Here is a 278,597-nt window from a genome sequence, read left to right as displayed (position 1 = left end):
CCGGGCCCTCAGCCCCCTCCCTGGACCCTTCCTTCGCCCGGTGCGCACCAAGCACCTCGGCCTTGCCCCGCCCGCCTACCTGCCAGGTCCAGTTCGTCAGAGTCGGAGTCACTCTCCTCGTCCTCCTCGACGACGGCGACCGCGCTGGACTCGTGCGCGTGAAAGGTGGTCGGGGTGGCGATGAGCGTGTCTGAATCCTGGGCGCGGGCCTCGCGCAGGCGTGTAAAGTACTCCACCGCGAAGTCGACGAGGTCGGGCGGCTGCTGCCGCAGCACCTCCACAGTGTAGCCCTGCAGCAGCTCCGTGAGCCCCGGCGGGATCTGGATGTGGCTCATGCTGGCGACGGCCGAGGGGACCGGCGGGTCGGGGCCGCCGGCGGCCGTAACCTGCGCACTCCCTCGCGCCGGCCTGTCACTCGGCGCCCGCGGTCTCCCGCGCGGCCCGCCTCGGCCTTCCTCGCGTCGCGCCTTGTTGCGGCCGGGTCTGCGTTTGTTGTGCGGGCCGCGCGACCCTTCCGCTACCAAGCCAGCCTGGCGCCGCCGCTGCTGTCACCCGGCCGCAGCCGCCGCCGCCGCCGCCGCCGCCGCCGCGGGGACCGACGGGCAGGCGAGCTGGACGGGCGCGGCAGGCGCCCGGGTTGTGACGCACGCGGCCGCGGGCGTGCGCGTCCCCGTCGAGAGCTGGCCCACAGTGCGCGTGCGCCGCGGAGCCGCCCGCTCTCGGAGCAGTCCATGGTCAAGGTGCGGGAGGCCCCGGGCAGGAGGAAAGAGGGGCCCAGCGGCGAGGCAGGCTGGTTAGTGCGTCTTGCCTGGTCACAAAGACCTTTCACTTAGGCTTTCAGAACATGCTGAGAGCCTCTCAGCTGAGCGCTAGGGACACTGACGGGACACAGGACCACCTCCCCTTGAGTCCTGCTCTAATGGACGACCAGAGGGTTCACTCTAAGGAACGACATTAATGCTGAACTGACTCGCCCAGACGAAGATCCGGAGGAAAGTCGTCTAATAACACAGTACTGCAAGAACAAAGACCTGGTCGAGTCGGTAGCACCTTGACTGACAGGTAGAACAGTGTGCAACGGAATACAAGGCCCTAGGGAGTCTAGTATGAGGTCATGAGATGTCAAAAGGGGAAGGCTTTGTAGGAAGTCAAAGTTTCCGTGAGATGGTCATTTGGAAGCCACAGGCAGAGCAGTAACCCTGAGAGAGAGAGCTCAGCCAAATGTGGGCAATGAGAAAAGGGAATACGGCCCGGAGCAGGACAGACCTTTGGTCTTGTTCCTCTTTCGGACACTTCCACCTGTTCTTCAGGTCTAGACTTCACCTCTTTCCTCCCCACTCACAAGCCTGTGCCGTGGGTCACATTATTTGATGAAGCCGAGCAGACGGCAGGCACTGTGGTCTTTTGCCTCCGGGAAGAGGGCAGAGGTGAATTGGAGAGGCCAGGCTATTACCCAACTTGCTTCCTGCTGTCACCAAAGTTAAATAGAACAAAAGAAGATAACCTTCCTGGGATATCCAGCCACAACCTCGGGGCTGCTAGAATAGAATAAAGTCCTCCTCTCCCTGCTAGAACCAGCCAGCAACTGATTAGCTGTGGTGTGGAAACCTGAAGGGTATTTGAGACGGTTAAGCAGCACCTGGTAATTACCCAGTATTAATTAAGATCTTCACTAGCTCCGCCCACACAGACTTGGCACAAACCCAAGACCTCAGTGCTGCTGTGAGCTGAGCTGCCTATACTGACAGCAGAGTGCCTCAATGAAGTACTACTCAGTGTAGGGCAGCCCAGGCCCTAGGCTAGGTAGACCTATGATTACAAACAGCTGTGCGTCCCTGACTATGGTCCTTAGCCCCACAGGGAAGTCTTGGATGTTAAATGGTGGCGACGCCAGTGTCCAATGTGTTGGCTGGGTGCTTACTGCATACTTGTGAAGAATGAATGAATGAATGAATGAATGAACGAGCAGAAACTGCTCTCCTGACTTCACAGTCTCATAATAGGTATCCAGTCCTTCAAAGCCATGCTTCTAACCACAGACATGAAGGTCTCATTAAAAACAGGCAGTCTGGGGCATTGGTGGTGCACGCCTTTAATCCCAACACTCAGGAGGCAGAGCCAGGCAGATCTCTGTGAGTTCGAGGCCAGCCTGGGCTACCAAATGAGTTCCAGGAAAGGCACAAAGCTAAACACAGAGAAACCCTGTCTTGAAAAACAAAAACCAAAAAAACAGGCAGTCTGGAGTCAGGCATGGTAGTAGGTAAATGCTTGTAATCCCAGCACTTGGGAGATGGGGGTAGCAAGATCAGAGGTCAGTGCCAGCCTCTGCTACATGGTGAGTTCAAGCTAGCCTGGGTTACATGAGACCATCTCAGAAAAAACAAAAACAAAAAAAACCAAACAAACAAAAGACCAGCCGTGGAGATAAGTCTTTTCTGCTCTTGGACAGACTGACCCTTACAATTTTTCCAAGATCAGACCTTGCCATTAATAGTCAGAACCCTGGGTGTGACTCCCACTGCACCATAGTACCTAGCAAACTGCCTTTCTTCAAGCCAGCCTTTTGGAAAGGTAAATTCACAACTCCAAGTCCTGGTTTTCTCACATGATCAGGTCTTACATGTTTTAAGTGGGGCATAGGCACATGAAGAGTTAGGACTCTGACCCCAATTACAAAAGAGAGGAGAGAAAGGCTGTTGACAGAGCTGGGTGTGACAGGGTCTCCTAGTGCACTGACACCCTATTGGCCTCTGGCCTTCCTGACTTGTTCACAGATGCAGCACTGCTCAAGCATGCACCAACAATCCAGCAAACAGCATCCAAAGGACACCCTAACCTGGTGCACTGGCACATAACCTGTGGTCCCCAGTACTCAGGAGAATGAGGCAGGAGAATCACTTCTGTGCACAGGAGTTTGAGGCCAGCCTAGGCAACACAGAGGGATCTTTATTTTTAAGAAAGGAAGGAAGGAAGGAAGGAAGGAAGGAAGGAAGGAAGGAAGGAAGGAAGGAAGAAGAAAGTGAGCAGGCTGGGACTGGAGAGATGGCTCAGTGGTTAAGAGTCCTTGTTGCTCTTGTACAGGATCTGGGTTGGGTTCCCAGTACCCACCTAGCGGCTCACAACTATTCATAACTCCAGTTCCAAGGGATCCAGAGGCCATAGACCTCTGCAGACACAGACGGTGCACATAATGCATAGAGGAAAAACACGTATACACATGAATCTAAAAACACTTGTTTTAAAGAGGGCCTAGGATGTACTTCAATGAGAGGTCTACTTAGAACCAGGCCCTGTGTTCAAAACCCAACAAAACCCTCCAAGGGCTGAAGTAAACAGAAGTTAGAAACCCTACAGCTGCTCCTCATCTGTCTCCAAATATCACACTCACAGTGAAGTTAGACACCTGACGTCCAACTTGACTCCCTCCCTCCCCACGTGGTCTCCCCCAAAGGGAGGGGTCTATCTCTTCCTTATCCTTTAACAGTAAGCACAGTAGCGAGGGCTGTCATGAATGCCCATTTAAGCTGACCAAAAGGCCTTGTAACAAAAGAGAACATCAAGGACCTGAGCCGTGCATCTTCAACCTTTGTCCTGAGTCCATCCTGCCTGCATCCAAGCCTGCCCAGCTACACCACTGACTGTTACCATGGCAACCAAACCTACTACAGCCAATACTGATGAACAGCTGCTAAGAGCAAATGATAATAGTGGGTGGAAAAAGCCTAGGAAGAGACCTTCAGAAGAGCAATTCAGTAGCTGGGGCCCTCTCATCCCATGCTATCTTCCTCATAACCCCTCAGGTAATGACCATCTTGCATAGACCATGCCACCAGGCACAGATACAGACATGAATACAATGAGGCTAATTCCCAGAGGTGTTTCCCATTGCCAAGGCAGAGTTTGCACAGGTGGAACACATGCTGTTTAGCCCAACAGCAGGGAGGGTTGGTGAAAGCAAACTTAGGCAGGGTACCAACTGCTGTTTCTAGTAAAATAGTGTGTTTCCCATACTCTTTTTTTTTTTTTTTTTTTTTTCCAAGACAGGGTTTCTCTGTGTAGCTCTGGAGCCTGTCCTGGATCTCACTCTGTAGACCAGGCTAACCTTGAACTCACAGAGATCTGTGTGCGCCACCACTGCCTGGCCAAAGACTATGTTTTGTTTTGTTTTTAAAGATTTATTTATTTATTATACATACATTCTGTCTGCATGTATTCTTGCAGGCCAGAAGAGGGCACCAGATTTCACATTACAGATGGTTGTGAGCCACCATATGGTTGCTGGCAATTGAACTCAGGACCTCTGGAAGCACAGTCAGTGCTCTTAACCACTGAGCCATCTCTCCAGCCTTCCCATACTCTTAATACTACTTAAAACCACCCCCCCCCCCCCCAAAGAGAGATAAGCTAATACTCTTTCAAGTCTTGCCCTTACTTTACTCATACCCTTTACCTACTAAGAGAACTCAGCCACAGTGGAAACACAACCCACTCATCTGACTAAGAGGCCATCCGATGACCTTAAACTCTTGATTCTCCTGCTTCCTCCACTGGAGAATTAGGGTTACAGGTGTGTCACCACGCGCAGTTTATTCAGTGTTGAGGATTGAACCAAGGGCCATGGGCATACCAGAGAACACCCAACTATCCCCAACTCAGCTTCTTTAAGTCCCTCAGTCCCTACCTGCTCACTGGAAGCTGCTGGTTTTCTGAGCACATCTGTATGGAATCCATTCCTCTCAGTTCTCTTGCTACCAACTTTGACTATTTTACCTTAGAAGCCTTCCTGAGCCTCTGACTAGCAGGAGATATAGGGGAACTTTTCTTTGCCCATACCCATCTGTCCTTGAGTCTACATAATGCTTACCCCAAGAGGCCACAGTCTTTGATCTAGTTCTGATCTATTTTAACAAACATCCACGCTCCAGGGAGCAGTTAATTCCTAGGCCACCTGTCTGTACCTGTGAGCCAACCCCTTCTTTGCTGGGACACTGTGTCCCAAGAAAGTGTCAGTGTCTGCAGTAGACCATTGGTCTGCTTTCAAGATACCTTAGGGCAAGGAAAAACACTGGGAACTACAATACATAAGCCTGAAGGATCAGGACCTTGCAGTACTTACCATCTCAGAGAAAACAGAAAAGGGAGCCCTCAGGGGAGCACAGGCCCTGGGGCCTTTTCAATGACTATCTGGACTCTACTTGATACTCTTGGCTTGACTCACAAGCCAGGTACTTGGGCCTTGACCCAGAAATACAGACAGGCCTCCTGCAGTCTGGGTCAAGTTAGCCCCAGGCCTTCTGATACCATCACAGAGTTTCTTCAGGCCACCTAGACACAGGGTCCCTACTCTGTTACCAACTTGCTAATGATCTTTGTAGATCACTTTATCCTGGATGGGCTTTCTACATCTGAAAGTGAATATTGGGTTCAATGAGGATAGAATTAGGCGGGGTGGTGGGAGGTATAGTTCACTGGCAGACATCACTAGCACTGCTTTTTTTTTTAAACAGGAAATTGAAGCTAGGGCCTCACATATCTCTTAAGCATACTGAGCTACATATAGTCCCAGACCTTTTATTGCTTTTATTTTGAGATAGTCTCATAAATGAAGTTGCCCAGGTTGGCCTTGAACTCACTTTGTATCACAAGCCTCCTGAATAGCTGAAATGATAGGCCCTGTACTACCTAAAATTGATATAAAAAAAAGAAAAAGAAAAGAAAAGAAGGGAGGAAAGGTAGAAATGAGAGAATATGAAAAAGACAAAAAGGTAGAGGAGAACTTTGTACAGTGGTCCGTGTTCTGTCATCCCAGCACTCGGGAAGCCAAAGCATGAGGATCACTCATCCAAGACGTGGCTGGGCTACATAGCAAGTTTAAGGCCAGACTAGGTTACATAATGGGATGAACTCAAAGAAAGAAACCAGTCAGTGTTTGGGGTGGATTGGGATATTACTCAAAAGGCCGTAGTAAACAAAATGCAGGGAGATGCATCCCTTGTATCAGAAATAATGCTAATGTGCTTCTTAACAGCCAATGCTGCAGCCACCTGCCCTGTCCCTCACCCTTAGCCTAGTTACAACATTTTTTAAATTTCTGACCCAGGCCACTATCCCTGATCAATCACTGTCTAGCTTCTACTTGACTGTGACAGAGAAATCACTGGGGAGGGCCCAATTCCCCACCCCTCCCCCACACTCCTGTCAAGAAGATATATAAAGACAGGTGGCATTTCAAAGTACATCATAAAAGCGAGCCCTGGCTGGGAGGTGTCACTTGCCATCTGCTAGGTCCCTTTCACAAACATGCCTCCAGGGGCTTCCCTGTTTGACTTCACATCCTATGAAAGTGCAAAGGGATAAAATCCCCATCATGAATATCAAGGAAGCAAAACACTCCATTTTCAAATGGTTAGTATCTCCAGAGCAAAATGATCCCACCCCATGAGAATGGCTGGCATTTTGGATGAAATGCAAATACTCCACGGGAGTCTCAGTCTAGGGATGAGGTTTCCCACAGGCTCATTTATGGGGAATACTAAGAAGTGCTCCTGGGTGACTTGAAGAAAAGCCTGCACCCATGTCCTGGCTGTCACTCTCCTTTTCCAAAGTGTCTCTCCTCTCTCAAATCTGTACTTAAAATCTAAAATCTGTACACTCTATCACTATAATAAGTTCACTGTAACTTTACTTCCTTTTGTTTTCGTTTGTTTTGAAACAGGGCTTGTCTGTGTTGCCCTGGCTGTCCTGGAACTCACTGTGTAGCCCAAGCTGGCCTTGAATTTATAGAGATTCACTGGTCTCTGTTTTCTGAGAGCTTGGATAAAGTTATCAGCCATCACAGCTTGGCTGATAACTTTGCTTAAAAAAGAAAAAACAAAACAACAACAACAAAAAATCAGGCCATCTCCTGGTCATGATATACTAAAGATCTTCCAGCAGAAGAGAGGTAGGTTTAAAATTGAATTAACCAGCCAAGTGGTGGTGGCACAGGTCTTTAATCCCAGCACTCAAAAAGCAGAGGCTAGCAGATCTCTGAGTTCAAGGCCAGCCTGGTCTATAGAGTGAGTTCCAAGACAGCCAGGACTTTTACAAAAAAATCCCTGTCTCAAAAGAGAAAAAAAAAATTGAATTAACCTTTTCAGGCAAAGTACCCCCAATTTTTTTCTTTTTTCTTTTTTGGTAACTAACTTATTTAGGACTGGAGAGAAATCTCAGCAAGTAATAGCACTTGCTGTACAAGCATGAGGATCTGGCTGGGCGTTGGTGGCACACACCTTTAATCCCAGTGGACAGAGGCAGGAGGATCTCTGTGAGTTCAAGGCCAACCTAGTCTATAGAGCTAGTTCCAGACATAGGGTTGTTACACAGAAAAACCGTGTCTTGAAAAACCAAAAAAAAACCAAGCATGAGGATCTGAATTCAGATGATCATGTATGTGTGTATGTGTAACCCTAGCCATGTGAGGAGGTGGAGAGAGGAAGATTGCTTGGGTTGGCCCTCAGCCTAGCCCCAGTTCAATAAAAGACTGTGTCAATGCAGAACACTCAGCTTCCTCCTTTGACCTCAGCAGCCTGCACCTGCACACCAATACTCTTGTGCATATACTACACACATAAAAATGCTCATTCATGCCGGGCAGTGGTGGCACACGCCTTAAATCCCAGCACTCTGGAGGCAGAGCCAGGCAGATAGGCCAGCTTGATCTACAGAGTGAGTTCCAGGAAAGGCGCAAAGCTGCACAGAAAAACTCTGTCTTGAAAAACCAAAAAAAAAAAAAAAAAAAAAAACAAAACAAAACAAAACAAAACAAAAACCAAAAACTCTTTCACACAAATGCATTTGTGAACACACACACACACACACACACACACACACACACACACACATACAAAATGTTATTTTTAGCCAGGTAAGAGATACATACCTATAATCCCAGAATTTAGGAAGACAGGAATTCAAGGTTATCCTCAGCTACATAATGAGTTTGATGCCAGCTTGGGCTACATGACAGACACCCTGTTTCAAAAAGAAAAATAAAAAACAGGCTGGGCAGTGGTGTTGCACACCTTTAATCCCAGAACTTGGGAGGTAGAGCCAGGCAGATCTCCGTTTGAGGCCAGCCTGGACTACAGAGTGAGTTCCAGGTCAGGCTCCAAAGCTGAGAAACCCTATCTCAGAAAAAAACAAAAACAAAACAAAACAAACAATAAACACTAAACAGGGGTGGGGGTGGGGCTGAAGAGATGTTTATTGGTTAAGTGCACTTGTGCTCTTCCAGAAGAACCTGAGTTTGATTCCCAGCACCCACATCAGACAGCTGTGACTCCAGCTCCAGGGAATCTGATGCCTCTGGCCTCCTCAAGCACCTGTACTCATGTTCACATACCCATACGCAAACACACACACATATATATACACATAATTAAAAATCTTTCAAAAAGATTTCTTTTAAAAAGTAAAAATTTTATTTTTGACTAAGGATATAGCAAAGTTGGTAAAGTGCCTGCCTAGAATGCACGAAGTCCAGGGTTCAGTCCCCAGCATCCCATAAACTGATTGTGGTGATACACAGTAATCTCAGTACCTGTGAGGGAAGGTAGAAAGATCAGAAGTTCAAGGTCATCCTCCTCAGCCACTCAGAGAATCCAAGGTCAGGCTGGAATACATAAGACCCTGTCTCAAACACGTTACCCTCTGAGCCATCTCACTGGCCCCCTTACTTGGCCACATTCAGAAATATTCTTCAAATACAGCTTCCTTCCTTGAACTCTCTAATGTCAGCTTCCTGCAAGGTTAGCTACACTCCTAACTCCCAGGTGAGGTGTGTCTGTCCCTCTCATGCTCAGAGTGATAGTCCTAAAACCAAATCCCAAGGATCTCTTGAGGGCTTAGACAAGGAAGGAAGTAGCAGTGGAACTAAGTGTTCTGGCCAGGCAGGACAGTGCCAGAAGAGCCAGGATCCCTTTAGCAAGCTCTCCCGTCCACTAAGACAAGAACCAAACAGCTTAGGGCTCCCTGTTCCAACTTGCTCTGGCTACATCAGACCACACAGGCACCCCAAATTCAAACTGCTTTTGAATCTTTTGAACAACTGACTTTCCATTTATAAACACGGAGAGCCATGTGGCTCAGGACAGAAAGGAAAGTGAACAAAAGGATGGATTACAAGCCAGGTTTCAGGGTGGCCTGCCTGCCAGACTGACCCAGACTGACACAACAATTACCAATGAGCCCCAGTTCTACCAATCCTCCCTGGGATATCAAGGGAGCCAGCGAAGTCGAGGCCAGCCCGGACTTCCTCCTTGCCTGCAAGGGCTCCACCCATGGCTCCCAGGAACAGACACTGGTTCCTGACAGCTGCCAGGGCACAGCCAACCCTGCCGAAGTGTCCCTGAATCACAACATAAAGTCTCACACGATACAAAAGTTAGGAACAATATTTATTGTTTCCTGTTAAAATTGGGTGCTCTCACAGAGAAAGAATGTGCGAAAGAGCCTCCTACATTACGGCTTTCACTCGCCCAGGAGGGTGGGCTGTCTTCACTGAGCAGGAGAGAAAATTCTCCACCTTCTCCTGGGCATTTAGACAATTCTTGTTTGTTTATTTATTTATTTATTTATTTGTTTGTTTGTTTGTTTGTTTTCTTGTGTAAAAATATCAAGCAATAGTTAACAGGTGATCTGTTCTTAGGTTTATCTACCTAGTCCATTTATTTGGTAGACAGATGTGGGCTTCACATCCACATTACATCCCTAAGTGCAGGCAAGGAGTAGATGGCACCATAGAAATCTGTTGGGCTTTCCTGGCTAGCAACTGAAGATCCCAGCTCCTGGTTTAGCTGGTTGAAAATAGGCAAGGGGCCTCCAGAGAGTCAGCCATCAACTCTTCAGCGAGGAGTATTTTGAGTGTAGTAGGGCCATCAGTCAACCAGTAGGTGGCAATTTGGCCAAAGGTAGTAAGTCCATAAACTATTTATTCCATCTCCAATTCTCTGGAAATATTCTAAATTCAAGTTTCAAAATGGCACACCAAGTTCTACAAGGTAGAGGATATCATTAAGGCAACAGTTTCAGCATCATAGCCATGTCCGGAGCTCTGATTCCACCATCTCCCTCCCTCACCCTTCAGGACTACCTAGTCCTGCCCACCGCTTCTCAGCAACAGTTGTCCAGCATCCAGAAGTCTTGAGCAGTCAGTCCTCAGCCTCAAAGGTTCGGGGCAATCCAATTAAGGAACTTCATGGAAATTTCAAAGCCAAGGAAACAGGCCTACAAAGAGGTTGGGTGGAAAAGGGAAAACAGCAAGAGAGAGTGATTCTTTGTAGATACCACCTCCAGCACCATATCAGAGCCCCTTCCCACCCATTCTAAGGGAGCAAATTAACCGAGTTTGGTAATGAACACCTGTCCACCCAATACTCAGAGGCTAAGTCAGGTTACAGTCCCTTCCTAAAATGGGCATGGCCGAGGCTGGGTGTGGTGACACACCCATACAATCCTAGCACTTTGACTGGGAGTTTGAAGGCAGCCTGGGCTACATATAGAGAATTTGTTTTTAAAAATATTGGGGGAATGGAGGAGAAGGATGGGGGGGAAAGAAGAGAGGAAAAAGAGAAAATACATTGTCTTGCGACCACCACTTCTGATAACCAGATCAAGAAATTCAAACCTCTGACTGGCAGCTACAGGAAAGCAAGGGGATGAGAAAGCTCTGGCGACTCCCAGAGCAAGCAAAAGCCAGTTCCTTGCACTGAGTCCAGAAGGAAAACTCATAACCCTTAGCAGATACTCACTGCATTGGCTGGGAAGGCTCGTATCATCACTGCATTGAATCCTTTGTACAAGGATGTTACTCCTTCATCCCGGATCAGCTCTCTCAGCACATCTCTGAAACCATTTGGATATTTTCCAGGAGGTGCTGTAGGGGAGAACCCAATTTTTAAGCTCCAGGAAGTTTTGTGACCTGACCACAGCAACCCACACAGGGACAGTCTAATAATTAAGTGTAGGGTGAGAGCTAGCACCAGGGCAAGGACGCCCTGTAGGCCATCTAGACGTAGTCCACAACTCAGCTGACACTGGGTGGGGCAAAGACACATGTCTGCATTACTGCTGCCAAGAGTTAAAAATTGAATTAAACAGCCTCGGGTCATGTTAGGGAGGGAGAATAGACACTTGTTTTGTGTTTAGACTGACGTGAAAGAAATCCTAGCGTTTCTAGAATATAAATGTGAGGGAGAAGGCTGGTCAGCTATTAAGATTCTGCCATGAAAGAGAGAGAATATGGCCTCAGTCTTAAGACCTGAGCACTCACCAGGTATGGTGGTACACCCCTGCTTACCTCCTAGCATTTGAGAGGTAGATACAGGAAGAGCAAGAATTCAAGATGAGCCTTGGTTATAGAGCAAGTTAGAGGCCAGCCTGGGCTACATGAGACCCACTGTCAAACAATAAAAACAAATCCCCTGCACCCCAGGGTAGTCAATGCCAGGGCCCACTCCATCCATAGCCACACCACTCACCAGTCTGGAATCGAGATTTGAGCACATCTGGGGGAATGGCCACAACCCAGTTGAAGATCCCCGCAAAGCCTCCAGCCACCAGGACCCGAGGCACACTGAGGTCACTGACACTGCAGAACACCACAGCCCCGGTCAGACACAATCTTGGCAGTGATGTTCAGACCAGTCCCTCCACCATACTCAGGGAAGAAGGCACTGAAAGGGCTTCAGCCTCGAGGAGGAGGTTCAAGGTCCATGACCTGGAAGCAGCCACTTTGTTGGAGGAGGTTCCGTGAATTATTTAAAATGCCCCTCCACTGAGGGAGGCACAGAGTAAAGGATGTTAGCTGCACCCCAGCAGCTACTAAAGGCAACTACATGGAGCTAAGAACAAGTATCTTGTCTGCTTCAGACCCACCTATGGGAGGAGACAACCTACCCAGAAGTGGGAAAATGGCTTCTACATTCTAATGTTCTTTTCACCTCTTTCCCTCTGGAGTGAAGAGATCTTTAAGCCATTCATATGTCATGAAATACATCCCACTGGCTGGAACATCTGTGAGTGGCAATAAAGAGGTGAATTAAAAAATCAATAAAATCTTGATTCATAAGAATTTTCCATCAATCCAAAAAAAAAAAAATCAATAAAATCTCTACAGATTGGCACTAGAGTATTCAGAGATTGCTGAGTTCTTTTTAAAAACAATAATTTTTTGTTTTTTTGTTTTTTAAAGACAAAGTTTCTCTGTGTACCCCTGGCTGTCCTAGAACTCAACTTGTAGACCAGGCTGGCCTCAGACTCCCAGAGATCCACCTGCCTCTGCTTCCCAAGTGCTGGGATTAAAGGTGTGAGCTACCATGGGCCAGCTAATTTTTTTTTTTTGAGGTTAAAATTAGATCATTTACCCTTTTCTCCCTCAACCCCCCCATGTACCACCCCATTGCTCTCTTTCAAACTCATGACCTCTTTTTCTTTGTATATATATTTATACTACATAAATATATACAAATATATTTATACTACATAAATATATATATTTATATTAAATATATACTATATATGTATATACACACATATATAGTATAAATGCATTATACAGACCAACCTTCTTGGTCTGTATATGTTACTGTATAATGTATAATGTATGCATATATCTTCAGGGATGACCAATTAGTGTGTTCTTCTCTGGGGAAGATCCTGAGAAGTTCTTCAGCAGCTACATCTTTTTGGTTTCTTTGTTTTGTTTTGAGACAAGAGTTTCTCTGTGTAGTCCTGGCTAGCCTGGAACTCTCTGTAGACCAGACTGTCCTTGAACTCAGCAATCTGCCTGCCACCCTCTCCCAAGTGCTGAGATTAATTTAAAGGTGTGCTTCACCACCGCCCAGCTCATCCTTTTTACTTTTAATTTTTTTAGCTTTATTTTTTTATTTTATGGGCTAGAGATATGGCTCAGCCATTAAAGGCTAGGCTCACAATCAAAAAGATTTTTTTTATTTTACTTTATGTGTATGAGAATTTTGTCTGCTTTTATGTCTGTGCACCATATGTGTGCAATGCCCAGAGAGGCCAGAAGAGGGCAACAGATCCTCTAGAACTGGAGTTACGGACAGTGGGTGCTGGAAATTGAACCTGAGTACTCTAGCAAAGTAGCCAGTGCTCTTAACCACTAAGCCATCTCTCCAGCCCCTACATCTTTTGTTTGTTTGTTTTTGTTTTTGTTTTTTTTTTGAAACAGGGTTTCTCTGTGTAACCTTGCCTGTCCTGGAACTCACTCTGTAGACCAGACCAGCCTGGAACTCAAGACATTCTCCTGCCTATCTCCCAGAGTGGTGGGATAAAAGGTGTGCTCCACCATGCCAGATACCCTGCAACTATCAGATGCTGCTGAGAGCCAAGCACTAGTGAGTGTAAACAAACATGATGTAAAGCCTCTTCTAAGTCCCTGTAGGTGGTCGTCACAATACACCAACTCCAAGCAGTTACAATTACAGCTTATTATCTGGCCTTCCTTCAAGCTGCCATCTCAGGGTAAGACTGTCTCTTCCTCAGGAACCCTGCCTGTCAAAACCAAGAGGAGGAGTGGGAGTGTAGCTCAGTGGTAAAGCACTGCCTAGCATGCACAAGCCCCAGCCAGATTCCCACTGTTCCTAAGTCTTTCTTCTTCCCCTTCTCATCCCTTCAGCCATGATTTCTAACCAGTAGCCACTGCCTTCCCATGTCATGACTCCACCCCTGAAGACATTCAGGAAGGATAAACCTCTCCATCCTTCTCTGTGTCCACACTGGGTGAGATTGCCCATAAGCAGGACACACACTACAGGTTTATAAGGGCATGTGTCAACACTGATCTATAGTCCAGGTAAGCTCCTCTCTGTGACAGACTCTCATCCCCTGACCTTCCCAGGTGACCTAGGTGCGATGCTTCAGAGTTTACCTCGCAGGAGGGTAAGCATAGTCCCTTTGTAGAAGCCACGGATCCCATACTCCTGATAGAGCTTCTTTGCACAGTCCAAGGTACCATTGTATTTGTTTTCCCCTGTAGAAACCTGAATCTGGGAGGGATGGAAGGTCATCAAGTCAAAACAGCAAATGACAGACCCAGCAGGTTTGGGGTTCCCTGGCCAGCCGCCTAGCTTAACCATTGAGCCTCAGGCTAGTGAGAGACCTTGTCTCAAAAGACAAGGTGGATAGGTGGAGCCTAAGAGACAACACCTGTAACTGAGGCCTGGCCTCCACACGCTCCTGTACACACATACCTGCTCATAAAAAGACAACAAATGCCAGCAAGATGCCAGGGGTGTTAGAACTCTCTGTCAAAGATTTATAAGGCAGTCATGATAAAAATCTTTGAATGAAAAAATTCTGAGTATGCTTGAAACATAAAAATAGCCACAGCAAAGAAATGCATAGTTTTAGCGGATAAATTAGAATATACAAAGAAGAAACAAACAAAATTTCAAAGTGAAAAACAAAACTGAAACAAAAGACTCGGTGGCTACCTCTCTCAACAGCCGCAAAGAAGAAAGGGGCACTATCTCAGAAAAGGAAAAGAAAATGGCCAGTGAACTGGATCAGTGGGTGAGGCACTGCTGTGCAGGCTTGTGACACACAGGAAGGAGAGCTGACCCACAAAGTTGTCTCTCACAGTCACATATGCACTGTGGCATATGCTCCCATCCCAATAACAGTAAAGTGACTTTTAAATGTTCTTTAAAAATAAGTGTGTTTTTTTAAACCAAGCATGATGGTGCATGCCTATAATCACAGTTGTGGAGAGGAAGGGACAGGAGGACCAGGAGTTCAAGGCTACTATTCTCTACATAGTAAACATGAGGCTAACTTGGGCTACATGAGACTCTGTTTCAAAAACAAACAAACAAAATTCAACAAAACCCAAAGCAAAACAAACATAACTAAAACAATATAGTAAGTGAATAAAATGTCACATGATGCATCCATCCAGACCTACCTACCCTTATCAACAGCACTTCAGAAATTGAAAGGTTGTTCTTGGGGGACTGAACCTTGGACTTTGCATATGCTAAGCAGATACTCTACCACTGAGCCATATCATCTCTCATCAGAGGCAGAAGGGAGGCTGCTCCTGCCCAAGATGCTGTATATCTCCATTTACTGCCCAAAAGTCCAGTAAATGCCATTCTATATTGTTTCTGTGGAGTTTATTATTATTATTATTATTATTATTATTATTATTATTATTATTATTATTATTTATTTTGAGATGGTTTCTATGTAGCCTTGGCTGTCCAGGAACTCTATGTAGACCAGGCTGGCCTTGAACTCACAGAGAACTGTCTGCCTCTTCTTCCCAGTGCTGGGATTAAAGCCGTGTGCCACCATGCCTGGCTGATCCTATAATTTTTTAATTTCAAGAACTTCTGAATTTCAGGACTCATGCTTGCAATCCCAGCACTCTGGAAGTATACAGGCAGTGTCATCTACTGTTCAAGGCCACCCTCAGGTATACAGCCAGTTTGAGGGCACCTGTGTTCTTTTGTTCAGGGTTACTATAAATAAAGATATCATACACATTTGCATACAAAGATTTAAGTGTTTATTTCTCTGAGCTCAATACCCAGGACTATACAGTTGCTGGGTTGTATAGTAGCTAAATCCACAGTTGTTGCTTGTTTGGATTTTTATTTTTGTTTTCATTTTGGTTTTTGGTACTTTGATACAGGGTATCCTTAGGTAGCCCAGGCTGGCCTATAACTCTCTCTATAGCCCAGGAAAACAATGAACTTGTAGCAAGCCTCCTGCTTCAGCTTCCTGAGTGCTGAGATTATAGTTCTGTGCCACAACACGTGAGCATATGCTCCTCCTGCCTCCTCCTCAGCATCACCTCCTGGACAGCACCCCAACAGCTGGTACCTACTTCTTGGTTCTTCCATGTTTCTGAAAGCTTTGTTTTGCCCAACTTGTCTAAAGATTTCACAGAGGGTTAAAGGACATAAACACAAATCCAGGCATAGCAGAACATGCCCAAGACCTCAACACTTGCCAAGGATAGGGAGACTGAGGCAGGAGAATCATGAGTTTGAGGCCGGCCTGTGCCACATAGCAAGACTGTGACTCAAAACAACAAACTCACAAAAATACTAACACACATGCAGAACCGCGTGCTGGCATCCTCCTCACAGACCACACCCTTACCTGCAGTAAGCATTTGATCCTTTCTCCAGGGGTCATGATTCCTGTGGTGAACACACCAGATAACATCCCTGCTGCAAACAGCTGCGGGTAGCTGCATTGAACAAAACCAGAAACAACCACTTGTGGTTATCCATCCAGGGCTGAGGTGATCCCAGCAGAGAGAACGGTTTTGTCAGGAAAAGCAAGAATGTGGGCTGGAGAGAAGCACGACCACAAGTAAGCCAGATTTTACACAAAGACAGTTTCCTGGTAAATTCTAACCTCAAATTTACCACAGCAAGGGGGCCTGATGTCAAGAATAGGAGGCCCTTGATGCCCACACATAATAGGCACACACTCGGAATCCCCTCCTCCCAGAGAAAAACTTTATAGTGAGACGCGTTTTCTACCATGAGCCTGCTATGCTCAGTAACTCTGGACTAGTTACCAGGTCTCTGCAAGCCTTGATTTCCTAGCTGTAAAATACTGAGTTGCTGTGGGGCAAGGAGAGTCTCTAACCTGAGATCTAAACCCCAGTGGACCCCAGTTCCCCTCCAATATCACATATCCTGGGCCACTACGGGCCTAGAACATGAAGCCAAGACTCAAGAAGAAAAGCTTCAAGGTCAAGGAGAATGGTTGTGGGCATCCTGCAGGCAAAGGAACAGCCAGGTGCTCTGTTTCAGTATTGTTGCTGTGATAAAATCCCCTGAGCAGAGCAACCAAAGGGAAGATGAGGTTTGTCTCACAATAGCCATGGTCACAACCCATCATTTGGGGCCGTAAGACAGGAAGTCAAGCAGCTAGTTATATCACATTTACGATCAAGAACAGAGGGGAACAAATACACTCATGCTGCCTGTTTTTAGCTTCTCTAGTCTTCTGTCCTATATAGTTCAGTGCCCCTGCTTAGAGAATGACGCCACTCCATGGGCTAAATCTTTCTACATCAATTAACAATAAGACATGCCCCCAAACCAACCAGATAAAGACGATTACTACAATGGGAATTCTCTTCACAGGTGACTCTAAGTTGCGGCAAAATGACATTTAAAACTAACCTTCAGCCATGCAGTGGTGGCACATGCCTTTAATCCCACTCAGGAGGCAGAGGCAGACAGAGCTCTGTGACTTCAAAGCCAGACTGATCTACAGAGTGAGTTCCAAGACAGCTAGGGCTACACAGCGAAACCCTGTCTCAAAAAAAAAAAAAAAAAAAAAAAACAACAACAACAAAAAACAGAAACAGAAACAAAAAACACCTCCCCTTCATACCAATCCAGTAATGAGGACTGTAATGTAAGTGTTGAGAAAAGCAAAGTCAATGAAGGTACCCAGGAATGACGGGTCCTCACTAACTCCTGCAGAATGAAGCAGCCTGAGTATGGAAGGAATGTGAAAGTCCTAGTGTCTATCACTAAAGCTGTTGGAGCCACCTCTAGCAGGCCTATCTTTCTAGGATTAGTAGCACCAGCATGTCCAGATAACGGGACACAAAGTCACATTCAGTACTTCAATAGAGTCCTGTTGTTCCCCCCCCCCCGCCCCTGCAATTTACCAAATGTTGCTGAAAATTTGGCCCTTACTGCCCATACTGTTCCTTGCACAGGCCCCATTAGTCCAAAGCTCTGACAACTGAGCCTTCAGGCCAGAACCACCCCAAAGGAGTCCAAGACAAGGGAGACAGATGCCAAGAGCAACAGAGGACATCTTGTCGTGGCCGCTTCCCTGTAGGAACAGCAACAGTTTTAACAACCCAGTTCTTCTATGCGCCCACAAAGGCTGACAAGTCTACTTCAGACACAGAAGCCAAGCACACAGGCGGACAGCTGAACAGTCAAGAGACTGCGTTTTGTTTCTTTTCATTTCAACAGAGGTCTTATACTGCCAGGCTGGCCCTGGACTCTTAACAGGGGCCACAGAGCCAACTTACAGGGCATTTGTTTTGTTTTTGAGACAGGATCTCATGTAGCCGAGACGGGCCTAGATCCCACTATGTAGGTGAGGATGACTTTGAGCTCCTGATCCTCTTTCCTCTACTTCCCAAGGATATACAGAAGTATAGGCATGTGCCACCATGCCTGGCACAAGGTATTTTTAAATGTGCTGGTGATGTGAAGTCTTCCAAAGTGGCTGCACCAGTTTGTATCAATGTACATATTTTTGGGGCTGGGTGGTGGAGACCTGTAGCCCTAGCTACTTGGGAAGCTGGAATAGGAAAATCTTCAGGTTCAAGGACTGCCTGAGTTACAGAATACATTGGAAGGCAGCCTAGGCAACCTGGTGAGAGACTGTCTCAAAACTAAAGAGTAAGCATAGACAAATGAAAGAGGGCTGGCCGGGCATGGGAGTGCACACCTTTAGCCCTAGCACCCCAAAGGCAGGGAATGATGGGTCACTATGAATCTGAGGCTATCCTGGTCTACATAATGAGTTCCAGGCCAGCCAAAGTTGCATATGGTGAGCCCCTGTCTCAAAAAAGTAAAATTAAGAGTTCGAAGCTAGCCTGGTCTACAGAGTGAGTTCCAGGGCAGCCAGGACTACAGAGAGAAACCCTGTCTTGAAAAACAAACAAACAAAAAAGCAAGTAAAATAAAATCAAAGGCTAGAAATGCAGCTCAGTGGTACAGTACCTGGCCGGCATGTGTCAAGTCAGTCAATCCTTCTTTTTAAGTGTAACCCTATCCAAAGAGCTGTAATCACTGTTTAATTGGAGACAGTTTTCCCCAGAAACAAACGCCTACTCTCTGCCTTGTAGGCCAGCCCAGGTGGCACAGAGACTTCTTACATAGATGCCTAGCTTCACAGTCCCAGGTTACACTGCTCTCCCCCAATTAGTTACATCTCAGTAACTAAATTGCTCTATAGCACCATCGACCTCTACTCTTCCCAAGGTGCCCAACCTTAGGGACTGTTCCCAAAATAGGGTCGTGTGTGCACACAGGACACCATGTGGACACTATGAACACCTGGCCTACTCTGCTACTCCCCACCCCCATCCCAGGATGCATCTATGAGTGCTGGGCTTCCATTTCAGCGCTCTGGTAAAACTCCTTCCCTGCTAAGTGCCTAGAGGGAGGTAAACGCTGCAAGCAGACTGAATGGTGGGATGGGGTCCCGAGTGTCTCATTCTGCTTCTAGAGGAAGGCTGTTCCTCTCACGCTGATGTTACTACATGGGAACCCAGCTCATAAGCACAGTACAGCTGTGAGCTGTCACATCACACAAAGGCGTTCAGAGATGCTGTGTATCCTGAGGACCTTGGTCTGCCAGCCATTTGTTGCTTTGTTGCTTCAAAACAAACCTCACACTGGGGCTCTTCCAGTCTCTACACCCTGACTCCAGGAACAGAACCTCACATTACAAACACCTTTATCTGCATCTTAGACCCTCACTCTGCTATAGGCTGAAGCAGTGACAGAAGACGGTCATGTGACACCCTGACCTCCCCCCTTGAGCTCCCAGATGCCAAGCCTTGCCAGCCTTGGTGGTTCTTGGGTTTCCTGCAGCCTTTTCAGGGGTTGTTTCCTGTCGGGCTCAAGACTGGGGACACCTTGTCAAATCAAGCGTTTCACTCACAAGTCTCCAGCATTCTGAGAATGCTTGGACATTAATTTTTTTAAATGTTGAGGTATAATTCTCACTCAAATTTTTTTTTTTTTTTTTGAGATAGGTTTTCTTTGTGTAATCCTGGTTGTCCTAAAACTCACTCCATAGACCAGGCTGGCCTTGAACTCACAGAGATCTGTCAGCCTCTGCCTCCTGAGTGATAGGATTAAGGGCATGTGCCACTACTGCCTGGCTCACTTGACACTTTATATCCAAACTGGCACTAAAATTTTACTAAAAGAACATAAAAGGGGCTGGAGAGATGGCTCAGTAGTTAAGAACACTGGCTGCTCTTCCAGAGGACCCAGGTTGGACTCCCAGTTCCCACAAGGTAGCTCACAACAGTCTGAAACATCAGTACCATGAGATCTGACACTTTCTTCTGGCCTTCTTGGGCACTGCACCCATGTGGCACACAGACATACTTGCAGGCAAAACACCCATCCACATAAAATAACAAAAAAATGTTTTTAATTACAGAATATGCAACAAGGACTGGGAATATACCTCAGCTGGGAGAATGTTTGCATGGACAAAGCCCTGGGCTCCATCCCAGGCACTGTATGAAACCAGGGGCGGCAGAGCACAACCGTACTCTGAGGACAACAGGTAGAGCATCAGAAGGCCAAGGTCATCCTGGCTACACTGGGGTACTTTTGAAAATTAATTTTATGTGCATGAATGCTTTGCCAGTCTAGAGTTACAAAAGTTGTGAGCCATCATGTGGGTCCTGGGAACCAAACCGAGGTATCTGCAAAAGCAACTAAGCCATCTCTCCAGCTCCTGGAACCTTCTCTTAAGCAGCTCATGGAAAGCAGGTCTACTTCTGTCCTTAATATGGCACAGGCACCACCACAGCACTTGACATGCAATTTCAGCATTCAGCTCCCCAACAGCAGTGTGCAGTGGGGGTTCACTATGGAAAAGAAATCAACGACAACCTGGCAAAGAGGCAGGGAAGGGCTCTTTCCTGCTTTTTCCCTTTCATTTCACAGAACAAAGGAAAGGCAGGTACTTCCTTCACTCAGAATGCCTACAAGTCAACCCTGGGACTCAGGGGACAACATAGTGGTAAAGACTTTCCCTCTGCATACACCACACCACCAAGAACAGCACTGAGTGCTGCCTGAGAGTACTTACCTAAGGATATCCTCTGGAGATTTCTGCTGTAGTTTCTTCCCCAAACCAAACCCAAAGAAGCACACAGCAAACATAGGGGTGACTCCAATCATGGGTGCAGCCATGCCTCGATAGAGTCCCGTGATGCCCTGCAAGGAATCACAGAAACAGGATCTGCTCTCAGATACTACCACTGTACTTCAGTCCTAGGAATCAAACCAATCACTTCTGCTGTACCCCAACTCTTTGCCACTTCCAAAACAGGAAAGTAAGTCACACAGCCTCTAACTCAAGACTTTCTTCTTCACCTTTTTCAAGCACAGAGAGATTTGCCTAGCTCCCCCTCCTTGAATCTTTGAATTTGTGTGTGTGTGTGTGTGTGTGTGTAGATATGCATGTTTAGGTGTACACGTGTGTGCCAGTGCACATGAGTGCATATGTAGGTCTGCTGTGGATGATTGGTAAATAAAACACTGCTGATTGGCCAGTAGTCAGGCAGGAATTATAGGCGGGACTAACAGAGAGGAGAACTGAGAGAACAGGAAGGCAGAAGGGGACACTGCCAGCCGCCGCCAGGACAAGGAAGATGTAAGGTACTGGTAAGCCATGAGCCATGTGGCAAAGTACAGATTAATAGAAATGGGCTGAATATAAGAGTAAGAGCTAGACAATGGTAGGCCTGAGCTAACGGCCAAGCAGTTTAAATAATAAAAGCGTCTGTGTGTTTATTTTATAAGTGGGCTGCAGGACTGACGGCTTGGCAGGGCTGGAGAGAAGTCTCCAGCTACACGGGTCAGAAGTCACCCTAGGTTTCAGTCCACAGGCATCATTCACTTTTTTTTTTTTAGAGACAGGGTCTCTCTAGGTAGTCCTGGCTGTCCTGGAGCTTGCTATATAACCCAGGCTGGCTTTGAACTCACAAAGAGAACTACCTGCCTCCTAAATCTCTGTAAAAATCCAAAAAAGATGTACCAGAGATGCAGTCTGAGTTTTAAGACCAGCCTGGGAAGTTTAGTGAAATCTTGTCTCAAGATTTTTTTTTTTTTTTTGAAACAGTGTCACACTGTGCCCCTATCTAGTCTGGAACTTCTTATGCAGACCAAGACAGCCTTGAATTCAAAGAGATTAGCTTCTACCTCCCATAATGCTGAAATTAAAAGTCCTGTATTACCACACCCAGACGATAAAAATTAGTTTTAATGGACTTGGGAGTGGAGTGGAGTAAGCTTGGAAAGATGGTTCATCAGTTAAGAGCCTTTTCTGACCTCTATGGGCACAAGGCAAACGTAATGCACAGACAGACATGCAGGCAAAACACACACTCACATAGAATAACACATCTTAAAGAAAAAGCGGATTGGGGATTTAGCTCAGTGGTAGAGTGTTTGCCTACCAAGCACAAGGCCCTGGGTTCGATCCTCAGCTCAAAAAAAAAAAAAAAAAAAAAGAAAGAAAGAAAGAAAGAAAAAGGTAAGTGTTGGGCATGGTGGCACATGCTTGTAATACCAGCACTCAGGAAACAGGCAAGAAGACTAAGAGTTTGAAGCCATCCTGGCTAAATAAGATTAAATCTCTCTCAAAAAGAAAAGAAAGAAGAAAGAAAGAAAACAACAACAACAAAAGAGGGGCTGGAGAGATGGCTCAGAGGTTAAGAACACTGGCTGCTCTTCCAGAGGTCCTGAGTTCAATTCCCAGCAACCACATGGTGGCTCACAACCATCTGTAATGAGATCTGGTGCCCTCTTCTGGTCTGCAGGCATACATGCAACAGAACACTGTATACATAAGAAATAAATAAATCTTTAAAAAGATGCATTAACATATAAAATACAACAGCAAATGCAGTATGTAGTTAGGTAGAAGCAGTGTAAACAACTGAAGGAGCCGAGAGTCCTTGCCGCTGGAGTAGACGGAAAGAACAAGGATCACTTGGCTACTCTGCCTTCCAGGGAAAAATTAAATGCTATATAACTTTAATAAAAAGAAAACAAATACTAAAACTAAGAGTGAAGATCGCCCCCGACAGGGCAGGCTGCACAGCAGGAAGGCAACCCAGACCCAAGCTGAAGACTGTCCTCAGTGCAGACCCTGCTGGAACCAAAGGGGCACACACCGATTAAGACTTCGCCTGATCCCACAAAAGCCTGGCACTGCTACAGGCTGCAGGGGCATGCACCAAGGGCAAAGGACAGCGGCAATAACAGGCCAGGACAGCGGTCTAGGAGGAAGGTGCAAGAGCAGCATGTGACAAAGTCCCGCCAAAGTCTCTCCTACAGCTCTGAGTTGGGATGAGAAGGATGCCCAGTTCCTCAGGGGCCACACAGGCCTCCTGACAACCACCTAGTCTCTCTTCCACTCCAATGGTCTGTCAGCCTCATGAAATACGACTCATGTCTGGCACCTCCAGAAGACAGGGCTACCTACATCTGGTACACTGAAAAACAAGGAGGTGTACAAATATGGACTAAAGAAACATACTAAACTCTGTAAAGAGTTAGGTCTTTACTGCGTTCTTTCTGGTTTCTGTTTTCTCAAGCTGAACTCCAACTCAATTCTGGCAATCCTCCTGTCTCAGCCTCCTGGGAAATCAGGACTATAAATACATGCTACTTAGGCTTGACTTAGGAGTTGGATTTACATAAGCCCCTCCCCTCACACCCAGGATACAGTTAAAAAAAAAAAAATTGTTGACCAAGAAACATGTACACTTGGCTCTCTTCCTTAAAGGCAGAGAGCTCTGGGCAGAACTGAAGTTTAGAGCCTCCACCCCAGTATCGATACATAAGAGGGCCCGAAAGAAACACGGGTCCAGCTTGGGTGCGAAAGCTGAGCTGCCCTTGCCTCAACACCTTCCTTCTACACTGAGTCCGGCAGGAATCCTGGACATGTCTACACCAAGGATGAGCCCATCCCTTCGCAGACCCCTTATACTTCTAGGTGATACCCACTCTTCAGTTTCTACGTGTTTAACGACGTCTACTAGGTAGATAATCATATGCAGGTTGTATTTCAGTGCAATTGTAATCTTAGCAGAGAGGGAGGTAAAGGGCTAATGGGAACTCAAATACAGCATGGGATGCAGCATGAAACACCATCTCAAAACATCAAAGATGAAGAAAGGGGACCTGAGAGGTGGTCCAGTGCTTTAGAGCATTCCTCTCACTGAGGAACTGGCTTGAACTCTTAGCACACACATGGTGGCTCACAACCATTCATAATTCCAGCTCCACAACATCCATTCCATTTTCTGAACTATATAGGCACCAGGCACATACATGGACTTCCATACCCATGAATAATATTTTTAAAATCACATTCTTTTGCCAGGCAGTGGTGGTGTATCCCTTTAATCCCAGCATTCAGGAGGCAGAGGCAGGTGGATTTCTGTGAGTTCGACAACCTAGTCTACAAAAGGAGTTCCAGGATAACCAGAGTTACACAGAAAAACCCTGTCTTGAAAAAACCAAAGGAAAAAAAATCACATTCTATTAAAAATGATATAATCAAATAACCCTATAACAACTAGATGTTCCTGTCTAGGAGTGTGGAGATTCTGCTGGCCTCTTTTTTTCTCTAGACCTCACACACTTCTTTTTTGATTTTTTTTGTTGTTGTTTTTCAGATATTTATTTTATGAGTGTTTTGTCTGAATATATGTATGTGCACATATGTGTCCCTGGTGCCCTCAGAGGTCAGAATAAGGTGTTGGGTCCGCTGGAACTGGAGTTATGAATGGTTGTGAGCCACTATAAGAGTGCTGAGTGCTGGGTGATGGTGGCGCACGCCTTTAATCCCAGCACTCGGGAGGCAGAGCCAGGCGGATCTCTGTGAGTTCGAGGCCAGCCTGGTCTACAGAGCGAGTTCCGGGGAAGGCGCAAAGCCACACAGAGAAACCCTGACTTGGAAAACCAAAAAAAAAAAAAGAGTGCTGGGTACCAACCCTGGATCCTCTGCAAGAACAATAAATGTCTCAATTGCTGAACTATTTCTCTAGTCCTGTATTTTTTTTTTTTTTTTTTTTGAGCTGAGGATCGAACCCAGGGCCTTGTGTTTGCTAGGCAAGCGCTCTACCACTGAGCTAGATTCCCAACCCCTGTATTGTTCTTTGATACAGGAGCTCTCCATGCAGCCTAAGCTAACCTTGCACTCAGATCTTTTTATCCCAGCTTTCCAAGTGTTGGGATTACAGCACAAGCCACCACATGGCAAGATGTAAATTTTTACCTTTTTTTTTTTTTTTTAAAGATTTATTTTTTTATTATGTATACAGAAGAGGGTGCCAGATCTCATTACAGATGGTTGTGAGCCACTATGTGGTTGCTGGGAATTGAACTCAGGACCTCTGGACCTCTGGAAGAGCAGCTGGTGCTCTTAACCTTTGAGCCATCTCTCCAGCCCTTTTTTTTGGTTTTTCAAGACAGGGTTTCTCTGTGTAGTTTTGGTGCCTGTCCTGGATCTCACTCTGTAGACCAGGCTGGCCTCAAACTCACAGAGATCTGCCTGGCTCAACCTCCCAAGTGCTGGGATTAAAGGTGTGCACCACTACTGCCCAGACAGAGCAAAGGATTTTATTGGCTTCATTCATCTGTATAAATGGTAGCTGGAATTATCAGGCTCCAGAGCAGATGAGGAGAATACAGCTGCAGAGCTATCACTGTGGCCAGCAGAATCACACAGCTGTTTTCTTCCCCTGGGAGTAGTGCCGACCCCTGAGTACAGTCCCCCAAGCAAGGGACACCCAGCACCCGAAGCACACCTCTCTCATAAGAGTCTTCCGGAAGCAGTCGAAGGTTCCAGAGTACATAGGTGCCTGTCCGGGCAAACTTGGTGGTTGTGTCTGCAGTCGGACCTGAAAACAGAAATTAAAATAATCACCTTCCAGAGTTACCAGCAATGATCCAACTTTCCTCCTTTTCTCTCCCTTCCTCCTCCTCCTCCTCTTCCTCCTTCTCCTCCTCCTCATTTACAGAGCTGAAGATGGAACCTAGAACCCTGTATAAAGCAACTTTCCCACTGAGCTACATCCTCAGCCCTTCAATTTCATTTAAGCAGGGAAATGTGGGCCTTTCTGGACATCTTCAGCATTTTCTTAATTTGATTCACTATTTCATCAGTACTCATTCTATTTATTTATCTTTGGCCTTGGAGACAGGGCTTCTCATTCCTTAAACACACACACACACACACACACACACACACACACACACACACACACATCACTTTGTGTATATGAGTGTTTTGTCTGACCACATTATACACACCACATGCATGCAGTGCCCATAGAGCCTGCCAGAACCTCAGGGACTGATTACAGTTGTGGAACGCCATGTGGATGCTGGGAATGGAAACGGCCCTATGCAGGGCAGCAAGTGCTCTTAAGAGGAGCCAGCTCTCCATCATCTCATTTTTTGCAAGTACTTTTAGATTTATTCTTTGACAGTTTCATGCACGTATAAAATGTATCTCATGCATATAATTCATCTCCCTCCTACTTCCTTCACACACACCCACAAGTTCATTATTTTTACTGTCAAATATTTCACTGGACACAAAATATATATATTCACTCATCAGCACCATGCTTGGTTTTATGTTGCACTGGGGACTGAACCCAGGGCTTCATGCATGCTAAGCAAACACTCTACCAGTGACTAGGCTACATCCCTGAACCACTAGGCATCTTCGTGACTATTTTATAAAAAGACAACACTGAGCCAAGCTGGGCCTGGGAGCACTTAAGAAGACAGGAGAAGCAGGAGTTTGCCATCTTTGGCTATATAATGAGTCCAAGGCCAGACTAAGCTACAAGAGAATCTATCTCAAAAAGAAACAGAACGAAGGCAGACCACCCACCCCAAGTGCTCCCCCAAACAAGACTCAAAAGACTGTGAGCATTAATGAGTCTTTAGTTAGGGCCTTAAGACTTAGGGTGAAGTTCTACACTATGATACAAACGGAATCAGCTAGAACTTCTTAGTCTTTTCCAGGATGATTTTTCCTCTTGTTCTCCAAATGCCTCTCAAGGCTGTCTTCACACCAACCTTTCCAAAACCTCATTCTCAACATGTTCTTCCTCCACTTCTGTATAAATCTTTCTTTTTGTTTGTTTGTTTTTTGTTTTTGTTTTTTGTTTTTTGAGACAGGGTTTCTGTGTAGCTTTGCGCCTTTTCCTGGAACTCACTCTGTAGCCCAGGCTGGCCTCGAACTCAGAGATCCGCCTGCCTCTGCCTCCCGAGTGCTGGGATTAAAGGCATGCACCACCACCGCCCAGCTATAAATCTTTATTGTTGCATGTGTTAGTTAGTACCTGACATGCCCGAGTAAGGAAGGCATTCACTGGGCAGCAGGAATGACATGCAAATTTGTGGGGTTTGTGGGACACAACAGTCATAATGTCTGGTGGTTATCACTGCTTTATATCCCAAGTTCCTTATGTTCACCTTCAGATTCTCCATAGTAGGCATAACCTTCCATGGTAAGCAGGGAAGAGCAGTGGGAAGAACTTCTGATGTAGAGCTGGGGATGTAGCTCAGTGATAGTGCATTTGTCTAGCATATGTAAGGTCCTTGGTTTTATCTTTAGCACCACCAAAGCAGGGGAGGAGAAAACACAACTTCATTGGCCAGGCAAGCATTCAGTCCCAGCACTTGGGAGGCAGAGGCAAGTAGATCTCTGAGTTCAAGACCAGCCTGGTCTACAGAGTGAGTTCTGCTCTGTAACTAGGACTACATAGAGAAACTCTGTCTTAAAAACAAACAAACAAACTTTTATTTGGGCTGGAGAAGTGATGAGATGGCTTAGTGGTTAAAAGCACATACTACTCTTGCAGTGGACCAGAGTTCAATTCCCAGCACCTATGCAAGGTGGCTACAACTAACTGTAACTGCAGCTCCAATGAAATCTGATACCTCAGGCCTCCATGGGAACCTGCACTCATGTGAACACAAACACAAGCACACACACTTAAAAAAATTATAAAATATTTTATTTAGGTGGTCTTTTTGTTTGTTTGTTTGTTTTGAGACACGGTTTCTCTGTGCAGCCCTGGCTATCCTAGAACTTACTCTGTAGACCAGGCTGGTCTTGAACTCAGAGATCTACCTGTCTCTGCCTCCCAAGTGCTGGTATTAAAGGCGTGAACCACCACCTCCTGTTTAATTTTTTTTAAATATAGGTTCTCACTACGTAGCCCAGACTTGCCTCAGTTTCATTATGTATTCCTGGGTAGTCCTGAACTCATGATGATGTTCTACACAGCCATGTTAACTGCTTGGATTATTAAGTGTTAACCAACATACCCAGTGCACACATTTTGATTGCTATCTTTTTGTGATTTTTCTTGTTTTGTAACAGAGTCCTAAGAAGCCCAGGCTAGCTCAAACTCAATATATAGCCAAAGACATGAACTTGCACTCTGAGCCCTCCCAGCACCAGTTCCCAAGCGCTGGGGTTATTTTTCATCTTTGTTTTGAAACCGGGTCTCACTATGTAACCCCAGCTCGCCTGAACTCACAATGTAGACCAGCATTTTTATTTTATTTACTTATTTTTCTGAGGTACAGTTTCATGTATCCCAAGCTGGGCTCAAATTCAATTTGCAGCAAAGGTGCCCTTGACCTTCTTAGCCCTCTGCCTCTACTCCCCAAGTGCCGGTATTAAGGGGCATCCTGCTTAGGCTTTACATGGTGCTGGGTATCAAAACTAAGGTGTTTTGGGTTTTTTTGGTTTTTGTTTTGTTTTGTTTTGTTTTGTTTTGTGTTTTGTTTTGTTTTGTTTTGTTTTGTTTTTGAGCTGAGGACCGAACCCAGGGCCTTGTGCTTGCTAGGCAAGTGCTCTACCACTGAGCTAAACCCCCAACCCCAAAACTAAGGTTTTAATGCATGCTAGGCAAGTATTCTCTCAACTGAGCTACACTGCTACCACGGTGATATTTTTTTAATGTCCTTCTATTTATCTCATCGTGACATCAGCCAACCCAACTAGTGAGGACCCAAAGGCCTCTTCGGCTGACACCACATCCTCACCCCATAACCCAGCTCACACTTGCCTTACTCCTGCCCCAAACTACATGTTGGAACTTAACCTCAAAATGCAGTAGGAACAGTGCTGGGAGGTGAGAGCCGCTGGATGTTGCTTGTTCTTAGTGGACTAACACCAACTGAAAAAAGGCCAGAGTTTGATCTCTTGCCTTTCACCATGGCATGACACAGCACAACAGCACTCCCAGCCTCCAGAACTGCAAGGAGTAAATCTCTGTCCTTTAGAAACCGCTAGCCTCCAGTGTTCCAAGACCTAAGACACCACCTTCCCCATGCCAGGTTACACAGCTCTTCCTAGCCTTCCAGTCAGAACGCAGCCAGCTTTTCTTTTCTTTTCTTTTTCTTTTTTTGTTTTGTTTGTTTTGTTTTGTTTGCTTTGTTTTTCTTTTGTTTTTGTTTTTTTGAGAAAAGTTTTCTCTATGTAACAGCCCTGGTTGTCCTCGCTCTGTAGATCGGGCTGGTTTCCTGGAACTCACAGAGATCTGCCTGCCTCTGATTCCTGAGTGCTGGGGTTAAAAGCTTGGGCTGCCACATCCAGCAAAAATCATCCAGTTTTTAAATACCTGCTCCAACCCTACCTTCCATAAAAATTTTCCAAGCCCCAGTTCTGAAGTGTGCCAATTCTCAGTTAACAGGACATGTAGGCTATGACTCAGTTACCTTGAACCTCTGAAAGATCCTTCAAGTACTTGGGAAGTAGAAGGAGGATAAGTTCAAGGTCATCTTAGGGTAAGTTCAAGGTCATCTTCTTCTACATAATGAGTCTGAGGCCAGCATAAAATACATGAGACCCTGCCTCAAAACCAAAACCAAATCACAAAAGCATCAGGGTTTAGTTGGTGACCACCTAGCTCTCTGAGGTCAAAAGGACAGCAGTCAGCAATCTGTGGTTTTGATTTACACTAAAAGGAAAGTCTTCTGGCATCTTCTGGTGTCAACATGCCAGTGAGCATTTTCAGTCATTTATAATTCAGTACAGAGGTCACTGGGCCCTTGCTGGGAGGAATGTCAAGAACAAGAGGATATGAGACAGGAACAACATTTACATAAGAAGACAATAAGGATATGAAACTTTTAAAAGTCTCAGGTGTGCAGACCAAGATTTCTGTCTCTGTAGAATAAGATTAGGAATAAAAGCCACACACACAGAGCTACTTGTGCGAACCACTTCCTTAGAAGCGCAACACAAGAACAGCCCCTGCTGCCTGCCAAGATCTGATTTCCAATTACAGAACAGTATAGAATCCCCCAGAATGAGCTCTGTCTTTGGTCAGCTTCAATCTTGAACAGAAGAAGCCATCAGATAGCCTGCTGCCCAAGCCTGCCAACAGGAAGAACCCTTAGATACTATTTTCTTTCTGAGGAAACTGATATCCTAAGAAGCCCCAACGTTGGCTACCACCCTCATGAGACCCATGTCTTCTCTGGGTCCCATGCCCCAGCAACACACATCCACACACACAAAAGACTCGTGTCTTCCCCCCACAGGCTCATCCTGGCTGTGACCTATGATTTTCCTTCAAGTCCATGTCCAGAAATGAAGAAAAAAGAAAAAAAAAACAAAAAACAAAAAACAATAATGAGGCTTTAGGAGCTAAGTCATAGGATATAGACTTTGGTCTCCAGCAAGACCTTGCTGAGTGCAGCAAGGGGAAGAATGGAGGGGCGAGGAGAGAAAGATGCAGGAATAAGCTCTGGTGGGTTTCCTCTGTGATCACGATTTCCTGGGCTGAAACTGGCTGGTCACTGGGTCCACCATTGCTCTCTATGGGGGTGACTATGACGCTTAACCTGCAGTGAGTGACTGGCTGAAAATGGCCAATTGCTTCTTCAGGCAAAGTAAACTGCACGAGAAAGCTACAGGCACACTGGCCTCACAGGACTGTGTCAAAGGACATCTTTGACACCTTTGTCCTTTTTTTTGGGGGGGGGGGAAGGCTGGGTTTACAGAGATCCTGTTTCAATCTTTATAACAAAATATTAGGATTAAATGGAAACAGGTTTAGAAACAGAGTAAGTTTTTCCTTTTCATCTCAAAATAGTGTAGGGTCAGAAAAGACCGTCAAGCGAAGACCTTGAAATAGCAGCTGTCTGGCTCTTGGGGCGCGAGGGACAGCCTCTGCCCACTCTTTAGAATGATTCTCGAGATTTTTTTTTTCTTTTTGAGGTGCTGGGGGTGTTGCATGCTGAGCCTTTTGCCCTACTAGGTAGACAGCGCTCTACTTACAAGCTACACACCAACCCTCCGTAAACTTCCCACGGAAGCAGCTAGCCCGCCCCACTCCTGCCCAGAGGCAGCATCTCACCGGGGACACTACTTTCCGCGTCGCCTCGGTCCTTGCCCCCATAAGCCCCCCAATCCAGACTCCGCGCACCTTGATCGTGTCCAGCGGGTGCCCCACAAACACCAGGCACATGCCGCCAAAGCCGCCGGCCAGGAGGTTCTTCAGCGGACTGATGGGCTTCGGCCCGTCTGCCATGGTCAGGCTTCTGTCGGTCTACCTGGCAGCTCCGGGCGGTCCAGGTCTTGCTCGGCTGCCCCAGCTACACTACAGGTTCCGCCGACCTTTCGCCTACATTAGGGAGGGCGGGGCCTCGGGCAGGTCGGAAGGAGGGTCCAGTTGGCCTCGCCTGGCTTCCGCCCGAAGTCTACTTCCGGCCGCAGCTCTTCTCTAGTGGGCGGGGCTTCCTTAATGCTGTATGGGAGGGGCTTGGGAGTGTCTGCCATGCACTTACTCATCCGGGAAACCTTCTTGGACTTTTTCCCCCTCTGTTCCTCTGTGGTCCAATGTATCTGTGCACTCCACAGTGGTCGCATACACCCTTTTATGTGCCAGCCAGCCACTCTCTTTAGGTGCTGAAGTACAGCACGCAGGTCCCTGTCCTTAAAAGTTTGATAAACCATGACAAAGGTAAGTGAAAAATGCGTAGTACATCTTATGGTAAAAATTTCTCTGTAGGAAAAGTAATCTTGGAAGAATTAAACTGTGGGAGACACATAATTTGTAATTCTGTTTAGTTAAACAACAGAAGATCTCTTTGGGAAAGTAAAGGATTAAGATCTGAGGTAAGGAAATGAGTCCCATCCGTAGATACTGGGTAAAGGGTGAAGGACATTTCTGGCAGAAGTAAAAGAAAATGCAGAAACTCTAAGATGGCCGTAACGAGAGAGAGAGAGAGAGAGAGAGAGAGAGAGAGAGAAGAAGAAGAAGGAGGAGGAGGAGGAGGAGGAGGAGGAGGAGGAGGAGAAGAAGAAGAAGAAGAAGAAGAAGAAGAAGGGAGACTTATCAGAAGCAACTGTGTGTAACTGTGAGGACATCAGTCTCTTCTATGAAGGTTTGGGCAGAGAATAGCAATCTGAGATGAAATTTTAAAACAAAATCCCTATTAACCACTGGTGAAAACAGCAAGGAGAAAACCAAGAGACTTGAGAATATTAAATGTCACAAATAGAGGTGATGGCTTGAACCCAGGCCTAGCAGAGACATGAATGAGTGGTCAGATTGTGAATGTGTCGAAAGGAAAACTCAAAGGACCAGTTAATGAATGGAAATGCCCTGTATAAGAGCTGGAGAGGCGGCTCAGCAGTTTGGAGAACCAGCTGCTCTGCCAGAGTACCCAGGTTCTGTCCCCAGAATCTTAGTGGCAGCTTACAACTGTCTAAAACTACAGTTCTCAGGCCCTTTCTTGGCCTCTGTGGCACCGGGCACATACATTCATGGAGGCAAAGACTCAAACCCATAATATAACAAATGAATAAATATATCTTTAAAAAAAAAAAACAGGTTTGTGGGAGAGGGTTAGGGGATGGTAACAATTTTTGGCCTTAGCAACTAGAGAGGAGGCATCATCTTCATTTGAGGTTGGGGAAGAGAGAGGTAAGATGTGGATTAGAAGATGGTAAAGGACATTTTAGACATAATTAGTTTGAGATGTCTATTAATAGATCTATCCCTTGATCCAGGATTCAGAAGAGAGGCTTGGGCTAGTGGCTAAATTTGGTATTAATCCGTGAAGTTAGATCACCAAGGGAGTGAAAACGATCGGAGATGGAGCCCTTTCCCTTCGAGGGTTTGGAGTCCAAATAGATGAGGAAGGACCTGGAAAACAAAGGAGTAACCAAGAAGTTAGGAGACCAAAGACTGCAATCACTACAAGAAGGACCTCAGATGGGGTCAATGGGAGAAATCCTGTGAGGTAGGGATGGGAAGTCCAGAACAGCACTAGCATAAGCAACTGATGAGGGCTAGCTGGTCCTAAAACCTGTGACAGAGTGGAGGGCAAGGAGGTTGGAGCAATGCACAAAAACCTCTTTTCTTTGAGGGTAATGAGGCACTTGGAAAGAATTTCCGACCTAACAGTGACACAATCAGATGGTTTTTTGGAAAATCTATCTTAATTGAATCAATTTGTGTGTGGAGAACTGGGGCTGCCGAACCAGCTGGGTAATTATAGCAGTATAGGTCAGTGGCAGTGAAGGCAGGGGTCACACGTGGACGAAAAAGAAGTAGGAGCCTGAGGCCATGGGGAAACAAATCTGCAGCAGCTTTTAGTTTCACTGTGCTTCGACGATGAGAACATCTGAGAACACGGCTGGTTGGTAACAACTATGCTCCTTGGAAACTAGGAAAAAGGTTAGAAATGGCAGTTATGAAGACTTCAGGATAAAGAATATATATATACATAAACTTCAGAAGACTGTCCATTGGGAAGAGTGACAGGATGGCTGTGTGCACCTCTAATTCTAGAACTCTGGAGGATGGATAGTCAAAAGCCAGAGTGGACAACACAGTGAGCCCCTGTCAAATGTAAGGTGGGGGAAGAAGGCTGGAGGTTTGGTCCAGTGGTCAAGAGAACTTGATGCACAACCATGAGGCCCTGCTTCCAGCAAGGACAGACCAGCTGGGCATGGTTGTGTGATCTCCTGTAACCCCAGTACTGTGTGAGCGGCAGAGACAAGAGGTCACTGGGGCTTGTTAGCTGCCAGCCCAGCCCAAAAACTCACATTCCAAGTTCAAGGAGAGACTCTGCTCGATAAAGGACACTGACACTTCTTCTGGTTTCTATACCTCCTATACACAGGCTCATGCAGCCCCCACCACCACACACACACACACACACACACACACACACACACACACACAGAGTCTCAAGTGAGCTTAAAAAAATGTTAGTCATGGTGGGGCATGTCTGTCTGCAATTCTAGCACAAGAGACATAAAAGGCAGAATGTAAGGCCATCCTAGCCTACATATATGTTCTTGTTTTTCAAACAAGTCTTTTTTTTTTTTAATTGAGCTGAGGACCGAACCCAGGTCTTGTACTTGCTAGGCAAGCGCTCTACCACTGAGCTAAATCCCCAACCCCCAAACAAGTCTTTTGATGTTAGCTTTGAAAGGCCTAGAACTGGCTACTTAGACCAGGCTGGACTTAAACTTGTGCTGATCCTTCTGCCTCTGCCTCCCAAGTGCTGGGATTACAAGTGTGTCCCACAATTCCCAGCAATGTATCTAGTGTTTGGAGACCAATCCAAGGTAAATGAGACCCTGTCTAAATAAGTAAATAATAAAGCTGTAGACTAAATTCTAAATAGTCTTATTAAATAAGAAACACAGAGCCAAATACAGAATTAAAAGCCCAAGAGATCAGAGCACTATCAAATAGCCTTTAGCTTGCCACTTGCTGCTGTCGCTTCCCTGAGAGACCTTCTTCCTGTGTGTCTGTCTTTTTATTGCCTTTCGGTTCTGCCTTCTTATTGGCTCTAAACCCAACCACATGATTTCCTCATCATGCCTGTCTATATAGACCTCCAGGTCTCTATGGTTGGTACTGGGATTAAAGGTCTGGGTCACCACAATTGGCTGTGTCCTTGATCACACAGAGACTCTGCCTACCATGTGGTCGGATTAAGGGCATGTGCAACCACCACCAGTCTTCTGCTAAATGGCTTGCTTTTAGCTCTGATTCCCAGGCAACTTTATTTATTAACATACAAATGAAATCATATTTCAGCACATAAAATATCTCTTTCTATTCTAAATAAAAAGAAAAAAGGAAAAAAGTTATAACTAATATAAGAAAAACTATATACAATAAGTACAATAACTATATACAATATATACAAGCAATTAATACCTAAACATGTCTAGTCCATTTGCATTTGACAAACTCAGAGAAAATAACCCATTATCTATCCTATTTTGGCAAGTCCAAAATATACCTGATTCACTTTCTATCCTAACTTATATTACTAACAGAGAACTATCTTATAATGTCTTTCAAATTTATACACTTACATCTCTTTAGTGAGGTTCTTTTCTGAAATTCTGTTTTTTAAAGATTTATTTATTTATTATGTATACAGAAGAGGGCGCCAGATCTCAATACAGATGGTTGTGAGCCACCATGTGGTTGCTGGGAATTGAACTCAGGACCTCTGGAAGAACAGTCAGTGCTCTTAACCTCTGAGCCATCTCTCCAGCCCCTTTTCCGAAATTCTTTTTTTTTTTTTTTTTTTTTTTGTATGTGGAACTGAGGATTGAACCCAGGGCCTTGCGCTTGCTAGGCAAGTGCTCTACCACTAAATCCCCAACCCCCTCTTTTCTGAAATGCTTAACAAGGAAAACTATAACTATAATTATATAATCTTCAACTCCCTCAGAGACCCAAGAAGGAAATAATATTACCTAATAAAACAGGAAGTGAAAACAAGCAACTTTCAAAAAAAATGTGAGTTGACAGAAACAGCTAGCCTGGACAGTCACCTGAGGTTTCTCTGCAACGTTGGGGCATCATCTTCCACCTATAGGCTTAGCGTATCTGACAGATTCATTTGGTGAGAGTAGTCCATGTACCAGAAACACCTGAATTCCAATTTTAAATTCAGAATTTTAAATTCTGGAAATTGTTGATGTTTTTGGAATTCAGCTGTCCATTTTTCTTGGCTTATGGGTGGCTTCATCTCAGGATCCCATTCTTTTCTGCTTGTGGATGGCTTCATCTCTTTTATTAAATGCCAGTCTACCATTGAGCGGTTAGGCTCTGTGAGCCTAGTGACTCTTTTCAAGAATAATTGTTTCAGCTGCTGTTCCACTGCACATCAGAAGCCATCAGTCCACTGCCTGTTTAGCTGCCTTTGAAGAAAGGGGCACTGTACCTACTCCAGATTACAAGGCCACTTCAGCAATGGTGCCATATTGTTCTGGCCCCAGAGGATGCCTGTTCTGAAGCCACAACCACACTTGTCTTGGCAAGAATCAGTAGTACTTTGTTTCGTGTCCTGTCTGTCCATTTTGTCCTGTTTGTCAGCAGTGGATTCAAGGACACTTTGTTGTCCAGTGGCTAACTTTTGCCACAATGAAAGTTAACTCCATATGCAGTTTCTTCATTGCCCATATCTTCTCTGAAGTAGATTGGTGCTGCCAGGAGCCAACATGTCTCATAGTCATAAAAAAAAAAGAAAAAAATTTCTAAGTTATTAAAACATTTTAAATTCCATATTCTGTAGATCTCTGAAGGGTTTGAAGATGACCTGTCTATCTAAAGTATATCTGCTTGATCTTGAAAACATACCTTATATGACTACCAGTTTGATTGTAATGTCTAACTACTAACTTTCATTTCTTTATATCCTAATAGTTGGTAATAATAACATTCCAGGATTAGCAAATTGCATTAAATTGTTAAATGAACTGTATAAGTACAATATCTTGAACAAAATTAGAAAAATACGTATAGCATTTTCTAACAATCTCAATCGCAATATATATAATTTGTGTACAATATACAAAGATTCAATCCAATGTAAATTTTTGTTTGTTTGGTTTTGGCTTTCCGAGACAGGGTTTATCTGTAGCTTTGGAGCCTGTCCTGGACTAGCTCTGTAGACCAGGCTGGCCTCGAACTCACAGAGATCCACCTGCCTCTGCCTTCTGAGTGCTGGGATTACAGGCATGCGCCACCACTGCCCAGCCAATGTAAAGTATTTAAAACTAGTAATTGTCTTTTAAAAGTAGATTCAATAATCTATCTTTTTATCTACATCATATCTATATCTTCTCTTTACTTTTCAGAGTAGATTCAATAATCTATCCTCTATGCTATCATTTATATGTATCTTTTTTTCAAACAAAAACCTTAAATCTAATCTCTTTTGCATAGCCTTGTAACCAACCCTCGCAAACCCAAAACCCATTAAAGAACCAAAAACTATCTGCCCCACACCACCTCTTTGGGAATGTGGGCATCCTGGTCTTAAAATTGCTTCCTGCTGGTTAGGGGCAAAGGCATCTTTATTTTACAAAGAAAAAATTTGGGTTAATTGTCAAATTCTAGGAAAGGTAGCTATATTATTTGTTGTCCAGTCTGTGTATGATGCCGAAGTTCAGGGTTTATCTCAAGTCCTTGTTCAAGTAGTCTGTGAAACTGGATCATCTCAGCTAGTCATCTCAAAATTACTTCGAGCAGTTTGTGGTCCAAAGCTGATCTGTAGATGATGTTTGTCAGCTTAGTGGTATTATTATTGTCCATGTGGAATTGTTGTTGTTATGGGGCCCCATCTTCTTCCTGGAGACTTCAGTTGATGTTAGGCCTGGCCATGATTTCCTGCAGAAAACTGATAGAGACTCGAACACAAAGATGTATATAGGCAGCTAATTGAAGCCCTTTTCTAGAATTAGTTAGTACTCTATATGACCATTATTATGTTAATGAAGTTCAATATATATATATATATATATATATATATAAATCTTGTAAATTTTTATATAAAATTCATACTTTAAGAAAAGTTTATAGAATCAGAACAGAATATCAAAGAATTGAGATTAGTAGCAATAGAATCGTCACTTAATTTTTTTGTTTTCTCCTGTCCCATGTCAGAAGATGGCTCTTTCTTCTGGCATGATACAGGGAGTTTGCATTTTACTTTTAACAACATGCTTGGTTTCAAAGAAGGAGAGAGCCATTCTCCAACTCAAAAGCCAGCTTTAATTTTTAATTGAACTGGGACTACAAGAAGACCATTTGTGTTAAATGTCTTTAGAGAAAAGCAGAAACAAACATTTAGGAAGACTTGTGAAATTTTATAGATGATATACCAGTAGGCCAATTTACTCTTTTTCTTGGGACATTTTTTGTCTAGATGATTTGTCCTTTTTCTTCAGATGTCTTATTTGTCCAGTGTTCTTCAAATTCCTTAGCCTTCATTCTCCTGAAAGAAAAAAAACAAAAACCTTTCTCCAAGACTAACTTTGGGGAGGTTCCCTTTTGGCAAGTTATATCTGATTAAATGAAAAGGCACATGTTAATGGTATAAGTCAGTTTAAATTGGACGGTCATGCTGGTTAATGAACTATCACCTCTTCTAATTAAGAGGTCTCTCTTGTTCAAATTGAAACTTTATCAGTATTGATGGTATCCACAACTTATCTTCTCCTGTAGAAACAAAAGCAGAACCTCATCCCCAATGTAACACATATCCTGGTTTCCATTCTGAGGTCAGCCCATCCTTAAAGTATATAGGCTGATTTAATTCTGTAGTTTTTCTCTATTAACCAATGTCTCTCTGCAGCTGTTGTTCCTTTCTCATTAGCATTGAGAAAATTCAAAGTTAATAGAGCATTATGCAGTCTATTTCTGGGGGGGTTGTTACCCTTTTCTGTTTATTTAGCATATACTTTAGAGTTCTGTTTGATCTTTCTCTAACTGCTTGGCCTGTGGAATTATGTAGTATGTCTGTAATATGATTTATATTGTAATAAGCAAAAACTGTTTCATTTTAACAGAGACATACGCTGGAGAATTGTCAGTTTTAATTTGTGCAGGTATACCCATGATGGCCATAACTTCTAGCAAATGAGGATTACAGAATCAGCTTTTTCAGAACTCAAAGCAGTTGCCCATTGAAATCCTGAATAAGTATCAGTGGTATGGTGTACATATTTAAATTTCCAAATTCTGCAAAATGAAACACATCCATCTGCCAAATTTCATTACTCTGAGTACCCTTTGGGTTACATCCTGCTGGTAATAGTCTCTGATTATAAAAGGAGTAAATAGGACATTTCCTTACAATTTCCTTGGCTTGTAGCCAGGTTATGGAAAAATCCTTTTTTAAACCTTTACTATTGACATGATTTTTTTATGAAATTCTGAGGCCTCCAGCACATTTACTATCAATAATTTATCAATCTCATCATTACCTTGTGCTAGAGGGCCTGGCAGACCAGAATGGGATCAAATGTGAGTTACATATAAAGGATGACTCCTTATCCTGATTGTATCTTGTAACTGAGTAAATAGTGAAGTTAATTCTGAAGCATCAGGGATAAATTCTGCAGTCTCAGTATGTAATACTCTTTCAGCATACTGAGAGTCAGTAACTATGTTGAGAGGTTCTGAAAAATCCATTAATACTAACAGCATAGCATACAATTCCAATTTTTGAACTGAATTATAAGGACTTTGAACCACTTTACTTAAATTTTCTGATTTGTAACCTGCCTTTCCTTGTTTGTTTACATCTGTATAAAAGGTACAAACTCCAGATATGGGTTTTTCCCATATAATTCTAGGCAAAATCCAATCATCTCCCTTTATAAAATCAATACTATTGCTTTTGGGATATTTGCAGTTAATTTCTCCCAAAAAATTACTGCAAGCTCTGTGCCAAGATTCACTTTCTATCCATAATTTTTCCAATGTCCTCCTTAGTTAAAGGTATGACAATTTCTGCTGGGTATATTCCTGCTAATTGATGAAGTCTCAATTTTCCTTTCAAAATCAAGACAGACATTTTTTCCACAAAAGTTTTTAATTTTTTTATTCAGTTTATTTGGTAAAAATATCCATTCCAATATAATATCTTCCCTCTGCGTTAATATTCCTGTAGGAGAATGCCTAGAGGGTAAAATAACTAAAAACGCAATCCAGCTTTGAATTGATATGATCCACGTGTCCTTCATGTACTTTTTTTTCTATCAAGGCCAATTCTTTCTCAGCTTCAGGAAATAATTCTCTTGGACTATTTAAGTCCTTGTCACCTTCTAAGGTTTTGAACAAATTACTCAGTTCATCATTTTTTACCCCAACAATAGTTTGTAGATGAAAAATGTCTCCAAATTATCTTTGAAAGTCATTAAGAGTCCGTAATCAAGCCGGGTGTTGGTGGTGGCGCACGCCTGTAATCCCAGCACTAGGGAGGCAGAGGCAGGTGGATCTCTGTGAGTTCGAGGCCAGCCTGGTCTACAGAGCTAGTTCAGGACAGCTCCCCCCCAAAAAAAGAGTCCATAATCAATCTCTCCTAATTTGCACCTTTTGGTATCTAACTTTTGTATCCATTTTATATCCTAAATAATAGAATCTCCTCTTTGTATCTTTTCAGGAGCAATTTGTAATCCCCAACAAGGCAAAATTTTCTTTACATCAAACATTCTTTCTAAAGTATGTGCATTTAAGTCAGCTAGTAAAATATCATCCATATAATGATAAATTATAGATTTAGGAAATTTTTTACATATCACTTCCAATGGCTATTGTACAAAATACTGGCACGGGGTTGGGCTATTCAACATTCCCTGTGGGAGGACCCTCCATTGCTATCTCTTTACTGGTTGAGAATTATTATAAGTAGGCACCATGAAGTCAAATCTTTCTCTGTCTTTTTCTTATAAGAGTATTGAAAAGAAATAGTCTTTTAAATCAATAACTATAAGAGGCCATCCTTTTAGGTAACAGAGTAGACAAAGGAATGCCAGATTTAGAGAGCCCATTGGCTGAATTACTTTGTTAATTGCTCTAAGGTCTGTTACCATTCTCCATTTACCAGATTTCTTTTTAATAACAAATACAGGAGGATTCCAAGGGCGGGTAGATTCTTCAATATGCTGAGCATTTAACTGCTCTTCTACCAGCTCTTCTAAAGCCTGGAGTTTCTCTGTTGTTAAAGGCCATTGATGAACCCATACAGGCTTGTCTGTTAACCATTGTAAAGGTAGAGCTGTTGGTGTCTTTGGAAGATAATCAGTTGTTATGCCCTGTTCCTGTACAATCTAGAAGGCTGGTGACCACTCATTAGAATAATACCTTCTGATATTTCTCTCAGAAACGTGTTAATTTATGATTTGTTTCTGAGGTTGGAGGGATGTTAATCTGAGTATTCCATTGTAACAGATCCCCATAAATTCATAGCTGTTAGCCACATATGGCTTTAATTTTCCTCTCTGTTATTCTGGACCTGTACATTTGAGCCATCTTGCACTCTGTTTCACTTGAATAATGCTCCGATCCCTAACAGCTGAACGTTTGCCTATTGAAGAAGCCAAGTTGGATGCCAAAATTCTGGTGCAATTATGGTCCAAGTCAGCACCTGTGTCTACTAAGCCAGATAACAAAGCATCATTTATTCTTATTGTTAATTTTGGTCTTTGTTCATTTATAGAAGTTTGCCAAAAATTTTGCTTTATGGTTTCTCCTGAATTTTCTATTCTCTCTGCCTCAGCTGTTCTATCACCTTGAGCAGCCTGGTTTATTCCGATAGGCATTTGGTTATTTAATTGCTCTGAGTAGGGGTTTCTTCTATGATGGCAGGAAAGGTCTGAACTGGATTTGCTGTGGGGGCCTGCCTGAGGCCCCTCTGGGAGTTTCCCAAGGACAGATGCAAAGGATTATCTTGTCTGTCCCTTGTTGATCTACATTCGTTGGTCCAGTGTCTTCCCTTACCACCCCTTCTGCATACTCCAGAAGGAAGGGGCATTCTGTTGCCATTGCTCCTTGAAGAAACATTGTTTCTAGGAATGCCCTGTTTACACTCCCTTTTCAAATGTCCTTGCTTTCCACATCCAAAACATCTGACATTCCTCAAACTTTTTGAAATTGCTTCTCCTATCCACATATCATCATGGCCATGAAACATTAACCGTGTCTCTGATCCAATCCTCCAAGGATGCAGATCTTGACTTTAATGGCCTGATTATTCTCTTGCATGCTGCATTTGTGTTCTCAAAAGCCAAAGATTCAATTATTATCTGGCTAGCTTCTGAATTCGGGACCATTCTATTTACTGCTGAAGACAGTCTTTGTAAGAAATCCATGAAGGATTCTTTTGGGCCCTGTATAACCTTTGTGAATGACTGTTTTCTTTCCTGCTTCCTCAATTCTGTTCCATGCATTCATGGCTGCCATTTGATACAGAATTGGGGTTTGGTTATCATGTAAACATTGTCTTTGTATTTCAGCGTATTGGCCTTCTCCAAGAAGCTGATCCTGGGAAATTTCCACACCTCTAGCCCTCCATTGACTTTCTATGGTTTTAGCCTCATCTTGGTACCACTGCGCCACTGGAGCTGTGCTCTGGGTTCAGGACAGTGGTTACCAATTTTTTCCAGTCTTGAGGAATAATCCTATTACAAGTTGACTATGAATTTAACATTTGCTTTACAAATGGAGAATGCTTCCTAAACAGTTCAAGCTATGCAATTGTCTCACTTATCCGGAGGACCTGATCCAGCTGGGGGCTCCACAGCCTTTGGTTCATAATTCATGTGCTTCCATTCATTTGGCTATTTGTCCCAGTGCTTTTCCAATCTTGGTCTAAACAATTCATACTCCTACAGTCCCTCCTCTTTCTCGACAATTGGACTCCTGGAGCTCCACCTGGAGCCAGGCCAAGGATCTCTGCATCCACTTCCATCAGTTATTGGATAAGAGTTCCAGCACGACCATTAGGATGTTTGGCCATCTGATCACCAGACTAGGGAGGCACCAAGGCAGTGGGACTCGGACCTGTCCTTAGTGCATGAGCTGGCTGTTTGGAACCTTGGGCTTACACAGGGACACTTTGCTCAGCCTGGAAGGAGGGGACTGGACCTGCCTGTACTGAATCCACCAGGTTTAAATGAATCCCCAGGGGAGTCTTGGCCCTGGAGGAGATGGGCATGGAGGGGAGGAGCTGGGGGGAAAGTGGAGGCAGGGGCGGGAGGGGGGAGGACAGGGGAATCCATGGCTGATGTGTAAAATTAAAACACAAATATAAAAAAAAAATGGAGAACGCATGCCATAAAATACTATTGCCTCCTTAAACTTTCTTAAATCTAACATTTCAAATGGAGTCCAATTAGTTTGTACATGTACTTGATCAGGTAGCTGCGGTACAGTTACTGGATAAATTAAGTTTGATTGTTTGAAAACAGGTTTTCTTTCTGTAACCTATAATCCAATCCTGAAATAATTTCACCCTTAAATTCTTCTTAGTCTGAATTTCTCTATAACTCATTTTAACAGGTTTTTCTAAATCTTTTTATCCTGGGACTTAAATTGACTATCTTTTTAAATTGTAAAATAAGGATAAGTAAACTAATAATATGCATAATTGTTGTTACATACATCCCATCAACATTAACCCTCTCATGTAATTGTTCCATTTTCACACTGCCTAATGTTTTACCAAACAAAGATCAATTTTTTTCTATTGTAAAGATATTACCCATTTTTTTAATGTGGAAAAAATTTTTCTCTTTTAAGTAGTTTCTCCAGGTCTCTATGCTTGTTATTGAGATTAAATGTTTGTGTCTCCAAGCTGGCTATGTCCTTGAACACACAGACTCTGCCTGCCGTGTGATTGGATTAAGGGAGTGTGCCACCTCCGCCAGACTTCTGTTAAATGGTTCACTTTTAGCTCTGATCCCCAGGCAACTTTTTATTAACATTCAAATAAAATCACATTTCAGCACAAATAAAATATCACCATATATGGGCTGGAGAGATGGCTTAGCAGTTAAGAACACCGACTGCTCTTCCAGAGGTCCTGAGTTCAATTCCCAGCAGCCACATGGTGGCTCACAACCATCTGTAATGAGATCTGGCGCCCTCTTCTGTAGACATAATAAATATAAATCTATTTATTTATTTATTTTTAGGGTTTTGTTTTTGTTTTGGTTTTGGTTTTTGGTTTTTTTTTTTTAGTATTTTTGAGACAGGGTTTCTCTCTGTAGCTTTGGAGCCTATCCTGGAACTGGCTTTGTAGACCAGGCTAGCCTTGAACTCACAGAGATCCACCTGCCTCTGCCTCCCGAGTACTGGGATTACAGGCATGCACCACCACCGCCCGGCATAAATATAAATCTTTTAAAAATATTTTTTTTTAATATCACCACATGAAGCAAAAAGAGGAGGAAGAAAGAAGAAAAGGGAGGATGTGCTAGCTAGACTTACATCAGTTTGACACAAAATATAATCATCTGCAAGGAGCGAGCCTCAGTTAAGGAAATGCCCAGGCGGTGGTGGCGCACGCCTGTAATCCCAGGACTCGGGAGGCAGAGGCAAGTGGATCTCTGTGAGTTTGAGGCCAGCCTGGGCTACAGAGTGAGTTCCGGGAAAGGCGCAAAGTTACAAAGAGAAACCCTGTCTGGAAAAAACAAACAAAAAATGCCTCCATGAGATCAGTTGTAAGCCAGTCTATAGAGCATTTTCTTAGTGATTGATGGGGGAAGGCACAGCACATCAGGGGTGAGGCCATTCCTAGGCTGGTGGTCTTGAACTCTATAAGAAAGCAGGCTGAGCAAGCCATGTGCAGCAAGCTAGTAACATCCCTCGAAGGCCTTTGCATCAGCTCCTGCCTCCAGGTTCCTGTGCTCTTTGAATTTCTGTCCTGACTTCATTCAATGATGGACTATGATATAGAAGTGTAGGTCAAATAAACCCTTTCCTCCCCTGCTTGTTGTTGATCATAATGTTTCATCACAGCAATATAAACCCTAGGACAGATGATAATTATTAAATATTAATACTATCATGAAGTAAATAGAGTGAGAAAGCATGGTACTTTTGAAGCCAAGGGCCCAAAGGCCAAATGGTGGGTGAAGGGAAGAAATTTAAAGTCTTGTTAGATGTAACTCTTAGTTATTGGTAACATCCAGAAACTCTACAGTGGTAGATTAAAAAACAAACAGCCAGGTTGGATGGACAGCTCAGCAATCAAGAGTATTAGCTGCTCTTCCAAAAGACCCAGATTTGATTCTGGTCCCAGCATCCACAAGTCAGCTCCCAGCCGTCTGTAACTCCAGTTCCAGTGGATCCAAAACCCTTCTGGCCTCCCTGGGCACCAAGCACACATTTGATGTACATACCTACATGCAGGGAAAACACCCTTATACGTGAGTGCTAGAGATCAGAATCAAACACGGGTCCTCTGTACAACCGAGCCATCTCTCTAGCTCCATACAAATGAAGTGAGTATTAAAAACAGCAAAGAACAGGCCAGGTGTGGTACTGCATATTTTCAATCCCAGCAATCAGGAGAACTAAGTTTGAGGCCAGCTGGTCTATATATCAAGTTCTAGGGCAGCTAGGACTACATAGAGAGAGCCTGTCTCAAATAAACACCTGAACATCCAGAGAGACAGGCATCCAGGTCAGTTGCTGTGTTGTTTGGAACAAGGAAACAAAGAAAGAGTTCAAGCAGGGTTCATTCATTTAGTTTTTAAATGGAGTGGAGGGGACTTTGTGCATATGAGTGCAGGTCCACCCTGATTGCCTGACTTGATGTCTTATGACGGTAACTTAGACAGAGGCCAAGACTTTGGCTACATCCAGTGTTGCTGAATCTCTTTCCACTCCTTCTAATCCTAGGCCAGCCACGTGTATCAGGAGGAGGCATCAGCTACTTCTGCAGATCATCTTTGAAACTGAGGTCTTCCAGCCGGGCATGGTGGTACATGCCTTTAATGCCAGCATTTGGGAGGCAGAAGCAGTCAGATCTCTGTGAGTTAGAGGCCAGCCTGGTCTACAGAGCTAGTTCCAGAACATCCAAGACAACACAAAAGAAATCTTGTCTCAAAAAACAAAACAAACAAAAAGTTTTATGGGAATGAGTGTTTTGTATGTATGTATGTATGTATGTATGTGCATCATATGTGTGCAGTGCCAGTAAGAGGGCATAAGACCCCTGGAAATGTGGGTGTTGGGAACCAAGCTCAGGTCTTCTACAAGAGCAGTAAATGCTTTTAAGTGCTGAGTCACTTCTCCTGACTCTAAATTTAGTGTGTGTGTGTGTGTGTGTGTGTGTGTGTGTGTAATGTGTATATACATATAGTTGGTTTTGAATCTTTAATGAGAAATATGTACACACACACACACCATGGAGTTAAAAAATCCCGTTGCTTGGTGCATCAGAGAGGAGATAAGGGTCACATGCTATACAACAAATATACATGGTCACAAAATGCCAAAGTGGTGGCTAGCAAGGTTATGTCTCAGTCTCCTTGTCACTCAGCACCATGTTGGGCATTCCAAAGCTGATGGGGAAAACATGAGTATTGGTGAAATTATTAAGGCCACTCCACGTAGTTAAAAGGGAGGTTTATTTTGTAGGGTAACTTACAAATGAAGGGATAGGTTGCAGGGTCTGGCAAAGGTATGGCGCAGTCCAGTGGTGTTCTCTGGAGAACTCTGCTCGGTCTACCTCCAGCGTCCAGGGTCCTGGAACCAAGAGAGGCCTCTCCTCTGGATCCTGGGTCTTCAGCTTCCTCCCTCAGCCCCGCCTTGTGGGCGTGACCATTACCGAAGCCTCAATGGGGGTTGGAACTTCCAGGCCAAGGCTGGGACAGCTACACATGACCAGATTCTGGGCACTGTAGGGTGCTCTACAGCACAACCACTTCAAGCAACATGGGTATATCTTCCTCAAAAATGTCTCATGCTCATAGCCCTCATTCAACCCTATGGGTACCTTGGCCAGGTCTAAGGTGTCGCCTACTGCCACCAAACTGGGTTGAACTTCACGATGTTGATTCAGACCCTGGTGGTCTGCAAGGACACCAAGAAGCCATATGTGTCTATGCTGTGGCACATGCAAGCCTGGAGATTGTACATGAGCATCCTTACATTGCCATACTGGGGCTTGAGCGTGACTCTAAATTTTTTAAAAATAATATGTGTGTGAGACTTTGTGAGTATATGTACACTATGTGTGTGCATGAGCCCATGGAGGACAGAGAAAGGTTGTTGTGAACCTCCATGTAGGTGTTGGGAACTGATCCCCTGTCTTCTGCAAGAGCAGAAGTGCTCTTAGTCATTATCAAGTGCATGCATGTGTCAGGTAGGTATTGGAATCCCAAGGACAACCATCCCACAGTCCCTGCAGGGAAAGGGGGCTCGAATTAGTCCCAAGACTCCAAACCAAAATCCAAGGTCTCATCAAGTCTCTCATATACAATGACACTTGATAGGTAAGCATCTTCATTCTGTAGATTGCCAGTGCAAGACATCTATAGAAAGGCTGTTACTCTCCCTTACTCACTGGAGTGGATCTGTGACCAGTAACTCAAAGTAATGGCTGAAACTCATTTGCAGAAAATATAATTTGGTTTCTTTTCTGGTATCATCACAAATTACATGGATATGTGTAGCCAGAAGTTTCTCTGGAATGAATCTTGCTTATAAAACAATCACCCAGTGGCTTAATATTAATTACAAACTGTACAGCCTATGGCTCAGGCTCATTATTAACTAGCTTTTACAATGTAACTCAACCCATTCCTACTACTCTGTTTTGCCATGTGGCTTCATGGCATTATCTGTTCTCTTACATCTTGCTTCTCCTGGTGGCAGTTCACAGCATCTGCCGTGACTCCACCCTTCTTAATCTCCATCTTTAGTTTGCATGTACCACCTAACCTTATTCTGCCTCATCATTGGCCAAATAGCTTTATTTATCAACCAATGAGATGTCAGTCCTTCAAATTTCCTGCTTCACTAAAAAGTCTGCCAGAGCCTCTAGGCCTGTAGGCTGAAGATGAATGCCCCAACATTGCAGAGGAACTTTGGGTGATTGTTCAGCCAGCCAACTGTCTCTGCCATTTCAGAAGTTGCTTACAAAGCACTTCCTGGTTACTTAGGTAATATTAAATCCTTCTGGGGTCTTTGATGAAGTTGAAGACTAGATAGATAGTTATAATTATAGTTTTCCTTAGTCATGATAAAAAATAAATTAGAGGCCGGTGGTGGTGGCCTTTAATCCCAGCACTCGGGAGGCAGAGGCAGGCAGATCTCTGTGAGTTCAAGGCCAGCCTGGTCTACAGATGGAGATCCAGGACAGGCACCAAACTACACAGAGAAACTCTGTCTCAAAAGAAAAAAAAAAAGATTAATTAGATATAAACTTTAGACTCAAAAGTAGGATAGACTATTTTCTAATTTTGTCAACTACAAATAGAATAGATATTATAACTGTAATTCTTGCTTGACAACTTTAGTTATATGTAATTTTACTATGTTGAAGTAAAAACCTTCTTTTTCCATTGAACAGAAAAGGGGGAAGTGCTGTGGGATGGTCTTTCTGTACACTGTGAAGATGTGTTGCCACTATTGGTAACAAAGAAGCTGTATTGGCCTATGGCTAGGCAGGGTAAGAGCCAGGTGGGAAATCCAAGAGAGGCACAGGGAGAAGAGGGCGGAGTCAGGGCAGATGCCAGCCTAACAACCAAGGAGCAACATGTCAAAAGACGGCCACATGGCTAAACATAGATTAATAGAAATGGGTTAATAAGATGTAAGAGCTAGCTTGTAAGAAGCCTGAGCCATAGACCAAACAGTTTATAATTTATATTAAGCTTCTGAGTGATTATTTTATAAGCGGCTGTGGGACCGCGGGCCAGAGAAACTCCCATCTACAGGAAGGTTTGTCAACTCAATTACCCAAGTACACTGGTTGTCCTAGTTTGCTTTCTCTTGTTGTGAGAAGGCTATGACAGCCAGGAGCTGGTGACACTTGCCTTTAATCCCAGAACCTAGGGGCAGAGGCAGGTGGTTCTCTCTGAGTTCAAGCCCAGCCTGGTCTACAGAGTACTGAGTTCCAGGACAGCCAAGGCTACGAACAGAGAAACCCAGTCTTGAAAAACCAAAAAAAAAAAAAAAAAAAAAAAAAGACCAACCAGCTTGGAGAGGAAAGGTTAAAGGTTTCTCTCCCTCCCAGTGCACAGTCCGTTATGAAAAGCAATTAGAGCAAGGACTGGAGGAAGGGACTGGAGTGTGTGGACTGCACGGTGACCACTGCTGCTGGACAAAGTTCCAACGTTTCAACATTGCAAACCACACTTCTCCAGCACCTTTTTACTTTCATTTTTAATGATTCTCAATATTAATTCCTTTCCCTTTGGGAACTCTTGTACAATGGGAGCCTCTCTAAACAAAATAATTATTTGAAAAAAAAAAATCCCAACCACTGTTTTACTAGGAATTCCGACATGCACTCTTAATTACACCAAGAACAGAAAAGTTAGAGATTTACTAGACACACCTGATCCCAAGGATGAAATGCCTACTACAATTCAAATTCAGAGCCTGAGGCCATTAAAGGCAAGAATTCAGTTATAAATACAGAGAAATCAGAATGGTACATTATAAAGGGAAAAGAGTAAGATGCCAGGACCTTCGTGTCTGGGAGCATTATGAGGGGAACAGGCCCACAGAGTAAGTCTAAGAAACTAGTATAGTGTCTGCTCCCCAGAAGTCCTTTTCCCAAGGTCAGGCATTTGGATAAGGGTCTTTATTCCCTTGGGAACTTGAGGAAGTCTCTGCTTGATAAAGCAGTCTTTCTTTTTACCTCTAGTTCTTGCTAGAACTTGTGGGCCTTCCATTAGCATGGCTGGTGCCTGTTGTCAAGGTTAAGGCTAGATCCTCAACCCTTGATCTCAGTCCACATCGAAGCTCACATTCCCCTTGTCTCCTGATAATCCTATGTGCAACTATACAGTATAAAAAGTGTAATCTTGGCAGGGCTGTGGGGGTGCATGCCTTTAATCCCAGCACTTGAGAGGCAGAGGCAGGTGAATCTCTTGTGAATTCGAGGCCAGCCTGGTCTACAGAGTGAGTTCCAGGACAGGCTCCAAAAGCTACACAGAGAAACCCTGTCTGGTGGGGGGGAGTGTAATTCTTTTCTCAATTAAAAGCTGCTGGCAGCCATCCCAATTCACTCTTACAGCCTGTCCTGCCTTGCTCCCCACCCCCCTCTACATATCCTCATTGGAACCTGAACCCCCCCTCCCACCCTGCCAAAGCAGGTAAGCAGGTCTCTGCCACTGAAGGAAGAAACTGAAGCAAGAGGGAGGAAGGACTATTGTTTACTAGCTTGATCCCTGTTGGGGAATATTATTTTCAAGTGTGTTACTTTTGTTTATGGTGCATTTGTTTAACTCTGTGATACTGTGCCTGTCTAAAACATCTGATGGTCTAATAAAGAACTGGAAGGCCAGGGGCTGGAGAGATAACTCAGAGGTTAAGAGCACCGACTGTTCTTCCAGAGGTCCTGAGTTCAATTCCCAGCACCCACATGGTGGCTCACAACCATCTGTAATGAGATCTGGCACCCTCTTCTGTGTACATAATAAATCTTTAAAAAAAAAAAAAAAAAGAACTGAATGGCCAATAGAGAGGCAGGGGAAAGGATAGGTGGGGTTGGCAGTCAGAGAGAATATATAGAAGGAGAAATCTGGGAGAAGAGGAAGGAAAGAGATGGAGGAATGAAAGGAAGTAGGAGCTGGAGAAGGAGGAGGACTCCAGGAGCCAGCCACCCAGCTACACAGCCAGCCACAGAGTAAGAGTGAGGTTTACAGAAGAAAGAGAACAGGAAAAGCTCAGAGGCAAAAAGTAGTCGAGATAATTTAAGAAAAGCTGGCTAGAAACTAAGCCAAGCTATGGCCAGGCATTCATAAGTAATAATAAGCCTCCATGTGTGAATTTATTTGGGAGCTGGGTGGCAGGACCCCCCAAAAATACCAAAGACCAACTAACAACAGATCCCCATGGATTCTCAGCCTGACTTTTTTTTTTTTTTTTTTTTTTTAATGTGCACTGGTATTTTGCCTGCCTGCATGTCTGTGTGAGGTTGTCAGATACCCTGGAACTGGAATTAGAGAACTGTGAGCCACCATGTGGGTGCTGGGAATTGAACTTAGGTCCTCTGGAAGAGCAGCCAGTGCTCCTAAACACTGAGCCATCTCTCCAGCCCCATCAGCCTACTTTCTTACATCACCAGGACCACCTACCAAGGGGTGGCACTGTCCACAGTTAGCTGGGCCCTCCTACATCAATCATTAATCAAGAAAATGCCCCACAGGCTTGTCTACAGGCCAAGCTGATGGAGACATTTTCTCAACTGAGGTTCTCCTCAGAGAGAAATCTACTTTGTAAAAGCAACTAGAACACTGGTTTACAACCTATTTTTTTTTTTTTTTTTAAAGATAATCTTTGATTATGTACTCGGGCTGTCTGCCTGGCCTGAAACTTTCTATGTAGACCAGGCTGGACTGGAACTTGCAGTGATTCCTCCCAGTCTTTGCCTCCTAAGTACTATTAATTCTCATTCCAAATTAGAGACTTTCAGCATTGATTACCCCTGATTCTGGTACCTGACCCAAATTTTTATATATTTTAAGTAGGACATAGGGTGTGCACACAAGTGAGTTAGTGAGTTTAAGGTCTACATAGGGTTTCAGGCTAGCCAGGGATATTTAGAGTAAAAGTATTGTTTGGCCTATTTATGTGTGTATGTGAGTCTGAAGAGGTCAGAAAAAGGCTTCAGATCCCTTGGAGCTGGAGTTGTGAGGCCATTGAGATGTGCATCACAGAGGAAATGAAACTCAGGTCCCCTGAAAGAACAGCAAGAGCTTTTAACGGCCAAGCCAACTTCCCAGTTCTATATAAGAGTCTATTATACACAGCTTTCTTTTCTGCCTCAGTCTCCTGAGTAATGTGACTTCAGGCATTCACCACTACACTCTGCAGTTGATATATTGTGCACCCCAATAAACTTATCTGGGGGTCAGAGAACAGAACAGCCACTATATTAAACATAGGTTTAGGCAGTGGGAGCACACACCTTTAATCCCAGCATTCAGGAGGCAGAGATCTATTCAGATCTCTGTGAGTTCAAAGCCACACTGGAAACAGCCAGGCATGGTGACACACGCCTTTAATCCCAGGAAGTGATGGCAGGAAGCAGAAAGGTATATAAGTCATGAGGACCAAGAACTAGAGCCTGGTTAAGCTTTTAGGCTTTTAGCAGCAGTTCAGCCTCAGCTTACAGTCTGAGGCAACAAAATCATCTGAGGAATTGGCTGGGTGAGGCTGGCTGTGGTTTGTTCTGCTTCTCTCATCTTTTAGTGTTCACCCCAACACCTGGCTCCGCGTTTGTTTTTATTAATAAGACCTTTTAAGATTTGTGCTGCAACACCCTAGTCAGATGAGTGTCTTGAATACCAGTACATACATTCGAGAAAAGATAGAAATAGGTTATCGACAGATTTGCACAGCCAAACATTTACTACTTAGCAACACTAGCTTCACTCTGTCATTAACATTGCGATGTACCTGCAGCTTGAGAGCGCCTTCCGCCTATCCACAACACTTGGTGACCAGTCCTAGAGTAGACTGGAGTCCTAAGGACAGTTGATGTTGTGGGCAGAAATTGTGCAGCAAAACATGTAAGATGTATGAATCGCTGGGTCTGGTAGTCTAGTAGCAACACAGACCGGCCATGGCTATGTAGTGAGTCGCTTTTAAAAACAAAACAATAAATATCAGTCATGCAAGGTGAATCTAAGTAGAAGCGGTTGGCTAGTAAGGTTGTGAGGCGGGAAGCCAAAGCCTGATGTCACAGGCCAGAACTTCCTCCAAACATAGGTAGAAATTCTGAGTATGGCTCGTCAAACCACAGTTGCCCGGAAACTATGGTCCTTTTACCTGCTCCATTATTGCCTGAATGTCTTCTCATGCTCTACAGGGAAGGGAGGGGACGGCCAGAAAAAAGATAGTTAAAAGTATTTCAGCTAAGGGTCTGAGAGATGGCTCAGTGGGTAAAATGAGCTTGCCGTCAAGCCTGACAAGTGTTCGATCCTCGGAACCCACATGTTGGAAGGAGAAAAAGAGACCCCCGAAAGTTGCCCTCTGACCTCTGCACGCGAGCTGTGGCACACACAAAATAAATGTAAGAAAATATAAAAATGCATATCGAATAAAGGCGCTGGTAGGCTAAAGCAGGGGAAATGTCTAGATCACTTCTCCCGGCGCGCCTCAACGTTCTCACCAGGAGACCGCTAGGCAGCAATTCCGAGGACTACGTATTCGGCAGAAGCCTGTTAGCTTCTCACGCGACCGCCGGCCGACCCCCTGCCGGAAGTGACGCGCTGCGCAGAGCACTTCCGGAGCTGCGGGGACGGCTCCGCCGGAATCGGTAGCGCGGGCCCGACCCGCGTCCGCCCGCCGCCTCCGCTGCCGCTGCGCTCCAGGCAGACTCTTTTGGTCCGGCTTGACCTGGTCTGGCGGACCTGGGCTCTGCGGCCGCAGGGCCGCGGCTCCCGGTAAGTGCGCGGCGGGAGTTGAGGCCTTGTTTACTCTGGCTGGCCGCTGGAGGGGGGGGTCCCCGCGCGCCTCCCCGACGCGGTCGGGGCTCCGCCTTCGCCGCCGCCTGCGAGTTCGGGGTGTCCCGGGCGCTGGCGTTCCCCGCTGACTCCCGGAGGCAGCAGCCGGTGCCGCCGCGGCCCGGTGTGTCTACGGGGTTTTCTTGTGGTTGCTCACCGAGAGGTCGGAGGCCAGCGCCTCTGACTGGCGGGCGCCGGCACACTTGGGCCTGCCCGGCTGGGAGCTGCGGGGAAACGCGCCCCCTCCGAGGCTCCCGACGTGGGTCGTGTTTCGGAGCTTTTGCTGCGCCGCCCGGAGTGTTTGTTAACGCCCGTCCTGGGAAAGGTCCTCCCGGCGCGTGGGTTCCGTGTCCGCGCGGATCTCCTGAAGACCACGGCGCTTCGGAGGGACGTGCGGTCACGCCTGACGTCCCTGGTCTAGACTCGAGCGGGGCGGTAGTGTTCTCGGACGAGTTCGCTGTAGTTCTGATGGTTGCTCTGTCTCATGGAACTTTCTGTCACGACGAACACGTTCTAGACCTTTGGTGCTGAGGATGGTGGCCGTGTAGTGTTTGACGTGCAGTTAGTACGTCTGAGAAACTAAACTTTACTTTTTAAAGTAAAATTTAAGTAGCTCGTGTAATGAGTGGCTACGTACCATTATTAGGACAGATACGGTGCCAAGTTTTGTTATTTTGTTTTTAGACGGGTCTCTACATAATCCTGGCTGTCCTGGAACTCACTATGGAGACCAGGCTGACCACGAACTCACAAATACGTTCTGCCTCCCAAGTGCTGGAATTAAAGGCGTTCATCACCACGCCCGGCGGGTGCGGAGTTTTAAAACAAGTTGCTGATTCATATTTTTCGGCCAAGTAGTTTTCCTCGAAAATATAGTTAATAAATGACCATTGAGGGCCAAGTGTCATAATTGGAGTAAACATGTTAGATCTTTATCCTTATATGTCTTAGAAGCCAGCTCAGAATGAGTGGCAGGTTTGATGACTTTGGCTCTTGGGAAAAGTACTAATTATGCCATTCTGTCTGAGATATAGGCATATTTAATTTAACATCTTGAATACCTTCTCATACTAAGGAACTGGCACTTTGGCCCCTTTGAACAAAGCCAGGACTCAGTTTTCTGTGTGTATTTTGAGACAATGTCTTGCTGTGTAGCTCAGGCTGTTCTCCAACTTTTGATCCTCCTTCCTAAGCTCCCAAGTTGGGATTCCCAGAATGTGCCATCAAGCTCAGCAAGGCCAGCTGAATCTTTTGACAGCCAGATGGTGGCACTCACCTTTAATCTCAGCATTCAGGAGACTATGTTCTGTGTGAGTTTGAGGACAACCAGGTCTACATACTGAGACCTTGTCTTGAAATACGTGTGTTTAAAAGATTTTTTTTTTTTAAAAGCTTTGTTTAAATCTGGACCTAGAACACCAGGAAGTATGAAACAGCCATCTTCTCACAGATCCTAAGTAGAAATTAGAGAATTTGAAAGCATGCTGTCTTGTTGGTGAGATTTCTGTAGCTTTGAATCAGAATCTTCTTAGACCATCAATCAAATAGAATCCTGATGCTGGCTCTGCCAGTTGGCTTTGTATGATCCTGGGCAAGATACTTACTTAACCTTTGTAAAGTCTAGCTTCCTCATTTGTAAACCTTCTGTCTTTATTATGTTTTTGAGATAAGATCTCACTATGCAACTCTGGCTGGCCTGAAACTCACAGAGATCCACCAGTCTCTGACTTTGCAAGTGCTGGGGTTAAAGGTGTGCTTCCCACCACGCTGAGCCATCCATTATAAGCCGTTTTTTATGAAGAGTATGTTAGAATGACTGACCTCACCTTGGCCGTCATTAAACAAGGCTATTATTGGTCCTCACGCCTTATATACCTTTCTGCTTCCTGCCATCACTTCCTGGGATTAAAGGCTTGTGTCACCATGCCTGGCTGTTTCCAGTGTGGCTTTGAACTCACAGAGATCCAAATGGATTTCTGCCTCCAGAATGTTAGGATTAAAAGGTGTGTGTGCCACCATTTTCTGGCCTCTGTCTATGTAGTGGCTGTTCTGTCCTCTGACCCCAGATAAGTTTATGAGGGTGCACAGTATATTGGGGACACAGTGCCACCACAGGTTATATCTGCCCTATAGAAGTGTCTTATGTGAAAACACAGGTTAAAGAGAAACACTGTCAGTAGGTCAGTTCTTCCATTTCATTTTGTGTTTCTTCAAGACAGGGTTTTTCTGTATAGTCTTGGCCACCCAAAACTCACTCTGTAGACCAGGCTGGCCTCAAACTCAGAGATCTGCCTGCCTCTGCCTCTGGAGTGCTGGGATCTGTTAGCACTGACTGACCTGGAACTTGATAACATAGACTGGGTTACGCTCAGACTCAAGAGATCCACTTGCCTCTGCCTCCTAAGTACCTCACTATGCCTAGCTATTTTTCCATTATTTTGGAAATCATCTTCCATGATAATTGTTTGGACTGCTTCACAGAGTAACCCTGTATGGGAAACTCCCCTCCCTCCTCAAAAAAAGAAGCAAAAACAATAAACTTGCAAGAGCAGGATATCAGTTTTAAAAACATAAATACTGTCTCTTTTCATTTCAGATGGAAATCATATGAAACACTGAGTGATACCTTCAGGAAAGATCTTAAAAAATTGCAGGTGATTTAAACATTAACTCTTTCTTTAATTTTATTATGTTGGTGTGCATGTGTGTGTATTGCATGTGGAAGTCAGAGTACAACTTTGGTTGGTTCTCTCCTAATAATGTGGATTTAGGGATTGAACTCTAGTTGCTTGACTTGGTGGCAGGCATCTTTACCTACTTTCAGCCCAAGGTTATCTCTCTCTCTCTCTCTCTCTCTCTTTTTTCTTTTCCTTTTCTTTTTTCTTTTTTTCTTTTTTTGGTTTTTAGAGACAGGGTTTTTCTGTGTAGCTTTGCCCCTTTCCTGGATTTCGATCTGTAGACCAGGCTGGCCTTGAACTCACAAAGATCCACCTGGCTCTGCCTCCCAAAGTGCTGGGATTAAAGGCTAAAGGCATGCCCTGTTCCTCTCCCCTCCCCTCTTGCCCCCCTTGCCCCTCCCCTTGCCTCAGCTTTTTAAGGGCAAGTTGCAGACACATTCAACCATGCAAGACTTTAGCAGAACCTTTTTTTGTTTTGTTTTGTTTTGTTTTGTTTTTCGAGACAAGGTTTCTCTGTATATAGCTTTGCGCCTTTCCTGGATCTCGCTCTATAGATCAGGCTGGCCTCGAACTCAAAGAGATAATCTACCTGGCTCTGCCTCCCGAGTGCTAGGAAATGGTGTGTGCCAATACCACCGGGGGAGCAGAACTCTTACAATTGGAAAATTAGTTAACTTGGTAGACTAGAGGAAGATGTTGAAGGAGTATGAGACTTTTTTTCCTATCTGTGCACCTATCTTTCAGATATATCATAGATATTTGTGAAACAGTGGTTTTCTTTCCCTACAAGTCTTAGTGAGATAGAACTGTGTCCTTAATCGGGTATTCTTTTTGTAATTCTTCCATATGTACAGCTAGCTATGAAGATAAATTTTTCCTAGAAGGAACTGGCAAAAAAAGGACAAATCCATCGGAATTTTGGAGTCCTTTAAAAAAAAAAAAAAAGGCCGCTTCGTGGTGGCAGCACACACCTTCAATCTCAGCACTCAGGAGGCAGAGACAGGTGGATCTCTGTGAGTTCAAGTCCAGCCTGATTTACAGAGTGAGTTCCAGGACAGCCAAGGCTCATTTATTTATTTATTTATTGTAATTGTCTCTGTGTGAGTGCTTCTTGTGTAGAGGTCAGGGAACGACTTAAGTCTCTTCTCTCCTGTCATGTTGGTACCAGGTTTGAAATAATTTCAGGATTGAAGGCAAAGCAAGTGTCTTTGGAATATGAGTCCTTGCCATAGAAAAGACATTCTTATATTTTCATGCCTTTCATGCTTGTCATCATGGGTTTCTGTCTCTTAGTGAAAGGACTTCTCTTTGATAAGCATAGGCCAACTTATCAAATTGATAAGGTAAGATTGATTGATTGATAGTGAGGTGTTCTCAGTGAAACCAGAACTGAGTTGGGCAGCTGAGCAGGTGGTGGTGCACTCCTTTAACCCCAACACTCTGGAGGCAGGTGGATCTGAGTAAGAACTGAGTAGGCTATAATAGGAACAGGACTAGGGCTGTGTCATTTTGATTCTTGAATAATTTCTCATAGAAAAATAGTAATACTTTTTTTTCTCTCTCTTAGAAGACAAAAACACTAATGCATATGAGAAAGCGATAAAGTTGGGGGGAGGGGAAAAAGCAACTGATTTCCGGATCTGCAACTTGGCTGGATGTTAAGATGTCCGTGGACATGAACAGCCAGGGGTCTGACAGCAATGAAGAGGACTATGACCCAAACTGTGAGGAAGAGGAAGAAGAGGAAGAGGACCCTGGGGACATAGAGGACTACTATGTGGGAGTAGCCAGTGATGTGGAACAGCAAGGGGCTGATGCTTTTGATCCTGAAGAGTACCAGTTCACTTGCTTGACCTATAAGGAGTCTGAGGGCGCCCTTCATGAGCATATGACCAGCTTAGCCTCTGTCTTAAAGGTGAGTAGTGCTGTCAGTTCAGATGTAATCTCCCTGGTTAAATTGAAGGATGATGTGTTAACTAGTGACTCTTACATACTGTTTGAATGGTTGTATAGCTAGAAACCCAAACTTATGTCTCTATTGCATCATTTAGATATTTTGTCATATTGTTTTGAAATAATGAACTTGGAAACATGTCCAAGGTCTTCAAGTTAAGAATTAAAAAGGAGCCGGTGGTGGCACATGCCTTTAATCCCAGCACTCAGGAGGTAGAGGCAGACGGATCTTTGTGAGTTCGAGGCCAGCCTGGTCTCCAAAGCAAGTTCCAGGAAAGGCGCAAAGCTGCACAGAGAAACCCTGTCTCGAAAAAACAAAACAAAACAAAACAAAAACAAAAAAAGAATTACAAAGGAGATGTAGAATAAATTCAAGACAGAAGTATATGACAGAATTGCCCAGCTTTTACTTGTTTCAAAAAGTGAATCTTGGTGAAATGATGTTCATCTGAACCATTGTCTTTTATACAAAACAGTTTGATAAGTGTCTTAAAAGTGACCATATGCCCTGGTTTGCCCTGTGATCAGTGCTTTGGACTGAAAGACTTATTGATTTCAGGTACTGATGATTATTATCTATTTTGAGTTTTCATAATAACCTTAAGAAAAACAGTTTTCAGAGCTTGTATTTGGGGGTATCAGTACAAGAATTAGAAAGACTGACTGTACTCAGTTATTCCAACAGATGCTGTTTTTGCTTGTTTGTTTGTTTAAATCATTTATTTAACTTTGATGTGCATATGGTGTGAAGGTTTCAATCCCTGGAACTGGAGATACAGTTGTGAGCTGCCATGTGGGTGCTGGGAATTGAACCCCCATCCTCTGGAAGAGCAGCTAGTGTTTCTAACTGCTGATCCATCTCTCCAGCCCAGATAAGGTTTTTGTTTTGTTTTGTTTTTTGAGCTGAGGATCAAACCCAGGGCCTTGCGCTTGCTAGGTGAGCGCTCTACCACTGAGCTAAATCCCTAACCCTTGTTTTGTTTTTTAAAACCACTTAAACCAGCATACTTTTAGAATCTTACATCGTAGGCCAGTTATTGCCCTCTTGATACCCAACATGTTCTTTTTAAATGCTTATTTAGGCATTTTCCCAGCTTGCTTTCTTTGCAAGATGTTCTCCATAATGTGAAAATGAGAACATTTATGTTATTTTACTTTTTTTGCTGACTTTCCTTCATGAATTATCCCATGGATTTTGCTGGATCAAATTGAAGGTCAATGGGTCTGGTGAGGTGGCTCAGAAGGTAAAAGCGCTGGTCACATGAGCGAGCCCTACCACCTCGGTTCAATCTCTGAACCATGTAAAGGTGGCAGAGAGAACTGACTTCTACATATGTATTGTGTCATGCATGTCCCTCCTTCCCCAAATAAGCTGAATTGAAGAAGGTCAGAGGGCATGATTGGCTGGGCATGGTAACACATCTGTAATCCCAGCACTGGCGAGGTTACAATGGATCATAGTGAGTTCAAAACTGGCTGATGCCACATGAGACACTGTTAAAAAAAAAAAAAAAAGACAACCAAATAACCAAATAAAGCAAGTCTTTCCAACCAAACAAATTTTTCTTTTATGCTTTCACTGAGTGAATCTCCTGCAAAGCCCCGAGGGCGCTGGTTATTTAGAAGGAAATACCAATGTGTGTCATGTATGGATTTCTAGAAAGGATTATTGTATGTAATGTCTGGTGTCCAGCATAATAATCCTGTTGGCCTGGGCATGGTCCTGCAGGCCTTTAATCCCAGCACTTGGGGAGGTGAAGGCAGGGGAATCAGGAGTTCAAGTTCATCCTAAACTACACAAGGTGTAGCCAGCATGGCATACATACAGTCCTTTCCAACATTTCCCTGGTTCCCTTCAAAAATCCTTCAGAGCTGGGCATTGTGGTGCACATCTTTAATCAAAGCTCTTGGGAGGCAGAAGCAGCTGGATCTCTGAGTTCTAGGCCAGCCACAGCTACATAGTGAGACCCTTCCTCAAAAAAAAAAAAGTCCTTAAATCCCACATGGCTGTATTGTTCCACTACAAGTGTGGACTCGACCAGTGAGTGCCCTGGGGCTTTCCAGGAAATTCACTCAGGGAAAGCGTAATCAACGACCTAAAGAAACTCTGAGGACAGAAAGGTGATAAGGTCTAGGGAAGGCTTTCCAAGGAGCTGACCATGAAAAAGAATAATAGAATGGTAGTGGTATAAATATATATATATATTTCAAGAAAGGATTGGATCAGCTTTAAGTGGGACAGAAAAGTTTGAAAACTTAGAAGTCCTCTACGTAAATGGGAGGGAGCATCCTAATATAACCATGGGCAAATGAACTCTCTAGTATAGATTCACAAACTTGACAGTTCCTCTTCTAATTTCTTTTTTTCCTTTTTTGGCTTTTTGTTTGTTTGGTTTTGGTTTTTGGTTTTTGGAGACAGGATTTCTCTGAGTAGCTTTGTGCCTTTCCCAGAACTCACCAGACCAGGCTGGCCTGGAACTCAGAGATCCACTTGTCTCTGCCTCCTGAGTGCTGGGATTAAAGGTATGCGCCACCACCACCTGGCTTTTTTTGGCTTTTCAAGACAGGGTTTCTCTGTAGTCCCAGCTATCCTGTACCTCGCTCTGTAGACCAGGCTGGCCTTGAACTCATAGAGATCTACATGCGTCTGCCTTCTGAGTGCTGGACTAAAGGCCTGTGCCACCACTGCTCGGCTCCTCTTCTCTCTCTCTTTTTTTTTTTTTTTTTTTAAGCTGAGGATGGAACCCAGGGCCTTGCACTTGCTAGGTGAGCGCTCTACCACTGAGCTAAATCCCCAACCCCCTCTACTCATGTTTTAAAGGTGGTATATTATCATTTCTAAAGGTAGGTGTGTGTGTGTGTGTGTGTGTGTGTACGTGTGTGTACACACGCGCGTGCATGTGTTTTTGTATGGCTATGGGCACATGACTTCAGGTGCCTAGGAGGTCAGAGGTATTGGATCATCCTGGAGCTGGAGTTGCAGGTGGTTGTAAGCTGCCTGATAAGGGTTCTGGGACCTGAACATGGGTCCTCTGCAAGACCACCAAAAACTCTTAACCACTGAGCACCTCTCCAGCCCTCACATCTACCCCTCATCTCCCCCCCCCCCTTTTTTTTCTCTTGAGACAGAGTCTCGCTATGTAACCCTGGCTGTCCTGGATCTAACTATGTAAACCAGACTACTCTTAAACTAACAGAATTTTATTTTGCCTGCCTCTGTTTTCCGACTGCTGACATTAAAGGTGTAGGACACCACAGCTCACTTTTTTTTTCCCCCGAGACAGAGTTTCTCTGTAGCTTTGGAGCCTGTCCTGGAACTCGCTTTGTAGACCAGGCTGGTCTCGAACTCACAGAGATCCACCTGCCTCTGCCTCCCAAGTGCTGGGATTACAGGTGTGACAGCTCACTTTTTCAGAGGCTTTTTGCTTAGTTTTTATGGGTTTAATTTTTATTTTTTGAGATAGGGCCTCTCTATGTAGCTCTGATTGTGCTTGAATTTGACGCGTAGACCAGAGTGACCCTGAACTCGCAGCTTGCCTGGGCTTTAGTTTGTTGGGGGTTTTGTGGGGCTTGTTGTTGTTGTTGTTGAGACGGTGTTTCTGTTATGTAGTTCAGGTGGGCCTTGGATTCTAAGTACTCCTAAGTCAGTCTCCAGAGTTTGGGGACTACAGGTGTTCTTAGTCCATCCAGCTCTCTTGTGAGTGTGTGCTTTTTGGTGGTGGTGTTTTGTTTTTAATGATGTACTGCAGTCTTCTGATGGCTTTATGTTTGATCCTTTTGTGCATTTTGGCATCATCTCTTAAACTAGACTGCCAGGCCCCAGCCATGTTGCTGTCGAGAGCTTGCATTCACAGGGGATACTAGATAATTTCTTGAATACTTGGGGTTTTCTTGGTTGTTGAGCTGTGGCTGCTGCTTTTGATGGGAGTTAAGTTTCCTGGTCTTCGCTGTGTGTCCTTCTAAATTTCTAGGAAAGAAATCATTCTGCCTTTAAGACTAAGAAGAAAAAAGGAACAAAAAGAATTAGAACAGAATTGAGAATTAAGAGATGGAAAGTTGAAACAGGTTAAGGAGAAAATGAGATAAGAGGAAAATAATCCACAAAAGCATTGTTGCTGGTAGACACACTTTGATTTTTCTCTCCCTGCAATTCACTAAGAGCACATTAGCATCTTTTTTTTTTTCCCCTTCCTGGTTTTGGGCAACATAGGTTGAGGTTTAGTTGTCATACATATAGAGGAATTCTGTTTCAGGTGGTTCTAGAGGGGTTGGAGAGATGGCTCAGCGGTTTAGAACACTGGCTGCTCTTCAGAGGACCCAGATTCGATTCCCAGCACCCACATGGCAGCTCACAGCTGTTTGTAACTCCAGTTTTTTGACACACTCACACATACATGCAGGTAAAACACTAATGCCCATAAACTAAAAATAAACCATTATAAAAATAGATTAAGTGGTTCTAGAACTTGGTTGAGGTTGGAGAAAGGTAACAATAATAAGGAAAGGGAAATGGATATGATATTATACACCTGTAATACTAGCATTTTGGGGGGATGGAGGTGGCTACGTAGTGAGTTTTAGGCCTGCCTAGGCTACATGAGATCCCTTAAAAAGAAAGCCAACAAAAATAAAACAGTATTATACAATAGTGTAGGAGGGAGAAAATAGAATATGAAAGAGGTCCTGGGTATGATGACCATTATTATTACTGGTGTCCTCATCAGTTGCTTGCACAATTCTATGACATATTGGGGCATTTAAGTATCTCCTATGATTTAGTTGCTGCTTGGTTCATAGAAAATCTTAGATGTGTAATTTAAAATTAGCCTCATAAACAACTTTCTGTGAACAGAAGCCAACTAAGTCTGAGGAATGACATAGATTTTCACTGCTAAATACCTGTTTTATAAAGCATAAGGTTTTAAAAAAATTTGTAAATATTTTGGGATTTAAATCTATCTTTAAAATTGTGGTTCAGGCATGGTGGTACATACTTTTTATCTAGTACTCAGGAGGCAATAGCTGACAGATCTTTGTGAGTTCCAGGCCAGCAAGTTCTAATTCAGCTAGGTCTACACAGTGAGACCTTTCTGGGGGGAAAAAGTGTGTGTTTTCCTGTGTGCATGTATGCCATGGGGTACCTGTGAAGGTCGAGGGACAACTGGGAGAAGTCAATTATCTCCTACCACGTGGGTCACAGAGATCACACTCGATCATCAGACTAGCGGCAAGTGTTTTTACCCAGAGAGTTATTTCACTAGCCTAGAGTTTAAAGTTTTGTTTGAGGCCAACCTGGTCTACAGAGAGAATTCAGGACAGCCAGGGATATACAGAGAAAACTCTGTAAAAAGAAAAAAAGAAGGTGAAGCTGAATGTTTTGGCACAAGCCTGTCATTGGTAAGAAAATCAAAAGTTTAAGTCTAGCCTGGGCTATAGAGTGAGACCTTGTATTTAAAAAACAAAAACAAACAAAACCCACCAAGGATCCAGGCATGTTGGCACACGCCTTTAATCCCAGTACACAGGAGGCAGAGACAGGAAGATCTCTGTGAGTTCAAAGCAGCCTGGTCTACAAAGTAAGTTCCAGGACAGCCAGGGCTACACAGAGAAAAAAATCCTGTCTCGGTTAAACAAAACAACAACAAAAAAACAAGGGTTAAAAGACAGTACAGTTTTAGAACTCTTGTCCACATGTACACTGGTGTACTTTGTACTGCAAAAAATAAAAGGCCATGTTAATAAATGAAAACCATAGATATTCACATTTGTGTGTAGTTGGAGTTTTCCTGCCTGGCCCAGTCAGGACAAATCTCTCTTACCCGCCAGTCCCACAGTCGCTCAGACCCAACCAAGAAAGCACACAGAGACTTATATTGCTTACAAACTGTATGGCTGTGGCAGGCTTCTTGTTATCTACTTCTATCTTAAATTAACCCATTTTTGTTAGTCTATACTTTGCCACATGGCTTGTGGCTTACCGGTGTCTTTACATGTTGCTTCTCATGGCAGCGGCTGGCGGTGTCTCTCTCCAACCTTCTACTTCCCAGAATTCTCTTCTCTCTTGTCCCGCCTATACTTCCTGCCTGGCCACTGGCCAATCAGAACTTTATTTACACAGAGCGATATCCACAGCATTTGTGGGATGAGACTACTGCAGAGTGCTTCATTCTAGAAATGGGGAGAGAGGAAATCTTGTAGGCGTAACCTTCTTAGTGATCATGTGATCATGTAGCAGTATGTAAAGAAAAATTACTCTGGGTTTGGTGGCAGGCAGATCTCTGAATTTAAGGCCAGCCTGGCCTATGAGAATTTCAGTATAGTTAGAGCTACACAACTGTGAGACCTTGTCTCAAAAAAAGAAAAATAAAAAAGGAAAATTACCTTTGTGAATATATTTTCTTTTGGTGAATGTTCCTGTACTGGAGCCTTGGGTGTTATTCCTCATGTCCCTTTTTTTTTTTTTTTTTTTTTGAGACAAGCTGGTCTGGAACTCTTCAAGTAGGCTAGGCTAGCTGGCCAGTGAGCCCTGGGAAACCTTATGTTGCTGCCATCCTGGTGTGCCTTCACAGTACCTAGCTTCCCCCCCCCCCTTGTCTTTTTGTGTATGTGGTGGTATGTGCATTCATGCACACATGGAAGTACATGTGTTCACATGGGGTGTATGTGCCTGTGTGTGGAGGCTATAGGTTGTCACATGTCTTCCTCAATCACTCCCCACTTTATTTTGCATTTATTTATCTGGGAGTGGTTTTCATGTACTGTGGTGTACATGTGGAGGTCAGAGGATTACCTGTGGGAATTGATTATCTCCTTTTATCGGTTGGTTCTGTGAACTGAACTCAAGTCATCAGCCTTAGTGGCGAGCACCTTTACACACCTAACCATCTCACTGGCTCTCAACCTTATTTATTTAAAACTTTTTTAAAAAATGTTTATGTATATGGGTGTTTTGCCAGCATTCCTTTCTGTGTACTACTTGTGTGGTCGGTGCTCATGGCAGCCAGAAGAGGGTGTCGCATCCCCAGGAACTAGAGTTACAGATAGTTCTACATCTCCGTTTGGGTGCTGAGAATCAAGGAAATCAAGAAACAAAGGAAAAATATAACTAATGAGACATAATGGCACATTCATTTGATCCCAGCACTCAGGAGGCAGAGGCAGGCAGATCTTTTGAGTTCTGGAACAGCTAGAGCTACACAGTGAAACCTTATCTTGAAAAAAACAACAAAAAGTTTTTACTTCTGTGTATGTTTATATGATTATATGTTGTGTGTGTAGTTTCCCATGGAAGCCAGAGGAAGGTATTGGATTGCCTGTAGCTGGAGTAAGTTGTGGTTGTAAAATACCTGATAGATAATATGTATGTAGATAGATAGATTTTTTAAGTGCTTGCTATTCTTCCAGAGGACCTGAGTTTGGCTCCCAGCACCCATATCAGGTTATATAATCTATGTTTTAGATAGCTAGGTAGGCAGGCAGGCAGGCAGGCAGACAGACAGACAACAGAAAGAAAATATGGTGTTTTACCTGAGTGTATGTCTGCACCAGGTCCATGTCTAATACCCTCTAAGGCCAGAAGATGGCATAGGATAACCTGGAATTGGGGTTGTGAACTGCCATGTGGGTGCTGGAAATTGAACCCAGGTCCTCTGGAAGAGCAGGTAATGCTCTTAATTGCTGAGCTATGTCTCCAGCCCCATGATAAGCTTTTTATTATAAAATATAGATTAGTTAACCAAGAATTTTGTCATTTAGTACTGTTCTATGAAACTCTTTAAAAAAGTTTTTGGGGTTGGGGATTTAGCTCAGTGGTAGAGAACTTGCCTAGCAAGTGCAAGGCCCTGGGTTCGGTCCTCAGCTCTGGGAAAAAAAAAAAAAAAAAAGATTTAAAAAAAGGTTTTTATGTGTATGTGTTCATGTCTCTGTGTATGTGTTTGTATATGTATACATATGTGTGCAGGTACCCACTAAGGCTAGAGAGAATATCAGATCGCTTGTCAGTGATCTGTCTGACGTAGGTGCTGGGATCTGAACTCTGGTCCTCATGATCGATCACTAAGCACTCTTAGCCACTGAGCCATCTTTCCAGTGCCCCCACCTCCCTTTGAGACAGGATCTCATGTAGCCTAGGCTGCTCTCAGATTTGCTGTGTAGCTCAGATTTCCTGGTCATCTTGCCTATTTCCTGAATGTTGGAATTACAGGTAAAAAGCAGCACGCCTGGATGTTCTTGAATCATTTGCTAATAGTTTGTTAAGGCAAAGATGCTCAGGCTTTGGCAGAGCCCCAGATAGGGCCCAGTCAGGGATATGATGGATGATGATGGGTGAATTGCAAAATATACCTCTTTCTTTTTGTATTTTTCTCTTAGCATTGTGTTCAAAGTATGGTCAGAGAAGCAAATATTCAAGGCCCCATCCTCCTGCTGTAAGAGAGAAAAGAAATAGTCTACTTTGACTTTGATCTCATCCAGGAGCCATAGTGAGCTGCCTGAATTTAGTACTTAGACAGGAGAGCCTTAAAAGTGAAGTAGAAAGGGATTGGAGAGATGGCCCAGCGGTTAAGAGCATTGGCTGCTCTTCCAGAGGTCCTGAGTTCAATTCCCAGCAACCACATGGTGGCTCACAACCATCTGTAATGTGAGATTGGGTGCCCTCTCCTGGCTGCAGGCATACACTCTGGCATGATACTGTATGCATAATAAATAAATCTTTTTTTAAAAAAAGAAGATGGCTCAGTAGGTAAAGGAGCTTGCTAACCAAGCCATATGGTCTGAGTTTGGTTTCCCCAGAACCCACAGAGAAGGAGGAGAGAACTGACTCCTGCAGATTGTCCTTTGCCCCCCTCCCCACAATAATTGTACTCACATGAATGCACACACACGTATAAACACAAATAAGTAACTGTAATAAAAAAACTTCCATTGAGGTAGAAGGCATTCAGACCCCACAGGGCCTACTTTCTGTACTAGCGTGAGACCATGTAATGTTTGGGGAAAAAGAAATAAAATATGGACTATGGTGAAGTGTCTATTACTGGGGCAAAGGACAGTTTGAAAACTTCAGGACTTCAGTGTCAGTGAAGTGTGGTGCTCACTTGTCAAGCCTTGTGGATAGGAAAATTAAGCCAGTTATTATTAATATTTATGGCTCTTCTTACTTCATGAGTTTTTAACTGCAGCAGAGCCGGGGAAATGTTCCCTAGATTCTCTCACTCTCTTTTTTAAGTATTTATTTATTTATTATGTATACAGTGTTCTGTCTGCATGTCAGAAGAGAGGGAATCAGATTTCATTATAGATGGTTGTGAGCCACCATGTGGTTGCTGGGAATTGAACTCAGGACCTCTGGAAGAGCAGCCGGTGCTCTTAACCTCTGAGCTATCTCTCCAGCCCTTAGCCACTGAGCCATTGCTCCAGCCCCTCTCTTTTGTTTAAATGTATTTTAAAATCTAGTGTTTGTTTTTTAGGAGTATGTAGGTAAAGATCATGTTAAACTCTTCCTCTGGGTCATCTTTTCCCCATTTGTGGGTAAAGGATGAGTTTTTAGGGCTTCTGACTATATACAGAAGTCTTTATAATGTTTTGTTGAAGACTCTGTCACCCAAGTCATTGATAATTCTTAGGTGACACCAGATACATGGGTAATATCTGAAGACTTAATTACTAAATTGACTTTCTTTTATTCTGGAATAGTTGTATTTTAAGACATTATATTTTTATTATCTTCATGCTCATTTTTTTCTTCTGTTATTTTACTTGTTACTGATTGGGAATTTTTTCAACTTGAGTCTGGTAACTGAATATTCATAGGAAGTCATCTGATTTCTGTTATGACTTGATATCAGGTTTCTTTGAATGCTTGTATTTCAATATAGTCTAGAATAAATTTTGTGTTTCAGATAGATGGCCAGTATGTTGACTTATTTGTGGTTTTAAGCTGAAAATCTTGTATGTTTTACTAATACATGTATTTTTAAAGGGAGGTGAGAAATGTCCATCGTGACATTGGGATTTGCCTAAATGCAGCATGTTGAAAGTTGTTACTTTCTTGCTACCTCAGAAAGGTTATTGTAATTGCTGTGTACCTGGCATCACAGGCCACCATGTTTACTGTCCTTCAGAAAAGAAGCTCTGTATCCCATTGTGGGGCAGCTTCCTGTGTTAAGTCTTCTTGTGCTTTTGGTTTGCCTTAGAAACTGGAAACTGTGTGAACAAGGACAACATCCCGTGTTCCAATCCTGAATTTGTTCATAAACAAAATTTTACTTTTAGGGAATTAACCACAGTATTCAGAATGCTATTCACAATTCCATTAACAAATAACAGTTTTCTTCCTTACTTGCTATCTCTCAGCTCCTGTTCATATGTATTACTTTGCTCCAATTCATTTATTTAGCCATTATGTATTTAATACCACCAGTGTGTGGGGCACTGGAAAAATAGCTCTGAACAAATAGATAAAAATTCCTTGTGGACGTTACATTCTAGAAATTGTATGCACACGTGCATTATATTTAAAGGTGTGCTCTGCTTTCTTAGCACACATATTTCAAATGTGTCCATGCTTTTAACTTTGTCCTTACAGTTACTCTAAATGCCTGTATAGCATACTATTTTGTTCTTGAACCATAATTTGCTTCAGATATCCTCCACCAGACATTTGGGTGAGTACTTGGTCTATTACTGTTTTTAAGAGACTGGTTGTATTGCTGTGAGCATCTTCATGGATGTAGTCTTAAGTCTCTTGGGCTTTGTCTGTAGCCTGGAAGAGTGGTTATATGAGTGTGTTCTTTTCTGCCATTTACTATAATGTGACCCTGGTCAAGTCCCTCAAAATTGCTAAGCTTCAGTTTGTAATAGCTCCTCCACACCATTAAATGTGATTGTGGGTGTAAAGTGCTTGGCACATAAGTATTTTGTCATCAGTGTGGGTGGGACTGAACCAGTGAAAATGTTTACATGGTGGCTGTGGTTCCATAAAAATGTATTCTCCCAGCATTTCTAAGGCAGAGGCAGTAGGATCTCCGTGAGTTCTAGGCTGGCCTGGTCTTCATAGTGAGCTCCAGGACAGCTAGGGCTACACAGAGAAACCCTGTCTCAAGAAAACAAAAAATTGCTGGGTGGTGGTGGCCTACGCCTTTAATCCCAGCACTCAGGAGGCAGAGCCAGGCAGATCACTATGAGTTTGAGGCCAGCCTGGTCTATCAGAGCAAGATCCAGGACACGCACCAAAACTGCACAGAGAAACCCTGTCTCGAAAAACCAAAAAATAAAAATAAAAGAAATCTCAGGATTGTACATGTTGGGGTCCTATGGTGGGATTACACTGATATTTCTTGGCAACATTTGCAGATTGGTGCATCTGATTGTGCATATGCTGTTGGGTTGTCCACTTGTAAAACTAGAATGCCTTGTGCCGCCTTCTGGGGCCCACTAAAACAAAATAAAAACAATTGATTTTTTTTTTTTTTTTTATTGGCAGGGGCCAGGAGAGGATAGAGAACAGGGTACCTGTTCCTCAGGGCTTTGATTGACTATTGTGCTGTTTGTTTGGTCCCCAGCTTCTGTTGACCCCACCTGGCAAAGTGCTGAGTTCATGTGGGGATCCTTGTTACCAAGACAGACTTGATTTTCTTCTGACGTATGTTCCCGATTAGTCTAAGAAAAACTTGAGAGATTTGAGTTGTCCATCCAAAAAGAGGAATAGGGAAAGATTGAACAAAGTACAGATTAAAAAAAACAGAACGCTTCTGTCCCTTCTGAACTAAACAAAGACATGAGATCTGTTTTTTCTTTGAAGTATTGCCAGTCTTTATAAACACACATCTTTACAGTGATAAGCACGTGTTCTAACCTTAGTGGAGTAGTACAAAATGAATAAGAATGTGTGTGGAAATAGAACAGAGCTAGCTGTGCGCAAAATGTCTGGGAGAGTTGACTGACAACTTCTTTACTCCTTTCTTTCCCTTCTTTTTAAACAATCCATTGTTTATTTAATGTGCATGGGAGTCAGTGGACAACTTCCAGGACAGGTCTCATCTTGAACTCGTATCATCAGACTTGGCGGCAGGAGCCTTTACCAGTGGAACTATCCTATCAGCTGCCTCCTGCCTCCCCGCCACCCACACTTCTCATTTATTTACTTATTTATTTGTTTGTTTTGGTTTTTTGAGACAAGGTTTCTCTGTGTAGTTTTGGTGCCTATCCTGGATCTCACTCTGTAGACCAGGCTGGCCTCAAATTCACAGAGATCCACCTGCCCCTGCCTGAGTGCTAGGATTAGGCTGTGTAACTCAGACTGGCTTAGAACTTCCTGTGTAGCTCAGGCCAATCTTGAATTCATGACAGTCTTCCCACCTTGATCTCCTAAGTGCTAGTATTATATGCATGAGCCACCACATCTGACTTTGAGTGCATGCAAGAAGGGTAGAGGTTAATACTAGGTGTCTTTCCACTATTTTTTGTTTTTTCTTTCTTTCTTTTTTTTTTAATATTTATTTATTATGTATACAGAAGAGAGTGCCAGATCTCATTACAGATGATTGTGAGCCACCATGTGGGTGCTGGGAATTGAACTCAGGACCTCTGGAAGAGCAGTCGGTGCTCTTAACCTCTGAGCCATCTCTCCAGCCCTTTGCTTTTTCTTAAGACAACATCTCACTAGGTCTCTGACCTAGTTAGATTTTCTGTTGTTGTAATGCAACACCATGACAAAACGCAAGTTGGGGAGGAAAGGGTTTATTTGGCTTGTAGTCTGTCATTGAAGGAAGTCAGGACAGGAACCTGAAGGCAAGAACTGATGTAGAGGCCATGAAGAGGTGCTGCTTACTGGCTTGCTCCACCTGCTTTCTAGTAGAACCTAGGACCTTTAGCCAGGAATGGAACCACCCACAATGGGCTGGGCCCTCCCCCATCAGTCACTAATTAAGAAAATGACCTATAGCTCTATCTTATGGAGGCATTTTCTTAATTGACGTTCCCTCCTTTTAGATAACTATCCAGCACAGTTTCACTATGTAGCCCTGGCTGACCTAGAATTCACTGTATAGATCATAGTCTAAAACTCAAGAGATCTGCCTCCTAAGTACTGCGATTAAAGGCTTGCACCACCACCACAGGGCATAAGATTCAGTTTTTCTTTACATGTCAATGCCTAATAAAAAATGCCTTTAATCCTGAGGCAGAAGCAGGTGGATTTCTGAGTTCCAGGATAGCCAAAGTTACATAGTGAGACTCTGCCTTAAAAATAAATAAATTTATAAATAGCTTGGTTATATTATAGTCTAAGTAAAAGTATTGCTTATTGATGATACCTATGACTAAGGTTGATAAATGCACAAATGAAAAATTAAGCTGTGTGTGTGGTACATGCCTTTAATCCCAGTACTTGGGTGGCAGAGGCAAGTGGATCGCTGTGAGTTTGAAGCCAGTGAGGACTACAAAATGAGTTCCGGACCTCAGTGACTATGCAGAGATACCCTATCCAAAAAAGAAAGAACAATGACGTGAAAACACCCAGTGCTGGAAGCTGTACTTTTGTATGTTCTTATTTGTAAACAGAATATACTTATCAAAAGGTTTGTTTTTGCATAAATCCAGGTAATAGGTAGAGATGATATAACAGACCATGGTTTCTAGCTTATAGTACATATCAGAATTAATTTTGGCAGTAGGAACTTGAAACTAAAGTCATAATTGAATAGAATCTTCAGGAGTGATATCCAGGCCTTAATGTTATATTTATGTAAGAAATTTTTTTTTTTTTTTGAGCTGAGGATCGAACCCAGCGCCTTACGCTTGCTAGGCAAGCACTCTACCACTGAGCTAAATCCCCAACCCGTAAGATTTTTTATTTTTAAGGTGAAATGATTCAAGTTGCAGGAATGAGACAAGAGAAGTTGCATGCAATAGCTGCTGAATACGATATTGTCAGCATTCAGAATGTACAGATTTTTGTAGTCAATGGGTGTTTGCTGTGGACTGCATCAATTATTCTTATAAGTTAATAAGACTTCCTTTAATATTTTGTATTACTTTTGTTTATGTGTGTTCTCATGACACAGGTATCGAGGTCAGAAGACAAAGAATGGCTTCTTTCTTTCTAATATGTGGGGCCTGGGTATTAAACTCAATTCATCAGGTTTGGTGGAAAATGTACTTTACCCACTGAACCATCTTGCTGTCTTGTTTTGTGCTCGTTTTGTGATATATATATATATATATATATATATATATATATATATATATATATATTTTTTTTTTTTTTTTTTTTTTTTTTTTTTTTTTAAAGGGGCACATACCCATTCATGAACTTTTTTTAAAGATTTATTTATTTATTATGTATACGGAAGAGGGAGCCAGATCTCATTACAGATGATTGTGAGCCACTATGTGGTTGCTGGGAATTGAACTCAGGACCTCTGGAAGAGCAGCCAGTGTTCTTAACCTCTGAGCCATCTCTCCAGCCCTTGTGATATTTTTGATGTCTAAATGTAACTACTTATTACTTTGTCAAGATACAAGTGAGTTCTTTCTTATGTCCTTTTTATAGTAACTGGAAAGATGGCAAATGATACGCGCACAACCCATATACACATAATTAAAAATAGGAATCTTTTATGTGTTTTGAAGTTGTTGTTTGAGACAGGGTTTCTCTGTGTAGCTTTGGCTATCCTGGAACTTACTCTGTAGACCAGAGTGGCCTTGAACTCACAGAGATCCTCCTGCCTCTGCCTCCCAAGTGCTGGGATTTAAGGTATGGACTACCGGGCTGCTCTTCCAGAGGTCCTGAGTTCAATTCCCAGCAGCCACATGGTGGCTCACAACCATCTGTAATGAGATCTGGCGCCCTCTTCTGTATACATAATAAATAAATAAATCTTTAAAAAAAAAAAAAAAAAAAAAAAGGTATGGACTGCCACCACCTGGCTTCTGTTTTGAATTTTAATGATACTATAATGAAACACCCTATATCTTCCTACTCCTCTTCAGAGACAGTCTTGTATGTAGCTTTGGCTCAGATTCAAGGTGAGCCTCTTGCCTCAGCTTTCTAAATGCTGGGATCATAGACAAGTGTCATCTAGCATCTAAATCTCTCCTATAACTGTGTTGACACAGGTTGGGGAGTCAGGTATTCTGTGTGGTGTGTTTGCCTTAGCATGCACAAAGCTCTAGGTTCAGCCCCTCACACCACATAAAACCAGGAGTTGTAGCACCAGCCTGTAATTCCAGCACTTAGTAATGTTGGAAGATCCAATAGAAACATTTTAAGAATGCTCTTTTAAGCCAGGCAGTGGTGGCCTACACCTTTAATCTCAGCATTTGGGAGGCAGAGGCAGGCAGATACCTGTGAGTTTGAGGCCAGCCTTGTCTACAGGTTAATTTCCTGGACAACCAGAGCTACAGAGAAAACCTGTCTTGAAAAACAAAATAAGAAAAGAAATTAATTTTATGTGTCTAGGTGTTTGATTTCCACATTAAGTCTGTGCAGTATGTATCTGTTGCCCATGGAGGCCAGAAGAGAGCATTGAGTCTCTTGAGACTGGAGTTAGAGATAGTTGTGAGCCACCATGTGAGTGCTGGGAATCAAAGCTGGGTCTTCTGGAAGAACAGCTAGTGCTCTTACTGCTGATCCATCACTCCAGCTGTCAGTAGAAACTTCTTTAAGAATAGGAGCAAGGTGGCATCCCATTAAATGAAGAACCTGGCAAACAGGATATGTGAAGTAATCTATGGAACTGTTACAACAGGGATGTGGGGACAGTTAGACTTTTCATATAAAGCAGAAAAATTACACATGATCCAAAGTTTGCTATGGTGGCCTACATCTGTCATTCCAGCACTTGGGAGGCCATGTTGGTTTGAATGAAAATGGCCCCCATAGGCTTATAGGTAGTGGCATTATTTGAAAGGATTAGGACAGGTGGCCTTATTGGAAGAAGTGTGTCACTGGAGGTGGTCTTTGAGGTCTCAGAAGCTCAAGCCAGGCCCAGTGGCTTTGTTCCTGCTGCCTGCTGATCCAGAAATAGAGCTCTCCAGTCCCATGTCTGCCTTTTGTGCTGCCATGCTTCCTATAATAATGACAATGGACTAAACCTCTTAACTGTAAGCCAGCTCCAATAAAATATTTTCCTTTATAAGAGTTGCTGTGGTCATGGTGTCTCTTCACAGCTATAGAAGCCAAACTAAGTTAGAGGTTGGTGAGCTGGAGAGATGGCTCAGTGGTTAACAGTACTGGCTGCCCTTCCAGAGGTCCTGAGTTCAATTTCCAGCACCCACATGGTGGCTCACAGCCATCTTTAATAGGATTTGATGCCTTCTTCTGGCATGCAGACGTATATTCAGATAGAGCACCATATACATAAAATAAGTAAATCTTTAAAAAAATTAAATTTAAAAGGCCTGGTGGCGGCGGCGGCGGCCGCACACCTTTAATCCCATTACTCGGGAGGCAGAGGCAGGCAGATCTCTGTGAGTTTGAGGCCAGCCTGGGCTACAGAGTGAGTTCCAGGACAGGCACCAATACTACACAGAAAAACCCTATCTCAAAAAACAAAACAAAACAAAAAACAAAAACAAAAAAACAAAAAACAAAAAAACCCAGAAGGAAAGAAAATGCCATACACCAAGATCTTATGGAGGCATTTTCTTAATTAAAATTACCTCCTTTCAGATAACTCTAGTTTGTGTATCAAGTTGATATTAGACTATCCAGTGCACCATCCATTCTTACTGTCCTCAGAGGGGCAGTATTTGGTCTCACCAGCTGGATCACTGAGTGCTGGGAAGGACCTGGAGACTTCTTGCATTCAATAGGATATAGGTTTATAGTTACTAGAGAGTTAACCACAACAGGTAGGTGGTAATAGCCTGGGAGCAGTGCTGGCCCCTTGTTGTGGGTGCTCAGGTATGGCAGAAAAGGAAACATTTATGGAGGATAGGGGCAACTGTTTCTTCCTGTTTACAAAGTGTAATGTAACAGTACAAGGTTCTTGAGCCTAGCAGAGGGGATTAATTGCTAAGGCAGTAGAATATGTAAGCCTTTGGGGTATCTTCTCTGGAGAAGAGGGCAAAGGGATGGTGTGGCTAGCTGGTTAGTATTTGGTATGCTCTACCTTAGCTAGCTGAGAGAGGCAAAACTTTGGAGTCATTTTTGGATAAGATGGATTGTGGTTACAAGAGCAGACTCAAGTTTTTAGCCCTACTACGTTGGGTTCATTTTCTACCCATGCCATCTACAGTTCTTTTTACTGTGGTTGCTGGACATGGCCTTCATGTGCTGCAGTGGCAGCTGTTGTATATGCTGTTCCTCAGAAAGCTGTCAGAATTTTAGAAGGAGCTGCAGCCCACCTTGTACTAAGTTGTCAGGAATTTTTCAGTTGAATGAACCCTAAGGAAAACTTGTGGGCATTTGTTTCAAAGTAATCTGGAGGGTGGGAGCAGGGTTATAATGGAGACATAGTGGGCCACAAGTTGTTAGAGCAGGGTAATGGATAAATAACTTCAGGGTTCACTTTTGTAAATGTTAGGAATTGTTCGTAATTCTAGAAAATGCCCTCAAGGTTGGGGACGTAGTTCAGTTAGTGGACTACTTAGCTAACATGCACAGATCCCTCAATTTGATCCTCAGCATCACATAAACTAGTACTGGTGACACACACCTGTAATCTCAGCACTTGGGCGCTGGAGGCAGGAGCAGCAGTAGTTCAAGGTCATCATTACTATAGAGCAAGAGGCCAGCCTGGGCTACATAAGACCCTGTCTTAAAAACAAAAGTCTCATAGTAAAAGAATAGTAACTTTCCTATTTTCTCATATTTTGCATAAGTCTTTTTGAGTGAAATCTTTGGAGATTTGGTTTGTTTGTTTGTTGGTGTTGATTTAAATGAACAGAGACCATAGTTGTTAGGAATGAATTCGGTTAGACCAGTTAGCAATCTTCAAATTTGTGTGTATTGTCGGATTTTGAAAGCATGTTTACATGCAGATGCCCCAGTTAGTTACAAGTCCTCTCTATGGATTAGTAAAGAAAAGTGAATGGAGCAGAGTTGTCAGTCTTAGGGCTGACCTTTTACCAGCTGAGAGTATTTGGTGTGAAGTATGAGGAACTTCAGTAGACTCGGGGCTGAACCTTGCCTGTCGTCAGTGGGACACCACCACCACTGCTACTACTTGTGCTGCCTCGCCTTATGCTGGGCGCTGTTCACTTCCTTTGTCTCTGCCTTAACCTTGTTTCTTCTCTCACCCCTGCATTTCTTTACCTCCCTCCTGTTTTTCCACTCACCTAAGACCCACATCCGTTCATCTTGATCTTTTTAAATTAGTTTTCCCTTTCTACCCCAGGTCCAGAAGCTGGCTCACCTTTTCTTCATCTTGGCTGTTTAGTGACTACTTTTGTTTTGTTAACAAATGTGATTGAACCACAAAGTGGTTTAACTGGATGAGGCATGAAGAACTACTGGTGTAGCCTTAAAAGATGTCAGGCAGTTGGCAAGTAAGAATTTTAAATAAAAATTGAAACTACCACCTGTATTTTTTCAGGCCGTTGATGCTCACTGCCATCGGCTGCATCCTCCCTATGACACTGGTAAGTGTGGGAAGGGCTGGTGACAGTTATGGTGGGCTGCTGGATTTATCTTTTCTCGGGGAAATTTTTAATTGCAACTTTTGATGCCTACTTGTCTTTGAGGATAGACAGTTTGAACAGCTATGGTAACTAGGAAGGGAAAAAGCAGCTGGTCATGGTCATGGATTTTCTTGAAGTATTGTCAGGAGCAGAAATGACTCAGTGTGTGCCTTGATTCCTCCTTACAGCTAGTAAGTTCTATACATTAATACTTTGAATACTAAACATTTCCTATCTAAGTGCCCTAGAATGTCAGCTACTACTTCTGAACTTTAAGACCTTCCTCTAAAAATGTATTCCAAAGATACTTGGCTCTTATGAGAGGTCCTGAATGTCCATTGTGTTTTCAGTTTCCTTAAGGAGCGAGCTTTCTCTTCCTTGGTATTTTTAGTTCATTATAGGCAAGGGATACAGATGTTTACTCAAGGCGCTAAAATTTTAATAATGACTTGCTTGAATTTTTGAGGAGGTTGGGACATGGTGGGAGCTAGGGAAGAAATGTGTGTGTTGTTTACTAACAGACTTGAGGTGGACTGGAATTTATGGTTGAAAAATAATTTCACTAAAGCATTCTCTCTGTTAAGAACCTAGTGATAAAAACACAGTGAATAGAATTGAAACCTAGAATAGGGCAGCAAGTCACAGAGTTGCTATGCCCAGAGTCAAATTGCTATTGGACTCGCCAGAAGAAAACTAAGCTCTGAACTGAAGCTTTGTTGACAGAGTGTCACTGTCTGAGTCCCTCTTCTACTGATGGAAGAGACCCCATGACTATGTCAACTCCTATAAAAGAAAACATTTAACTGGGGACTGGCCTACAGTTTCACAGGTTTAGTCCAGTTGTCATCAGGGTGGGAAGCACGGCTGCATGCATGCAGACATGATGCTGGCAAACCAGCTGAGAGTTCTCCATCCTGGTCCGCAGGCCACAGGAAGAGAGGCATTGGGCTTGGAGTGGGCTTTTTGAGAGCACAAAGCCCACTCCTAGTAACAAACTTTCTCCATAAAAGGCCACATTTTATGGTTGGGGGGTCCCCACAAATGAGTAACTGTATTAAGACATCATAGCATTAGGAAGGTTGAGAACCACTCCTCTAGAACATTTTATTAGCCATGTTTGGGACCACTTGCTGATAATAGCAACTGAAGTATTTGTATAGATATAGTGATATCTTATTTGTCCTGAAATGTGATTTTATTTGTATATTAATGAAGTTGCCTTGGGGTCAGAGCAAGCCATAGCAGAAGCTGGGCGGTGGTGGTGCATGCCTTTAATCCCAGCACTTGGGAAGCAGAGCTAGGCAGATCTCTGTGTGTTCAAGGATACAGCCAGCATGGCAACACACACCTTTAATCTCAATACTAACCATAGAAGACCTGGAGATCTGTACAGACAGGCAGTGACGAGGAGGTCATGTGGCTGGGTTTACAACCAATGAGAAGGCAGAACAGAAAGTCTATATAAAAGACAGGACACAGGAAGTAGGTCTTGGGCGGAGAAGAGAGGAGAAGAGAGGAGAGGAGAGAGCAGCAGTGAAGGGTAAGGTTTTCAGCTCCTAGCTATTGCTCTGACCTCTTGGCTTTTAACTCTGCAATTGGCTCTGTGTTTCTTATTTAACAAGACGGTTACATCTACATATAGGTGTCATTACATCTCAGGAAATCTTAACATTATATACCTAAATACTAAATATTGTGGTCTCTGCTCTTCATTCCTTAACCTTGTTTATGAAGCAGGAATAAAATTGAGTGGCTTGTTTACCAGTTATTTTTGACATGTGTAGGTAGATGTTTTCTGAAATAAAGATCTGGAGATGCTGTATTGGATTGAGGATATAGGTAATGCAGAGTATTGTGTATGGTAGGTAGTGTAGAGTTTATGTAAATGTAGGTTTATGGTAAATGACAACACAAGTGAGCTCACTTCCTTCAGCATCTGACCCATCTTGTTATAGTATAGAGGGTCAGCCAAAAAGGGAAGAAAGGCAGGAAAGATGGACTGTACCTGATTTCTGCTCTAGCCCCATCTTTGATCCTATAAAAGGTTCTTCAAGTCATTCATAAAATTGAGGGTATGTCCATCCTTTTTACATTTTTTTCACATTTGTGGTATGCTCATGTATGCATGCATGTTTGAAGTGTGTATGGGCAGACATGGGTGGGTGTGTGCGCATTCCTGTGGAGACAAGAGGTCCAGTAATTCTTCCCAGTGACTCTTCACCTTACATAGGGAGCTAGGGTCTTTGAACCAGAGCTTGATAGTCGGTGTGCCATCTGTGGGCCTCTTGAGCATCCTGGGAGTACAGGTAGGCTGTGAAGCCTGCTGTGTGCTTAAAGGGCGCCGAGGGTCCGAGCTCTGGTCTTCCTACTTGTTTGGCAAGCACTTTCTCCACTGAACTCTCTCCCCAGCTGCCTACTATACTGATAGACTGTGTACCCTAATAAACTTGCCTGAGGATCAGAGGACAGAGCCAGCCACAAGATTCGACATAGAAGCCAGACAGTGGTGGCACACACCTTTAATCCTATCACTCGGGAAACAGATATCCATCTGGACCTCTGTGAGTTCAAGACCACACCAAGCTACATGAGAGAAACAGAACCAGGCAGTGGTGACACATTACTTTAATCCATGGAAGTAATATGGCAGGGCACAGAAAAGTATATAAGGCGTGAGGAACCAGGAACTCACTCTCTTGAGTCTGAGGATTTCGTAGAGGTAAGAACTAGTGGCTGAGCCAGGCAGTGGTGGCGCATGCCTTTAATCCCAGCATGCAGGAGGCAGAGGCAGGCAGATCTCTGTGAGTTCAAGGCCAGCCTGGGCTACAGAGTGAGTTCCAGGAAAGGCGCCAAAGCTACACAGAGAAACCCTGTCTCAACAAACAAAACAAAACAAAGTTAAAATTCTAGCTAGGTATGAGGGCATACACCTATAATTTAGCACTCACAAGGTAAGAATCAACTTACATTCAAGGCCAGCTAGTCTACATATCAATTTCTAGTCTTGCCATAAAGCAGAACTGTATAATAAATGTTATGTCAGAAACAAACAGGGGCTGGAGAGTTGACTCAGCTATTAAGAGCCCAGAATGCCCTTCTAGAGATCTGGATTGAGTTCTCAACAACCCTTTTTAACTCTAGTTACATAAACAGGACTGGCAAGATTGCCATTGGGTAAAGATGCTTAGCTACGTAAGCCTGACTGCAACCAAAATTTGATTCCTGGAACTGACTTTAAAGTACAAATAACTGGACTTTCTGGTGCAGCACTTGGAAGGCAGACATGTCTACATAGTGAGTTCCAGGACAGCCAGGGCTACATTGTGAGACATTGTTTATAAAAAAAGAGAGAGAGGATGGGGTGGGGTAAAAGCATATAACTGACTTCACATATTGTCTTCTGACCTCCACATGTGTGCCAGTTTCCCAAGGGAACTCGAGTTAGAGACAGTTGTGAACCCACCGTGTGATGCTGTGAATTAAACTTGGGTCCCCTGCTTTTACCTACTGAACCATGTCTCTGGTCGTGGTGGTGGTGGTGGTCGTGGAGGTGGTGGTGGTCATCATCATTGTCGGCATGGCCATCACCGTCAATTGTTCTTGTCCAGCCATTGCTCTCCTCCTTGCCATGGCATCCTGGCTGTCTTGGAACTCAGTATGTAGACCAGGTTGGTCACAAACTCAGAGGTCTACCTGTCTCTACCTATCCAGTTCAGGGATTGAAGGCTTGCACCATCATGTCCAGCCAAACTTTTAGAAAAATAAAAATGAGTGCTTTAAACCAAATTCTAAGGGAGAGTTTGAATTTTGAGGTAGCAGGTGCCTGTAATACATACCAGCATCTAGAAGGTTGATGGAGAAACTCCATGAGTTCAAAGCAGCCTTAGAGTAGACAACTGAGACTTTGTCTCCAAATAACCAAAACTAGGCCAAGTGTGGTGGCATATACCTTTAATACCAGAGGATCTGGATTCAAGGCTAGCCTGGTCTACATAGACCCTGTCTCAGAAAACCAGACAAATACATAAGTTGATAAAGTACATAAATGTATTTTTCTTATTAAGGTATAGAAATTCAAGTTCCTTTTTGAATGCCATGGAAAAGTAAAATGTGTTTGTAATGGTAATTCTGCTTAGCTGTTACTGAGTGGGCCAGGACCACATTTATTGACCCTGGGGGTGATATATGCTATAATTCTTTGGAATAGCGGACACTAGCAAAAATTAAAAAGAATGAGCATAGAAGTGCATGACAAAGGCAAAGGAGACTTGATACCATAGGAACATTTAAATGGAGCCGAATGCAAAAGCAGCCCACTCTACTTTGATGAGGTTTCCTTTTCCTTTGGTCTACTGTGTGAATGCTGACCTTGTCCTCTTAAACAGCAAACCTGTTTTAGTGGTGGAACGGTTTCACTTAGCCCTGTCTGCATGGGACGGTAACCACTGTCATCGGAGGAAGTCCTAATCTTCCCTTGTACCTGTCCTTGTTTCTGACAGCATGTTGCTGTCTTATCACTTGCAGCTCCAACATTAGGAGTTCTGCGTACATCATCACTGTAGCCACCCCAGGGCACAGTAGGGCACAGTAGATTTCTCCTGTCCATTCAGCATTACTAGCCATGATCCTGTTTATTTTCCTTATCTTCCCTCATAGGCTCAGTACCATACTTTAAAAGTAAGTAGTCATGGGCCTGGAGAGATGGCTCAGGGGTTAAGAGCCCTGGCTGCTCTTCCAGAGGTCCTGAGTTCAATTCCCAGCAAACACATGGTGGCTCATGACCATCTTATAATGGGATCTGATGCCCTCTTCTGGCCTGCAGGTATACATGCAGAGCACTCATACATAAAATATAATTTTTTTTTAAAAAGTAAGTAGTTGTTTAATAATAATAAATTATTAAACAATTCGTCTATGGAGGTGGCTCACACCTTTAATCCGAGCACTCGGGAGGCAGAGGCAAACTCAGAGATCTCTGAGTTTGAGGACAGCCAGTACTACACAGAGAAACCCTGTCTCAAAAAAAAAAAAAATTATTAAGCAGCTAGATATGGTTCTGTGGGCTGTCTGTCTGTGGGGATGTTTAATAAATCTGAGGTAGCAGCCTGCTGACCAGGTCCTCTTTTCCTGGATAGGGATTAGGAATAGGAGTAGTTTCTAGTTCCACAGTTGCCATTAAGGTCCGTCTTCAAACTTAATTTTGAAAAATTTGAAACGTGAGTATGTCTCATTCTTTCCCTGAATATCTCTCTCAATTTTATTATTGTGTATGATACATGTATCACATATGAAATTTGAGGATAGTTTGTAAGAGTCTTTCCACCATGGTTTCCATGGATTGACTTCAGTTCTTAAAGCTTGCATAGCGACTAGTCACTTTAAAAAACATCTCAGGGGCCCAAGCAGGTTTTTTTTTGTTTTTTTCCAGACAGGATTTCTCCATCACTTCAAAAGTTACTTGTGTCTGCAATCAGTCCCCCTGTATAGCCCCAAGAAACTGTTTTTCTCTTCAATTTTTGCCTCTTTTAGAAATTTCATGTAAATCAAATCATACATGTCATCTTTTGTTTCCTGACTCTATCATTGTGGTATTTTTAAGGTTCATCTTTTTTATATGCCATTAATGGGTTCCCTTTATTGCTAAATAATGATTTCCATAGTGTATATAACACATCTTGCTTATGTGTCAATTTATTATTAATTTATAGACTTTTAGGCTATTTCTGACTTTTGGCTTTTATAAATTGCTGCTATAATCATTCATGCCCTAGATTTAATGTGGACATTGCTTTCACTTCTCTTGATGTAGATATTTAGGGTCAGGATTGCTGGGTCACATGGTAAGTGTATGTTTAACATTTTATGAAATGACCAAACTTTTGGTGGCACACTCCTTTAATCCCAGCACTCAGGAGGCAGAGGCAGGTGGATCTCTGTGAGTTCGAGGCCAGCCTGGTCTACAGAGTAAGTTCCAGTACAGCCAGGACTACACTATGTCTTGTCTTTTTTTCATTTTCTTTCCTTTCATGCTCTCACTATGTAGCCCTGGCTGTTCTAAAACTTGCTATGTAGACCAAGCTTGCCTGGAACTCACAGAGATCCACCATCATTTGCCCGCAAAGTGCTGGGATGAAAGGTGTGTGCCAGCATACCTGGCAAGAGCGCCTCTTCAGCCAAAAAGAGAGTGAATATGTACTAAAGGATCTTGGGAGTTGTACAAGTTTTGACTACTTTTTATTTTTAGATTTTTTTTTAATGTGTATGCATGTCCTGCCTATGTGTATGTATATGTACCTATGTGTGTCTGGTTCCCCGAAGAGGGTGTCAAATCCTCTGGAACTAGAATTATAAGTAATTGTAAGCCACCATTTATTTGAGTGATGGGAATGGAACCAAGGTCCTCTACGAGAACAAGTGCTCTTAACAATTGAGTTCTCTCCAGCCCCCAGGGGAATTGACTTGGTTTTGTTTTGTTTTTCAAGACAGGCTTTCTTGTGTAGCTTTGGTGCCTGTCCTAGATCTTGCTTTGTAGACCAGGCTGGCCTTGAACTCACAGAGATCCGCCTGGCTCTGCCTCCTAAGTGCTGGGACTAAAGGTGTGTGCCACCGCCACCTGGCAGGGAATTGACTTTTAAAGGGTTTGGAGTAAACTGCAGCCCTCTTGAAGTATTAAATAGCAGTGGTATTGATACTATATTAATGGATTTGTGAGACAATTCACCTGCTTGAACTAAGGCTGATTTTCATCATTAATGTGGCTTAAATTCCTCAACAAGGCTTGTTGCTGGTCAGGAAGTGAAGCTGCCTCAGGGAAGGCTCCGTTTCCTCTGGGAAGACTGGTGTGTGGAGAGCGGGGTTGAAGGAATGAAATCAGTTCATCTTAGGACTTTGCTCTGTGGAGGCTGTGCCGCCCTTGCATGCCATCCCCCCCCCCAGACTGCCTTTAAAATGGACTCTCCAGAGGACTGCGACCGCTCGTCCTCTCCCAGCCCTGCGCTGCCCCGCCCTCCAGGGGCCCTGAACCTTCGGTAGTGCCCACTTAGGACTGTAGTCAGCCCTTCACAGGGAAGCACGGGTGCCTAACAGTAGCAAAATTACAGTTAGGAAGTAGCAACAAAATAACTTTATGGTTGGGGGTCACTACAACATGAGGAGCTGTAGTAAAGAGTCACAGCATTAGGAAGGGTGAGAACCACTGCTCTAGAGCCTCTAAGGGATTAAAAAAACTGTGTGGCATACAATGGTGGCACACATCCTTAATGTCAGTAATTGGAAGGCAGAGACAGATGGATCTCTGCTTCTATACATAAAAGATTTTAGGTCAAGCAAGGCTAAGTAATGAGACCTTATCTAAAAATGAAATAAAATGTGTACCTAACAGCTGTATTTATGTAGCTGTTAAAATTTAAAATAACTAGTATATCACTTCATTTTTTGGTAATAGTCTATTGAGATGAATTATAGCAACAGTTAAAAGACATTACTATGCATGATTTAAGAATCTTGGCCTAAAGTCTCTAAGTGCCTCAGTAAGAAAATAGTAACAATGTGCATAGTCTTCCTTTTCATGGAAAAGTAATGAGAACCCCTACCCCAAGTGAAGTCAGCTGTCATGCATCTTTGGTTTTCTCCAAATGTATTTGGCCTATGGGACAGGAGGCACTTACTAATTGAATGGCCTCAGATAATGATAGTGTCCTAGGATATGCCTTATTTAGTCTCAAGAATGACTAGAGCTCCAAAACTGGGGAATCATATGTTGGTGACTGTCTTCCCTGCTGAAGTTCTTTGTGAACCAGGTAGAACTGTCTTACAGGTAGCTGCTGCACTCAGCCCCCGATCAGAGTTATGACTGTATCCTGAGGGATCTACTGGCCTTCCATGGGTAGCACCCTCATGCTATCCTATGCTTCCTCCAGGAAGTCTGATCTAGGCCTCTAAACACATCCCAACCTTTTGGCTCCCACCCTAGTCTTGACACTTAAGATGTTTTGCAACTAGTTTACTTTCCACTTAATAAGGTATTATATCTCCTAACAAGCAAACTCTATATTCCTACTTGCTTCCTTAACCTAATATTGAAATGTAAACTTCTGGGGCTCAGTGGGTTGAGTGCTTGCCTATCATATACAAAGCCATGAGCATAAACTGGACTTGGTGTTGCACATCTGTAATCCCAGAACTGGGGAAGTTATCTTAGGATGTGTGAGACACTCTCTCAAAAAAAACCTTTTCTTTTTCAATAACTATAGTACTCTGTCCACTAACTACATTGTTGTCCATCGCATGGATCTGTTACGTATTATTTATCAAGCTCATTTTCCTTGAACATATAAGTTTTTTGTTGTTTTTGTGGTTTTTCGAGACAAGGTTTCTCCGTGTGGTTTTGGTGCCTGTCCTGGATCTCATGCTGTAGACCAGGCTGGCCTCGAACTCACAGAGATCCGCCTGGCTCTGTCTCCCGAGCGCTGGGATTAAAGGCGTGCACCACCACCGCCTCCCGGCTAAGTTATTTTTATATATCTTTTCCAAATAACTTAGTAGTGCATGTATCATCTCTTAATGCCCTAGGAGGAAGAATTTACAGTGGAATTGGTAGCTTTTGTCACCTTTTATGTAGAGGCCAGAAAATGTAGATACCAGAATGACTGTCTACAAACTTTTTAAATGTTTTGCAACTGGGGCATGTTGGATTTTGTGAATTCAGAGATTTAAAAATTATTTTTAGGGGGCTAGAGAGATGGCTCAGAGGTTAAGAGCACTGACTGCTCTTCCAGAGGTCCTGAGTTCAATTCCCAGCAACCACATGGTGGCTCATAACCATCTGTAATGAAATCTGGTGCCCTCTTCTGGCCTGCAGTCATACATGCTGTATACATAATAAATAGATCTTTTAAAAAATAAAATAAAATAAAAAAATAAAAATGACTTTTAAGTCAGGTATGATTGTTCATGCCTTTAGTCCCAGAATTTAAGAGATAGGCAGGTGATCTCAGAGTTTGAGGCCAGCCTGGTCTACAGAGCAAGTTCCAGGACATCCAAGTCTAGCTACGCAGACAAACCCTGTCTTGAAAAACCAAAACAACAACAATAGCAAAACTGGTTTTAAAAATGTTACTTGAGACAGGGTCTCACTGTGTGGCTCACCTGGTTGTTTCTGTATACTAGAGATCTGCCTGCCTCTACCTCCCAAGTCCTGAGATTAAGGGCATGTGCTACTATGCCCAGCTTTATTTTTGAGACAGTGTCTTACTATGTAGCTGTGGCTGGCCTGAAACTTGCTTTGTAGACTCAGTTGGTCTTGAACTCACAAAAGATTTGCCTGCTGAGATTAAAATTATGTGCACCACTAATCTGACCTTAAATTCTTTATTTTGTTTATGGAGTATAAATCAAGAAGTCAAAGCCTGGAGATGTGTTGCAAGTCCTAACTAGAAACATACTGTAGGTGTGTATGTGTGTGTGTGGCCCTATAGGACAGCATATGAGAACATATGTCACATTTGGGAACCTAGTTGGGAAGCTCTCTTGCTTATGTTGGATATCACTTTTTTTTCTCCTTGAGATAGGGTTTTAGTATGTAGCTTTGGCTTTCCTGGAACTCACTCTGTAGCCCAGGCTAGCCTCTAGACTCAGAGATCTGCCTGCCTCTGCCTCCCAAGTGCTGGGATTAAAGGTATTCATCACTGCACCTAGCTCAGATAACATGTTTTTTGGGGGTTTTTGTTGTTTTGTTTGGTTTGTTGTTGTTGTTATTGTTTTGTTTTTTTGTTTTCTGTTTTTTTGAGACAGGGTTTCTCTGTGTAGCTTTGGAGCCTGTCCTGGATCTCACACTCTGTAGAACAGGCTGGCCTCGAACTCACAGAGATCTGCCTGCCTCTGCCTCCCGATTGCTGGGATTAAAGGTATGTGCCAATGCTGCCTGGCAGATACTACATTTTTATTATTATTATTAAGAGATTTTCTATTCATTTTACATACCAACCACAGATTCCCCTCTCCTTCCTCCTCCCATTCCCCAGCCTTCTCTCTGCAATCCACCGTTCATTCCCACCTCTTCCTTAGTTACTATATAAAGGATGGTTTTGGTTCAGTATCCAGTGAGAGTTTCTAATTTTTTTTGTGTAGGAAACATTAATGAAAACAAAGACCAAGCACAAGGGATGTATAAAATAACTAATATAAGAAATTTTACTTAATACAAAGCATGCAACTAAGAGAGAGAATATGGACCTAGTACAGAGGTGGATGTATACAGCCTCAAACTATAGTGCACTATGCGAAACTATAGTTCAAATTCGTTATCTTTTGTTGTTGTTGTTTCTTACAGGTATCTCATTCAGTTGCAAAACTTATATTAGTTAATTTCCACTGGCAAGTCTCAGAGATTCTGGACAGGTAAGATGTTCAGAGGAAAGAAGATAAAGTTGCCTGTTGAATCCTTCTCTGTCTGCCTACCTGCTATGATTTTGTTGACATTTTGGAGTGTGTGTGTTTATGTATGTATGTGTGTGGTATGAGCATGTGTGTGCGTGTGTGGTATGAACATGTGTGTGTGTGTGTTACGAGCATGTGTGTGTGTGGTATGATCATGTGTGTGTATGTCTGTGTGTGTGTGTGTGTGTGTGGTATAATCTCTGTGTGTGTGTGGTATGATCATGTGTGTATATGTGTGTGTATGTGTGTGTGGTATGATCATGTGTGTGTATGTCTGTATGTGTATGTGTGTGTGTTATGAGCATGTGTTTGTGTGGTATGATCGTGTGTGAGTATGTGTGTGTGTGGTATAATCATGTGTGTGTGTATGTGTGTGTGTGGTATGATCGTGTGTGTATGTGTGTGTGTGTGTGTGTGTGTGAGTGTGTGTATGTGAGTGTGAGTGTGTGTGTGTGTATGTGTGTGTACTATATTTCTAAAACTCTTGTATGTTAGTTACTTCTCTGTGCTGTGATGAAACACCATAACTGAAAGCAGCTTGGAGAGGAAAGGGTTGATTTGGCTACATCTCCTGAATCACAGTCCATTTAGGATAGCCAAGGCAAATATTCATACCTGACAGGAACCTGAAGGCAGAGGCCATAGTGAAGGGGTGTTATCTTCTTGCTTGCTCAGCTTGCTTTCTTGTAGGACCTAGAACCACCAGCCCAGGGGTGGCAACATATACACTGGGCTGGGCCCTCTCTGTCACTAATTAAGAAAATGTCCACGAGCGGTGGTGGCACACGCCTTTAATCCCAGCACTCGGAAGGCAGAGCCAGGTGGATCTCTGTGAGTTCAAGGCCAGCCTGGGCTACCAAGTGAATTCCAGGAAAGGTGCAAAGCTACGCAGAGAAACCCTGTCTGGAAAAAAAAAAAACAGAAAAAGCAAGCAAGAAAGAAAATGCCCTATAGGCTTGCCTACAGCCTGATCTTTTGTTTTTAGACAGCTAATACATAGCTCTGTCTTGGAACTCAATATGTAGACCAGGCTTGCCTCAAACCCAAAGAATCCACCTGTCGCTGCCTCTGAATGCTCAGATCATGGCATGTACTACCATGCCAGGCCTGCAGCCTGATCTTTGGAAGCATTTTCTCATTCCCTCCTCTCTAGCTTGTGTAAAATTGACATAAAAACTAGTCAGCATGTACCATGGACAGGTAAGATGTTCAATGGAAAGATGAAAGTGCTTCTCTCCAGTGACTCTAGCTTGTGTCAAGTTGATAAAAACTAGCTAGCATAGATCCTGGCCAGATAAGATGTTGAGTAAGATGTTAAGATGTTCAATTTCATCTCTGTGAATGAAGATTATTATTTCCATTATTTCTAAAACACTTGATCATATTGAATATCCTTTTCTTGAAGCATACATACTCTTATATTTCAGCTTTACCACTAGCGTGTCTTGCTACTATACAGGTGTTTCATAATTTTTATTTAATCTGTGTTTTGAGCAGATTTAGTTCAAATCATCTGTATCTGTAATAGACCAATTTTTTCTCCCAAAAACCTTGAAAAATGGCTGCGTGTGATGGCACGTGCCTTTAACTTTTTTTTTCTTTTATGATTTATTTATTTTATGTATATGGTGCTCTATCTGCTTATGCCCCTGCATGCCAGAAGAGGGGGAATCAGATCCCATAAAGGTGGTTGTGAGCCACCATGTGGTTGCTGGGAATTGAACTCAGGACCTCTGGAAGAGCTGCTAGTGCTCTTAACCACTGAGCCATCTCTCCAGCTGCTTTTAACTCTTTTTGTTTCTTTTGCCAGAGCTGAGGACCGAACCCAGGGCCTTGTGCTTGCTAGGCAAGCACTCTACCACTGAGCTAAATCCCCAACCCCACCTTTAACTCTTACCATGCTAGGAAAGTGCTTTCCTACTGAGCTGTATTTCCAGCCCTATTTTACTCTTTATTTTGAAATAGGATTTTGCTAAGTCATCTATGTGTGCCCTAAGTTGCTCTGTAGCCCAGGCTAGCCTTTAACTTGTAATCTGCCTGCCCCTATGTCTGAAGTCCCTGGGAATACAGATCAATTCCACTAGACCCAAACTGGAGTGGATAATTATTTGGGGATGGAGGGCTACTGCATGAACTATAGGAAGTTTGTCAGCACCTCTGGGCTTTACCTACTATAAGTCAGGAGCAGTATAATCCCCAAGTCCTTGATAATCAAAAATATCTCCTAGGGGCAGGCAGAGGGAGGAGAGGGGGATCTGTGGTTGGTATGTAAAATGAATAGAAAATTTCTTAATAATAAAAAAAGTGGGTGTTTGGGATTTAGCTCAGTGGTAGAGTGCTTGCCTAGCAAGCACAAGGCCCTGGGTTCGATCCTCAGCTCCACAAAAAAAGGCGGGGGGAGTAAAAAGAAAAAAATCTTCTAGTTGGACATGGTAGCTCCTCTTGTCTTTACTACTGAAATTACATATATGTGCCACCAAGGTTAATATAGTGCAGGGCATCAAAGCTGGCATCTTGTGTATGCTAAGCTAATACTAACTGAACTCCATCCTCACCCCATATTTTTTATTCTTAAATTATGTTTCTGTTATTTTTTGATTTTACATCTCTATAAACATAAAAATATGCTGTATTTAATATGGTTGCATTTTATACTATCCACTCATCAGAAGACGTTTATCTTTTCTCTGTCAAAAAAAAAAAAAACCTTGGAGCTGGAGAGTTGGCTCAGAGGTTAAGAACACTGGATGTTCTTCCAGAGGTTCTGAGTTCAATTCCCAGCAACCACATAGTGGCTCACAACCATCTGTAATGAGATCTGATGCCCTCTTCTGGCCATGCAGACACAGCACTGTATACATAATAGATGAATAAATCTTTAAAAAACAAACAAACAAACAAACAAAAAAAAAAAAAACCTTTTTGAGTGAGGGATGGAGAGGTGGTTTAATGGTTAGGAGCACTTTCAGAGGATCCAGATTCAATTCCTAGCACCACGTGGCGATTTACAGCTGACTCTAGATTCAGGGACTCCAGTGCCCTCTGTTGGCCTGCATAGCACTAGGCATTCATATGATGTACATACATACATGTAGGCAAAAATTCGTACACATAAAATAAATGTTAAAAACCAAACAAGGGCTAGGCAGTGGTCATGCACGCCTTTAATCCCAGCACTTAGGAGGCAGTGCTAGTTAGATCTCTGAGTTCTAGGCCTGCCTGGTCTACAGCTCTGCTGTTCTGGAACACTCAGAAACCTTGTCTCAAAAAACAAACAAAATCAGCTGGGCAAAGTGGCATACCCTTCAGTCTCAGCACTTAGAAGGCAGAGACAGACAGATCTCTGTGAGTTCAAAGCCAGCCTGGTCTACATAGTGAGTTCTGAACAGTCAAGGCTACATAGTAAAACTCCCCAACCTTCCTGCCCCTGCTCACCCCTCAAAAAGAAAAGAACATTTATATTGAGATAAAAGGAAAAACTTGGTTCAATGAGAAAACACTTAGCAATAACCTCAAACTCACTATGTAAATATGTTGGCTTTGAGCTTGCTGAGTGTTAGAATTATAGCCATGGACTATTGTGCTGACAAGGTAAAAGGCACTTTAATGCAACCACAACATGAGATGGTTTGTTCTGTTATTGAGAGTTAAAAATGTCTTCAGCTTCTGATTCTCTGTTTTGTTTTGGTTTTTGGTTTTTGGTTTTTGGTTTTTTGAGACAGGGTTTCTTTGTGTAGCTTTGTGCCTTTTCTGGAATTCACTTGGTAGCCCAGGCTGGCCTTGAACTCACAGAGATCCACCTGGCTCTGCCTCCTGAGTGCTGAGATTAAAGGTGTGCGCCACCACCAGCCGGCGAACTTCTGATTCTCTGTATTTCTGCCTTTTTGTTTTCTAGGTACAGGTCTAATTCTGCGCAGCTACTTGTTGATTCTCGAGTTCAGCCTAATCCATCAAAACACGTGAGTATCTTCTGCTTTAGTGAGGCTTCATTGATGGCCATGGCTCTGTTCTTACAATGTTAGCACCAGCTTTGTTTTGCATTATATAGTATGCCCAAGATCCTTATTTAGCTCCTAATGGTCCCTTTTTTTCCTCATCTTTTTTTAATCTTTTATTATTTATTTAATTTTTTACAGGGTCTTGTTATGTAGACCAGGCTGTCCTTAAACTCATAGAGATCTGCCTGCCTTCGCCTCCTGAGTGCTGGGATTAAAGGCACATGCCACCATGCCTAGTGTTTTATTATTTTTTTTAAACAAATATATTTATTTTACTTTACATATGAGAGTGTTTGGCTGCATGTATACATGTACATTACATGCATGCCTGATGGGAATGGAGATCAGCAGAGGGCATCAAATCCTCTGAAACTGGAGCTAGAGATGGGTGTGAGCTGCCACATGGGTGCTGGGAACCTAACCCAGGTCTTCTGCTAAGTATCAGAAAACCCCAGAAGCTAGTCTTATGATTTGGACATATTTATATAGAAAATCCAATGCCCTTCACAAACTGCAGCGTGATGAATTTGTTGGTAAGTCTTTCTTTGGCTTATGTGGCTACATCTTGCTCACTCTCTAGGTCCCCACAGCCCATCCCCCTCACCACTGTGCAGTGTGTATGCAGTTTGTGCGGAAGGAAAACCTGCTCTCTCTGGCTTGCCAACATCAGTTTTGCCGAAGCTGCTGGGAGCAGCATTGCTCAGTACTTGTCAAGGACGGTGTTGGTGTAGGTGAGTCTGCACTGAACATAAATATGGCTCTCAAAATATTTTTTTAAGTTTTAATTATATTTGTTCATTTGATTTTTTTGGGGGTGTGTGTGTGTGTGTGTAAATGTTTTGTCTGCATGTAGCTCTGTGTAGCATATGTGTGTTTGGTGCCGGTAGAGGTCAGAAGAGGGCATGGGATCCCCTGGAACTGGTTTACAGTTGGTTGTGATCATCATGTGGGGTTTTGGATGGAACCCAGTTCCTCCTTAGCAGTACTTTTTTGTTTGTTTGTTTGTTTTGTTTCATTTTTGGTTTTTCGAGACAGGATTTCTCTGTAGCTTTGGAGCCTGTCCTGGACTAGCTCTGTAGCCGCCACCGCCCAGCCTTAGCAGTACAATTTTAACTGCTAAGCCATCTCTCCAGTCTTAAAGTAGTGTCTTTCACTCTGTGTTTTCTTGTACTTAAACTTTTCTTCTAAGATTGACAGGTTTTTATAGTTAGATCTGGTGGTTTCTAAATGCATCAATCTAAATAGTAGCACAGTTTTCTGTAGTCTCCAGCAAAATAAAGAAATTAAAGGTTTTACAAATATTGGTGTGAGTACAAGGTGATCTTCTCACCTTGTAAGAGAACTGTCCTTTGAACTGCCTATCTACCATGTCTGAATTCCCACTACTGGTTTTTGAACAACATAACCCATATCAGATTTATTACCAGCTACAGGAGTAGTTGTTGTTCTGTGACTTGATAATATTAAGACTAATTAGAGCCATGTTGGTTGTTATCTGCACAATCTCAGTATGTTAACCTGGGCATGGTGGTACATGCCTGTGATCCCAACATTTGGGAGGAAGAAGCAGAAGCATCAAGAGTTCAAGGCCAGCCTCAGCTACATAGCAAGTTTGAGGCTAGCTTGGACTACATGAAATAGTTCCCTCCCCATCGTACCCCTCAAAAAAAGTCAGTATATTAGTGATAATCACATACACATGATACAATAAAATCATTAGTCATATTAGTCACTAAGTCTTTAATAATCTTTTTGTTTTTATTTGTTTCTTTTCGAGACAGGTCTCGCTATGTAGCCCTGGCTGGCCTGGATCTCACTATGTCAATCAGGTTGGCCTCAAACTCTGAGATGCCTCTGCCTCTGTCTCCCCAATGCTGGGATTAAAGATATGAGCCACTACATCCAACCCTATGATTTTATTTAGTGGTGCTTGTGCTGATATATGGGTATTTGGGCACAATATTTTTGTTATATTACTATGAAAACATGTCAATTTCTCTCTTTGAAAAAGTTCTCGATAAGTATTTTGAACAGAATTCCTATATGAAGTTAGAATGTGTTGGTTGCATCTAGTGGGTAAGTAAGTATATTATGTTATGACTTCTACAGTATGGTTATCTATCACATTACCTTTGTTCAACAGGAGTCTCATGTATGGCTCAGGATTGTCCACTCCGAACACCAGAGGACTTTGTGTTTCCCTTGCTTCCCAATGAAGAATTAAGAGATAAATACAGGCGCTACCTCTTTAGGGACTATGTGGAGGTATGAGCACCCTGTTCTTTTGCCCTTTGTCTTTCTGAGCCCACCTTACACATTATAATCACAGCTGCCATTAGATTGTGGGTGGTGAATCACACAGGTCTGGGGCTGGAGAAATGGCTCAGCAGTTTAGAGTCTTGAAGAGGTCCTGAGTTAGTTCCCAGCACTCATGTCTCGTGTATAACTCCAGCTCCAGGGCATCTGACATCCTTTTTTTTTTTGGAGCTGAGGACCGAACCCAGGGCCTTGCGCTTGCTAGGCAATCACTCTACCACTGAGCTAAATCCCCAACACCCTCTTCTGCCTTTTTAAAGGCACCTGCACTCATGCCCTCTTGCACCTACCCACCCACTCCCCATTTATAAACACATAATTTAATATAAAAATATATAATAAAGGCTTTGGGGTCAGAAAAACCAGATCTGTTACTTCCTTGTTGTAAGACCACTTGCTTATTAATTTACCTGAATCTTGGTTTTCTTTTTAATTAATTAGTATTTTTATTTTATGTGCATTGGTGTTTTGCCATGGGTGTCAGGTCCCCTGAAACTGGAATTACAGACAGTTGTGAGCTGCCATGTCAGTTCTGGGAATTGAACTCTGGACCTCTGGAAGAGCTGTCAACCTCTAAGCCATCTCTCCAGGCCTCTCAGTCTTGGTTTTCATTTCCATTATATGGACAGTCATCCCAAAGTACACACAGTTGATTTAACAAGCTGAGCAAGCCATCTTATGTGAGGGGAGTAAGCATAGGTCTGGTATAGCTCAAGAGTTGCTATTCCATTTGGTTCTGTACACTTCATCTTTACACTTCATCCCAGAGAAGGGCTGTTTTGTAGCAATTTGAAAACTTGTTCATGATTCTAGCCTGGTTAATTTTAGATTCTTTTCCCTTTTTAGGCTACCTGTCCAACTTTATAGATTCTGTGCAGCATAATTTTTTATCTTTCTCTTTTCTTACTTAGTTAAAAGCTTATTGGATTGGTTGTCTTGCACACATGCAGAGTAAACACAGAGTTTTATCTTATTTTTTTGTTCTTGTTTTGCTTTGGTTTGGTTTTTGAGACAAGGTTTCTCTTTGTAGCCCTGGATTTCCTGGAACTCTAGATGAAGCTGGCCTTGAACTCAAAGAGATCCACCTGCATCTGCCTCCCAACTACTTGGATTAAAGGCCTGTGCCACCAGCATGGCGTGGGCTTATTTCTTTGCATAATTGGTTGCCTTGGGTAGATTGTTGGGGATCTTTGAGCCTGTGAGCTGTGAGATGCATAGGTTACTGAGCTGTGTTCTCATCCAGTTCACATTAAAACATTTTTTCCTGAGACATGTTTCCCCTATGTTGACCGGCCAGTCCTGACTAAACTCCCTGGGCTCACGCAATCCTTCTGTGTTAGTCTTCCAAGTAGCTAAGTAGCTGAAGCTACAGGCACACGTGTCTGCTTCCAGCCTACAGGTACCGTCTTGTATAATAACTTTAAATTAGTGGGTACCTGTTTTAAGCTAGACAGAGATTCTCTTCAGTAATTAGTTAATATCTGTTCTTCACAACATCCGTCCTAAGTTTATTTAGTCCTTTGACACAAGTTCTTAGCTAGAAGAACAGAGGCACTTGAACAGTCTGTTGAAAGGCAACAATCAGATGTCCTCACCCTTCCCTGTGTTCACAGAGTCATTACCAGCTCCAGCTGTGCCCTGGTGCAGACTGCCCCATGGTCATTCGGGTGCAGGAGCCTAGAGCTCGCCGAGTGCAGTGCAGTCGGTGCAACGAGGTCTTCTGGTAAGAGGGCGTGCGTGCCGCAAGGCCTGGGCTCAAGGCCCGTTTCCTCCAAAGAGCACGCGTAAGGGCAGGCTGGGGGAGGCGGGGTGTCTGTCCAGAAGAGCGCTCTGCTCCAAGTGGCCAGGTTTGCGCCCTGTACTTTGTGTTCCTTGGAATATTTTGATAAATGAACAGACTTTGACGACAAGGAAGTAGTAGGTTCCTGAAGACTATGTTAAGTTTAGACTATACTCACAGCCAGAAATTGCCTTCCTTTTCTGACAATTTACATATGACTTCAACATTTTTATCTTTCTCTGTTTTGAACTTCTCTTAGCTAACTTTTTAAATTTAAATTTATTTTTATTTTTTAGGCAAGGTCTTGTTTAGCTCAGGCTGACCTCAGATTCACAGTATAGCCAAGGATGACCTTGAACATCTGATCATCTTTGGCTGACCTCTCCATGCCCAGTTTATGTGGTGCTAGGGATTAAACTCAGGCCCATGTACATGCTAGGCAAGCACTTTACGAGCTGAGCTAGATTCCCCACACCCCTTAAGCTAACTTTGTTTGTTTGTTTGTCTAGTTTTGTTTTGAGACAGAGTCTTGCTATATAACTTTGGCTATCCTGGATCTTACTTTGTAGACAAGGCTGGCCTCAAAGTCATGGAGATCTGCCTCCCAAGAGCTGGTATTGACTTTTTGTGCCACCCCACTGGTACTGGCTGACTTTTATAAAACTCTGATTCATGAGTGAATTGTACAACTGAGGTACTTCCCATTCAGTAAACTCCATGGGCATAACCAAAACTTAACAAATTGTTTCCAACTGCGAGATTGCCTCTGTTACCATCCTAGGTGAGGAAATCAAAGTACAAGGTCAGTAAACCTACTAGTAAATAGCAGGGCCATAATTTAAATCCAGGTCTGTCCTGATTGCACTTCCCTGGAAGACTGATGGTCTAGCTTCAGAGAAATCTCACAATAGATGGGTTTCTGCCTTTCAGGACAATGAGGGACTCCGTCCCCCAAGAGTAGAGGACTGAAGAGTTGCTCTACATCCTCTGTCTCACATGAGTAGTTCTTTCCCGAGGCACGTGTCTGCTCTCCACCTGTGGACCTTACTCTTGACTTAGACAAAAGGAGACTGGGGACATGAGTCCTAGCTCTGTTTCTGTTTTTGTTTTTTGGTTTTTTTTTGTTTTGTTTTAAGCTTCAGTTCTTGTCAGATTCTACAAGTTCTGGCATTTGTGCATCCTTATACACATCTAGCCAGAAGGTGTAGAGAAACTCCCAAAACTTTCAGTCCTTTTAAACCTGAATGAAGGTACTCCACAGAGTTCCTTCTGAGTACTTGCCTTCCAAAAATCTGAAGGCTAAAGATGCAGCTCAGTTGGTAGAGTGTGTTGCAGACAAAACCTTGGATTTGAGCTCCTGCACCACATAAACCAGGCATGTTTGGCTCATGCCTGTAATGCTAGCTAGTACTCAAGAAGTAGAAGCAGAAAGATCATGAGTTTAAGGTAATCTTTGGAGGCCAGCCAGAGATATTTGAGGCTCTATTGCCAGAAAACACACACACACACACACACACACACACACACACACACACACACACACACACACACACACACGCACACACGCACACCTACCTGGCCTCAGGGCAGGGAATGTAGCTTCGTCGGAAAGTGGGGCCTTGAGTTTAATCTCCAACACCTAAAAGAAGGGTGAGGAGGAAGCTGGGCTCCGTTTGACTCCTTTCAGGAAGCGTTAATACAGTCCAAGATGTTTAAGGTAAAACTTCATGTGGGCCTACTGAGCATGTCTCAGGCTCAAGTTGAAAAAACATTTATAATGTGTTTCATTATAATTCTGGGTGAGTAAAGTCCCTAAGACCTTAAAAAGTGATTTTTGCCTAAAGCTTTAATTTAGGATCTGTTAGCTCAAAACAAGAGGAACGTTTAAAACATGAAACCCTGACTTGATGAATATTTGAATGTGTTTCTTTCCAATTTTAAGTTTCAAGTGTCGACAGATGTATCACGCCCCGACAGACTGCGCCACAATCCGGAAATGGCTCACCAAGTGTGCAGATGACTCTGAAACGGCTAACTACATTAGTGCTCACACTAAAGACGTAAGGACTATGTTACCTGTAATGGAACTTCCCTAAGTGATGCTACCCAGGGCTCTGCCCTGGTGATTGGCCATCTGAGAGCGAGCACAGCCTAGGAGCTTATTAGAGACTTTGGACACTCAGCCATCCTTTTTTTTTTCTTTTTCAGCCATAGTTTTATCAATTTTTATCCCTGGATTTTTGGTTGTTTTTTTTTTTAAATGCTGGACATAGTTGCCCACACCTTTAATTCTTGCACTGAGACAGAGGCAGATGGGATCTCTAAAGGATTGAGGCCAGCCTGGTCCTAGAACTGAGACCCTGTCTCAAAATAAAAACTAATAATAATATATAATGATTTTTTTATTTTATGTGTATGAATGTTCTGCTTGAATACTTGTATGTGTGCCACATGCGTGCTGATTGGATACTCTGGAATTGGAATTATGGATGGTTTTGAGCCACTGTGTGGTACTAGAAATTGAACCCAGGTCCTCTGCAAGAGCAACAAGTGCTGTTAACTGCTGAGCCGTCTCCAGTCCCGGATGCATTTATTTTAATTCCAAAATACTTAGAAAAGTTTGACCCAAAGGAGAACTAATTAGGAAAAAAAAAACCCAATTTTTATTGACTATATACCAAGCTTTGGTAGCCCTGGGAGTGGAATAGTTAATTTACCTAGCTCATAAATAGCAAGACTGTACTACAAGCCCAGATATTCTCAGTATTCATTAAGTCTTCAATGTGTCCTGGGAGAAGGATACATTGTTCCCTGTGCAAATCACTCACTGACTTACTCAGACCTATCCATAGACTGCTTCACACTGATGGGAGACTCCATGTCAGACTATCCTTGGGTTGCTGGCCTTTTTCAAGTGAGAGGAATTCTGAGATGGTGTCTACACCCTCTCCTAGAAGCCAGGGTTCAAGGAGCTCACCAGGACTTCGTCCAAGGTGGCTGTTCTCCCAACAAGCAGGCTTTCTGCAGCCTCAGCCTGGGCTTAATCTGAGTGGTGATATAGCAAGGACAGATGATAGAAGACTTAGTGGGGCTCAGCTGAGTCTCAAATTATTTCAGAGCCAAACATGCTGACCTCATTTCCTTAAATTGCTGTTCCAGCCTCAGCAACCTGCCACATTTAAGTGAGACACTCCTCCCCAGAAGTGCTTGCTATTGGGCACGGGTGCCTGGAGTTTTGTGTAGTTTTTCTTAGAACTGGGCTGATGATGTGTGAGCTTAATGGCACCCTTCTGTCTCCTCAGTGTCCCAAGTGCAACATCTGTATTGAGAAGAACGGAGGCTGCAATCACATGGTGAGCAGAGGCAGATAGCATTTGCATGTGTGACACAGAGCTCTTGGTCAAAGTGTTCTTCCTTAATGTGTTCTCTTCTCTTCTCTCTGACAGCAATGCTCCAAGTGTAAGCACGGTGAGTCCCAGCCTGGTCTCCATTCCTTAGTAGTTTAAAATGAAACAGCAGAGCGAAGTGGGGTCTCCCTCACTTACCGTCCTCTAACTTGCATAAGAACAACTTTCAGCTTTTTGCAGAGAGGAACATTCTTTTATAATTCCACTGCCATCTTGCTGATGTGGTGTGACCCTCCTCGGTCATCCAGTACTTCTTTTTTCCTTATCTTTCCTTATCTGTCTTTCATGGACAAGGTCTTGCTGTGCAGTCCTAGCTGGCTTCATGCTTGCAGCTCTCCTCCAGTGCCTGTCTCCCAGGTGGTTAGATTACAGGCATGCGCCAGCACAATCAAAGTTTTAGTGTGTCTTTATTCTTTTTGACAAAGCATACATATCAAGAGGATTATCTGAGATACTCTAAGGGGTGTCTTTTAGAAAACACTGTCCGTGGCTTTGCCATGGTGCTACAAAACCAGTTCTTCCAGAGAAGTTTCCAGAAGGACTTTTGGTTAGGTCTCCATCCATCAGGACCAGTTTACCCAGCTACGAATGCTAGTTCCCTTCTTTCCTTCCTGCCAGATGAAGTCCCTGCAAATAGAAAGTGTGTTCAGGTAGTCTCCCCCAGTTTCTTCAGTTCTGACCAGGAGACTCTGACTGATTCTTTTGAGGTGGGAGACTCTTTGTTGTTTGGTTATTTTGAGACCAGTCTTGCTATGTAACCTTGGCTGGCCTCAAACTCAGCTCTCTACCTCTGCCTCCCAAGTGCTGTAATTAAAGGTGAGTACCACCACACACAGTAAGTTCTATTTGCTAGGGCCCATGCTGGTGCTGTTCCCACAAGCCTTCTGTAACCCAGGGTGTCTTTGATAAGGTTATAGACAGTTCTAGAACAGCACCTCTGAAGATAAATCAAAGGTTTCTTTGAGGATTTACCACTAATAGGTTCTGGCACATTCCTTTTCTCTGTGCACGTGTTGGAGGGAGGAGTCTACCACACACTGAGAGCGGGACATTGTGCATGTGTATGGTCTGGAGAAGAATAGTAGTCAGCTTCCTGCTGTGCTCGCTGCTCTCTGCAGGGTACCAAGTCAAATTCTTTCTCTTAACCGTTGTGTGTTGGGTGCCCCTGTCGTCCCAGCTACATGGGAAACTGGGCAGGAGAATTGGTTGAGCACAGATGTTTGAGGCCAATATGGGTCTCATAGCAATTACCCTGGTGCATAAAAGTAAAAGGAAGAAGCCCTGGTTTAGTAAAGCACACTTTTAATCCCAGGACCTGGGAGGCAGAGACTGGCGGGTCTCTCTGAGTTCGAGGACAGCCAGGGCTACACGGAGAAACCCTGTCTTGAAAACCAGAAAGAAAAGGAAGAAAAGTGCAGAGATTCTATCACACATTTCTAGTGCCTGAGAAACCTCGTCTCCTTGTCTCTCAACAGCCAGTTTGCTGTATAATTCTGTCACTTACTGGAACAACCCTAAGCGACAATCCTAACTGATTAAGGAAGGGACAGTGTAACCCAACTGTGGCTGTCTGCATTTGACTTTCCCTCTCCAGAATGTCCTAACAACTCCTTTTGGAGAGCCAGTGCCCAGGGTAAAGTGTAAATCCTGTTTCCCAGGTTCTGACAGAACAGAACAGAACATAGACTAGATCTTGGACATCTGATAAAATTGTGGGTAACCTCTCTCCATTAGATGACAGTTACTATTATTTGAATACATGGCATACTTTATTTTAAGCACAGCATTTAATTAATTGTTTTTTTAATTCACATTGGTGTCTGTCTGTGTGAGGCTGTCAGATCTTGGAGTTACAGACAGTTGTGAGCTGCCATGTGGGTGCTGGGAATTAAGCCTGGGTCCTGTGGAAGCAGTTGGTGCTCTTAACTGCTGAGCCATCTCTCTAGCCCTACATAGCATACTTTAGATTTTTTTCTTTTTGCCTTCCTCACTTAGAAATATAATTGTAATTCCACATATGAACTATTGAGTAGATAGAGATTTTATACTAATACACATTTTGAAAAGGGTGGGAGAGATAGCTCAGTAAGTGATGCCTTTGCTGCAACACAGATATGATAATCTGACTTCAATCCTCAGAACCCAAGTAACAAAGCTGGGTGTGGTGACACATGTTTGTAATCCCAGTGTTGGAGAGAGACAGGTAATTCCTGGGACTTGCTGGCCAGCCAAACTAGGCAGCTAGTCGAACCTATTTGGATGAACTCTAGACCTTGTCTTAAAAAAGAAAAAAAGTGGATGAAATAAAATGATAAGTAGCAACTGAGGAAGAACATTCAGAATTGACATTTGTCCTCAGTGTATGTACATATACTTAGATACAAACACACACCAAAAACAGAAGAAGCTTTTGTTTACAGTTTTGTATATAAAATCTTAGGAAAAGTAGGAATTGTAAGTAATTAGGACAGTAAATTTATATGGGCAGCGTGTGTTCTCGATGACCAGAGGGAGCTCGTGTGGTATTTTTGCTTCTCACAATGGCATTGACCAAGCTGACCAGTGACTGTACAGTCAGCAGTAAGGCTTACAACACATGTGCTCGTGGCCATTGGCTATCCTTCCAGGCTATGAGGACAGTTGTGACAAGGATGAGAATCGCACCTCCCTCTGCAAAGAGGCACCCTTGGGAGTTTCTGCTCGGGTTAACCCTTCATCTGCTCCTCTGTCTCCTCCTCAGAGGAGTGTTTTGTGAAGGTGAATGACTGGCTTCTGTTCTGTGCAGACTTCTGCTGGATGTGTCTAGGAGATTGGAAGACACATGGCAGTGAGTACTATGAGTGTAGTCGGTACAAGGAGAATCCCGACATTGTCAACCAGAGCCAGCAAGCCCAGGCCAGGGAGGCCCTCAAGAAGTACTTGTTCTACTTTGAGAGGGTAGGTGTCTTATCATATCCCTGCCCCTCCAGAGTAGGTTTCTTCCACTTCACCTGCTGAGGTGAGATCCTGGGGATACCGTGTGCATATGAAGTCAGTGAGCTCCTGCACCTGCCTGAGTATTGCCTCTTGTCCAATGCGGCTTGTTGGTTGTGCAGGACAACCACAGCTGATGGGAAAGGACCTGGTATTACCTTAGTTGAAGGATGGATCATGGTCAGGCTTTTCCATAAGATAAACTTGTGTGGGCACGGTTTACCAGCCAGGGTGTTTGTCCTAAACTCCTGTTTTGATCTCTGCGCCTTCCTGGGACTTGTGTATGTTTTTCCTTCTTCCTCTGCTTTGTAGTGGGAAAACCACAACAAAAGTTTGCAGCTAGAGGCACACACATACCATCAGATTCATGAGAAGATTCAAGAGAGGGTTATGAACAATCTGGGAACGTGGATTGACTGGCAGTACCTGCAGAATGCTGCTAAGCTGTTGGCCAAGGTATCTACCATCTTACTCTTCATCACTAATCCAACCTTGTCCCTGTTTGCCGCAAACATTAGGGTGAGAAGCCACCTTTGAAAGGAGGGGAAATTTGGTACCCTGCGTAGTTCTGTGTGCACATCTATGGGTGCACATTGCCCTGTTATGAAATCCCAGTCCTTTTCTATATGTCGAAGGCATTTCTGAGCGGTTTTACTGCCCCCTGCCATCAGTGAAAAATTAGTCTTTTCTCCTTTGTCCCATCTCTGGATAACTGAAAGGAAAATACATGATAAGTATTAAGATACGTATATTTTGGGCTGGAGAGGTGCCTCTGTGGTTAAGAGCACTGGCTACTATTCCAGAAGACCTGGGTTCAATTCCCAGCACCCACATGGCAGCTCACTACTGTCTGTATGTCTAGTTCCAGGAGATCTGATACCCTCATACAGGCATGCAGGCAAAGCACCAATGTATATAAAATTAAAAATAAATTGTTTAGAAGTTTTTTTTAAGAATCTCTTAATTAATTAAAAAGAGCACTGGCTGTTCTTCCAAAGGTCCTGAGTTCAATTCCCAGCAACCACATGGTGGCTCACAACCATCTATAATGAGATCTTGGTGCCCTCTTCTGGCATGTAGGCAGAACATTATATACATAATAAATAAATCTTTTAAAAGAAAGATAAGGGGGTTGGGGATTTAGCTCAGTGGTGGAGTGCTTGCCTAGCAAGCACTAGGCCCTGGGTTTGATCCTCAGCTCAAAAAATAAAAAAATTTTAAAAAATGAAAGAAAGATAAGTTTATTTTAATGTTCAACTAAAGATGGAAAAATCATGAGGCAACTGGTGGTAATAAATCAGTTTGAACATGGTGGTTCCGTAACCATCATTGTTTCTGTTTACCCTATGTCTTCCTGTAGTCCATCATCTCTATAGTTTGGCCTATTGCTTTAAGATCCACATGTCTTGAATCACCATTTGCATGGTTGAATATGAATTGTAAGAGCCACCTGGGGTGTGGGTCAGAAAGATACAAGTCCTTTTTTTCTTTCCTGTTACAGTGTCGATACACCCTGCAATACACCTATCCATATGCGTATTACATGGAGTCTGGTCCCAGGAAGAAGCTGGTAAGCTGCCTTTCCACTCTTTCCTGCAGCTTTAGAGGGCACGCTTTTACGAGTACTTGGCAAGTGGACAGGGTCCTGACCTGGTCCCTGGGAGAGCAGAATCAAACTGTCTTACTGTAAAATACATTTGTGCACTGGGCATCTGTAAAATAGACCTCTGATACAATTGGCTCCAAGTCTGTGACCACTTGGATAGCCAGTGGCCATCCCCATCCCCATGCTTACATTATACTTGCCATTTATTCCTTCAATTCTTCCTCTTAGATGTGGCTGTTTCTGCTGGTGATGAAGTAATCTATGTATCACTTAAATGTGGAAAACATGCATTTATATTATTCATTATCCCACCAGGAAAAAAAAAAACATCACCGTTGGCATTTTCTAGCCTTTAAAATTAATCTTATAGGAGTATGGCTTTATGGAAGAGCACCTGCCTAGCTCATGTGACATCCTGGATTCCATCCCAGCATCAGAAAAACCCAGTGTCAGACATGATTTCACACACCTATAATTCTAGCAATACAGACACAGAAGGATTGTGAGTTTTGGTCTAGCCTAGACTTCATAGCAGTACCTTATTTCAAAAAACAAAATCAGGGGCTGGAGAGATGGCTCAGAAGTTAAGAGAACTATCTGCTCCTCCAGAGGTCCTGAGTTCAATTCCCAGCAACCACATGGTGGCTCACAATCATCTATAATGAGATCTGGTGCCCTCTTCTGGTTTGCAGGCTACATGCAGGCAGAACACTGTATACATAATAAATAAATAAATCTTTAAAAAAAAAATATGGTCAGGTACAGTGGTGGCACATGAGACTTTAATCCCAGCACTCAGGAAGCAGAGGCAGGCAGATCCTGAGTTCCAGCCAGCCAGGGCTGTTATCAGAGAGAAACCCTGTCTTGAACAAAGATACATGCATACAATATTTTATTGTTACAAGTTTATCATTATTATAGCTGTCACCACTTACCAAATTGATTTCTTTTTTTTAATGGCTTCATAAATGCTTCATATATATTGCCTTAATGTATCATCATTTGAGATGACAATTGTTTCCGTTTTCACCAGCACAAATGAGGCTGAGAAAAGTCTTTATGTATAACGTTTTATTCCTCAGGTGTATGGTTACTAAGTCAATTTGATTTTTTTCTGAGGTAGGGCCTCAAAAAAATACACACATACACACACACACACACACACACACACACACACACACACACACACACGTATCTTAAGCACCATGAACTCTTCCTATCTCTGCCTCTCAAGTTTTAAAATTAAAGGCATGTATTACCACACAGGCCAAATTGTTTGGTTTTTCAAAGGGTTTCTTTCATTTGGTTGGTTGGTTGGTTGGTTATTTTATAGTTAGGGTTTCATATAGCTCAGGCCAGCCTCAGACTTGCTAGGTAACCAAGGAGGACCTTGAACTTCTGATACTCCTTAGTGTTGGGATTGCAGGCATGAGCCACCATACCCAGTTTATACAGTGCTGGGAACTGGACCCAGGGCTTTGTCCATCCTGGGTAGATATTTCACCAACTGAGATACATCCCTAGCCCTGATTTTCAGACTTTTGATTGGCTACATGTCTGGGTAAAAGTAAAATGTTTAGTGGATACAGTGTCTTGAGAATGTCCCTTTTAACTTCACTCTTGCAGCATCTGTGTCCCAGTAGTTTGGGAACATCTTTTCCTTTGGCTTTAAGTCTCTCCCCATCCTTCAGTGCTAGAAGGCAAATGTTGCTTTGCTGTTTGGTCCTCTTCTGGAAGCTCTGTGGATGTCGTTCTCTGCTCCGGGCATAGAGTAGTAGGCGCTCTGAGGACAGTGACAGGCTTGTCGGTGGCTGACCGAGCCTGAGGTGCTGCGTGTGCCCTCCATCTGCAGGCCCTGCCCGGCTACAGCCCTCTCCTTTTGACCTTCCTGCTCTGCCCATACAGTTTGAATACCAGCAGGCTCAGCTGGAGGCTGAGATTGAAAACCTTTCGTGGAAAGTTGAGCGTGCGGACAGCTATGACAGAGGGGTAAGTGCCTTCTGCCCTCTTGCAGGGAAGGGAAGGGTATCGTATTAATAGGTGGTTGTATTGGGGATGGGATTTAAAGCTGCTGCAGTGGAGGGTGGAAGATCCATTTCTTTTTAGACTCCTTGGAGCCCAATACAATGGCTCTGGCTTTGGTTCCTCTGCTCCTGGCATGGGGACTTGTGAACACCTGTTTTATGTCCTTTGTCAGGACTTGGAAAACCAAATGCACATAGCAGAGCAGCGGAGAAGAACCCTGCTGAAGGATTTTCATGACACCTAAGCAGGGCTGCGGATGTACTGGGGTGAGGAAGATGTAGCTGTGAGGCCTCCCAGCTACCGTACTGCATGCTGCAGACTCTGCCTTTCATGACCCCAGGCAACAGCCAGGGCCCCACTCCTGAGAGACACTGGCAACACACCTCTTAGTCAATTTGTTTTCTCCTCATCTTTTTGCTTTTTGTTTCTACCAGGGTAGAGGCCATGGTGAACTGGTCTCTAGTAAGGACTTTTAAATTCTCCCTGGATGGTTATTGGGAGGGAGGGAACTTTTTTTTTTCTGAATGGCTTCTAATAGTATTAGATCATTACAACTTATGTAATTTTCAAAGGTTTACGATTACAAAGAAAAGAAGGCAAACCATAGGATAACACAGAGCCCTTTTGAAAATAAATTGGCATTGGCGTGTTTACCCTCTAGCTATTTTACTTAGAATGTAACTTGATGCTGCCACCCACCGACCTCAGAATGTCTGCACTGCCGGGGTCCCTGGGGTGGACTCTGCTTTCCAGCATCATGTTTGACCATGGCTGGAGTCCCAAAGGAAGAGCATGGGTGGCAGACGGTGGGGAACTTATAACTCCTGCCTCAGCTGGGCAGCAAGGGCACAGAGCAGAGCAAGGTCTCTCTATGGGCTTGCTTTTATTCTTGAATGGGAGGCTTAGCAGAGTTGGGCCACCAAGCCAGAACTCACGTCAGAGCAGAGGTGGGCTTTCGCACCTCCCGACTGGGAGACTGGTTCAGCCTGGCGCTTCCTTTTGTCTCATAAAGAGAAGAGTCCACCTTTGAAAGGAATCATTCCCTAAACAAGTTTCCTTTTCTTTGGTTGTTCCTTTTGATCCAGTATTCAAGTGGTGTACTCTGACTAGAGTCACATGTGGCCATGTCTGACACTGTCTTACTGAGTTCTTGTGAACACCAGGGTCAGAGTTTAGCATGGCCCTTCAAGGGCATGGGCCTTGTGACTCAAGAGCTAGGTTTGCACAAGTTATTTTTATGTTAACCTGGAGTGTGGCCAGAAGCTGCTCCGGGGTATGGTGTGTTTCCCTTGCCTAGTTGCAGCTGTCAGAGGACCCCATCTCTAGGGTCTGGGAGTCTAAGGCCAGGAGAATCCCTGGTTTGTGGTCCCAGTTCCTTTACTAGAAGGGGCTGGCCAGAGGAAAGGACCAGTTCTTGCACAGTCAAGTGCAAGGGAACAGGCAGCTTGCCTGGTGTCCTTCCTGTCTTGAACCTGGTCCTGTGGGCCTTGAAAAGTTAGATCTGTGATCTCTGGGGTTTCCACGGCTTTGTTCAGTGCCTCCCCTCTGAGACTGGCAGAGCTGTCTATACTTGACAGGGCCTCCTTGAACTCCTAGGAGAGCCTGTAGAGAAATCTGTGACTATTATGAAGCAGATTCTTTGATAGTCATACATTTTCACCTCCAGTCAGCAATTACCTAGGTACCACATAAAGCTGTAAAATTGAGTTGTTCTTCAAGACACTGACAGCTGTGACTCTTGGGGTATGTGGCCCGCTGCACGTTCTTTCACCTCCTCAGATCTTGTCTCTTCATGTTGTCCTAACAAGTGAGAGACGGTGGGGTGGATTGGGAGAAGGACTTTGGTATATAGTGATTGAACCCAAAGTAATAGTGGGGGCTAATTGTAAACAAGGAGTACTCCTGCCCCAGGGCCCAGCAGTGGCATGTGAACTCTGTGTTGATACAGACCTCTCCATCAGTGGCACTGCCATGACACAGGACCAGAGTTGCAGCTCTGCAGCCTAAACCCCCTTGGGCGCTTTCTCAACTGCATAGCTGCTGTGCTCCTACTCAGGCTGTGACCTTGACTGTTGGCACTGCGGGAAGCTCTGCCAGCCATAGCTGGTGGTACTTCACCATGGAGACCTTCCTCTGGTGCCCTCAGTGGCCGTCCTTTGCTAAACATTATCAGGGACATCTTAAAGGTCAGGCAGGGGTATGGTTTGGTTTGGTGTTGGCCCTGCAAAGGGTAGAAAAAGACGTGTTTCCATGAACTGACCAGGTCCTTGGTTTTCTTCAAAGAAAAGTTGAGGCAATGTCTTCTGCTCAAAGTTGAGTGGTTTATTCAAAATAAACTAAGTTTCTGAGTATAAAAATGTGTGGAGTCTTCTTTCAAAGTGTGTAGGTGGTAGCTGCCTTTTGTTCTTCCCCCTCCTCCAGGGGCTGTGAGAGCCCAGCCAGACTTAGCACTGCTTTTCTTCCTGTGGGGAGAAGGCAGATCTGAGTGCTCCCTGCAGAAGGAAAAAGAGTAACTTGAAAGTCTCCTTTCCTTAGAGAGAGATTGAGCCATTCCCTGCAAACATCTTGGGACTGAGGTAGCAATGCCCTAAGCCCTACTATTTAAAGACACCTGTGTCCCTCCAAAGCAGGTGCAGACCATATGACAGAGGACATTATGGCTCTTGAAAGTTAAAGACAAAACTCAGGTCAAAAACCAGAAATGGGTTTGTGTTCTGATCTGTGTTGTCGGGCATGTAAGCAGGCATTAGTGCAAGGAACTGCAGAGTAAGATGGACACTGGCACTGGGGTGGGCTATACTCCACACTGCTGTCCTGGCCTCAAGTGTGCTGCCCTTATGCTTCGTACTGGGTACATAGTCGGGTTGAAGGGACGTCCACCCTAAAAGTGCCTTTATTTAATTCACAAGGGACACAGAAGGAATTGGTCACTTAGTGATGTTTTTACGTGCATGTAGATATTTTGTGTACATGTGTGCTATGTCTGTATAATCCATGCATGCCTGGTGCCTCAGGAGACATGTGGATGCTGGGAATCAAACCTAGGTCCTCTGCAAGAGTAACAAGTGCTCTTAACACCTGAGCCAACTTTCCAACCCCCACTAGTGAATTTATTCACTAGGCAGCAAGGCCTGAGACCAGTTAAGCACAGGGCCATCCTCGAAAATCAGTGGGCATCAAAGTGCCATGTCATTCCCACTGCTTTTGGTAATCTGTACACAAAGAATGCCCCAGGTAAGATGGTTCAGTGGGTAAAGGCATTTCACTGACAGCTGAGTAAGATCCTCAGGTTCCATGTGGCAGGAGGAGGAAACTCCTGCACGTTGTCTCTGCCCTCCACACACTTGCCATAACACAAACACATACAAAGAGTTTTAAAGGGCTGGACAGACCACTTGTTACTCTTGCAGAGGACCTGGGTTTGATTCCCAGCACCCATATGCCTCCTCAGGCACCAGGCATGCACGGCGTATACAGACATAGTGCACATGCACACACACAAAGTTTTAAGGGGCTGGAGAGTTGGCTCAGCAGTTTAGAGCACTTGTTACTCTTGCAGAGGACCTGGGTTCAATTCGCAGCAGCCACATAGTGGCTTACAACTGTCTGTAACTCCAGTTCCAGGACACCTAACACCCTTTTCTGGCCAGCAAAGGCATGCATATGCACAAATGCATGCAGGCAGGCAGAACACACAAATTTTTCTAGAAATTTTTAAAAGGCTAGAAGGATATGGTCTATAACTGTCTGAAAGTCACAGTATCTTTGATAAAATTCTAGGTGTAGCACACGCACATGTAATCCCAGAACCTGGGAGTCTGAGACAGGAAGATCACGAATTCAAGGCTAGCCTGGGCGGTTACCTCGTGAGACCTTGTCTCAAAGGGGTGAAGGGGGAAAAAAGCCATGCTAAAATGGCAATTCTTTTGGTTGGTGTTCATCAACAGTTGAAAACTATAGTTTTTTATTAATTGTTAATTGTCTGTATTACAGTAAGAAATGGGGCCAGGCGGTGGTGGTGCACGCCTTTAATCCCAGCACTCGGGAGGCAGAGCCAGGTGGATCTCTGTGAGTTCAAGGCCAGCCTGGTCTACAAAGCAAATTCCAGGACAGGCTCCAAAACTACACAGAGAAACCCTGTCTCCAAAGACAAAATAAAAAACAAAAAAGAAATCGGTTTCTTGGGGTTAACTGCTGGCTCAGCAGTTAAGAGCACTGACTGCTTTCCCAGAGGACCCGGGTTCAATTCCTAGCACCCACGTGGCAGCTTACAACTGTCTTCTATAACTCCAAAATCTGACATCTTCATACATACATATGCTGGCAAAACACCAATGTACATAAAAATAAGTAAAATTTTTTCAGAAGAATCTTGGACCTGAATAATTCAAAGACAACTAGAGCAGGGAAAACTGGAACTTCCTGTGTAGACCAGGCCTTGAACTTAAAGTTCCATGCTCTGGAGTTCTCGATTCTGAGATTACAGGCATGTTTTACCCTGTAAAGAAATTTGAATGCCCTGCTAAGAAATTTGAATGTTCCTAAATTGGCAGAAAAGTTTTTCTCTGCAGCAGCCCTCACTGTCCTGGAACTCACTTTGTAGCCCAGACTGGCTTTGAACTCACAAATACCTGCCTGCCTTTGCCTCCCAAGTACTAAGATTAAAGGCATTCACCGCCACTGCCCAGGGATTTGTCTGTTTAAACCACAAACTTTTTTAGACATGATCTTGCCATGTAACCTAGGATGGTCACCTGCCTTCACCTCCAGAGTATCCAGATTACAGACGGGAACTCACGCCCAGATTTGAGACTAAAACATTGTAGCAGCAATTACACTCCTTTTCCTGAATTAACTCTAGGCAGCTGGGAAGATGGTTCAGTGGGTAAAGTGATTGCTTCACAAGCTTGAGGTCCAGAGTTCAGGCCCACAGCACCTAAATAAATGTAGAGTAGACATTGCAGTCCACCTCTAATCCCAGTACTAAGGAGATGGGAGACAGGATCCTCAAAGCAAGGAGCTAGCCAGAGCAGCTAATTGGTGAGCTCTGGGTTCAAGTGAGAAAGCCTGTTCAGTGAATATGGTGGAGAGAATGGAGGGAGGTATTAGTATCAATCCTAAGCCACTGTGTGCACAAACACATGCATACACATTAAAAAATAAATTCTGGGGCTGGAGAGATGGCTCAGAGGTTAAGAGCACCGGCTGCTCTTCAGAGGTCCTGAGTTCAACCCCCAGCAACCACGTGGTGGCTCACAACCATACATAATGAGATCTGGTGCCCTCTTCTGGCCTGCAGGTGTATATGCAGACAACACTGTATAAATAATAAATAAATAAATCTTTAAAAAAATAAATTCTGGGGGAAGAGGCCATGTCCTTATTGCCTCTGTGTAGGGACAACCTGGCAAACCAGGCATGCCACCAGAGATCTCTGCTCCCACTCCATATAAAGATGCAGGAATACTGGTGATGATTGGTACCATAGCATCCCTGTTTTTGTAGTAGAAAAATTAGAAAATTTACTCCAGTGCAATAGCTGTTTAGGCCTTCAAGTAATCTCTTGTAAATAATCAGTGATTGAGCCGAACGGCGGTGGCGCATGCCTTTAGTCCCAGTACTCAGAAGGCAGAGCCAGGCGAATCTCTGAGTTTGAGGCCAGCCTGGTTTGCAGAGTGAGATCCAGGACAGGCACCAAAACCACACGGAGAAACCTTGTCTCAAAAAAAAAAAAAAAATCAGTGATCGTTATCTGAGATCTATGGGGTTACTCTTTCTTGGGAATTTCAGAGCCTTAGCGTGACAACCATAAGTCATTCCCGGCACACCTGGAAGTATTCTTACAAATACTGAGATCAGATGAGAGGTTTTGTTGTGCTGGAAATGACTTGGTCTATGTAGCTCCTGGAGTTCGCTCTGGAGACCAGGCTGGTCTCCGAGATCCGCCTGCCTCTGCCTTCTGAGTGCTGGGACTAAAGGTGTGCGCCACCTCAGCCATCGCCACCCGTGTTCAAAGTCGCTTTGTGCGACAGTTAATAAAAGGGCTCCTGCAAGGCAGTTTAGAGTTGGGTCCATCAAGGGCTGATCCCTTGCTGCCAAAGAAGTCATACATCCTGTAGTATCTCAACACCAACATCCTTCAGCTAATCATCTTTCTCATTGCTCTCTGTTCCCTTCTGACCCAGAAAAGCCCAGAATCTCCTCTTGTAAGCTAGGAAGATTAACGAAGTAGTCTGAGGTTGACTAGACTAGTTAATAAGCTCTGGCATTTAGGGCACTGATGAAGCCTGCCATTGTAGAATGTTGGAAGGAAGTGACCTGTTGTTGATTGTTTTTTGGCTCTTTTGGGGGGCCTGCCACCCAGCTCCCAAATAAATTACACATGGAGGCTTATTGTTACTTATAATGCCTGGCCTTAGCTTGGCTTAGTTTCTAGCCAGCTTTCCTTAACTTAAATTATCCTGTCTACCTTTTGCCTCTGGGCTTTTCCCTTATTTCTGTAAATCTTACTCTTACTCCGTGGCTTGCTGTGTAGCTGGATGTAGCCCCTGGAGTCCTCCTCCTTCTCTGGCTCCCTGAGCTCTCCCTTCTACCAGATTTCTGCTTCTGTATATTCTCTCTGCCTGCCAACCCTGCCTATCCTTTTCCTGCCTTGCTATTGGCCATTCAGTTCTTTATTAGACCATCAGGTATTTTAGACATGCAAAAAGTATCACAGCTTCACAGAGTTAAACAAATGCAACATAAAAGTAACACACCTTAAAATAATATTCTATAACAGACATGTCCTGTCTGGGTCTAGAAATTGCAGCCTTAATAGTATAGTTCTTTTTTGCACTGGGAGTGGGAGGTGTCAGCTGCCCTATGGCATGTACATCTTCCAAGGGTAACCCAGGAGTGTGTGTGTGTGTGTGTGTGTGTGTGTGTGTGTGTGTGTGTGTGCGCACGCGTCAGCTGACCTAGGGTGTGTGTACATCTCCGGAGAGTAACCCACCCTTAGAAAAGCAGGAGTTCCGGATTGGGGATTTAGCTCAGTGGTAGATCGCTTGCCTAGCAAGCACAAGGCCCTGGGTTCAATCCTCAGCATAAAAAAAAAAAAAAAAAAAAAAGAAGAAGAAGGGGCTGGAGAGATGGCTCAGCGGTTAAGAGCACTGGCTGTTCTTCCAGAGATCCTGAGTTCAATTCCCAGCACCCACATGGTGGCTCACAACCATCTGTAGAGATCTGGCACCCTCTTCTGTATCCATAGTAAATAAATAAATCTTTTAGCCGGGAGGCAGAGGCAGGCGGAACAAAAACAAAAAAGAAAAGAAAAGCAGGAGTTCAGAAATGCCTTGGTACTCAGCCGCTACTTGCTCTTACAATCTGAGTTTCGTGTCTTCTGAAGCCCCGGTGTCCCGATTAGGGAAAAGTCCTTTCTTCCTCCCTCTTCCCACCCAATAGATTTGAGGCAAGAGTGTTCCCACAAATCGAGCACCTGCTTATTCTGAGGGCTACTAGGGGTGGGGTGGGGGAGCCCAACCTTACTGATTGCAGGAGTCCTCCAGGAAGCTGACAGCCCTAGTCTGGATTTCAACATCCCTGCAGTGCCGCCCATTGGGCAGCTTCCTATGGCATGACCTGCAGGACTTCCTTGGTGGTCCAGTCTGACCCCAGAAGGGCCTTCAAGAATATCTACAAGAAGGTCGTGAGAACTGCAGGGATCTGGTGATGCATGCCTGGTAACTCCAGCAATTGAGAGGTGGAGGCAAGGGAATCAGGTCATCCTCAACTGCTTTCGAGTTTGATGTGCCAGCCTGAGCTATGTGAGACCCTGTCTTGTTTTGGCTAAAAAAAGAAGGAAGAAGAAGAAAAGAAGGAGGAGGAAGAAGAAAGAGAAAAAAGAAAGAAGACCCGGAAGCTGTTTGGTTAAGAGCACGTAAAGCACAAGTTCGGTTCCCAGCACTCACATGGCGACCCACAAACTCATGGCCTGTAAACCCAGCTCCAATGCCCCTTCTGTCCTCCACAAACGGGCACGCATGGAGTGCACGTACACATATGCAGCCACTCACATACACCTAAAATTTTTTAAATAAAAACGAACTCATGCTCTATAACCTAATCATCAGGTGCGCGGTCATCACCTCAGCAGCACATTAACTCATAAAGCGCGACCTCCCCTTCTGTCACTCACCGCCTCCGCTCTCCCGGGAGCGAGAAAATGCCCGCTCTACTTTTCTGGAAGGTGGGAAAGGGGCGCCTTCGCCTGGGAACCAAAAAACTACTAATAGCAATGGGATCTGTGCTGTCGGTGCACCCCTTGGTGTGCCTCCACACCTGTGGGGTGGCCTTCGGCGATGAGGAGTATGCAGCTCGGGAAGCGACAACCTCGGTGCCAGCGAGGTCCCAGGATCTCAGCGTGGACCGAGCGCCGCCACGTGCAGGCGCAGCATCCCGAAGCTGGGTCTTCCAGTGACCGCGGAGCGCGATGACTCCGCCGTCCTGGTCCCGGCGACTGCGCAGCGCGAGCACCCCGCGGCCCCTCCCCTGGGCGCGCGCGCGACCTGGGCGCCATGGCGGCGGCGGCAACCGTGCAGCGGCCTGAGGCTGAGACGGCCGGGGAGGCCTCAAATCCGCAGTGGCCGCTGCCGCCGGAGCATCGCCCTTCCGTGCCAGCGACCCGACCAGGCGATGGCGAAGAGGCACCGGTGCGGCCACTGTGCAAGCCACGGGGCATCTGTTCCCGCGCCTACTTCTTGGTGCTGATGGTGTTCGTGCACCTGTACCTGGGCAACGTACTGGCGCTGCTGCTCTTCGTGCACTACAGCAACGGGGGTGAGAGCACAGACTCCGGGCTCCAGCGCCACGAGCAGAGCCCCCAGTCAGTGCCAACCTTGGGTCCCCTGGCCCGGCTGGAGGGCATCAAGGTAAGAACATCTTCTTCCTGCGCTGCCCCGCGCTCCAGATACTGCCTAGCCAAGCCGGACCGACCGTGGCTCAGCTCTGGGGCCCCCACGCTGCTCCACGCATCCCTGTGTGCGGGTCACGCGCACGCCTACTTACTTTCCCACTGACGCGCCCTTGACACGGTACTTTTCTTGAGCAGTGCGGCCTGGCACATCAGCTGCCCTCTGTGTACTTCTCCTTTAGGTGGGGTATGAGCGGAAAGTCCAGCTGGTCGCAGGCAGGGATCACTTCATCCGAACCCTCAGCCTCAAGCCATTGCTCTTTGGTAAGTCCGCAGGACACTTCTGGAAAGGGCCAGGGGCTGCAGTGTCCACCTTGAGGCTTCTTTTGACCACGTGTTTTCTATTTTGAACATTTTGAACATGGCTTCTTTGTACAAGCGCTTTCGCATCCACAGGATTACTAAGGTAGAGCTCCCTTCTCCATGACAGGACAGAGGTGCCCTTTCCACACTCCCCTCCCAGCAAGCACCATGCTCCCCTCAGCAGATTCTTCCGTCATGGCTGGGTAGTATGACCCTGGGACAAGTGTCCAAACAGTTTATTGACATTATCTTTGGATGGTCAGTGCTACTAATCTGTCACATGCCAGAATCGGAGCAGGGAGACTGATAACCAGGTGCCAGCTGACCTGGGGGCCTCTGGGGGAGGGGGCAGTCATTCCTACAGCTGATCCTGTGGTCTGATGAGAATCAGGCTGTCTAAATTCGAATAAACTGATACCCTCAATCCACCCCCCTTTCCCCCCAAGTCAGAAGCCCAGCTTCTTGCTTCTAGTATTTGAGAGTCTTAGGATTCTTGTCTTTCACCTTTCATGAACAGAGCCCTTCAGGGTGACCCTATTTAGCTATATCACACACAGCTCCTGCTTTCTGAGTTCTTATTAAATGATAGGCTTTGAATGTTATTTCATTTAATTCTAATACAAAACGATGGCTCTGTGAAGACCCCAAAGTCCTCCAAAGACTACCACTGTAAACAAGATGAGGTCACCATACTCATGTACCTTACCAAGGCTAAATTTGTGCAGCTCTAGCTGGGCAGTGGTGTCACATACCTTTAATGCCAGCACCCAGGAGGGAAAGGCAGGTGGATCTCCGAGTTCAAGGCTAGTCTGGTCTACAGAGTAAGTTCCAGGACAGCCAAGGCTACACAGAGAAACCCTGTCTCAAAAAACCAAAACAAAAACAGTCAAAAAATGTCTCTGGGCTGGGGAGATGATGGCTCAGCAGATAAAGGTGCTTGTCACCAAACCTGACAGCCTAAATTCAAACCCTGGGACCCACATGGTGAAAAGGAGGAACGCACTCCTACAAACTGTCCTCTGACTTCACACACACATACACACACACACACACACACACACACACACACACACACACACACACACAAATAAATAAATAATAAATAAATAAATAAAATCTTATCTTCAAAGAAGAGGCCTGGGCAAAGCCGAGTGCATGCCAATGTCCTAGAGCTGAGACTGCCTGATGTTATGGATAGGAGCTATAAATAACTATGTCCCGTGTATGCAGTTGTGAGAAGGACTGTACACAGTTGTGAACTGTTATTATCAGTGTTACTGTTGGATAACAGTGAGACCTGTGTAAGGTCCTAATGCAGGTATGAGAAAAGCTTTTTCTGAAACTGACATTTGAATGTGGAGGGAGGGGGTAAACAACGATGTGAGGTGGTAACTGTGGCAGAGGCAGAATTTCACCCAGGGCTGAAACTCTTAGCAGAGAAACAAGTGAGCCTCTCGGAGAAATAGTTGAGCAGGGACACAGGGCAGATAAGAGCCAGCCTGTTAGCTCTCATGGAAGGGAGCGCCAGGCCTGTAAACAGACCCGTTATGTTGGGTTTCCTGTTGTCAGGCACCCAGCCTGCATGTATCTAATTCAAGTGTATGTTAGCGTAAATGAACCATAGGCTAGAGTCCTCTTAATTTGCAGCTTGTCCTATAAAGAAGAATAATTACAGACCCAGATTTGAAGTCCCCAAGAGCAAACTACAAGAAACAGAAGAGATGTGAGGGCCGTAAAGGGTTCTGGTGAGGCCATCAAAACAGGTCCCAGTTTCTGCAGATGTAGTTAAGAGACTTGGCAATGTGCTATACTCTGTAACTCCTGAACTTGGGAGGAAGAGGCAGGAGGATTCTGAGTCCATGCCTTGCCTACATACCAGGAGCAGATATCAGCAAGCAAACAACACCAGGACAAAAAGGGAGACACTGGAAGCTGTGTGGGTTCCTTTAACCCCAGCACTGGGGGAGACAGGCAGGTGGACCTTTGAGTTCGAGGCCAGCCTGGTCTACAGAGAGTTCCAGGACAGCCAGGGCTACACAGAGAAACCCTGTCTCGAAAAACATAAAAATTATTTTTTTTTTAAGAAATCAAGCTTTAAGAAAGCACGGGGCCGGGCAGTGGTAGCGCACGCCTTTGATTCCAGCACTCGGGAGGCAGAGCCAGGCTGATCTCTGTGAGTTTGAGGCCAGCCTGGGCTACAGAGTGAGATCCAGGAAAGACAGAAAGCTACACAGAGAAACCCTGTCTCGAAAAACAAAACAGAAAGAAAGAAAGAAAGAAAGAAAGAAAGAAAGAAAGAAAGAAAGAAAGAAAGAAAGAAAAGAAAGCATGGGGGTGGAGGTAGGGATGTGACCCAACTGGTAGCACACTTGCCTGTCTATCTTACATGAAGACCTGGGTTCAGTTCCCAGCACCAAACACAACTAGGGGTGGTGATGCAGGCCTGTCATCCCAGCACTCTGAAGGCAGAGGAAAGAGGGTCAGGAAGTCAAGGTCAACCTTAGTAAGCTTGAGGCCAGCCTGAGCTACATAAGGCTGTGGTGAGGGTTGGGAGTGGGAGGCTCAGGCAGGTATAACACAAACTTCCTGTTTGAGTCCTCATTTCCCCCAGACACTTGCTTGCTGGTTGGTTGGTGGCAGGTAGCTCGTGTTTTACTGCAAAAGCCCTGATGAGTGGAGAGGGGTAAGGAGAAAGAGTTAAGGGATTGTGTAAGAAGTCCACTTACAGCTGGGAGTGCTAATCTTAGCTCTTGGGAGGTGGATGCAAGAAGATCAGTAGTTCAAGGCTTGGTGTCTTAGTTACTTTTCTTTCTTTCTTTCTTTTTTTAAAGATTTATTTACTTATTATGTATACAGCATGTATGACCAGAAGAGGGCACCAGATCTCATTACAGATGGTTGTGAGCCACCATGTAGTTGCTGGGAATTGAACTCAGGACCTCTGGAAGAGCAGTCAGTGCTCTTAACCTCTGAGCCATCTCTCCAGCCCCTACTTTTCTTTTACTGTGATGAGACACCATGACCAAGGTAACATATAGCAAGAAGAGCTTATTGGGACTTAGAGTTTCAGATTGTGAGTCCATGACCATCGCAGTGAGGATTGTGGCAACAGGCGGGCAGGCAGGCATGGCAATAGAGCAGTAACTGGAGATTACAACTGACCCACAAGCTCAAGACAGAGAGCTAACTGGGATCTGGCATGGGCTTTTGAAGCCTCAAAGCCCATCCCCAGTGACACACTTCCTCCAACGAGGCCATACCTTATTCCTTTCCAAACAGTTCTATGAGTTGGGACCAAGTAATCAACCATGAACCCATGGGAGTCACTGTAATACAAAGCATCGCACTGGGCTACATAAGACCCTGTTTCGATGCCAGGTGATGGTGTTGCACGCCTTTAACCCCAGCACTGGGAGGCAGAAGCAGGTGGATCTCTGAGTTTAATGCCAGCCTAGACTACACAGAGAAACCCTGTCTCAAAAGAAAAAAAAAAAAAAAAAGACACTGTTTCAAAAGAAAAAGAAATCTAGTTTTGAAAAAGGGAAGTCACAGGGAGAGTGGTCTAAAGCAGTTCCAGAATGCTATGGTATTGGATGATCCAAAGAATACCTCATCCCGGGAAGGAGCAGTGTGCTGTCTTCTGCAGTTCCCTGACACTGTCACCCTTAAGAGGGGGGCAGAGCTGAGAAGAATGGGCTGCTGTGAGCTCTCCCCTCTCCCGCTGCTCTTAGCCTACCTGTGAAGACCAGATGCCCAACAGATGTGAACTGGGAGGAGGTGCCTCCATCTCCTTGGGAGGAGAACTCAGTAGAGAGAAGCGTCCACACAACCTCCAGTCTCTCTCTTCACCCTGCTTTTATTTTGTGTCTACTCCTGATCTGTAGCCCAGGCATGAGCTTAGAACTTGCTATGTGACCCGGATTGACCCCAAACTCAGGATCCCTCCTGCCTCTTCCTCCCAAGTTCAGGAGTAACAGTTCATGTCCTGTCTCTCTCTGTAGGGAGCAGCCTCCTCCTTCTCCTGTCTTTGTTCCTAGAGACACTTGGCAACTGAGACCGAGATGACAAGGGGCCCAAGTCTAAGCATTGGACAGACTTCTCTATTACTGGAGTCAGTGTTCCCAAAACGTCTAGAACACTGGAGGTCAGCTGCCCTGTTGAGAAGTCAACCGGACCTTTGATGTTGCTTTGAGACAGGGGAGTGAGTCCTGGCTGTCTTGGAGCTCACTCTGTAGACCAGGCTGGCTTTGAACTCACAGAGATCTACCTGCCTCTGCCTCCAGATTCTGGGGTTGAAGGCGTGCGCCACCACGTCCTGCTGAGAATGAACTATTCTGAGTCATCATCACCTCCTTGGGGATATTGCTTTCCTACAACTCTGTACTGTCTGCCTGCCCCTCCCTCTCTACTTCTTGAGACAGGGTCTTACTGTGTGGCCCTAGCTGGCCTGTGACTGGTGACCCTCCAGTCTGCATCTCAAGTGCTGGAGAAGCACAGCTGTGTACAACATGTTTGACTTTTTTGGGGGAGGAGGGTAGAATTTTTTTTTTAAACATAGACTCTCACACTGTAGCTCAGGCTTCTCCAGAAGTCATTATGAACTCGTGATAATCCTCTTGCTTTTCCCTTCCAAAAGCCAGGCTTTCAGGTATAACCTACCATATCTGGCGTGTGTGTGTGTGTGTGTGTGTGTGTGTGTGTGTGTGTGTGTGTGTGTGCGCGCACGCGCGTGCGCACACACGCGCGCAGAGGTCAACACTACATATCAATTTTTATTTGCTATTATTGTATGTGGTGCGTGAATGTGAATGGTGGGAAGGCAACTTTCAAGAGTCAGTTCTCTCCTTCCACCTTTCCAGGGATTGAACTTAGACCATCAGGCTTTTGTGGCAAGTGCTCACACTTTACCCACTAAGCCTGTAACTCACTCACGAAACTACACTGGCTGGCCAGTGGGCACCTAGGGTCATCCTTGCCTACCCTTTAACTTGGGTGCTGGAGATCTGAACTCAGGTCCTCTACACTGTGCATGGTTTACATGCCTTTAACTCCAGCCCTTTGGGGGCAAAGGCAGGTAGATCTCTGTGAGTTCCAGGCCAGCCTGAGCTGTTCCGGACAGAGTCTTACTGTCTCCAAGCAAGCAAATAAATAACCAAACAAATGTAACTCAGTTCCTCAAGCTTACATGGCAAGGGGATCACCACCTGAGCCATCTCCCCAGCTCCAGTTATCTTCCTTTGGAGACCGCATCTTACTCTGTAACCCACTCTACCCTCAGATTCATAATCTTTGGAGCTGGCGAGATGGTTAAGACCACTTGCTGCTCTTCCAGAGGACCTGGGTTCAGTGCAGCTCACAACCTCAATGGTTCAGTGCCGTGGGATCTGACACCTTCTTTAGCCTCTGCAGACACCTCGTGCGCATCAAATCATAACATTCTTTTCAAATTTGACGATTTGCTATCTTACTCTCTTGAGTGCCTGCCCCATACTTGGCGGACTTTCTAGCCCCTATTCTTGGCACTGGTGATGGCACTACAGGAGGAGAGCTAGCTGCAGTTTGATGGCTTCCGCAGAAACTGTAGTTACCAACAGGTGCCCGCCCCCCACCTTCCAGCTAACAGTTCCTGTATAAGGTCCTGAAAGGAGCGTGCACACTAACTCACGTGCCATCTAGGTGAAGCAGTGTCACATTGTTAACAACTCTGGTGAGGGCCAAGAGCCCACATTCAACAACTCTAGTCTTGAGTCCAAATCTCAGTGTCCTCTGCCAGAGGCTATACGTTGTACCAGTCTGCCCTTTACTGTGGAATGGATCATGGAACTAAGTGACCAGCTAGGTTGGTCTCTAGTGTCCCACATATCCCCCTACTTAGCTAACTAAGATCTCCCTATCTGATGCTCTGCCCTTGGAATCAGGCTCCTAGGGATACCATTCCCCTAACAGAATTTTTGTTTCCTGAGGATTTCATGAAGCCCAGGAACTCCCTATGCAGCCAAGGATGACTTTGAACTCCTGATCCTCCTGCTTTGATATTTCAAGAGCTTGCTTGGCTGGCATCCACCACCACTCCTGGCTTGTTATTATTGTTTGTTTCTATTGATGTTCTAGCATGATGGTAAAGAAATTTATATTTTTATTCTAATTGGCATAGAATCTGGGTATCCCTCTTACATGTGTCATGGGTCACATACATGTGTATTAGATGTAAAGAGGGGACTGGAGAGGTAACTCACAAAAATCACAGAACCCACGGAACAGCTGGGCACAATAGGACACATCTGTAATTCCAGTATTCCTATGACAAGGTAAGTGGTGGAAACAGGAGGATTCTGGAAGCCTGCAGGAGCCCTAGCCTATTGTGTATGCAATGGTGAACAACTCAAAAAGAGGCCTGTCTCGAATAAGACAGAAGGCAAGGGCAAAGCCTGAATCTGTCCTCTGTCCCCTGACTTCCATATTCATACACATCCACCCTTATACTCCCTGCCCCTGCCCCTGCATGTGTAAAGTGTGCCACACACTCAGAACTCTCCAAAGCCACTGATACACAACATGTCCAGGACCCCTAGGATGAGCCTACAAGTCCCAGACCCTACAGCTGCCATGCTGCAGGAGGTGGGGGAAGGGCACCTGTGAGGACCAGGTCCTGCTGCCCACCTTTGTGCCTTTTTTTTGAGGCAGCTGCCTGCTGTAGGGGTCTCCTCCCCAACCTGAGTCTAGTTTTCTTGATCCCTTCAGGACTGATTTGAAAGGTGTAGTTTGACCGTGGCATTGAGTACAGTGGAGACATGTGCCAGAATGCACACAGGGTACTCTTTCCCTTGCCCACTTCTGTGATACAGGTTGTAGCCCCCAATGAAGTCTCTACGCAAGATAATTGGTCAAGAAAAGCCACAGCAGGCTATGATGGGCATACAGCTGGCTTGCAAGGCCTGCCACTGGCTGTACCATGGTAACGACCCTGTGGTGTGGGAGAAACAGGGTAATCAAGTGGAGCCTCTCCTGCTCCTATCACTGCCTTGTAGCAAGGAATACTCTGTGGTTGCTGGGCAACAACACTCTGGTCACCTAGCAACAGCTCTGCAGCCTAGCATTCTGCTTGAGCCATATCTCATCCCTCAGCCCTGCCCCCCTCATCTCCTGCCTCCTCCTAACCCAGGCTTCTTTCCAACCTTCCAGTGCACCTCCCCCACCAGCTTCTTAGTCATCGCCATCCAGAGAGGGCTACAGGAGGAGGGCCCTGCACTCTGGCTCTTCACCTCCAACCCAGATGGAGCACGCAGCACTTCTGCCCCTTCTCCCCACCCCTCCTGAAAACCCTCTGGACACTTCAGCCTCTGGCCAGGGCAGGAGCTGGCACAGCATACAGCATCCTTGCCTTTCAGTTCTGAAAGAATCCATTCTTGATGCTACTGACAATCCAGAGGCTCCGGCTCTGGGAGGGGCTTTCTCTGCCTAGAGGGAGCTGAGGAAATGCTGTTCAGAGGCAAAGTTAGGCTGGGGTAGAACAATCAGCTTTGTGACCTTTTGGCTTCATCTCTCCCCAGCATCCCTTGGGCAGGCAGAGCTTCCGAGTTTCCACTGGAAAGGAGTCCTGGGTCTCCATTTTGACATGGCCTGCCTCTTGACCTATCTTGACAGTCAAGATACTTTGATAGTTTGTGGTTACCGACCAAGAACACAAGCCTGGGGCTGGAGAGGTGGCTCAGCGGTTAAGAGCCCTGGCTGCTCTTCTAGAAGACCTGGGTTCAATTCCTATCACCCACATGGCGGCTCACAGTAACTCCAGTTCCAGGGCTTCTGACACCCTCACACATTAACACACACAGGCAAACGCTAATGCAAATAAAATAAAAATTAACAACAACAACAAAAAAAAAACCCACAAATCCCACAGGCTCAGCATCAGTGACTTCTGACCTATGCCATCTCTCCCGGGGTACTACTTACTTCCCTCTGCTAGGAACACCAACAAAAAAACCAACTTTCATTTCCTCCCTTCCCCACATCAGCACCAGCACCTAATACTGATCAGTGATCAAAGGATTAATGAAGAGCCAGCCTTCCAGAGCGGCCCTGACTGAGGGCACCACATTTACCCACTCTCTGCACCTGGCACACTCTGCCCTTCTTGTCATGACACAGGGGGACAAAGAGGGAGCAGAGGAAGACTCACAGGGTGAGTGACATCCCTTAGGCAAGCTGGGGCAACTGGGAATCTGCTACTGAATGGCCTTGGCTACTATGTCATGGGCCAGCAAGTAGGTCAGATACATCTCTGGGTGCCCTGTGTGCATGGAGCAGTCCATGGCTTGGGGGATGGTCATGCACTGTATTGGGCCCCAGGTGCCATGTCACTGTACACCACCACCAGTGTCAACAGACACCAGAGCCCCTCTCTCATCAGTTCCCTTTGTCCTGGTCTTAATGAGCTGAGGTTAAGAGCTTTCTGTTGTTGTTTTGATTTTTTGAGACAGGGTCTCTCTGTGTAGCTCTGGCTATCTTGGAACTCACTTTGTAGACCAGGCTGGCCTAGAACTCACAGAGATCCGCCTGCCTCTGCCTCCCAAGTGATGAGATTAAAGGCATATATCATCACTGCCTGGCTGAAGTTAAAGGCTTTTAAGGGCTGTGCCCACCCAGAAAGTTCTGATGGTATTTGCAAAGCTCCCAGACGCCTGCACCTACCTAATTAGGACCCAACATATTGACTTAGCTGTTTTCTTGTTCTGTTTTGTTTTGTCTAAGACAGGGTATCATGTAGCTCAGGCTGGCCTTGAACTTGCTATCTTGCAGAAAGTGACCTTGAACTTCAAATCCTCCTCCTCTCAAGGATTGTAGGTGTGTACCTCCACACCCAGTTTTTTTTTTTTTTTTTTTTTTAAGATTTATTTATTTATTATGTATACAGAAGAGGGAGCCAGATCTCATTACAGATGGTTGTGAGCCACCATGTGGTTGCTGGGAATTGAACTCAGGACCTCTGGAAGAACAGTCGGTGCTCTTAACCTCTGAGCCATCTCTCCAGCCCCACACCCAGTTTTATGTGGTGCTGGGGATCCAATCCAGTACTTCATCAACAAGGGTGGTGGTGGGCTAGAATTAGCTTCACTGGGCTTGGCTTGCATATTCCTTGTACCTAGTAGAGAAATCTGGGCCTGTGGTTTCTACTTCAGGCCCTTCATTTAAGTTCTCTGTCTTTAGCAACCAACAGGTGATAACTGATAAGCAATTGGGCCCATCCCACTGTTCAGCAGTACTGTCTCCCAGTGTCTGCCCACGTCCTTTCTGGGGTCCCGCAGCTTAGAAGGGGGTCTTTGTCCTGTTCTGTCTTCAATGTTACAACATCTGGGGTCCCAATACCTACCCTTGAAAGCTGACTCTGATTGCCAATCTGGTTCTGGGTATAATATCTGGGGGGCCCTGGCAAAGTGCTTGGGTTCTTCAAGTATTGGAGAGGTGTCAGGGCCTGGCTTCCGATATGAGTGGAGAGATTCAAGAGCTGTAAGGGATGCTTAGAGCACCGTTGGCAGAGTGTGATCAGCTGTGGTCACTGGTAAAAATGGCTCCCATCCTTGCTGTCAGACCAGTTCCCTCCTTGGCTATGACTGCTTTGTCATGTTAGAAGTATGACTGGGAGAAATGGCTAGCTTCCCTGCAGGAGGCGGTACAGTTCTTTTCTCTGCTGGCTTCCTGTCTCTCAAGGAATTCTTTGCTTTAAAAAAAACGTGTGGCGGCCGCAGGCCAGGCTTGTGCCCTGGAAGCACCTGTGCTATGCGATGGGCTGTCCACATTTGAGGCTCAGGGTCTAGCTCTTTCAGGGCACCTGCCAGCTGTGGCCGGTATGTGGACATGTCACCACAGAGCAAAGTCTCGGGTCAACAGTCTTTCCTGCAGGCATGGAGGACTGGAGCATGCTATGTGAGTCCCACTCACTTCCCAGTCCTGGGTAACTCAGCCTCTGGCATGCAGACAGCAGCCACTTGGGCAGGAGAACAAGGGGAAGGCCTTTGGGTCTGCCTAAAGCAGTGGTTCTCAACCTGTAGGTCATGGCCCCTTAACAGCCATTAGAAACATCCGATTTTTGTATTATTATTCATAACAGTAGCAAAGTTACAGTTATAAAGAAGAAAGGGAAATAACTTTAGGCTGGGGGTCACCACAACATGAGGAACGGTACTAAAGGACCACAGCGTTAGGAAGGTTGAGAACCACTGCCCTAGAGTATTGGATTTCAACAATGCTGAAAGGGAACTGAAAATAAGAACCAAGCACTAGCTCTCTGACCTTTAAAATATAAATACAGCCAGGTGTGGTGGCGCACACCTTTAGTCCCAGCACTCGGGAGACAGAGGCAGGAGGATCTCTGTGAGTTTAAGGCCAGCCTGGTCTCCATGCCAAGCCAGCTAGGGCCGTATAGTATAACCGTGTCTCAAAACACCACCTTCCCCTTGTACACATACACCCAGGAAGAAGCCAGGTTCAGTATGGTGACACACACCTGTAATCCTAGCACTTAGGAGGTCAAGACAGAGGGATCAGGAGTTCAAGGACATCCTTGGCTACGTAGCAAGTTTGAGGTCATCCTGGACTCAGACCCTGTCTGAAACAATAGCAAGAACAAGGCAAAAGCTGCCTGGGCTCCAGTGCAGACGTCAGGATCGTGGCTAAGTGTGTTGAGAAGAACGAAACTTTTGGTGAATATGGGCTCTGCCATGATACCACTCCAGACAAAACTGGTAAAATTGAAGTCAGCCGGCACCCAAGAATACTTGCTCCTTCTGTGGCACAACCAAGAGAAAGAAATGGATGTGGGCATCTGGCACTGTGGTTGCTGCATGGAGATAGCAGGGCCTTGACCTACATACACCACTACTTCTGTTGTGGTCACATCAGCCACCAGAAGACCAAAGGACTTGAGAGATCAGTAGCCATGCTACCATTTGAGACATCCCTAGCCTCAGTAAATTTATGTTAAAAAAAACAAAAAAAAACAAAAACAAAAAAGAGGTCAACCCTCTGCCATTCAGTTCACCCTGTGGCTTTTGGTTTCATGCTGAGGTAGATCAGTTGTCTATCTTAGCCCCAGCTCACTCCCATGAGCCCCCGCCACACCTTGAAAATGTGTGCTGTTACCAATGAGACAGGACAGGAGACTCCCTGATCCCAAACACTAGTAAAAACCTTTCAGGGCAACTCAACCTTAAGATATAGTCTTGCCAGGTGCGCACACCCTTAATCCCAGCACCCAGGAGGCAGAGGCAAGCAGATCTCAATGAGTTTGAGGCCAGCCTGGTCTACAGAGCGAGTTTTACACATTAAGAACATGTTCTCAAAAAAAAAAAAAAAAAAAAAAACCACCAGCAAAAGTCCAGGATGGATGTAAATGGATATGCAAAGTGCTCCAGCTCTGATGGCCGCCAAGGGACAGAAAATACCCAAGAATCTTGTGGGTGGGAGAATACTTAGTGCCTATTACTTCACCTCAGTCATTGGCATCACTTACCCCCTCTTCTGGCAGAAATCCCGGGCTTCCTGAGTGATGAGGAATGTCGGCTCATCATCCACCTGGCCCAGATGAAGGGCTTACAGCGAAGCCAGATCCTGCCCACTGAAGAGTACGAGGAGGCAATGAGCACCATGCAGCTCAGCCAAATGGACCTCTTCCAGCTGTTGGATCAGAACCATGACGGTCGCCTGCAGCTCCGAGAGGTTAGGAACCCGGGTCTGATATGTACAGGAGAGAATACCCAGAATTACCGTGCCGCTATATAGGTTAATGCTGGCCTCTGCAGTCAAATGCTACCCCAGGCTTGCTTGGGCATGCCCAGGCCCCAGGGTCTCTCCTCCCTTCTCCTCTGAGAGTCCCTTACTGTCCCAGAGACCCAAGAGGGCAAGAACATCCCTTTGTGGGGAGGCATTTATCACTAGTTTCTTTAGCAGTGTATCTTCTGTGGGCTGGGTTCCTCCCTACCATGTCTAAAGATGACGGCGGAATAGAAGTTCTGAGGTGACCATCAGCTTGCATTTCTCTCCCCCATTCCTTCCCCCAAGGACTTCTGAGAGAAGAGCTTGACAGGGTATGGTCCACTTCTTACACTGAACCTGCTTTGCCTGAGGGTCCTTGTAGTTAGGTCCCGGCGTCTTCATGACCAGGCCTTTGCCCTCCCCTGACCTCCCCTGGAGTATCTGAGGATGGCACAGGTCTGCTGTCATTCTGCCCCCAACTACTCAACAGCAGGCCCAGGAATTAGCCCTCCGGCATGTGTGCCTTCTTTCTGGCTTCCTTCAGAGATGTGGTAGGACTCCCACTCACCCTCACCCCTGCACAGAGACCTTGTGTGATCCTGTGTCCTCACCCATGCCCCATCATTGAAGCCTTTAGCTCTATAATAAGACTCATCTGTTTTGGTGATCCATGACTAGTCGGAGAAACCCTACCATAGAAAGTAGGGAACTGAAGGGCCTTCCTGTGCTTTAGGTCCTAGCCCAGACTCGCCTAGGAAATGGACGCTGGATGACTCCAGAGAACATTCAGGAGATGTACTCTGCAATCAAGGCAGACCCTGATGGTGATGGTGAGCTCACACCCTCCACGGTTCTGTGCTTGTGAGCTGTGTCCTCCTCCCGGGAGCATGCCCCGGAAGGCTTGGGCCCTTCCCTTGCCTACAGGCAGCTTCCACACCCTGCTTTTAAAGTGGACAGAGGGAGGGAGGGCCCAGCTTTGCTGTAACCCCTAGGAAGCAGGTGGACAGAGCACCTCATTCTCCTTGGTGGCAGTCTACATGACAGTCTCCTGGAGATTTTTTTGGCTGTATCAGCAACATCTAGCAAACCCTGAGTGAAGAATTAGTTGGATCATGTGGCTGGAGGGCTGCTATTCTCCTGAATATGATGTCAGGCTCACCCCCTCACCTTTAGTGGAATCTGGGACAAAGGATGGACAACCCTTAGGTTGTCAGAATAACAGTAAAGCCACCAACTCTTCCAGAACCCTGGATGAGGTACCCCTGCTTAGTGGGTTGGGCAGGAACAGAGGAGTCTGTTCTCATCTGGTGGGTGGGTTGGGTTTTCTTTGCTAGGGTAACTGGTATTGTAGCAGGCAGGACTGGCCAACAGGGTTCCACCCAGGATGGGGCTTGAGGGAACCTCTGGGAACTAATCCTGCTTTCACACTACAGTGTGGAAGGTCCTGGAGGATACTCAGCTCAGGCTGTTCTCTCTCCTCGACCTCGATAGGTTGGAGCATCCTCACACTCCTACTGGGCAGGCTGCAGAGCCTGGGGCCATCCTGGCCATATGGCTCAAGTGTATTATGGAGACCCTATGCGGTTCTCTAATAGGGGTTGGGCTTCTTCCTTTTCGGGACCAAATCAAGGCTTAAACAGAAAACAAACTTCTCTGGGTCTTCCCTCAGGGCCCGATGTGACAGAAACCAGGTTCATCTGACCGAGTCCAGGTGGGGACAAGTGCGCATGCCCAGTGCCTGAGGCCAGGGGCTGCTGCTACCTTTGGGGTAGGTAGGGAGGTGCTGCCTGCCGCTGTGCCTGCTCCACATGGCCTGGCAGGCACTAACGAGCTAACCCTGCGCAGGAATGCTGAGTCTGCAGGAGTTCGCCAACATGGACCTTCGAGACTTCCACAAGTACATGAGGAGCCATAAGGCAGAATCCAATGAGCTGGTGAGGAACAGCCACCACACGTGGCTCCACCAGGGTGAGGGTGCTCACCATGTCATGCGTGCTGTCCGCCAGAGGTGAGCATCTGGGATCCTTCTTCCTGGGGCAGGGTCTCCACACAAGTCCTTTGCCAGAACCAAAGGAATGGAACTGATGAAGTAAATTAGGATTAAATTCCAATTGTTAGAACAATTTGTTAGAATTTGACCCACTGAAAAACAGTTGTCTAACGAAGATACATTTGCCCTCCTTTGAGGGCTAACAACTGGTATTAGAAATACATCAAATATTCATTTTCGACAGGCGGCGGTGGTGGTGGCGGCGGTGGCAGCACACACCTTTAATCCCAGCACTCGGGAGGCAGAGCCAGGTGGATCTCTGTGAGTTCCAGGCCAGCCTGGGCTACAGAGTGAGATCCAGGAAAGGCACAAAGCTACACAGAGAAACCCTGTCTCAAAAAACAAACAAACAAACAAATTACTTTCTGTTAATCAGGAAAACTTTCTGCTCAGGGAAGGCCCCCTCCTTGAACAGACAGGCTTCATAAGCGGGGCTGGCACCTCACACCTGAGGTGCTACAGTCTGAAGGCAAGGCCTGGACTTGAAGTTGAGACTGTCTCAAAAAGCCCAGAAAGATGGAGCTAAGATGGTTGGCCAAGTGCTTGCCAAGAACATAAACAGTAAAGTTTGGTCACAGAGCTGCATAAAGCCAAATATTGCTGTGAATATCTACAATTCCAGAATTTGGCAGGGGAAGGCAGAAACATCAGGTGTTTAAGATTGTTCTAGGCTACAGAGTTCCAGCCCAACCCCGGGCTGCATCAGACCGCATCTTAAACATAACAAAGAAAACAAAAAGAATAAATAAAAACAGAGGTTTTGAATGAACAACCTTTTTCTAGAGCAAAGAGTTGAGATTCTGACTTAACAGTCACCCTATTTTCCCTATTAATTGAATATCTCTATGTCTGGCAGCCTGGAATGTAAAGAGCTCATCGCTGCCACCACAGACCCTTTGTGTTCCCTCTCTCTCTCTCTCTCTCTCTCTCTCTCTCTCTCTCTGTGTGTGTGTGTGTGTGTGTGTGTGTGTGTGTGTGTGTGTAGTGTCTCATGTATCCCAGACTCACCTCAAACCATCTATCTAGCCAAGGATAACCTTGAACTTCTGATCTTCCTGTTTACACCTCTCGAATACTGGGGTTACAGGCACACACTACATCCAGTTTGTTTGGTGCTGGCATTGAACCTAAGGCCTTGTACAGATTAGGCAATTAAACTACATTCCTAGCTCAGTCTTCCTGTTCTTAGAAGTCAAGTCTAAAGCAGCTTATGGGATCTCCAGGGGAGGAGAATAGGGTGAAGTTTGTGGCTAGCCCAGGATCCACCTTGGTCGGCTCCTCAGGCTGACCATCTTACTGAATGCCTGCTGCCTACCAGGGTGCTGCGCCTCACTCGTCTCTCCCCGGAGATTGTGGAGCTCAGTGAACCACTGCAGGTTGTACGATACGGTGAGGGAGGCCACTACCATGCTCATGTGGACAGCGGACCTGTGTACCCTGAGACCATCTGCTCCCATACCAAGCTGGTAGCCAATGAGTCTGTACCCTTCGAGACCTCCTGTCGGCAAGTACCTCCCCCAGGGGGTTGGTTTCAATTCCCAGACTGGTACCTTGAGGGCACAGGAATAGTTTGGTATGGGGCCAAGAATATCCTGGGCCATCCTGGTCAGCCATGCCCTCACTTCCCCTAAGTGTCTCCTTCACTGTTTATGGAGCAGCAGGAAAGTGGTGGCCACTGGCCATTGTGTCTATTCAAATGTCCCCATAAACATTGATCTTGACTGCACCGCTGGGGACCGCAGCCTCACACCTCCAGGTTACCCCTGTGCCTGCACAAAGTTAGGGTTCCATATGGCCATTCTGGCTCAGTCCTTCTAGTTGCAAGGAGACTGCATGTTATTCCTGCTTCTACAAGCTTACCTTTCCCAGCTAGGTCTTTGGTCAAGGTCACATAACTTACCTAAGTACACCTGTGATCTTGGCCACACAAGAAGAATGGGTCTATGAGGTAAAGGGCTAGAGATGTCTTGGCTATCCTAGCCTGACCCTGTGGCCCCTGTTAACCTGGGCATTTTATCCTGCCCACAAGTGGGAGTATCCACGGTTGGGGATCCGCTTAGCAGCGCCCCCTCTGCCTTACAGCTACATGACAGTGCTGTTTTATTTGAACAATGTCACCGGTGGGGGCGAGACTGTCTTTCCTGTAGCAGACAACAGGACCTATGATGAAATGGTAAGGGCCAATGGGCTGTTACTTTTGTGGGTTGGTAGGGCCTTGGGCAAATGTATACACACCCTTCCAGACCTGGGATGAGGGCCCTGGTCTGTTTTCCCTCTAGCCAGCTTTGGCTGCCTGATCATATAATGGCAGGCAGTCCAAAATCGTCATCACCTTGTTGCCCACAGAGTCTAATTCAGGATGATGTTGATCTCCGCGACACTCGAAGGCACTGTGACAAGGGGAATCTTCGTGTCAAGCCCCAGCAAGGAACTGCAGTCTTTTGGTACAACTACCTGCCAGATGGGCAAGGTGAGGGCTCATGGCCAGGTCATGGGCTTCTCTGAGGGAACTCTCTTCCTTTCGACACCCCGGAGGCTGTTTCTGTCTGGCCTTCAAATAGGCTTCCGCCATAACTAGTGATTTTGATAGGCCACAGCAGCAGCAGTCAGCCTGTCTCCCTCATGCATCAGCCTTTCTGCTTTCTGGGGCTAGGGAAAGTTCTCTCAACAACCCAGGCTGGGAAGAGCTATGGACAGGCTCGGCAACAGGGAAGCTAGTTTCCGAGGGCCAGTGTGTTGACCATGCCTTAGTGGGTGGGATGCCTAGCTCTTTTCCATGGGGATTAGGTGTTTGCACAGCGCAGGCAGGTCCAACCTAGGGTTCGCTCCAGCTAGTTCCTTTGTTCACGCCACCTTCTTCCCCTAGGTTGGGTGGGTGAAGTGGACGACTACTCATTGCACGGGGGCTGCCTGGTCACCCGCGGCACCAAGTGGATCGCCAACAACTGGATCAATGTGGACCCTAGCCGGGCACGGCAAGCTTTGTTCCAGCAGGAGATGGCTCGTCTGGCGCGGGAAGGTGGTGCCGACTCGCAGCCCGAGTGGGCCTTGGACAGGGCCTACAGTGATGCCCGCGTGGAGCTCTGACACCAGGAGGACCGGAGGCGAGGCCCCCGCGGCCCAGCGTCAAAGCCGCTGCAGGTCCTCTGCTCTACTGCAGGCTACAGTTCTGCCGATCTCTTGCCCTGCCCCTCCCTGTCTGCAGCCGCGATGAAAGGCGCAGTTCCTACATTCACGTTATTTATTGGTGTACAGCCTTCCACGCTGCTCCATCAAATAAAACCACAGGGCTTCGAGCCGGGGGCAGGCCAGCTGAGCGCCCGCACGGGGGAGGGGAGGCCGGCCGCTCTCCCTGCCAGCCGCACGGGGGGGCGGGGCGGCTCCCGGGCTGGGCCAATCGCAAGCGAGCTCGCGTGGGCAGATGCTCGTCATTGGACGTCTGCGGCCGCGGGGCTCGGCTACCTGTAGCTAGGGGCTCGGCAGCTCGGCAGCGCAGCTCTTCGGACGGCTGGTTCTCGCGAGAGCGCCGCTCTCTTCGTGGCTGTGGCAGCTGCGGCAGCTGGAGAGGAACGTCATGGACGCTCTCGGGGACTTCGTCTGGCCGCGGGCGACCTCGGAGCTCATACTCCTCCCGGTCACGGGTCTGGAGTGCGTTGGGGACCGGCTGCTAGCGGGTGAGGCTCGGTCGGCTCTAGTCCCGCGGGCGAAGAGCGAGCCGGTCCCCGGGGGCGGTCGCCTCGGGACAAAGGGATGCCCCAGGGAGGAGGGCGGGCCGTGGGCTGGGACCGGCCGGGGGATAAGGCCGGTCCGGGGTGGCGGGAACACGGGCTCGGCCCGGGGAGGGCGGGCCGGGAGATAGGTCTGTCCTGGCCGCGGCAGCTCTTCATACCTTGCAGCCGGTGTGGCAAGGGTGGGCAGAGATGCGGCAAGGTGTGTGTGGGGTGCAGTCGCCCCATGTTGGGGGAGGGCGTGTGCACCCCTCCATGGACTCCTGATCAAAACCAGTGGGGAGGTAAAGAATGGACAGCCCCGGGGGCGTGGCTCCGGGCGGGGCGGTGAGGCTCCGCCCCCAAAGGTGAGGGGCCTGAAGAGCGCACGAACGCCAGAAATTACATCTGAGGAGAGCGGTATTGGGCGAGGCCGGGACTGAGGGCCCTCCTGAGATGGTTGGGGCTCAGGGCCAACTGGGTCAGTAATCACACGCCCCAGTGTCTGGTGTAAAGGCCAAATACGAAGCCCCTAACCTCTGGTGGTGGTGGTGGGAGGCTTTGTAGGGTCCCTAGCACTGACTATTAGGCCTTGGTTCAGCCATCATTAGCCCCTACAGGGCTGTGTGTATGTCCATGTGGCAAGGGTATCATCTAGAGTTGATGGGGCGAGGTGGGGGCGTGCACATATTGGGTTGCTCCAGTGAGCTAACCTCATGAGGTGGGGCCAGCAAACTCTCATGGCAGTGAACTCTGGAGTCTGCTTGTTTTGTTTTGTGTTTTTGTTTTTCGAGGCAGGGTTTCTCTGTGTAGCTTTGCACCTTTCCTGGAACTCACTTAGTAGCCCAGGCTGGCCTCGAACTCCCGAGTGCTGGGATTAAAGGCGTGCGCCACCACCGCCCGGCTGAACTCTAGAGTCTGAAGAAAGAGAAGATATGGAACATTAAGAGAGGAGTGGGCTGGGTTGGGAATGGGCAGTGGCTGGGGTATTTACTGGGATGAAGAATTGAAATGGTCTGGGGAGGGATCAGACAGTGGGGACAGCAGGATGACGAAAGGAGAGTCCAGTTCTGGAAATGTCTGAGGGTTCTACCCACATGTATGGGGTGTAGGAGATTGCCCAGGAAATGTGTGAGTTTGCACAGAGGGAGGCACTGGACAAGCCTCTGAGCATAAGTTAGGGACACAGATAACACAGAAGATGCTGTCTAGGTTTAACTCTGTCAGGTCATGGGGTTGCAGACACTTGCGAGCCACCATGTGGTTGCTGGGATTTGAACCCGGAACCTCTGGAAGAGCAGCCAGTGCTCTAACTGCTGAGCCATCTAGCTCATATCTCTACCTTCCAGGGGTTCTTTGTTGTTCTCTGGGCTGTTTAGGCCTTTTAAGCCGCAGTCTCACGCAGGGGTTCACAGCTGTCCAGTGGTGAGGCCAGAACTTAAGCCTAGTCCCCTGCCTGCAAAATAGGGGCTGCTTCTGCTCCCCACCTCCCACCCACCATTGCCTCTGACTATGCACAGGGCTGTAGACTAAGAAGGGAAGGTGCTGGTTACAGGCCTAAAGGGTGGGAAGGTTGACACAGCCTTTTCCCTGAGGGAGGGAGAATCAGGAAGCATGTATGTAGAGACGGATGAAGCTGAGAATTTGGGGACTAGAGCCGAGGAGGGCTTCCCATCTGAAGTGTAAGAATGATAGGCACCGGGAGGGGATTCCTCGTGAATATACACTAAGGGTGATTAATAGCCAGGCACAGTGGCACACTGCTGTAATCCCAGCAGTTGAGAGGCTGAGAATTTTGAATTCAAAGCCAACCGGGGCTGTATGGGAGAAGCTCACCACGAAAATAAGCCACTGAGGCACACATGTTTGCAGTAGCAGTCTGGTTGAAGCTGAGGAAAGGACTTGGAGCGTTAGTGGGATTTTGTGTCCTGATGTATTAAGTGATATGCGAAGAAGTGCTCTGCATCATGGTGTTGGGTGAGTGGTTCTGATTGGCGCTTTACCTCTGTCTAGGTGAGGGCCCTGATTTGCTGGTGTACAACTTGGACTTTGGCGGGCATCTCCGGATGCTGAAGCGTGTACAGAACCTGCTTGGCCACTATCTTATCCATGGGTTCCGAGTACGACCAGAGCCCAAAGGAGACGTTGACTCTGAGGCCATGATAGCTGTGTTTGGGAGTAAGGGCCTCAGAATTGTGAAAATTAGCTGGGGTCCGAGCCATCTTCGAGAGCTCTGGCGCTCTGGCCTATGGAACATGTCTGACTGGATCTGGGATGTTCGCTGGCTGGAGGGCAATGTGGCCTTGGCCTTGGGCCACAACTCAGTGGTGCTGTATGACCCTGTGATTGGGTGCATGCTGCAGGATGTACCCTGCACAGACAGGTGCACCCTCTCCTCGGCCTGCCTGATTGGAGACACCTGGAAGGAACTGACCATAGTGGCAGGTGCGGTTTCCAACCAGCTCCTGGTCTGGTATCCAGCAACTGCTTTAACAGACAACAAACCTGTGGCACCTGACCGGCGGGTTAGTGGACACGTGGGTGTCATCTTCAGCATGTCATACCTCGAAAGCAAGGGCCTGCTGGCAACTGCTTCAGAAGATCGAAGTGTCCGTATCTGGAAGGTGGGCGACCTCCGGGTGCCTGGGGGGCGGGTGCAGAATATTGGTCACTGCTTTGGACATAGTGCCCGTGTGTGGCAGGTGAAGCTCTTAGAGAATTATCTTATTAGTGCAGGAGAGGACTGTGTCTGCTTGGTTTGGAGCCATGAAGGTGAGATCCTTCAAGCCTTTCGGGGCCACCAGGGCCGCGGGATCCGTGCCATAGCTACTCATGAGAGGCAAGCCTGGGTGATCACTGGGGGTGATGACTCAGGCATTCGGCTCTGGCATCTGGTAGGTCGTGGGTACCCGGGCTTGGGCGTCTCAGCTCTGTGCTTCAAGTCCCCTAGCCGGCCAGGTGCCCTCAAGGCTGTGACTCTGGCTGGTTCTTGGAGAGTACTCTCAGTGACTGATGCAGGGGCCCTCTACCTCTACGACCTTGAGGTCAAATGCTGGGAGCAGCTGCTGGAGGACAATCGATTTCAGTCTTACTGTCTGCTGGAAGCGGCTCCTGGGCCTGAGGGCTTTGGACTCTGTGCCTTGGCCAATGGGGAGGGTCTTGTCAAGGTTGTCCCTATCAACACTCCCACTGCTGCTGTGGACCAGACCCTGTTCCAGGGGAAGGTCCACAGCCTGAGCTGGGCCCTCCGTGGCTATGAGGAGCTTCTGTTGCTGGCATCAGGCCCTGATGGGGTAGTAGTTTGCTTGGAGATCGCAGCTGCACCCACTGGCAAGGCCATCTTTGTCAAGGAACGTTGCCGGTACCTGCTTCCCCCAAGCAAGCAGCGATGGCACACATGTAGTGCCTTCCTGCCCCCAGGTGACTTCCTGGTCTGTGGGGACCGCCGTGGCTCTGTGATGCTATTCCCTGCCAGACCAAGTCTATTCAAAAATCCTGGAGTTGGAGGCAAGGCTATCACTGAAGCTGAGGCCCCTAGGGCTGGTGGTAGCAGTGGTGGGTCCGAGAATGTTCCAACAGGGTTACGCCCAGTATCTTCCCTCCATTCTCTGCATGGGAAACAGGGTGTGACCTCAGTTACCTGTCATGGTGGCTATGTATACAGCACAGGGCGTGATGGCACCTACTACCAGCTCTTCGTACATGGCGGCCAGCTCCAGCCGGTCCTGAGGCAGAAGTCCTGTCGTGGCATGAACTGGATAGCTGGGCTTCGCATGGTGCCTGATGGAAGCATGGTCATCTTGGGTTTCCATGCCAATGAATTTATAGTGTGGAGCCCCCGGTCCCATGAGAAGCTGCATATCGTCAACTGCGGTGGGGGGCACCGCTCCTGGGCCTTTTCTGATACTGAGGCAGCCATGGCCTTTGCCTACCTTAAGGATGGTGATGTCATGCTTTATCGAGCTCTAGGTGGCTGCATTCGTCCAAATGTGATTCTCCGAGAGGGTCTGCATGGCCGTGAAATCACATGTGTAAGGCGTGTAGGCACTGTAACCCTGGGCCCTGAATTTGTGGTACCCAGCTTGGAGCATCCTGACTACCTGGAGCCTGGCAGTGAGGGGCCTGGTCTGATTGACATCGTGATCACATGCAGCGAGGACACTACTGTCTGTGTCCTAGCGCTTCCCACAACCACGGGCTCAGCCCATGCACTCACAGCTGTTTGTAACCATATCTCTTCGGTGCGTGCTCTGGCAGTGTGGGGCATTGGCACTCCAGGTGGCCCACAGGACTCTCGGCCAGGTCTCACTGCTCAAGTAGTGTCTGCAGGGGGTCGAGCCGAGATGCACTGCTTCAGTATCATGGTCACTCCTGACCCCAGCACCGCAAGCCGCCTTGCCTGCCATGTCATGCATCTTTCATCCCACCGGCTTGATGAGTACTGGGACCGGCATCGCAACCGGCACCGCATGGTCAAGGTGGACCCTGAGACCAGGTAATGTGCACTCCCTGTCACGGACGGGAAGTGGCCTCATTGTAAGGAAACTACAGGCAGCTGTCTCCTGGCTTGCAGACTACCTGACAGCTGTGTTTTCCCTGCAGGTACATGTCTCTTGCTATTTGTGAGTTCGACTCGGATAAGCCTGGCTTTGGCCCCCTTGTGGCTGCAGCCTGTAGTGACGGAGCAGTAAGGTGAGCGCTTGGGGCCAGTGGATGAGGAGACAAAGGGTATGTATGAGCTCTCTCTCCAAGATGGGTTCTGAGATGCCTCCCCGCCCCCAGGCTCTTTCTCTTGCAGGACTCTGGGCGAATTCTGCATCTCCTTGCTGAGACTTTCCACCACAAGCGGTGTGTTCTCAAAGTCCATTCCTTCACTCATGAGGCACCTAACCAGCGGCGGTGAGAGAGGCAGTCCTGTGTGGATTGGGTAGGGCTTCTGTTGTCTTCCATCCCTTTCACTGATTTGGATGCCTTCTCCTGCTTCCAGGAGGCTGATCCTGTGCAGTGCAGCTACAGATGGCAGCCTGGCCTTCTGGGATCTTACCACCGCGATGGACCGTGGCTCCACTACCCTAGAGTCCCCTGCACACCCTGGACTTCCCTACCGTAAGTACCATGACCTCCTTACCGCTTCTCACACAAGTTGAAAGTGGGACCCTAATAGCCACTCTCTTCCTCCAGAGCTGGGCACGCCCTGCTTGACCGTCCAGGCCCACAGCTGCGGTGTCAACAGCCTGCACACCCTGCCTACCCCTGAGGGCCACCATCTTGTGGCCAGTGGCAGTGAGGATGGGTCCCTCCATGTCTTTACCCTTGCTGTGAAGATGCCAGAGCGGGAAGAGGCTGATGGGGAGGCTGAGCTGGTGCCCCAGCTGTGTGCCCTAGAGGAATATTCTGTCCCCTCTGCACACGCTGCCCACGTGACAGGCCTCAAGATCCTAAGTCCCAGCCTCATGGTCTCAGCCTCCATAGACCAACGGCTGACCTTCTGGCGTCTGGGGCATGGTGAGCCCACCTTCATGAACAGCACAGTGTACCACGTACCAGATGTGGCTGACATGGACTGCTGGCCTGTGAGCCCCGAGTTTGGCCATCGCTGTGCTCTTGGGGGTCAGGGACTTGAGGTTTACAACTGGTATGACTGAGTTCTCTCTGTTGTTGGAGAACTGAGCATGGGGCCTGCCTGTAGACAGTGGAGCAGGGATCTGCTGTCTCTGCTCATGCTCAGTGTGCTCTGAGGTGAGGCACTGCCATGGGTTCTTAACTTGGAGTACTCCAGTAGGGTGCCACGTAGGTGGGCCAAGAATATGCCTCACTCTCTATTGGGATGGACTGTATTTATTTTGGCTTTAAGTGGCCAGCATCTGTGAAGTTTTGTCTTTTTCCCAGTTGATGTTTTTGTAAACATTCCCAGCTATTGGGCCTTAGATGCGGCTTAGCGGAGGGAGGCCCAGCATAGCCAAGCCTGTGTGGAAGACCTCACGCACTGCTCTCAGAAGCTGTAGACGGGCAAACATCTGACCGAAGAGGTGTGGCCGAGGTTCCTGGAAGAAAAGGAAGCAGGCTCATCCTCTTGTTTCCCTGTCTTTACCGTGTGCCCCCTACATTCCCAACACATGCTCTTTTGCTGTACGCTTACCCCTAGAATGTGTACTCGGTTATAGTATGAGCTGAAATCCATGCTGAGCTGCACTAGGAACTTGCACACCTAGAGACAGAGGTTGAATCACTGGGCTGTTGTCTTTGTTCTTTTGTGCCAACCCAGAATAAAGAATAGTGTGTAGTGTCTGTGCCTCACCATCTCTGTACGGACAGGGGTGTGGAGCCCTGGGGTGCTGGCCAGGCTCACAGTCTGGCTCAGCAGGTCCAGGAAGGGAAGAACACTGTTGAAAAGCAGCAGCCACTCACCCTGTGGGAGACAAGGGTATTAGGAGGGCCAGTCCAAGCCTTCTGCTTATAGCCATTTCTCAGGAGGAACACTCACCTCATCATGGAGCTGTGAGAAATCCAGACTGCTCACAGGTGGGAAAGTGGGATACAGACCTTGTTCCATGCCATGTTGGTAACCCTCGAAGAGTGTGGCAAGGCGGGCACAGTTGTACATGACAAAAGTGCCACTTTTTGTACCCTTTGTGGAGATGGTGCTGTCGGCCAGGAGGAGCTAGGGAATGGGAATACAGCTGTAGAGAGCATGGACACCATACCTTCCTCCTCAGGCTTAGTACTGTGAAGCATCCAGGCTTACTTGGTTCTGTGGAGCTGTGCTTAGCATCTCAAATTTGATGGTGGCCACAGAGAGGACATCAAAGGTCTCAGTCCAGGCTGGATCTGGGGGTGAGAGGTACAGATCGGTCAGTGTCTGCAGACAAGGAACAGGAAGTAGAGGTGTGGATGACCTGATTGTACTCCAGGGCACAACCAGTCTCTCCCAGGTATACCTTGTGCCAGGTCCCCACCATGCTTCAGTGCTGAGGCCTTACACACCTGAGCATATCTGAGCCTAGAAAAGAAAGCCAGTGAGCAAGGTCCCAGTGGAAGCTCTGGCCCACATCTCAGCTGCCCCTAGCTTTGGCTGGTGTCCCTGCCAACTCACTTGTAGTACTCAGGGGCAGTCATCAGAGTGCCAGATACACCAGCTACTTTCACTGGGCCACAGACCAGGTGCTTCTGTGAAAGAGAGCAAGGTCTCAGTCCAGTTGCCACCACCCTCCAGCCTCCAAGGAACCTCCATCTGCTACTTCTCCATCTTGGTTCTCCCAATCTGTAACCACTGGTCTTAATACCTCAAGCCCAGGCCCTCAAGACAATCCACCATCACAGGACTTCTTTTTTTTCCGAGACAGGGTTTCTCTGTGTAGCTTTGCACCTTTCCTGGAACTCGCTTTGGAGACCAGGCTGGCCTCGAACTCACAGAGATCTGCCTGGCTCTGCCTCCCGAGTGCTGGGATTAAAGATGTGTGCTGCCTCTGTCCGGCCTCATCACAGGACTTCTGCACCTGCTGATGCACCTGGTTTACCTTTGATGACCAACCTGCTTGTCAGGAGCCTGGTCATCCAACTTTTGCCAAAGCAGATCCAACTTTTGTTGCTGGAAGGCTTCCTCACAGCTTACCACGTGCACAACGATGCAGCCATTGACACCAGAGTCTGGATCCCCATCCTGAGTAGAGATAGGACAGTTAATACAAAGATGCAGAAAACCAATTCGGGCAGAGGTCACGACTGGAGCCACTAACCAGGCCTGGGTAGCCGTCCTCTGGCCGATGGCGCACAGCCTCCTGCAGCTCAGACAACACAGAGAGCAGGTCCTCAGTCACTACAGAAAACGGAGTTTATGAGGGGTTCAGCAGCACAGAGACCCCCATCCCTGCTTTGGCCTCTGCCCTACCCAAACAGTTGTCTATGCTGGCGTCATAGCCAGCTGCATGCTTCTGTTCTACGAGCTCCTTCAGACAGAGTCGGCCCAGGACGCCAGGTGGCGGTGTCTCCTCCTTAGAATCAGAATGAAGTTCTGCAAGCACACAGGTCCTCAGGGCTTCAGTCGAAGTGCTCTTCCAGGCAGCGGGCCAGTCCACCCGAAGTTTCTGCAGGAAAGTTGCCATGTGCGGGTCCCGCACCGAGGGCACCGGGCACACACATACTCTACAAAGCAAGGGTGGTTGTCTCAGCCTGCGAACCTGGGCCCCCTGGCCTGTCCCCAAAGTTCAGTCTTTGTCCCTGCAGACTGGAACAGGCGCTTACCCATGAGCACATAGAGTCCTCGCTAGGTGATCCGCCACGAGCACAGCACGCAGCTGGCTCAGGCGGAGTGTGTCCGGGTTGCAGCGCAGTGCGGGGCAATGCAGAACAATTTGCGGGCCTGGAGACGCAGGCTTGGCGGGAATAGCATAGGAGGTCGGGGCACGGAGTACACGCTCGAAGACCACGGGCCGCTGTAGTTGGAGCGATAAACCCGCGGGTGTTGGCGCGCAGCGCAGTACAGGGGCCACCCCCGGACCCTGCAGGCAGGCGACCGCACGGAACACGCACTCTGGCACCTGCAGGCACACGGGTGTGTAAGTAGGCCGTAGTTGGCCTGAACCGGGCTGGCGATCCCCGTCCAGCTCGCACCCACCTGCCCGTCCCTGAAGCGCGCCTGTAGCGCGCTTCGCGGCGCCAAGAAGTCCCGGACACGCAGGTGCCGGGCGTGCGTCTCCTTGAACCACACCGCGGTACCCGGCCCCACAGCTGCGTTGAGGGCCTCCAGCGTCTCCCCCACCCCAAGGCGCCCTGTCGCCATGGCGACCGGAAGAGTGAGCGGAACAGGAAGCAAATTATCTGTAGAGCTTCCGGGAGGTCCGTCTGGCTAGGGCGGGGATCCGGCGGAGGACCCTCCTGAGTGGACCAGAGCACTGGAGCGTGCCCGAGGGAGCTTACTTTCGGCCCACCGCTTCCAGTGTTCCCTCTCGACCGCCTTTCCTGCATTTGTGAGCCCTAGACCCAAAATCTCGGGGTCATTTTTGCGCCTAGGTTTTTTTCATCCTCCCTTATTTTTGGTAGTGGGTCTTTGTCATCAGGCGAGACACTTTTGTCACCAAAGTTTCACATCTTTGTGCTTATGTGATGTTTCATTTTTTTGCCCCATTCAAACAAGATTAAAATGTCAGACAAATTGTTAATGGAATAAGGCTGTATCGTTAAAGACGCTTTATTTATTTGGTTTTTTGAGACAGGGCTTGGCTGTCCCGGAACTAACTTTGTAGTCCAGGCTGGACTGGAACTCAGAGATCTGTCTGCTTCTGCCTCCCAAGTGCTGCCCACCTTTCATTAAAGACACTTTACTACCTACTTTAAAAGCAAGCAAACAAACAAGCAAGAAAACAAACGAGTTCTTTCTGATCATTTGCATGACTTCCCTCGTTTGTGGCACGGGACGTCTTTATTCCCAATAAAAGTCCAATCTGATAAAATTGCACCTCTTGATACCTGAGGAATTATCATAATTTCCAGAATTACCAACCTTTAATGTTTTTCCTTTGACCAGGTGTTACCGGCACCTTTGATCTTTCTTTAAATAACTGGCCTGTTTGCGACAATTAAATGTGATCATGGGAAGACCCAACTCATCAGAGACCTCAGGTGGAGCACACTGCGGGAAAGCTTTCTTCTGTCCAAACGCTTTCATTTCAATGTAACTTAAATCTCCTCCGCTTCCCCTAGTTATGAATGAATCGAACTAGTGAACTGTGCTCCGCAAGAGTGAGCCCTAGGGATAAGCAAAGTTTGGTAAGGTTCCTCTCTGGGTCAGGGCTCTGAGGCCCTGCTTGGGGGGTGCCGAAAGCGCACTGGGCGGACACGACATTCCCGATGGCTTCTTGGGTGCCCACTCAACGGGAGTGATCGTGTCATTCCAAAGCACTTTCCATGCTGTAGGTAAGCTGCTGCCGGGCTGAGACCCACCGGCAAGTTGGTGATTTCAGCTACTTCTCTCCCTCGGTGAAGACGGTTGGGGTGGTTTTTCCCCAGGAAGTGAAGAGCTATCTTTAGCGAGCTGCGGGCTGGGCGGCCCTGTGGGACTCACCGCCATTGCGGCCCTACAGAGAGGACCCAGGACCTCCCTCATCAGTGTCCTCCGGGGATTCCAGAGAGGGCCGCCAGCCTGAGCTCTTTCCGTCGTCTCTGCCTGCCACCATCAGCCCGAGGGTCACCTGAGAGATGGAGATCAGAATGGCCCAGAGTGTCTCTAAGGGGAGAGACCACCTCATCTGGGCCAGGGCGCTGCTCAGGCAGGAGAGCAGGGAACGAAATCCAAGCGCAGCTGGAATGCTCTGGAGACAACAGCTGCTTTTGGGATTCCGTTGCCCGCTGTCCAGCCGTTGGAGGAGGGCTCCTGCCCCAGGTCACTCGCCCTGGGGCCAAACCGGAACCCGCCCATCCCTTCCCAGTGGGCAGACAGGCAGGTGGTGGAATCCAGTCCAGTGAGAATGAGGCGCTCACCTGGGCCCCAGAACAATAGGAGAAGGTGGGGGCCTCCCCCGGGCCCAGGTCCCGATCCGGATTAGATCAGAAGGGCAGGATTAGCCCTGCGTCCAAGCAGCAGGAGCCACTGGTACGGCGACTGGGCGGGCTTCGGAATCCGCCGGGAGGGAAGCGATCCCGTGGGACCCGAGGGGAAGTAAACCCACGCGTCGACTTCTGGGACACCCCAAGGCTCGGGGCTCTTTGTCCGGTGACGCTGCCAGCTCACCAAGAGCCAGGGGCCAAACCGGCCCACACAGCAGCGGCAGGACAGCCTCCCGCAGCCAGAACGCTTTGCAACCGGCCCTGCAAGAACCCCACAGCCAAGCCCCGACGGTGTCGAGCATCCCACCCGTCCAGTCCGGCGGATGGAAAACGCGACAAAGTTCCCCTGAGACCAGGACAGAACCGGTGCGCAGAGATGCCCAAGCCGCGCGCTGCCAGCGACTCTCGTGCCACAAGGCCCTGGAGACGGGGAGGGAGACTCGGTGCGCGCACGCAGAGCGCGCCAGGAGGACGGAGCGATGCTGCAGGCGCTGGCCCCTTCGCGTCCGCTCCGGCTCGGCCCGGTCAGTCCCACCCGGACAGCTCCTCCAGCACGGCTCCGGCGTGCCCTTCCGCTGGCTCGAGCTGTCCGGAGACTTGGAGCCATTTTAAGGAGAAACCATCTGGCCACACCCCCTCGCGCTCCCGGGAAGCCAATCCACGCCCGGCCACGCCTCTCCCGGAGCGCCGCGCCGCCGCCAACGGTCGCACGGGTGACGGTTGGAGAGGGCAGCGGTTTCGAGACTAGCTAAGGAAACCTTAGCCGCCCGCCCCGCCCACGGGGCCCGGCTCTCCAAAGCCCGGGATTAGGGGCCTGGCGGCGGCGCCACACCTTGGCCAGGTGTTCCTAACAGGGCCAGGTGCGCAGCTGCCCCGCCCCGGTCCCCGGGAGCCCGGAATAATGGCTGAGAAGCCGGGGAACAGGCCCCAGCTGGGGCCGAACACAATGCCCCGCGGGCGCCCGTGCTAGCAGGCGCCCCTCCGCAGGGACCGGCGGCGGAGGCCTGCCTGGGGCGGGCTGGGCAACAGGTGCTGACACTAAGCCGCTGCGGCCGGCGTCTCCCCAGACAGATGTCGGCGCCCACTGCGCCCGGCCAGTTGCGCGGAGCCCTCCGGGACGCAGGGGGCGCTGTGGCCGCGCTGAGCCGGACGTCCTTGCGATCCCGTCGCCCCCTGGACCCTGTCCGCGGCGCCGTGCAGCCATGGCCACCGCTCTTGGCTTCCGCTGCCTGTGGCGGGCGCAGCCTGCGCGGCTCCTTGGGCGCGCGGATCCGCTGTGGTGAGCCCCCCGCCCCGTCCCTGCCCACCTGGCCCCAGACCTCGCCCCTGACTGTGGCTGTCCGCAGGAGGAGCCCGCGACGGGGCCACCGGCTGTCTCCCGCGGACGACGAGCTGTACCAGCGGACCCGCGTCTCGGTGCTGCAGAACGAGCTCCCTCAGGCCGTGTACATTGACAGCTACAGCAGCAGAGGCTTCACCGTGAGCGGAAACCGCGTGTTTGGCCCGTGCGCGCTGCTCCCACAGACGGTGGTCCAGTGGAATGTAAGCCCTGCCCTGGAGTGGAATCCATTCCCTCCCGGCAGATTTAGCTTCATTTTGTTGTCTCTGGTACCGCTGTGGGTAAAGACTGTAGATTTGACGTGTTGAATGGCCTCTGCCCCCGCACAGGTGGGTTCCCATCAGGACATCACTGAAGAGAGCTTCTCCCTTTTCTGGATGCTGGAGCCCAGGATAGGTATGGGGGCGTGGGTAGATTTGGGTCCTAAGGCTATCTCAGCCCCTCAACACTTGGCCCCCTCTCCCTTAGAGATCGTTGTGGTGGGCACTGGAAACAAGACTGAGCGGCTGCACTCGGAAGTGCTACAGTCCCTGAGGAAACGGGGCATCGCTGTGGAGGTGCAGGACACGGTAGGTCTTCAGACGTGGAAACCTGACTAGTTCAGGCCTACTTAGCCCAGGCATGCTAATTCCGATGTTTTCATTGCAGCCCAATGCCTGTGCCACTTTCAACTTCCTGTGTCACGAAGGTCGAGTGACAGGAGCCGCCCTCATTCCCCCTCCTGGAGAGACTATACTCACTTCTCTGGGTCATGCTGCAGAATGAAACACCAGGAACAGTCAAGGAGGGCACTGGCACCTTGCCGAATGCAGGGACTGCCATTGTCTTCCCATCCCTCTTGGCACTGTCAACCCTTGCCGTGCTTACTCAGGATAATAACTTAGACTTCTATGTGCAAGTATCAGTTGTGTTATTGGGTGTTGTTGCTGACTGGGGGTTTGGAAACTTAAGGGTTAATCGTCTTCAGACAATGTAGGATCCTCTGGCCCCTGAGAGGTTGGGAGGCAGTGTTCAACACTTGCTCATATGCAGATTCAAGGGACCCAACAGACTTTTTAAAAAGATTTATTATGTACACAGTGTTCTGCCTGCATGTAGCCCGCACACCAGATCTCATTACAGATGGTTGTGAGCCACCATGTGGGTGCTGGGAACTGAACTCAGGACCTCTGGAAGAGCAGCCAATGCTCTTAACCCCTGAGCCATCTCTCCAGCCCCCCTTTCCTGACTTCTTTAGAGCAAAAACTAACTTCCGGGTTCACACAGTATGTTTATTTCATGGCCCAGTGCTCTGCCAGAAAGGAAAGGGCTGTACTTTTAACACCTGTGACGGTGGGTGCAGAGTCCCATGTGCTTACTGAACTAAAGACCAGTTGTCACTTTTTTCCAAAACTTTTTATTGAAAAATTCAAGGCATATACTGGATCTCTTCAGAAAAGCCGCTTTTCATACCTGCAGACAGAGACCATCTGTGAGTTCAGGGCAGGAAGGAGGAGGCCTGAGGCTGGCAGAAGCTACCACTCAGGCATAGGGCTACTTACGAATGAAGGCTGTGGACACCACCTTCCACCTGAGCTGAGGATGTTCTCTTCTCAAATTTGAGTTCTCCAGAGTACATCATGGCTCTGTTGTAGAAAGGCAGGTATTAGATGCAGACCTTAGTAGATTAGTAGCTGGCCTTTGTACCACTCCCCTAGCTCACCGGACTTGGGTTAAACTCTTGGCACCAATGTCCTGACAGGAGTGCTGGATGCCAGCAATCAAGTAAGGGACGAACTTGTGGATGGACCCTTTGTCCTGCACAGCCCCGGAGACTCCCTGGGCCACCTTGATTTTGTCAGCTTCACTGTTGGAACAGGCAAAGAAATAGGCAAAGTTGCCACAGGGATGGGACTAAATGCAGGGTTTGGCAGAGTGACTTGTTTGCCTGTCCTACCTGAAATATCGGTTCTGGCTGCTGAGATGCTTGTCCATGGCATCAAGAGAACCCATACCACGGTACTTCTTTAGCCGGATCCCATCTGAGAAAAAGTACTCCCCAGGGGCCTCGGTAGTGGCAGCCAAGAGGGAGCCCATCATGACTGCAGACAGATAAGTAAACTAAGGCAGAATCTGAGCAGTACGGAAAAGGGGATTCCACCTGGCCTGGTGACTAGGCCTTACCTGTAGAAGCCCCAAGAGCCAAAGCTTTGGCAATATGACCCACATTTTGGATTCCTCCATCAGCAATAACAGGAACACCAAAGCGCCGAGCATACTCAGAAACCTTGTACACAGCTGTTGCTTGGGGCCGCCCACAGGCCAACACTGTTGAGAGATGGAGGAACAGATGGTTGTGTGATATTGGGATGGGATACAAGGGGCCATTCACAGGACCCAGGAGCTCTGAAAGACCTATACCAAGTCAATAGCTGATGAAGAGATGTGTCTGGTATGGCTGCTGTTCATCTGCCTTGAATAATACAAACAGCTGTGCTGGCTGCACCTGTGTGTGCACGTGCAGGTGTGCAGGGCTCAGGGCCCAATGCAGCCTCAGGCACATGCAGTTTATAGCAGCCGGGAAGCCCCGCCCAGCTGGTTTCAGACAGGGAAAGAATGATCGTGCAGTTAGTATCCAGATGAACCAAGTCAGGCCTAGCCCTTCCTGCATTGTGGGCAGTTCAGGCAAGATCAGGGCAATGGTAATCTAGAAGACAGAGCAGGCTCAAGAACTGGTTACTGAGCTATGCCAACTGCAAAGAATGAGGGCAGAGCAGGGCCTGCCTCAGGAAGGAGGTCCTGTTCTATGAGCACCCTAGAAAGGAGCTATAATCTCAAGCAGCCCCCAAACCATGGTCTGTACATCTGTCTGCCCTGCCCACCCAACAGCACCACAAACCCTGGGAGCTACAGCTACAGTCAACCAAGCAGCCGGGCAGTGGGCAGCTGGGCCGGGCCAGTGAGCCGGGCCAGACTTACTATAGCAGCCCGTGACAGTAGAGGGGCATTTGGGGCTGTGGGACTTTATGTCTGGTGGGATCTTGGGAGCCGCTAAATAAAACAAACAGACCAGAGTTTAGACAGGGCACAGCAGGTGCAAGGAGGCAGGCGAGGCAAGGAGTGGCAGGTGAGGGGTGACAAGAACTTGTCTTGCTTCCAGCCATGTCGCCCATCCAAGAGGCCTGTTTGGCCCTATAGTTGCCCATGTTGGAGGACTCAAGTGTAGTTCCCCTAAGAGCTACTGGCCCCAACCAAAGCCTATCTTTACCTTCCTGGGTAATGCAGATGGAACCACATCCCATGCCGACCCGCAGAGCGTCCACACCTGCATCTATGAGGTTCTTGGCTTGAGCAGCAGTGACTACTGCAGTGACAGAGAAGGGTAGTGAGGGTCCAGGTGCTGAGAAGGGTCAGAAGTCCTCACCCACCAGTGCGGCTCCTCTTACCATTGCCTCCAATGACTTGAAGATTGGGGTATTTCTCTTTGATGTATTTGATCATATTGATTTGGAAAATGGAGTTTCCCTGGGAAGAATCCTAGGACAGGAAGACGTTCTATAGTATGATATGGCAATCACCCCTTCAGATCCACCCAACTTATGTTGTGGCTTACCAAAACCACTACATCCACACCAGCAAGGGCCAGTAAATCCAGCCTATACTTGTCATCCTCATGAGTGCCAATGGCCGCCCCACATAGCAGCTGCTTTTTAGCATCTTTGGAAGCCAGTGGGTAATCACGATTTTTCTTCAGGTCTGTCCTGGCAATGATGGCGACTAGCTCATCATCTTCATTCACAATGGGCAACTTTCCTGAACACAAGACAGGACATGAATGATGACCCTGAGTATTTCTGTGCCCCTTCCCACCTTCAGGACTCACCCTTTTTACTGCGCTGCAGAATTTCATTTGCCTCCTTTAGAGTGACACCTGCAGGGGCCACCACCAAATCTTCCCTCTTTGTCATGATCTAGACGAATCATGAGGACAGACAAGTCAGACAAGGACCCTCCCTCATCACATCCAGGCCCCCAACTGTCCCTCCTGAAAGGTCCTCAGTAGTCGCTATACCACTGAAATGAGTGATACTTGAGTAAGAACGCAGTACAGGGAGCAGCCTCTCATAGAGAAGGAAAATCCACACAGGAGCAAAGAGAACCAGAAAGGCCCTTAAGAACTGCCCCCACCTTAAGCATGGAAAAAATGAAGCGTGAATGCTCGCAGACACTCTATCACCAGAGTCCTGCAGGGAGAAGGGATGCAGAAACCAACCCCAGGAAGTAAGAAACATGGCTGGGCGTTTTTGTGGCCAGTAATTCACACAGGTAAAAGAAAACAGCCTTTCTTCAGCCTGGGTTGTTACACCTTGGTTGTTCCCTGCTATAGGGACCTACCTCTTCCAAGAAACGGTCATGCTCTTCCTCCTTGAGAAAATCAATGTCCCTTGAGGAGATGATGCCCACCAATCGACTCCCCATCCGGCCTGTATCTGTGATGGGGATACCACAGAAGCCATGCCTGGCTTTGGCCTCAAAAACATCCCGCACACGATCCTTGGGGCTAAGTACCACAGGATCAGTGATGAATCCCTGTTCGTATTTCTGGAAGAGTTATGGTGAGAAGATCATTGCAGCTTTGCAGTCACTTTCATCAGCTTCCTGGTCTAAAGCATAAGGTCCATGCCTAACTGTCCTGTACGGCAGTGCCACAGAACCAAATCAACCCCTCTAATAAGGACATGGGTAGGATGGAAACACTGTGCACTATCCTATGAAATGGGGTCTTGGGTCTTTCTCCTCAGTAACTCAACCCCACAGTGGGAAGAAAGGACCCGTAGTAGAACAAACCCTCCACTCCCACCCCACTCCACCTCTGTAATTCCCAGGAGATCCTGGCCACGATCCTTGCCCTTCTGACCTTCACTTTCCGAACTTCATTGGCCTGGAATTCAGGTGTACAGTTGTGGTGGATGAAACCAATACCTCCTGTAAGCTACAAGATGAACACACGTCAGTAAGTGATGAGTTAGAGCACAATATTTGGCGGAGATGGCACCCTGCCTTGTCCTCCCATAACCCTCTAGGCTCACCGCCATTGCAATGGCCATTCCAGCCTCTGTGACAGTGTCCATAGGTGATGAAACCAATGGGGTCTTCAGTGTTATCTTCTTAGTTAGAGCGGAGGTCAAATCCTGAGGAGATAAAGTACTAAAGGAAAACACAGCTTATTCCTCAAGGTCCATAAAATGGCCCTGGGTGACCTGCATGCTCACCAGAAAGACCATTCCAGACTCCACCCAACTCCCTAAACCCCATTCTGGTGTAGCTCACATTAACAAATAGTAGCACCAGCTGGGTGTAATAATGCACACCTTTAATCCCAGCACTCAGGAGGCAGAGGTAGATAGATCTCTGAGTTTGAGGCTAACCTGATCTACAAAGAGAGTTCTAGGACAGTCAGGCTACACAGAGAAACCCTGTTTCAAAAAACCAAAACCAAAACCAACCAACCAACCGCCCCTTCCTCCTTCCTAGACGTTCACAACCCAATTCCTAGAATGGGCATAGTGGCACGTGCCTACTGTAATCTTAGCACTCACTCAGAAGCCAGAAGCAAGAGGGCTGATACTAGTTTGGGGTCAGCCTGGTCAACAACTAGTTCCAGATCAGCTACAAAGTTATACAGGGACACAATCTCAAAGACAAAATAGAAAAACCTAGTCCCTTATACTCACCACTTGGTCCGCAGTGAAGTCGATATACCCAGGAAGAATGAGAAAATCGCTGTAGGAGGGAATTAGGCAGGACTCTCAGGCTTATAAAAGGAGACCCCGACTCCATATATCATCCCATAAAGCTCTGAGCAGGGAGCTGTACCGAGCCCGTGTGCCACAGGCAAGATGGCATTGGGTGGATTAGAGACAGGGGAGTCGTCTGCCACCGAACTAGCTGTCATTAGTGCTCCTGCACACTGACAATTCCATGCGTCCAGAGAACAGTCTCGAGATTCAAGTACTACGTATTGTTGAAACGACCCTTTCCACCCCAGCCCTGTCTCCACATCTGCCCAAGTTACTCTGCGGAGATAAGTAATTCCCGGAACCTGTTCCCCATGGCCGCTCCCAGGAGAGCTTCCATGAAGCCCTCATCCGGCCCCCTCGCCTCCCCCAGGTGGTTGCCCTAGACCCGCCCGCACTTGTAGGTGAGGCCATCCCCGCAGTTGAAGAGCTGCTGTGCGGTGAGTCCGTCGTCTGGCACGTAAGACGTGCCTCCGCTAATCAGGTAGTCCGCCATGACCAACGAGGAGCACGGACGCGCCTCCGAGGACCGCGCCGCAGAGGCCTCTGCCGTCCGGACCGCGCCAATATAAACCAGGCGATTTCGTCACTACGCCGCGTGCGTCGCTGACGTCAGAGCGTACGGGGGTGGGTATTTGTGCAACGCCCCATAAGGAGGCGTAGTTAGCTGGGAGGGATGAACGCATGCTCATTGCAGTCATAGGCCCGCCTGCCGCAGGGCTGTTTCCTGTCCCATCCCTACCAGCGTCCCGCCCCTCGCAACGCCCCGCCCCCTCAGGCTCTTGGCCCATTAAGTTTTGTTTCCACTTTCGCGAAAATCTCCTCCCCCAAATAAAGACACATTGTCCACTGCAGTGTTGAAAAGACGTGCTTGTCATTCTTAATAAACAACTAGAATAAGAATACATAAGAGAAAGAGTGGTATCTTTATATGATACACAAGTGTATGTTACAAGAATTCCATCAGGCACAGGAGCCTCAGTTTTAAGGCCTCAACGTTAGGCCAAAAAAAAAAAAAAATCAAAAAAACAAAAGGCATGGTAAAGTTTTTAACATCTATGTCACTTGTCATAAAGGAGGGTGTAATAGAAATTGTCTTTAATAAAATCATAATTGAAGTTCCCCTCATTTTTCTTTCATTAAGATGCTAAGTTTATGTCTGAGCACGAAGAAAAAATTGTAGCTCCATGTAGTCAGTCAAGCCTGGCAGGCCGAAGCGAAGGTCATGTGGTGGAGATTCCCAGGAGGGTTGATCCATCAGCAGCTCCATCTTCATTGAGGAAGGGAAGGGCCCATATTTGTCCCGTAACAGTCCAAGCCCCCTTCCCCATACCCCAGACAAGAGAAAGAGAAAGAAAAAGCCAGCCACTTCCTAGGACATCTGGCTCTCAGAAAAGCCCCATGAACCAAGGGGTCTGCCCAGGCCCATGAAGATGAAAAGGGGCAATGCTGTCTTTTACATTTTTAACAGAAGTAGCCTGAAAAGAATTGTAACTACATTAAAAAAAAAAGAAAAGAAAAGAAAAGAAAAAGGAAGAAAAAAGAAAAAATGGAGGCCTCTTCTTTAGTGTAAAAGTCTTTGTCTGGTTTTTCCTGGAATTTTTTTTTTCCTACTGTGGCTGAGGCACCTCAGTGCATGGTGGTTGCGCTGGCCACAGCAATGGCTTCTTGAATTTCTCGTATAACCAGGATACGGGTCAGCATCTGTCCCATCTGTTCTCTGCTGATAGGCTGGACTGAGTACCAAATTGGGCTGTTGGGAGCCACCACTGGCTCAGGTGTCAGGTAAAAGGTGTCATTTCGGCCTTTCACACTCTGGGGGCTGAAGAATATTCCAGTAAAAGATGGATAATAGCATAATTTTAACACTTCCAGCTTGATCCTCCAAAGTATGCATTATATGAAAAGCTCTTGAGGCAGCGGATCTGAAGGTGTAACACAGCTACAGAGTTCCACGGACTCTAGACACCATGCCAGCAACTCAACTGGAGCCACTGGAGATGCCAGTGACAGCTGCCTCTCTCTTGGCCGCTATTATAAACATGCTGTGATCAATCATTGTCCTTGCCTAGTGTCCCTCAGAATGTGCCCCACAAGATACTAACATTTAATCTACGTAACAACTGCAGCAGACCTCACCACCTACAAGATCTAGCTCCAGCTGTCTAATCACACTGTTCTCTGCTCCACCAGTAAGTGTACACTGGCCCCCTTCCTCTGTAGTCTCTATAGTGCTGCGCCTCTTCAGCACTTTGCACACTCCACTTCACAAGCACTCATCCAGTCATCCCAAGTGCAATGAAGGGCTATGTGTGCCCGGTCTATATTAGGTACAGACGTAAAGAAGTAAGCAATTAGTAGATAGTTCCTAATAAAGATGCACAAATATGCAAGAACTGGTAGCAGTTGAATGCTACAGAGGAACTAGTCGAGGCAAAGACAGGCGATCTGGAAACGATTCCTTGGAGGAGCTGTGTCCAGTGGAGAAGGGAAAGCTTAATGCCCTTAGATGCACAGAATGGTTATGGGCCAGAAGCAGCAGGCATGAACAAGCAATGAGGGTGCACTAGAGATTTGATCTTCAAATAAGGGTGATTTGTAGAATAATGAAAAACAAGTGAGGGTTTAATCTAATAGAAAGACCATTAACCACAAAGGCTCTTTGACATTAATATGAAGGATATACCAAACTGTGATGGCAGTAACAAGTCTCAGGCAGAATGGTACAGGACCATGTTCATTATATGATTAAAAAAATAGGCTTTGAACTTTTATACCTCCTCTATGACCAGTCAATGTTCATAGAGCCTGTCCTGGTGGTACACACATCTAATCCCAGCAATCTTAGGTCAAAGGCAAACAGATCTCTTGTAAGTGGTAGACCAGACTGGCTGACTGAATTCCAGGCTACATAGAGGGACCCTGTCTCCAAAAGGGTAGCTGTCAAGAGTTCAGTATTGTGTATATCACACATTTTGTCAGAGCAAACAAAAGTTATTTCTTTGGCCGGGTATGGTGGCACACACCATTACTCCCAGCACTCAAGAGGCCAAGGCAGGTAGATTCTATTGAGGTCAAGTTTAAGGCCTATCTAGTCTAAGTGAGTTCCAGGACAGCCTGGTTTACAAAGAGACCCTGTTTAAAAAAAAAAAAAAAAAAAAAAAAAAATCCAAACAAAAAGTTATTTCTTTAGTAGTACTGGGGTTCAATTCAGGGCACAATGGACAAGCACTCTAACCCTGGGCAACCCGAGTCCCACTTTCCTTTCAGTATCTGTGTGCATGCTTATTTTGTATGTGCATCTTGTCATAGGGAGGCACTTTGCAGTTTCGATCTGAGAGCAAATCATTTCCAAAAGCCAAATATAAAGTCAGATTTAGTGGTGTACACCTGTAATTCCAGTGCTTGGAAGGTAGGTGAGTGAATTCGGAATTCAAGCCCATCCTATCACCAACACACAAACACACACATTCACTTGTATGGTTAAGTATAGAAGGCCTCCTCACCATTTGAAGAGGTAGAAATCGTATAGCTTGATGGGACACCTCAATGGATTCTCTGGATTCTCTGTCTGTTCTGCATACATGTCATCTGTAACTATTAAATAAACACGAGTTTAATACCCAGGACTCAACAGGAAGGAAGAGAAAACCGATTCCTTCCAAGTTGTGCTTTGACCACTTGGAAGGTGGCACGTGTGCAAAGACATGCATGTGTGTGGGTGTAAACACACACACATAACTAAAAACAATCGCATACAGGACAGACCTGGCACTAGTGTGTGTAAGCCTAGATTAGTAGCTTTAAGCATTCAACCACCCCAACAAGGAAAAACTGGGTAAAAAGGAAAGGGAGGAGGCATGGGACTGACCAGGAGGAAACAAGCTTTGTTCTCTAGGGCATCCCTGACTCTATGAGAAATGTTTGGAGTTCCTGGTCAAGGAGAAGGAGGCAGACAATTCTATCCAGACTTCAACTTTAGATACACCCCCAGAAAGACAAAGGCAGGCAAGAGAAGCAGCACTGGTTGCTATCGTTCCTGTTTCCTTTCACTACCTTTCTGGCCAGTCTGGTGGATCCCAAGGGCCTTCAGATAACGGATACTCGTGCTTTTATCCTTAGGATTCGAGGGGTTCTTCTTTGTCTGTCGAAGGACCTTGGAGAAAGCCAGCTTCATGTGCTGATCTACTGTCTTCAACAGGAAGTACCTGGACCACAAGCGCAAACAAGGCAAAAAGAGGGATTCCAGGAGGATACAATAACTTACCTTTAGCCCATCGCTGACTCAGATAAACCATTCCCCACTCCCAGGATCTGGGCAGGGCCATGTCTAAACACATTGTCCAGAGAAAGAGCAATGTTAAAATGGATTCAAAGGGTCTGGCAAGGTTTTTGCACCTTACCATTCACTATACAAAAAAGAAACCAAATGGAACCCAATTAGCTCACAATTTCTGAAATGTACCAGAGGAATACAGAACTTCCTCCTGGTGTTTCAACTCTCTGCACTGGTTAGATAACAGTAGGATCTAAGCATGTAGCTTCCAGAACACTTACTTGGTGTTAAAGAACATGAGGGTGGTCAGCAGTGTGGAAGGGGAATGTGCCCCAAGCTGCTTGCATTCCCACAGCATCTCTTCGGTCACGTGGCTGGGCAGAACATAGCCTAGGTAGAACAGAGCACCACTGCAACAACTGGATGACAGAGGTCCGTCCACCAACACTAGGACCAGAAGTGACAAGGACTACACAGAAACACAGTCTTATTTCCCCAGACAGGGTTGCTTTGGGTAGCTTCCAGAGCCTGTCCTGGAACTCACTTTGTAGACCAGGGTGGCCTTGAACTCAGCTTCTGTGCTGGGATTAAAAGTGAGCGCCACCACCGCCCAGAAAGGAACAGTCTTAACGGGAAATATCCCTAGGATGTGGTTAAATAATCCAGAGCTAGTTAAAGCAAAGACCCTTGGGTCACAATCAAATTTGCGGGTAGGAACTGATAATGACTACTTGTTTTTCATTAAGTTTCAAGGTGGTACCACTGATGCCTGCTCTGAAGAACCAGACTTCTGTGGAGAAAAACAGGTTTCTATGACTGTTGATACTTAATCCCTCTACACCCATCAAAGATTATTAGGGCAAAAGGAATGTGCTTAAGGAAAGTAAACTATATAAAGCTATGACCCAAACTCTGCTTATATACTTTAAAAAAGCTTAGGTCGACTCAGAGGCATCCAATCTGAGGAAACAAGACCAGCTGAGGAAGTGGTGAGGTGAGGTGGCTATGGCTTGTTCTGCTTCTCTGATCTTCCAGTGTTAACCCCAGTACCTGGCTTCAGGTTTGATTTTATTAATAAGACCTGTTAAGATTCCTACTACAAGTTCCCTCCTTTTGGACAGCTCTGGTGATTGCTGATCCAAAGCATGGCCCGTTTTGTTCTCAAGACTGCTATCTTCACTCCTTCCCTTTAATACCCTTCAATAAACTTCTCTTGCTCATAAAAAAAAAAAAAAAAAAAGAAAGAAAGAAAAAAGAAAGCTTAGGTCATATTTTCTTTTCTTTAGGTTTATTTCATGTATATGAGTGTTTTGCTTGTACGTGTGTAAGTGCATTGTGTGAAATGCCTGGTGCCTGTGAAGATCAGAAGAAGGTATTTGATCCCCAATATGGAGTTACAGTTGGTTTGGAAGCACTATGTGGGAACTGAACCCCAGTTCTCTGCAAGAGCCCTGAATCACCTCTCTAGCACTTAGATCATAATTCAGGGTGTTAAGGCATAGAGACTTGGAAAATATATATCCACCAATTCTGGAAAGCAAGGCAATTTCATGAACAAAAGGGAAGGCTTTACGTTTCCTCCAAAATACCAGGTACTACTCTCATACCCAAATAAACATATAGCTACAGGGTTCAAAAGGCCAACAGTTTGAACCTGGATAAACAGTAACACGCCATTTGATTTGATCACTATGGCATCTTCGTGTGTTCAAGTCCTTTAAAGATGTGCAAGTATTTGTGTACTGGGGACATGCCTAGTAGATGAGCTGACATAGCCTACTTCTCCAAGACCTTTAAGATGCCATAGTCAGAAAATGAAGGTGGCAATTCCTAAGAGGAAGAAAAAAACATTCTGCTTGATACAGTCCTCTTTTCTTTTTCTCCCCCAACCCTCAAAAAACCCAAAAAAACCAACAACAACAAGGTTTCTCTGTTTAATAACTCTAGCTGTCCTGAAATTCACTTTATTTTTTGAAGGATAGTATTTTTTTTTTTAAAAAAGATTTTATTTATTTATTATGTACACAGAAGACGGCGCCAGATCTCATTATAGATGGTTGTGAGCCACCATGTGGGTGCTGGGAATTGAACTCAGGACCTCTGGAAGAGCAGTCAGTGCTCTTAACCTCTGAGCCACCTCTCCATCCCTACACTCACTTTATAAAGCATGCTGGCCTTGAACTCCCTGAGATCTACCTGCCTCAACAGTCCTCATTTCTATTATTACTTAAAGCACTTCCATTTCTTGAAGGCATTTCTGGCTCTTTTCTTGTTTCTTTGATTCATTGATCAAGTCTTTCCCTAATTGCTACCCTGCAAGTCAGTATGTACCCCAGGCAGGCCTGGAACTTACCACCTTACCATCTCTCTGACTCAGGAGTGCAGGAATTGCAGTGTTCAACTATGTCTGCCTCTGGCTTCACTCTAGTCTATTTACTATATACATTACAGCAAAGGAGCAACGCCAAGTGCTTTCCTCTTTCCATGTATGCAGCCCCTACAATATAGGATGAACAGCACAGCAGAGCCCTCTCCTCAAGTACACTATGGCATATTCTGTTCTTTGTGGATTACTTTGCCACCTGTCTCAACAGTTTAGGTTTTTGGTTTTTTGTTTGTTTGTTTTTTCTTTCCTAACTTTATTCTCATCTATGCAATTAAAAGGGACTTTAATAGGCTGGGTGGTGGTGGTGCATCCCTTCAATCCCAGAAGCACTCAAAAGGCAGAGGCAGGAGGATCTCTGTGAGATACACGACAGCCTGGTCTACAGAGTGAGTTCCAGGACAGTCAGGGCTGCACAGAAAAGCCTTGTGCTGGAAACCAAAAGAGGACTTTAATGCCTAAGAATCAGGACTCCTTAGCGTTTGAGTTCCAGGACAGCCTGGTCTACAGAGTGTGCTCCAGGGAATACAGGGATACATGGAAAGACTCTATCTCAAAACAAAGAACAACAACAACAAAAACCCAAAGTCATAAACAAGAAACAGTTGAATGCTGAAGAATAAATGAGACCAGCATGAGCTACATAAGACCTTGTCTTTTTTTTTTATTTATTTTTATTTTATGTGCATTGATGTTCTGCCTGCATGTATGACAACTGTATTAAGGATGTCAGATCCCCTGGAATTTGACAATAGTAAGTTGCCATGTGGGTGCTGGGAATTGGACCCAGGTCCTCTGGAAGAACATCCTCTGGAAGAAGATCTTAAGTGCTGAGCCATCTCTCCAGCCCCATAAGACCTTGTCTTAAAAGAGACAGTAAAGATGGTCCAGCAGTTAAGAGAACTGGCTGCTTTTCCAGAGGCCCCGTGTTCTATTTCCAGAAGTAACCTAGTGGCTCACACAACCAGCTATAACTCCAGTTCTTCTTGCCTCTGTGATCACTACACATACACACAGTACATAAGACGTAATACAAAAATAATTTAAATAATTAATAATTTAATAATTTAATTTAAAAAGTCAAACAAGGTGGTGGCTATAGTTGGTCGAATGATTGTCTAGTTTTCACAAAGGGTATATACAATTGCCAGCACCATCTACACTAGGGATGGTAACACAAACCTGTAACCCCAGAGCTTGGGTGATGGAGGCAGGAAGATCAGAAACCCTGCACTGTATAGTTTGAGGCCAGTCTGGGATTTGTTAAGACTCTGCCTCAAACAAACAAACAACACAACTAAAGACACACCGGAGCTTTAAATGCACATTGCTAATTGAAAATGAATCACAACCAAAAAAAAAAAAGGGGGACGGACGCGGACGGTAGTGGCGCAGGCCTTTAATCCCAGCACTTAGGAGGCAGAGCCAGGCGGATCTCTGTGAGTTCAGGAAAGGCGAAAAGTTACACAGAGAAACCCTGTCTTGAAAAACCAAAAAGAAAATGAATCACAAGGATAAATAAGTCATCCCAATTGGGCCATGACGACATATTTTAGAGGCAAAAAATAGGCAGATATGTGTGTTCCGTGGCAATGTATGTCCTTAATCCAAGCACTGTGAAGGCAAAGGTGGGTAAATCTCTCAAGTTCCAAGCTAGCCAGGACTCACTACACAGTGAGACACTGCCAAGCAATCTATCAGTCAATCAAAGCATCAGTAGCAGCAGTGGAAGCAGCTACGACAATCTAGGAAAGGCAAAATTATGGAGATGTTAGAAAACTATCAATGGTTGCCAAAAGCTTTGGGAAAAGTGATAAATTAATGAGAAGCAAATTTCTAGAGTAAATACTTTGTAGTGATGGGGAGAGCACACTCGTCAGAGTGCAATCTGTGCTTTTACAAGACTTAAGTTTGTTTCCTAGCAACCAACACCGTACCAAGCCAGCTCCAGGGAAAACTGACGCCCTCTTCGGGTCTCTGCAGAAACCTGCACACGTGCTATATACACATGAACATTCTGTACTGATACCACAATGAAGGATGCATGTATCCATACCTTTACCAAAACCCATTGAAGGTCTAGGAATGAGCCCTCCTACTGTAAAACTTTGACCGCTAGACAATGGGAACTTCTATTTTGGACACAGAGTTTCAAACATATACTGCAAACAAAACTTAAAACTCCAGATCATCTTTGACTCCACCTCCCAAGTGCTGAGATTACAGGCATGGACCAGCACACCCAGCTTTATACAGGAATTGTCTGTAATCCCCCTCAGTTTTGCTGGACCTCTAAAACTACCCAGGGAAAAAATATACGTAAAACAAAAATTAACTAAGATATTCTATTGAAAACTTGTATTATCATTTATTTGTTTGTTTGTTCATTTCAAGACAGGGTTTCTCTATGAAACAGGAAACAGTCCTGGCTGTCCTGGAACTCACACTGTAGACCAGGCTGGCCTTGAACTCAAGAGATACATCTTGCCGGGCAGTGGTAGCACACAACTGTATGTAATCCCAGTACTTGGGAGGCAGAGTCAGGCGGATCTCTGTGAGTTCGAGGCCAGCCCGGGCTACCAAGTGAGTTCCAGGAAAAGGTACAAAGCTACACAGAGAAACCCTGTCTCGAAAAACAAACAAACAAACAAACAAACAAACAAAAAAAAAAAGAGAGAGAGAGAGAGAGAGAGAGAGAGAGAGAGATCTGCCTGCCTCTGCCTCCTGGGATTAGAGGCGTGTGCCATCACTGCCCAGCAAAAATTTGTATTCTTTTGACATAAATATTATCCAGGATGCTGGCTTTGGATAAATCATAGTTATATTCTAGAGACACAATGGTTCATAATTTTTGCTTCTGAATCAGGGTCTTGACACATAGCTTAATCTGGCTTTGAAGCCAAAATCATCCCATCTCAGCTTCTGAATGTTGAGAAAACAATCAGTAGGGCAGCTAAAATTTTTTTCTTTGTTTTTGGAACTCACCCTGTAGAACAGGCTGGCATGGAATTCACAAAAATCTGCCTACCTCTGCCTCTGGAGAGCTAGGTTTAAAGATGTGTGCCCACCACCAGCTGGCTTGCTTTTCTTTCTTTCTTTCTTTTTTTTTTTTTTAATTAAAACCATTCAGAGCCTTGAAGGAAGAGAAGGATTGAATAGGTCAACAGGACCTGATGTTTCAGACATGAAAATAGTTTGTTGTTGGAATTCACAGAAATCAGTCTGCCTCTGCCTCCCAATTGCTAGAATTAAAAAAATCGACTACCATGCCTATTTGAAAAATAAAAACTTAGGAGGTAGAAGAGATGGTTGGATGGTTTAGAGCAGAAGACCTGGAATCAATATCTAGGACCCACACAGTTGACAACCATTTGTATTTAATTTCAGTTGCTAGGCCAGGAGAAGGAACTGGATTCCCTGGAAATTGAGTTACAGATGATTGTAATATCCCATGTGGGTGCCAGGACTTAGAACCTCAGTCCTTTGCAAGAAACAAGTACTCTTAACCACTAAGCCATCTCTCTAGCCCCTGAAGAATACATTTTAATAATCAGTAATGATAATTCCAAGTTTGTTTTATTCACTTAGTTTTTTTTCTCAGATAATGGTGTCACAATTCTGCCCACACTAGCCTTAAACTTGCTTTTTGATACAAGCAATCTTCCTGTTTTAGCCTTCCTACTATTTGGGACAAGTACATTCTATTAATCCTGGCTATAATTCTTTTTTTTTGTTTCTCAAGAGAAGGTCTCTCTGTGCAACTGCTGTGGCTGTCCTAGAACTCTCTTTGTAGACCAGGCTGGCAGGCATGCTCCACCACTGCCAAGGACAAGTGGAGGGCAGGAAAGAGGGCTCAGTGGTTAAGACCATGGTTCAATTCCCAGAACCCACACGACAGCTCACAATTCTCCGGTCACAACACTCTCACATGATAGATACAAGTGCAGGCAAAACACCAATGTACATGAGAGAGAGAGAGGAGGGGGAGGAGGAGGAGGAGGAGGAGGAGGAGGAGGAGGAGGAGGAGAAAAGGAGCCGGGCAATGGTGGCACACGCCTTTAATCCCAGCACTCGGGAGGCAGGGGCAGGCAGATCTCTGTGAGTTCGAGGCCAGCCTGGTCTACAGAGTGAGTTCCAGGAAAGGCACAAAGCTACACAGAGAAACCCTGTCTTGAAACCCCCTCCCCCCAAAAAAAGCAGAAAAGGAATAAACTCAAGTGGGAAAGAAGGAAATTCTAAGACAAAGGAAACTCTTACCAAGCGGAGTGACCCGGGGCTGGACATCTTTCAGAACTTCATGTAACCACTCCGTGAAACGAACATAGTAAAGATCAGAAAATATGTCATCTACTCTTCCATTTTCAAAAAGATACTAAAAGAAAAGTAATTGACAAATGTTACCAGTAGTCTCTTAAGTAAAATCTTTGGAAAAACATTTTTTTCTCTACTACCAACCACTTCCTTACCCTACTCATTCTCTCCAATTAAAAAAAAAAAAAAAAAAGGTATTAGACCAGAATTATCCAGCTGGTGTTATTTCCACAGCATACCTCAAATCACGTGAATACATCTTTATGTTTCTGAGAGCTGAATTAATAAGGGATCTTTTGTGAATTCTATCCATATAAGCAAGGCATGATAGCAAAAAATCATGGAGGTGGGAGCTGGAGACATGGTTCAGCAGTTAAAAGGACTCACTGCTCTTACAGAGGACCCAGGTTCAGTTCCCAGCATCCACACAGCCCCTACTGCTTACACACAGTGCCCATACATACACAGAGGTACTCACACATACACACGAAATAAAATGACTCTTAAAAATCACGAATAGAATCGGGAACTGAAGATGGCTCAGCTGTTAAGAGGACTGAATGTTCTTCAGGGAACCTGGATTGAATTCCCAGCATCCTCATGGCAACTAATAACTGTCTATAACTCCAAGACCTAACACCCTCATATAAACATACATGTAGGCAAAACACCAATGCACATAAATCATCAAAAAAAAAAAAATCATGACTGGACAGAGCACGCCTTTAATCCCAGCACTCAGAGGCAGAGGCAGGTGGATCTCTGTGAGTTCGAGGCCAGCCTGGTGTACAGAGTGAGTTCCAGGGCTGTTACAGAGAAACTGCATCTCCAAAATAAATAAGTAAAATAAAAAGGGCAGAGGTGAGTAGTGGGTGGGCATGATACCTTCTTATTACGAGTATTGTGGTAACATATGCGAATCTTTTTCTTTCTTTCTTCCTTCCTTCCTTCCTTCCTTCCTTTCTTTCTTTAATTTGGCTTAGTTTTTTGAGATAGATACTCATTCTGTCACCTTGGCTGGCCTAGAATTTACAAAGTAGAACATACTGGCCTTGAACTCAGAGATCTATCAGCCTCTGTTCCCCACAACCCTGCTGGGAATTAAAAGCAGATGCTACCATGCCCATCTTTAATTTTGTTTAGATTTATGTGTATGAGTGCTTAATCTATATATATTCATGTGTACCACATGTATGCCTGGTGCCCTCAGGGGTCAGAAGAAAGCATTGGATCTTCTGGAACTGAAGGTAGGGATGGCTGTGAATCACCATGTAGGTGTTGGGAACTGAACACAGGTCTTCAATAAGAGCACTAAATACTCTTAGCTGCTGAACCATCTCTCCACACATCTTTTAATTTCCTTTTTTATAAGTGAAGATGACTACACTAGACTACCTTCTGTGAATAAAGACAGCATATGAGGTAACTCAGGTAGTTCTGGGTCAGGACCAGAAGGAAAGGAATAAACTAGGAGGCTAACTGTTCTCAGAGCCAGTCAATACAGTGAGCTCCAACAGAAAAACAAGCCTTCGACCATCATACTGTGGAATCCTACTCTGGAGTCTTGAATGAGAAGAAATCTACCTCTGCTCCCCCAAACTGCCCATCTACAAGTCTCTGTTATTTTGAAAAAACCAAAGAGATTTCTATACAATTTTAGCCATACTCCTTCAAACAATTGTTTTGTACTAATGTAAGGTACAATAAAAGCTATACTCTAGCACCAGATTGAGTAACTTTATGAAAACTATGCACTTACTTTAAGAAAATATAATAAATAAATGCTTTTAATTTAAGAAAAAGAAGTTAATCACTAAATACTTCCACCATCAATTCTGGGGATGAAAACCAGGCACCAGGCCTGGACAGTAAGTACTTTCAAGGGCTGAGCCCTTCACTAGCCCTAATGGTTTTCTTTTCTTTTTTTAAAGGATTTATCTATTTATTATGTATACAGCAGATATGACCAACCAGAAGAGGACGCCAGATCTCATTACAGGTGGTTGTGAGCCACCATGTGGTTGCTGGGAATTGAACTCGGGACCTCCGGAAAAGCAGTCAGTGCTCTTAACCTGAGCCATCTCTCCAGCCCCACCCTCATGGTTTTCTAGGTGGCAGAATTATACATACATACTTGCATATATTCTTTTCTAACGTAAACACACAGGCATTAAAAAAAAAAAAAAAAAAAAGGCAGGATCTATGTAGCCTTGGCCAGCAGGACTCACAAAGACCGCCCGTTACGACTGCTGGGGTTACAGGCGTGCTGCATAGCCCTTTTTTCCCTTCTTGTCATTTTCCTGAATTAGAGTAACGTGAAAGCATCCAATAGGAGGAACACTGTCCAAACAAGTTCCTGTCAAGATCGCTTCCTACCTTTTGTATACACAAGAAGATGTAGTAGAGCACGTCTGGGTCATAGGGTTCACCTTCTCCATTTCGAGCTTCCCGTGTCATTAAACAGAGGCCATAATTCAATTCGGCCACAGCAGAGGAGATCAGATCTTCTTGGAATCGAAGCAGCTGACGCCCTGTGACACAAGTCCTAAGGGTGAGTGGGAGTCCTGGCAATAGTGGTGTCTTAATTGGTTGTTCACACTGCTAAAGGAGGGCTCAGGGACAATACTGCCCAACAGGAGTGGCCACTGGCATCTGTAATCAGAACTGAGCTATTAATTGAGTAACATATGCTGTTACACTATTACACCAATAGGTTTCCTTTCACTAAGGACCAGAAATGAAAACAGAAAAACACAGAAACCACACTCTAATATGAACAAGTCAATCAAGACAGGCTCTAAGCACAACTCACTGGCACTTGCCAGTTCTTCCTCGGTCTTGTGTTGACTCTAGAAACTCACATATCTAAAAATTTGGTCTTGGGCAAATCCCACAAATCCTGCTCATTTCAGAGAGTGAAGACTGCATCCTGTTCATCATGACACAAAATATACTTCCAAGTATATTCTCTCATCCTCAGAGCCAGAGATGCTACATGCCTGCCATTCTGTTTTTCTTCTACTTAAACTTCAGACAGATCCCAGCCTCCCCGGCCTCCCAAATACTCACTCCCAATCGGGGCCAGTCTGTTTTGAGCATCTTTTTCTAATTCAGCATTCTTGGTCTGAGCCCAGTTTTTCCATACTTCAAGCCCTTCTTCTGGCTTCAAAGAATTTGGAAGCAAAAGTTCTGGTGAAGGCTGTGGTTGTGACTGTTGCTCAACTTCAGCAACCTGTACAGTTTGTGCCTAGGAGATAGAAACCATCAGAATGTTAACATTGTTTTTCATTAGGTCCTTTAATAAATACAAATGTCAGAAAATGAAACTTTTTTTTCTTTCTTTTTTTTTTTTTTTCCGAGACAGGGTTTCTCTGTGTAGCTTTGGAGCCTGTCTTGGAACTCGCTTTGTAGACCAGGCTGGCCTTGAACTCACAGAGATCCGCCTGCCTCTGCCTCCCGAGTGCTGGGATTAAAGGCATGCGCCACCACCGCCCGGCTCAGAAAATGAATCTTAACTGCTCATTCAACTGGGAGAAATAAAAGCCAACTGCTTTTGCTGTCCTACTTTCAAACTGACTGCACAAACAGCAATGGCAGCAATATAACTGCCCACGCCAGGTTTCTGAGCTCTAACCACTTCTCACTTAATATTTTTGTTACATTTTAAATTGCATGTGTGTGTATGTGTATGTGTGCCTTCGGTGTTCCTGGGACGGGCAGAAAACAACTGTGGGAGTCAGCTCTCTCTCTCCCACATGGTTCTAAGGGACTGAATTCAGGATGACAGGCTTGGAGAAAGCACTAAGCCATTTTGCTAGTTCTTGATTCTTATTGAAAAACACTAATATAAACCAAGCATGGCAATACATGATGTACTGCCAATACGAAGAAGGAAGGCAGAGGCAGGGCTGCAGAGTCACCTCAAGTTTGAAACCAGCCCAGGCTCTATGGCAAATGCAAGGCCAGCTAGGGCTATAAGGAGGACTGGGTAGTGATGGTGTACACCTTTAATTCCAAAACTTCAGGCAAAGGCAGGCAGATCTGATTTCAAGGCCAGTCTGGTCTACAGAGCAAGTTCCAGGACAGCCAAGGAGAAACCTAGAGAAACATACACAGAGAAACTTCCTCCAAAAAAGGCAAGGAAAAGAAACATACGTGTAAAAGAAAACAAAAAACCTACAAGGTCAATACCTCAAATTGCCTTAGAATCTCTCCAAAGGGTAGAGTCCAAGTTTCAGTCTTTAAATAAATCTTTAAAAACCCCCTAAGTAGGGGCTGGAGAGATGGCTCAGAGGTTAAGAGCACAACTGCTCTACTAGAGGACCTGGGTTCAATTCTCAGCAACCACATGGTGGCTCACAACCATCTGTAATGATATCTGGCGCCCTCTTCTGTGTACATAATAAATAAATCAATCTTTAAAAACCATTCACTCTGCAAAGAAAACACTTAGGCATTTTACTAAAATGTCTATAAAAGTGACATCTTGGGTTGGGATCTAAGAAGGCCACTTATCTAACAAACTCTCAAGAAGAAACAAAGTTGCTAAACTGAAGATTACATATCCAATTCCAAATGTGCAGAGTAAGGGATCCTTAGAATTTAGTTGCAAACCTGGTGGTATAAACCTATAATTCCAGCAGTTGGAAGACAGGAAAAGAAAGGGAGGGGGGATAAAGAGGTCAAGGCAGCACATAACTATAATCTGAGTGGTCTTCCATGATGAAGGACTGGAATTGGCCCTGGTGCTTGGTTTACCACTTATGAAACCCTAGAGTCAGTCTTCAGCACTTCAGGAGACAGGGTGTATACAAGTATAATCCCGCCTGTAATCCTACAAGTGCAAAGGTACAAAGTTCCAGGAACCCCTTCCTGATGAGGTCAGGTCATGATCCATGCATTTCAGGCTGGCTTCAAACCCTTCATCTTCCTGCTTCAGGTTCCTAAGTATTCTGGAACTACAGGCATGTGAAACCATGCCTGCTTAAAGTTCTACTTTGCATGATTTTTCTCAAACTACATTCTCTCCCCTAGGAATATAATCCATTTTCTCCGCCCCGCCCCCACCCCTTTTTCTGTGAGACAGGGTTTCTCTATGTGGCTCTGGCGGTCTTGGAACTTGCTATGCAGACCAGGCTGGCCTCAAACTCAGATCCGCCTGCCTCTGCTCCACAACCTGTCAGTGCTGGGACTTAAAGGCATTTGCTACCACTAAAGATAGGAGGCACTGTTCTAAACTAATAGGTACATCAACAATGGTTTTGCAGCTAAGTTGTGTAAGACAAGTGAAAACATCTGTGTTAGTTACAATTCCCAAAAGGCTAAACAACAAATACCTAATATCGGTTCTTGGTTGTTACAACATATCTAAGTCTGAACAATGCTTCTTAAGCAACCCTATCAGACCCTAACCCCAAATACCCCTAAAATCTGAAGAATATCAAGTAATTTCTTTTGTTAAAGAAATACATCTTTTGTTGATGTATTTTTATTTTATGTTTTGCCTGCATCCATGTCTGTGTAAGGATGCCAGGTCCCCTGGAACTGGAGTTACAAACAGTTGTGAGTGTTGGGAATTGAACCCCAAGTCCCCTGGAAGAGCAGTCAGTGCTCGTAACTGCTGAAACTATCTATCTAGCCCCAAATATCAAGTAATTTCAATTGAAGACAAAATTGTTTCTAGATGCTTGAAAATTTGCTCTCACACACAACTTCAATATACTTTTTCCAGAGATATGATTTCTCTATGTATTCCTGGCTGTCCTAGAACTCACTCTGTAGACCAGAGCCTAGCCTTGAACTCACAGAGATCTATCTGCCTGTCTGTGTCCTGAGTGCTGGGATTAAAGGCTTACGCCACCACCAGACAATGAAATACTTGGAACAGAGAGATAAAACCGTAAGTGTTCATGGAACTGTGTTGAGACTCAAAAAAATGTTCCATGTTTGTGTAGGATTCTACTCTAAAGGAAATCTGCATAAATGCCATGATAGAGTACTTGCCTCACATTCACAAACCGCTGGGACCAGTCTCTAGCACTACTACTCACCCAAACAAACAAAAAAGTTAAGAGCTGTTTAGTATCATGGGAAAACTTAAAATGAGGGGGGAATTGGTTAGGTTAGAAAATTAAGACTACACTCATCCAAGTAGACTACATAGGAAATACATATTTAATAAAACTAGAACATTTGATGTTTTATTTACATAGGTATATAGTTACATATATGAAATGGACACAAAAAGGGTTAAGTGTACAAGGCAGTCATGGAAATAAACTTGTTTTCTCTCTATTCAAACTGTAATAGAGCTAAGCATGTAACACAGTGGTATGCACATGCTTGACACAAAAAATGAAAAAAAAAAGTAGTAAGTAGTAATCAGTGTTGACTAACTGATAAAATAGTATGTTCTGTATTTTCTTTCTGAATATTTTTCAAAAGATTTTTTTGGGTGTGGTCTTTCAAGATAGGTTTCTCTGTGTAGACCAGGCTGTCCTTGAACTCACAGAGATCTGCCTGACTCTGCCTCCTGCATGAGTACCAGGACTAAATTTGTGCATGACCATGCCTGGCTCAAAAGATTTCTTGCGTGTTCACATGGGCACATACACCTGACACCTATGTGCATACCTCAACAGGGCAGGAAAGACAGAGGGTACATATACCTGTGTGCATACCTCAACAGGGCAGGGAAGACAAGAGGGTTCGGCTCTATCATCACTCCTAGGTTTCCTCCCCTGAGACAGATTGTCTCACTGAACCTCAAGTTCATCAGTTTGGACTAGGCTGGTCAGCCAATGAGTTCCTAGAATTCACTTGTCTTCCAGTATTGATGTTACAGACATTCTTTGTGATGCCTGGAATTTTATGTGGGTGCTGAGCAATCTCCCCAACCCATCTTTTCTTTTTAATTTAAATTCTTCTTTATGCATATGGGTGCTTTGTTTACATGCATGTCTGCTCACACACCATGTGTGTGCCTGGTACCCTTAAGAGGCCTGAGGGAGGGCTGGAGAGATGGCTCAGAGGTTAAGAGCACTAACTGCTCTTCCAGAGGTCCTGAGTTCAATTCCCAGCAATCACAGGGTAGCTCACAACCATCCGTAGTGAAATCTGTTGCCCTCTTCTGGCATGTAGGCAGAACACTGTATACAAAATAAATAAATATATAAATAAATACACATAGATAAATAAAAGAGGCCTGAGGGAGGCCAGATATGGTGGTGCACACGTTTAATTCTGGCACTTAGAAGGCAGTGGCAGAAAGACTTCCCTCTGTGAGTGGAGGTCAGCCTGGTCTATATACCGAGTTCCAGGACAACCAAACTATCTAGAGACCCTGTCTCAAAAAAACAAAAAACAAAAAACAGAAACAAGGCCGGGTGGTGGTGGCCCACACTTTGAATCCCAGAACTTGGGAGGCAGAGGCAGACGGATCTCTGTTGAGTTCAAGGACAGTCTGGTCTACAGATTGAGTTCCACAACAGGCTCCAAAGCTAGAGAAATCCTGTCTTAAAATAAAAATAAAAATAAGGGTGGGGGATGAGGGGCAGAAGGCAGCAACAGATGCCATGGAACTCAAGTTATAGACAGTTGTGAACTACCATGTGGGCACTGAGAATCAAACGCAGGTCCTTTAGAAGGGCAGCCAGAGCTCTTAACTACTGAGCCATTTCTCTAGACCTTTAATTAAAAAAAATTATTTGGGGCTGGAGAAACGGATCAACGGTTAAGAGCACTGGCTGCTCTTCCAGAGGTCCTGAGTTCAATTCCCAACCACATGTTGGCTCACAACCTTTCCTAATATGATCTGGTGCCCTCTTCTGGCCTGCAGACAGACATACAGGTAGAACACTGTATACATAGGGGATCAGTTTCCCTGGACCTGGAGTTAATTGTGGGCCACACAAGGTGAGTGCTGGGAATTGAACCCGGGTCCTCTGGAAGAGCGGCCAGTGCTCTCAACTGCTGAGGGATCTCTCCAGCCCCATCTTCAACACTGACCTTAAACTTCTTAAACTTCTGCCTCTGCTCTACAACACCCAACATCCTTTCTGTGTTTTCCTTCTTTCTTTCTTTTTCTTTCTTTTTAAAATAAGGTCAGTCAGGCATGGTGGCCAACACCTTTTTCTTTTATATATTCTGTAATGGAAGAATAGTTCACAAATATTCCTTTTATCCCCAATTAAGAACTGTGGAGTCGGGCAGTGGTGGCGCATGCCTTAATCCCAGCACTCGGGAGGCAGAGGCAGGAGGATCTCTGTGAGTTCAAGGCCAGCCTGGTCTACAGAGTGAGTTCCAGGACAGCCAGAGTTACACAGAGAAACCTTGTCTCAAAAAACAAAGAACAAGAGGTTTGGGGATTTAGCTCAGTGGTAGAGCACTTGCCTAGCAAGCCCAAGGCCCTGGGTTTGGTCCTTACCAAAAAAAAAAAAAAAAAAAAAAAAAACACCAGGAAAAGGGGGGGGGGGGGGGAAGGACTGTGGAAGGGTGCTTGAGAGATGACTCAGAGGTTAAGAGCACTGGCTGCTCTTCCAGAGGACCTGAGTTCAATTCCCAGCAACCACCTGTAATGAGATCTGGTGCCTTCTTCCGGCCTGCAGTCATACATGCTGTATACATAATAAATAAGTTTTTGTTTGTTTTTTCGAGACAGGGTTTCTCTGTGTAGCTATGTAGCTTTCCTGGAACTCACTTGGTAGACCAGGCTGGCCTCGAACTCACAACTCAAAGAGATCCTCCTGGCTCTGCCTCCCAAGAGCTGGGATTAAAGGCGTGCGCCACCACCGCCCAGCTAAATAAATAAATCTGTAAGTCCAGTTTCAGGAGATCATACATCCTCTTCTGGCTTCCACAGGTAATATACATACATGGTGCAGAGACATACATACTGGCAAAACACCCATATACATAAAATAAAATAATCATCTGTGCCAAAGTGGACCACGCCTTTAATCCCAGCACTCAGGAGGCAGAGGCAGGCGTATTGAGTTTGAGGCCAGCCTGGTCTAAAAGCAAGTTCTAGGACACAGCCAGGTCTAAACAGAGAAACTGTGCCTCAAAAATACAAACAAAAAAATAAATAAAAATTTAGATAGACATGACTTAAGAACAACAGAAACTCAACTGAAGCCAGATGCAGTGGTACACACATCTGGTCTCAACTACTTGAGAGGCTGAGGAGGGGAACCAGTTAAACCCAGATCAAACCAATAATATTCCTACTCCAAAAGAAAACCAGATAAAACTAGTTTCTACATATAATGTCTGGAAATTACTAAGAATGAAATGGATATAGAAACAGGTGAAGGTGAAAATGAGGTCAAAGGAGGAAGGTTTCACTATAAAAACAGGAAAAATGAAGGCTTTCAGAAAAGGCATGGTTCTCCCCAATCCACTGCAACTGTGGAGTGCACACTTTCTCACCAGTTCTTCTTTAGGTTCAAATTACAGCACTATTGTCTTCCCATGAGATAAACATGGAAGAAATGGTCTTGTTTTGTTTTAGATGGTCTTGCTATGTGGCCTAGGCTGGCCCTGAACTTGTGGTCCTACTGTCTCAGTTTCTGGAGTTCTGATATTAAACAGGTATGTACAACAGGCCAGTTGCTATTTTATTTTTGCCATTTTTTCCTCCTTTATTTTCTGAGACAAGTTATTATTATGTAGTCCTGGATGGCCTAAAACTTGCTATATAGAACAAACTGCCCTTGAACTCAGAGATCCACCTGCCTCTGCCTCCTAAGTGTCAGCATTACAGATGTGTACCCCTACATCCAGAACCTTTCAAGAGATCTACTAAGAGGTGTTGTGTTTTAGGTCTTTTAACTTATTTATACTATATTCAAAGATAAATAAAGGAAAATTCTATTTCACAAGCTCTCTACCATGAATTTACTACCTGTGTGCTAAATTAACAGTTGAATGACAGGTGTTAATATAAGTAACCCAGAGACATATATAACACTGTAGGGTCTTCCATTCATCATACCATTAACTTTACTCATTATAAAAAGATAATTACAAAGAAATATTATAGGCACCCCATCCTAATACTCTCTAATGACTACAAAAGAATTACTGATCATTTTGTTGAATTCCAAGAATTATAAACTTCTTGTCTGTTTACACAGCCTCACCTATTGCTTCTCTTCCTTCCCCCATATACTATCACTGTCAAGACAAACAAGATAGAATTAAACAATCCACACACTATAGGTGAGTTCTACGTTACACTGGAAACCAAGGAAACAAAATGCCCTACAGATTAAGTCTCACTTACTGAACAAGTAACCTGGAGCTGCTGCTGCTGTTGGGGTGGTGGTGGTGTCTGTTCTTGTGCAGTTTGCTGTTGTGGCTGTTGCTGTGGGTCCCATATATGTACAGTCTGAGCTGTGTTCTGGTACGTGCCTGCAACAGCCTGCACAGCCACTGGAATATGGATGTTGCCATTCATGAACTGTGCTGGAAAGAGAGAGTTTGCAAGGGTCTGCACTACCTCTTCATGGGAGTTTTTCACTACAGATGTGGTGCCCACCATCTTCTCCTTGTCATCCTCCAGCTTTACAGCTGCTAGGGCTGTGGGTGAGCCACTGACGTGAACTGCGTTGTAGGCTTCCTGGGGAATGGCAATGTGGGTAATGCTCTGCTGCTGAGGGTCCCCCCGGGGCTGGGCAGAATAAACAGGGATGGTCCAAGTTTCTCCTGTAGGGCTAGTTATGGTCCCAGTGGCACTGTACAGGTGGGCACTGTCTACTGTCAGTAAGTCTGGCCTCAAAGACACGTAACTCTGTTGCTGGCCCTGTGGAATGGCCAGCACGGTGGCCACTGGCTGCCCTGAGATGGCGTAGGACACGGTGATGGGCATGTCCACTTTGCGTTTCTTCACTGGCTGAAGGACACTGGCTGAGCCAACCCGCCGTTCCCCTTCCCGGGGTGAGCCCTGCTGGGATGGTGGTGGGGAAAGGGCACCCACGGTCTGGATTTGAATCTGCTGACCCCCAGCAAGAGATTGGCCAGCCACCAGTTGAGCCTGGATTTGTTGATGTGGGATATGCTCCTCTGGGATTTCTGCAGCCTGGATCTGCTGGGCCGCCTGCACGTGTTGCACCTGGATCTGGGCGGCTTGCAGCTGCGAGGGGCTGGGGCTCTGCAGAGATGGGGTCTGGATGGAGGGGGCTGCTGACTGCGGTGGTTGCCCCTGGATCTGCACCTGGACCTGGATGGGTTGCTCAGCAGGCTGGTGAACGGTGAACTGAGGGGAGAGTTGCTGAGCCGAGACCTGCTGTGGAGACTGCTGTACCTGCACCTGTACCTGCAGGAACAAGATTCACCAGTGAGTAAAGCAAGGACCGTTTATAATGGGACAAGGGGGACTGCATCATTCATGGCTTCTGCAGTCACAATGCCCCAAAAACCAAATGAAAATTTCTTCAGCATCACACTGAATTTACAGTGAGATATATCCATCCCAGGAAATAAGATAAAAATGATCAACAAGGATCTAAGAACAACACATCAGACTTTTAATTTGTTCACTTTTAATTTTTTCTTTGAAAATGTGCCCCTTTGGTTTTTTTGCACATTAGTAGTGTGGTATAAGCATATACTTAAGTATATGTTTAAATTTTATTAGAGTTGGAGTGTTGGCTCAGTGCTTAAAAGTACTGACTGCTCTTTCAAGATCTAAGTTTGAATCCCAGTACCCAGATGGTGGCTCACAACCCTTTATAACTTTAATTCCAAGAGATCTGACACCCTCTTCTGTACTCCAAGAGCATCACACACACAGTGCACAGACATACATGTAGGCAAAACACCTATACACATAAAATTAAAGTGTCAAATCATATTGATTAAAATTTTCTGTATGGCATGAGGAAAAAGAAAAAAGAAAATCTAGCAGCACCCAATTATTTGGATCAAATCTAACTCCAGGTCTCAGTGAGTTAGGAGGCCAACCTGATCTACACATGTGCATACATACATATAAAATAATTAATCATGAAAACAGATTCTGCTAAGTGTCATGGTGCACATTTTTAATCTCAGCACTTGGGAAGCTTGGTACAAGAGGACAGGGAGTTTGAGACCTAATTCCAACCAACAATAACAAAAACATACTACAACTGAGTTAAACATTATGTTATTTTATAACTATAAAACTGCTTTATGAACCAAATTTTATTTTGGGGATGTAGCACAATTGGTAGACTGCTTGACTACCCTGTACTAAACCCTAGGTTCAATCCCTATAGCAAGAAATAAACTAGATGGTGCACACCAGCACTCCCAGCACTTTGGAGGTGGAGTAAGAAGGATCAGGAGTCATGACTATATACTGAGTTTTAGGCTAACTTGTGAAACATGAGACCCTGTCTCAAAAACAAAACAATAACCACCACCACAAAGGCTAGAGATATTGCTCAGCTTGTCAGTTGGTAGAGTTCTTGCCTAAAATTTGAGATGAACTGGGTACAGGGGTCTGTGATCCTAGCACTTGGGAGCAGAATTTCAAGCTTATCCTTGGCTAAGATACACCGAGATTAAGATCTACCTGAGGTACATGAAACCCTGTCTCAAAAAGGAAAAAACCTAAACTAGTTCGTAACTGAAAAATATATTTGCTTTCGTAGTCTTTTATGAAAGGGGAAGAATAACTTAAAGTTTAGCTATATTGGGTGTGATAGTTCACACCTAACATCTTTGCACTTTGCAGACCGAGGCAGAGGATATTTAGTGAAATCTTATCTCAGTAAACAGCACCACCAAAGAGTAGAATCTAGCATGTATACAGTAACTGTTACACTACTAGCCAAAGTTTGAGTCTGATATCATTCAGAAATATAACTAAATGAAATTATGTTTTCAAGCATATATATATATAATTTATTTATTTTATTTTTTAAGGTTTTTTTTGAGACAGAGTTTCTCTGTGTAGTGTTGGAGCCTTTCCTGGAACTCACTCTGTAGCCCAGGTTGGCCCTGAACTCACAGAGATCTACCTGGCTCCACCTCCAGAGTGCTGGGATTATAGGCGTGCACCACCATCCCTGGATACAATCTTATTTTATTTTTAAAAAATTTATTATCCAGCAGTTGAGAGTCAGAGGCAGGCAAATCTCTGTGAGTTCAAAGCCAGCCTGGTCTACAAAGGGAGTTCAGTACTGTTACACAGAGAAATCTGGTGTCAAAAAAACAACAAAAACAAAACTATCATCACGAGTGTATGATGTGGGGAAGGGTAGGTGCATAAATGCCATGCACACATCTGAAAGTAGTGGTCACCAGTCCCTAAAGTTGTATTTTGTCACAAATCTGTAATCCTAGCTACTCAGGAACCTGAAGTAAGCAGATCCATCCAGCTTGGCCTACAGAAGGAGTTCAAGGCCTGCTCAAGCAATTTAGTGACAGTTTCTCTCAAATTAAAAAGTAAAAAAAGGGGAGCTGGAGAGATGGTTCAGTGGTTAAAAACACTGACGATTCTTCCGGAGGACCCAAGTTCAATTCTCAGCAACCACATGGGGGCTCACAACTGTTTCTGACCCCAGTTTCAGGGGATCTGACACCCTCACACAGACAAATGTGTATCCAAAATAAAATGAAACTCAACCACAATATAATGCCCCCCAATAAAAAACAAAACAACAACAACAACAAAAAAAACAAACACACAAAACTTCCTGAAGGAGACTACTGTTTCATCTAAAGATCCCCCAAAAAGAAAAGTCGATGCCTCAGCAGCCATGCATTCACTCTTCCATTTTGAATAAGTTTAATGTCAGCATTATCTAAGGCTAATAGGTAGAAAATGCCAACCTAGAAATCTACAGGTGATCAAGATTTGAGATGTATAAATTAAATGAAGATCACCATACCTCAGGTTTTAATTTTAAAGCAAGTTCCAAATGCTACACTTTCCATAATGAGCAAAATTAGCGTTCCTGTGCTTTCTGCTCATTCTGTCACAGAAAGTCTCAGTCACATGAAGCTATCACATTCAAATTCAGTGCTAGCCTCTACTTTCTGTATTGTTCAAGCTCTCTGAAGCAAACAATAAAGTTTTCATAGTTTACAGCAGCTAGAGACAGTGTCAATCCACATTAAATATGAAAGATTCCCCACCTTGTAAAATAACTTCCAACACCTCTAACATCTGTATAGGTAGATATATTGTGACTAACCAAACTGACAGATAATAAGACTTTAGTGACAGGTTCCACCTAATGTGTCCTCACCTGGACCTGCTGCTGCGGCTCCTGCTGAGACTGTGGCTGAGCACTGGTTGTGACTGGACAAGCAAGTTCAAGCAAAGACCCGGCTACTTCAGTGCTGTCCGTGTAAATGCAGCTCCCACCCTGTTGGTACACCATGGTGGTGGCCGTCTGCTGGAACTCCTGAAGAGCCTCTGGCCCCTTAGAAGCCAGTGAGTCCAGAAATTCCTTCATCCTGTGCTGCGGGACAGACCTCGCCTTCACTCGGATGTACTCTTCAAATGAGATGGTGTTCTCCAGAGAATTATTCATATTGCAGAATCCTTAGGGTTCCTAAAATTAAAATAGACAATCAACATTTTGCTATTGTTAGCATACTGTTTTATTTTTTTCATTAATTAATTTATTGAGAGGAGCATGCACATGCCAAGGCATGCGTGTGGAGGTCAGAAGACCACCCACTTGAATTGGTTCTCTTTTTCCATCTTCTTCATGATCCCAACTGTGGGTCTCAGGGATCAAACTCAGGTCATCAGGCTTGGCAATAGATGGCTTTGTACGTTGAGCCATCTTACCAAGCCTACTGTAAGAGAATGGAGTGTGTGTGTATCTGTGTGTGTGTATACATATATTCCAAAGCCAAATTTTATTATACCATCTTCCCCACCCCCAAAATCAAACTTAGGATGTTTTTGAAGATAGGATCTCATGAGTTGGAGATTTAGCTCAGTGGTAGAGAGCTTGCCTAGCAAGTGCAAGACCCTGGGTTCGATCCTCAGCTCAAAAAAAAAAAAAAAAAAGAAAAGAAAAGAAACTGTTAAAAAAAAAAGATAGGATCTCACTATGAACCCTTGGCTGGCCTATAACTTGTTATGTTAACCAGGCTGGCTTTAAAACCACACAGATATTCACCTGCATCTTCAGAGTGCTAAGCCTGGCCTCTGTGAGGTATTTTTGTTTTTAATGTTTAGATTTCTCAGTCTTATTATCATTAGTATGTGTACAAGATAATACATGGGCACACGTGCCATGAAAGTATATATAGTTAGAAAACAAGTATAGGCTGTTCTGTCCTTCTACCTTTACATGGGTTCAGGGAATGAAACTCATAGGCTTACACAGTAAGTACCTCTCACCTGCTCTGACACCCTGTCCTACAATTCTATGTAGCTCATGGTGGCTTTGAACTTAAGGTAATCCCTCTTTCTTCAGGTTCCTGAGTCCTAGGATTTCAAGCATGAACCAATATAATTTGCCTACCTTCCTTCAACACTTTTTCCCCCTGAGACAGGGTTTCTCTGTATAGTTTTGGTGCGTGTCCTGGAACTCACTCTGTAGACCAGGCTAGCTTCGAACTCAGAGATCCGCCTGGCTTTGCTGGGATTAAAGGCGTGGGCCACCACTGCCCAGCCCTTCAACATTTCTTAAACCAAACTATCACACTAAAACAAAAACCAAACATATTCTTTAAGTACTGGATAGAATAGGCTGAAATGACCTTCTCTATCCAGCACCAGGCCAATCACATCACTCCCATGCCTGGTGGCACATACCTTTCTTTATTCTCAGCACCTGGGAGCCAGATGCAGGCCTGATATCTAAAAGTTTGAGACCAACCTGCTCTCTACATAGCAAATTACAGGCCAATCAGGTCTAAAGAGTGAAACCCTGACTCAAAATAAATAAACTGTTCTCTTACCACCTCAAAACTACCAAACAAGGGGAGGGAGCAAGGAGCAGACTCCTACCTACTGACATGTTTTTGTTTTTTGAGACTGGATCTCACTATGTATGTAACTTTGGCTGGTCACTTGGCCCCTTATGACATGTTTTATTTCCACTACTAGGTATAATCTATAGTACGGAGTTATTTATGTATGCCATCTAAAGACCTAAAAAATAGTGTTATATTCTTTATCTCCCATTACAAACACCAAAAAACACAAGGTAGTAGAGGGGTACATGCCTTTAAGCCCAGCATCCAGGAGGCAGAGGCAGGATCTCTGAGTTTGAAGCCAGCCTGGTCTATACAGCGAGTTCCAGGATATCCAGGACTGTTACACAGAGAAAGCCTGTCTTGAAACAAAGAAACAAACACACAAAACAAACACCAAAAATCTGCTGGATTTAGTGGTGCACTCCTTATTCACCTATACACATGTAATCCCAGCACATGGCAGGCTGAGGCAAGAGAATCCCAAGTCAGAGGCCAGGGAAAACTACATGCTACATATACTAAGACACCACTAAGAAAAAAGCAAAAGAAAGGAAAAAGGAAAGAAGAACAACGAATGTTTGTGAAGTGCTTGTACCGTGTAATATTGCCTAATTTTATTAAAATAACCGTAAGTGGGGCTGGTGAGATGGCACAGTGGTTAAGAGCTGGCTGCTATTGCAGAGAATCAGGGTTCAAGTCCCAGCACACAACAGCTCATAAGCACCTGTAACTCCAATCCAGGGGATCTGACAACCTCTTCTGGCCTCTGTGGCAGTAGGGCATACATGTGGTACATGTAAACAAAACACCCATATCCACATCAAATAAAAATAAATAAATCGGGGCTGGAGAGATGGCTCAGTGGTTAAGAGTACCGACTGTTCTTCCAGAGGTCCTGAGTTTAATTCCCAGCAATCACATGATGGCTCACAACCATCTGTGATGAGATCTGGTGCCCTCTTCTGGCCTGCAGTCATACATGCTGTATACATAATAAATAAATAAATCTTAAATAAATAAATAAGTAAATCGGGGCTGGAGAGATGGCTCAGTGGTTAAGAGCACTGGCTGCTCTTCCAGAGGTCCTGAGTTCAATTCCCAGCAACCACATGGTGGCTCACAACCACCTGTAATGAGATCTGGTGCCCTCCTCTGGTGTGCAGAGATACATGCAGACAGAACACTGTGTACATAATAAATAAAACTTTAAAAAAAAAAGAGAAAAAAAAAATAAATCTAAAATAAATTGGAAAGAACTAAATAACTAAGTCACTACTAAAATTCAGAAATCAATTTTGCACACTTTTTCATCAAGTATCTAAGACAAAAACATGATCTGGGCCCAGGCAGAACCACAATCCTATAATTCCAGTACTCAGGGAGTCAAATCAGGCTACATCATTCGACCTTGCCTCAAAAAACAAAAATAAGGGATGGGGACATAGTTCAGTTGGTAAAGTGCTTGCTTGCCTAGCATGCACAGAGCCCTGGGTTTAGTCCCCAACACTACAGAAAAAGAGCAAGAAGTTGCAGGTCTGTAACTTCAGCACTCAGGTGAGGGAGTCCGGAGAAACAGAAGTTCAAGGTCATCTACAAGACCAGCACAAGCAACTGATAGGCTTCAAAACAAAAGGACCAACAAAATCCCCACAACATATATGATGGAAGAAAGGAACCAACTCCCACAAACTGTCCTCTGACACTCACACACACATGTCCTGGCATACACGCACACACAAGCACACAAACATGCAATGAATGAATGAGTGAATGAAAGAAAGTTTAAAAACATGGGAACAAGAACAAAAAGCACAATGACCTATGGACACTAAGTTGATTGTCAACACTGCCTCTGCAGTATCCTCTTTTAGGCAGCCCCATCTTAAGAACAAAAGCAAACACAGATGAAAGAGTAACACAGACCAAGTGAAGTTTCTTGCCAAAAAGGGCTCTCAGTTTATCTCAAATGTCTGGAAAAGTGATTTGTTCCCCTGAGCTATCAGGCAAGAAACACTAGTTTCTTTTACTACTGAGATGTTCTACCTTATGCTACAGATTTCAGGTTTGTGGGTAATCATCTACTTTCTTCCATCTGACTCTCAAACTCCTGGCAGACAAAACTTAAATAGTTCACAATATGGCACATGCTTATATACTTTTTACATTTATAATTCTAGGTGTAACAGGAAGAGTTAAAGAGTCTTTCTTCCGGGCTGGAGAGGTGGCCGAGTGAGTAACGGAACTTGTTGCTCTTCCAGAGGAAGAGCAAATCCCCAGCACCCTTTTGTCAGACAGCTTACAACTGCCTGTAACTCCAGCTTTAGGAGATTCAATACCATCCTCTGACACACACACCACCCACACCACGCCCCCTCCCTGGCCCCTGACATTGGCAGACACATATACACATGAATAAAACTAAAAGTAAAAAGATTCTTTCTTCCTATTACATCTTTAACTCACAACCACAAACTGAACAATCTAGTTGAGTACACTAAGAAGTGTACTAATTTTCTCAAATTGTTAGTGCACACCTTGAGAGGAATAAAAACTCTACATATACACAGTGTCAACAGTGAGACCAAAGAAAAACAGACGGTCCTATGGCTATTAATTTACTGACATTATTAACATCTGTGGGTGCTATGTAAGTATAATATACAAATTATACTTTCAAACAAAGCGATCCTACGACAATTCTTTGTAACAATGCATATATTGTGACTACTTTTCTCTACAATATACAACAACATGGGACTGGAGAGATGACACAGCAGTTAACAGAGGACCTGAATTCAATTTCCAGCACCTGTGTCAGGTGACTTACAACCAGTTAACTCCAGTTCCAGGGGACCTGATACTCTCTTTTGTTTTCTGTAGACACCCGTGTGCACATACATATACACATAGACATAAAAACATTTAAAAGAAAACACCTGTTGAGACAGAGTCTCACCATGTAGCCTTGGCTGGCTTGGAACTCATTATGTAGAGCAAGTTGGAGATCTGCCTGTCTCTGTATTCCATGTGTTGGGATTAAAGGCATACACCACCACACCTGGCCCATAAATTAGAGAAAGAAATAGGAGGACGACAACGAGAAGAAAAACAACAACAGATACACCTTCATCCTGTAGGAACTCAGTATTCCCAGGTTACTACCCTTAGGAGGGTATCTACTTCCCAAGAAACCCATTGATGGCCTCTTGTCTTCTGAAACTGACTCCATTTTTTCTTTTTGGTTTTTCGAGACAGGGTTTCTCTGTAAGAGCACCAGATGTCCGGGATCTTGCTCTGTTGTAGGCTGGCTTCCAACTCACAGAGATCCCCCTGCCTCTGCCTCCTGGGAGCTGGGATTAAAGGCATGGGATACCACACCCAGCCTGAAATTGATTCTTTTGTCCTTCTTACACATTTTTTTGTTTGTTTTGGGTTTTGTTTTTCTTGAGACAGGGTTTCTCTGTGTTGCTCTGGCTGTCCTGGAACTCACTCTGTAGACCAGGCTGGCCTCGAACTCACAGACATTCACCTATGTCTGCCTCACGAGTACTATAACCATAATTTTTAAAGACCATCTTACCTTGGCTTGGAACTTGCTATAGGAACAAGGCTGGCCTTGAACTCAAGAGATCCTCAAGCATCTCCCTCCCAAATGTTGGTATTTAAGAGTACCACCAGCTTCATTAGATTCAAAGCAGGTTTTCAGTGTGGGTGACCCAAAATACTGATTCACTATATATAGACACACAGAATGTATCAATCCTAGAATTTTCTTAAGAAGATGTCCCTCATGATAAAGACCAAATAGTAGGGCTAGGCATGTTGATAAAATGTTTGTCTTTTAGGCCAAGGCTACAGGGTTCAATCCCGAAAACGTCATAAACTGGACATAGTGGTGCATTAGGGAGGTTAAAACAGAAGGAGCAAAAAAAACACAAGGTCATCCTCAGCTACAAAGAAGCTCGGGATAGAGGAAACCTTGTCTCAAAAACACTCTTTATATCACAGCAGTGGTACACACCTTTAGTCCCAGTACTCAGAAGGCAGAGGCAGGCAGATCTCTGTGAGTTCCAGGACAGCCAGGGTTACACAGAGAAACCCTGTCTTGAAAAAACAACCAACTGGACTGGAGAGATGGCTCAAAGGTTAAGAGTACTGGCCGCTCTTCCAGAGGTCCTGAGTTCAATTCCCAGCAACCACATGGTGGCTCACAACTAGTTATGTGTTCCGGTGCCCTCTTCTGACCTGTAATATAGACACACATGCACGCAGAACACCATATATATACAAAATAAATCTTACAAAACAAACCAACCAAACCAAAACCCTCAATATTATAAAGTTCACAACATGTAGGACTCTTCATTTAACAACAAACACCCTTCTGCTCTAAAGGGGACTAAAGTGAGATTACATGAGAACCAATTAACATATCTTCTACAATGCTGGTACATAATTCAGTTTTTCATCTCCATTACAAAGGGGATATAGTTTAAAATAGGATACTTGGTTCCCCAATGTGCAGGGCCAGTAGAATGGCTTAGTAGATAAAGACACTTGCCACCAAGCCTCAACAGTCTAAGTCTTCCATCCTTAGGGCCTACAAGGTAGGAGAAAAGACCCAACTCCTACATGTGACCTCAACATGCAAGCTAAGGTGCACGAATTCCTGTATCACATGCACGCACACAGGAAGCTGAAGTAGCTAAAAGGGAGCTGCCTGTAAATGTCAGCACTGAGGTGACAGCATGATGGCTTAGTTTCCGGCCAGCCTATCTGTATAGTGAGCCCACCTTGGGCTATGTAACATAGCAAGACCCTGTCTCAAAACACAATAGGTATTGGGGATGGTTCAATCAGTAAACACAAACATGAGTACCTAAATTCAATCCCTAGTCAAGCACTGTAGCATGAGACTGTAATCCAAGCATTGGGGAGGCAGAGACAGATCCCTGGGGCTTGCAAGACAAACCAACTGGTTCAATGGTTCTCAATCTTCCTAATGCTGTGACCTTTAATACAGTTCCTCATGTTGTGATGACCTCCAACCATAAAATTATTTTCATTGCTACTTTTTATCTGTAATTTTGCTACTATTATGAATCACAGTACCATCATATAAATATGTGTTTTCTGATGGTTTTAGGCAACCTCTGAGAAGGGGTCATTTGAAACACACACCCTAGGGGTCAAGTTAAAAAGATGATTTCCAGGATCAATATGAGAACCTGTCTCAAAAACTAAGGAATGTTACTAAAAGATACCTGACGTTATAAAATTCTGGCCTCCCACAACTACATGAACCAGGACACACATACATGACAATGTACATACATACACACCACCAACAACAACAAAAAAAGTAAAAAGGCGCTGAGGAAATGGCTCAGTTGTTAAAGAACCTGCTCACAGTAGCCTAGCAAAATCCATGAGTTCCAGGTTCAATGAGAGCTCCTATCTCAAAAAATAAGGTGGAACACTGGGCAGTGGTGCACCCCAATAAACTTATTGGGGGTCAGAGAACTGAACAGCCACAATATTAAACATAGAGGTTAGGCAATGGTAGCACATGCCTTTAACCCTAGTCTTCTGGAGGCAGAGATCCATTTGGATCTCTGTGAGTTCAAAGTCACATTGGAAACAGCCAAGCATGGTAACTCACGCCGTTAATCCCAGGAAGTGATGGCAGGAAGCAGAAAGGTATTTCAGCGTGAGGACAAGGAACTAGGCTGGTTAAGCTTTTAGGCTTTTGAGCAGTTCAGCTGTGAGCCATTTGGATAAGGACTACTCAGAGGCTTCTAGTCTGAGGAAACAGTATCAGCTGAGGAACTGGCAAGGTGAGGTTGCTGTGGCTTGTTCTGCTTCTCTGAACAGCATTCACCCCAATACCTGGCTCCAGGTTTGTTTTCATTAATAAGAACTTTTAAGATTCATGCTACAGAAGACCACATTACACCAACCTCTGGTCTACACACACACACACACACACACACACACACACACACACACACACACACAGAGGAATATACACAAAAGCAAATGGAAGCCAGGCAATAATAGTAGTACACATCCATAATCCAAGCACTTGAGTTATCTGCTATGAGTTTGAAGCCAGCCAGGCTACATAGTAAGACCTTGTTGCAAAGGAACAAAACCAGTAGAAGGAGTCCCTATAACATCAACTTTGTGTCTGAAATATGGACTACAGGTGTTCGCTACAGCTCCCTGGTTGTTCTGATTCTTTACAAATTTTAAACATTTACCACCTAAGAGCCGAGTCATTTGAGTATCTCCTCAACCTCTCATCAATTACACCAATCACATCTTTAAATTCTGCAATGATCATTTTCATAGCTATCAGCCTCTATACAGACTCATAAACAGTGTTGGTTTTCTTTTTTTAAGTTTATGTATGAGGATAGAGAAATGCCTAGTATCCCTAAAGACCAGAAAAGAGCACCAGATCCCTTGGAACTGGAGAGAGCTGTGAGCCACAATGTGGGTGCTGGGAACTGAACCTGGTCTTCTGAAAAAAACAACCAATGATTTTCACTGCTGAACCACACATAAAAAAATAAGTATTTTCTAAAGTTAACTCTTTTAGACTCCACAGTAAAACTCAGCAGTTTTGTAAGTCTAAGCTTACAATCAGCTAACCCCACGTGGTGTTTCAAGGAAGATCCAATGAACATTTGAGAATTAGCTCCCAATGTTCTAGACCCTACAGGTCTACAAAATCAAGAGAACCTAGCAGGGCATGGTGGTGTACATGTTTAATCCCAGCACTCATGAGGCAGAGGCAGGCGACCTCTATGAGTTCAAGTCCCGCCTGGGCTACCGAGTGAGTTCCAGGAAAGGTGCAAAGCTACACAGAGAAACCCTGTCTCGAAAAACAAAAACAAAATAAAAAAACCTCATTTATTTGTGTGTATATATCCCCATGTGTGTAGAGGTCAGAGGACAATCTATTGGGGTTTGATACCCATCATTTGGGTTCTAGGGATTGAACTAAACTGTAGAGATTGGTAACAAGTGCCTGTTCCTGTTGAGCCATCCCTAAAACAGAACTTAAATTTTTTTTATTAGAAAAGGTTACCTTGAAAGAACTTTCCAAACCTGCAAATTTTTACAGAAAACACAGCTAGTTTTCATTTCTTGTCCTTTTAACTAACCTGCAAACTTGCAACTATCCGTCACACTACAATATCCCAATAAACAAAAGTTCATCAATCAAGCTTCAACCTGACACACAAACGCTGTTTTGCAAAACAACAAAAACCTTATAGTACATTTTCCCCAAGAGTTCATGTGCTACATACACACACAAGCTGGAACTCACTATGTACTCCAGGCTGGCCACAGAACTCAGAGATCCATCTGTCTCTGCTTCCTAAATGTTGGGAATGCTAGGAAGCTCTCCCTACCATTAAGTGCAGATAATCATTCACTTATAATGTTGTCTTCTGCGCATTTTTTTAAGTGGGGCTGGGAATCAAACCCACAGCCTTGCACATACTAAGTACATACTCTACCAATGATATAGCCTTAGTGTCCTAGGTGTACTTTAAAACAATACTGTAAGCCAGGATTAGTGGTGCCCACCTTTAATCCCAACATTTGGGAAGCAGAGGCAAATGGATCTCTTGTTAGTTCCAGGACAGCCAGGGATACACAGATAAACCCTGTATTTAAAAAAAAAAAAAAAAAAAGTGTTAAGTTTTCAGTGAGATTCCACTGACCCATCTATATAACCACAATATTTTTCTTTGGTTTGAGACAAGGTTTCTCTGTGTAATAGCCCTGAATGGCCTCAAACTTACAGAGATTTGTCAGCCTCTGCCTCCCGAGTGCTGGGATTAAAGGCGTACACCACTACCGCCTGGCTCCACAACTATTTTTGGAAAATATGTTAACCTAGACTACACAGCAAGTTTCAAGCAAGCCTGGGATACACTAGCCTGGCTCAAAAAAAAATTTTTTTTAATTAAACTAAGAATAAGGTATGTCAAAAATGGAATGAGGGAGGTGTTTCTTGCCCCAATTCCACAGGCAATTCCCACACCCACCCTAGTGGTTATATGTAACAGTAAGACAAAAACAATTCTTTCTGTTAGTATGTTTTCCCCAAAAAACATCAAAATTTTACATAATGAGGCCAGGCAGTGGTGGCGCACGCCTTTAATCCCAGTACTCGGGAGGCAGAGGCAGGCGGATCTCTGAGTTCGAGGCCAGCCTGGGCTACCAAGTGAGTTCCAGGAAAGGCGCAAAGCTACACAGAGAAACCCTGTCTCAAAAAAACAAAAACAAAAATGCTACTCACAAGACACAAAAGCTGAGCCTCCATAATAAACTACACACTAAACACTCAGAGATAAAAGACTCCCTAACTAGTGCCAAGCCAAAGAAGAGGTGAAAAGCAGGAAAGAATTAATTACATAAGACTTCTAAAAAAAACAAGAAGGCCTGGTGTTGGTGGCGCACGCCTTTAATCCCAGCACTCGGAAGGCAGAGGCAGGCGGATCTCTGTGAGTTCAAGGCCAGCCTGGTCTACAGAGTGAGATCCAGGAAAGGCACAAAGCTACACAGAGAAACCCTGTCTCAAACAAACAAACAAAAAAACCAAGAAGCTGTGGGAATATGTTGAGTACCCCCAGTACCTGCAAATCAGGTGAGATTAACAATGGAAAAAGAGAAAACACAGTAAAGCCCCTAGTAGGTAGAATCTGTAAACAGCTCCCACCAACGGATCCAAGACACTTCCTTTCTCTACGCTAGTTTTCGGCCCCACTCTACCTGGTTTAGTAGAGTTGTCATTAACACAATGCCTGACAGAAGTTTAACATACAAACTATTATTTTATTACTAAATGGTACTCATGGAAAAGACTTCTCAAAAAACATTTCCAAAGGGTACTTTCACTAATTCATTTCTTCTTTTCCATTTAGGTATTAAGAGATGATTCTAGCCAGGCAGTGGTGGCACACGCATTTAATCCCAGCACTCGGGAGGCAGAGCCAGGCGGATCTCTGTGCGTTTTATGCCACCCTGATCTACAGAGTGAGATTCAGGGCAACCAGGACTGTTACACAGAGAAACCCTGTCTTGAAAAAAACAAAAACAAAAGAGAGAGAGAGAAAGATAATTCTAGTACTCACCACTTCTTGAGCCATTTATTTCTGCCTTGGTTTGTTTCACTAGTCAAGTAGAGCAGTAACGGGGAGGTGTGTATAACAAGGAGTTCAATCTGTGACTGACTGCAACAATCAAGATAACACGCTACCTTTAGATTAGCTATGTTTTTTGAGGTTTTGAATTTCCAAGAGAAGATAGCCCAAGTTGCCTCAGTTTCCAAGTTGCCTCTTTCTTGAGACCCAAACCTCTTCCAAAGTACCTACTCTAATAATGGTTCCTCACAGCTTAGTCTGATTTAAAAATTGCATTTTTACATGCTAAAAAAAAGACTTATTTTAGCCAGGTGGTGGTGGCATACGCATTTAATCCCAGCACTTGGGAGGCAGGGGCAGGCGGATCTCTGTGAGTTCAAGGCCAACATGGTCTACAGAGCGAGATCCGGGAAAGGTGCAAAGCTACAAAGAGAAACCCTGTCTCAGAAAAACAAAACAAACAAACAAAAAACCCCAAAAGACTAATTTTAAGAAGTTAGCCATATTTGCTCTAAATAAGGTAAGTGATTGCTATCAAAGCAGAATGGAAAACCTACTTACAGGTACTAACAACCCACTAGTTTGTCAAAGAAACTATGGCCTGGAGCCGCTCATCCATCCTGTACCTTTACTGAGAAACCTCAGATTTAAGAGCATTTCCATCACGGTTATATTTTTAAACACATTTTCAACCAAAAATTTAAAATCCACATTTTATCAAATACTAGTGGGCTGTAAACTTGTACAACCACTTACATTGACTAGCAAAGTTAAAAATATCCCTTTCAGGGGTTGGGGATTTAGCTCAGTGGTAGAGCGCTTGCCTAGCAAGCGCAAGGCCCTGGGTTCGATCCTCAGCTCCACATAATATACATATATATATATATATATATATATACATATACATATATATATGTGTATATATATCCCTTCCAGCTGGGGTTGGAGTGGAGTGGAGTGGGGATGGGGGGGGGGCGTTGGGGGGGTGGCGCATGCCTTTAATCACAGCACTCAGAAGGCAACGCCAGGCCAATCTCTGTGAGTTCGAGGCCAGCATTGTCTACAGAGCAAGCTCCAGGACAGGCACCAAAACTACACAGAGAAACTGCCCCCCCCCCAATATTCCTTCCATAAAACCAAGCAACCTTAACCTTAAATGTATATGACAACCAAATACATCCAAATGTTCACAGGAGCACTGATATCTATAAACTAGAAGCAATTTAATGTTTGCCAGCATGGGATATAAAATTATGGAATAACAACAAAACAGTACAGAAATGGACATCAACTACCAGGGCTGCACACATAAAAAACAATAATAAAAGCAGAAGATACAAAGTAAGCTCAGGAGGCAGACAGGTGGATCTTCCTGAGTTCGAAGCCAGCATGGTCTACATGGTGAATCCCAGAACAGCCAGAGGTACACAGTGAGACCCCCATCTCGAAAACAATAATAATCATAAAGCAACAGTGACTGTGTGTACGTACAAAGATTTAAAAAAACAAAAAAAAAAACAACTATGTTTAGGGATACAAAGGTGGTAAATATAAAGACAAAAGACAAGATTACCAAGCTGAAGAGATGGTTTCAAGGTAGCTTAAGCATATTGGCTGCTCTTCCAGAGGCCCTGTGTTTGATTCCTGGTACCCAAATAATAGCTGACAATTGCCTCTGACTCCAGTCCCAGGGGATCCAACACACTACCCTATTCTGGTTCTGAGTATACTGCACGCACATAGTGCACAGACATATGCAGACAAAACACCCATACACATTAAAAAAAAAAGAGATTGAGTTTAGCTGTTTCCAAGAAGAACTGAGATGCTATGAGGAAGAACAGATACAGGGATGATGGCATTCAATTTCTTATATGTAGTTACACTAATCTGATCTGTAAACAATACATAAATATTTCACAATCTTAAGGGAGGGTGTTGTAGTGTGCTTGTTTAGCCTGTACAAAGCCTAGGGTTTGATCTCCAACCCATAGGATGAATTTGGTGGCAGCATACTTATAATCCCAGCACCTGGGAGGCAGAGGCATGAGGATCAGAAGTTCAAGATCACGCTCCACAACAGGCCAGCCCAAAATTCCTAAAACCCTATCTCAAAGAGAAAAAGATCAGCTTTCTAAGTGGGTCCAAAAAACCATTCCTTTTCCCCTTTGAAGAAAGCAAAAATTTACACCTTTTTATTCATGCAGCCAAGTCAGTTTAATAAGACACACCACAACCCAGAGCCAGAGAAGTTAGTTTAGTGGTAAAGTGCATGCTTAGCGTGTGCAAGACTCTAGGTACAAAGTAATAAAAATAAAACAAACAAGAACCTGCTAAAAACAGAAATCACAATCAATTATAGGGGAAAATATTGAAGCTCAGAGGACTTACACCTGGAACTAAATGCAGGCAGGCAAAGAAAAGTTGTTCACTAACACCTCATTCTGAGGCCAACTCAGAAACAGTCACGGATAAAGCACAGCCGTTTAAAAAGCAGAGAAGTAAGAAGCATGGCACATCAAGTACAAACCTCACTGACTACAAGCATGCAAGCTTATAGGAAGACAGCCTTGATTTTGAAGCTGCTATAAAGGAGGACAGCCACACCCAAATCCCTAACTGGGCTTTGATTTGTGTTGTTTTTATTTTTTCAAGAAACTCAAATTCACAGCAAAATTCAACCACTTTTTGAGCTTTTTTTTTTTGGATACACAACATCAACATAAGCTTTTTCAAGGAGCTATGGAACTGTGTAAGTTCTTGGAGAAGTAGAAAAATATCCCAAAGGACTGAAAGTTATCTCCCAGGTAAATAAGTATTAGTTGATGGAAACATTGTTAAAGAAAAAAAAAAAAAAAGACAATCCAGAATAAGCAAGCTTAAAAGGTATAAAAAGCTTATAAACAGACTCAATAAACCTGACAGTTTTTGTTTTTAAACCATTTAGGTTCTTAGTTGAGGCGTTGCAATGTTAACCCTGCACGTTGGGATGACTTAGGTTTAAGGGACCACTGTCCAAGCCACAGTTCCCACCTGCAGTTTTCCAGTAGCTAGTGCTTCTAGCAGACAACACCAAGAATGAATGACAGGATTTGTAAAGTTTCAATATTACTAAGGGGGGAAGGGGGTAACGGACTGCACACATACTTCCAGCATATGAATGATTTTAACTCACCAGTCACCATGTTGCATGTATGTCTGCTGCTTGTCCTGAGTTCTTAAGACTTCTAACATTCTGAAGAAGACAGAACAAAGAAGTTCCTTCCATCCTCAGCCTCTTTTTAAGTTTTAACTTTGTTCTTAAAAAAATACAGTGTATTAAAAAAAAAAAAAAAAACATTACTATCAAATTTGATGTCCACTATTAGTCCTTTAGCTTGCTTTTCCTCAGTCTTAATGGACCAAAACTGTATAATAAACTAGCAGATGTTTTGTGTTAGAAAAAAGAGGTGCGTATTTCTCCTTCACAAACCTAGAATTTCCTTGACATCAGATCACAGCGCTAGGACAAAAACAAAAAACTGAGGACTTAGGTCACTTGGTTCTTATAGTGACACGGGCAGATTTTAGAAATTTCTGCTGAATACTTTAGAAATTACAAAGAAAAAAGCAAATCATCGGTCAAGTTTATCAACGTTAAGAACTGGCCCTTATTCGGAACAGAAAAGCAAGTCCCTCCCACCCATGCGGGGACTGGGGGGTGGGGGAGGCTACATTTAAGGATTTAAAGCGGAATTTTAAAGCTCGGAGAGTTGGGTACTATCCACATTTGAAGATCTCTTTCCGGAGCGCAGAGGTGACGTGTATCAACTGCGCTTACGGACGAATTGGCTCCTGATGGAAGAAAAGCAGGTACTAACCCAGGGCCTGGCGATGTTAACCTCTCCTCGGCACAAAGCACCAGTACAAGGTGAAAAAACCCAAGGGAACCCAATGCCCTCTCTGGCCAATAGGACTCGGTTTCCGAAGCAAGGCAGCACCCTCCCTCCCCAAGCACCCACCCAGTGCGTGGGCCTCGCTTAAATAACAGCATTCTTCAGCTAGTACGAGCGATCCTGTCGGCCTCACGGAGGAGCGGAGCCGCAAGCCGGACGGCGGAGCCGCGAGGTTTCTCCGCAGACCTAGGCCACGGCTGCCCCGGACGTCACCAGGGCAGGAAGGGCCCCACAACCCTCGACGTTCCCCTCCAAGCTGCCGGGGCTCGGCTCCGCAGGGGCGTCCGGCGCGCACTCGGGACAGCACGACCAGCCAACAGCAGGGCGCGCGCCGCAGAAGCGGGGGTCGCGGGCCGGCGCGCGCCCCGGAAGCCGCTCTAGCCCACGGGCCACAGCTGAGAGCCAACGGGAACGCGCACGTCGAGCGGCTCCGCGCAATGGGAGGACCGCACAGCGCGCGCGTTACCGCGGGGTTAAAAAAAAAAAAAAAAAACACACACACGCACGCGCGCGCGCGCCCGCCGCCGCTGCGCGCACTCGTGCGCCGCGCCCACCCCAGCCCCAGGCCCGCCCCTCCCCCCCCGCGGGGCGGAGGCACGCGGGCCGAGGGACGCTCTCCGTCCGCAAGCCGCCCCGAGGTCGCCTGGGCCCCGCGGCAGCGGTCCGCCCGCCCCCGCCCGCCGTTGTGTGGAGTGGGCCTGGCGCCCCGGTCCCGCGGCCCTGCTGCGTTCCCGCCCCCACCAGAGCCCTCACCCGGCGACGCCACCGCCGCCGCTGCCTCCGCTCTGCCCGCCGGCCCCGCTTCACCGCCCGGGGCCTCGGTTCTGCCGTCGCCGCTCCAAGACCGACAGGATTTTCTCCTCACAGCTCCCTGGGCGCCATCTTACATTCAACCCTCACAACCAATGGGAGCCGAGTGCCGCTCTCGCGAGAATCGAAGCGTCGGATCCCGCGAGAGCTGCCGGCCAGACTTAAAGGGAACGCTTCTGACTGCAAGGGAGGCTGGTGGAACTGAAGAGCGGAGCCCTGGTCGTGGAAAGGGGCGCCACGCCCATGGACGCCCCTCCGTGGCGGGGAGGAGCTTAGGCCTGGGGTTCGATACCCCGGGGTTACTTTGCTCCTGCCCGGGGTCTGGAGGCGTGCTTCTCAAACCCACCTACGGCGTCCCGCTGGCGCCTCCCCGAGGTGCACTGCTCTTCGCGAGGCGTGGCCCGGCCTACCTCGGCCTCGTGGTTAAGGTGGCCCCCCAAAGCCCGAAGCGGGGCCCAGACTTAACATTTGCACCACCTCTGGGAGATGCTCGGGGTTGCCGAGACCATGGAGAAAACCGCTTCTGGAATGCTCACCGAGAGCTACCGTCTGAGATCAGCTGCCACAGCCAGGTCCACCTTAAAGCGGGCCTCGGGTAGTCTAGTGTTTGTATACAGGGAAAATGTGGAAGGCTTTAAAGCTGCAGGCACTCACCTACAGCCTCAGCAGCAGCTCACACCAACCCAGAGAAGGATCAGCCTGTGCTCGAGCTGTCTGCCTTCTGCACGTGTTCTTGTCCTGGCAAACTCTCCAGGCTCCAGACTCCTCAGAAGTCATTTTCTGAGATGGCTCAACCTAAAGTGCAGCTTGGTCAGGAACTGCAGGCATCCAGGGAGACTGCTTGGGTTTTTAAGCTTAAGGCCACGACAGCATTTGTCTCACTTTGCTTGAGAAGTAGACAGGTTTTTTGTTTGTTTTTATTTTCTGAATGATCATCCTGGGGTCATGCCTCTCTTGATCTGCCTGGCCCCACAGACACAAACCTAAACCTCTCCATCAGGCTGGTAACTGTGGGGCAGCATCTCCAGGGCCCTCAGATCTAATCCCAGCCGTGTGCCTGCTTTGAGAAGCAAGAAGTACACTAGTGGTTGGGTCCGCACCCCCGTTCTGGGGAAGCCCATTCTCCCAGTGTCACACAGCATGTCTTCGGGTGCTCAAATACTAGAAAAGCACACAGCACACAGACTCCATGGAGACTTAGTTATTCTTTATTGAAATGGAGTATGGGGTGGTGAGGGTACCCCCAGCCTCCAGGATGAGGTAGGTCCACATGTTTTCAGTTCACACCTTTCCTGGATCTTCCTTCAGTGTGACAGTTCGGTTGAAGATAAGCTGAAAGGCAAGAAAAATGACCAACAGCCCAGAACCAGGCCCCTTCCTCTCCCTCCCACCAAGGAGGTCATCTATCAAGGGACAGAACATCGTGGTTCTCATAACTCTAATATTGGATAAGGGACTAGGTGACTGTGCCATGTCTTAGTTTCATGAGGATTATGCCAACCTCTAAGCATACATGCTACTTTGAAGAGTTAAAAAAAAATAGGATCTCTGTAAAATTGTGTGCTTAGACCTAACCCTAACCCTCTGAACCAGTTTCCTCAAAAGTAATCCACGAATTCCACCCATCCCTTAACTGGTGAAAGCTAAGGGAATGTAGGGAGTGTTTAGTACAGAGAACAGCTGTCAACATCAGTACTGCAGAGAGGTGTAGCTGGGTCAAGCACCTGTCCTTGCTGGCTATCGGGATCAACAGAGAAGTATCCAAGGCGCTCAAACTGAAACTTGTCAAAGGGCTTTGCCAAAGCCACAGAGCAGTCCACCAGTGCTCCTTCCACCACCTGCAGCGATGCCTGCAGACAGAGAGTTCAAGGAGCTGCACAGCTCAGAGGCCCACCACCCACAACTCACACGCCAGGAGCCTACCGGGTTCAGGTCACTTAGGAATCCACCAGGTACTTCAACAGGGTCTTCGGGGTTCTTGTGCTGGAATCTGTGAGCAGAGTGAAAATCAGGCCCCAGCTGGAAAGCCACAGCATGCAATTTCCATCTTGTGACTGCCCCAAGGCCAGTTAGGTTCACTCACAGTCGCTCATAGAGGCGAATCTCACACACCAGAGGTTGTGACACCCAGTGAATAAAGGCCTTGGGCTTCTCTCCAGAATCAGCTCTTCTACAAGTCACCTCCAAGCATTCCACGCAGCCACTAGAGCTCTAGAAGGGAGGAAGATGCAACCAGCCCAGGGAACCAACGCTAAGGCTGTTGGCTACACACAGGGTTTGGCCCGAGCAGGCGCTGTCTGGAAAGACTGCAGCTGCCTCTTACCTTGACAACACGCTGCAGTTCGATGACGTAGCCAGTATGTCTCAGGCCCACGGGCTGGCCCAAGGCCAGGCGCTTATAGCCTGGTTCTGACTCCTGGAAAATAGGAACACCATGCAATGCAAGGCTTCTCCCAACCCCATGTCTGTCAGGGACTGGTTCACGGGAAAGCAGGAAGGACATGGACGTACAGAAAGGATGAGGATATAAAAGACACCTCAAAACAGACATAGTAGTAAACCCCTATTTACCTCCTTAAAGTCAGTTCTCTCAATGAAGATGGTGGAAGCAAAAGGAACCTGGTGGAAGCCCTTGGTCTCATCAGCTGGGAAATTTGGCACTTGGATGTCCAAGGGCTGTAGCAGGAGATAGGTATCTGAGTCATCCCAGACACTAGCACCCCATGCCCAGGCATTTATGTGCCCATGCACTCACACACACACTGAGGCAGGCCCACCTGAGGAGCAGGAAAGTTGGTGATGGCAACTTGTAGTGGCTCTAGCACAGCCATGGCTCGTGGAGCCGTGTCATTGAGTACATCACGCACGCAGGCTTCCAGAAGATGTGGTTCCATTGTGGTCTGTGCCACTGTCACCCCCACCTGCCAGGAAAACTCATCAGTCATAGCCACAACCACAAAGCCACACTTGGCCTGTTTCTACCCACTCAGTCTACTGGACTGTACCCGAGCACAGAAGTTATTGATGGCCTCAGGTGGAAAACCTCGTCGTCGTAGGGCTGTAAGTGTGAAGAGCCGTGGATCGTCCCAGTCCCTATGAATAAGAGGATGGTCAAAAGACCGTAAACAGCACAAGCCACTTGTACTAGAACCTTAGTGAACCCAGGGTCCATACCTACCGAACAGCACCAGCTGCTACAAGCTGGAGGATCTTCCGCTTTGAGACAACAGCATAGTGCAAGTTGAGACGGCCATATTCCCACTGAACAGGGCAATAGACATCCAGCGCATTACATAACCAAAAGTAGGAAGACCGTCTAGGATGGAAGAGTAGGGTTAGAACTGGCCACCTGTGCGGCCAGGGAGAGACCACAGAAAAGGCACTAGAGGCAATCGAGAGGGAGCAACGGGTAAAGACACTTAATGCCAAGTCTGAAGAACCGAGTTGTATCCCTGGAACCCACTTAGCGAAAGGAGCACACACCCACTCACATGCACATACACACTCTAAACAAAAAGGAATTCCCCTGACCCTACCCACCCCATAACCTCAGCCTCCTCACCGAGCCTGGAATTCCTTGGTACACAGTGAGTGAGTGATGTGCTCAATGGAGTCACAAAGACAGTGTGTGTAGTCGTAGGTGGGATAGATGCACCTGTGGAAGGGACATAGGCAGTAGACCCCAGCAGCCAGGCCCTCTGCCCTATCCCATTGGCCATTGCTCTAATCCACAGCCCTGCTACCTCACCACCCTCCCCATGCCAATACATACCATTTGTCCCCTGTGCGATGGTGTGGTGTATACTTGACCCGATAAGCCACAGGGTCCATCTTGCCATCCTCCATCACCAACTTCATTCGAAGCGTGGCCTCACCTTCTGCAAATTTGCCCTTGCGCATTGCCTGAGGAGGACAAGAGCTCAGGCTAGCTCTAAACACAAGAGCATCTCATCCTTAGCACACTGGCCTACCCAAACCAAGCTGCCCTTCTGAGATGTCACCTCAAAGAGCAGCAGTGATTCCTCAATAGGCCGCTCCCTCCATGGTGAAGGTAAAGGGTTGTGGCCTTTGAGCTCCTCTACTTTCTGGTGACACACATAAGCTTGACCCCTGTGAAAAAGGGATATGAATGTGCAGGTGGCCTATGACCTAGTAGTCAGCTTACCTGGCTCAACATTATGGGTGGGCCTGGCCTCACCTGTGGATGAGTTCCACAGCCCAGGCATAAAGCTGGTCAAAATAGTCAGAGGCATACGTCACTTTGTAAGGTGTGTAACCTGGGGCAGTAGAGACACACACACAGTATGAGCAGCCAGCAAGAAACACTAACTGGCAAAGCCATGGCCCACAAAGAGGTCCACTCACCACAAGCCTTGCCCAGGCCTCACCCAATCCATACCCAGCCAAGTCACCATGTCATAAATAGCAGTGAAGAATTTTGCTTCTTCCTTCTCCGGGTTGGTGTCATCAAAGCGCAGAAAACAGATACCACTGTTGGCCTGGAAGAGTTGGAGCATCTGTGAGCTCCTACATATCCATCACCCCTATAGTTCACATCATCAAACTCAGACGTTCTCAGAACTCAAGCTTATCAAAATATAAAGTACAGCCAGGGAGATGGTTCAGCAGATAAAAGCAGTTGCTACACAAGCCTTCGGACCCTGAGTGTGATCTGAAAGATCATGATGGAAAGAACCAACTCTCAGTTTTTTCTTTGACGTCCACCTATGTGCAACAGCAGAAGTGTGCATGAGTGCATGCACAAGCGCAGATGTGTGTACACACATCCGCAATTGCCCTGGCTGTCCTGGAACTCACTCTGTAGACCAGGCTGGCCTCAAACTCTGAGATCCGCCTGCCTCTGCCTCCTGAGTGCTGGGGTGAAAGGTGTGTGCCACCACCTCCCAGCCTGAAGAATATTTTTTTTAATTAAATCTTCTTTTGATGGCCAACACTAGAAAATTTAAATATTAAATAAAAGGTATTCAAGCAATTCATCATTCACAGGACATAGTGGTACATATCTTTAATCCTAGCACTTGTAAAGCAAAGACAGGTAATCTCTATGATTTCAAAGCCAGCCCGAGCTATACAGTAAATCCCTATCTAAAGAACCATTTTAGTTCACCATTTCCTGAGGATAGCTGTTACATATGGTTTCCCACTATGGCCTCTGTCATCAGCTACAAAAGGCAAGACAGAACTGTATCTTTCTAGAATCCAGTAATGGGAGCAGCCAATGATCATATTACATACTTGCCAGAGACAGAGACACATACTTACCTTGGCATAACCAAAGTTGAAATTGATGGCTTTGGCATGTCCAATATGCAGGATTCCATTGGGCTCTGGGGGGAACCGCGTTCGTACCTGAGTGAAGGGAAAGGGATAGAAGAAATGAGATCAGAGCTCAGACCATCCTGCAAAAAACAGATGCCATTTCCTAAGGAGGTCATGGTGATAGGTGAGATGAGGCAGGAGGGAGGCAGCTTAGGCGCATAAGCCAGTGTTTGCTTGGCCCCATCCCTACACACCTGTCCTCCAGTGATCTCTAGGTGCTGCTTCAGCAGATCCATAGTATGCGGGGTGGTCACATAACCTGGAGTCTTGTAATTTTCACCTGCCAGGATCAGAACAAATCTGATGACCAGGCTGGCAGCCAAGGATCCTGACTACAGACCTGGCTGTAATGCTAATCACCAGCCCACCCCAGAGTTTCAAGGTACCCCCTTACCTGGTTTATGAAACTTAAGGGCCTCTCCCCGGAGCTGCTCCATTAGAGACAGGGTCTGGCCAGCAACCTCACCTACAGGGAAGAAATCAAGAACCCTGCCTACTAGATATAACTACCATACCCAACTCAGAAAAATATCCACGGCTGCTATCAACACCCTGAAACCAGATCTGCACAGGCCCCTCTTCTCCAATTCCCCGAGACAAGAGCTATAGAGCCAAACTCCTCAGGTCTCTAAGGCCAGTCTCTGGGCAAAAGGGAACAAAGGAAACTCCAGGAATCCCAGGCTTGAGAAAAAAAGAGATAGATAAGATGAGGGCCTGAGAAGCCTGTGCTGTAAGGTCCTTCAGACAGAATGTCCGGAAGTCAGAAGCTGAATATACCAGGAGCCCCGCTCGGGCTTCTCACCATTCTCCACAACTTTTGCTGTCTTCCGGTCTGTTTCTTCCAGCCGGGCCTTTGCTGCCTAAGAGAAGCATAGAAATCTCATCAGACTCTCTTTGGGCAAGACCTGCTGACAAATAGGTTCAGGCACCCCCTACTCCAGCCGTAGGCCTCACAGTATTTCTACTTCACCCATGGGGACCCTGAGCAACACCCAGCATCCTCACTCTCTCTCTGCTTCACCCTCAGGGACCCTGAGCAGCGCCCAGCCTCACCTTGGGCTTCTTCTCCAGATCGGCTTCCATCTTGGGACCCAGAAGGTGGAGGACCTGAGCAGATACCAGAGTCAAGAGTAGACAGTATCCTCTCTCAAGAACCTCCTGATGGAGCCCTTCCTGCCTCTCAGCCAGCACCACAAGAGCCTATCTGCCCATGTCACCTTATCTCCTCATGTGTTTCTTTTGTTGTTATTTGAGACAGGGTCTCACTATGAAGCTTTAGCTGGCCTGGAACTCACTATGTAGACCAGGTTATCCTTGAACTCATAAAGACCTGCCTGTCTCTGCCCACGAGGCTTCCTCGGGTGTTTCTACTGGTCTTGAATGCTTTTCCTTTCTGAGGGCTTATCCTGGGCCCAGGTAACAAATGTTGCCTTTTACAGAGAAATCACGTGGGCCCAGCATCAAGAAAAACAGTCTACCTCAGTCATCATCATCGTGTGATTCTTTGCCAGTGTATCAGGATGAAGGCCACATCACCCATTTGTGGGAAGAGGAAACCGAGCTTCACAGAAAGTGATTCTTCCTAACTCTGAGGCCCAAGTCAGGTACTACCCCCCACTCCACACTGGGCTCTACTATCTCTGTCAGACTAAGAACAGGGTCTCCTTCCGCTCTATCCCTCAGTGGGTTCTAGCTTCAGCTTGGGGAGGTACCCACCTGCATATCCACTTCGTGCTTGACCATCTTGCCATCTGCCCATTTGAGTGCTGCCCTGGCCTCTCCTAAGAGTAGGAGCACAAGAAGCTGCAAGGAGGCAAAAGGGGGTACTTCCTCCCTCCTCCTCAAGGAAGTCCTAGCTGACACAGGAATCAGAACCTTGGCCCAGTCAGAACATTGAAGGCGTTCCTTGCTCCCCTCCCACCTCCCTCTCATAAATGCACAGATTAGAGGGCACAACCAGAATGGTCAACCTCTAAGTAACTCTCTGCCCAGATTCCACTCACCCATCAACAGCCCCATGTTGAAACGGTATCGTTCCACCAGGAGCTGGGAACGATGCCTATTTATGGTGGCCTCCACCTGCAGAAAGCCAGACCATATGGTTCAGGAATGCCTCTTCCGAAACATTCTGGATACCCGCACTCTGCTCTAGGTCTGAGTAAAGAAGCCACAGCACTTTTCCGGGACCACAACAAGGAGATGTCTGACGCCTGGGGGAAAGGACTTACAGCTTCCTCAATCTGCTCTGGTGTCACCACCACACCCACACCACATTCCTGCTCGAAGTCCTCAGTATCAATGGGATCCAGAGGATGACTCCGCACATACTCAAGAGCAGCTGAAAAAGGAAAGGCAATTGGACATCTCAGCTCCAAGAAGTGGATAAATACATAGGGCCTTAATGCCATGTAACCTCCAACTATTTTGGCTACGTGGATGCCTAAGAGGTTAAGCCCTGGCACCATTGGAAAGAAGCCCTGAGGCTACAGGAAAGGGACATGTGTTCTGAAGCAGGCCTCTCGTTGTGATAATTCTCCTAGCCATACCAAGGGTCTCCCCCTCCATGCCCCAGTGCCTGTCTAGAACCTGATGTCCAGAAAGCAACTGGGGAACTTGACAGAAAAAGCAAACAGGAGTCTTGGCTGAAGGGAGGGATGGAAGGTGGAACTGGTAAAACAGGCAGGGGTCTCACCGCTCAGCTGGAGCTCAGTGTGGATCTTCTTATTGACTATGTAGCTCACAAGGAAAGAAAGCCGCCCGGTATCCCTGAGTCGGGAGGCCAAGCCATATAGCAGAGTCCCAGTAGCCTTGTCAATGGCAGAGCCCAGAGTCCGCTGCGCCTGGAGTCAGAGGGATCAGGAAAAAAGCTCCATGCCTAAGCGAGTTGGGATGAATCACTTTACAGTGAAGCTTAGTTTCCTCTTCCCACATGCAACAGCGGGGAACCCGGCGCTAATCAAGGTCTGGAGCACACGAGGCAGCTGAGGTCATGGGGAAGGGACTCGCACCTGGGTCGCCGCCTCCCGCAGCTGAGTGCTCAGAGCCGCGTTCTTGAGCGTCTCGCGCGCCTTGTTTTCGCTCAGGCCGAGGCCGGTGAACAGCGTCAGCGAATCCGGAGTAGCCATAGCAGAGACACCGGAAACCAAAAGAAACTTTAGGCCGCATCTGCACAGCGACCTTCGCTCACTAACCAATCAGAATGAGAAGCCTGGAAGAGACCCAATAGTGGCCTTTCTCAGAGAGAGGGGCGGGGCCCGCCAGCTCGGCAACGCCGTTTAAGACCGGAGAGCGCCCGGACCGGCTCTTCCGGGCAGTTGGGTTCCGCCTCTCTGGTTGTAGGCAGTGGCAGGGTGGAGTCCTCGCGACTTCGAAAACTTGCCTCGGGCATGTAGAGTGAAAGTGTTTAGAAACAAAGCAGACTCAGCCTTGGCCACTTCTCCCTCAGCCCTAGGAATCCAACTCCATCCTGTTCCGGTCGCGTTTTTCAACGTCACAGCTTTTGAGTTGTCATGGAAACAGATGACAAAATGAATTCCAGATTTTCCCCGTCCAGATCACTGCAGAAAATGTGTAACATGGCCTATTTGGAGCCTCATAACCTGGCACTTTTTAGGTGCCTACTGGGACACAGCAAGGAGAGGGAAAGAGAAGACAGACCAGGCGCGACTTCACAGAAAGTCCTGTGATTTCTTTAAAATCTCATGCCAACAAAACATGCCTCCGGCAGCACTGATTGAATTGAGTGTGTTACCAAAGCAAACCTGTGGAGGTTCCCAAGGACAGTAAGAGGAGGGAGTGGGATACTTTGTTGCTGGGAGAGGCCCCATACGCCTTTAATTCCAGAAGCAGAGGCAGGTGGATTCCTGTGAGTCCAAGGCCAACCAGGGCTACATAATTGAAACTGTCTCAAAAGAGAGAGAGAGAGAGAGCAAAAAAGGACACATTGTTTATATATATGAAATTGTCAAGGAATAAATAAAAGATATTCTGGGAGCTGGATACTCTGTCTTGGCTGTTCTTCAAAAAAACCTGGGTTCAATTCCCAGCACCCACATCAACCATCTGTGTCTCCAGTTGCAGGGGGTCTAATGCCCTCTTCTGACCTCCACAGGCACCAGCATGAAAGTGGTGGGCAGACACACATTCAGGCAAAATATCCATATACATAAAATAAAATGTTAAATGAAAAACATAATATTACAAAGAAAAGACGACAAAGAAAAGGAAGAAAGAAAGAAGCCTTGTGCCAGGTCCCGTGCAGTGGCCTACACCTGTTCTCTAAGCTTCCCCCGAAAAGTAAGGCAAGGATAGTAACTTAAAGGCCAGCCTGGGCAACACAGGGTTGTTTTTTAAACTAAAATTTTAAACTAAACCAAACTTTAAGGTCTAGAGCCACACTTAACCATTTCTGAGCAGGCAAATATCACACAAAGGCAAACAAACAAACCACAGAGCCCAAGGTTTTGTTTTGTTTTTTCGAGACAGGGTTTCCCTGTGTAGCCCTGGCTGAACTCCAACTCATCGAGACCCGCCTGCTTCTGCCTCCCAATTGTTGGGATTAAAGGCGTGCGCCACCACCGCCCAGCTCGATTTTTTTTTTTTTTGGAACTGAGGTTCGAACCCAGGGCCTTGCGCTTGCTAGGCAAGCGCTCTGTCACTGAGCTAAATCCCCAGCCCCTTCCTCAGGACCTTTAATGTGGGGACAGTGTGAAACAGAGATGGGCTAATCCTGGCTCTGTCGACAGTGCTTGCAGTTCTCCAGTGGCTAACTTCCAAGATTTGCCAACTAAGATAAAACACTCAAGAAGTTCTTCACGTGCAAAGCGGGAAAGCCAACTGCTGTTAGTAGAATGGTAAAGAAATTCCCAGGGTGGGGGTTTAGCTCAGTGGTAGAGCAAGCGCAAGGCCCTGGGTTCATCCTCAGCTCAAGAAAAAAAAAAAAAAAAAGGAAATTCCCAAATTCAGAACTGGAGTTCAGGCTACTGGAAGCCTTGATGTTCTTCTGGACTAGGCAGGAGTCTAACAAGGCTGTAACCATATCCTGTGACTTGCTTTGTGCTGACATCCCACCAATGATCAAGTTTCATGCCTGAGTTCACATATGGGTCTCACATATTGACTATCTTGCTAGGTTCTCTCCAGCGCCACATGTTAAACCACGATCCAGATACAATCCTATATCTTGAGGCCTTACCCTAGAGTGCATTCATGTGGAAGGCCAGGTTTGGGATTTGGATAAATGACGCAGGACAGTGGTACCATAGACAGGCTCCAGCATTGTGACTAGTCTGCAACTGCAGAACCCCAGCCAACACAACATGAAGGTGCCCACAATGAGCAAAGCCACACCTTGCCAAGTATGGTGGTATATGCCAGTTATCCTAGCATTTAAGAGGCTGAGGCAGAATTGCCATGAGTTTGAGGCCAGCCTCAACTGCACAGCAAGACCCTGTCTCAAAACAAACAAACAAACAAACAACCTGCTAATGTTTCTTCAGTACCTGATGCCACCCCAAGGATCACCATTACAACTCAGTAGCCATCATCACTCAGCCCTGCAGGTCTGGCAATGGCCTTCTGAATCGGGTCAAGACCTGCACTCCTTTACCTAGTCTCCTCATGACACCCTGTGGGTTCAACAGCTCAGTGTAACAGCATGAGATATTAGCCCTGCCAGTGCCATGTTACAAGTGACAGATGACAACAGGATGTTTAGTCAGGACCTCAGGATCCACGACTTAGAACAAAAACGAGAAGCAGTTATATTGCCCTACCCTGTATGGTACCCTTCCTGCAGGAGTACCTCATCCAAGAAAAATAACCAAGTAGGAAAGCTAGGTAGGGGGCTGGAGAGATGGCTCAGCAGTTAAGAGCACTGCTGCTCTTCCAGAGGACCTGGGTTCAATTCCCAGCACCCACATGGCAGCTCACAACTACCTGTAGCTCCTGTTCCAGGGGATCCTTTGACACCCTCATATAGATATACTATTGTGGGTAGCCATCCCAGCATTGGCCTGGAAGTTCCAACCCCCATTGAGGCTTCAGTAATGATCACGCCCACAAGGCGGGGCAGAAGAGGGAGCGGAAGACGGAGGATCAAGAGGAGGTCGCTCTCTTGGTTCCGGGACGCTGGACGCAGGAGGTAGACTGAGCAGAGTTCTCCAGAGAACACCGCCGGACTGTGCTATACCTTTGCCAGACCCTGCAACCTATCCCTTCATTTGTAAGTTACCCCACAAAATAAACCTCCCTTTGAACTACGTGGAGTGGCCTTAATAATTTCACCAATAATATACATGAAGACAAAACACCAATGTACATAAAATAAAAGTAATTAATTTTAAAAAAAGACAGAAAAGCTAGGTAGCAGCCAGCAAAACCCATCAGAGCTACAATGGAGAGGGGCTAGGCTCTCCTTCAACTTGGTATGCCAGACTTTGTTGACTACCATGGGAGGCCTTACCCACTCTGAGGAGTGGATGGGGGTGGAGTGGGAGGGAGGTGAGGAGGTGGGAAAGGAGGATGGAGGGGGAACTGGGGTTGGTATGTAAAATGAAAAATTTTAATAAATAAATATTTTAAAAAAAAAAACATCAGAGCATGTGGGGAGCCAGGTCCATAAGCAAGTCTAAATGGCATAGACTAAGAGCATACAGGTATTAGAGGCCACAGAATGGCAGTGTCGTGGCTCCACAGTAACAGTGCTGCACACACTTAAGAGCCAGCAGCATCCTGTTAGCGAGTCCATACCCACCAGGTCCTCCAGCAGTCACGGCTGACAGGACTAACGGAGTTTAACATTTCCATTTCTACTAGGTCCCTCACCCGGCCACCAATGCTACCACCACCACACGGCCTTTTCATACTGTGTACCCACCGGAAAAAGTCAATGGTGAGCATGTGGGTAGGGTTCTCCAGTAGTGCACTGCTGCCCTAACTCGCGACTCTGAGGGAGACTAGTGACATCTGCATGCTGAGTTTCATGTAACTCGCTCTGTGGACCTGAAGACGCTGCCGGCCCCATCCACACACTGGCCTCGTCTTTCTACTTCTGGCTTCTCTAGGTGTAACTGCATGCAGGGCTGCTGTGGAAAGTGGGAATGCAGGTGACCTAGCAGGTCAGAGGGTCAGATGCTCTGAAGCTGCAGTTTTAGGTAGGTGTCAGGAATCAAACTCGATCCTCCGAAAGCCTGGCAAGCAAGCACTTAACCACTGAGCCATCTCCCCAGCCTTGCTCCCCACCATTCCCTAAAAAGGCCTATTCTACTCTCAAGTAATTGGAGGTTACAGAGGACAGTGCGATCCAGACAGAAGCAAGGTTCCTCGTGTTTGTACAGGAGTTGGGACTTATCTCAGAGGTAGAGCACTTGACTACACAAATCCCTGGTGTTGGAAGAAACTGGACGAGGGTGCAGACCCTGACACTAGGTATGCCTGCTGACCTATGGGTGAGTAGCCTTGTGCAACTGCCAGAAGCCATGGTGTGAGAGCCCAGAACACCCCCCCCAAGTGGGAAGCTGAGTAAGATTGTCCCAGGTCCTCTTGCAGCAGGGTGCTTTCTCTCAAGGGATTCGGGTGTTTTTAAACTGCAGGGGCTTGTGAAGAAAAAAGGGAGAGCTCCTCAAGACTCTCCTTCCCTGCAGGTAGTCTCTAACCTGCTGCTTGGTTATCCCCAGGCTGCTCTGGGGTTTGCACGTGTTGTTTTTTTGAGACAGGGTTTTCCTGTGTAGCCCTGGCTGTTCTGGAATTCACTCTGTGGACCAGGCTGGCCTCGAACTCACAGAGATCCACCTGCCTCTGTCTCCTGAGTGCTGAATTAAAGGTGATTGCCTCCAGCGCCCGACTAGGTTTTCACCTCTTAACCCATGTTATCAGCTCTAGAGTTTCTCTCCTTGGATGCCCTACAATCTTAACTAATGCCAATCACAGCCACTTCAACATGGGAGCCAGAAGCAATGGATTGTCAGGTAGCAGGCAGCCTCCAGGGAGATGATGGGGGTGGGGGTGCTTCATGATTGTGATGGTCAACACTGTCAACTTGACACACCTAGAATCTAGAATCACCTAGGAGACTCACCCTGAGTGTGGCCAGCACCATTCAACCCCTGGACTCGGGTCGGAATGTAAAGGAAGAATGAGCTCTCAGCTGCCAGCATTCACTGCTCCCTGCTTCCTCACTTCAGAGAGGTGAAACCAACTGCATCATGCCGTTTCTGCCATGACAGCTGTGCCCTCCGACTACGAAACTGAACAAACCCTGTCTTCCTTAAGCTGCTTTGGCAGGCAGTCTGTCATAGCAACCATTAAAGTTCTATAATGACCCACAGAAAACGAGCTGTGGCCCTACCTCCCCTCAGAGCGGAGAACTTTAGGATCTTTAACAAACACACACATGGACCAGATCATGAGGGGCGAGGGGGAGCCACAACATGTTGTGGATCAGTCACTAAGTCTGCTTATTTATTATTTATTTTTAAAATATATTTAAACAGCAGCAATCACTTCCAAAATGCAAAAAAATTACAATTTTTAGAATAAAATTATACTGTTTATAATGCAGGTCAGAAAGAATCAAAGGTACAACTGAGAAACACGCAGCACTGAAGGCAGGCAAGGCCCACTGATCTGGGGACCAAGTTGACACAAGGTCACAATTTGTGAGGTTCCCACCCCCAAACCATGCCCCCCAACTTCCCATTGGTGGAACCAGTGTCCTCTAAGTGACAGAAGGAGAAGTGGCAAAGAGACGGCCTTCTGAAGGGGATCCCCAAACCCAGTCCCTCCATCAGCCAGGGACCTGCTAATCGACCTCCTCCATGTTGCTGTACGTGGGGGCTGGGCGGTCCACAGGGGGGACGAAGCGTTCAGGGGCTGTCCGCGTGGGGGCCACCTCGGGGGCCTGGCCAGGGCCTAGTCCCTGCAACAGAATACGAGGACAGGGGTTGGGGGTTGCCCAGCATACTGCCTGGCATCCCGGGGTGCTGGCTCAGAGCCCCGGCACCCAAGGGAGGGCCCCTAGGCAGGCGCAGACAGCAGCGGCGTTTAGACAGAGAGACGAGATCGGGCCTGAATACTCAGTTTATTAACACTTTAAATACAGGAAATAGTGCCAGCAGGGCCAAGCCCTAGGACAAGGGTCAGAGAAACAGGGGGAACAGACAACTGGATGGACACATACCCTAGGATACTCCGCCCTACAGAGGCTGCAGTCCCACAAGTCTCCCACCCGATACAGACACTGAGGCCCAGAGCCCAGAGTTGTTCCCCACCACAAAGGTAGGCATGGCCTGGTGAGCAGGCGGGTAGGCCAGCTCACAGGAGGTGCCTGCCGGTGAGCTCATCTCCAGCGACTCTGAGACACCAGAGGATAGAATACGTTGAGCACAAGGGCCACCAAAGCCGCCACGGTACCCAGGACAAAGTATCGGAGGCAGCCCTCGTCTGATGTGGTAGGGCCACGTGGCGGGGGCCCCACCCAGTCTTGGGGCCCCCAAGGACCCAGAGGCCCAGGCCCCTCGGGCACCATCTCCTCCTCCGCCTCGAGCTCCTGCCAAATCCGGGAAGCCTATGGTATGTGGAAAGGGCCATCAGCACCCGAGGATGGGGAGGCCCCAGTTTCCCTGAGACCCCTAGGCAAGACAGTCACATCAAGGTGACTGGGCCTAAGCCCCCACATTCCAGATCAAGCAGCAGGGAAGTAGGTAGGTAGCCAGTATCGAGGTTTCTAAACTGAGAACTTAGGGTATGAGAATCCTGACAGCCTTTGACTTCCTCCAGACAGCTTTTAATCCACATTTAGCTTCTCACAGACAAGGAAGTGGAGTTACCTGGTCAGATTTTAGTCCAGACCTTCCACAGAAGGGACCAGCTCACAGAGGATAAGTAGGCAACCCCATGGCAATCTCCTCCAGATTACCCATGTCCAGATCCTGACCACTGTGTTGTGTCTCTGAGCCTGACAGAGATGTCTCAAGGGAGTACAGGTAACAGAAAGGAGATTGGTCTAGAGAACAAAGTCACTGTGCTCATGGACCTATGGAACACTGTCAGCAAATGAGACACAAGAGCCTGAAGGTTCAGTAGGGACAGTTGCTCACCACAGAAAGTGTGACAGCCACTGGAGGAGACAGCCATGTCTGACAGGGATATCTCGAGTACACACCAGAACACAAGGGTGATCACAAATGAGGGTCTCTAGGCTGGCATATGGAGAATGTGGGGGAGAGCTGGGAGAAGTCAGGTTTAGTCTGTGTACAGTACCACGCCTGCTGAGGTTCAGGGCAGTTCTCTGACCTGTACTTTTGTGCATACTGGTGGTAGCATGTTTATATATGTATACCTTTGACTGCGTTCCTAGGGTATCTTCCAGGATGCCCCTGGGTGAGGCCCGAATCAAGGAACCCCATCTCTAAATTCTGCAGGCTTGAAGGGCTTATGACTGGAAAGGAAGCTGCATTCCCCCAGCCGTGTCCCCCAACTAGCCTGGAAGGCCTCCCCCATGCCTCACCTGGCTGGCAGCAGCTTCAGCTGCAGGGCCAAGGTCTGCGTGGTGCTCAGAGCGGCCTGCCCTGGGGGGTCTCTCCACAGGAGAGTTTCGCCGACGGTAGAAGAGTACATAGGCGTACCGGGTCACCACCTGGCTCTCGTCCACCATTGTCACTGTGCTGTCATCGAACAAGCGCCAGCCTACAGCAGGGCGGGAAGGGGATGAGCGCAGCCCGGACCACCACCCACCACCTAGCCTGCTGCTTGTGCGTGCCCTCACCCACGTCACTGCGCTGGCTACTGCGATCGTTGGGCAGGCGTGCACAAGCGGTATAGTGGCCCCCGATCATGCCTCCATAGTGGTTGATGACGGCATACAGGTCGTAGCTAGGCAACTGCTCCTCTTTCTGGCCGATACAGAACTTGCTCAAATCCAGGTTCCTGTAGTCCCAGGCAGAGAAAGGTGAGGCAGTTAGATGCCCCTTGATCCCCATGCCCTGCCCAGTCACCAGGGCTCACTCATAGCTCACCGAACAGGAAACTCCACCAAGTCGTTGATCTTGTCACGCCAAATGAAACTACGGAAGGAGAAGCGCTTCAGCTGCACAATGAGCACGTTCGGTAGGCGCCAGAGCAAGAGCTGTTTGGAGGCCTCTCGATGCTGTTTGCACTGCGGGCAGTACCTGGCAGAGGACAGGAAGAGTCAGAAGCACAAGCTCCCCTCCAGCCTGCCCGCTATCTGCTCGCTGCCCCATGCTCACCAGGCCTCCTCGGGTGCCAGCACTTCAGGCCGAGTAAAGAGGTTGAGGCACTGGTCGAGGGTGAAGTGGCCAGCACGGGCCGCCTCACCAGCAGAGCCTGGATCTTCGGCACACTCCAGCTCCTTGGAGGCTACTAACACAAATTCCTGCAGGCGCTCATTGTTCCGCCACACCAGAGCCAGGCTACAGTCATCCCCTAGCTCCAAAGGTGTCTCCCCTGGGGATGAGCAGAGACAGCTGTCACGCAGCTGTGCAGAGCAGCCAGCCCAAGCTACCCTACCGCTTCCACCCACAGCATCAGACACCTTTGTCCTCAAGCCGCTGTTCTCGGTTTGATGCATCAATTTTATAGATGAAAAACTGGGGGGTGTGGGTATTCACGGCTTCACTTGAGTGTTGGTACCCAGGCACTGCAGCTAAGACAAAGCATGATAATCGATGCTTACTTATCCCTGTGGTTTAAACAACCTTCTACTGCAGCATCCAGAACATTTCAGCGGATCTTACCTTCAGGCCGGGACACCCTCTCACTAGCAAGCAACGAACAACCTTCAACAGGCCCACCGGCCAACATCTCAGAAGAAATTCCACTGGTGCTAGGTACAGGACCCCGATCAGGGGGTGCCCACACACGGGGAGCCCCCGTATCCCCCTCAGCCACAGGTGTTGCCAACTGGAGCTCAGAAGGCTGAATGGCTTCTCTTTCACTATCCCCAGCCTCCAGGGAGCTAGTTGAAAGCAATGTGGTACAGCTGGGGCTCTGGGATTCCAAGGCCATCCGGCCAGGCTGGAAGGGTGGTTGGAATACACTCACGGAGTATCTGGCAGCAGACAACAAGGCCAATAAGAATTCTGACCTGCTGGTCCAAGACCAGAGCACCGCTTCTCCCCACCCATACTAGTCCTCGGAGCTCTTACCGGGCATAACCTTCTAGTAGCTGAGCAAGACGGGCATAAGTGAGCCGTGAGGCGGGCACACTGACCAGGAAGGGGTAGCCAATGTTCTCAGGGCGGCAGAGGCCTTTGTGGTCAGGCCAATGAGTTTTCTGACAGAACCTCGAGGGAAGCAGAAGGTAAAACTAGAGCCTTACTCCTTCATGCTACAACTGTAAATCAGGGGCTTGTCTGAAGCCCTGGGGACTAGGTACGCCAGCCCTGCCTCCCCCCATTAGCCCCGCCTGATAAAATGAACAAGTGGGTGGAGGGCTTAAAGTATGCGCCTCCGTGTGGAGAGGTGGACAGGATGGCAAGTGGCAGGTGGAGAAAATGGGAGGGGAGGCCATGGGGTTCCTCACTGGTTGCAGTAGCCAACGCGGTAGCAACGGGTACAACGCTTCAGTTTTTCATCCTCTGACTGCTGCTTCCGCTGGCAGGCTGCACACTTGGAGATAGGGATGCTGGGTACCTGGGGGCGCTAGGGTGGGTCATCTGGCTCAGCAAAGCCAGGTAGGAATGACCAGCCCCCACCAGGGCCCTATGGCGTCAGGCTGGCCCCCACTCACCTGCTGCACCTCCAGCACCACTACCCGCTCCTTAGCCAACTCTGGGGATAGCAGCTCAAAGCAGAGCAGCATGTCAGTTGGGGACACGGCATCCAGCGAGTGGGAGGGCAAGAAAACACGGTGGAAACGATTCTTAATTACCTAGAGATAAAGAACATAGAGATGCCATGTGGTAAGCCCTTCTCTAGGCCTAACCACAGCACCAAGATGGGCTTAGTCCTGCAGTGGGGTCTTCTGGGATGGAGAAGAACAGGGTCGGTGGCCTAAAAGGGAAGTCTGCTTGCCCGGTGGCAGAAGGCACATTGGAGTACCTGAGAGACAAAGCCTGGGACGCCCCATAGTAAGGGCTTCTACCCCGATGATAAATAGCAAGTTGCTGCTAGACTACAAGGTGTTATCAGGGTAGGTCCACACTCAAAGAGCCTCTTCCACACACACTCCAAGGAAAAAGGGGAACTGTTGAATTACAAGGCTAAGAACTTTCGAGGAAGGCTAGCATGCAGATCTGGGATAAAATGAGAGAAAACAGGACAGACAAAGAATAGAGAAAATAAGCCAAGCTGTGGTGGCGCACGCCTGTAATCCCAGCACTCAGGAGGCAGAGGCAAGTGGATCTCTGAGTTCGAGGCCTGCTGGTCCACAAAGCGAGTTCCAGGACAGCCAAGGCTACACAAAAAAGGAAACCCTATCTCACAGGCAAGCTCCTGGCAAGCTCCAGCTCTGCCAAAGCTCCTTATCTACAGGGAAAGGCAGTTACAATTCACCTTCAAAGGGGGAGTAAACTAAGTGGTGGCTGAGAACTTGAGAAATTTATGTTACAAAGTCCAATGCCTACTTTCAATGATGTCTCACACAAAAACACACAATCTAAGTTTCGGCTGAAGCATTTATATTCACGTACATGTGTTTGGATGCTATTAATGGTACGTATCTGTGTGTGCTTCAATACATACATGGGGCTGGAGAAATGGTTCAGCAGTTAAGAGCACTGGCTGCCCTTCCAAAAGATGGGGAGGGGAGTTCATTCCCAGTATATACATGGCAGCTCACCACCATCCAAAATTCCAGTTCCAAGGGGTCCAATACCCTGTCTCCTGGCCTCTATGGGCACCAGGCACACAAAATGGTACGTATACATTCATACACACAAACAGGCAAAATACTCATAAAACATTGGAAACTTGGTGGAGACATACCTCGGTCAGGCGCAGGTTCTCAGGCCTCACATGCACGCTCTGAGAGAGGGAGTCCAGAACTTCACTTGCGCTGGAGTTCTCTTTGCTAACACTCACCAGAAACTGGGGTAACAAAGGTCAAGTCAGCATGGGGGAGGAGACACCAGTCAGTTCCCTAGGACAGCCCAGAGGGAGGGCTCGTGACTCACCTTGATGGGTTTGCTGTGAGGCTCCCGGGCAAAGTAAAAGATGGGGAGAACCTTTTGTTTTTGTGGCAAGGGCACAGGCAGGTAAAGAAACGGGTCAAAGGTGATGGAGACCTGTGGATGCAAGGGTGACACTCCAGGGACACAAAGGATCCAGACCCTCTGAGGAGAGCTACTGCAGGCCCTCTTGACGGCTGGCAGTGCTCTCGGTCCTAGAGCACTGGACAGGGCCCACCAGTGCCCATTCTCAGTCACAATTCTTTTCTGGCAGCTTAGCCTCTTTCCCAAGTTTCCCTTCATCTGCATCCTGTGTCCCTTTCCAACCCAACACACAACTCTGGCACACCTTACTTATCTTTGCAACACCATACCTCTCCGTCCAAATACACCCCATCCCCCACCCCACCCATACCCCCAGCTTCAGCCAGGAACCTCCTCTGCCCAATTTCTCCAGACCCCACAGAACCTCAGGACTCTCTGCCACTTTACTTCCCCAGATTTTGCCCAGCACTCCCTGAAAATGCACATACTTCAAATTAAACTGACCAAACCAGCCTACAGCAACTAGGGGCTCCTCTCTAGGAGAGTCCACCGCACCTTGGCACACACAGGGCACACCAGCTTTGACTTGTACTGGCCCTGAAACAGGTCCACAATGAAGGAGTCATTCCTCATCTTGTGCCGCTGCCAGGCTTCCTCAGCCACCACCTGAGGAAAAATGGTGAGAACTGAGGAGACCTAAGAGCTAGGACACACAAAGCCCCCTCTACAATCCCACCCTGACTGACCTCGTCAGGACGTCCATCTGAGTCCACAGTTTCTGTGTAGGGCTTGTTTTGGATCCGATTCAGGTCCTCATGCAGCCCATCCAACAAGAAAGCCATGAACTCTTGGGCATCATGCTGTGCATAGCCTGTGAACTGGCTGGCTTTGCTTGCCACAATGGCCTGAATGGGGAGGCCAAAGTGTTAATGAGAAATCTTAGTACCCATTCACCAAGCCCCTCAGTAGCTAGTCCGCCCAACCCTCTCTAAACAAGGGTGGGGGAATCACAAGTCACCTTTAGCTTGGAGGGCTGAAAGGCTTGGTGAGTGCCCTTCCATAGGGCCCGGAGCAGCACAGCAAAGCCAATGGCCAGTCGCCCACCAGTCCCCAGTGGGTTGTTGTAGTTAATCTCAGCTTCAAAGGATCGGTCTAGAACAGTCAAGAAAAGGTGTCAGAGACAAAGGTACCCCTTCTGCCTGTGCCCCAGGCTCCTGGCCATGACCTCACCATGGAAGAAGTCACGAAGTTCCCGAGTGTTGGACAGAGACTGAATGACACTATTCATGAAGCAGGTGTTCCCTAAATTGACAAGGCCAGTAAAGCCTGGCAGACACACCTTCTTCTCTTCCTCTTCCTCCTCCTCCACACTATCTCCACTCACCGGACTATGAGGCATTGGAGGCACCATACACGTGGGTTTGGGCTATGGGAACAAAAGGAACATGTCAGAGCAGCCCTAAGGCTCTCTAGCCTCATTATTTTTATTATTACTACTATGAGTATTATTACTACTATCATTATTATTTTGGTTTCTTGAGACAGGATTTTCTCTGTGTAACAGCCCTGGCTGTCCTGGAACTCGCTTTGTGGACGAGGCTGGCCTCGAACTCACAGAGATCCACCTGCCTCTGCCTCCCGAGTGCTAGGATTAAAGGCGTGTACCACCACCACCACCCAGCTTCCAGCCTCATTTGTGGCCCTTCCCAACCTAGGGTTCTCACCGAGGCCAAGTGTGGTTCTGGCTTTGGAGCTACATGCTCCAAAGGGGTGCGGGCCACCACACCATCCAGGCCTGTGTCCTCAGTTCGAGCCTTGGGTTTTTCCTTCTCCACAGCCCTGGCTTCCTCCTGGCCTGTCAGGGGGTGGGGGGCACCTCCTGGAGGGGTTGAATCCAAAGGGGTTGGACCTGTCGGCACGGCGACCTTTGCACCACCCACTGCACCTTAAAAAGGGGGAATGAGAGGGCTGGTGGTTAGCAGCATGTGTGATGGGGGTCCTGATGGGCAGGGCTAGGGCAATGAAGGGAGCTTGTGTGCAGACCTCGTGTAGCTGGGGCCTCCAGTCCTCCCCAACGCTGACTCTGCCGCTTCCGGAGGCAGATATCTATGCGAGAGGCCGTGAAACAGAATGTACACTGCTCTGGCTCAATCAAGTTCCTGCCAGGGAAAAGTTGAGTTCAGAGATTTCAGATCAAGCAGGTGCCACACTAAACAAGCCAGAGAAATGGAAACCCAAGAGAGAGAGAAGCAGTAATGGTGCTGGGCACCACCAACCTGAGCTTCACCTGCCAGCGGAAGATGGTGTGGGGCCCACAGCCCGGATGCAGCCTCAGGAAATTTCCATCCCTGCAGAGGCAGAGCAGGGAAGGGAAAGGACAAAAGAAAAAACTTGAAACACATCCCCATCTGCCACACACTGTCTGCCCAGCCCAGCCACTCACCTGGTCTGGAAGATGAGTGTGAAGTCCTGCTCTCGGAAAAGCACTCGAGAGGTGTCCCTGCAGATCTCCTTCACATACACATGCACCACCACTGAATCCGGCCCCTTCTCGTACGAGTCATTCTTGACAAATGCCAGGTTCACCATGGACTCTGGTTCTATGTGGAGACCATGGCTCAGTGCCACCAACACAGGACAAATTCTAGCCTGGTACTATACTCCTCCCTACCCACCCATCAATCCTGCAACCCAACCTGGGAGTCTGCCTGTCCAATCCCCATTTTACCATCCACCAGAGTGGCAGAGTCTGCCCCTACGGCCATCTCCTCTTTGATGTGGTCCTCTTTCTCGGGGTCTCTGTCCCGGACCATGGCCGGGGCTACTGAGTCACTCCTGGGAGACCCTGTCTTGTCTCCTATCAAAAGAGCTATATTCTTCTCTGAGCCCAGGAGACTGGTTTGAGGGTTCAGTGGTGGTACATGGAGCTGCTCCTCAACCTCAACCTAATCACACAAAACGGAAAAAGAAAAAAAAGGGCAATATTTAGCTCTGGGTCTGACAGATGGCACCCACTCTATTCCACACTCCCTCCTTAGTCTCCAAATACCCAAACAGGCATCTAATTCTCACCTGGGTGGCTGAGTCAGAAGACGGAAAGGGTGGAGCATCACCCTGGGGGCCGGGGCCATCCCTAGACCCTTCTCCTTCTGGCCCTCTGCGGAGATGCACGGCCCTCTTGGCGCTGGGCCCTGCCTGTGCCCCAGGGCCAGCCCCTGAGCCTACCTCACCACGGCCCTGGGCCCGCTTCTGGTTTCGGGCTTCCTGTTTAGCTCTGCGGGGCTCAGAGCCTAGCTCCAGGGCAATGGGAGACAGATCTTGCCCATTCTCCTGGCACCGCAACCCTGGCACCAACTCTTGGGTCCCTAGAGGTTTCTTCTGCCAAAGATACAACAGTTAGGTCCTGTTGAAAAGACTGGGTATCCCCAACTCCCATACACTCAATTGGGACTTACCAGGAGAGAGGGCCAGGTGAGCAGAGGCACCTTCTTGGGTAGGGCCAACTGTAGAAGACCACCCTTATGAGCCTGCACTTTGGTACAAGAGCTTTGTATTTCAGCAAAGAAGACACCGCCCCATTGCCGACCATCTGGAGAAAGAGTGGAAACAGTGACCTGAAGTAGGGGACATCAGACAACTCAAAGGCAGCACTGTACACTGGGTAGATGAACACACCTGGAAATCTCACCACGCAGTCTGTGTCTGTGAAAGCAGCATCTACTTCCTCCAGACGCAGGGGACCTGCTCCTACCCGCAGCCTGACAATCACCTCATCTGCACTCTGTCTCCAATCATACAACAATTCTATGTGGAGAATGGCCAAGAGATCGAAGAGTCACTGCTATGGTAACAGACAGGTAACAGCCAAACCTACTGCTCCAGATGGGAGCTCAATTCAACTTCCCCTCGAGCAGCACTCAAAAGCCCTATTCATTACTCACCCTCTTTGGTCTGCTCCTTTCGAGGAGTGGACACTGGCAACAAAGGGGAAAACAAACAATAATGAGTAGCCAGATTCCCTGACCCCGCCGTCTGGATCTCAGCCAAAGGTCTTTTCCTCAGCATCAAACCATGATAAAGGAGGGGGAAACACACCCCTAAATCACATGTCCAGAGACAATGGAAGCAGCCGTCCTGAGAACCCTGAAATACCACTCCTACCTCTCCTAGGGTCTCCATCCTTGCTTTCCTGGTTTGCTCGATCCTTCTGTTTCTTCTTACTAGCAGCTTCCTCCATTCCTGGGGGCCCTCTCCTTGGGCCTGTAGCACTGGTCCCTCCAGACATCTTGAGCCGCTTGCTAGCCAGCCAGAGTGCCCCAGGGTCGGCAACAGCGTCTGGGTCAGGGCTGCGGCGCTTTCTTCCTGGCCCAGCTATCTTGGCAACTCTTTGTAGCCAAATTCTTCAGCAAGGAACCAACAGCCTAAGGAGAACAGACCACGATTCACTGCCAAAGCCAAACAATTTGCTCCTTGACTATAACCAGGGCTCAGCAGCTCAGGACACTCTTGACCCTAACGGGCAGTATCTCGCCACCATCTGAGGCAGCCATCCATACTCTGAGGCTACTCTATGAGGAAATAAATAATTCAAGTAGCAGCAGCTGCTTCAGGCCACACCTCCTGGGTATCTACCAAAGACCCACAATGCTGGAAGCTGCGAGAAGTACTAGGTCAAGGCAGTCATGGCCTAGGACCAGACTCACCCTCTGGACAGGAGCCATGGCTCCAACCCACAGGACTGGCACCCTGAGCAGAATGCTCCCATCCTTCACTCTCACTGGCTGCTTAGTCACCAGCAGACAAGTGCCGGAGGAAGGCAGGAGAGGCGGAGGCCATCAAGCAGTTGTAGAAAGGCCAGCCTCTAAAGCTGATAATGGACCCTCCCCAGGTGCTGCCAATGCCCAGAAACAGTCCTGGTACTCAGGTGTCTAATCTGCTTCCTGCCGGCTCCTATTCTTATCATAAGCCTGCTCCTGCAACTACTTGGTCTTCTTGTTTCCATCTAAAGAGGACATTTCTCTCCCCAGCTCCAAAGAAGAGTGGACTCGAGTGTCTAGACATAGTGGTGGGCATCCAGCTTGACACTGAAACAGGCATCACCCTATTTCCAGGTTCTGTCATTCATCAGCTTTGATTCACGGAGGCCTACTCAGTTTCCCACCTGTGTGAGGACTCTGGCTCTCTCCATCCAAAATGAAGTTCTTAACACCGGACAGTGAGGTGAGAATGGAGATGGAATGTAGGACCTGGGACCCCTAGCGGCCTCAAGCCCGGCTTGCACAGCTAGAAGAGATATGACTAGTCTACGTTCCCCTGGGGGAGATGGGGTGATAAAAATACCCTTGTACGGTCAGAGGGATGGGCTGAATCTTTAGTGACAGCCTGTCCAGGCCTGAGGGCAGAACACCCGCGGTTTCCTCCTTACACCTAGGCCCTGTTCACACGTTGAGTCCCTCCCCCGGGCTCCGAGGACGACGAGGCGGGAGAGGGACGATCCAGAGATCCCAGCTGGTCGGAAAGGCTGCGCAGAGTTACTGACCACAGACCGACGCCCCAGCTAGGCTGCTACCCGACCCCAACCTCCGAATCCCAGGCCTGCCACCACCTCCTCCAGGAAGCCACCCTCGCTCGCCGCTAGCCCGCTTAAACACAGAGAGGCGGCCACAGGTGCAGCATAACGGCTCAGTCGGCATCGGCGGGCCCCGCACACCGTGGGGCTCGAGATGTCGGGGCTGCCACGGCCCGTGACCTTGAGCAGGCCGCCGCAGGCCAACGCCGCGGCCTTCCCGCTGCGGCCAAACCGGCGACTTGCGGCCCGCAGCACTCACCGAGCGAGACCGCCGCCACCAGCCCTCTCCGGGCCCTGGCAACCCGCTCTCGATTCCGGTTCCGGCGTCGGGTCGGTTCCGGTTCCGGCGCGCCCCTCCCCCGTCCCGGCTCCGCCACCGCCGCTTCAGCCGCTTGTTTTGTTTCGACTTCTAGAGACGGCTTTGGGAGGCGGAGCGGGGAGCTGATGACGCACTTCCGGCAAGAGTGGGGGCTGTAATGAAGGGCAGCACTGGGAAGGGCCGGAAAGGAAGAAGAGGGGTTCCGGTGCTTTGGCCTTTGCTAAAATCCTACTGGTGACAATGTAGAGCAGCCTTTTTGCCCCTCCCATTAAAGTCCCGACAACACAGTGGAGGGTCACACTGGTTTATTGAAAACACCTGCTAGCCAACAGCTTTTGAAAGTGTGGGCAAACACACACGTGCAACAGTGCTTAGGGACAAAGCGAGGCCCTGCGGCGTGGTCACTGGCAGGTGTTGTAGATCTGGACCTGCAGATTGATGGCCTGAAGCACACTGCGCATCCTGGCTTCCAGCCCATCCAGCTGGGCCGCCTTGCCCTCCAGTTCACGTTCATTCTCTTCATAGGTGCCCTCCAGTTCTAGAAGGATCAAGACATAGTTTAGTTCTTTCTCCCACAATCCCTCCTCTCTAGCTCCCGCCCACTACGGTCCTCACCCTGTAGCCGCTGCAGCTTGTCCTGAGCAGCTTGCAACAGGCCCCGAGCCTCATCCCGCAGCTGTTCTGCCCTGGCTTGTGCAGCCAGCACACCTTCAGCCTTCCTCTCAGCCAGCGCCTTCACAGTTTGGTACCGGTCACCTACTTGTTCCCGAAGCTGCTGCAGGTTGAAAAGGTAGGGTCAGTATGCTAGTACAGCAGAGTCCTAACTACACTGCCCCTATTCCTTCCGGATGGCTTTGCCTCAACTTACCTTCTCAGCCTCCCTGGCACGGCTCTGAGCACTGCCTGCTGTTTCTTCAGCTGTAGATGCTGCCAGGCTGTTTCCCGCCCGTTTTAGTTTCAGGGCCTCGAGGAGGGCATCCAGCTGCCGAGCCCTCTCACTTGCAGAGTTCAGAGACTTCTCTGTACCCGCCATCCTTTCCTGTACCTGCCACAGAGGGGCCCAGGTTTAAACAGATCTACCTTTAGTCCCAGCAGTTGAGAGGAAGCGACAGGTTGATCTCTGTGAGTTCTAGGTCAGCCAGGCCTACATGGTGAGACCCTGTCCCAAAAAAAACAGATACACAGTACATGCCCATGTCCCACTAGTGTTCCAGGGAGACCACACCTGGTGCAGGGTCTGTTCTGTGTTCTGGGTGTCGGCCACTGCTCCCCGGATGGCACCCTGTGCAGCACCTTGTGCCCTCTGAGCCTCCTCCAGTGCTGCCTGTACCGTCTCTGCCTTCTGTTTCTCACCCTCAGCCCGGTTCCTGAGGAAAAGGGGAGGTCAGGGCCTGCAGGTGTCAGGACCAGGTGTCAGGAATGGGGGCCAGGGTGGGGGTCAGACCGTGCCCGCTGTGCATCACGTAGTAGCTGCTCAGCCCGACGCACATCGCCCATAGTATGTGCCAGGATTGTGTCCACATCTGCCAGGCTTCGGACACGTTCTGCAATCTCACTTGCTAGGTGCTGGATCTGTTCAGGTGAGGCTGGGATGGAGAGTTCTAGCACCCGTGTCGCTACCATTTCAATACTGTCAGGGTCAGCTCCCTCCTCTACGGAGACACAGGCAAAGGCTTAAGGACAGTCTCCAGCATCAGCTTGGGAACATAATCTTGATATGTGGGTTCTCAGACTGCACATGCCATAGGAGTTTGCTCAAAGGCATAAGGATGTAAACCAAGGACAGGGACTATATAAGGGGCAGAGACTTAAGGACACTGACTGGACAAGGACTCAGGGGCCAGACATCGGGTCATAAACACATGTCCATTGCAGACCCTGAGACTCAAGTACACAAAGACACAAGGGAAACAACCACATGGCCTGGGTCACATGGGAGGCTCACGGCTGAGGAAGTCCTTCACACTCTGGATAAGTTCTCGAAGCTCGTGGTTGGCTTGCTCCACTTGGCCCCTAGAAGCATTAGCCTTGTCCAGGGCTGCCTGTGCCCGCTGCTGTGCCTCCTCTGCCTGCCGACGAGTCTCAGATACGCGGCTGAGGATGCCACCACCTTCTACCAGGGCCCGCTGCAGCTCTGCCTGTGTGTGCCGAGCCCGGCCCAGTGCGAGATCGGCTGTGGCTGCTGCCCCACTGCAACCGAGGCCACCACAGCGGGGCTGCCCATCCTCATCCCGACATCCGGCACCCCCACAAGGGCTGGTAGCACAGGGTGCATCCCCGGGCGCCCCACACACCTGGCAGGCAAAAAACAAATCAAGGTTCTGTGGCAAGGCTCCACATCTACCTATCCCACTCCATACTTGCACCTCACCAGTTCATTTATGCCTGTCAGACTCAGGGTTTGGGTGTGTGCAGAGAGCTGTCCCAGTGCCTCCTGGTTGGCTAAGTGTTTGCGGCTGAAATTTTCTTTTTGGGTAGCCATAAGCACTTCTGTCTGACGCCGGGTATCTGCTGAGTTGCTCACTGGGCTGGGTACTGCGAGGGTGGAGGTGTTGGCACGGCGTTCTGCTTCTGTAGACTGGCTGTGGGCATGTCGGATGCTGTCATAGGCACCTGAGTTGGGTCAGAGGGGTCAGTCAGCTGAACATTGGCCCTGGCCCACTGCCTCGTTAACCAACAACTCACCTAAGAAATTTGAATGTTTGAGGATATCCAGATGCTGGTAAAGCTGCCTCAGTGTCAGATTAAGTGCAAGCCCATCTCTCTCCAGACCACTGAGTGCATGGTTGGCATTGAAGTTTTCATCCTGAACATCTGTTAGCTCTGCTTCTAACTGAGTCAGACGCTCAGTGGTCTTCCCAATGTCATGGCTATATCAGTAGGGGACATGTTTAGAGAGGCTTCAGTCCAGATCTTTTGGGCCTTTGCTCCATCCCACCATATTTGTTTTATCTTATTTTTTATTTTTTGGTTTTTCGAGACAGGGTTTCTCTGTGTAACAGCCCTGGCTGTCCTGGAACTCACTCTGTAGACCAGGCTGGCCTTGAACTCATAGAGATTGACCTGCCTCTGCCTCCTGGGTGCTGGGATTAAAGGCATGTGCCACCACCACCCGGCCAGACCATATTTATTTAGTCCCATCCATACCGCAGTCCCTCTGTGGCCTCCACGAGCTTTGCAGTAGAGGCAGCTGAGGCATTTCGGGCACCCACGATGGCCTGCACCATGCCCAGCTTCCCTTGCATGTTCAAAAAGCTGCTCTCAAAGGCCCCCAGCACACCCGTCTGCTGCAACTCCTGCGCCCACTGCTCCAGGCGGCGTGTACGAGCAGCCAAGTCCTGCACTACACGATCCCAATCTCCAAAGCATGCATGGCAGGGGTGACAAGCAGGAAAAACACCCGAGAAGCCGCGAGCACACTGGTCACAGCGCACACCGGACACGCCTGGACGGCAGCTACAATGGCCCGTGGCGCGGTGACACTGAGGCTTGTCTATTCCTCTAGGGTCACAATCACAGGCTGCAGAAAAAGACAACCACAGTATTAGGGCCCTTGTGATGCGTCCTAAGACCATCTTTACCCACCGTCTCTCCAGATGTCTCACCACGGCACTGTAGGCCAGGGTCTCCCCAATGGAGTTCTTGGCACTCAGAACAAGTCCTCCCACCAAAGCCAGCATGACAGTGGCACTGCCCTGTGAACTAGGGTACAAACAGAGGAAACGCTGAGTCTGTGAGGCAGATCGCTGGCTCCCTCTACCCAGATAGCTCCAGGATCCCCCATACCTCATTGCAGGTGGGGCCTCTGGCCCTGGTTGGGTGGCAAGCACAAGGCTGGCAGCCACGGCCACTGGTGAAGTTCCAAAAGTTGGGGGCACAATGGTCACAACTAAGGCCTTGGACGTGAGGGAGGCATGGGCACTGCCCACTGCTTGGATCACAGTAGCATTGGTCAGTAGATGGGCACTGCTGGGGATTCGTGCCCAGAGGATTACAGGTGCAGCCTGGGCAAGCCAAGAGAGACACAAAAATCAAGGGGTGTATCTCCAGCGGAGCCCACCCCAGCCTTCTCTTCCCATATCCATACTCACGGTGACAACTCTGTCGGGCTGCTTGCCCATGGTAGCCAGGCTTGCAGTGGCCACAGCGGGGCCCCTCTGTGTGGTGTAAACAGCGCAAGCATTGCCCCGTGTGGGGATCACAGGCATCAGGGTCCATGGGGTCGATGTTTCCACTGCAGTCACATAGTTGGCACCTGCCACCTGGCTTTGATGGGTCTCCAAAGTGCCCAGGGGCACAAGCTTCACACCGAAGCCCTGTCCACAGTCAAGAGGAAACTGTGAGTGCTGAGATTAGCTGCCTCACCCTGATCCCATACCTGTACCCTACCCACTCACCTGTGTAACCAGCTCGGCAGTGGCACACAATTTGCTGCGAGTATCCATCCCGATGGCAAGAAGTAGCAAAGTGCCGCTGGCTTCCAGGGCCTTCAGGGCAGGGGCAGGGTCGGCACTGGCCTCCATATGTCAGCCGTGGGTCCCCATGGAAACCAGCAATGCACCTGCCAGGAAATGAAGAAGTATTATCCACAGGCAACCTGCCCAGCCACCAAGCACTCATAGCTCCTCGAGGCTCACCTTTCACAGTGCTCGCCCCCTGTGTAATCACGGCAGCCCAGGCAAGCGCCTGTGTGGGTATCACATTCATCTGCACGCCCATTGCAGACACAGGGCCGGCAATTAGGGAATCCCCACTGGCCACGCTGACAGTGGTCACAGCGAAGACCAAAGGCACCAGTTCGGCAGGGACATTGTCCACTAGTCCCTTCACAGAGGGCACTGAGTGCCCCATCGGGGCTACACTGGCAGGCTGGGGATAAGACAGAGACAGTCAGGGTGGGAAGGTTGAGGAATGATATGTAGGATCCACAGCGGAGTTGAGGAAGGAAGAAGCAAAGCCAGGGAGAAGAGGGAGCCTTGAAGTGGGAAAGGAAAGAGAACAGGAGAGACTAAGAGACAGACAAATACCTTGACACCCTGCAGGGCCAAAGCCATAGTAGCCAGTGGCGCAGGCGTCACAGCGGCGTCCAACCACTCCAGGTTTGCACAGGCACTGGCCGCCGTGAGGGTTGCACTCGGAACTCAGTGAGCCTTGGGGGTCACACTGACATGCTGTGAGGAGAAGAGGGAGAGCAGATTAGGCTAGGTCCCCACCTCTGCCTACCAATTCATATCAGGAGTACTTACGCAAGGCACCATTGTAGATCAAGGAGGACAGACTGATGAGGAGGGGGGCACAGGCCTCAGACAGAAGAGTCTTGCTGGGCATCAGACCTTCCTCGTGGCAACGGTAGCGTTCGAAGGTGGTACGGCGCTCCAGGGCAGCAGCATCACCCCCACTAAACATCTCTAGCACCAAGACATGGGGCTGCAGCACCAGCTGAAGAGATGTGCGAGAGTGCAGCTCACATAGGACCACATCAGTACTGCCAGAGTACCTCCTTAGCCCGGCCATTGGCCTGCCTTTTCTCTCACAGACCCCTCCTAAGCATCACCACCAGCATTATCTCCACCCCACAGGCCCTGCCATCTTGGATGGTAAGAGCAAGGCGGGGCTTATTCACCGAGTCAATGAGTAGTCCAGTTTCAGGATAGGCACGCCCTTCTGTTCCAATCAGTTTCAGATTCAGTCTGTAGGAGACACCAGGCTCAAGGCAGACGGGTCTGGGAAACACCAAAAACCTGGGGGTGGAGAGGGGAGAAACAACACAGGGTGACACTCAGGGTCAGTGAATCCATCATCTTGGGCCTTTTACTTATTTTTGTTGTCGTTGTTGTTTTTGTTTGGTTTTGTTTTGTTTTGGTTTTTTCAAGTCAGGTGTCTCTGTGTAACAGCCCTGGGTATCCTGGAACTCTTTCTATAGACCAGGCTGGCCTCGAACTCACAGAGCTCCAATCCTGGGCCTTTTCCACAGCTGCTCATAGCAATCAAACCTACTGCCAAGGCAGGGACTGCCGCCAAGCCAGACTCGGCCCACATACACCTGCTGAGGCCCTGACAGGGGATCTGAACAAAAGAGTCCGGTAAATGTGGCTTTCTAGAATCATACACCACACAGACCAATGTCACTGAAAGCACAGAGCCTAGCAACCATGTATCTCCTGACATTCCAATCCGTCAGGTGTTCTTACATTAGTGACTAAGTAATTATTTATTCTGTAGTCCCAGGAATTGACTCTACAGCTTTGTAGCTGCTAGTTAAGAAGGTGTCACTGAGCCAGATGGTGGCGCACGCCTTCAATCCCAGCACTCGGGAGGCAGAGGCAGGCGGATCTCTGTGAGTTCGAGACCAGCCTGGGCTACAGAGTGAGTTCCAGGACAGGCTATATAGCTACAAAGAGACCCTGTCTCAGGAAAAAAAAAGGCGTCACTGAACTACATCCCCAGACCTTTGTTTCTTCTCATCAATTAATGCCGTGGCCTCTGCAACTCACACCCTTGAGAAGCAGGCCCTGTTTTATCTATGACTTTCCTGTGAGCACAGTCATGGACCTGGTAAGCAGCACCCAGGAGGACATACTTGAAAGAAGGGACAGATGAAAAAGCAATGTGGTCTTTCAGGTAATCTGTGTGGAATAAGAGCTGACCCTCCAAATCTTACCACTGTGCCCTCACCTGGTGTTTGGTTGAAGCATCCCCTGAATTCGGTCATCCTTAGGCAGCACATGCCCACAGGGACTCTGGGCAGACACTGGCCCTGGGCGATGCACCGTCAGTTCCAGCTCTGCCCATTGCTCAGGAACCTGGGGGAAGAGGACACTGGAGAGGATTCTTTCACATCTAGAATGTCAGCACAGGTCAGCTGGCACAGGGTCTAACCTGGGGCTCCAAGCGCAGTAGTAGGTTATAGTCCATGGCCCTTGGCAAAGAGGACACCAGGAACTCCACTTCCTGACCTTCCCGCAGCCGCACAAAGCCTGGGCCAGTCCAGGATGGAGTTTCTCGGTTGGTCACCAGACGCTCTACCACCTCAAGCACCTGGGAGTCAACACGGTCAACGCAGGGATAAGAACACAGGTGAAGCACCGTCTCTGCTGCCACAGCCAGCCCCAAACCCATTTCTCCTGCCAGGACCTCCCCTAAGACTGGTTGGTACCCCAGTCCCTCCAAGACACCACCCACAACCCCCTATCTCTAGCCATCCCACCCACATCTTGTGAGTGCTTCTACCTGTCCTCGGGCATCCTCAGCCTCCCAAGTTAAATGGTCCAGGAAAGGCCGGAAGTAGCCAGGCTGTACTTGTTCACAGCGCCGCCCAATCATGTGCGGGCGGCAGCGGCACTGACCCGTGGCCTCATCACACCTGAGGAATGCTGTGGTTACTGAAGGACCACCCCCTTTGCCTTCCCAACCACCTCCCAAGGTTACACCACTCACTGAGGATCTAAGGCACCACCAATGTCACAGTCACAGGGGCGGCAACCAAGCAGGTCATGGCTCAGGCCCCAGTGGCCAGGCTAGGAAAAAGAGATTGCTGGAAGCCAGGAACCAACTTCCTTGCTACCCATCAGTGAGTCCAATCACACTTGAAGCCTCCTACCACCAATTGGTGAACACGAAGTCCCCAGACTACTGGTCTATACCCTTGGCCTCCCAAGGACTGGACCCTAAGTCCTCAGTACCCACCCACTGGACTTTGCCCTCAGCCATGAGCTTGGAGGACAAGTCCAGGACCCTGGAACCCCAGATTCCTCAGTCGCACCAGGCAGCGGTCACAGCCACGTCCAGTCACCAGACGCTTGCAGAAGCAGGTTCCACTGATGGAGTCACAGGGGGTGCCCCCAGGCACTGTGCCCCGTGAATTACACTGGCAACCTGTAGAGAAAGAGGCCCATTAGCACCGTAGGAAGTAGAAGCAGTGCTCAGGTTTATCTGCTTCAGGAATAAGAGGCCAGGGGTTAAAGGTCAGCATAGGAGTTAGGGAGGGAAGCACATACGCTGGCATCCTCGAGGGTCACTGGCACTGAGTCCAAAGAAGCCATCTCGGCATTGCTGGCAGCGAATGCCAGCCACGTGTTCTTTGCAGCGACACTGGCCCGAGACCAGTCCTAGCACAGGGTCATCATGGGAATCACAGCGACCACCATCTTGAGAGCCCATAGGGTCACAGTCACAGGCTGAGAACAAAAGAGAGTACAAAGTCACCCTATCCCAATGGCAGAGCACCGGTCCTAAGCCTTCCTCTATTCCTGTTCTGGTTCCACCCCAAGCCCTTACCACACAAATTCTGGCTTCCTAGTTCCTGACTCAGGCTCAGCTTTCTCTCCCTCATACCCAATCCCAGCCTTACGACGGCACACGGCTGGATCCCGAATGTCCTTGGTTGGGTCACGGTAGAAGAAGGGCCGGCAAAGCTCACAGTGGCGGCCAGCTGTGTTGTGCTGACATCCATCACATACGCCTCCACTCACATTTCCAGATGCCAGGTACACAGCCATGTCAAAGTGGCAGCTGTGACTATGCCCACTACACTCACACTCTGGGGAGAAGACAGAGGCCAAATGAGAAACAGGTCCTTAGGATAAGGGGCACAGGGAGCGGGGGGGGGCTAGTGTCATCACTTTATGTCGGTACCATAGGCCAGAATGTATATAAGGACTTCAGGGCTTCAGAGTCATATGGGACTGGTAACCAGAGCAGATTATAGAGGAGGGTTGAAGGTCATCGGGGATATCAAGGCCTGAATACCCTTTAGACACAGCCTAGGTATTTAGAGCTTGACCAACTAGCATTTGGTTCGAACCAGGGCACAGCCAGGCTACAGAGCTCTGTGTCTTACTCACTCCGACAGGCGTGAGTATGGCCGTCCTCAGCAGGATGCCAGGGAAGGTCATGAAAGAAATCCTGACACTGCTCACAGTTGAGACCGCGAGTATTGTGTTTGCAGATACAAGCCCCATGTACCTGTGAAGATATACGGGAAGGTTGACAGACAGCACTTTTTAGCCACGCCCACCCCTCTCCATAACCCTATTCCAGTCATCTGAAGGCCCTTACCATGCCCTCAGCATGGGCTGGTGCCCCTGGTGCAGGGGCACACTGCGAGGCATGTCCGTAACAGAAGCAGTTGCCACGGACAACAAGCTCATAGAGGGCATAATAGTATTTTTCCCGGATCTCCCGCCGTGGGTCCAGCAAGTTGTCTCCCAGTGTGTGAAGCCGAGTCAAGTTCACTCGTAGGTTGGTGATCTTCAACAGATCTAAGAAGGGGAAGAGAGCTTTGTCCAACTAGATGGGCAAGCTCTGGTTGCCTCATACCCACCCAGGGGTTGCAGCTGCCAAGGTCACCTTGGGAGACATCTTCTCTATTGCTACCAGAGCTAAACTGGGCTTGGCATCTCCCCTAGGAAGCACCCAAAATAGTTACTGAGGTTCCAAATAGTTCCCATCCGGACATTGGGACTGTGCCAGTCTCCACGGGTAGAGTACTCACTCTGAATCCGTGAGCTGTAGGGGTCTGGAATAGGGATAGCAGGGTCCAGCACACGATAGATGACCTGGCATGGCAGGAAGCCCACAGAGATATCAGACCTTGCTTCAGGTGCAGCACAAAACTCATAGATCCCTTCCTATCCTCTGCCCAGATCCTACCCTTACCTCGCCTTCAGTGGATGGCTCAATTTCTGAGTAGCGAGACTCACAAACCACATCGTCCCAGTGTCGTGGGGGGGCCAGTGGAATGCCTGGGAAGTCGGCCCCGCAGTCATAGGAAAAATATCGGTACACGTGCCAGGTGCGGCCAAAGTCTGCAGAGCGCTCCACCAGCATGGCAGCAGGACGAAACGTCTGGTTGGGGAAGGGGGACATGTCTGATTAGCAGGAACCAGGACCTCAGCCCAACCTAAGCGGCTTAGTCATGATCACTGCCAAGCAGCTCACAGACAAGCGGGCATGACTATGAAAACCAAGTAATGATCAGACCAGGGATGATAGCCACCTCTAACGGGTGGGTTAAAAGATCAGAAGGCCCAGGGAGACGGTATCTGATCTAGTCTAGGAATGCGGCACAGGAGGGCATGTGCAAAGGCCTAGAGAGTGTTCAGCAATGGAAGCTATGCAAGAAATGACCACGTTTCATATGTAGTCAAAACACAACACATGAGCTCAGGGAAGCTGGGTTGTGGAGATCTGTCCAGGGGCATGGGGGACCAAGGCAGGGCAATTCGGGCAGGTCCACTGACATGCAGGCACCTTGAAAGTCATAATGAGGTGGGTGAAATGGAATTCAGCTTCCAGGTCCAGCTGGATGGTGACCCTTGAAATACCTGGAGCAGGAGTCAGAGGTCAAGACTTTGAGGTGACTGGTGAACAAGCCCTGATCACTCTAATGACCCACTTCATGGGCTCACCATTCTCCGATTGCCACCAGGCTGTCCGGCGTTGCGGTGCAAAGCTGGTGACTACGTTCTGGATTCGATGGCTATTGGGGTTGTCTCGAGCAGAGAAGGGGCGCCGGGAGTCACACAGGAAACACTTCTTCTCATCCTGGATTGGGTGGAGGTTAGAACCAGTGCCTTAACCAGTGCCAACCCCACCCTGACCCAGCTCTCATCCAGGCCCCAGCAGCACCTGCAGGTGGCTGACAATACAGTAGGGCTGAGAACTGTGCAAGCCGCATGTGGACGAAGCAGTCAGTCTGTCCGCGCGGCCCACCAACAGGTCACCAGTGGCTGGGTAGCAGCTTCCTCGAGAACAACCAGGTACATCCAAGGAAGGGACCTGGGCCAAAGTGGCAGCCAGCCCTGGGGGCAGTGGGTCAACCAGTTCAGCACTGATTCTATTAGGTAGCCCCATCCCTTGGGCCCCTGGGACAGCCAGCCACCCCTGGACCTACCATCACATCCCATAACCTTAGGCCTCACCAGGCCCCCTCACCACTTAGAAGTAGGCACAATCGAAGTTCCCAAGGCAGAGGCTGTCCCTGCCGGCCCCGACCTGGTTGTCCTGAGGCCCACTCCATCCTGAAGAGAAGTAAAATAGAGATGGGGGGGGGGGGGTAGGATAAAGAGTCCAAAGACGAAGCCCACCACCTCCCTTGGGGTTGATGCTGACCCTGACCGCGTAGGTACTAGGCGGTTTCCCTCCAGGCCCTCGGTCGGTCCCAGGGTCTGTCCAGCAGTCACTCCTCCACTAGCTGTGAGTCTGACGGCTTTGAGTAAAGTTGGAAAGCAAGGAGGGAAGGAAAACATGGAGTGGATCTTAGGATTATAACTGAGGATGGAGCCCCCAGCCTCTGTCATTCCCTGTCCCTCGCAAACAACCCTCATCCCAAGAACCAGACACTGGCCACTTCACCCACAATTTTTTTTAAGGTTAGGTTTATTGAGAAGAGTAGCAGAGGTGTATTTAGCAAAGAAGCACGTTAGTTAGAAGAGCTAATAAGTGAGGACTCCAAGGGGAATTCGGAGTAGGCTGCTCAAAGACAGAGAGCAGCCTGTCCGCTTATCTTCAACGTATCTCTAAAGTCGGGATCTGTACAGAGACGGGGTGAAGATCAGGAAGGGGACTTATGGAACTGGGGGAATGGAAAAGGTCAAGAGGAAGTTTGTGATCTTTGAGATCTGGAAGGCAGAGCTAAGGAGCTTAGGGCCTTTGTCCTCGGTGTCACTATGGAAACCACTGTCAAATCATCCTCTGGCTCCCAGGGTTACAGCATCTGCAGGAAGATGAAATAAGTGCAAACCAGAATTCTATTGGACCTGTGGGAAGGTTTATGACCACCCAAAGGACAGAACAGGATTGAGCTCTGGGAGCCACTGGGTAGACCATACAATGCCTGAAGCACAACTCTGAAGAACTCGACCGTCCATAGTCACTATAGCAAATGGGTTGCAAGAATCATTGCCTGTTTCCCTGCTTAAAATAGGCTGTGGCTACTCAGCTACCCGGATATGGGGTCTGGGTGACAGACCCTGGACCCTGGCAGCAGCGAGTGAATCCGAATCTTGTGGCTATTTATCCATTCCAGACTTTCCAGTCCTCTGGCAGCCCGGAGCGGAGCCTAGAGTTGGAATGCGCGCACCCACTAGGCGCGTGCCCCACCCAGACCCCTGGGACTTCAGGCGGGAAGAGGGTGGGTCCAGGGTCTGTAAGGTTTGCTTTGAGTGCTACAGCTATGAACAGATTGCTGGAGATCAAGCAAAGATTACTGGGAGCTGCAGGCGCCTGTAGGAAAGCTGAGAGCTCTTCAGAGGAAACTTTCCGCCGCACAAAGGAGAACGGGGGCGGGGCAATCTGTTGGATTTTCTCTGTCTCTGGAGTGTGTGCAATCACCTAGGCAGTCCTTTGGGTAACCTAGGGAAGCTCTGGGATACTAGAGGTGATCAATCAGAATTTTAGATCAGGCTGTCCCCGGTGCTTTGACTGGCTCTTGGGAACCTATTCTTCGCGCTGGATGGCCTTGCCCAGCCTGAATACAGGGGGCGGTGCTTAGTCGTCTGGCAGTTTGGTATGCCGCTTCGCAGAAGCCCCTGGAAGGCCTGCCCTTTTTTGAGCGATTTCGGAGGAGGAGTGCAGGAGGAGTGGATTAAGCGGGGGAGGAGAAGAAGAGGAGGGAGTGGGAGGAGATGTGAGCTGCTGTAAAGTTCAGAACGGGTCAAGTGTTGATTCGGGTTAAGGTTGGGGTCACAGTTGTGATGGAGATTTGGGCCAGGGTCAGAAGTTACATCCCTGACTCCTGATGACCTGATCTCCAGAGTTGGGGTACTGACTGGCACAGAATGACCGGGTCCTGGGCAAGAAGGCAGCCAATCTGCAGAGGAGGGAGGGGAGCCTGTGGTCGGGATGTAAAATACATAAATAAATAATTTACAAAAGATCATGTTGTCGGAAAAAAAGAAAGAATTTAGATAACTCAGAGGTAAAGGTGGGGGTAGGGTGGGGGTAGGGTGGAGTTGAGGCATTAGAGGATGTCAAGGGGGTGCATGATAGCTCTATTCACGAGGAATAGAACCCAAGTCCTCTGGAGGAGCAGCCAGTGCACTTAACCGCTTAATTTCTCCAGTGTGACAGGTTCCCTTTCACCTGGCACCCATAGAGGGTAAACAGCTGCTGGCATGGCTATGGCAAATATGCTCTTAAAGTATCACTGCTTTGGGGCCTACAGATTGGCTGCCACTACAGCCCAGCCACACCTCTCTAGGTGGCTCCAGATGCTCCACCTTTCACCACATTCTTGGCCCTCAGCTTCTGCTTAAACCAGCTCTTCTGCAACATGGCTGCCAGGCTGCATTTGCCCTTCTGCTGCTCTGCCGAGCTTGTTTGGCGGTCTGCAACTTCTAGAGCATTGTCGAGCATCATATCCTGCCCAGACTCTAGGAACCTGAGTCAACACTGCTCAAGGCTACTGGGAGGCAGGAAGTTTAGAACCAGACCTCTTTGCTTTAGCCCCATATAGCTCAGCTCCAGTCTGAACCCTACTTCCTACTGTTCTAGAAGGATCCTTGAGACCCTAATCCCCTGTTCAACTAGCCTAGATTTCTAGATATGCCCATGGCTCATATTGCCTACTCTGCCACCTGGGCCTGCCACTAACTCGAGGCAAAAAAAAGTCTTGAGATCCTCAGCTCCATTGGACACATGCTACAGGACAGGGCTGTATCAGCTAGTAGCTGAATACTCCTGTCACCTGGGGCAAAAGACTTGGGGATGTAGAGAAATCACAGCAAGGTACCAACTAGGTTCAGTATTCATTCATCTCATATGGGTAATTAGTACATGGTGGAGAATCCCAGGAGAGAATGGGGATCACAGCAGGGTGTTTGTTTGTTTGGTGTTTTCTCTGTTGCCAGTCCTGGCTGTCCTGAAACTTGCTCTGTAGACCACGATGGGCCTCAGAGACCCACTGGTCTCTTCCTCCTGAGTGCTGGGATTAAAGTCGTGCACCACCACCGTCTAGCAAGTAGGGTTTAGTAAAGGTGTGAGTGTGTGTGTGTGTGTTTGTGTGTGTGTGTGTGTGTGTGTGTGTAGGTGTGTAATGTATCCTGCAGGTTCCTGTGTCGTTCAGGTGATATAGTGCTGGATCTTTTGGAACTGGATTTACAGGCAGTTTTGAGCTGCCAAATGTGGGTGCTGGGAACTGACCTCTGGTTCTCTGCAAGGGCAGTATGTACCTATGAGCCTTCTCTCCAGCCCCATAGCAGCCTTTGACTAGATAAAAGGGCACTGAGGTGGAGAAGCAGGGTACATGCCCCATCATAAGGAATAGGCAAAGCCTAGGCTACAACACTAGCTGCACATTTGCACCATCTTAGAGAAGGGTGGTGCAGAGACCACAGACCTACAGAAGAACCTTATTGATAACCTAACACACCTTCATTCTAACCTTTCACAGACCCTTCACCTGCCTCTAACAATTGCTCAGTTGTATGAGGTTTACAAGAGCCAATTGTTAGAGCCAGGCCTTGTAATCCCAAAACTCAGGGGCAAAGAGAATCACCATGAGTCCAAGGCCAGCCTGGACTACATAGTAAGAACAATAGAAGTAAGTCTAAAAGAAAAAACAATTAGGAACGTGCAGAAACCTTGCAAATTCATCGTTAAGACAGTCCGTATACTGAAAGCAACCACGGTAGGTCACAATCTGAAAATGGTTACAGGCTCCAAATCAGTGCCCACCCCCATTTTTATTTTTATTTTATTTTTCCCGAGACAGGGTTTCTCTGTGTAGCTTTGGAGCCTGTCCTGGATCTCGCTCTGTAGGCTAGCCTTGAACTCACAAAAAAATCCACCTGCCTCTGCCTCCTGAGTGCTGGGATGCTATGGGATGGTCTTTCTGTACATTGTGAATCTGTGTTGCTACTATTGGCTAATAAAGAAGCTGTTTGGGCCTATGGTAAGGCAGGATAAGAGCCAGGCAGGGAATCCAAGAGAGATGCAGAGAGAAGAGAAGAGGACGGGGTCAGAGCAGATGTCAGTCCTCCGCTCAAGGAGCAACATGCCAGCAGACTGGTAATGCCACGCCATGTGGCAAAACATAGATGAATAGAAATGGGTTAATTTAAGATGAAAGAGCTAGGTAGCAAGAAACCTGAGCCATAGACCAAACAGTTTGTAATTAATATTAAGCCACTGACTGGTTACTTGGGTACTGGCGGGCGGGAAAGATTTATCTGGCTACACTGGGATTAAAGGCATGTGCCACCACCGCCCAGATCCAAATCAGTCCCCTTAACTACCAGACATTTTTTTGTTGTTGTTGTTTTTGTTTTTTTGTGACAGGGTTTCTCTGTAGCTTTGGAGCCTGTCCTGGACTAGCTCTGTAGACCAGGCTGGCCTGGAACTCACAGAGATCCGCATGGCTCTGCCTCCCGAGTGCTGGGATTAAAGGCATGTGCCACCACCGCCCGGCCTGTTTTTGATTTTTTGAGGCAAACGCTCCTGATTCTGGGGCTGACCTCACTCTCCTGCTTCTTCTTGAGTAACAGGTGTGTGCTGCCACGTCTGAATAATGCACCCATTCCTGGTACTGTTCCATATAACCTGGGGGAGGCAATCAGAGGCTCCTGTGCAGTAGACAGGGTTCAAGGGTAAGGAAATGCCTTAGGATTTCTATTGCTGTGAGGAAACACCATGTCCAAAATGCAAGTTGGGGAGAAAAGGGTTTATTTGGCTCACACTTCCACCTTACTGTTCATCCCTGAAGGAAGTCAGGACAGGAGCTCAAACAGGGCAGCATCCTGGAGGCAGGAGCTGATGCAGAGGCCATAGAGGGGTGCTGATTACCGGCTTGCTTCCCATGGCTTACTCAGCCTGCTTCCTCATAGAACCCAGGACCACCAGCCCAGGGATGGCACCACCCACCACAAGCTGGGCCCTCCTGCACTGGTCACTCCTTGAGAAAATGTCTTACAGCTGGATCTCATGAAGGCATTTCCTCAGCTGAGGCTCCTTCCTCTCTGATGACTCCAGCTTGTGTCAAGTTGACACACAAAAGCAGAATCCCATGAAGAACAGAAACATGGGCTACCAAGTCCCTGGTCCTGTATTACTACAAACAAGATGGGCAACAGACTGACGAATATATGTCTCAGATATGCTGTCCTGCCCCAGCCTACCCCAGGAGAGAGCACTCCTAAGGTAACATCCTCACAGTCATCCACGTTTCCATCCACTCTCCAGTTCTCACTAGGGGCCCCAGAGGACGTGAGTACAGCATCAGGTACATAAGTGGGTACATCTATTGACCAATTCCTTTTCAGTTCCCACTGAGCTGACCCTGTGGGCTGCCCAGTTCCCCAAAGCAGGTGCTCTGTCCATAGCAGGCCTCTTAGGCTTGCACCAGGATGCTATTTAGTCTTCTGAGTGTTCTATGTCCTGGACTCTGAGCATGGCCTCCCTCAAATCCTGAGCTTGGATCTCAGTATCTGTGGGGGATGGGACAGGCAGACAGAGGAGTACTCAGTGCTTCTTGTCTGTGGTAAGTTCAATTTCCCTGGACTCTCAAGATGCATAGTACATAGCTATCTGTCTTTCTCCTGTCACACCCTAGCCCTTCCTTTACCTGTTGCCCACGCGTGTGCCTACTTGGCCTCACCTTGCACTATTATGGCCCTCTTAGGTCATGCCAAGCTGTTGACCTGGTCTAGTTCCCACTATAATACTTTGAGGTACCCTGTTCATGGCACATAGTGTCCAGGACAACATAGTCAGTTCCTGCCTACAGGGAGAGTCAGCATTCTCCTGGCTAGAGATAGCCTCTGCTCCACGATGACTAACTTTCAAACTCAGGCAGGCCATCTTGTGACCCTATGTATCTGGACTCCGGGAAGCTGACTGGAAATTCTATTTCTCCTGATTCCAGATTCCTTGCCTGAATCCCTGTCGACTTGATAGGTTGCTGCATCGTCCCCACAGAGACAGGAGACTGTCTGTTAGTAACTGCACCTGATGCAATGCCTTCTGTAGGACATACAAATATCAAAGTCATAGAGCTCTCCAGGCAGTGGTGGCACATGCCTTTAATCCCAGCATTCAAGAGGTAGAGGCAGTCAGATCTTTGTGAGTTTGAGTCTAGTCTGGTCTACAAAGTGAGATCCAGGACAGGCTCCAAAGCTACACAGAGAAACCCTGTCTTGAAAAAAAAGAAAATGTCACAGACCTCCTTGTACAGGTAGCCATGTCCTGGGCTGCAACTGTAGGAGAATCAGGCATTGGTCCCAGGCAGTAAAGCAACAGGGCAGGAATGCAGTGTGGAAGCTGCAGCGTGGAGCATATTTCTGGCAACTACACTGGAGGTGTCCTTTCTGTGTGGTCAGTACCTGTTTGATAGTCACAGCTCATAAAGATGGAGCCTTGGGACCGGAGAGAGGGCCTAGTGGTTAAGAGCACTGACTGATTTTCCTGAGGACCTGGGTCCAATTCCTAGCACCATCACGGTGGCTCACAATGGGCTGTAACTCAAGTTCCAACAGGCTTCCATACACTGTGTATACAGACATTCATGCAGGCAAAATATCCAGACACACATATGACATAAATAAGTATGGAGCCTTGTGGGTCACGGGTATAGGCCATCGGAGAGAAACTGGGTCAGGACAGCATACAGAACTATCCCTAGCTTCAGGAATGGTGCTGTGTGAGCCAGGTATGGTGGTACCTGCCTGTAATCCCAGGATTTAGGATGTGGAGTTAGGAAGATTAGCTCAAGGACAGTTCCAGCTACAGAGCAACTTCAAGGCCAGCTGAGCTAAAAACATCTCTCTCAAAATACAACAGCAACAAAATAACTTAAAAAAACCAGGTTTGATATAGGCCTATAGTCTTAGTATTCCAGAGGCCTCTGGGGGAAGGTCACTGTGAGTTCAAAGCCAGCCTGGGCTATATAATAATTACTAAGCCAGTCAAGGCTATATATAACAAAATCTAATATCAAAAACAAAGAAAAAATTGGAAAGCAAAACAATACACACATATGTGGTCCTGTTTAAGTGTAAGTGAGCATGCCAGCCTTACCTGCTTAGAACCAACACGGGCACTGGCGTCTACCCTCACAGACAGGCCATATCGCACAACAGCCCTTGGGTAGGACTGCACAGGCCTCAGAGGTTCTAGTAATCTGTCAGATTCAACCAGGGTCAAAGGCTTACAGACAAGGCTAAGAAAAAGCTACCCAAGATCTCTGCAAGAAACCACTGCTTAAATTTGTTAACTATTTCCTCCATCTCTTCCCAAGTATTTCTTTAAGTCTTTTGTTTGTTTTGTTTGATTGTGGGTGAAGCCATAAAGGTACTGTGCCCTCTTTCAAGAAGACATCCATTTACTTCTTCATTCCTACTCTGGACAGCCATTCTATTCTGTTCCAAACTCTGGCCGGCAGGGGCACATGTTTACGTGTGAGTCAGCAGTGGCAAACTCCTTCCCTCTGCCATCATCAGCCTTCCCTAGATCCGCTGAGGCTCACTTCCTGACTGTCTGTCCTTCTGCTTCCTCATGTCCTACCAAGTCCTCAGGCCTCCCTCACCCCTTGACTCGGTTTTTGTTTTGTTTTGTTTTTTAATTTTATTTTATGTGTATTGGTGTGAAAGTGTCAAATCCTCTGGAACTGGAGTTACAGACAGTTGTGAGCTGCCATGTGGGTACTGGGAATTGAACCCAGGTCCTCTGGAAGAGCAGCCAGTGCTCTTAACTACTCTCCAGCCCCTGTCTTTTGTTTTTTTCTTTCTTTCTTTTTTAAAAAGATTTATTTATTTACTATGTATACAGCATGTATGCCTGCAGGCCAGAAGAGGGCACCAGATCTCATTACAGATGGTTGTGAGCCACCATATGGTTGCTGGGAATTGAACTCAGGACCTCTGGAAGAGCAATCAGTGCTCTTAACCTGTGAGCCTCTGAGCTATCTCTCCAGCCCGTTTTTTGTTTTTCAAGACAGTGTTTATTTAGGTAGACCTGGAACTCACTCTGTTGACCAGGCTGGCCTTGAACTCACAGAGCTTCTCCTGCCTCTGCCTCTGGAGTGCTGGGATTAAAGGTATGTGCCACTACCACCCAACTCACCTCTTGACTCTGACTTCCACTCCTATGTCACCAAGGAGACAAAACATGCTTAAGGCTTCATCCCATTCAGTCACTGATCATGTACTTCCTAGAAACACTTGCTTCCTGGGGATCTGCCTGTACCAGCTCTCCATCCTAACCCTCCACCTGTGCCTCTTCAGGCTGTTCTCTGCCTCACCCACCCAGCTCATCATACTCACTGCTTCCCATGACCCACTCATAACAGTCTGTCCATACAATAATGCATAGCTGTACATATCACTGGGCACATGCATTCTCAGACAAAAAGACTCTTACAATGTTTGTAACCACATACACTAGTACTAGTGATCAGATGGCCACTAATACCAGCTATTAGTCACATATCATCATAGGCAGGCATGTGTTCCATCAAAACTGGTTAATGTCGCATGCTCTATATGACAGTGGCTCACATAATGCATGACACATTGGTTGCAAAGTGTCTTGGGCATTGCAGTTGCCAACTTTGCAGCCCTGGGGTCCTCCAAGGTTTCAGAAGAGAGAGGAAAAATAACTAACACCTAAGGGTGTGAGTGTGGCAGGAGGTCTGCTTGCTGGTTTGGTTGTAGAAACAGGTTTTAGTTTCAGATTGATACCACATAGGGACAGGGCCCAGGAGTCACAGCTACAGTGTAAAGAGAAGAAAGATGTGCAGTGTCTATGGAGAGAGAGACCACATCCAACTGTGTGAGGTGTCCTCATTCCCTCCGTGTGCGTGTTCACACTGCCAGCATCCAGGCACAGGTACTGCCATGCAGCCAGGAATGCTAGAGGCAGAGCGAGGGCCGTGGCTAGTGTGCAAATAATGCTGGCAGCACCCATCTGTGGGGTCACAGCCCACAGGGTCTTGAGAATCAATATCGCTATTGCACTGGCGGGGTCAGCATGGACTCTTCCTGGGATCTTCTCACAACTAATGGTGCCCAAGGTACCAAGAGCAGTAGAGGTCTGGACAGGATTGACATATGTTTGCTGTCCTAGTTATCTCGTATCTTGAGGGCCTGTGGAGTCTACATACACCGTCAGCAAGTGTAAGTTGGCTGGGTTGGGAGAAGACACAGCAGTTACAATACCCATCTTCCTGGCTTTTCCCGCTGTGCGTGTTACTCCCTCTAATTGGTCCTCCTTTCCCACAACAGGTAGTCTATAAAGATAAATGTCTAGGGCAGCACAATGGCTCAGTGAGCAAAGGCACTTACTGGGCAAGCCTAGCAATCTGAGGTCAGTTCTTGGAACTCATACAAAGACAGGAAAGAACCAAGTCACTGACCCCATACACATGCTGTGGCACACTTCCTCACACAAGAAATAAGAACTTTACTGAAAAAAAAAAAAAAGACTTTAAAATAAAAAATAAAAAGAGCAGCCAGGCATGGTAGTGCATGTCTTTAAGCCCAGCCCAGTCTGGAGACAAAAACAGAGAAATTAGTGAATTCGAGGCCAGCCTAATCAACATAGTAATTTCCAGGACAGCCAAAGCTATGTAGAGAGACAGTCAGTTTCAAAACAAACAAACAAAATAATAAGGAGAGCTGGAGAGATAGCTCAGCAGTTAAGAGCACTTTTTCCTCTTGCAGAAGACCCAGGTTCAATTCCAGCACCCACATGGTAGCTCACAACTGTCTTAAACTCCAGGATACCATCTTCTGACCTCAGTGGACACCAGGCCTAGACATAAGGCACATATAAACAAGCAGGCAAAACACTCCTACACAAAATAATCAAATAATTTTTTGGATTTTTTTTTTTTTTTTTTTTGAGACAGGGTTTCTTTGTGTACCCACAGCTGTTCTGGAACTCACTCTGTAGACCAGGCTGGCCTCTGAACTCACCAAGATACACTTGCCTCTGCTTCCTGAGTGTTGGAATTAAAAGTGTGCTATCATCACCAGGCAAAATAATTTTTTAGTGTTTTTTTTTTGTTGTTTTGTTTTGTTTTGTTTTGTTTTGTTTTTTTCAAGACAGGGGTTCTCTGTGTAGTTTTAGTGCCTGTCCTGGAGCTCGCTCTGTATATCAGGCTGGCCTCGAATTCACAGAGATCTGCCTGGCTCTGCCTCCCAAGTGCTGGGATTAAAAGCATGTGCCACTGTAGTTAGAGTTTTCCTGCCTGGCCCACAGTCAGGACAAATCTCTCTTACCCGCCAGTCCCACAGTCGCTCAGACCCAACCAAGAAAGCACACAGAAACTTACATTGTTTAGAAACTGTATGGCCGTGGCAGGCTTCTTGTTTTCTACTTCTTCTATCTTAAATTAACCCATTTCTATAAATCTATACTTTGCCACGTGACTTGTGGCTTACCATTACCTTACATCCTTCTTGCCATGGCAGCGGCTGGCAGGGGGGTGCCCTTCCACTTCCCAGAATTCTCTTCTCTCTTGTCCCGCCTATACTTCCTGCCTGGCCACTGGCCAAAAAACATTTTATTTATACAGAGCGATATCCACAGCATGCCACCATTGCCTGGCCAGGCAAAATAATTTTTAAATTAAAAAAATGTGTCCAAGACAGGAGGTGGTCGCACCTGCCTTTAACCTCAGCACTCAGGAAGCAGATGCAGGTGGATCTTTGTGAGTTTGAGGCCAGCCTGGTCTACAAACCTAGTTCCAGGACAGCCAGCGCTACACAGAGAAACCCTGTCTCTAAAAACTGAAAAACAAAAACAAAAGAATGTGTCCAGTACACAGGTAGGATGGGCAAAAGTTTGTCATGTAGCCTTGATGGAATTGGAATTGTCAACAAAGTGACTATGTTTGTGTGTCTGCCATTGCAAAGCATGCCTCACCTTTATATCCAGGTGCCAGAAGCACAAGATGCACCTATTCATGTACCCACATGACAAGAACTCCTACAGTAGGGCCAGAGTCAAGGTACTCAAGTCAGAGGAAGGGCTGCCCCTGCTGGTCCAAGCCCAGGATAGGCTACAAGTAGCTACACAAGCATCTAAAGGCAGGGCATGCTAAATTGTCTGGAAGTGCTCACCTTTCACAGTGCTAACCCATAGTGCTCTCCTCCTCCCTGCTATGATTGGCAGACACTTGTAAGTAGGAGGCAAGTACAGGAGGCTCCACTAGCTAGGGAAGAAGCAACAGTCACAGTCTTGCTCACAGAGCTCCGCCTGCCTCTGCCTCTGAAGTGCTGGGTGGGATTACAGGCGTGCGCCACCACCGCCTGGCCCCAAGCCTGTCTTATCCCATTGGCTGAGAAGAAGGCCACTATCACAAATTTTTAGCCAAATCTGAAGCAAACTTTATTAAATACTGACCAGGACAATGGACACTGGCCAGGTCCATACCTGGGATTCCTAGAAAATGGCCATGAATTATGTTAGTCGGGTGTTTGCTGTGGTGTAGTGGATAGCCAACCCAGCATTGGCCTGGAAGTTCCAACCCCCATTGAGGCGGGGCAGAGGAGGGAGCCGAAGACCGAGGATCAGGAGGAGGTGGCTCTCTTGGTTCGGGGCTCTGGACGCTGGAGGTAGACCGAGCAGAGTTCTCCAGAGAACACCGCCGGACTGCCCTATACCTTTGCCAGACCCTGCAACCTATCCCTTCATTTGTAAGTTAGCCCACAAAATAAACCTCCCTTTTAACTACGTGGAGTGGCCTTAATAATTTCACCAATACTGTGGGATCTCTTTCTGTATACTGTGAATATGTGTTGCTCTAATTGGTTGATAAATAAAGGCGTTTGGCCTATGGCAAGTCAGGTTATAGCTAGGTGGGAAATTGGGGAAAGAGACAGGAAGAAGAAAGACAGAGCCAGAGATGCCATCCTGCCGTCCAGGGAGCAGCATGCATGGCACACTGGTGAAGCCATGGAACACGTGGTGACATATAGACTAGTAGAAATGGGCTGAGTTTAGTTATGAGAGCTAGCTAGCGAGAAGCTTGAGCCATCAGCCACGGCCATACAATTGGTAATTAATATTAAGCTTCTGAATGATTATTTTAGAAGCAGCTGTGGGACTGTGGGGTCAGGTGGGACACAGAAAAACCTCTGACAGGTGTTTATAAAAGCAAAACTAGCTGGGTGGCGGTGGTGGCGGCGGCGGCGGCAGCTATGGCAGCGGCTGCACACACCTTTAATCCCAGCACTTGGGAGGCAGAGCCAGATGGATCTCTGTGAGTTCGAGGTCAGCCTGGGCTACCAAGCGAGATCCAGGAAAGGCACAAAGCTACACAGAGAAACCCTGTCTCAAAAAACCAAATAATAATAATAATAATAATAATAATAATAATAATAATAATAATAATAAATAAGAGCAAAAATAACAAGGCTACATACTTCTGCCTTTGTCCAATCAGAGGCAAGCACACATCTTGATGTACTTCCTGCCTGTGTACCTCCCACTACATGAGATCCAGCCTCTTCTGTGCAGCTGGGGCAAGCAATCTTGTTTATAGAACTGAAAACACGTGACTTGTTATCTTCCATGAACAGGCCCATGGCATTCTAGGAAGTTGCCTTTAAGTAATCTATCAGTGTTCTGTGTGACACTCTTCCTGGGGATTTTATAGTTTCTGCATCCTGATAAGTTTCTCTGCTGACGCAGCAATCAAAATCAGACCAAATCAGACCATATCAGAAAAAGCCCCAGTTTAATGGGTAAAGTACTCCTAGATGATTTTCTGCTCCCCCCCCCGCCCCCTGCCTCCACGAGGAGATGGGGAAGAGAGACTGAAAAACCACATCTGTTTTCTGGGGTGCAGTTTAAATACCCTGTGGGAGTGGTCTTGAGCAATTCTGGGGCAGGAGCAATGTTTGGTGGGCTTGAAACAGGGCAGGGTTTGGGAAGAAAGAGTTGGAGCAGGGGAATTGAGGTGGAACTTCCACCAGAACATTCCAGACTTTTGGGGTTACATGGGTGTCAGGGGCTGAGTAGAGCTTCCACCAGAGCAGGTATACGTTAGCAAAGTCTACTCACTCTAGGTGGGCAACCAAGGACAGAACAAAGTACTGACACCACCGAAGTCCAACTTGGAGAACCAATGAATTTTATTGGGGTTACTTATAGGAGCAGAGATGACCCAAAGACAACTGTATCACCAAAGCCTGTCCCAGCATCAGTGACAGACCATGAAAGCTGGAAACCTAGAGCATAATGCCCAGCTGACAGGCTGCACAACAGGTTAGAGAATCAGTCGGTCTGACCTCTTCCAGGCAGCTTTCTTACCTCTGCTGCTTCTGGGTGGCTTGGCAGATCTGTTTCTTCCAGACAGACTAGCTAGTGTGAGCCTAGCTGGTCAGCTTAACTTGTCTGGGAGTGTCTCTCAGCGTCTTTACTACTTCTAAACGTTTAGGAAGGGAGGGGCCTAGTGAAGCTCATCAGTTTCAAAGACATCCTGAATTCCTGAGCTTAAGGAACTTCCCTGTAGAAAGGAATGTTTCACTTTCCCTTAGAATATCTTGTATCATTTTGTTGCTTTTTGAGACAAGGTTTCTCTGTGTAACAGCTCTAGCGGTCCTGGAACTCACTCTGTAGACCACGCTGGCCTCAAACTCAGAGAGCCACTTGGCCTCTGCTGAGATTAAAAGCATGTACCACCCCCACCTGGCAGAATATCTTGTATTTTATGGAGCCTCCCTAAAGGATGGAATGTTTCACTCCCCCTTAGAACATCCTGTGTCTTAAGGAGCCTCCCTTTAGATTCTAAAGTTTAGAACATCCAGTGTCTTAGAGAGCTTCCCTCCAAAATGGATGGTTTTACCTCAGTGAAAATTGCTACACAATACAGTGTGGCACCCTGGGCAGAGTGACAGGACATTTAGTCATTCAGGTAAAGGAGATGGTTGGCCCTCGACCTCAAACCTACTGGTCCTAGAAACTCATCACTGCAGACACTCCTTCAAGAAGCGTCCATTGCAGGCAGGGCGGTCGTAGGTATTGATCAATGATTTGGGGGCAGTTGGGGGCACTGTCCACTCAAGACACACTTAGTGGCCAGTGAACCATTCGGGTGGCCCCCAGGATCACGACTCAGCCAGTGTTGGGGTGAGCCTTTCTTCATTGTTCGCAGGAAGAATGCCGGGGCTCCTGCAAATGTGCGTTGGTGTGGCCCCAGCGTCTAAGACTTCAGCTCAGGTGGCACCTTTATCAGCGACAGGAGCGCCATTTTGCAGGGCAGACAGCACTGGTGGGATCAGTAAGCCCACCTTCACTCACTCACACCTGCCACCCCTCCTCACCTGGGCCCTCACAGCTCACTGGTGCCCTTTCCTTTCCTAGTATCTTCTCAATCTTTACTTGCTCTCTCCCCAAAGGTCCAAGCTTATTCCAGACAATGCCAACTCTCACTCAGAACCATTTAAGCAGCTTCTATTAGGCTTTCCTTCCAAACAACCCACTTTGCTGCTAAAATTTTTTCCGTGGTGCATGTCTTTTGGTCTTGTGAACTCTAGTCCCTACCCTAGTCTCACTTTTCACCTTCTCCATATACTATTCTTCCTATACTCTCCACTGCTAGGTGTCAACCCTCTTGGTACACTTCTAGATCTGTGCTCTCCCGAATAACTGACAGCTTCACTGCATGAATCCTGTCCTACTGTATTTGTTTCCACCAGAGGTAGGGTAGAGCACCTAGAACTTCACAGAATCCAGAAAGATGGGGGTCCGCATAGGCCACTGTACTCCCTTTATTCTATAAACCATCAACGTCTTGAGTGGCGTGTTCCCAGTTCAAAGCAGAAGGATCTGGGTAGAGTGTGGAAAGGCAGGTAAGGGCATCACGACCACTTGGTCCCAAGGATGCCTTCCCTCTTCCCATCCCCATCACTTGTATGATTTTTCTTTTCTGAGACAAGAGTCTTGTGCAGCCCAGGCTGGTTTCAAACTTGAGATTCTCTTGCTTCAGCCTCCCTAGTTCTGGGATTAAATGCATGCATCAATACATGTGACTTGGGATGCCTTCTTTCTACCTCCTCCTTTCTGGCTTGGTCTCGAGTGTGTGTGTGTCTGTGTGTGACATACTGGCATTCTTGCCTATGCAAGTGCACATGAAGAGTTGATAGGATGCCTTCCTCAATTGCTTCTCCATCTTTTTTTTTTTATTATTTAAGATTTATTTATTTATTATGTACACAGAAGAGGGCGCCAGATATCATTACAAGATGGTTGTGAGCCACCATGTGGTTGCTGGGAATTGAACTCAGGACCTCTGGAAGAGCAGTCAGTGCTCTTAACCTCTGAGCCATCTCTCCAGCCCCATCTTATTTATTTTTTTTAAAAGATATATGTGTTTGTTTCAAGACAGGGTTTCTTTGTGTAGCTTTGGAGCCTGTCCTGGAAGATTTATATATTTTTATTTTGCCTGTATGTATGGCTGTATACCATGCCCATGCAGTGCCCTTGGAGGCCAGAAGAGGGCAAAATCAACTCAAACTGGAGTCACCCTGTGGATGCTGGGAACCTAAGCCTGGTCCTTAACAACAGCAACCAGTGCTCTTAACAACTGAGCCACCTCTCTAGTTCCCCATCTTATGTTTATTATTTTATGCTGGGCAGTGGTGCATGCCTTTAATCCTAGCACTCAGGAGGCAGATCTCTGAGTTCTAGGCAAGTCTGGTCTACAGAGTGAGTTCCAGGACAGACATGGCTACACAGAGAAACCCCATCTCAAAAAACAAACAAAAAAATTATTTTGGGCATGGTGGTGCATGCCTTTAATCCCAGCACTCAGGAGGCTCAGGTAGGTGATCTCTAGGAGTTCAAGACTAGTCTGGTCTATTTAGCAAGTGCCAGGTCTCTCAGAGCTAGAGTAACACCCAGTCTGCAAGACAGAGGCAGAGACTTTTTTCAAGTCTCTCTACATAGCCCTGATTATCCTTGAACTGGCTAAGCAGACCAGGTTGGCCTTGAACTCACAAAAATCCACCAATCTCAGCAGTCTGAGTGCTATGATTAAAGATGTGTGCCACCACACCCAGCAAGAGAGATTGAGATAAATTTATTTTTTTAGTGTGTGAATGTAGGTACCCATGGAGGACAGAAGATGAAATCAGACCCCCTGGAGCTATTTGTGTGTGAGAACAATACATGCTCTTGACCTCTGAGCCACCTTTAGCCTCCCCCCCCCCCCCCCCCCCCCCAAGACAGGGTTTCTCTGTGTAGTTTTTTTTGGTGCCTGTCCTGGATCTTGCTCTGTAGACCAGGGTAGCCTCGAACTCACAGAGATCCACCTGCCTCTACCTCCTGAATGCTGGACTTAAAGGCGTGCATTACCACTGCTCAGCCTCCATGTTATTTTTTGAGATCTGGTCTTTCATTGACTCTAGATTTTGTCATTTTAGCCACATTGGCTGGCTCTGCCCTGACTCATTGCTGGTGTTCAGGCACATATCCGGCTTTTACTTGTTCTAGGGATCTGAACTTATGTCCTCAAGCTTGCAGAGAGCAGTTCACCTACAAAGCTATCTCTCAGCCCTGGCTTGCTCTATTATTAACATTGTTCTTGTTGTTGTAAAGACAATACATTTATTTTATTTCTATGTGTATAGGTGTTTTATCTACATGCATGTCTACAATATGTGTCTGACTAGTGCCCAGTGAATCCAGAGGAGGGCATCAGGTCCCCTGGAACTGGAATTAAGACAGCTGAGCGCTGCCAGGTAAGCCCTGGGAACTTAACCTGGGTTTTTTTTTTTGTTTGTTTTTTAAATCTTTTATTAGTGTGACCCCAGAATTTAAGAGCGAGAAGGATCAGGAGCTCAAGATTATTCTTGGTTATATTGTGAATTCAGGGCCATCCTAGACTGCATTAAATGCTAATTCCTTTCTCAAATATGAATGATTTTGATTATTCGGACAAAGAATAACAGTGTGAAAACCTAAGTGTAAAATATAGTAGACATTTACACACTGTTCTCAAGTCCTTCTGTCTGAGACAGGAAAGGACTGTTTTGGGAATAAAGATGCTGCTAAGGGAAGACTTGCTTGCCCAGTTGACCATAAGCCAGTGAGAAGTCAGAGTGTGATGTGGCTGCCAAAAGCTGAAGGAGACTTGGGTAGGATCAGAATAGTGGTGGAGAGGTGGGCGGGGCTTCCAGGACGAGAGGGAAATGTTGTCTAGAGCACTGCACTTTATGAACCTGGGTTTATGAAGAGCAACCAGCGCTCTTTACCTCTGAGGCATCTCTCCAGCCCAGCCAGTAAGTTTTTATTTAAGGGATTTCACACCATTCCTTTGCTTATCAACATCACTAAAGTTCAAGATTCCCAAGATAGCCTTTTCCCAAAGAAATAAAATTGTGTGTGTCTTTCTGCCTGTGACCATGTAAGCAAGAAAAGTATGAGATCCCAGGAGCTGGACAGTGTTTGTGAGCTGCCTTGTTGTGGGAACCAAACTTGGATCCTCTGGCAGAGCAATTAAATCCTCTTAAGCACTAAGCCATCTCTCCTCCAGTCCCCTGACTTAGTCTGGTGGCACACACCTTTAATCCTAGCAGATGGATCTGAGTTTGAGGCCAGCATAATTATCTACAAAAGAAGTTAGTTCTAGGACAGCCAGGGCTATACAGAGAAACCCTGTCTCAAAAACAACAACCACCAAAAAAAAAAAAAAAAAAAAAAACAGAGAGAGAGAGAGAGAGAGAGAGGGGTGGTGGTGGTGTTTCCTCATTATGTAGCTGATGCTGACCTCAAACTCACACTCAAATTCCCAAGTGCAGGGGTTGCAGGTTCCCTATCTCCTAGCCACTACCTTCCAGCCTTATTGGCTAACAGTGAACTACACATGGGTAGCAGCTGCTTCCACTCAGGACCCAGCTCTTCTTCAAAGCAGAAGGTACCAACAATGTCCAAAGCACACAGATCATGTTAGGAGACACAGTGAGGCTGGACCTGAGTAAGATGGAGCATGTGGATGGAATCCAGTCAGAAAGCACTGCTGAGTACAGGTAGAAGCCTAGATCCTCCATTAATTACCAGAGAGAAAATTCTTTGGACAGTAAGGGCAGGTTTTGTGGTCCAGATTCCAAGCCCAGCCTCTCAAGAAAAATTGAGGCTAGTCCCTTTCAGTAGAGAAGCAGCACTTCCCTGTTCCCTCCCTCTAGACAAGCCCAGGCAAAGCCTTAAAGCTTGGCCCCTAGAGAGCAGTACCACAAAGGCTTCTTCCCTGGCCTAAAAACCTGTGAGCTGCAGGATTTCCCAGAGTGACTCACAATCTTGAATGGGGCCCTTCTGGTTCAGAACTGGGACACTTGAGGTGAGATGTCCTACTTTATAGTGGTTCTGCCCCTCCCTCAGAATCTCTCTCACGCATCTACAGAAGCCAGCACCTGAATTCCCCACATCTCTTCAGAAGCCTGGGAGCTTTGCCCTTCGATAATATCACCCTATCATCCACATTGATGACCTGCTTCAAGCTACCAGGGCTAGTTCTAGCAGGCTCCTGCCAGCAGCCCCCACACACCAAAATCATTCAATAAATAAGACCATGGAGGGTGAGCAGGGAGACCGCAAGGTGGAAAGGTATAAAACATGATAGATGGCACATCAGACGTACAACTTAAAGAGCAAGTCACAGTGCACTGAGCCATGAGAACACCCCTCCCGCCACCCACCCCATCCCAAACCCTCAGTTTCCGAAAGGAGGCTGGGGACCGCAGGGGTCCTGGAGGTACCCAGAGTCCACGAGCACAGCCCGGCACACTGTTGCTGGTCACATGGAGAGCTCAGCTGTTCTCCCAGGCCGAGATGCAAGGGTGACTCGGGATGCTGAGTAAGGGGTCAAGATGACAGCAGAGGTTGGAGCCACACTACTGGAGAGAGGTTCACACGGAGGACCTGCTGCGCCCACTGTCGGACCTCATCATCTGAAGATTTCCTGTCTACCTTTATAGTCTGGGACTTGCAAGGTTTTGTTCCAGGCCCCAGCCGTGCCTTAGGGGATCGGAGCACAAGCCGTGATCTCTTCTTTGGAGGAAGACCCTTCACCTCCTCAGCCTTCTTCCTCTTCTTCCCCACCGTCTCAGAGCGATTCTTCAGGCTCGTCCTTCCAGTTCCGGTCTTAACGGATCCCTTTGGCCTTCCCCTGTGCTTGGCCCGAGATGCCTTGGCTTTAGCCTTGTCCCTCACTACAGTGGCCTTGGCTTTTGCTCCGGCCGCCCTGGGCTTGGCCTTCGTTGCTTTGGCCTTCACCCTTACTGTCTTGTTCTGGGTTTGCGCTCTACTGGCATGGGCCTGAGCAGCTTTGGGCAGTGTTCGAGATGCCTTGGCCTGGACTGTTTTGGTGCCCAAGGAAGAACACCCTTTCATGCGTATGCCACTGCTCTGGGTCCCAGCACCTCGTCGGTCAGCCCCAGGACCTTTCCTGCTCAGGCATTTGAGGCCCTTACTTGTGATTTTTCTGGATGCTTTGGACTGTGGGTTCCCCGAACCTTTCTTCAGTTTCAGGGAAGAGTTTGCAAGGGACAGCTGCAGTGACTGTGCCCTGTGCTTGGCACCCAAGCAAGGAGTCTTGAGTGGGACTAGTGCTTCGAGGACCACAGAGAGCCGCATGGCAGGGCAGACACCTGGATAGAGGTGGGCAGGGAAGCCTACTGTTGCGCCACTGGTGTGACTGACATTTGACTCCTTCAGGGAGCTCAGCAGCAGGTTAGTGGTGGCATGCTTGGCAAGGGCTGGTGTGGACCCCTTAGCCAGCCTGCCAGACAGTGGCACAGGAAGCAGTGTGTCCTTTCTTGCAGGTAGCGACACAGCAGTTTGGGGAGCCCTGGCTGGAAGTGATGTGGCAGATGGGTTGGTGGTGCGAGCTTGTAGCTTTGTCTGGCTGGGGGGGTTGGCTGTGCATGAGCTATAGCCGTAAACATCACCACTTCGCAAAATGGTCGGTTGGAAGCCATCATCTCGCAGGCCCTGTAGGAAGGCCACAAGTTGGGCCTCTGTGGCACTGAGATCCTGGCTCATGGGGTTAAACACCAACAGCGCCTCTTCCAGGGCTTTCTTCCCTGCCGTGGAGATGCGTGACCAGGAGTGCACAGCTTTCTCCTCCACATGATGCACTACCATGCTCATGGCATCAGGCACTTCGGATCTGCCTGCGTATCCGCAAACCAGTACTTGGTACCTCCAAAGCAAAAAGAAAAGAATCAGTAAGAATGGTACTAAGGAGCCAGGAGTGGTGGCACACGCCTTTAATCCCAGCACTCGAGAGGCAGAGGCAGGCAGGTGGATCTCTGTGAGTTCCAGGCCAGCCTGGGCTACAGAGTGAGTTCCAGGAAAGGTGCAAAGCTATGCAGAGAAACCCTGTCTCGAAAAACAAAAAAAAAAGAAAAAAAAAGAAAAAAGAATGGTACCAAGGTATGGAGCTAGAACAGGATGGCAAGTCAAGTCAAGCAAGGCTCCCACTCGATGATAGAATGGCCTGGTCGGGATAAATCATTCTCTAGAGTCACTTGACCCTCTGTTGGTGTGTTTCTTTTTTCTTTTTTGGAGCTGAGGATCGAATGTGAGGCCTTGTGCTTGCTGGGCAAGTGCTCTACCACTGAGCTAAATCCCCAAGCCCTGTTGGTGTGTTTCTTAAGGATACATGTTCAGAAGCACCTAAGAGCCATCGATCCTACTGCTGGGCTTCTGGGAAGATTTAAATCTGGCTTATTTTAATTCAGTGGCATTTTTCTTTTCTTGCTTTAAGACAATGTCTCACATAGGCCAGCCTGCCCTTGAACCCTGATCCCTCCTCTGCCACTAGCTTTCAAGTCCTGGGATTACAGGCAGGCACTACCATACTCTGTTGTTGGGGACATAAGATCTCACTCTGTATCTCTGGCAGTTCTGGAGCTTGCTATATAGTCCAAACTGGCCTCAAATTGGTACTTCTCCTGCGGCAGCCTCCAAGTACTAGGATTATAAGTGTGTGTCAAGAGCTCAGCTAAATTCTGCATTTTCTAGTCTCTGAAATGGAGCTTGCTATGTTGCCAGGCTGGTCTCGAACTGGTTGATGCAAGTGATCCTCCCACTCAGGTTCCTGAGCAGCTAGGACCACATGCTTGCACTACTGTGCCTGCCGTCTGCACCCCCACCCCATGCCAAATATCCAGATCAGTCCTAGGATACAGGAAAATATCTCTATCCTCAAAGAGACCAGTCCTGAAGTCAAGACACAGCCACCATAAAGTTTCCTGGGAGTACGTGGTGTTACCCAGGTCACACTTACTAATAAGTATGGTTAGGGAAGGACTCCTGGGAGCAGTGGTAACTCTAGATGAATGACAAAAAGGACAGCAGGCACAAATGGACCAAAAAAGGCGACAGCTACCAAGTGGCGGTGAAGTAAGAGGGGGAAGGAAGACGTGGGATGGTGGGGGGCTACCTGCAAGACAGATCGAGGGCTTTGAACACAGGCCCAAAGGCCCAGACTTACACTCGATGTCCACCCCGGCATGTTCGTCCAGCTGTCAGTGTTCCAGTGCAGGGGTGGTTGATCTCCCTGACTACCAGAGACTCTACTTTCAGGGTCTGTGGACAGGCTACTCCATAAACCCAATTTCTCACTCTAGTCTTGGAGTTCAACCCCAATGAAGGAGTCAGACTCTCAAAAAAAGAAAGAAAAAAAAAAAAAAAAAGCTGTTGAATAACAAAGCAACATCTCTAAGGTAAAGCAGGGGCCAGCCGGCTAGGCCAAGGAGTCCAAGGTTTGAAGACAATGGAAGATACAGATCCATCTAGGAAGGTATGTCAAGTGGCCACTAAAGGTCTGAGCTGTCTGTCCTAACTGGACTTTAAAGGGTAGCAGATCTCAGTGTAGCAAAGGTGCAGTGGTCCTGGAGCCCTCAAATCGGCCCCCATTCCCTTAAAGGAATGATGCCCGTCAATCATGAGTTACATCTAGCATCCCTCGAAGCACTTGAGGGCCTCTAGAGGTAAACTCCCCAGTGCACCGGAGCATTAAAAGATCAGCTGGGATGAGACAGATCCCTGGGGCCTCGAGGTCGGTCTGTGCCGCTGCTCTGCTCAGCTCTAATGGAGCAGATATGCAGTCTTGAGATTTCCCCAGAGAAAGCGCCCTGGGGCCCTTTGTTTGGAAACATTCTTGGATCCTCAGGTGTCTGAGGCACTTCCTCTCCCCCAGAGGATGCTCTCCAAGCACAATCCTTGCGCATGACTTTAGTACTTTTATTTATTGTTTGACGGGGTAGGCTGTGAACTGTACCCAAACCTCAAGCGCTGATATTGGGAGGCGGGGACCTAGGGCGGTCTGAACCTTTGCGGGGTGCTTCTTGGCTTTCAAGCAGCTTTGTAAAGAGACGCTGCAGCCGGGCACACTTGCACACATTCCTTTGGGGCCAGCCAGCCGGGGAAGTTGACCGAAGACTGGGGGGTGGGAGAATTACTAATCAGGCAGCCTGGGGTCGGGGGCAGATCGGGGCCCTCAGGCTGGGAGACCGCGTCCCCGGGGCCCGAACGGCGACGGCGGAATGTTGTAAGGTGGACAGTGGTAGCCCGACAGCATCCGCACAGCCCCAGGGTGGGGTCCTGGGTGGGGGTGGGGTGCCTCGGCCAAGCCCGGGGAGAACGGGGAACCGGGAGGGTCGGCCACCCAGTCCCTTCGCCCTGCCGCCCTGCGGCCTCACGGGCCGCCACTTCGCAGCACCGTTAGACCCGCGGCTACAACCTACCGGCGCCGCCGCGGGGACCCAGGACGCACCTCTGCGCCGCCTCCGCCGCTCCAACATGGCCGCCTGCTGCGCTCCGGAAGTGCACTGCGCTTCCGCTTCCGGGACCTGGCCCGCCTGGTGACCCTTGACCTCTAGCACTTCCCCCAAGTCTGGGGGCGGAGCAGGTTGAGTACCAGGGAGGGCTGCCTGGAGGTGGTGGCCACAAAGACAACTCCAAAGCCATCTGATCCAGTATGGGAGTCGAGGGCACTTAGATGACAAAGAGTCACAGGTGCCCAGTTAGGATTGGACTAGAGGCTATTTAACATTTCTCTAGAATGACCTGGTTTATAGTATAGGGTTTCAGGGTGACTCCTGGCAAGGCCTAGGCCATTCAACACCCCAGGGCCTGCTTCTTTCTCTGGCAACTGATCAGAAGGTTAAAATGGAGTATGCCTGATAGGGGGTGTCTCAGATAGTCCTCTTGTTTCACCACAAAAGTATCTCCTGTAAGGACAGTAGACCCTCCTCTCTTCCTGAGAATGGAGCCTGCCCCTGGCCTATTGCATGAAAGGCTGGTATATACATGTGGGTACAAGTGATACACAGAAGCCTGGGGCTCTCTCTAGTGGGCCGGTAAGTCATAGTACATCAACGTGGGCCTGAACATACTTGCCCAGGTATGTGTGCACAGATGGAGTGCCAAGATCTGGTTCAGGCAATGCACTTCAACGGCACAAAGTCCTACTTTCAGTCTTTACATCGCCGAGCATCCCCATCCTGCTGGGGAGACTGCAAACTCAGTCTTTGTATCTGTTCCCTAGGCAAGAGAGGATGGTTAGAGCCCACTGCAGCACACAGGACACAGGTCAAATTAACCTTAGGAATCTGAGACCTCAGATGAACAGTCAAAATGGTTTCCAAAACTTTTTTTTAAAGGTATCTCTCTGCATAGCCCTGGGGGCTGGGATCAAAGGCATGCAGCACCATGCCTGGCTCTACGGCCCTTAAAAAGACGCCCCCTTGATAGCTGCTTCCTGGTCCACATTGGGAGTCATCAGGAAAGCTTTGGTTTCATGGCTGAAGTAGTGGGGGCATTTGGCCCTTTCACAGAACCTGAGCCAGAAGATAGATATATGCTACAGCTCTGTTCTCAGGCCTTCACAATGGTGCTACCTTCGGAGTTTGGGATAGATAGAAGAGAGTGGCTGGAATGCTTCATGTAAGGGCTGGATATAAGCCTTCTTCATTTTTCATATGACCCCAAGATCCTTTAGCTGTTCTCTATTTCCCAGCCTGTATAGAGGGATCCAGGCATCCCTAAAGGGAATTATCCATTCAACTTAGCAATGCCCAAGGTCTCACTTCTCAGGGCCTTGACACTGATGGGAGAGAGTCCTGAGTGTCTTCAAGGGTGGCCAAGGCATCCAACAGGAACCCCAGAATTTCCTGATAGTCTGGGATCAGTGCTTCTAACCGTTTGTCTTGGTACAGAAAAAGAAAGGGCCTTATGGGCCTACATCAGGAAGTTCCAACAACATCTCTATTTTTCAAGTATGGGTGAGCTCTACCTTTGTCCTTGTCCATTGTTGGGGGTCAGGATTGTCTGTTCACTCCTGGGACCAATCTAACTTCACCTTCAAGCAAAATTGTCCTCCAAAGCAGATGAGCCACGACTATACAAACAGAAGCCACTTTCATGAAGAGGCAGAGTTTGGTGCCTCCAGGGATGACAGTGGCCCAGGTGTGTCCTAGGAGGAGATTCTTCTCTGGCTTGTCCGGTCCAGAGGTCAGAGCAAAATGGAAGACAAGAAGGCTAGGTCCATTCTATCTCTGTCCCTTCTATCTATAGTTACTGAAGGGATGGTGAAGGTTAGGAGTACCCAGCCATCAAAGGGATGTCCTGGTACTAAGCCCGAGGTGCAACTCTCAGGACACAGTCATCAGAGCAGAGTTATCACTTGACCTTCGATCTTTGACCTTGGTCTTTGATAGCAGCTGACCCTACACAGGCATAGCCCAAGTGAGATGAGCATGAGGTGAGAGAGACACAATGTGTTTCAGTGACCCGTCCCTTAGTCTCCATTTGACAGCTTACATAGTTATTAGTGAGGTCAACCATAGCAGGAATCTTAGATGGTCTTATTAATAAAATCAAACCTGAGGCCAGGTATTGGGGTGAACTCTGGAAGATCAGAGAAGCAGAACAAGCCACAGCTACCTCACCTTGCCATTTCCTCAGCTGATCCTGTTTCCTCAGACTGGAAGCCTCCAAGTCCTCATCCCAATGGCTCTCAGCTAAACTGCTTCTCGAAAGCCTGAATGCTTAACCAGCCAAATGCTTCTAGTTTCTGGTCTTCACGCCTTATATATCTTTCTGTTTTTGCCATCACTCCCTGGGATTAAAGGCGTGAGTCACCATGCCTGGCTGTTTCCAATGTGGCCTTAAATTCACAGAGATCCAGACAAATTTCTACCTCTGGAATGCTAGCATTAAAGGCGTGAGTGACACCATTTTCTAGACTCAGTATCTAGTGGCTGTTCTGTTCTCTGACCCCAGATGAGTTTATTAGGGTTCACAATATTTTAGGGAACACATTACTACCACAGTCAACCCACATCCACCTGAGCAGGCACAACTGGTAATCTGGTAGAGAAGGTTGCATCTTGGGAAAGGTTTTCCCAAGAGGTTCTAGGTTTGTTGCTTTGGAAAGCCAGAGCCAAATATGTTTTGTTGTTGTTTTGAGACAAGAGTCTCAATATGTAGTCCTGACTAGTCTTGAACTCACTGCATAGACAGACCATGGTGGCCTTGAGCACTCAGAGATCAGTTCTGGATTCCAGAGTTCCAGGATGGCTGGGGCTACACAGAGAAACTGTGCCTGAAGTGTGATCCTAATTAGTCATAACAATAAAAACCCAAGAATCAGATATCAAGGGTGAAAGCTGAAAGATCAAAGAAGCAGAGCAGCAGCCACTAGAAACTTCTATGAATCATCAGACCAAATTGGGGGGTTGGCGTTGGAAAGATCCTGTCTCCACCTGCTTTATATTCCTGTCTACACCTCCCAATGAATGAGCCTCCTGTGTACTGGGATCAAAGGCATGATACTCCCTAGTGCTGGGATCAAAGGTGTGCATCAACACCACCTGGCAGTTTTTCTTTCTTTTCTTTCCTTTTTTTTTTTGTTTTGTTTTTTGAGACAGGGTTTCTCTGTGTAGTTTTGGTGCCTGTCCTAGATCTCACTCTATAGATCAGGCTGGCCTGGAACTCACAGAGATCTGCCTGGCTCTGCCTCCCAAGTGCTGGGATTAAAGGTGTGTGCCACTAGTTTTTCTTTTCTTTCTTCTTTCTTTTTTTTTTTAAAGATTTATTTATGGGGCTGGAGAGATGGCTCAGAGGTTAAGAGCACTGACTGTTCTCCCAGAGGTCCTGAGTTCAATTCCCAGCACCCACATGGTAGCTCACAATGAATCTTATTTATTTATTATGTACACAGAAGAGAGTACCAGATCTCATTACAGGTGGTTGTGAGCCACCATGTGGGTGCTGGGAATTGAACTCAGGACCTCTGAAGAGCAGCCAGTGCTTTTAACCTCTGAGCCATCTCTCCAGCCCAGTTTTTCATTTTTTAACATCATTTATTTTGTGTGTGTTTTCACTCTTGGTGTACTTTTCCACAGCACTGGTGTAGAGTCAAAGGACACCTTTGGGGAATTGTTTCCCTCTATCATGTGGTTGCAATCAAACTCACCACGCCTGCCTTTAGCAGGGAGTGGAATCAACTATGAGATACAGCTGCTGGACACACCAGTGAGAAAACTCATTCTAATTGTGGCAGCACATTCCATTAGCAGCTGACAAAGGAGGTCTGACAGGAAGGATTTGGCTTTTGCCTTCTTATCTTCATGAATCTTGCTAGCAAGTTCCTCTATACTGCTGCTGCTCCAGCTGCCACTTCATTCCTTCACTGGTATCAGAACCCAGCTTCTGTCTTCTCCTCCTCCTCCTTCTTCTTCTTCTTTTTTGGTTTTTTGAGACAGGGTTTCTTTGTGTAGATTTGGTGCCTATCCTGGATCTCACTCTGTAGCCCAGGCTGTCCTTGAACTCACAGAGATCTGCCTAGCTCTGCTTCCCGAGTGCTGGGATTAAAGGCATGCGCTACCACTGCCTGGCTCTTTAGGATTCTAATGTGGACTGAAGACTAGTGGTTTCTCCAGGAAATGTCCAGGCCTTCAGCAGGAGATTGAGACTGCCAAGGCTGCCAGACTGCAGGACTAAGTCACTCCGGGGTCCTTAGCCTGCCCAGTACAGAGAGCCACTGTTGTACTGCTCAGACTGTGTGACTTAAGCCAGTCTAGGAAATCCCCTTCTTTCCTTAAAAATGTTTTAAAGATTTATGTGTATGAGTGTTTTGCCTGTATACATGTTATCATGTGCATGCCTGGTGCCTGCAGAGATCAGTAGGGAATGTCAGATCATCACAGATGGTTATGAGCTCCCATGTGGGTGCTGAGAACCAAACCCAGGCCCTCTATAAGAGTAGCCAGTGCTCTTAACCTCTGAACCATCTATCTGTTGTCTAAATCTCATTTTTGTTTTGTTTGTTATTGAGACAGGGTTTCTCTGTGTAGCCCCGGCTGTCCTGGAACTAGCTCTGTAGACCAGGCTGGCCTAGAACTCAGAGATCTGCCTGCCTCTGCCTTCTGAGTGCTGAGATTAAAGGTGTGTGCCACCACCTAAGTCCCCTTGTAATATGTATACATTCTATTGGTTTTATTTCCCAATTTTGACTAGTACACATGGTGACTTCTCAAAAGCAATTTTGGAGGCGGGAGATCCAGCTCAGTTGGTAGAGTGCTGTTTAGCGTGCAGAAAGCCCTGGGTTCACTCCTCATCACTGTACAAACTGGGCAAGGTGGTATGCCTGTAATCCCAGCATTTGGGAGGAAATGAGAGAATCAGAAATTCAAAGTCATCCTTGGCTATGTAGCAGGTTCAAGACCAGTCTGAGCTACGGGACACATTGTCTCAAAGCAGCAAAAAAATTTTTTTTTAATTTATTTTTATTTTATGTGCATTGGTGTTTTGCCTGCGTGTGTGTCTGTGTGAGGGTGTCAGATCCCCTGGAACTAGAGTTTCTGACAGTTGTGAGCTGCCGTATGGGTGCTGGGAATTGAACCCGGGTCCTTTGGAAAAGCAGCCAGTGATCTCAACCACTGAGCTATCTATCTCTCCAGTCCCCTAGAACCAACTGTTTCAAAAGCACTTTGGAGGAAGGAGTGGCAGTGGACTGAGGTGGCAGATAAGATGGTGGAGTCTGCAGGGATAGATGGCTTCAAATTTGGAGGCAGCGAGAAGAGATGACCGTGACTTAGAACCAGGAGGCATTTAAAAGCAGCTAGCTTGTAAATGGTTAAGAGCTGGAAAGAAGGGAAGGGGCTTAGGAAGACAGGGGACAGTGGTGACTAGGATAGTGTGTGTGTGTGGGGGTGGTAGATAGCAGTGTCCCCAGAGAGGAGCAACCTGGGGAGTGGGCAGGTGGCCCGGAGAGCAGAGGCCTTTCAGAGTCTGTGCACGCCCTCCGCCTCAAACCGCCAACTTTGGAAAGAGCTACAGCTCCATGGAGTCCTGAGGAAGGGTCCACCCACATTCTGTGCAGGCAAAAAGTCCAGCAGGCGAAGACGTTAATGCCCCCAAACAGTTCTCAACATATGATTGATGGGTGTGAAGATGAATTCCATAGTTCCCCTTGCCCTTGGGAGGAGTAACAATGTGAGACCTGTAGCTCGAATTGTAGCGATTCTAATTGGTCTTAATAATAAAAACCCAGAGTCAGATATCGGGGTAAATGCTGAAAGATCAGAGAAGCAAAGGAGCAGCCAAAGTGACCTCTTACCTCCACAAGTCCTCAGACGGAAAAGGGGAGAGATCCTGTCTCCACCTGCTTATAGTCCTCTCTCCTCCCAGCCATGTCACTTCCTGTTCTTTGTCTATACAGACCTCCAGACCTCTATGGTTAAATAGTGGCTAGCTCTGCCCTCTGATCTCCAGACAAGCTTTATTTGTCAGAACACAAACAAAATATCATACGACAGAGACCCATGCTCCCAATCAGCTCCCAAAATCCCCAGAAGGATTTGGTCCCAGTCACCCACAGTGGTGACCTGTTTGAGGGCACCTCCTTTGTTGGCTGCTTTGTTTGGTCTTCTTGCTGCTGGTGCCTCCTGGGTCTACCTCCCACACTAACTACGTGCACTGTGTCATTGTCTCTGGATCTGCTTTGGGAAATTCAGATAAACACTGTCCATGAAAGGGGAAGAAGCAGGAAGCAGACGCAGACCACTGCAAGCAGCTCTTCACCCAGGATTCTGAATGCTCCTAAGATGGGCGGGGCCAAGGTTTGAGTCGAAGGTAAGTGGGTCTTTGTCACCTCAGTTTGCTCTCAACATGACCACAGAGTTGGCGAGAGGCAAGCCCTGTACCCTGAAGATGGATAGTCACCCAGGCCTCAGAGTAGCCTCAGTCTCGGGATGTATAGGATTAGGCAGAGAGACCCCTGGCCTCTGGCTGATTTAGCTCATCTGCTCAGATCTAACCAAGAATAACCTAGCTCTCTGTAACGAAGGACCGGATCGGCCCCAGGACTAGTACAGTCGGGTCCTCCACCCCACCTGCTAGTGGTCTCAGTGTACTCTGTAGGTTCTACTCTGCGGCTGGCTTTGTGTCACGGTTGTGTCCTGGTTAGGACACAAGGCAGCTGGGCTCCCCAACCAGAGGCCCAGGCTACAGCCCTACTGGCCTCCAGGGGGCGCCGCAGCAAAGCTGGTGGTTGGGCACCTCCAGGCTCAGTTGTGATGGGCGGGCTCCGACCCCTTAAGGCCTCAGGTTCCACTGGTTAGCTCCTGCCGAATGCACCCAGTGTGAATCCGACTCAGAACGACACCCGCCTCCGATCTCACCACACCGGTGTTGTGTTGCTCACTGCTGCCTTATTTCTGTCACCGCCCCAGGTGGAACCCAGATGCTAGCCGGCCGGATGTCCATATGCCTGTCTGTTCATTTCGGGTGATCGTGGGTCGGTGCGCCCTACTCCTGCCGTGGCATGTGCAGAGTTAAGGCGGGAGGAGGATTCCCCGAATCTGGGGAGGGGGGAGCGAGGGGCGGACCTGGACCGGCCCCGCCCCACGCCGGAGCGGTGCGGGAGCCCCACCAGAGCCCAGCTTCAGCCCTAGCCAGAGCCAGCGTCAGCGGAGGCGGAACAGCGGACCCCGTGCCCTGGCGGCGTCAGAGATCCAGCGGGTGAGTCCCGCGGGAGGCTCGCTCAGGGGAAGTTTGGGGCATGAAGCTTAGAGCCTTAATTAATCCCACTAGCCAGACCCGCCCCCCACTCTCCTTTGAGTTGGAAGTTTGGGGCCAGGAGGCCGTCCTGCCAAATCCCGGGACTGAGAATGGAGACCCCCAACACAGACACACACAGACAGACAGACAGACAGACACACACACACACACACACACACAGCAAAATGAGGGGGACTAAGGAATGTGATCTTAGGGGGCTCAGGAATCCAGCTGTTTATTCTTATGAAAAGTCCTGGACTCAGGCAGGGACCTTCAAATCCTGTACTCATGCTGGGAATCTGCAGGCATTGCCACACCCCTGAGGATGGACTTCAAAGGGATTGTGGAATCCTGAGGTCTGTCCCTTTGAAGCCTTCACACCTGAGATTGGCTGTTTGCTGATATAAACGGTTGTACTTTGTAGAATGGGACGCTCCTTGTTGTAAGGACTGCGGGTGAGGGACCCTAATGGTTGTTCAAGGGACACTAGATGCCAGTGAGCAAGAGGGTTCAGGACTCCTCTCTTGGAAAACCAAGCTAAGTCTTATTGGGAAGGAAGGGCACTAAGATGGAGCGTTGGGGGTCTCGTTACTTGACTCCACTTCCAGTCTAAGTGATGAAGCTTCTACTTGCTAGTTTTTGAGGTCGGGGATGGGGAGAGTCCTTCATGCCCTTATGGGAAGTGAGAAAGCCGTCTGGGTATCTGGAGTCTATTCTTCTTCCCACCACAGAAGAAGGATCTTCACCAGTAGAGTGCTAATCAAAGGGGGCGGGTCCTTCCCCACAGTGATCTGGGCCTGGCCTGTCTAGCTACTGTGTTATTCATCTGTTTCTTGACAGTGGCCCTGATCCTTTGTTTCCCATCTCTCCTCCAGGTGAAGGCAAGGTCCCTTGGACTGGTCAGACACACCCTTACAGCCCTGGCAGAATCAAGATGAGGCCCTATTGTGTCCCCCCAGTGAGGCCCACAGCCTGAGCAAAAAGCATGGCCTGCCACCGGCAGTGAGCAACATGGCTGCAGGAGGTGGCCGGGCCTTTGCTTGGCAGGTGTTCCCCCCCATGCCCACTTGCCGGGTATATGGCACAGTGGCACACCAGGATGGGCACCTGCTGGTGTTGGGGGGCTGTGGCCGGGCTGGGTTACCTCTGGACACTGCTGAGACACTGGATATGGCCTCACACACATGGCTAGCGTTAGCGCCCCTGCCCACTGCCCGGGCTGGTGCAGCTGCTGTGGTTCTGGGTAAGCAGGTGCTAGTGGTGGGTGGCGTGGATGAAGTCCAGAGCCCAGTAGCCGCTGTGGAGGCCTTCCTGGCTGATGAGGGCCGCTGGGAGCGTCGGGCTACCCTCCCTCAAGCAGCCATGGGGGTTGCGACTGTGGAGAGAGGTGAGTGGCTCATCAAGGAAGGTCCCTCAGGTGCCCCAACAGTCTTCATTTTCTCTTCTCCTGACCGGGTCTGTTACCTCGGAGACTGGATAGGTATTGCCTTGGACATGGTTTTGTCCCCTGTCTCCTCCCTTACCTAGGCTTCCTGCAATTTGCTGTTAATTGCCTCTTCTGGGCTATGAGGTGGGGGTCAGAGCCCAGAAGACCCCCAGAAAGATAGGAGACCCCAGCCACTACCCTGTCCTATTCTTTGTTACTAAGAGACAGTGGGGGGTGTGGCCTAGTGACTCCCATAGTTATAAATAGTCTGGAGTGGGGGAGGGGAACAAGGCCTTGGCTCTGAGCCCAGCAAGTGCTTAAGTGCTTAGACCTCCCCCACCACATACACACCAGGGATCCTGATGTGGACAAAGGCCAAGCCAACCTGGAGATGGTTGCCATGGAAGCCCCCAGCTGCCTGACACATCACCCAAAGGCCTGTCGATGTGCCCCTAGCTGACTCTGAGCACCTAACAGAAGGCAAGAACCTACTCCAGTGAAACAGCGTGGTGCGGTGGTGCTGACCAGATGCCAGGCTCAAGGCTCTGTCCTACAGACAAGCTCATCTCCCAGCCCTAGGCCTCCCCAGTTGATCCCCTTAGTTCCCTTCCCAGATTGAGCTTCATGTGGAGCAAATCTCCTCATTCCTCTACCACTGTCTTAATCTACCCCTCCTCCCCCGTTAAGGGAGCCCCCCTTACACACACACAAACACACACACCTTGTGGCCTCCAGGTCTGACCACCACTCCAGGCTAGCCTGTTTAGATGCCAGATTTGGTTGCCATAGCGTCTCCAAGGAGACTGTGCTGGATTATAATTAGATCGGCTGCCTCCTGCTCTTCACTTAGAGGGGCCTAGGCCAAAGCTGGAATCCCAGCTCTCCTAGCTCCCACTTCAGATGGGCAACAAAGTTTCTGACAAACACATGGGTCTCCATCCACCCCTGGGCCTGACCAAGGGAGCTGTCAGGGCCGGGATCACTAGCCAGACATGGTTGTGAGCTCTGAACCACTCTTTTCTGTGCAGATGGTATGGTGTACGCCCTGGGGGGAATGGGTCCTGACACGGCCCCCCAGGCCCAGGTACGGGTGTATGAGCCCCGACAGGACTGCTGGCTCTCGCTACCTTCTATGCCCACACCCTGCTACGGGGCTTCCACCTTCCTGCACGGGAACAAGATCTATGTTCTGGGTAAGGGCTGAAGGATGTGGGAAGGGGGAGGGGGGATTCCAGATGTCTCCTTCCCTGTAGGTTGTCTGGATTAGGAATCAATCTTAGTCTGAGATGTTAGGATTTGAGAAGTTTTGTTGGGGGGTAATCCAGACCTATTCTAAGGCCTCCTTGGTGGGGCCCAACAGGGATTGGAAAATCAAATTCAGTGCCCCGAGGGCTTATGTGGTCTCATGAATGACCCAGAATCAGGTGTGTACACAGCTGGGTGTAGTAGTCAGGGATGGACCGTTCCACCACCCAGTAAGGAGGCCACCAAGTCCTCTGGGCTCTGTTCCAGGAGCTTCATTTCCTTTCACAGGAGGCCGCCAGGGCAAACTCCCAGTGACTGCTTTTGAAGCTTTTGATCTGGAGACCCGTACGTGGACCCGACACCCAAGCCTGCCCAGCCGCCGAGCCTTTGCTGGCTGTGCCATGGCCGAAGGCAGTGTCTTTAGCCTGGGTGGACTACAGCAGCCTGGGCCCCACAACTTCTACTCCCGACCACACTTTGTCAACACTGTGGAGATGTTTGACCTGGAGCATGGTGAGCAATGCCTCTTCTAGTCTGTGCTGCTCCCCATGGGATGGATGCAAGAGCACTTGTGCGTGTGTCTGTGTGCGCGCACACACCTGTGCATGTCTGTGCACCTGTGCCCTCACCTTTGTGTATGTTGTCTGTGTGTGTACATCTTAGCCTTCTCTCCTTCAGGGTCCTGGACTAAACTGCCTCGTAGCCTGCGAATGAGGGATAAGAGGGCCGACTTTGTGGTTGGCTCTCTTGGGGGCAACATTGTGGCTATTGGGGGCCTTGGTAAGTCTCTGTGCGCTGAGGAAAAGGCATAAAGCAGAAAAGAGTAACTCCTAGCAGGACTGCCGTCTTTAGACTCTGGGGTCAGAGCTTTGTGGGCCCTTTGCCCACTTGTGAACCAGGGAGCTCACGCTTGTTCCAGCTCTCAGGGTGTCTGCCTGCCTGGGGGCTCTAACAGAAGCAGAACAGATGATTGAAGGTGACCCAATCGACGGTCAAAGCGTGAATGAACAAAGATGAACTGGGCAAGGATGGGCAAAGCTCTGATAGCTCGTGCTGGGGTGGTACTTACGGGGGGCCATTGTTTGGGAAAGGGAGCAAAAGGGGCTTCAGCCTCCCATCACCATCTCTCCTTCCTCCAGGGAACCAGCCATGCCCTCTGGCCTCCGTGGAGAGCTTCAGCCTTGCGCGGCGACGCTGGGAGGCACTGCCTGCCATGCCTACAGCCCGATGCTCCTGTTCCAGCCTACAGGCTGGGCCCCGGCTGTTCGTTATTGGGGGTGTGGCCCAGGGCCCTAGTCAAGCTGTGGAGGCACTGTGTCTGCGCGATGGGGTCTGAAGGCCTAGTGAGACCTGTCTACCAGAGCAGCTCAGTAGAGAAGCAGATTGGGCTCCTTTTCACTGCTGAAGAGGCTCCCCATAGCTCTGTAGGATGAGGGAGGCACAGGAAAGGGTACCCGAGTTACTGCCTTAGGGACTGGGGTTGGAGGAGCCTTTGTCTTTAGCACAGGACACACATGCTCACACCTATTTTTACCAACATCTACTCACAAACCATAGCTAGCTCTACCCATGCCCTAGCACTTACTAGGCCCTTTGTCTGCTCTGAAGTGTGAAGAGGAGAGTGCTGGCCTCGCAGGACAGGCCCCAAGAGTTGACCAGGCCTCCTCCAGGCGCCATTCTGGAAAAGCCTGAGCTCCCAGCCTTCCCTGAGGGTCCCCGTGGACCCCAGGAGTATTCTGAGGATGGAGATCACAGAAGAAACAGGAGAATATGGGGAATGCTGGAGGGCCAGAGGACTGCCGGCTTGAGCCTCTATACGATGGTTGTATGACCCGGGGCAAGATGTCTCACCTCTCTGTGCCTGGGCATCCTCATTTGTAAATGGGGATCTCTGAAACTTTCCTGCCCCACCTACCTCACAGGGCTGTTGTGAGGACCCAGGGAGTTTTGGTGTAGAAATGAAAATACTGATAAAATCTGGTGTGTGGCTTCTGACACAGATTCTCATGTTTGTCTTTCTGTCCTCCTCTCCTTTGAAGGCCTCAACTCTCCCTGGGATGAGAGTCCACAGGGAGCTTCTTAAGCCTCATAACCATACCTAAAGTGACCCAGTGTCTCCACTCCACCTAAGCATCAGCTTTGTATTAGGTAACATAAGGTGTCTTGGGTGTCAGGGGACTTGGTAGGATGACCAGAGGACTTCCCAAAACAATGAAATTTCACAAGGTCAGGATGACCTTCAGATCCAGGTCATATGGGGTCTCCTCAAAGGTTCTGCACAACCACAAGGGGAGGGAGCAGCCGCGTGGTGGCGTGGTGGTGTGGTGGTTGGGGCAGTCTCCTTGTTGGGAGGCATCTCTTGGGCAGGACTGTGTGGCTGAGTGGCCAAACCCTTCAAGGCACCTGGCTCCTGGAGGGAGCTGCCAGCCCTTGCTTCTCCCTCAGCCTTGGCTGCTCACTAGTAGGATCCTCAGGTTCTGTGTTCCTGTAGCTACACTGAGTACAAGAGGTTACTCAAGTTATTGGGTCCCTATAATCCACCCAGGGTCAAGGCAACCTTCTTGGACTCTTGAGTCTGTTGCAGGCCCTATCCTTTCTCACTTAGTGGCAAGGCTCCCTGGGCAGCCTCTCCTCAGCTCAGCACACAAACATTGGCACAAATGCCATGGGAGCCAGACACAGGACCTGGTAGAGAGCTGGTCACAGGCCCCTCAGACATCTTGGGCTGTCGGTACAAACACGCTGCTGTGTCAGCTTTTTAATGCTTGGGACCAGTTTAAACACTCAGATACTCCAGCATGAAGGTAGTGCTGCAGCAATTTGGGCCTCGGGATCCCCGGGAGGTCAGGCAGGGTTTCAGCAACTGGCTCTTGGGGCTTTACCTTGGCGCTATCGCAGCGGCTACCCCAGGCCGGCCGGCAGAAGTTATGCTGGTAGGTGGTGCTCGCATAGGGGGGCTGTACCTGCACGAAGTGGACAAGGCGCTGGGGGAGCCTACTGAGTCCTGTGCCTGACCGGAAATCAGTCTGGTAGGAAGATTCCAGAGGTGGCTGCTGGCTCAGTTCCAGCTCGCAGGGCGCCCAGCGCAGGAAGGTGTGCCTCTTCCACAGACGCTCCAGGTCCTTGCGTCTTCCGATCCCCTGCAGCAGGCAGTAGGGGCCCTCCTCAACGGTACGGGCCCTTGGCCCACAGTCTTGGCAACCAGGATTTGCTTGGACCCCATCTAATCCCACGTCAGCTCGGGAAGGATGGGGTTGCGCCTGACCTCCCTAGCCTCTACCCTGCATTCTCAGTAATGTTATCCATTTTAGCATGGAGCCCCTGAGTGGTCCCCTGGGATATTTGTACATTGTTGGGCAAACTAGCCAAGAAAACCACGGCCGAGTTGCCTGTGTCTGGGGGGTGGAATATTTAGCCGTGGGAAAGATTAGGGGAAATAGATGCTTATTTGAGAAACCTTTGCTCTCCTAAAGGTTTTTTCTCTACCCTACTGGCTCCATCCTCTGTCAGCCAGGGGCCCCTCCCCCTTCCTCTTTCCAGCACTCACTTTGTCGTAGGAAGTGCGGTTGTCGTGCTTGGAGAAGTAGTGCTGCTTTGCTGGCTCCTTGAAAGAAGACGAGAAGGAAGGTAAGGGGAGGGGCCGTGTTTACCTGCTCCTGCAGATACTGTCTCAGGGCCCTTATTGGGACAAGATGCAGGAGCCACGACTTCTAAATTGCCAAAGTGCTAACACCCAGAAAGCAATACCCCACCCCACCCCTGTGTGTCTCTTGTCCTGAGCTTGCCCTAAATAGAAGCGTTGGGACATCCAGTCCTCAGTGGAGGACTTTAAATCCAAATTCCCTGGGAGTGGTCTTCAGTCTTCTCCCTCCACAGCATAGCCATGCTCTGAGCCCTAAAAGACATCTGGAAGTAAATACGTCTGTCTCCATCTGAGGGTATCTGCTGGACCCCAGGATCAATAGCCAACTGCCTACTCCACATCTTTGTGGCAAGGCATGGCAGGGCATCTCTAACCACATCCCTGATGAATGAATCACTCTTGAACCCATTTTGCGTACAGCTGAGGCCATGGCAGCTAGCAGCTAGATCCAAATACTTGAGTCTTCTCTATTTTTGTTTATTGTTTTGAATTAAAAATTTTTTTTATTTAATTCATATTTTATGTATGAGTACGCTGCATGTATACCTGCATATTAGAAGAGGGCATCAGATCTTATCACAAATGGTTGTGAGCCACCATGTGGTTGCTGGGAATTGAACTCAGGACCTCTAAAAGAGCAGCCAGTGCTCCTAACTATTGAGCCATCTCTCCAGCTCCTGTTTGTTGTTTTGAACACAGAGTCTTGCTACTTAGCTCAAGCTGAGTTAGAATTCACTATACAGCCCAGGTTAGACTTGAAGATCCTCTGCCTCAGCCTGCCAGATCCTGGAAGGCTGCACCTGGCTTGTCCTGGTGGAAACCACCGTCCTCTATTGCCTGAAGTATTTTGAGAGCTTCCCACCTATGTCTGTGCTTTCGAGATCCTCGCTCCCAGTGTGGTGTCCTCTCAGTAGCCAGAAATTCCTTAAGCACATAGACCAGAGCGAGCACATGTGGTTTGTCAAAAATCTGCAAACAGCTTTTCATGTTTGTAACAACCAAAATCATAATAGTGGTACATGAGAGCCACATGACACATATCCTCTGACTCCATACTAGTCTTCTCTCTAAACACACCAGCAGCTCCTTCTGATCTGGTGAGATCTGCCATGGATGGAGTGGCATTAGCAATGGCTGACAACAAGCACAGATAAAATGCAGAGTTTGGGGTATCTCAGTAGTAAAGTGTTAGCACAGCTGGTTTGAGGCTCTGGATTTTTATCCCCAGAACCAGAAGGGAAAAAAAGAAAAGAAAAGAAAAAGAAAGAAAGAAAGAAAGAAAGGAAAGAAACTAGTTCCATCAAAGATTGATGATTCAATTCAAATCAAGTCTGTGGTATATCTTTAACACTCTACCCTTTTGGCACTTCTTTGCTTAGCTATCACATATCCAGACGTGATCTTCCACAGCATGATAACTCAATGAAGACAGGAAGCTGGCCAGCATTGCTTATACAGAAGGTGACATGTTGGCACTAAAATCTCAGGGCTCTTGGAACTGGGGGTTTAGCTCAGTGCTGAGAGTGGGTTTTGGATGTGCAAGGCCCTAGGTTCAACACACACACACACACACACACACACACACACACACACACACACATCAACTAATAATCAACCAACCAAGGCTGTTTAGTTTTTGTTTGTTTGTTTGAGACAGGGTTTCTCTGTGTAGTTTTGGTGCCTGTCCTGGAACTCACTCTGTAGACCAGGCTGGCCTCGAACTCATAGAGATCCACCTGGCTCTGCCTCCCGAGTGCTGGGATTAAAGGCTTGCACCACCACTGCCTGGCTCAAGGCTGTTTAGAAGGAAAAAAAAAAAATAGAAGAAACTCTTCAGAATCTAGAGCAGGCAAAGGATTCTTAGACTTGACATTAAAATCAAAGCCAAAAATGAAAAAGTAAGCCAGGTGTGGTGGGACCAGGCAGATCAGTAGGCAGTGGTGGCGTACACCTTTAATCCCAGCACTCAGGAGGCTGAGGCAGACAGATCTCTGTGAGTTTGAAGCCAGCCTGGTCTACAAAGTGAGTTCCAGGACGGCTACAGATACACAAAGAAACCCTGTCTTAAAACCCAAAACCAACCAACTAGCCACACAAACAAACAACTAGACCTTATCAGATCCTAAAATATTTCTGTTCTTGGGAATTACTGCTCTTGCAGAGGATCCAGATTCAGTTACCACATGCCTATCAGGTGGCTCACAACCACTTGTAATTGCAGGTCCAGGGGATGGACACCTTTTGGCCTCTTCCAGCACCTGCACACACTTGGTGAACATAAAGTCATGCAGGCACATACATATACATATAGGAATAAATAAATCTTTTTAAAAGTTGTGCTGGGTTGGGGATTTAGCTCAGTGGTAGAGTGCTCGCCTAGCAAGCGCAAGGCCCTGGATTCGATCCTCAGCTAAAAAAAAAAAAAAGTTGTGCCATGTCTATAATCCTAGCATTTAGGAGGCTGAGATGGGAGGCTTGTCACTAGTTCAAGGCCAGCCTGGGCTACACAGGGAGGCCCTATCTCCCAAAAAGGTTTTTCCTATGAAAATCCATAAGAAGAGGATGAAAAGCAAGCTACAGACAGGGGAAAAAATCCTTGCAAACCACATATTCAACAAGGACTAGAATTTAGTATATATAATGATATCATTGCAACAGTAAAATAACAAACAATCCAATAAGAAATGGACAAATAACATAAAGATGTTTCACAAAAAAAGATATTCAGATAGCAAATAACTTGAAAAGATGCTTAACGTTATTAAATACTAGAGAACTGCAGATCAACATCACAATGAAACCTTATCACCTGTGTATCAGAATGGTTCAACCTAAAAATAGAGACAATTTCAAGTGTTAGTGAAAAAGCAGGGAAATTGGATCATTCATGCACTGTTGGTGGGAATGTAAAATGGCAAGGCTACAGTGGAAAACAGCTTGACAGTTTCTTTAAAAACTAAACATGCAACTACCATATGATCCAGCAACGGAGCTTCTGGGCATTTATCCCAGAAAAAAGAAAACTTATGTTCACCCAAAGATCTGCACAAATGTTCATAGCAGCTTTATTTATAAGAGCCAAAACTGGAATCAGCTCAGATACCCTTTAATAAAGCAAATGCTCAAACAATCCAATACATACAAACCATAGAACGCTACTTAGTAATGAAAAGAAACAAGCTATTTATAGCCACAACCACTTGGATGACTCTCCAGGAAATTACACTGAGCCAGAAAAACCAACCTCCAAGGTTGTGTGCTGTATTATTACACTTGTATGGCAGTTTTTCCCTTTAAATCATTGATTTGTGGAGACAGGATTTCACATGGCAACCCAAACTGTCCTGGGCTCACTGTGTAGCTTAGGCTAGCTTCAAACTTGTAGCCATCTTCCTACCTCAGTCTCCCAATGCTGGGATTATAGAAGTGGGCCACAACGCCTGTCTAATTTTTTTTTTTCTTTTGAGACGAGGTCTTCCAGGCCTGGAATTTTAAGGCTTCCTGTTTTCTGCCTTTTTAGTATCAGAAGTATTCTAAGTGTTAACCATCACACTGGGCCCAACATTCTCAACTGACAGAATTTTAGAAGTTAAGGCAGTTTGGTAGGAACTGGGAAGGAACAGAGGCACAGGAGGCAGGCAGGTATACTGGCAAAAGGCCAACACCAAGGTTCTTGGTGATGTTGGGTAGAAAATTGTTAACTCTGCTGGTGGCTATGTGAACCTGCACTGGATAACACACTACAGATCTTAGTACATATACACCAATACAGGCATAACTGTGGCAATTTGAATGAAATTGGTAAATTTCAATCATGTCAATTGTTATAGCTTTGTAAAAAGTTGCTGTTAAAGAAAACTGGACAAAATGAAAAAGGGTTCTCTAATATTTCTTCTAAGCATTTATTAATGTATACTCATTTCAGTGAAAAAAGTCTGAGGCCTGTAAGGTGAAAGGTATACACATGTGTGAAGTAAGTAAATAAATGTAACCAAGCATTATTGTGCACCCCCTGTAATCCCCAAGATAAAGGAATGGAGACAGCTGGATCAGAAGTTCAAGGCTAAACTAGAAATGCAGTTCAGTTAGTAGAGTGTGTGTCCATCATTCATGACGTCCTGGGGCTGGTCTCACCAGTACACAAAGTGAAATGTTGGACAGGTGACATATATGCTGATCCCTCTACATGAGGACAGCTCTCAGACTGGATGAGACATGATAAATCTTGTTGGCTACAGAGTCCTCCTAACTTATTATTACATGTTATCCTTTCCTACGGCGTGGATAGAGGTTTGGTTATACAGTCCAAATGGACTTATAAAGTTGACAGATGCCAGCGGGCAGTGGTGGCACACACCTTTGATCCCAGCACTCGGGAGGCAGAGCCAGGCGGATCTCTGTGAGTTCAAGGCCAGCCTGGTCTACAGAGTGAGTTCCAGGAAAGGTGCAAAGCTACACAGAGAAACCCTGTCTCGAAACAACCCCCCCCAAAAATGTTGACAGATGCCTTTTACCTGCTGAAACATAAAACAACAACAACAACAACCCCCCCCCCCCCCCAAACAGAGTTTCTCTGTATAGTTTTGGTGCCTGTCCTGGATCTTGCTCTGTAGACCAGGTTGGCCTTGAACTCACAGAGATCTGCCTGGCTCTGCCTGGCAAAAAATCATCTTTAACTGACTTGTGCACTCTGCACATTCCATATTTGTGTTAATGCAGATATACATGCTACCTTTAAAAGTTGGTGTTTTGGAGGGGAAAAAAGGACCAGACACCAATAAAGGCAAGTAGCTAGGTGATCTAGACTTTCAGAATGCCTGTGTTGCAGTTTCCTCAAAATTTTACATCTAGAACAATTTCAAAGCTGCTAGCTGAGATGGTCCAGCCTCCTAGATTGAATAGCCAAGACTTCTCATAAGCTCTACATTTTCCAATCAAAAAGAGACTAAACGAAAAATAATATAGCCAGCTCTCTCAGAACTTGATCATTATTTCAATTTTCTCAGGGTCCCCTAAAGGTGCTGTCACCTTCCCCCCACCCCCCATAACAGGAAGCAGTCCAGAGAACACAATACCCACATTCCCAAGAGGTGGAGTGGGTAGTTTTTGGTCATTTGGTGGATTATAGATAATTGTCATTATTTAGGGGGGTTGGTTACAAACTGTTACTGGTTATGGTCAGGGAAAGAGCTAAACAAAGGAGATTAGATTCAGGGATCTCTTTCTAAAGGGAAAAAGGGGGTTATAGTATAGAAATGTGATAAAATGTTGATTGTTAAGTCTAGTTTTGAACAACCACTAGTTTCAAATATTTTACAATTTGGATATTGATAAAAATTTAAGGTTATTTTTGTTATACTGTATTGTACCTATGCAGCTCAATTTAAAAAATATAATGCAAAGCCAGGTGGTTGTGGCACATGCCTTTAATCCCAGCACTCACTCATGAGGCAGAGGAATGCAGATCTCTGTGAGTTCGAGGCCAGCCTGGTCTACAGAGCAAGTTCTAGGACAAGCTCCAAAGCTACACAGAGAAACCTTGTCTCAAAAAAAACAAAACAAAAAATTAGTCCTTGAAAGAAATTTAGGGTAATAAAGAAAAACAGGTTAGTAATTAGTCATCTATGACTATCAAACTTAGAGTCATGTTAGAGTATAAGGTCAAATAGAGATATATTTTAGATAGGTAGATGGTCTTCAAACACTTCAGAGACTATAGAATATGGCATTTAAGATGTTTTAATACATAAAGCTTTTCATGACAGTGAGATGTGTTTGCTCCTGGCAGCACCAATCTGCTTCCAAAAAGGATGATGGGCATCAAAGAATCTCCATATGGAATTTGCTCTCACTGTGTCCAAGTTAGCCACTGGGCAACTGTCTTTGCCTCCACTGCTGACAGTATGCTATCTAAACCAGACAAGCAGGACACAAAAGAAGGTGAGTATCAAGCTTTGCCAAGACAAGGTAGGATAGTCCTTCAAAATTCCTAGTTCACAGGAAAGCCTGTCAAATATTCTAGGCCTGTAGGCTGAAGATGGATACCCCAATGTTGCAAAGGGACCTTGGGTGATTGTCCAGGCAGCCAGATGTCTCTGTCATTTCTTACTCTGCACTTCCTGTTTAATCAAGTAATATTATATTCTTCTGGAGTCTCTGATTGAATTGAAGATTAGATAGTTATAGTTACAGTTTTCCTTAGGTTTTTTTTGTTTGTTTGTTTCTTTGGTTTTTTTTTGTTTGTTTGTTTGTTTTTTGTTCTTTTTGTTTTGATTTTGGTTTTTGGTTTTTTTTGGAGACAGGGTTTCTCTGTGTAGCTTTGTGCTTTTCCTGAAACTCACTTGGTAACACAGGCTAGCCTTGAACTCACAGAAATCTGCCTTGCTCTGCTTCCCATTGCTGGGATTAAAGGTGTGTGCCTGCCCTCTTCTGGCATGCAGCCAGAACACTGTATACATAATAAATAAATCTTAAAAAAAAAAATCAGATTCAGCCAGGAGGTGGTGGCTCACACCTTTAATCCCAGCACTGGGGAGGCAGAGCCAGGTGGATCTCTGTGAGTTCGAAGCCAGCCTGGGCTACCAAGTGAGTTCCAGGAAAGGCACAAAACTACACAGAGAAAGATAAGGGGGTTGGGGATCCAGCTCAGTGATAGAGTGCTTGCCTAGCAAGCACAAGGCCCTGGGTTCACTCCTCAGCTTCAAAAAAAAAAAAAAAAAAAAGCGTGTGCCACCCAACTCTGATAATTGTTCTTATTGTATATAGTCTTACTATGTTAGAGTTAAAACCCTTTTTATTTAGACAGAAAGGTAGAAATGTTGTAGGATATTTGTGCACTGTGTGAAGATATATTGCTGTGATTGTTATGATAAAAAGCTGAATGGCCAATAGACAGGAGGTATAGGTGGGATTTCCAGGGAGAGAAAGGAAGAGGAGGAGGAATCTAGGCATGCAGGAGAAGCCAGGAGACACAGAGAGGAAACAGGAGGTGCAAGATGGAAGATAGAATGTAGATTAATATAAATGGGTTAATTTAAGTTATAAGAGCTAGTTAGGAACAAGTTTAAGCTATAGGCTGGGCTTTCATAATTAATAAGAAGTCTTTGTGTCATTATTTGGGAGCTGGCTGGTGGGACAGAAAACAACTCGTTTCAGTGGAAGTGAGGGCATCGTCCTATGATCTCAGCACCATCAGAAAATTCAAGGCCATCTTCAGTTCCAAATGATTAAAGATCCTCTCTCCCAAGCTGGGCGGTGGTGGCTCACACCTGTAATCCCAGCACTCGGGAGGCAGAGGCAGGTGGATCTCTATGAGTTCAAGACCAGCTTGGTCTACAGAGCTAGTCCAGGACAGGCTCCAAAGCTACAAAGAAACCCTGTCTCGAAAAACAAAACAAAACAAAAAAGATCCTCTCTCCAAAACAAGAACATGGGGTTGGGGATTTAGCTCAGTGATAGAGCGCTTGCCTTGCAAGCACAAGGCCCTGGGTTCGATCCTCAGCTTCCAAAAAAACAAAACAAACAAAACAAAACAAAACAAAAAAAACAAGAACAAAGTCCAAGTTCATCCATAGCTACACAGAAAGTTCAAAGCCAGCTTGGGCCAGTCTCAACAAAAATAAATTAAAAAAAAGGAGTCAGGGAGTAGATTCTGTGAAGCTAGGTTCGTCTTCAAAGTGCTTGCTATACATGAGGATCTAGGTTCCATCCCCAGAACCCCCATAAAAAGCTAGATATGGTAGTATGGTGGTGCACCCTTGCAACCCCAGGGCTGGGGAAGTAGGGACAGAAAGATTCCTGGGGACTTCTTGGCCAGCCAGGTTAGCTGAATTAGCAAACCCCTAGTCCCAGTGAAAACCCCTTCTCAACATGGATAGCTGTCCTGAGGAACAACAGTCAAGGTGACCTCTGACCTCTATGTACATATGCACACAAGTACACACACACACACACACACACACACAGACACACAAATTAAAATGTGGAAGCCCAGGACAAGTTCTAACTGACCTCCAGGTTTCTCTCATCTCTGTTCTCAGGGGCAGAGTCACACAGCCTAGAATGAATGCTTTTGTTGTTGGAGACAGCTCTGATTCTGGAAACTCATTATTCCTACAGTGGCAGGATAATCTATCAACTCCCCCAGATTCCAGTTTTGCTCTCTCACAACTGTGGGAGCCTGGTGAGAAGGAGTCATTTCCTCTCCGCCCAGGCAGTTCTGGGGATGCTCGTCCTTCAGAAGAAGTATCAGCTGCATGTTTTGTCTCTCAACTATTTAGGCTTCTCTTCTACTGAGGTACCCATGGTATCTGAGCAGGTGGGACTAGAGACATGATTCTTGATTAAGAGACCTTGGGGAGAAAGATAGGTTCCACTGGGAAGAGGCAGTGTCTACATGTGGGAGAGCTAAGGGTCCTGGGAAAGCTGCACAGTGTCACATCAGTGAGGTTCTGAGAGAGGAGCCTCTGTGTTGGAAACATGGGGTGCAACAGGGTGGGAGTAGTACCCAGCAGCACAGCCAAAGGACCTGCTCCATCCAAGAGTGTTTATGATTCGTCTGTCTGACTTTAGGAACAAACAGGACTGATATTACAGTTCCCAAGGGCCAGGCAGGTAAGGGCTAGAATAAATCCATCTGGTTTCAAAGAAAAATGAAAGAAGAAAAAAAATTTTTCCCATACCCAAATATCATAGATGAAATTTTCACCATCTCTAAACCAGAGAAAAGTGTTCCGGTGTTTCAGGAAAGCTTTTAAACAACAATTACTACAATCAGCCAGCTGAAGCTGGGGCCTCTCCGCCAATGGGAAGTAAAATATGCACCTTCCCTGGGCAGCCCTGTTAATTAAACAGGCTTAGAGTGAGAAAGAGCCATGAGACTTGACATTTATTCAACTCAGATCCAATACATACAGATCAAGATGTTTGGAGCATTTGATAATGCAAGAAAATGCCTCAAGTCTTCAATTGGATCATCAGCCAAAACATGTCTCCTGTATATCCTGAGGGGTGGGGTTCCTGAGGTGGAGGGTTCCTGAGGGATGGGTTCCTGAGGTGGAGGGTTCCTGAGGGGTGGGGTTCCTGAGGGGTGGGGTTCCTGAGGTGGGGGGTTCCTGAGGGATGGGTTCCTGAGGGGTGAGGTTCCTGAGGTGGAGGGTTCCTGAGGGGTGGGTTCCTGAGGGGTGGGGTTCCTGAGGTGGGGGGTTCCTGAGGGGTGGAGTTCCTGAGGTGGGGGTATTCTGAGGGGTGGCTTCCTGAGGGGTGGGGTTCCTGAGGTGGAGGGTTCCTGAGGGGTGGGTTCCTGAGGTGGGGGGTTCCTGAGGGGTGGAGTTCCTGAGGTGGAGGGTTCCTGAGGGGTGGGGTTCCTGAGGTGGAGGGTTCCTGAGGGGTGGGGTTCCTGAGGTGGAGGGTTCCTGAGGGGTGGCTTCCTGAGGGGTGGCGTTAATAAATCAAGAGGATGTTTGCTCTCTGGGATGAGAGCTGCCTGAAGGATTTTGTAAAAACCCAGCTGCAAGGTTCTGGATTGCTTCTGCCTCTGTACTACTAGCTGTCCGTTTTCCTTTCTCTCTCTTTAGTTTAGGACAAGATGACCTTGGACTCTGTATGTAACAAGGCTATCTTTGAACTCCTGACCTTCCTGACTTCACCTCCCAAGTGCTGGACTGGAAGGTGGGCAATCTGGAGCTGCGTTTGGGCCTGGTTTTGAAAGCATGGCCAATAAGTCCTTCCAACTGGAAATGCTAAGAATGCTAAGAAAGCAGTTCCTGAAGGACCCGGACGGCAGATCTTAGAGGACCTGGCAAAAGGCTAGGGGAGAAGGTGCAGTGGGTAGAGTGTTTCTCTGGGCTTTCCTCCCTGGCCTTATTTAGAAGGTAGATTGAGTACATACATCACTATGACCACTGGGAAGCCCTGGGAGGAGACAGGAAAATAGGGAAATGTTTCTTACCCACTTCTGCTCTCGACTGACTGTGTTTCTGTCCCCAGGAGCACTGGTTCTTTCAGGGCTCTTCCCTGCACACCTACCTTTCTCTTCTGGGTTCTAGCAGCTATGCTGCCCCGTCCCTTTGGGCTCTTCTGGGATAACAGTAAAGACCATTTGCCCACTTTTTTATTTGTTTGCTCAGTTTTGTTTTTGAGAGTCTCATGTACCCTAGGCTGGACTCAAGCATACTATAAAGTCGAGGAAACCTTTAAATATATGAGCCTTCTGTGTGCTGGGATTATAGGCATGTGCCTTGTTTATTCAATGCTCTGGATCAAATCCATGGCTTCATGCTCACTAGTCAGGCACTCTACCAACTGAGCTACACTCCCAACCTGTGTGTTTGAGACAGGGTCTTACTATGTGGCTAAGATTACTGACATGTACAACCAAGCCCAGACATTTGGCTGTTAAACAGTGGCACTAGCTGGATGTGGTAGCTCATAAGTATAATCTAGAACTTGAGAAGTTGGAACAGGATGGTTGTTATATATTCAAGGCCAGCCTGAGATACAAGATGAGTTAGGCCAGCCTGGGCTTCAGAATGAGACCTTGTCTCAAATCTTATTATCCCTCCAAAACATACAAAATCTTGTGAGACTGTCTTTTCCTGAGGCTTCAATACCTGCTGTTTTGTAAGCAAATACTCCTGTGTTTTCCTATTTTGAGCTTTTCAATGTTGTGACTCTGACTGGTGTACACACCTCGGCTTCTCCTTGTCTACAGGTCTGAAAATGGTGGAGGGCTGGGCCTGCGTCCTCCTCCTGTGCTCCTGGATCCTGCTTCTGCTTTTCTGACCCTCCTACGCTCCCTGTTCTCCCCAGTCTTCCCTGGGCACGTATTTGGGCTGGAACCAGCCACCACCTGCCCAACTAAGAGGAGGCTTGCTACTCATGCCCAAATCCTAGAACTGGGAGGCTGGTTGTAGGTTTTTGTGGCCTCAAAGAATCTGAAATTAAGGGAAGTTCAGCAAAATTCAAGGTTTGCTTCCTCAGTTTTGAAGGCTCTGTTCCTCATTGCTACCCACACTACCTTGGCTTAGAACCTTCCCCCATCCCAAAGGATCCACAAACAAAACTGCCCACTTTGGTGCCTGATCTTCTCTACCCTTTTGGTAGCGATCTCTGATCTCAAGGACAAGGTCCCAGACCTCCTGCTGTCCCAGGGGGAGGCTATTCCCAGGTACCTGTCCTGTCGGTCTACCTCTGCAAGGGCTGAGATGGCCCTTCCCACCCTCTGCCCTCAGGGATGCTTTGTACCTCACATCTCTGCAGGAACACTGCTGGAGGAGGAGGCTTGGCTGCAAAGCGGTACTCTCCAGCACTCTCACTCTTGACTTGGCCGCGGAAGTGCCCGTAGAAGCCACTGTTGTGCTGTGACAAGGCAGGTAGGAACGGTAGGAAAGCCCACTTAACCCCCTGCCCCAGGCTTCCAAGAGATAAGGAGCTCCTCCTTAGAGTTTCTGACCATAGAGTTTGAACAGTCATACTCCTGGTGTGGGGCCAGCACAGAGTTGTCCCCATCTTTCACTGGGACAAGTGTTGATCTGTTCATGCTGTGCGTGTGGAGGGAAAGGGCATCTAGTGAGAATGCACTTCTGTAGGCGAAGCTACCGCTGAGCGGGGTGGTGCTCCCGTGAGATCTGAGAGTGAATCAGTCCCCTTTCTTTCTCCTCCACGATATTAGGAGTGGACCAAGGGCTCCCAGGAACCAAGAACCTGACAGATATCCCTTTTGAACCTATTGGCAAGGTTGTGAACATTCATTTACCATACACTTGGTATTCTGGGGTAAAAAGAGGTACCTCTGGACATGGGGCACTGAAACAAGGCATAAAAATTCCCCGCCGGGCGTTGGTGATGCACGCCTTTAATCCCAGCACTTGGGAGGCAGAGCCACGCAGATCTCTGAGAGTTCGAGGCCAGCCTGGTCTACAAAGCAAATTCCAGGAAAGGCGCAAAACTACACAGAGAAACCCTGTCTCGAAAAACAAAAAAACAAAAACAAACAAACAAACAAAAACCCTTCCCAACGGAGGAAATAAATGATAGAGAACCTTCTGGATATAAGTCAGAGGAAGGTACTGGCAAAACCCAGAAATCAGCACTTGCCAGCCAGGCATGGTGGCTCATGCATATTATCTAAGCCTGTAATCTAAGCAGAACTGAGATGGGAGGATGCTGTGAATTCAGGGCTATACTGAGATACATAGAGTGTGCTGGCCAACTACAGTTGAAGAGTGTATCCCCCCCCAAAAAAAAAGAAAAGAAAAGAAAGAAAGAAGGAGAAGCCATGTTAGAAACAGAAGGGGTCCAGGGTAGTCAAAGTAGGATGGGAGAGGGTAAGTGGGGGAGGAAAATGACCCAATACATTTATACACATGTAGTAGATGGCCAAAGAATAAAAATATGTATATATTTTTAGGGCTGGAGAGATGGTTCAGCAGTTAAGAACACTGACTGCTCTTCCGGAGGACCTGGGCTGGATCCCCAGCACCCACGTGGTGTTTCACAACCATCTGTATCCCTAGTCTTAGGGAATCTGATGCCATCTTCTGGCCTCCTTGTACATCAGGCACACAGACATAAAGAGAAAACATTCATACATATAAAATAACAAAAAAATTAAAATACACTTATAAAAGAAAACATTCACACACATAACCAAAAACATTCATAAACATAGGATTAAAAAATAAGAAAAAATAATTTAAAAAATACACATAAAATTTTTTAAAAATCTCAACAGCCTGTGGAAGGGCTGTTCTGTGCTGATATCGTTAGATGGACACACTGTGGCCCAGTCCTTTGGTACTGAGTCCTTTTGAAGATCGAAGTCTCCCATCATCATGACTCTAAACGGAGGGGCTTGGCTTGAGGCTGGGCTTGAACCACAACAGCAGGCTCCTTGCCATCTCCTTCCATTTCATTGAATATTGCACCTTAACTGTCTACCTGTTCCGGTGCTGTTTGTGGACACCCTCTCACTCTGTACTCAGTTAAGTTTAACAATATTTGAGTTTAACAGCATTCACTGTGTTCCAGACATGGGGGGTGGGCCCAGGAAATAATAAAAATATTGATATCCTGGTTGGCCAAATTAGAGAGCAGGTAGTTTGATGAGGCTTGGGAGGACCAATGAAGAGCTAGATGCTAGAGGACTAAGAGGCTCAACTGGCTAGCAGGAGAGCAGGAAGCAAAGCAACCTTCAGAGGTATGGAGGTCGCAGGAGGAGGAGAGGGCAGCTCAAAGGCCGCTGCCCACCCGGGTGCAGATGCAGATGCAGATGGATGATACCTCACTTTGTCCTCATGACTCACAAAGACTACATGCTGGCCAAAGGGTTAGGATTAACTCTTACCCAGGAGCCTATTAAAGCACTTTGCATCTTCCCAGGAAGGGAGCCAAAAAGGCAAACTGTCCTCTTGTCTTTTTGGTGCTACATCTGAGGAGAGAATTTCAAGAGGTCAGCTTCTCGTTGCTTAGTAACAAAAGGAGGCTGTGACTGCACAATGCTGCTGTTGAGGCGGGAGCCAGCCTCTTGCCTTCCTGTCCTTGCTGCTCTGTTTCTTCTGTGTGAGGGAATTTCGGCTCTTGTGATGCTGGACCTGGCAGAGTCTTTCCACAAACATGCAGAGTTCCACAGGAGAGTCTGATGAACTCACGGCCGAAGAAATACTAACGACCACTGTAGAGGAGTACTGCGTCTTAAAAACTCTGACACACTAGGGACATACATTAGAAAGCTTTCTATGAATTCAGAGGAAATGTCAAAAAGGTTGGTTGCTCTTAGGAAAAATCGCCGCTTCACTATCAAGTTCTGCTACCATCTGATGGATTTTGTGTGACTAGGAATGCCTTTTTTTTTTTTTTTTTTTTTTTTTTTTTTGTCTTGTTTGGTTTTTCGAGACAGATTCTCTGAGTGTAGTCCTGGCTGTCCTGGAACTGGCTCTGTCGATTAGGCTGGCCTTGAACTCACAGAGATCTGTCTCCTCTGCCCTCCCCACTCTTATCCCCAGTACTGGGATTAAAGTCACTCACCACCACTGATGGCTAGGAATGCCAATTTTTTCAGGTGAATGCCATGGGGCTTATGTGAGGGAGAAGAGATTTGGCATTATGGTCTAATTCTGGGCAACTTTGAGCCAATTATATACTTTTATTTTAATCTATAACAGAGACATGAGCAGTTCATACTTTTTACCAAAACAAGCTGGCTCTCCAGAAAGCTTCAATGGAAGCTCAACTCCAAGGTCAGGGAAGGAAAAAGCTGTGTAAGGTAGGCTAGGAAGAGGGAAAAAAGATTATTTTACTTGTATGAGTGCTTGTCTTCACGTGTGTGCATGAGCACCACATGTGTGCAGTACCAATAGACACCAGAAGAGAGTGTCAAATTCCCCTGGAACTGGAGTTACAGAAAGCTATGAATTTCCATGTGGGCGCTGGGAACTGAACCTGGGTCCTCTGGAAGAGCAGTCAGTGCTCTTAACTGCTGAACCATCTCTCCAGACTCAAATTCAAACAAACAAACAAAAGAACAAACAAAAAGTCCAACAACAGAAATCAGATGCTGTTGGTGTCAGTGGCAGGAAGTCTGTCCCAGTGTAACCAGCCCATGCACACATCAGTATAGAAGGATGCATAGTAACTGTACACATTTCCTACCCTTTACTGGAAATACTGGGGCCCAAAATGTTTCAGGATTGTTTTCAGATTTGGGGATGATCTTGGTTAATTTCTGTTGCTTTGATAAAATACCCTGACTGAAGGGAGAACGATGTATTTTGTCTCACAATCCATCACAACCTGGAGTCACAACAGCAGGGGCTTTGGGTAGCTGATGATTTTACATCCAGTCAAGAAGCAGAAACTGGGGCTGGAGAGACCACTCAGTGGTTAAGAGCACCGGCTGCTCTTACAGAGGACCCAGGTTCAATTCCCAGCACCCACATGATGGTTCACAACATTCTTTAACTCCAGTCACAGGTAGTCAGATGCCCTCCTGGCTTCTGTGGGTCTTGCATGCACGTGGTCCAAAGACAAACCATCAGGCACTTCCACACATAAAATAAAAAATATATAAAACATCAAAAATTTTTAAGAAGCAGAAAGCCGCACTGGTGAGATGACCCAGTAGGTAAAGATGCTTTCTGGCAAGCCTGAGACCTGAGTTCAATCCCAGGGACCCATGCGGTGGAAGGAGAGAAACAACTCCTGTGGATTGTCCTCAAATCTCCCCAGCACAGTATGCGTAACTCCCTACCTAACACTAAATAAATAATTGTTAGAAAAAAGAGGAGGAAGAGAGAACGTGGCAATGAATTCTGTGCTCAGTTTATTTTTTCCTTTTTATACTGTTTAGGATGCCGGCCCAGGGTACAGTCCCACCTGCGGGGTACAGGTCCTCCCACCTTAATTAATCTAACCAATATAATCTTCTACAGGCATTGCCCAGAGACTTGTGTCTGGGTAATGCTAGATCTCATGGAATTGACAGTTGAGATTAACTATCATAAACGTATAACCGG

General features: G+C 46.9%; 16 protein-coding genes across 38 annotated transcripts in view; 5 read left to right on the top strand and 11 right to left on the bottom strand.

Moving 5' to 3' along the window:
• Positions 1–665, bottom strand: part of Prkar2a (protein kinase cAMP-dependent type II regulatory subunit alpha) — a 77,166-nt gene extending 76,501 nt beyond the window's left edge. For both annotated transcript variants that reach the window (XM_036193064.1, XM_036193065.1), the window contains exon 1: positions 80–665. In XM_036193064.1, the coding sequence (XP_036048957.1) occupies positions 80–335 (256 nt within the window). In that variant the 5' untranslated portion in view covers positions 336–665. The remainder of the gene's footprint in view (positions 1–79) is intronic.
• Positions 666–8,495: 7,830 nt separating this feature from the next.
• Positions 8,496–31,577, bottom strand: Slc25a20 (solute carrier family 25 member 20). 3 transcript variants are annotated; one of them, XR_004945488.1, is made up of 10 exons: positions 31,295–31,577; positions 25,637–25,729; positions 20,902–21,029; positions 16,174–16,264; positions 13,934–14,051; positions 11,982–12,054; positions 11,520–11,629; positions 10,791–10,915; positions 10,133–10,266; positions 8,496–8,581 (listed from the first exon to the last, which is right to left on the bottom strand). XR_004945488.1 is itself a non-coding variant. In XM_036194164.1 (9 exons), exons 1-9 carry the CDS (start codon positions 31,397–31,399, stop codon positions 10,204–10,206), a joined length of 906 nt encoding a protein of 301 aa, XP_036050057.1. In that variant the 5' UTR covers positions 31,400–31,577; the 3' UTR covers positions 9,421–10,203. The 3 variants fall into 3 exon arrangements, 1 of the variants encoding a protein (XP_036050057.1); XR_004945489.1 differs by having other exon boundaries at positions 10,147–10,266; XM_036194164.1 differs by lacking the exon at positions 8,496–8,581 and having other exon boundaries at positions 9,421–10,266.
• Positions 31,578–53,098: 21,521 nt separating this feature from the next.
• Arih2 (ariadne RBR E3 ubiquitin protein ligase 2) lies at positions 53,099–105,781 on the top strand. Of its 4 annotated transcripts, none has more exons than XM_036192577.1 (16): positions 53,099–53,271; positions 55,928–55,985; positions 57,577–57,924; positions 86,917–86,984; positions 90,919–90,982; positions 91,602–91,752; positions 93,165–93,286; positions 94,951–95,060; positions 97,060–97,177; positions 98,420–98,470; positions 98,564–98,585; positions 101,310–101,461; positions 101,810–101,953; positions 102,999–103,067; positions 104,956–105,092; positions 105,301–105,781. In XM_036192577.1, exons 3-16 carry the CDS (start codon positions 57,673–57,675, stop codon positions 105,323–105,325), a joined length of 1,485 nt encoding a protein of 494 aa, XP_036048470.1. In that variant the 5' UTR covers positions 53,099–53,271; positions 55,928–55,985; positions 57,577–57,672; the 3' UTR covers positions 105,326–105,781. The 4 variants fall into 4 exon arrangements, with proteins under 4 accessions (XP_036048470.1, XP_036048472.1, XP_036048471.1 ...); XM_036192579.1 differs by having other exon boundaries at positions 53,100–53,271; positions 105,009–105,092; XM_036192578.1 differs by lacking the exon at positions 53,099–53,271 and adding an exon at positions 53,411–53,455.
• Positions 105,782–113,568: 7,787 nt separating this feature from the next.
• Positions 113,569–131,483, top strand: P4htm (prolyl 4-hydroxylase, transmembrane). Of its 2 annotated transcripts, XR_004945420.1 has the most exons (10): positions 113,569–114,037; positions 114,261–114,342; positions 125,906–126,096; positions 126,866–126,962; positions 127,802–127,900; positions 127,978–128,140; positions 129,501–129,686; positions 130,265–130,355; positions 130,529–130,652; positions 131,049–131,478. XR_004945420.1 is itself a non-coding variant. In XM_036192576.1 (9 exons), exons 1-9 carry the CDS (start codon positions 113,684–113,686, stop codon positions 131,267–131,269), a joined length of 1,509 nt encoding a protein of 502 aa, XP_036048469.1. In that variant the 5' UTR covers positions 113,596–113,683; the 3' UTR covers positions 131,270–131,483. The 2 variants fall into 2 exon arrangements, 1 of the variants encoding a protein (XP_036048469.1); XM_036192576.1 differs by lacking the exon at positions 127,802–127,900 and having other exon boundaries at positions 113,596–114,037; positions 131,049–131,483.
• Positions 131,484–131,586: 103 nt separating this feature from the next.
• Positions 131,587–138,177, top strand: Wdr6 (WD repeat domain 6). Its single transcript, XM_036192571.1, has 6 exons — positions 131,587–131,856; positions 133,903–136,384; positions 136,492–136,581; positions 136,672–136,788; positions 136,877–136,995; positions 137,071–138,177. Exons 1-6 carry the CDS (start codon positions 131,757–131,759, stop codon positions 137,532–137,534), a joined length of 3,372 nt encoding a protein of 1,123 aa, XP_036048464.1. The 5' UTR covers positions 131,587–131,756; the 3' UTR covers positions 137,535–138,177.
• On the bottom strand, positions 137,710–140,680 carry Dalrd3 (DALR anticodon binding domain containing 3). Of its 3 annotated transcripts, XM_036192573.1 has the most exons (12): positions 140,504–140,680; positions 140,131–140,426; positions 139,778–140,031; positions 139,626–139,705; positions 139,421–139,549; positions 138,983–139,056; positions 138,828–138,889; positions 138,635–138,717; positions 138,374–138,550; positions 138,188–138,298; positions 138,029–138,097; positions 137,710–137,933 (listed from the first exon to the last, which is right to left on the bottom strand). In XM_036192573.1, the coding sequence occupies exons 1-12, from the start codon at positions 140,666–140,668 to the stop codon at positions 137,814–137,816; spliced, it is 1,620 nt and encodes a 539-aa protein (XP_036048466.1). In that variant the 5' UTR covers positions 140,669–140,680; the 3' UTR covers positions 137,710–137,813. The 3 variants fall into 3 exon arrangements, with proteins under 3 accessions (XP_036048466.1, XP_036048465.1, XP_036048468.1); XM_036192572.1 differs by having other exon boundaries at positions 137,813–138,097; XM_036192575.1 differs by having other exon boundaries at positions 137,813–138,097; positions 140,131–140,321.
• A 463-nt stretch (positions 140,681–141,143) lies between these two features.
• LOC118587195 lies at positions 141,144–143,073 on the bottom strand. The gene is made up of 2 exons (XM_036192954.1): positions 142,366–143,073; positions 141,144–142,076 (listed from the first exon to the last, which is right to left on the bottom strand). The coding sequence occupies exon 1, from the start codon at positions 143,036–143,038 to the stop codon at positions 142,427–142,429; it is 612 nt and encodes a 203-aa protein (XP_036048847.1). The 5' UTR covers positions 143,039–143,073; the 3' UTR covers positions 141,144–142,076; positions 142,366–142,426.
• Positions 143,074–143,116: 43 nt separating this feature from the next.
• On the top strand, positions 143,117–144,671 carry Ndufaf3 (NADH:ubiquinone oxidoreductase complex assembly factor 3). Its single transcript, XM_036192955.1, has 5 exons — positions 143,117–143,710; positions 143,778–143,973; positions 144,100–144,166; positions 144,239–144,339; positions 144,419–144,671. Exons 1-5 carry the CDS (start codon positions 143,634–143,636, stop codon positions 144,533–144,535), a joined length of 558 nt encoding a protein of 185 aa, XP_036048848.1. The 5' UTR covers positions 143,117–143,633; the 3' UTR covers positions 144,536–144,671.
• A 475-nt stretch (positions 144,672–145,146) lies between these two features.
• Positions 145,147–150,137, bottom strand: Impdh2 (inosine monophosphate dehydrogenase 2). Of its 2 annotated transcripts, XM_036194165.1 has the most exons (15): positions 149,946–150,137; positions 149,485–149,533; positions 148,840–148,941; positions 148,668–148,742; positions 148,145–148,351; positions 147,633–147,720; positions 147,363–147,562; positions 147,196–147,286; positions 147,018–147,113; positions 146,729–146,800; positions 145,934–146,077; positions 145,707–145,851; positions 145,473–145,616; positions 145,312–145,395; positions 145,147–145,222 (listed from the first exon to the last, which is right to left on the bottom strand). In XM_036194165.1, the coding sequence occupies exons 1-15, from the start codon at positions 150,041–150,043 to the stop codon at positions 145,201–145,203; spliced, it is 1,617 nt and encodes a 538-aa protein (XP_036050058.1). In that variant the 5' UTR covers positions 150,044–150,137; the 3' UTR covers positions 145,147–145,200. The 2 variants fall into 2 exon arrangements, with proteins under 2 accessions (XP_036050058.1, XP_036050060.1); XM_036194167.1 differs by lacking the exon at positions 146,729–146,800 and having other exon boundaries at positions 149,946–150,136.
• Positions 150,138–150,402: 265 nt separating this feature from the next.
• Qrich1 (glutamine rich 1) lies at positions 150,403–190,467 on the bottom strand. Of its 4 annotated transcripts, none has more exons than XM_036193133.1 (11): positions 190,303–190,467; positions 188,790–188,849; positions 174,758–175,066; positions 170,803–171,834; positions 163,587–163,764; positions 162,894–163,048; positions 160,464–160,578; positions 154,105–154,213; positions 153,604–153,755; positions 153,054–153,144; positions 150,403–151,369 (listed from the first exon to the last, which is right to left on the bottom strand). In XM_036193133.1, exons 3-11 carry the CDS (start codon positions 175,043–175,045, stop codon positions 151,177–151,179), a joined length of 2,313 nt encoding a protein of 770 aa, XP_036049026.1. In that variant the 5' UTR covers positions 175,046–175,066; positions 188,790–188,849; positions 190,303–190,467; the 3' UTR covers positions 150,403–151,176. The 4 variants fall into 4 exon arrangements, with proteins under 4 accessions (XP_036049026.1, XP_036049025.1, XP_036049027.1 ...); XM_036193132.1 differs by lacking the exon at positions 190,303–190,467 and adding an exon at positions 189,616–189,979; XM_036193134.1 differs by lacking the exon at positions 188,790–188,849.
• A 1,078-nt stretch (positions 190,468–191,545) lies between these two features.
• Positions 191,546–199,134, bottom strand: Qars1 (glutaminyl-tRNA synthetase 1). Its single transcript, XM_036194289.1, has 24 exons — positions 198,708–199,134; positions 198,392–198,539; positions 197,928–198,037; positions 197,703–197,778; positions 197,416–197,480; positions 196,753–196,806; positions 196,502–196,559; positions 196,094–196,165; positions 195,894–195,979; positions 195,643–195,729; positions 194,759–194,858; positions 194,558–194,636; positions 194,361–194,469; positions 194,132–194,262; positions 193,922–194,014; positions 193,538–193,675; positions 193,365–193,452; positions 193,137–193,280; positions 192,931–193,035; positions 192,683–192,775; positions 192,443–192,570; positions 192,283–192,349; positions 192,084–192,209; positions 191,546–191,691 (listed from the first exon to the last, which is right to left on the bottom strand). Exons 1-24 carry the CDS (start codon positions 198,822–198,824, stop codon positions 191,641–191,643), a joined length of 2,325 nt encoding a protein of 774 aa, XP_036050182.1. The 5' UTR covers positions 198,825–199,134; the 3' UTR covers positions 191,546–191,640.
• A 4,997-nt stretch (positions 199,135–204,131) lies between these two features.
• Usp19 (ubiquitin specific peptidase 19) lies at positions 204,132–215,903 on the bottom strand. 7 transcript variants are annotated; one of them, XM_036192547.1, is made up of 27 exons: positions 215,699–215,903; positions 214,032–214,291; positions 213,812–213,844; positions 213,546–213,674; positions 213,326–213,459; positions 212,943–213,248; positions 212,599–212,815; positions 212,314–212,470; positions 212,147–212,218; positions 211,914–212,029; positions 211,595–211,815; positions 211,101–211,296; positions 210,889–211,022; positions 210,617–210,775; positions 210,426–210,536; positions 209,832–209,942; positions 209,644–209,745; positions 208,448–208,588; positions 208,241–208,359; positions 207,864–208,001; positions 207,453–207,766; positions 207,251–207,361; positions 206,946–207,162; positions 206,715–206,867; positions 206,465–206,625; positions 206,207–206,385; positions 204,132–204,616 (listed from the first exon to the last, which is right to left on the bottom strand). In XM_036192547.1, the coding sequence occupies exons 2-27, from the start codon at positions 214,153–214,155 to the stop codon at positions 204,500–204,502; spliced, it is 3,972 nt and encodes a 1,323-aa protein (XP_036048440.1). In that variant the 5' UTR covers positions 214,156–214,291; positions 215,699–215,903; the 3' UTR covers positions 204,132–204,499. The 7 variants fall into 7 exon arrangements, with proteins under 7 accessions (XP_036048440.1, XP_036048442.1, XP_036048441.1 ...); XM_036192549.1 differs by having other exon boundaries at positions 211,595–211,809; XM_036192548.1 differs by having other exon boundaries at positions 212,943–213,245.
• Positions 215,904–216,046: 143 nt separating this feature from the next.
• Positions 216,047–226,975, bottom strand: Lamb2 (laminin subunit beta 2). 2 transcript variants are annotated; one of them, XM_036193268.1, is made up of 33 exons: positions 226,871–226,975; positions 226,694–226,779; positions 226,388–226,560; positions 226,168–226,303; positions 226,010–226,083; positions 225,416–225,604; positions 225,252–225,315; positions 224,816–225,018; positions 224,602–224,722; positions 224,109–224,297; positions 223,756–223,935; positions 223,521–223,633; positions 223,196–223,275; positions 222,989–223,121; positions 222,638–222,796; positions 222,434–222,561; positions 221,382–221,499; positions 221,005–221,197; positions 220,786–220,929; positions 220,396–220,627; positions 220,156–220,319; positions 219,850–220,074; positions 219,545–219,762; positions 219,364–219,460; positions 218,906–219,278; positions 218,444–218,628; positions 218,130–218,371; positions 217,704–218,052; positions 217,203–217,410; positions 216,984–217,125; positions 216,627–216,803; positions 216,374–216,533; positions 216,047–216,296 (listed from the first exon to the last, which is right to left on the bottom strand). In XM_036193268.1, exons 2-33 carry the CDS (start codon positions 226,776–226,778, stop codon positions 216,160–216,162), a joined length of 5,391 nt encoding a protein of 1,796 aa, XP_036049161.1. In that variant the 5' UTR covers position 226,779; positions 226,871–226,975; the 3' UTR covers positions 216,047–216,159. The 2 variants fall into 2 exon arrangements, with proteins under 2 accessions (XP_036049161.1, XP_036049162.1); XM_036193269.1 differs by having other exon boundaries at positions 226,877–226,960.
• Positions 226,976–244,433: 17,458 nt separating this feature from the next.
• Positions 244,434–249,525, bottom strand: Ccdc71 (coiled-coil domain containing 71). The gene is made up of 2 exons (XM_036192784.1): positions 249,451–249,525; positions 244,434–246,899 (listed from the first exon to the last, which is right to left on the bottom strand). Exon 2 carries the CDS (start codon positions 246,845–246,847, stop codon positions 245,561–245,563), a length of 1,287 nt encoding a protein of 428 aa, XP_036048677.1. The 5' UTR covers positions 246,848–246,899; positions 249,451–249,525; the 3' UTR covers positions 244,434–245,560.
• A 5,951-nt stretch (positions 249,526–255,476) lies between these two features.
• Klhdc8b (kelch domain containing 8B) lies at positions 255,477–261,441 on the top strand. Of its 3 annotated transcripts, none has more exons than XM_036193953.1 (7): positions 255,477–255,844; positions 256,444–256,732; positions 257,647–258,014; positions 259,226–259,390; positions 259,731–259,955; positions 260,121–260,222; positions 260,582–261,441. In XM_036193953.1, exons 3-7 carry the CDS (start codon positions 257,783–257,785, stop codon positions 260,776–260,778), a joined length of 921 nt encoding a protein of 306 aa, XP_036049846.1. In that variant the 5' UTR covers positions 255,477–255,844; positions 256,444–256,732; positions 257,647–257,782; the 3' UTR covers positions 260,779–261,441. The 3 variants fall into 3 exon arrangements, with proteins under 3 accessions (XP_036049846.1, XP_036049844.1, XP_036049845.1); XM_036193951.1 differs by having other exon boundaries at positions 257,647–258,158; XM_036193952.1 differs by lacking the exon at positions 255,477–255,844 and having other exon boundaries at positions 256,258–256,732; positions 257,647–258,158.
• Positions 261,442–262,192: 751 nt separating this feature from the next.
• C7H3orf84 (chromosome 7 C3orf84 homolog) lies at positions 262,193–276,527 on the bottom strand. The gene is made up of 4 exons (XM_036193656.1): positions 276,431–276,527; positions 274,330–274,443; positions 262,990–263,046; positions 262,193–262,603 (listed from the first exon to the last, which is right to left on the bottom strand). The coding sequence occupies exons 1-4, from the start codon at positions 276,455–276,457 to the stop codon at positions 262,193–262,195; spliced, it is 609 nt and encodes a 202-aa protein (XP_036049549.1). The 5' UTR covers positions 276,458–276,527.
• Between the last annotated feature and the right edge of the window lie 2,070 nt (positions 276,528–278,597).

This window comes from Onychomys torridus, chromosome 7, assembly GCF_903995425.1.
Source record: "Onychomys torridus chromosome 7, mOncTor1.1, whole genome shotgun sequence".
NCBI classification, from domain to species: Eukaryota; Metazoa; Chordata; class Mammalia; order Rodentia; family Cricetidae; genus Onychomys; species Onychomys torridus.
This window is presented reverse-complemented; position numbering and strand designations above follow the sequence as displayed.

Bases quoted from the DNA above. Each gene is read 5' to 3' on its own strand.
- Slc25a20 (XM_036194164.1), bottom strand. From the start codon at position 31,399: ATGGCAGACGGGCCGAAGCCCATCAGTCCGCTGAAGAACCTCCTGGCC. The intron at 25,730-31,294 runs GTGCGCGGAGTC...TTCTGTTTTCAG, and splicing joins ACCCGCTGGACACGATCAAG to GTCCGACTGCAGACACAACC. The intron at 10,916-11,519 runs GTGAGTGGTGTG...TCTCCCCTACAG, and splicing joins CAAATCTCGATTCCAGACTG to CACCTCCTGGAAAATATCCA.
- Arih2 (XM_036192577.1), top strand. From the start codon at position 57,673: ATGTCCGTGGACATGAACAGCCAGGGGTCTGACAGCAATGAAGAGGAC. The intron at 90,983-91,601 runs GTGAGTATCTTC...CTCACTCTCTAG, and splicing joins AGCCTAATCCATCAAAACAC to GTCCCCACAGCCCATCCCCC. The intron at 97,178-98,419 runs GTAAGGACTATG...CTGTCTCCTCAG, and splicing joins TTAGTGCTCACACTAAAGAC to TGTCCCAAGTGCAACATCTG.
- P4htm (XM_036192576.1), top strand. From the start codon at position 113,684: ATGGCGGCGGCGGCAACCGTGCAGCGGCCTGAGGCTGAGACGGCCGGG. The intron at 114,038-114,260 runs GTAAGAACATCT...CTTCTCCTTTAG, and splicing joins CCCGGCTGGAGGGCATCAAG to GTGGGGTATGAGCGGAAAGT. The intron at 126,097-126,865 runs GTTAGGAACCCG...CCTGTGCTTTAG, and splicing joins GTCGCCTGCAGCTCCGAGAG to GTCCTAGCCCAGACTCGCCT.
- Wdr6 (XM_036192571.1), top strand. From the start codon at position 131,757: ATGGACGCTCTCGGGGACTTCGTCTGGCCGCGGGCGACCTCGGAGCTC. The intron at 131,857-133,902 runs GTGAGGCTCGGT...ACCTCTGTCTAG, and splicing joins TGGGGACCGGCTGCTAGCGG to GTGAGGGCCCTGATTTGCTG. The intron at 136,582-136,671 runs GTGAGCGCTTGG...CCCCGCCCCCAG, and splicing joins TGTAGTGACGGAGCAGTAAG to GCTCTTTCTCTTGCAGGACT.
- Dalrd3 (XM_036192572.1), bottom strand. From the start codon at position 140,668: ATGGCGACAGGGCGCCTTGGGGTGGGGGAGACGCTGGAGGCCCTCAAC. The intron at 140,427-140,503 runs GTGGGTGCGAGC...GTGTGCCTGCAG, and splicing joins CGCGCTTCAGGGACGGGCAG to GTGCCAGAGTGCGTGTTCCG. The intron at 138,718-138,827 runs GTATACCTGGGA...TCTCACCCCCAG, and splicing joins TGGTGGGGACCTGGCACAAG to ATCCAGCCTGGACTGAGACC.
- LOC118587195 (XM_036192954.1), bottom strand. From the start codon at position 143,038: ATGGCTCCAAGTCTCCGGACAGCTCGAGCCAGCGGAAGGGCACGCCGG.
- Ndufaf3 (XM_036192955.1), top strand. From the start codon at position 143,634: ATGGCCACCGCTCTTGGCTTCCGCTGCCTGTGGCGGGCGCAGCCTGCG. The intron at 143,711-143,777 runs GTGAGCCCCCCG...GGCTGTCCGCAG, and splicing joins GGGCGCGCGGATCCGCTGTG to GAGGAGCCCGCGACGGGGCC. The intron at 144,340-144,418 runs GTAGGTCTTCAG...TTTTCATTGCAG, and splicing joins CTGTGGAGGTGCAGGACACG to CCCAATGCCTGTGCCACTTT.
- Impdh2 (XM_036194165.1), bottom strand. From the start codon at position 150,043: ATGGCGGACTACCTGATTAGCGGAGGCACGTCTTACGTGCCAGACGAC. The intron at 147,287-147,362 runs GTAAGCCACAAC...TTCCTGTCCTAG, and splicing joins GTGTGGATGTAGTGGTTTTG to GATTCTTCCCAGGGAAACTC. The intron at 145,852-145,933 runs GTAAGGCCTAGT...ATCTGTCTGCAG, and splicing joins GGCTCTTGGGGCTTCTACAG to TCATGATGGGCTCCCTCTTG.
- Qrich1 (XM_036193133.1), bottom strand. From the start codon at position 175,045: ATGAATAATTCTCTGGAGAACACCATCTCATTTGAAGAGTACATCCGA. The intron at 154,214-160,463 runs GTAAGAGTTTCC...TGTTCTACCTAG, and splicing joins GCCCCGGGTCACTCCGCTTG to GCTATGTTCTGCCCAGCCAC. The intron at 153,145-153,603 runs GTAGTGAAAGGA...TTTATTTAATAG, and splicing joins CCACCAGACTGGCCAGAAAG to TTACAGATGACATGTATGCA.
- Qars1 (XM_036194289.1), bottom strand. From the start codon at position 198,824: ATGGCTACTCCGGATTCGCTGACGCTGTTCACCGGCCTCGGCCTGAGC. The intron at 193,036-193,136 runs GTGGGCCTGCCT...CTCCTGCTACAG, and splicing joins CCAACTTTCCTGCTCCTCAG to CCCTTGGACATCCAAGTGCC. The intron at 191,692-192,083 runs GTGCTTGACCCA...CTTGCCTTTCAG, and splicing joins CCGATAGCCAGCAAGGACAG to CTTATCTTCAACCGAACTGT.
- Usp19 (XM_036192543.1), bottom strand. From the start codon at position 214,155: ATGTCTGGAGGGACCAGTGCTACAGGCCCAAGGAGAGGGCCCCCAGGA. The intron at 211,023-211,100 runs GTGAGGTCATGG...TGACTGTTCTAG, and splicing joins ACTTCGTGACTTCTTCCATG to ACCGATCCTTTGAAGCTGAG. The intron at 209,943-210,425 runs GTGCGGTGGACT...TTGCATCCACAG, and splicing joins TGTGCCCTGTGTGTGCCAAG to GTCTCCATCACCTTTGACCC.
- Lamb2 (XM_036193268.1), bottom strand. From the start codon at position 226,778: ATGGAGTGGGCCTCAGGACAACCAGGTCGGGGCCGGCAGGGACAGCCT. The intron at 219,763-219,849 runs GTGAGTATGGAT...TGGCTTGCCCAG, and splicing joins AGCCCGACAGAGTTGTCACC to GCTGCACCTGTAATCCTCTG. The intron at 216,297-216,373 runs GTGAGGACCGTA...TGATCCTTCTAG, and splicing joins CAAGCTGCAGCGGCTACAGG to AACTGGAGGGCACCTATGAA.
- Ccdc71 (XM_036192784.1), bottom strand. From the start codon at position 246,847: ATGAGCATGGTAGTGCATCATGTGGAGGAGAAAGCTGTGCACTCCTGG.
- Klhdc8b (XM_036193951.1), top strand. From the start codon at position 257,783: ATGGCTGCAGGAGGTGGCCGGGCCTTTGCTTGGCAGGTGTTCCCCCCC. The intron at 258,159-259,225 runs GTGAGTGGCTCA...TTTTCTGTGCAG, and splicing joins GGTTGCGACTGTGGAGAGAG to ATGGTATGGTGTACGCCCTG. The intron at 260,223-260,581 runs GTAAGTCTCTGT...TCCTTCCTCCAG, and splicing joins TGTGGCTATTGGGGGCCTTG to GGAACCAGCCATGCCCTCTG.
- C7H3orf84 (XM_036193656.1), bottom strand. From the start codon at position 276,457: ATGCAAAGTGCTTTAATAGGCTCCTGG. The intron at 274,444-276,430 runs GTAAGAGTTAAT...GCCTTGTCACAG, and splicing joins GTGCTTTAATAGGCTCCTGG to CACAACAGTGGCTTCTACGG. The intron at 263,047-274,329 runs GTACAAAGCATC...TCTTCTTTCAAG, and splicing joins TGTTCCTGCAGAGATGTGAG to GAGCCAGCAAAGCAGCACTA.